The sequence below is a fragment of the Falco rusticolus genome, chromosome 4, assembly GCF_015220075.1.
Source record: "Falco rusticolus isolate bFalRus1 chromosome 4, bFalRus1.pri, whole genome shotgun sequence".
Classification (NCBI taxonomy): domain Eukaryota; kingdom Metazoa; phylum Chordata; class Aves; order Falconiformes; family Falconidae; genus Falco; species Falco rusticolus.
In genome coordinates this window covers 28452521-28679314 of record NC_051190.1, presented here as the reverse complement: position 1 = coordinate 28679314, position 226794 = coordinate 28452521, and the positions used below count along the sequence as shown (strand labels likewise).

Genomic DNA, 226794 nt, shown 5'->3' with positions numbered 1-226794 from the left:
TTACAGCAGTGCACCTGCTACTGAACCGCATCCTATTTTTACCATAGAGATTCCATTTTGAAACCTAGTCCTAGGACTGTGTTATTTCTGCCTTCAAACTTGATCTTCAAATGCAGTAATTGCATTCTTTATTTCATCATGGATGAGTAATGGGCATGGGTAATTCCCTGTACAAGCACTGCTATCAAGTACATTTTTCCTCAACCAGTTTTGCAACTCCCTTAGAGCCATATCATCTAGACTGGTTTCCCAGTTTATTATTAGAATATCCTGCAAGCCAGTGTCAGAAGCTCTACTAAAAATCAAGATATATGACATATACTGCTTCTCCCTTATCTGCAAGCCTTGTATGCTGCCAGAAAAGGAAATTAGATTGGCTCAACTCATTCATGACAAAGCCATACTGGCTAGCATTCACCTTCTTGTTTCCTTTTAGACGCTTATAAATTGTTTATTTTCTCTCAGACTCAAAATTAAATTCACTACTCTATTGCTCTTCAGTATATCTGGGAGCCACTCATCTCTCCCAATTCCCCCAGACTTGCCGCTTTTTTTTTTTTTTGTACTTGTCATACTTGAGCTCATGAAACCTCGCAGGCAATGAAGTTTTACAGGAGCCAAACCATGAGACCTCGAACAGCAGGCAGCTCCCCGCGGGGATTACGAGTAGGCCAAAGTACTGCAAACATACTTCTTTGCATATTCCAGCCAGATAGGAGGGAAGGTCCCACAGCACCTAAATGGGTTAGGATTGTCATCCCCTGCAGTGGGGAACACCTTCCTTCCGTCCTTGAGCCCCCAAAAGGGAGGAAGGTCACAAAGATTGAACACAGTAGCTCTCAACCTCCCTGTAACTCCAGCCTTCCCTGAGCAAGCCCAAGCGACCTCCCCTCAGCTCCCCACAACCTCCCCAGGCCCACCGCTCGGGCCCGCCAACCTCCGCCTCAGGAGGCCTCACACCAGCCAGCCCCTCCAGCTGCGCTGCGGGCCCACAGACACCCTGCTGCCGCCGGCAGAGGCGGCCACGGGCCCCCTCCCCTCCCAAGGCTACCGAACACCAGCGATGGCCACAGCCCCCTTCCCTCCACAGGCTGCTCGCTCGCCCGCCCCGGGCCGCCCCTCAGTGAGGGGGACGAACAGCCTGACGGCGCACGCGCACCCAGCGCCGCGCGCCGCGCACGCTCCCGCCCCGCCGCCTTTGTGTGAGGCGCGGGCACGGCGCGCGGTCCCCGGCGCCCTCCCGCCGCGCAGGCGCAGAGCCGCTCCCCGGCGCGCCCCGGCCTCCCCCGCCCCTCAGCGCGGCGGCGGCGCAGGCGCAGGGCGCGTTTCCTGGCTCCCTTGTCAGTGCCGGGCCCCCCTCGGCCTCCGCTGCCGGCCGCTCCCTCTCCCGCTGCCCGGAGCGGAGTCGCGTTGACTGACCAGAGTCCGCGAGTCCCGCTCCGCTCCCGCCGCCTCAGGTGAGTGCCCGCGCCGGGGGCGGCTGTCCGCCGCGCCGCTGGGCCGGTCTGCCCCCGCCCCGGGAGCGATGGGCGGCGGGGGGGCCTGCAGGCCCGCCGGTGCGGAGGGGATGGTGGGGGGGAGTCAGCCCACTGCGGCCTGCCCGTGCGGGGGGGGGGGGGCGTGCCCTGCCCTGCCGTTGCGCGGGGGAGCGGCGCTGTGGTGGGGGTGAGGCGGTGGGGACCCCCAGCCCCCTCGCCCCCGGGGGCCGGGGCCGCACGGTGGGTGGATGGGACCGGGGAGGGGGCTGCCGGGTGGCCTGGGCCGTGCCCCTGCCCCGCCGCGGCCTCCGCGGCAGCGCCCTGCACCTACGGTACCGATGCGGGGCCGGGCCGCGCCCGCCGGGGGTCCCACCGCGGGCGGCTGTGCCGGGCCGGCGGTGCTCGGGGTCGGCGGTGCCCGCGGAGCCCGGGGCCGGCAGCCTTGCTGTGAGCAGTCAGCCTCCCGGGAAAGCTGTGTGGAGTGACTGGGGAGGGAATGACAGCAGTAGGAGGCAGTCCTTAATTATAGCCACTTCTCTGCCGGTTGTTTGAAAGTGATGTAGGTGCTCTGAAAATAGGCGAGGATTCAAAAGATCCTGTTCTCTCTCTCTCTCTCTCTCTCTCTCTCTCTCTCTCTCTCTCTCACACACACACACATGCTGTCTCCACTTCTGAGCCTCCATCCTTGCTAGCTGCCCGTCCAGGGATGGGCTCACACCACATGTTTCTCACCCCATTGAGAGATGACAGCAGCTGAGTCCTGTACTTCCCAACCGTGATCTTTTCAGTCTACATACTAAAAGAATTCCTGCTGTGCAGGGATGCAAGATTTCTTTATTTTCCTCCTTTTAAAAAAAAAAAATACCAAAACTGAAGGACAGTTTGCATTTGCAAAAAAAATCAGCGATAGCCATGTTAATTACTTGACTTACAGATTTATCATAACAGTGTCTTCCCTGGGTGACATTCTGAGGCTGGCTGACAGCAAGGCCTTGCGGAGTTTACTACATATGAATTATAGCAAGAATCATAGAGCCAGTTGCATTTTCCTTAGTGAAATGGGTGTTTGATTTTGTCTATGTATCAGTAAGGAATAAATATAACTGGAAGACTTCATTGAGATTTATCTTCCCAAAGAAAATAGCACTGCAACTATCAGATGACAGAAACATTGGTGCTTTTTGAGGCTATCATCGCTATTGTTTTTAATGAGTTTGTTACCAAAACGGAAAACAGTCACTTGCGACAAGTTACAGTGCTCGAGAAACTCAGTCAATGGGAAGGAATGGATCATATTGCTTGTCTAGGCTGTCCTTGGGAACAGCATGTAGGTTAGTAAAAATCTCTGAACTAGAAGTTACATATAAAACATTAACTACATGTAAACGATACGTGCCAATCTGTGAAGAAAATACCAGGGTTGTATTAGAAAGTGTTTCAAAATAGCTGCGTTCCTTGGGGAGGGGAGATTGGATATTTTTACATTTTATTTCGGAAAGAGTAGAAAAGAGTGAGCATTCCTTGTTGGTAGAACAGCTCTTCAACTTTTCCTGTATATGGAAATGTACTGCTACTGAATGTTGGCATGTACTATAGCAAGATCGTGGAAAAAGCAATTTGCAGTTGTGTTTTGCTTATATTAACACATGGGATCTCAAATCATGGCTATCAAAGGTAACTCTGATTATGTCAACATTTTCACAGTAATAAAAAATATTTTTCTTAGGACTTACATATAATAACTTCGTTTGATTGGTAGAATATGTTTATTAGAACCATGAAGATCATGCTGGTTAAAATTATGAACAGGACTTAAAGTTAACTCATATAGTTAGAAGTTGTATTTTAAGTATATTTGAAATGTAACCATAAGTTGTATTTCTTTAAAGTAGCAGTGCATTGTTTCTTAGAAAAAAAGAAGAAAAGAAAAAATCTCTCCAATTATTTGCATTGACGAAGTACTGTGTCATCTCTTCTCCAAGATTCAGCACTTTCAGCATATTTGTTAAACTAGTGGTATGGTAGTAATTGCTAAGCTCTGTAAGAATGTGCTCATCTTTCATTCACTCCTGAGTTTCTGTTGGACTGCCATTCATTTCCTGTTTGCTTCCAAGTTCCTACCTTGTCCTGAAGCCTCCACCCTCTGCTAACATGGCCATACTTGGGTATGTTGTAATTTCAGGCCATGATGGGTGTGGATGTCTTGGAATGACATCACAGAGATACTTCTTTTTAGATGTATATGTGGGGGTAAAAAGACTTTGATCCATCAGCCAAGGATAAATTGCTGTGAAAATGAGTGGAATATATGGAAGGAATTGACAAATCCAAGTTATATGTATTGAACTATGCACATTTTAATTATTACAGGTGACCTCGAGTTTTTATGATGTTATCTTCTATCCATTTATGCTGCCCTTGGTTCATACAGGCCACAGAATACATTGTAATGTTTTAAACAACTTCATATTTGTGGGTCGGTACACCTCCAATTGTAGGCGTTCAGCAATGTCTCTTGTAGCAGTTGTAAGCTAAAGCTAGGTATCTAGCTTTTTTAAAAACATTAAAATACATACAAAATAAAATGATTCAGCTTGTTCTTTTAGTGTTTGAATTTCATGGGGGCAAAAGCCTAACTATAAAACAGTTCAGTGCTAGAATTAATTTTAAGAAATTAGTAATGAGTTAATTACTAACCTTTATAATCTTTTTGCTAGGATACATATAAATGACTTTATCAAATAATACATCAGCAGACCGCAGTTACATATCAATGTTCTGGACACACCAATTTAACCTCCTGAAAAAGAAGAAAAAGATTTCATTATAGTGCTGCCTGTGAGCCTTGATACACATCAGGATTTTGAATCAATTCACCGAGCTGTGTCCCTAGAAGTATTCTACTTCCATAGTAAAATTAATAGGTTTGTTAGATTTCCTAAGAATCTGCTGTCTCCTCTGTGAGGATATATCAAGAAGCAAGCGTATACAGCTTTTAGGGCAGCTACAGTTAGCTACAGTAAGCAGGACAGTTCAGATTCATCAGCCTACTGAAGATACCGGGGCACATGGCAAAGGTATCTCTTTAGTGGCCTTAACATATTTACTGGGTAACCTGTGATCTTCTGTAAGTAAGTTGTAACACTGGACTGAAACAATCTAAGTCAATGTTGAAGGCTGATTTTTCTCTTAATAACTATCTAATTTTGAAGTGTTTTGTTGTCCAATTCTACACCTTTCAGCTTTTTCAATTTTTACAACATAGGAATATCTTTAACTCGGAATGTCTCTACATCAGTTTTTACTAGAGCCAATCACCTGCCATGCATGGAACAGAGACCGTACTCGTAAGTAATATGTTAGTTTTAATTTTTAATTTTTTTCAATAGCTATTTCTCTTTGCTGTCAGTTTGTGATCTTGTTATTTTGTGGATGACGTTTAGGGAAGGTATGGTCAAATATGTAGTGCTGCACATTAAATGTTCCACTTATGATTCAAAAAGCACGTCTTCTAAATCTGAATTTTTCTAAACCCATGTCTGGAACTCTGACATATAAGCAAATCTAGTCTTACTAGTGTTCCAGAAAGCTTTGCCTCTTGGTCTGAACTCCTGGGACCTCCTGGGAATAGCTCTTACCCTCTTTGACCCTCTATTTCCATAATTCAAACCAGCCCTTTCTTTTAATAGCCTAGTTTTCTACTATAATGTGGTCTGTTAGGTTCCATGTGCATTGTCTTTCTATGCAATATACTCATGACTAATTATTTGAGAATATCCAGGGATGTTGGCCCTTTGTTTACAAAACCCATGTAATGCTGTGAAATTTGAGAACATAGGGTTTAGATTGGAAAGTCTTTCCAAGTAAAGCATTTGGTATTAAAAAGCCTTCTGTACTATTGGATTGTTTTATTTCCTCTTCAAGAGATTGCCATTAGCCCTAATAATCATGAAGTCCACATCTACAAGAAGAGCGGGAACCAGTGGGTAAAGGCTCATGAGCTAAAGGAACACAATGGACACATTACAGGTAAGAGGAGATTGTGCTGTGCCAGACGTTAAGCTTGCCAGCCCTCTGTTTTCCCCAGTCAGGAATGTGAGCAGGAAATCTGCAAGTGTTGAGTAAGTAGATCTTTTTATAGGTTGGCATTCCCACTTAAGGAGAGCTTTGCAGCGTTTTTCTGGACTGCATGCCATGAATGTTAGGAAGAAAAGTCCTGTTTAATTTCTAGACATTTCAGTAGAGTAACTGAACCTTTCTTTCTTATCTGTTGCTTATTTTTCATCTGTAATGACACGACGAGAATAAATTTTCAGTCTGCTGAGGTCATCTGTTGTGTCACAGACTCTCCTGGTGATACATGCTGCTATCTTTCAAGTGCTAGTATTAAATCCATCAAGTATACAACTGTTGTGTTCGTTTGTGGTTTCCGACAGCATTAAATATCCTTTTTTAGGGACTGTATAAAGACTTGAAGTGGTCAGTCCTGGACTTATGACAGACCATCAGTGAGCACATTTTACTGCAGGCCCAGAGTATCTGTTGATCCACAATGAAAATGTAAGAAGAGCTGCCATGATGAGTCACAAGGTGTTACTTTAAAAACGTGATTGTCCTGTGGTAGTCTTTTATATTACTGAGTTTTTTTCATGGTGATATTTTTATAAGGACTGTATTCTCTGAGGAAATGAAGGTAATTAATACAAGCACTTGCTCAGACCAGCAATATCCTTTATTCTGTTCTCAACTCACTAATGGGCAGAAGTATCTGCCCAACAGTGTTTTGCAGGAACTTTATTCAATTAATCTGATTCTTGCTGTCAGAGAGCACAACTGTACGTGCTTTTTTGTCAAGAGTCACTTGGGCTAAATTTACAAATGACATGCTCTTCCCCAAAGACATTTCTGTGCATTTTACTTATACCTGTTAGTGTTAGAAGCCAAATATTCACGACTTGGGAAAAGAGCTGTCCCTGCTTTCCTTCATGGCATATACCTTTGCAATACTAAATGCTGTGGTTGGGGTAAAGAAGAGACCTAAACTGTGGTTAGACACAGGAGGTAAACTGATCAAACCGCTTGTTGTCTCTGATGAGAGTGATTCAACTGCTGCCACTCTGGCTTCTGATCACAAGGGACAAGATCCCTTGTCTTGCCTTCTGTGTCTTGAATCAGAGGTTTGTGGTGAGCTGCTTTTGTTTACTTACAGGAAGAGCATTATTCGCTCTTATTGCTGGCTTATTTTTCTGCTGAGCTAAAAAGCTGGACTTGCCATGGGTGAGAACACCACCAGTCCTGGTGCAAGGAAGGTGGTGGGCAAGAGAAGTGAAGGGAGGCAAGGTGGTCCCCCTTTCAGAAGCAGTGCTGGATTGACTTATGTAACTATAGTTTCAGATTACCGATCTCTTCAAAATTGAACTTTTTAAGCATAAGTCAGTTTCAAGGTAGACCGTGTATGAATAATATGGTAAAAATAGTACAATTTTTTTCCATATTTTTTATCCTTTTTCAGTTTGTGTGCTTAAGGAATGTTTTTGGTACTGAACGCAGTTATGGAAAACCATTGAAATACAACTTTGTGGCAGGAGAGTTCAGGATTGCACTCTGCCTCTCAAAGAAGGATGTTAAAGAAAAGGTGAAAAATAATGTTGCCGTAAGACTTTCCAGTTGAGAACATCCTTTGTTGCATAGGAGGGGAAAGAAGCAATGGAAGGCTTATCAAAGGCTTCATTTTATTCTTTGTGTTTGTTATTTTTGCTTGGCAAATGTTACTTTCTCATGGCACAGCTTATATAGGCATGGAAAAAAGTGGACTGTTTCAGTACGTAAAGATTGATGACATCTAACCCCAAAAAACCCTGCTATCTAAACATTTAGATAATGACTTCAGTCTGGCAGCAGGTGGACAACTATGTTAGAGGTTTGTGCGTAGTTTCAGAGTTGCTGGGTTTCAGCTGTTGAAATGGGTCTCTTGCAGGAATCGGTGATTTGAAGGGTGCAGGCAGACAGGCCTTAGCCAGTCTGCAGAGCTCCACCTGTGGGCCAGCCATCAGAGCAGGCTTCCTTAGCAGCCAAATTCTGTGTGGAATCTAGAAATTCAGGATCTGCAGTTTTGCTGAAAGCTAGAGGGAGAAACAGATGACCCTAAAAGTTTAAAGTGGTTCCTGGAGAATGAGGGAAGAGGGGGAATACTAACATTGCATTGATAACTGTCTCTCCAGCGGAAGGTTGTGAGATTTCGGCTTACTGTAAAGCAAACAGTATAAAGGGAAAAGTTTATTAATGTGAACTTTTAAATTGCAGGTATTGACTGGGCTCCCAAAAGCGATCGCATTGTAACTTGTGGTGCAGACCGTAATGCCTATGTCTGGAGTCAGAAAGACGGTGTGTGGAAACCAACCCTTGTGATCCTGAGGATTAATCGTGCAGCCACCTTTGTGAAATGGTCTCCCTTGGAGAACAAATTTGCTGTGGGAAGTGGTGCTCGACTTATATCTGTGTGCTACTTTGAATCTGAAAATGACTGGTGAGCTGTTTGAATTTAATTTCCATTTATACCTTTAAGATCTGCACGGGAAAGCTAAAGCCTGGACTTTAATGGTGGTAACTAGGTTACTATTTTACTAATTCTGAAAATCTTCAGGAAACGTAGAAGGATAGGCCTCATCAGTTCTTTTGTGGACTTTTTACATCTTGGGAAGAAGGTTCCCTCTTTTACTTTGGCGTAGCATCTAAAGGCTTTTGACTTAGCATATTTTCATGTTATACGTGTTGGTGTGGATGTGTTCTGGCTGACTGCCAGAAATGTTGCTTTTCTAAAAGTCCCAAGAATTTCTGCAGAGTAAAAATTTCTTTACCACAAGTGTATGGTTGAAAAAAAGAGAAATGTTTCCACCCCCCACCTCCTTCCAGAATGGGTGAAGAAACCTTGCCTTGAGCCTTTCTTCCTTATATATTATCTTGGGCCATTTCTTGTCATTAAAGAATTCATGTCTGTCACTTACCTCCAGGGTGGTCTATTAGATGTTCAAGCTTGTCATCTACTGGTTCTGTATTCTGTCATATATTTTTATTACGGTTTATAGATTTCAGACAGGACTGTCACAAATATTTCCACCATTAAAGTTTTTTCTCTTTGGCATCTAAACTGAATGCTTCTGATCTTTAATGGCTCGACATTTGTAGCTGTACGTGTTGGAGCTCCATTTACTCTATAATCTGTAGGTGCAGTCAGTATGTTGAATATCTATTACTTTGAGTTGCATAAACGTGCATAAAAACACAGGTGTCTGTGCCCACTGTTCCGTGTGCAGTCTTCCACATGGAGATGGTAATTGGTGATAACATCTGCAAAATACATTTTTAAAGATTATTTTGGACTTTTATGCTTTCCAACGTATTCAGTTATTAACATATTCCCTGCTTCACTTGTCTGCAGAATTATCAAAACCTCATATGTTGAAGACCAGTAATTTGATGTGATCCTTAAAACTGTTTGTGCCTCATGGAAGTAAATTCAAAGAAAAAGCACTGATATCCCAAAGGCAATCAAGCGAATAACAGATGTCATTACTGTTTTGTAAATTGTAATGTAAATTGTAAAAAAACCTAAATCTGCAGAGACGTATTTAGGCTAATATTGATGCATTCAACATCAGGACCACTTTTCGCTGTACTTCAAATAACTGATATGTATGCATTGGTCCTATCATTGGAAGTTCACCAATTTACTTGTTGCTTTTTAAGGTTATTGTATTATTAAATAGTAGAAGAGTTGATAGGCAAGAGAGACAACTAAAACTCATGGGAAGGAGCTGGAGAGGGCTTGTATTTGGTGATCTAAGAACACAGTGCTTCTTAGCTCTATTGCTAAGTCACAGGCAAAGCTGAGCTCTTATTCATAGCGTGTAAAGGACCAGGCAATTACTGTGCAAAATTGACATTAAGGAGTTCCATCTGATGCATTATAAAAATTAATTAGAAGGGAATAGGACTCGGGTGAAGAGATGTATATTTAACATGACTTCATTCACAGTATTTAAAATTATAACTAAGATAACCATATGAAGTTCATGGGCTGTACAAGAGAATATGAAAGATTTGACATAATGTGTTTCGCAAAACTGATGCGTTTATCATTGGCAAGGGATGATCTTTTTGTAGAGTGCTTCATGCATTTGTGGGAGTGCAGTAAAGTATTTTCATATAAATTTTATCTCTTTTAATTTAGGTGGGTGAGCAAACACATTAAAAAACCCATTCGTTCCACTGTCCTTAGCCTGGACTGGCACCCAAACAATGTTTTGCTGGCTGCAGGATCCTGTGACTTCAAGTGCAGGTGAGAGAAAATAAAACATCTGTAAATCAGTCTGGATTACTGGTTCAAGTTAATCAGTAGCATGAACATGTTGGTCATGCATTTGTCATTAGAATAGAAGATGGCTCATTGTACACTGTTGTTACAAAAATAAAATACCCTGCCTGAGAAACTTTGGCACTACTGTATGCAGGCTTTGAACTACTAACGTGTCTGTTGAGGGCACACCTGAATTTAGTGAACTGATGGGTTTCTTTACTAGTAGTACACAGAAGCAGTACTAGTATGCATGCACTGAGTGCTGAGATCTAGTTGTTAGGCTGAAATTAGACTAGCGGGTTCTGTCTTGTAGAACAGCAGTGCTGCTGGTTAGAGTTTAAAAAGCAGTATCCTAATGGTGTAGTTTCAAAATGCAGAGTAACTTGGCACTTCCAAAGGTGGTATCTCATCTTTTTCTTCCCCGAGTCACTTGTTCTCTCCCCTTTGCCTGTGCTATCCTTAATGTTCTTGCAGCCCTGTGGTAAGCACTGTCAAGGAACTGATCTACCTGAAACTCAATGCAACAAAACCCATTTTTGAAAAGCATTAAAAAAAAAAGGCTTGTAAAAACAGATTGGCATGTGAGATGGATGGTGTAGTCTTTCAAACTGATTGTGAAATTACACCATGAGAGGAATAGGTCCGGCACATTGCTCTGTGTGGAGTGATTGGGGTCACTGCGATGAAGTCTCCATGGGGAGCTGTCTGCAGAGAGGTTGACTTTAATCCATATTTTACTTAATCACTGGTACCTTAAATAATAATGAAAGCTTCTTTTCTTAAATTCTTTATGTAATAGAGCAATTCTTTAAGTTTCAAAGTGTGTACTAAAAATGACTGAGAAGGTGTGGGAGGGGGGAGGAGGGACTGACTATTACATTTCTTATTTCAGAATGAATCCCATGCATCTAAATTTTACCCTTTGATACCGTTTTTATGTAAGGAGAGATGCTAAATGGAAGCTGGGAAGAGGAGGAAAATTATCTACCTTTAAGGCCTTATCTCCAATTTTAATTAGATAAGCTATACATGTTCACCTCCTTTCACAAAAAATGCAATGTAAAACATACTCATTCATCTTTCAGAAACAGCTGCTTTTCACATGTGAATTTTTTTCATGTGTGTTTATAAAGCATCTCAGGACTCTGACATGAGGTCAGCTGACACATAGATCTAGCTGTCTTGTTACTTTGGACTTGAGCTCTTTTGTCTCCAGCCTCTGTTCAGTGCTTGTTATGTACATTGCATCCCTGATGTACCTCCTCTTTCCTGTTTTGGTTGAGAAGTTATATTTGCATACTTTTCTGTTCAATGTGATTTTTTTTGGTTTTTTGAAAGGAAGTCAAGGTCTGGTTCAGTCAATTTCCTAGCAGCGTTCTCTAGAAGACTTGCTTCATCTTTTGTATCCCATCAGAAAACTCGTTCTGTCCTGCATGCTATTTCTCTGAAAATGGGGTATATTTTGAAAAAAACCTCACCAGATCTTGGTTTGAAATGTTTGGAAAACTTACTACTCTTCCTTAACATTGTTCTTTAGGATGAATAATTTAATAATTTTGCTGCTTTTATCATAGATATCTGTATATATAAACATTAAAGAAAGGAAAAGTAGTGGAGATCGGTACTGGGTTTATGTTTCTGTTTCTTCCCCAAAACCATGAAAGAATATTATTTTTGGTAAACAATGAATACAGATCTCTAGAATTCCAGTTGTAGGGCATGTTCAGTTACATATTAAAGATAATAAAGGTACCTGGGCCTGAAGTATGCATCTGTTCTGATAGGTGGTTCTGAAGAAAATTATGAAATGGATCTGCCAGAGCCACTTCCAACTAATAAGCAGCTAAGTGGGAGACATTTTGGAAAAAGAATGAAGGGCAGAAGAGGCTCCAAGTTGATAGGTATTCAGCAGAGTTTTTTTGGTGGCTGGCCTAGATTAGCTCTCTTACCTTTGTCTTTAGAAATATATATATAGCTAACAGCACCACATAGGTGTGAGTTTTATATTCTTGCTGGAACAATGTTGCCCTGGAAATGAAAGTCATTTCCCAATGTTCTTTGAAGGCTAGGCCCTTCAAGCTGAGATGAGTTTGGTTTTAAAAGAGGGAGACTTTTCAGTAAGGGAAAATACTCTACTCTTTTTTTTTTTTTTTTTTTTTTTTAACTAACAGTTATCTTCAAGGTCTTTCACTACTTGGGAATGATTTTTCTGCCTTGTGTCAAAGGCTGTTGCTTTAAACTTCTTGTCCTATTTCCATACATTAAGAGAACCGTCCTTTTAGATGTCTCTATAAAATTAAGTTTGTTGAAGGATTATCATTAGATTATATTTAAACTGATCAAGCTGAATATAAATTCATACTTAATTCTCTGAAAATCTGTACCTAATATAGCTGCAGTTAAACCCTTCTTGTTCCAAATGATCAGCTTTATTTGAATAAGCTGAATATAGGTACTTTTGAAGTGCATACCCCACACATGTAAAAGATTTAAAAAACAGGGAGGAGGGGAGCAATATTTCCTTAGTCTCACTATAAAATAATTCCTTTTTGTGTTTGACTGCAGCCATGAATATTTGATTATGGTTTTTCGTTTATACTGAAATGTTTCTCTGGTAGTAGTGCGGCACAGCTCACTTGCTCCTCCTGTTCAATGGATCCTAATCTTATGTTTATGACGTCCCAGTAACTTCCATGGTAACAGTCAAGAACACCATATTGTGGCATGTCTGAATCATGCAGAAGGAATTTGATGAAAGGGGGAGGCTTTCTATTTAAACATATCTTGAAAATTGTAGTGCTGGGAAAAAAACTATAAAAACATTGTGGTATTTCAGGTTTTCAAGGCATTCTTTTAGTAACGAGCCAGAATAAGGTAGTTCAGAGCCCCTTTGCTGGCATTTGAACATCAGATTTCTTTCTTTGAAATCCTGCTAAAAAGTGAATGTTCTTAAAAAGTGGGTAATTTTGTAGGTGTTTGTATTAGCTTCTAATTATATACAGTGCAATTTGTGTTTTTTTCTGTAACTGAAGAATTGACTTTCAGTTATTAGCACCACAAAAGGGTGAAAGGGAAATCTTAGCACAGTGGTAAAATGCAACGACAATGTATGTTTTTTGTGCCATCTTCTGGAAAAAAAGGAGAGCGATACAAGAATGGCGTTTGTGAGAAACCTGCATGCATTACACCCTTTATACTATTGCTTTCTCTCTGTACACTGAAGCTTCCCAGCCAGTAGTGGCTTGTTTTTTAGAGATAGCATAGTATTTCATTTCAGTAGAACCAAATGCATGTTTGCTTCCAATGTGAAATATATATGAAGCTCCCAGGAGTTTTTTTCTGTCTTTGTTCATGCTGAAATCTTTTATTTGCAGGGTGTTTTCTGCTTACATTAAGGAAGTGGATGAAAAACCAGCCAGTACACCATGGGGCTCCAAAATGCCTTTTGGGCAGCTGATGTCAGAATTTGGGGGTGCTGGAAGTGGCGGATGGGTGCATAGTGTCAGTTTTTCTGCCAGCGGTAACCGCCTAGCCTGGGTCAGTCATGATAGTACTGTGTCAGTTGCTGATGCCTCGAAAAATATGATGTAAGTATGCTCTTTCTCTTGGTTATTTTTTGTTTGACATAGAAGGAAGCAGCATGTGGAATATTGGGCTTGCCACAGCAAGACTTGAGACTGAAACTTTCCAGTTTTCACAATTATACTGTAGATTCCAGGAGTCTCTTTAAGGCCTATATAAATAAGGTGGATTCTTAGAATTTTAGATTATATAATCTAAATTTGTTAGAAGAATTCTAAGAATTCTTCAGTGAGGGTATAGTGAATCTCCTTTGGGGGGTGCAGGGAGCATTTGGGGAAAAAAAACAACGTTCCACTCTAGTGATTGGGTCCTTGTAGATGGATTCAAGAGAATCCAGAAACATGCTCACTTCATAACTACCCAGATCCTATCCCCAACCAGGATCTGTAATATAAGTTGTTCATTTCATGAAACACTAATTCCAAGCAATAGCCTTAAGACACTACTGCTGCCATTGCAACAAAATATTTTATTAACAATTCCTCCTTGTGCTCCTCATGTTAATCTGCGTAACTTTTCAGTGTCCATGGCTTTCTAACTAAGAAGGAACAAATTCCCCATATATTTTGGTAGCAGATTTCTGGTGGAGCATCCAGGTGTTGCTGTGCTTCAGTTTGAATTATGGTTGTACAAGTACTAGGCTGGGGATATCATTAAGTATAAAGTGTTCTAGAATTCTTTTCTCATTTGTTAAATCACAAAAATTGTTTTAATTTAACATACAGGCTTTTTCCCTCCTGAAAACTTCAAGCATGTTTTATATGCAAATGAAATTAATAGCTTCATCAATTTGAACCTTTTTGGGGAATATTCTTTTAAAATTCTTGCCACTGTTTACATAAAATACTAGATAACTTCAGCCTTTCACCCGGAATACTTCATGTTTGTTATAGATCTTCCAGGACACTTTTATTAGGTTAAAACTTTTTATTATAAGTTACAGCCTTCTGGTGTCACCTCAGGACAACTGACTTACTCTCCAATAATCCTTGTGTGGGAACGGTCTCTATTTTTTGCTGGAGCCAAAGATTAGAGGTTTCAATGAAGTCCTCTGACAAATGTTCTTGTGTTTAGGGTTTCGCAGCTGAAAACAGAGTTCCTCCCACTCCTGAGTGTGTCGTTTGTCTCCGAGAACAGTGTGGTGGCAGCTGTAAGTGTCTATTATTTTCTCCTTGTAGAGTGTTGTAGTGTTCTGGAGAGGCGGAAACACCATACGTTATGAAGTTAGTAATCAAGCTTTTCCATAGTGTCAGTCTTTACCTTTCTGCAGTTAACAGTAGCAGAAAAACTAAATGGTGATTACGGTGGTTGTATTTCCTGACATGCTTTCATGGTGTTTGGTTGCAGGGCCATGACTGCTGCCCAATGCTTTTTAACTGTGATGACCGTGGCTTGCTGACTTTCGTTTCCAAACTAGACATTCCAAAACAGAGCATCCAGCGCAATATTTCTGCTATGGAACGTTTCCGGAATATGGATAAAAGAGCCACTACAGAAGATCGTAACACTACCCTGGAGACACTGCACCAAAACAGTATAACGTGAGTGTCTTGGCTGCCAGTACGAGGGGAAGGAACACTCTCCACATCCCTTTGCTTTCCCAGGATGTACTGCAAACCTGTGAGAGCTCAGATTTGCTCTACCACGTGGGTTTAGCTGGTATCCCATTTTCATTTTAGTCTTTCACTAACAGCTGTCTGTTTCTAGGACTTGGAAGCTGGTAAAGTTAATCACTAATGTAGCATGCATGCTACTGCTGATTGCTCATGTTTAATGTGCTCTGTAAATTCAACAGTTTATCTTATCAAGTATGTAGGTAGTTCAGAGGAAGCTGATAGCACTATGCAAAGTCTAGTCAGCAAAATTCACCTGAAACAGGAATCCACATACCAGCTTCCTATTTCAGATGTTATTTACATGTGTATTTATTCATCAAAAGGATTGATTCAAGTTAGTTGAGTAAAATATCCTTGCATTTTAAAAAGTATGTGAGCCCAGAGGATGCTGACATTCCTGAGGTGATTTGTCTTTGTTCAAGGAAAATGTTTAGGCTGCAGCCACCAAACGATAGAAGAGCTTTCAGCATCCTTTTTCTTTGCTTGTTTTTCTGAAGCATTGTACCAAAAATCTGGCATAAGCTCTGGTATACTTGTGTCTCCCTTTGAGAGAGTAGGAGTTGAATTCAACCCAAATTTGCCAGCTTTTTGGCTCCCTGGGATGGGTGTCTGTGTTACAGCTATCACTCTCTGTTTTCAGCCAAGTGTCTATTTATGAGATAGACAAACGAGATTGTCGTAAATTCTGTACCACCGGCATTGATGGAGCAATGACCATCTGGGATTTCAAGGTACGCTTTTACTCCCATGTTTATGTGAACTAGGTGGATGGTGGGGTTTTTTGATTTCTAGCATCAGCTTCTGTGGCTCAGCCCTAATGCAAGTTTTATTAGCAGTAAGAATCCAGACTGGAATATTCAAGGCCATTAGTGAACTCCATAAGGAAGACGGATCCAGGATGCAGCATAAATGCAGATATACGTTGGTTAGCAGATGGTGCTAATCCAGACTTAATTTTTTAATGGAATTGCTTAATGTCCCTGTAGGAATCCCACTAATTCTTTCCTTCTGCGACCTCTACCTCAGCCACAATGGGGCTGGAACGATCATTGGTATGACAGACCTGCTGCCTCTTCTTGCTTCCATCCCTTTGGATTCTGCTCACTGTCTGTCAGCCCAGCGTGGTCCTGCCCTTTTTAAATTAACTTATCAAATAGTAAGCAGTTACTTCAAACAGTTACAAAATACAGTAAGCACTGTATCGAAAACCCTCAAAGGATTTAATAATGCAAGTGCTTGCTTTGCTGATGGCTGGCTTGCAGAGGTCTCTGCTGCCCCCTCCCACCAGGCTGCAGAGCGCTGCACGCTTCCTTTTAGGAAAAGAACAGTTTCCCTGTACTGTCTAATGCCAGAAAGCTCTGGTGGGAACAGGAGCCAAATAATAAATTGAGGTGACTTATCAACTGCCTCAATGCAGTTTCAGGGTGAGCGGGTGGAATCATTGGTCTGTATACACGTGAGTTTGAAATGAATGACTATAGTGGTCTCTGACTCTTGAATATGATCTCAAGCATTCAGGGTTTTTGCTTGGTTTTCTTAGCATCAGCATTTACACTGAATCATTTAACTCGGGATACTGTAGCAGATGGTGATTAAGATTTTTCTCTCTTTCAAGACCTTAGAGTCCTCTATTCAAGGTCTACGAATCATGTAAAGATGGATTTCCGTGATCTAGCAGGACAAACTGCTTGACAGAATGCAGCTCCCACATCTGCACAAACCCGAAAAGGGAGGAGGAAGGTGGAGTATTTGGAAACACTGAGAAATTACAGCTTGGCAGATTTTCTTTTGAATCTAAATTTGGTGAATTGTGTTGGTTTCAAAATCAGCTGTGATTGTTCCTTTTTTTTATTTTTTTTGGTTGGTTGTTTCATTCCATTCTTTACCAAAGCTGCTCCTTAAGTAGTTTATTGCAGGAAGTTATGAATCACTAACTTAAAAGGGGAATTTTATGTAAATTGTCTGCTAGAAATAATAATAATAAAAAAAAGAAAAACTGATTATTTGTTTTGATGCTCATTAGCAGTTATGAAAAAAGGGATATTAAGGGAATTAACTCAGAGAGAGAGCGGGGAAAACCCTGCACTGATATTTTATGGCCTTAAAACAGGAAAAGTTCATCTTAACTGGAAGTTTCTTAAAGTTGACAGATGAAGACTTGGAGTTCTGATGATCTGGATGTGAAGATGCAGCTGAGTTTCTTTCAGGGGAATTGTTCCCTTGAGGTGATGATTTTGGAGGATGAGTGATTTTGTCCTACTGCTCAATTCTGTCTGCCTAGCATTTAATCCAGTAATAAGAACAAATTAACCTGAATGTCTTTTTTTTTTTTATTGTCCATTTAATGGGTCATGATTTTCTAAAGGCAAATGACCAGAATTATTTGTGGTTAACTTCCAGGGTTTGTACAAAGACTTCTCACAGTGCAGTGCCTAGGATACAGGGTGGAAGGCTGCATGTGGAAAGTGGGGCAAAAATCTGCTGAGCCAGATCTTAGGAGGATGGATAAAAGCAAATCACTTTGTAAGTCCGTGAAGCTACACAGGCCTGCATGTCGTGTTAGAGCCAAGTGCTCAGCTGGTAACGTACTGTATTCATAATGACTGGTGGAGAAGCGAAGCACACATCTCAGAGGTATCGGCATGGTCTGGCTTCTGTGCAGATCCTCTGCCTCCATGTGACTGTACCTTTTGAAGTTCAGTTCTGAGCCTCAGTAGCTCACGGAGGCATTTGCACGTAACTTTATTCACATGGTCTAGTTACTCTTAGCTGTATTGCTACCTTGAGGCTGGAGGCAGGCTGTGCTCTGGAGGGGATTATCTGTTTCACAGCATTGCTTTACAAGGTTTAAGACTTTCTCATTTCTGTTGAAAATGCAGAAGTGTCTTAAAAAAACCCCAGTGACTAAATTTACCACTTCCTCTGGAACCAGAGTTGCTTCATACACCGCTCATTTCTCAGCTCTGAGCGATTGAAAAGGAAGGGTGAAAGATAAGCTCGCAGCAGATGTGTAAATGTGGCACTTAGGGACATGGTTTAGTGGTGGGCCTGGCAGTGCGAGGTTAATGGTTGGAGTTGATTCTGTGATTCTGTAAAGCTGACAACTGCTGTTCGTCTGCGAGTGAACTGTGTCCCTCACAGAGCTGGATCGTTTTCAGGTGCAGTCTTGGTTGCGTGCAAAGAAGTGACTGTTTTTCCAGTTCCTTCAGATTTTCTTGTGTCTCCCATCTTCCTCCCCTGGCAGTCAAGTGTGGCTTTGTAATTTTCTCTCCCTTCTAAACACAAAATAATGACTGTTTAACCTCTACTCACCTTGCAGTCTGGTGACCTGATGTGTGTGATGACTTGTGGTGGGGTTGGGTGTATCGGGTAGGATACAGTGCTAACAGAGTTAAAGGGTCACAGGGATCCAAGGTGACCCTGCCAGCCTTGACAGATGGACAGAGGAGCACGGGTTTGGCTTTGTCCATCTCCCTGTGTACTATTAGTTGCTTATATCTCACAGACAGGAATGATTTTGTTTCTGAAGTCACTTTTTGAAAGTGTGATGGTTTATTTCCAAAAGTGTTTTAAAAAAGAAGATTCTAAAATATATGGTACAAGCAACACAAAAGAATCGAAAAAAACATCTAATGAGAGAGTGGAGAAAATAGATCTCTAAATGTTTATGCCTTGTTTGTTTTTTTTCTGTATGAAAGAGCTGGAGAGGGTAAAATGAGCCTGTTTGCTCCAAAAAGCCAACAAACTGAGGTCTGATGAGACTGCTGTAGGTTACTCTCTGAAAGGGATATGTATGCTGGAAGTCTGAGATAAAAAAATGGATTGGAAATATTTATAATAAATAGAAAAGGACTGAGGAAGGGGTATATCAAACCCATCACTTGGGGCATAATTCAGCTTAAAACTGTCCCACATGCTGGGGCAGGGAGTCGTGCACCAGCTGATGGTGGGGGGTCCAGCTTTCCGGATTTGCAGGCTGTCGCTCCGCTCTGGGAGGGCGTTCTGCTGCCGTCCCACCTCCAGCATCCAAGAGCCGTGGCCGAAGCAGGTGGGCGTTTGGCCTCTACTGTTCCCTTAGTTGCCTCCCCCAGCTCCAGCACTGCCCTTTGTGCCCAGCGTGGGTGAGGATTCACCAGCCTGTTCAGCTAACCGCGGCACCGGGCTGCTTAGCATGTGTTTGTGTGTGCTCGGGTGAGCAGTGCCTCTGGAAGCCATTGTTGCGAGAAGGCTCGTGGTTGCAGTCTGAATTACAGGCTGGCTGTGTGCACCTGACGTGACACACCAGTTAACAGACTGGTGGTGGGGGAAGAAATGGGGCTCTATGCAGGCAGGGGTGTCGGGGACTGTTTGCTGGAGCCTGCCTGAAAAACTCGCCGGCCTGTAAATGAAAAGAAGCTGCAGAATTGCTGCTGCTTTTCATTCCCCTCTGTCCCACCACCGAAGAAAACCCCAGGAAAAAAATGTTCTGGTGCACCCGGCATCTGTGCAGTGGGTAGTTCCTCGGCGGCCTTTCTGCGGAGGACCCGAGTGCTACAAGGCGTGCTGCCGGGGATGCGGGAGGGCTTTCTGCTTAATCAAATGGAGGCAAAAGGAGGCAAAGAATTTAGCCAAACGGTGAGCTGGATTTGGGGAGAGACCCCGCAGGGCTGAGCCTTTGTCCCTGGCCTCCACAGCACTGGCTTATTCCCCTGTGGGCTGTCGAGCCCAGGGGAAACCCAGGCAGCGTTCGGAACCGGTGTGCCCCCGGCAGAGGCAGCTCACTGTACTCGTCAGCACAGGCTCAGAGAGGAGCTGCAGCAGGCGCAGCAGCAAGATCAGAGGCGACGAGGAGATGCGATAGCAGGCAGCGCGGGGGGCGACGCTCCCCTCTGCCTTCTCTTAACGACATACCCTGATTGAGACTGCAGAGGTTAAACTGACCCACCGTTCATCCACATCCCTGCCTGGACGGGATCTGACATGAAGGGATGAGCAGAAGGATGGTCTGTGCTGCGTCCTCACATCCCGCACGGATGAGTGCTGCTGGCCTTGGTGCAGGGCTGGTGCCGGAGGCAACGGTCAGATACCTGGAAAACCTGAACCCTCCCGGTGAAGAGCAGCGGTAGAGCAGTTTGTAGCCAAAGCAGAGGGTGGCTAGCAGGAAAAACTTCAGAAAGCCCTGTCTTCCAGCTGTGTGGGAGCTGGTGTGGGAGCCGAGTCCCTTTTGCTGTCTTTGGGGCAGCAGCAATGGGCAAACTGCTGCTGGGGGATGGGGCATCTCCCTGCTCCTGAGAGCTTCTCCCACCGTGGGGATTCACTCCTGACCAGAGCTCAGGGACCCGCCACGCTCCGGGGACATCAGGGCATCTCCATGTGTGTCTGCTGGGGTCGTGGCAACACGTCTGAAGGGAAGCACGGCTAAAGGACTTGAGGACCTGCTGGCTCAGCGCCACCCTGCAGAGCCTTGATCTGGAGCTGACCCCTCACAGGGGGATTAAATCTGCAGCTCAACAGGTACAAGGTGGTTGTATCCCCATCGTGCAGCTGGGGAGCCTCGCTGGGGCCCTGCCCCCATGTGTAAGGGACCCCAGTGCGCTGCTGTCCCACTCCTGGCTTGCAGCAGGGGAGCGAGACGCTGCAGCCTATCTCTCCTTCCCAGCACTTCCAGCAGGAGCTGAGCTCCTGGAGTTACCTTGCCCAGCTGGGAATGGGATAAAAATTAATGGCTCTGAAGCAGGAGGGGAAAAAAATAGAGGGGTGCACACATGGTGTGTTGGGGTGAGTAGAGCTCCGCTCCCGCTGGGCTCAGTGGGATGCAGGAACCAGCAGCAGCTGCTGCTCGGGCCGGCCAGGTCCAGGCGCTGCGGGGTCCTGCTGAGCTGCGGATCTCCCCGGCTGCAGGGGGTGATGCTGACGCACATCTCACCCTGGGTGGGCTTCGACCACAGCTATAGCCTGCTGCGGGCCAGCACCGGCAGGGCCTCCCCGCACCATCCGTCTCCCCAGAAAGCATCAGGGACAGGGGGAGTGTGGGGTGAGCAAACTTCCCACTGCCAGAGAGAGAGGACGGGGATCCATCCCCTCTGCTCTCCGAGCCGCATCCTTCCCTGGTGCACCCGGCATGAGTTGCCCACATCCCACCGAGCAGCGGGGGCTGCCGGGAGCATCCCGGGCCGGCAGCCCCTCCACGTGCGGCGATGTCGATGGTGGAGAGGCCTGGCTCGCAGGCAGGCAGGGCAGGGCGGCCGCCGAGCTGCTTCGCGCTCCCCCAACGCCCACGTAAGGAAGTGGTTGCATTTCTCGGAGAGGAAAAGGGAAGTCAGGCTGCCTCGGCGGGGCGGCCAGCAGCTCCCACCGCTCGCTCCGGGCTGCGGTTCGTGTCGACTGCCCAGAGTCCATGAACTAGCCCTGCCTGCGCTGCCTGCCCTGCCTGTGCTGCCCAAGGTAAGGAGCTGGGGCTGTCCCGTGGGGGCTGTGGCCATCACCCCTCCTGGTGCTTGCACCCTGCTCAAGGGGCAGTGGGACCCCCGGTCAGAGCTGCTCTGCAGTCCAAGGGGTGCAGGCAGCGCCTCACTGATCATGAGTTTCGCTGTTGCTGTGTTTTGGGCTTTTTTTTTTCTCTCTCCCCCCTCCTCCTTCCCCCGCCCCCCCCCCCCCCCCCCCCCCCCCCCCCGCTTTGGCAGAAAGTTTGAGTTTTATTCTCTTGCCAGAGGCCTGGCAGCTGTGGGGTGTGGGAAAAGGTCCCCTGGCGGGGGTCCTGCAGGGGTAGGTGCCGGCAGAGCCAGAGCTGCCTGCAATCTGTCCCCCGCGGGCAGCTGCCTCCTGCTTTGCCCAGCGTGAGGAAGAGGGTCAGAGCTGCCCTCCATCTGCCCTGGGACAGTGGTGTCCCCCCAGGGCCAGGCTGGCTCCTGGGGCACCCCACACCAACGCTTGGGGCCCGAGGATGGATGTCCTCAACCTTGCTGGCAGGAGTACAAGGGCTTGCTGTGGGGAGCACAGGGGCTCCCCGGGGGTCGGTGGTGCAGGAGGACCAGACCGCCATGGTGGCCGGGGACAACTCTGTGGGGTCCTGTGGTTCCTAGCAGGACCGTCACTGTGACTGTTCGCACGGGTGGGTGCAAACCCACCTCCTGCCAGCCCGGCGGGCTCAGCAAAACCCAAAATACAGCAGCAGCTGCAGCAGCCCTGGTGCCGGTTTCCTCCCCAGGCTGGGAGGAGCCCCCAGCGCTCGGCTCCTGCCAAGGTTTGGTTATCTCCTCTGAGGATGTTTCCGAATGCTCAGGGCTGGCTGGGGAGATAACGGAGCTTCATCAGGTCCCAATCCCGCCCTGTCTGGCCTTCTGAAAATACCAGTGTTCCTCCCTCGAGAGCCTCCATGTTGAGTGGGGGGATAACCACGGCCCCTCCGATGCTCTTCCCTGCTGGGGAAGGGGCTGCCAGGCTCCCTGTGGGTCACCCCATGGCTCCCCCTGCGCAGGACCGGGCTCAGCCCATGGGTCATCAGCAGGGAACTGGCTGGAAACTGGCTGCTGGGGAACCGAAACACAAACCACTGCAGGGAGCGGTGGGGGATCCTGCAGGGATAGGTGGGGGATCAACCGGCTGAACAGCCCTGGCTGCTTACCAGGGGGCTCCGGGGCAAGTGGCTGAGCCCATCCCTCGGGGTGCTGGCATTGCATGGGTGAACAGCAAGACCCCCCCGGGAGGAGGGTCCAAGCCTCTGAGCAACCAAACGAGCCAAGAAAAAAAAAAAAAAAAGCATTGCTTTTTTCCCTAGCCAGCGTTGAAGCGTTGAAGCCGGAAAGCGTGGCGGCACACCCGGCCTCCCATCCCTCCTCCCGGGGCCATTCCAGCCCCGTCCCTGTTTCACACACTTTTCTGCTCCTGATCTTTTGCAACGCCTCCAGCAGCATCCCCGCTTGCCGATGGTTTTATCCGGCACTCGTGGTGCTGCTCCGGCTGCAGGGCTTGGGGCAGAGGCACGTGGCGGTGGTAGCTTTGTCCCCTCCTGCAGGTGACCCCTGGATGCTGTGGGGCAGGTCGGTGGGGCTGGGCTTGGGCAGCCGCGTCCTTGGCCTGTGGGGGTGGGTGCTGCAGGGGGCTCGGCCGTGGGGTGTGGGGCAGCGGGGGTCGAGCTGTGCATCGGTGCTGGGATCTCGCCACATGTAACAGGCAGGTGATGGAGCCGCACAGATTTTCTTTTCACCAGCCCAGGGCAAAGGTTTGCTAGGAGGGACTTTTTTCCGTCCCCTGTACCGTTTCTAGCTGCCAAAGAAAACGGGCAGCATTCAGCGAGTTCCCAAAATAGCTGAGAAGTGAGCTGTGAGTAATCCCCCTCCCTCACGCCCCGGCGAGGTGTTTCCCTGTGCCTGTGCCGTTACCTTGCCTGGGTGGCCGAGGGGCTGCACCGCTGCTCTGAGCCCTTCCCGGTACCCGGAGGGGACCCGTGGAAAGTTGCTCTGTGCCGTGACTCCGGAGCCGTCGGTGGGTGCTGGTGGAGGCGGTGGGAGCTCAGCCAGGGGAAGGGATTAGTCACCAGCTCGTGGGGCTGGGCACACATGGGATGGGACGGGATGGGATGGAGATGCCTCTGCAGGGCTTTGGCTCTTCCTAAGTGAAAGGCAGGGAAGGAGTAAGCAGATCTGGCCCTGTGGGGCTGGTCGGAGGAGGTGGTGGGACCCTCAGGGTGGATGTGGGGCTGGCAGTGCTGGCACCAGGGTCCCCATGCACCTGGCCAGCCCCCTAGGCTCCAGCCAGCCAGGGGTGATGGCATGGTTTGGAAGTCACTGGAAGAAGTCCCTGCTTCCCATCTGGTTACGGGACACCCATGTGGCACCCAGCTATAGGGTGCTTGGCCATGGACACCCAGCTGGCACCCAGCCACAGGCCACTTGGCGTGAGGTCCTGGCCATGGGGCAGCATCGTGGGGAACATCTCTAGCTCCACCCGGACCCTCAGCCCCCCGAGCTTGGGCAGTCTCCTGAGTTTGGAAATCCTGGGGAAGCCCCTTCCCTGGCAGAGCTGGGATGGGGGCTGTAGTGTGGGGCTGATGCTGGTGGGAGGGAATTTTCAGAGGGGCTGTGAGCTGGGGGTCCCGCTGGGGGTTTGTCCCTGTGAGCGGAGCAGCATCTCCTGACGGCTGCGGGGGTCTCGCCCCAGCCCGTGAGCCATGGCCTACCACAGCTTCCTGCTGGAGCCCATCAGCTGCCACGCCTGGAACAAGGACCGGACCCGTAAGTATGGCTGGGGCACCCCATCCCGAACCCTCGGGGGCGGCCTGAAGCACCAGCTCTTGTCCGTGCAATGGGGCAGAGCGGGCTCAGGGCTGAGTTTAGGGAAGCACAGACAGATTTGGGGGCTGGGACAGCACGTGGCCCCCATCCCCCTGGTCCTGCTGGGGCAGAGCTGGCATGGTGGGTGCCAGCACAGCCAGCCCCCGCATTGCAGTGGCCAGAGCCAGCGTGGGGAGGGATGGATGAAGCTGGAGAGCAGAGGAGAGCAGAGGAGAGCAGAGCCGGGTGATTCACAGCCGATGGCATTTCCCGGCCACGGCACAGGGGACGTGGGAGAGAACAAAAAGGGCTTTCTCTCCTGCGGCTGCTGTGCCGGGCAGGCGGGGCAGGATGGGGCTGGATGGGAGCTGAGTGTCCACAGCCATCCCATCCCATCTCATCCCATCCTGTCCTGTCTCATCCCATCCCATCCCACCAGCCCCACGGGACCACTTGCTGGGGAAGGGAGGACGCTGGGCTGTGGGGTCCTGGGGGAGGTTCTCCCCTCCCCATAAGCGCAGTTTGCAGGAGCAGGGGCAGCTTCAGGGCAGCACAGGGCTGGGGTGGGGGGCTTGGTGGGACCGCATCATGCAGATGGGGCTCAGTGGGGTCCCCCCATGCCCCACTGAGCCTGGAGCACAGGAAGGGGCAGGTTGATGCTGGCTGGCCCCGTTCCCCCCCTGGCAGAGCCCATGAGGGAGGGAGGGGGCTTTGCCCCGGCTGCTCTTGCCCCGCAGAGATCGCCCTCTGCCCCAACAACCACGAGGTCCACATCTACTGCAAGCAGGGGGCCAAGTGGAGCAAGGTCCATGAGCTGAAGGAGCACAACGGACAGGTGACAGGTGAGTTCCAGCTGGCAGAGGGGACAGGGACATGGATGGGGGGTGGCCGTGCCGCAGAGCCGGTCTGGCCCCACTTGGTGGCACCAGCAGGTTCTGGATGGTGGTTGTGCAGCAGGTAGAGGAGGGGGAGCAGGTGGTGTCTGTACCTCCTGGCCCTGATAGAGTACATCAGAAGGCACCTTGTGGGTGGGATGGATGAGATGGGGAGGGATGAGGTGGGATGAGATGGATGGGGTGGATGGATAGATGGGAAGGGATATATATGGATAGATGGAGTGAGATGGGTTGGATTGGAATGGGGTCAGAGGGATGGGACGGGAAGGGATGAGGTGGGATGGGGTGGATGGAGGGGAGAGATGGGGTGGGCTGGGTTGTGATGGAATGCTTTGTGGTGGGAGGAATGGCAAGGGATGGGGTGGGATGATTTGGGGTGGATGTGGGAATAAGGCAGAGAGACTCTGGAGCAGAGACCACCCAGAACAGCTCTGCCTTCAGATAGCCTCCAGCCCCAAGTGACCCGTCCCCATCCCCATGGCTCCCTGGGTCCCCCTCAATCCCCCACCCTCCAGGCATTGACTGGGCCCCCGAGAGCAACCGGCTGGTGACGTGTGGGACTGACCGCAATGCCTACGTCTGGACCCTGAAGGGCAATGTCTGGAAACCCACCCTGGTCATCCTGCGGATCAACCGGGCCGCCCGCTGCGTCAAGTGGTCCCCCAAGGAGAATAAGTTTGCTGTGGGCAGCGGCTCCCGGCTCATCTCCATCTGCTACTTTGAGCAGGAAAATGACTGGTAAGGGTCTGCCGTGGCCTCAGGGGCTCTGTTCTGGGAGAGATGGAGGAGGGAGAAATAGAGGGGGCATGGATGGATGGGAAGGATGGATGGATGGAGGTGAGACAGAAGGAGATGGGGGAGGCAAAGGAACTGGAGGAGGACGCAGAGACAGATGAGGAGATGGGGGTACTTCCTGTGCCCAAGCTGTTACTGCAGGGTGGTGGCCCAGGGCAGCTCCTGGGGTGCTTGGGGGCCCTGACCACCCTCAGCCAGCCTCCACGAAAGCCCGGGGGGGGGGTTCTGGGGGTGGTGATGCTCCCCCACTGATGCCAACCACTCTCCATGCAGGTGGGTTTGCAAGCACATCAAGAAGCCCATCCGCTCAACGGTCCTCAGCCTCGACTGGCACCCCAACAACGTCCTCCTGGCTGCCGGCTCCTGCGATTTCAAGTGCCGGTGAGGAGCAAGGAGGGTGGGCAACTGGTGGGGCCTGAGGTGGGGGGACCCCCCAAGGGTGGGTTGGGGTCTCACTCTGGTGCTGCACAGAGGTGTGTGGGGCAGCCCAGTGCCCTGGTCGCCCATGGGGCTTCACCCCTCCAGGTGCTGCTGGGAGCCAGGGTTGGGGCACGGGGGAGATGCAGGGAGGGCTGGGGGGTGTCCTGGGGACCATCCCACTGGGGCACCCCACAGGCTCTGACAGGGAAACTGAGTCATGCAAGGGGGCAGGGATGGAGGCAGCTCCGGTGTCCAGGGACGTGTGGCAAGGCTCTCTTCCTCCCCAGGATCTTCTCAGCCTACATCAAGGAGGTGGAGGAGCGGCCTAGCCCCACGCCGTGGGGCTCCAAGATGCCTTTCGGGGAGCTGATGTTCGAGTCGAGCAGCAGCTGCGGGTGGGTGCACAGCATCTGCTTCTCGGCCAGCGGCACCCGCGTCGCCTGGGTGAGCCACGACAGCACCCTCTGCCTCGCTGATGCCAGCAAGAAGATGGCGTAAGCAGGGCTGGGGCTCGGGGGGGGCTCGGGGCAGCTGTACCGTGGGTGCCGGGCAGGTGGTTGTCCCCAAAACCATCCTGGTGATGGAGACATCTGGGTTGGGTCGGACCAAGCAGATGTGGATGGAGGAGGCAGCGTCTCTCCTTGTAGCCTTGTGGCTTCCACCTGTGTTAGGAGCTGCGCCGGTCTCGGTGCAGAGGCTGAAGCTCAGCTCCCTGCTAACGCCCTGGCCTACCTGCCCTTGTAGCGTCGCCTCCCTGTGCACCGAGACCTTGCCCCTCCTGGCCGTCACCTTCATCACTGAAAACAGCCTGGTGGCTGCGGTGAGTCGGGGCAGGGGGTGCAGGCAGGGTGGGCGCCGTGCTGGGAGTCAGCAGGAGGGTGCTGAGCAGGGCATCACTGGTTCCCCAGGGCCACGACTGCTACCCGATGTTGTTCACCTACGAGGAGAGCCAGGGCACGCTGACCTTCGGGGGGAAGCTGGACGTCCCCAAGCAGAGCTCCCAGCGTGGCCTCACTGCCCGCGAGCGCTTCCAGAACTTGGACAAGAAAGCGAGTTCGGACACTGCCAACGCCATGCTGGACACCCTGCACAAGAACAGCATCAGGTGCCTGCTGGGGGGACGAGTGGGTGCAAGGGCAGGCTTGGCTGGGTCACCTGTGGGGCTGCTTGGGCGTCTTGGTCCCCAAGCATCCTCTGGCTGTGTTGCTGCCCAGCCTGGGAGCTGTGACTGCCCTGGAGCATCCCTGGGTATCCCCAGACCATCCCTGCACCCTGGAGCATCCCAGGGTATCCCCGAGCATCCCTGGGTATCCCCAGGCCATCCCTGCACCCTGGAGCATCCCAGGGTATCCCCGAGCATCCCTGGGTATCCCCAGGCCATCCCTGCATGTAGGTGGGGCAGATAAAGGGGTCCAGCCCTGGGAGCTGGGACAGCCCCAGGGCTTCCCTGGGGAAACCCTACACATGGCGGGGGTGTGTGTGTGTGTGTGTGTGTGTGTGTGTGTGTGTGTGGAGATGAAGGGGTCCAGCCCCACTCCCACCCACTGGCTACCAGCCCCGAGGGCTCGGCAGGGAGCCGGGGCTGACTCCCTGCTGCCTCTTTGTGCCCTGCAGCCAGATCTCCGTGCTGACTGGCGGGAAGGCCAACTGCTCACAGTTCTGCACCACTGGGATGGACGGCGGCATGAGCATCTGGGATGTCAAGGTGAGGCGTCCCGAAAATGTCGTGATCCCCCCAGACTGGGAGCAGCCAGCATCAAACCCTCATTAGCCACAGCTCTAATTGGAACCCCTCATCCTGCTGCTAGGCAGTTCTTTGCTGTGGTGGTCGTGGGTCCCACAGTCCTGGGTGGGATCTCCTTTAGCCCAGGGCTGGGTGGGGGACTGCCCTGGGTGGCGCTTTCACAGCTCAGAGGTGGGGGTTGACACCAGCCTTGGCACAGGGGTCCAGCACCCTCTCCTGGCTTCAGCTTTGCCCACATGGCTTGAAAAATGAGCCAAAACCAGCAGAAGTTGGGATCCCCTCCCCATAGGGATGGGTTGGCACCGCAGGGGACAGCTTTGCCCCCAGCTGTGTCCCCCCTTTCAGCTCCCCAGCCACCTCCGGTCACCTTGGAAAGCAAAAAGCTGATGAACAACCTCCCGTTCCCATTTTAGAGCCTGGAGTCGGCACTGAAGGATCTCAAGATCAAATGAAGGAGCCATCCGGGAAGGGCATCCCGGCTGCCAGCCTGCTCCTGCCGCGCCTGCCTGCTTTGCCCCGCGAGCCCCCGCGCCCCGCGAGCTGGCCACGATGCCACCGGCACCCGTCCCTGGCTGCCAGCCAGCCCCGGCGGCTGCTCTCAGACAAGAGAAAAATGATTTTCTTTTTTACTGTTTTTGTTACCATCCTACCTGATGCTGGTCATACATAGCTTGAAAGAAATAAAAAATAAAGTAAGGAATTTCCTGTATAAATCCAATGATATTTTCTTAAACAAGCTGAATGTGAACATGCGTGTGGCTAGAGCACTTGACAGTTGCTGTGCCGCATTCTCCTTTCTGGCCCCAGCTCTGGAGATGAATCAGGACAACGGGGAAAAGGGGAATGTCGCCTCCCTGTTCCCTGCTTCTGCACAATTTCAAAACATTTGTATTAGAGAGAAGGTAGGGGAGAGGACAGAGGTGGCAAGTGAGTGCGGGCTTCCCCCATTGCTCCCAGCACCTGTCTCCTCCTGGACACCAGTCAAGTGCCACCAGGTGTGGGATTTCACATCCTGGGAGCCAGCTCAGAAACCTTGGGCTGCCAAACCAATCCTGCCCCTTCCCAGCCCATCATCGCGGCCTGCCAGGCAAATTTTATCGGAGCACCCCCAACTTCCCCCTTCCTCATCTCTAGCTCGGGGTGCGCGCAGTCCCACCTCACAGCCAGACTGGAAGGACAAAGCTGCTCCCAGGAGTACCGAGGAGCCTTTGAAGAAGTTGTAAGAAAGTGGATAAACCCTGCTGTTTCAGAGCAGGGTTGAATTGCATGTGGTAAACAGGGGCAGGGTCACACATCTCACAGAGGGTATGAAATTGCGATGAAGTGGTTGCTAAAGGCTTTGGCAAAGGCAGAAGAACCAGCACCTGGTGTGTCAGGGCAAGCGAGACGCCCTGCCGCTCCTTCAGTGCCGCTGTGCCTTAAACGGCGCGTCTCTGCAAGGGGAAATCCTGCATTTATCACCGACGGAGAAGGAACCTGTGCAGCGCAACACGGTTGGTTACTCCTCCTGGGATCGGACTTTGCTGCAACAGCTCGGGCTAAACCCTGTTCCTGGGGCGCCCCTTGACGCAGAGCAGCCCTCACGCTGACCTCGGCCCGGGAGGGGAGGGCTGGCTGGCGGAGAGGGACGGTGACATTTGGGTTCTGGTCCAGCCGTTAGTTAGTGGGAGGTGCGTTCTGCTGGGAAAAAGATTTTTCCACCCATTTCTGTGTGTTCACCCCATGTGAACAAGCCCCATCTCTCCCCCTCACCACCTGTGGCTTCTACCCTGTCCCGTCCCAGGCATCAGCCTGCTGCCTCCCACCACCCTGCTGCCTCCACCTCCTGAACCTGTGCCAGCCCTGCCCCCACCATCAGTTCTTCCCTCTCGCAGCTGACAGCAGGGCACCTCTCCTGGTACCACGCATCTGTCATAGCTCCCTGAAGGTATTTCCTGTCTCAAATCATGCCTCGGGGCACAAAAGTTCCTGCGGGAACAGCTGTAGGGCCTGCACCTGTGCCCCCACGCAGAGACGACCCAGCATTCCCACACCAGGAAAGCAAATTCCCCCCAGTGCGGTCTGAGCAGGCAACTCAACAGTGACATTCCCTGTAGGACATCCCTCTGTCACACCCTCATGCCCAAGTCCCTGCAGCCAGGCATGGACAGGATGACACAGAACAAATCACATTTGTCATCCTGCGTGTCTACAGCTGTCACCTCTGCTGGTGACCGCGAGAGTGCTCTCATCTCAGCGCTGGGGCTGAATCTCCTCCAGCCTTTGGCGAGTGAATCTGGGAAGCGCTGGTGTCGCTGGCACAGGCTGCCTGGACCTCCTGGGGTGCAGCGGGTTAGAGCACCTCCTGCTCCAGCAGCCCTACACCAAGAGACAGGACATCTGACAGGGTGACAGCTTGGGGACTGGCCCCCTGACAAGGACAGACTGCAGCCTGAGGGTAACTCTTCTCCACTGTGGTAACCAGATTGTGCAGGGGGGAGTGGGGGTGGGGGGGGTGGGGGGGTGTAGAGACAGCCGGAAAAGCTTTTTGCCTTCAGGCTGCATCTGCTGATGGCGCTGCTGAACCTCGAGCCACATTCCACACCACAAACAACACAGAAACGGCAAAGCAGCCAATGCAGAAGTCACCACAGCATCAGATCGCTACAGCACCTGGCACCTCAGCAGCAGCCTGTACACTCGTGTTCATTTACACACACACACCAGGCGATGACAGAGCAGATATGATAACTTACATTTTAATCAGCCAAATATACAAGTTCTGTTGTTGTTGTTTTTTAAACTTTATGAAGTTTTTTTATCCATCTGGGTCTGATACAATTAATGTTGTTGTTTGTTTCCTTTAAATAAAGGATGATGTGGTTAAAAACTGGCACTATCCCTAATAAGGAGAAGGAAAAAAAATAAAAATGAAGAGGAGGGAAAAGGGGAGACTGGCTGCAAGAAAGGAGGGATGAAACTGGGAAGGAACGGCACTCCAGATGTCCATGAAGTCAGGCTCCCAGCTTATACTGCAACACCCTGCAGCAAAATTTGATGGGCCATTCGCCCAAAAGGATTCTGCAGATACATTATCTTTTGGGCTTTCACTAGCAAGTCAAAGTTCCCCACCCCATGCCCCACCCCATAATGACCCCACAATCTATTTTCTTGCAATCTAATATTTGAAGCATCTCCCCTCCCGCACAGCTCCCTCCCACCCTGCCCCCTGTCTATGAGTTCTTAACCCTAAAAACAGCAAAAACATTCAGGTTTCCAAACTGTTACAGAGAATTGCTGTTCAGCACAGTTCTGCACCAAAGATAGCAGCTGCCCCTAACCCCAAATGGAAATCTGTGCCAGGATGAGGACAAACATTGTCAGTGTCTCTTGGAGGTGAAAGTGACTTCGATGCCTCAGTACACCCTACGTGGCATCAATGGTATGCAACACGACAGAGTTCCTGGCAGGCACCAGGCACAGTTCCCTGGCGTTTCCTCCTCTTGCATGTCCTGTGCTTACTTGTTAAGGGATAGAGACTGCAGTCTTTTACCTGCCATGGCCGCTTCGTCTTTTGCTGGGGGAGGAAAAACAACAGAGGTTTCACCACTTCACAGCGCACGCCAGGGAGTGGGGGTGGCTTGACAGCCCCCGAGACCAAAACCCCATGAGTCATGTACAGTGAGGCAACGGGAAAATATCCAACCCTCCCCGCTAATCCATGGTAGAAACCCTCCAGAGTCAAGAGAAGCAGCCCCCCTTGCACGTTCCCTCTGTCCTTGGCCTCTCTCTTCAGCCGTCCACACATCACCCTGCTGCTGATGCTCAAATTTCTCTGTGGAAGCTACTGAGAAGCCATGCTCATCAGAATTCCCATTCACACCGATCAGAGCTGAAGAGAAAGTCCAGGCAGGGGAGGAGTGCCGCAGACTCCCTGGGCAGTTTGGATCCCCAGCATGCAAAGCAGAAAAATCACATCCAGCACACGGAACCCACCAAACCCCCAAACTGGAGCAAGCATTGCCTGGGAGGCTGAGGACAATATGGATGTCAAGGGCAACTCCCTTCCCTCTTGCCCTGCTCCCTGTTCAGATGTTCTAGAGCTTTATAAGAAAGAAACAGCCGATTCTGGTTTTGATGAGAGTTGTGAAGACAGCAACACCACACAGTCACAGGAGATGAGGGATTAATATGTATGATATGAGAAATCATGCCTCTTGGCAGTGCAGCCACCACAAAAAGAAGAGGATATGATTAATTACTCTCTAACCTTTTCTTTCTTCTTCTTTCTTTCTGGCAGCTTCTTCCCTTTGCTTCCGAATGATGGCTAGTCGGGCGAGATCTGCCTTCGCTTGTTCTGTTTTACCAGCTAGGTGCATTTTCATGTATCTTTCTTTTGCCTTTTGTTTCTCTATTTCCTCTCTGTTTGAGTGAAACACACCAGTCACCAGAACATCACATAAACACGCAGGGAGAGGCAGTGAGGGAGACTTTCTGACTGGGAAGGGAGTGAGGACAGAGATGGACTGCCCACAGAGACTGGGGGCCCTGTCACCAGTTTTCAAAGCAGTTTTTATCTATTGCAGGGTTTGAACAGGAACGATGACAGAGAGTATTTCTGCTTTCGTACAGCTAAATACAGACACTGACACACAATGAGGTCACATGAATTAGCCCCAGACTGCACAGCACCATTACATGTTTTTCCCAGCCTTACCCTCAAAGGTGTACTTCTGCTGAAGCAATCTATCCCAAATAAGCAAGCTTAAATCTTTCACTCTGAAACTCTCCATTGCTAAATGGAACTAGAAGACTAAACTTTCGTTCTCATCTGATTCAGCTTCTCAGACAACTCACCACGATGCCTGGAATCTGGGAACAGCTACCTGTCACTAGGGCACCTTCTGTAGCAAGATTAAAGCGACCTCTGGTTAATGGATTTCAGTTACGTCTGGGTTTTGGCATAAAACTTCAGGGAAGGAATGGCCTAAATCCGCCTCTCAGCAAACTTCACTCCCTTAAGTGCACCTGGCCAAGCTGCCTGGCTCCAGGATGGCCACAGCTGCTCCCAGAGGGCAGACAGTTTCTGTAGTTTGTAAGGAAAAGACATTTTGAACCATGGTGAGTCCTGCTCGACAGTCTGTTGCTGCTCAGTGTCTGCATTAGACAGCAACACATTTAAAGGGCTTCCCTGAAACACCAACGCATACGCAGCAGGGAAACACCTCCCCGTGTTAAGCTGCTGCCACCAGCAAGGACGCAATTCCAAGAATGCACTAGCTCCTGCCAAGGCAGCAGGAAAGACTCACCGCTCTCGTCGTGAGAGTTCCTTAGGTCCATCCAGGTCCAGCTGAGTTACTTTTTTGGTTGTCTGAATTACACGATTGGGATTCTCTATGTCTATCAACCCTTCCACTCCTTTGCGCTTTTGCTAAGGTTCAAGAACAAGAAGGTTAGGAAGCTTTCTCGTACCCAGCACTCTGTTGCACCAGAGCTCATTAAATACACTGCAACACACCCCAAAAGCAGAATTCAAGATGTTTTTACTACCAGACAGCAAAACCATATATGAACCAAGATTTATACTGCCAGGCATCTTCAGCCTTTTCTGAAATCTTCTTGCCTTTGCGTCTCACTTGTAAAATTACACAAGTTTTCATTCTGAGGACAAAATGCTGTCAAGTAGTTTTTTTGGCTTCTAAAAATAGTTATTCCATAAAAAATTTACTATAGGTAGCTCTCAAAGAGAACTTGGAGTCAAGAGTGTGCATGTCTCTCCTGCCCCAAGAATGTGGGTGGTGCAAATGCATTAAGTGACTTGAGAATGACAGTACCTGATAATCATCATCATCTTCATCACTCTCATCTGAATCTAAAGACTTCTTCTCCTTTTTGGGGTCCCCTGTTGCTCCTTCGCCTCCTTCCTCTTGCTCCTCTTCTTCCTACAAAATCACAGGAAATTAAGAGAAAAATGTATGTCAATAAAAATCCCAAATCCAACAGTGACTCTTAAATGAGATCGTTTTGGAGGGATTAGAGACAGCTCCAAGAGCACTGGTGCTCCTCATGTGGCCCATGTGACACCAAGGGTGCCTGGCTGTTACAAAACAAGAGCTCATTCTCAACATGTCAGTGCACACCACCTGCCCCAGCAGACCACCTTTAAACAACTCTGCTGTTCTCTCTGTGTAACAGACCAGGAAATCAATTGTAAAAGCCAGAACTGGCACTTTACTTTCCCCAAATGAAAGATCTCCAGGAGACAATCTGGCCCAGGTTTCCAGTGCATAATATCTCAGGGACCGGAAACCACACAGATGTAGTGTAGAGCTGGATCCCATCCTAGATCTAGATAAAAAAAAAAAAAATCCTAGAGAAGCTCAAAGTGACAACCATCAACCAGAACATTATTATCCAAGAAAATACAGCCTATTTTTAACACTGCTTTTACTAGTCAGAAACCTAGCAATTAATTTGTAAATCATTAGACGATAAGAACAACCAACATGGGTGTGAATAGCCACGTATCTACCACCGCCAAATATCCCTCATCCTAGCAACTGGCTGCGCTATGGGCAGTAAGAGGGGTAATTTTGTTAATTATTTTTTTTTAAGCTCTCCCTAACAAATCAGTGTTAGATCTAACCATCGCTATGTGGTATGAATCAAGACCAAAACAAAGAATTCCTTCTCAAAGAGCAGTTCTCTGGTTTGTTTTGAAACAAGACATCAAGTGGGGTCCTACTTGTCCTGTGTCCTGTTCCATTTCCAGTTAGCATTTTTATTAACAACTCGGAAGTAGAGAACACTCATAAAGTTTGTGAATGACATCACACTGGCAGGAGTTGGAATCATTCTGGAAAACAGGATCAGACCCATAAGTGGTTTCAGAATTTGGAAAGATGGCATGAAATCAAGAAGGTGGAATCAGAAAACAAAACCAGAGGAGTTATACTTTGGAAGAAGAAATCCAACACAAAGTTGGAATATATGGCGAAGCAGCAAACCACACAATCATCTTGAGTTGCAGCTGGTCAAAACATTAAAAAGGAGTCAACAATATGGCTCATAACTGCTTGAAAGAGTAATCTTCTTCTCGAGGTATTCATCAGTATTTCCTACAAGGGGTATAATTATCCTACTGTAGTCAGTGCTGAGGCTTCAGCTGGAATAGTGTATTTTGGCTTAGGCAGCACTTCCAGAAAGTCACAGAAAAGCAGCAGTGAGAGTGTCATCGTAGCTGTGATGATCTGGAAATACAAGACAGCAAGTACTGCAAAAAGTATCCACGCCTCTCATAACACCAGTCAGGTAGATGCGGAAGTGGGGGCAGCTGTTACAGTCCTATGTTGGGACGTAGAAACACACCCAAAAAAGGAGTCATGCCAGAAAACTGTTCTCTCTCCTACAAGTCAGAGGAAAACAAGAAAATCATGCGTACAGGAAAGAGTCAAAAGAGTTTGGTCTTTTAAATCTAGAAGAGAAAGAAGGCAAATACAATAATTTCAATATGCAATAAGATGTCAAGATGTGAGCCCTTTTTCTCCATAGCCAATCTGCAGAGCACAGACAGAAAAATCAGCTGACACTGGAGACCAGAATGATGACATATGGGGGGAACACATGCCTAGAGCTGCTGTGTGATCATCCTCCCTACCTTTAACCTTCAAATTGTGAACTGGATGGTCTACCTGGCCTCACTTTTGTGAGGCACCAGACTGGATGACACCATGCAGTCTCCCCAGGCAGAGATATTCAGAATTCATACTGTGATCACTGACAGAAAAATCTCCAACACTTGACTAAGCTGCCATTTCTCATGAACTGCAAGATAAGCATGCTGTCCAGGCCAGGACTTCTGACAGTAAGCATGTAACACAGGCAAAACACATACCCTTGCCTTTTGCTTTTCTGCTTGGAGCTGGGCATCAATCTCTTCAGGACTTGTGTACTGTCTTGCTCGGCCTTTGTGGCCTCCTTTTCTACCTGTACAAAAAAAATAAATTAATAAATGCTTTAGGGGTAAGCTTCCAGAAAGGTGTACTCCTCCTGCAGCACTCTCTGGATTTTCAGTGCAGACAGGATAAACCAAAACAGCTTCTCTGACAGAATCTAAACAACAACAACAATGAAAAAGACACCCTGAACCTGCCAGCCTCCATAAAACACTCCAAGATTTTTGGGTAAATTGCACAGAGATTTGGGATTATTGATCTAGAGAAAGATACTCAGAGAATTGGTTCCTTCTTTCCCCTTGGGCTGTGTTTGGAGACACCAGAACTGAATGCAGCCTATCAGCTGTACAGCGTTCTCCTAATCAAGCACAGGCCCGTCTTACAGAGCGAGCCAGAAAAATCCTCCCTGAAGGGGATACCCCTGTCCCTCAACCATCACAGAGCCGCGATGCCAGTTACGTGGCAACAAGCTTCCAAGTGTCCCCACAGCTCTTGGTGACGCCACCCTTCCTTGCCCACTCACGCCTGTGCTTGTGGCCTCTCTGATTCACTTCCCGGACTGGCAAGGGCTGCTCAGCCCCACAGCCACGCTCTGTGCTTCCTGCACGGGAGGAATCACAGTGTGTTCCTGCGGCTGCCACGGTTACAACCAACTCTCTGACAAGCTTGCCTCCTTAACCCCTCCCTTATACTAAGGCTGTGCCAAGAGAAAGTAGGCAGCTAATTGGACAAAAGCTTTGGGAATTATAATGAGAGCTGAAAGACTACGAAAAGGAGCCTCCATGTTCCACTGCTTTATAAGGAAAAATAAAAACAAGCTCTAGGAAGCAGGAAGAGGAGAGAGTCAGCTTAGCTGGCTGGGCTGCCCGGCTAAGATGGGCTCTCAAGTTTAGAATTCTGTTTATTAACGAATTGCTGAACCCATTAATGCTTCCTGCAAGTGACTGCTCTGTTTATGTTCTTACAGCTCCAAGAACTGCTGGGAAGCAAGCTGAACAGAGCTGCCTCCAGCCTTGAGCCAGGGAGCTCAGGGTACAAATGGTCCACGAGATTAGCAAAAAGCAAACAGCTTAGGCAAGGGAGCTCTCTGCTACTGCAGGAGTCTTTGAAGTCCGAGGGAAGGAGCAGGAAATCCTTGCTCGCTCTCACCTTCCCTGCTTCACCTGCCGAGGACAACGGAAACCTTATGGTGGCCGGGAGGGCTGATGGGAATTGTCCTTTCTTCCTCAGGAGAGGAAGGCAGGAGGCACAGGAGGGACCCGCCACTGCTGAACCGATGTGCCACAGCCGTGGCCAGCTGCACTGTCAGACTCAGAAGGACAGGGAGCACCAGCGCAGGCAGCCTCTGTGCACTGCAAGCTTTAGAAATTTAACATTTTCTGACCAGCCCTCTGCTCAGCATAAACAAATTCTCACACGTTTTAGCTCAGTAAAAGCTGAGCTGTGGAATAAATTATCTCAAAAGCCTCACTGCAAAGCCTTACAGAGACTCCTGAGATGTTTTTCCTCGCATGAAATGGGGAAGCGCAGAGCCCAGACTCTTCCCTCTGAACTCAGCTGTGGAACGTTGTGGACACTCAAACCATAAGTGCAACCAAAAGCTTTGCTGCACCCAAAGGCGTGTGTCTCCTGTTCCCAACTATCCCACACGGTAACACTGACACCCTCTGGGAACAAGATCTGCCAAGGGAGCACTCCAGCCCAGGAGACTTTATCCCACTGCCCAGCAAATGACATCACTCTAAATGGAACAACAGCAATATCTTTGACACTACGTAACACCAAGAAAACTGAACTCAACCAAGCTCAGCCCGTGCCAGGCAGTCGTGTCCAGCTAGGCTCAGAATTTCACACTGGGCTCAGAACTCAAGAACACAAAAGCCTTATTACTGCAAATAAAACAACAGTAATAAAGGGAGGGAAACAACTAATGAGAAATTATCTTACATTAAACACCTAAAAAGCAGCAAATAGAAGAGTGAATCAAATCTCATTTGTATTCAAGCCTGCACGGGGAGAAGACCCCTTTGAGTGGGAGCAGCAGTGCCACCACCTCAGCGGCTGGAGAGACTGTGGGGAGCTCAGCAAGGTGCAGGGACAGGGCTCTGCTCTTCGCAGAGACATCAAACCGCACGCTGGACAAGCAAAGTGCTGGTTCTACATCTGCCACTGACCTACCACATCATGCTGCACAACTCAGCTCTGCTCTGTGCCTCAGTTTCCCCATCTGTAAAACAGGGATAATGATTTTTACCCTCCTCTGTGAAGCACTTTAAAAACATAATCACCTACAGATTTCACCTGCAGTAAAGACCACTGGCACCTAAGGCAGGCGCACTCAAATACATTTGTCTTCAGCTTTAAACAGCATAATTAAGGAACTTAAAAGAGAATGGAAGAATATTTAAGGAAATACCTTTTTTACGATCAAAGTATTAAAAAAAAAATGAAGTAATCAGAAATAATTTATTACTGACCGATTAACACCCCCCCCCCCCATTTTATATTAAACAGTGACTACAAAAATTCACTCTTATATTGTAACTCCTACTGACTCGGGGGTGGGGAGGCAAGCGAAGCTCCCTCTTTTCTCAAGAAGCAAAAGGTTTGAAACAAACATTTAAAACTGTATGATGAAATGTAGAGCAGGAAACCCTGAATTATGGGGCATTTAAACATGGTAACCAGGGTTATAACCCACCACAGTTCTTTGCCTTCATAAAAAACAGGCGAAAGCTTCAGCCCTGTCTACTAATATTGTGCAAATGGACACAAAATAAAGCGCTTAAAGAAAATCTAAATAGGGAAGCAGATTTAGTCCTAAACCTTGGGAAATGCTGATGAAATAAATTGGAGCAAACTACAGGGAAGATGAATGATGAGGGCTGGTTTACATTAATGTATATGACTGGGGTTTCACAGAGCCAATTATGCAGATGGTGCATCTGGAGAAGGTTCTGGGTGGATCCAGCTCCGCCGTGACAGCCTGTCAGTCCCTCATTACTTCTCCTTAATCACAGAAGCAAGTCAGTACCCGCTCCGTAATGCCCAGATGCGGAGGTGCTGGAGCCCCATGAAAGCAGCTACGTTTGGAGCCCCTGACCCGAAGACCCCCCCACCCCCACCCCCCCCCGCCCCTCTGGGCCGGACCCTCGCACTCCCCTATGCAGCCCCTCAGGCCTCCACCGCTGACCCACCGGGAGGGGATGGTCGTTAGGCACCACACAGAGCCTGTGTCTCCCGGGGTGCCCCCCGGGACCCCCGTGTAGCTGCAAACTCCCCTCCCCGGGCGTCCGTGTGCCCCCAGTTCTGCCCCGGGGGAACCGGCTGCGGCTCCCAGCCCGGCGGGGAGCACATGGGGCCCAGCCCGCTCCCGGCCCCACGGGGGCGTCCGGCACCGCGCATCCTCTGGGACTCCTGCGATCCCATGGCGCTTGCTGGGGGGCACAGAACTGGACCCCCTGCTCTGTGAGAGACGGGACAAGCTACCATGTTTTCGGGGGGCGGGGAGCGAACCGCCCACCCCCCCTCGAAGCCCTCCAGAAGCGGGCTGGGGGAAGAAACCGAGACCACCCCAGAGGCCATCCACAGCCGTAGGAGGGGTGAGGGGGACTCCCCTCTCCCAAGACCCTCCGCAGCCGGTAAGGGGAAAAGGAGACCTCCCCGCCACCACGCTTCCCCAAGGCGGGGGAGAGAGGGAAAGAGACCTCCCCTCAGACCCGGGGACGGGGAACGAACCCTGTGTCCGTCCGTGTCCCCCCCCCCAGCCCACACCGGGGGGCAGGAGGAACCCTGCCCGCCCTGAGCCTCCACAGCCGGAGCCTCCCCCCACGCCTCTCCCCTCCTCCCTGGGGCTGAGGGGCCTCCCTCGCCTCAGCCGCCGCCCGTCCCCCTCTCCGCTGCCTCTCATAGGGGCGAATCCCCCCGGCCCGGCCCCCACCTCCTTTCGGCATCGCGGCGGCGATGGCGGCTGCGGCAGCTGCAGCGAGGCCCCCCCCGGCCCCGAGTGGCGACCCGGAAGCGGAAACCGCCCCACCCCCGCGCGCGGCGCGCGGCCCTCGGCGCCCGCCCAGTCCCCACGGCCCGCCAGGCCCCCGCCGCGAGGCTGCCCTCGGCACCGCCTGCGCCCCCGGCACGGCCGCCCCTGCCCCGCCGCCCCCCCCCGCCCCGCCGCGGGCAGCGGGACCGCGTCCCCTCCCGGCGGGCCGCGCTCTCCGCCCTGCCCACGGCCCGGGTGGGGCGCGCACGGCGGGGCCGGTGTCCCTCAGGCAGCGCGGCGGGCTCCCCGGCGGGGCGGGGCTGGGGCAGCGGGAGGCCCCGCGGTGACGGCGGCGGGAGCTGCGCCCCTCAGCAGGTAAGCGGGGTAGCGGGGTCCCCTCGCCCGGCCCGGCCGCTCTCCCGCCACGGCCCGGGCCCCGGGGGCCGCGCTGGGGCTGACGGGGCCGCTTCACCGGGGCCGGGCGGGTGCTGCTGGGGGTTGTTGCTTCAGGGCGGCCCGGAGTGGGGGTGGGGCAGCTGGCGGCTCTTGGCTGAGAAGAAAATGTACTGTGGTGAGGCGGATGCGGCGCGCCCCCCCCCGCGGCCGGGCTGGGCGAGATTTTGTCTCTTTTCACGAGCTCCGTAAAGCTCATTTTCATCATCAGACTGGAAAATGGCAATAGGACACAGAAATCTTAGGAACGATATGCCCAACAACTGTTTTCCCTTCGTTTTTTCTAGTGATTTTTAAGGACTTGGAAGCAGCCGCACGTTTGAGTGCGGGCAGGCGTTCCCGAGGTGATGCCCAAAGTGAAGCGGAGCAGGAAGCCTCCCCCGGACGGGTGGGAGCTGATTGAGCCAACACTGGATGAGCTGGATCAGAAGATGAGAGAAGGTAAGCGGCAGAGCGGGCTGTGACCTGGAAACCAGCTAACCCCTAACTACTTCATGAAGCACAGCTTACCCCGCCAGCAGAGGTTGTCCTTTTCTGTGTCCCTGCCTCGTAGTGGTGCTGCAGACAGGCTGGGCCAGTACTGGCTGCTTTTTTTCTGGGTATACGCTGGTTACAGTGCACAGAGGTTTGGCGTACAGTTGTTTCAGGGCATGCCATGGCTGAGCCACAGCTGAAGCTCGCTGGTGTGTGTGGAGGGACTCATAGTTCTTGTCTGTGCCGTTGCTCTGGTCTGACGAGCCAGGGCAGCCATTAAGTCACCAGCCTTCCCAGTGTGGGTCGTGTCGTCCCCACTGCCGTTCTGTTTTTATTTCCTAAAGGAGCTGTTCCAGGTCGGGTCCTTTCTGTTTGAGTCTTCTTCCATTAAGCTCGGCCTTACCTCTGCAATGTATTAGAAGTTATGAATGTTCTTGGAACAGTTTACTGCACAGTGACTAAGGAGATAAGTTGGCTGTCTGAAACGGTCGGCTGAAACCTAGTGTTTGTGTTCCCTCCCAGCGGAGACTGAGCCTCATGAAGGGAAGAGGAAAGTGGAATCCCTTTGGCCAATCTTCAGGATTCATCACCAGAAAACACGTTACATCTTTGATCTCTTCTATAAAAGAAAAGCTATTAGCAGAGGTGAGGAGCACAAATGCCTTACCCTGGGCAGGGGAAAACAGAACAGAGCAAGATGCCTGCCTGTGGATGAGCCTGAACTGGGGTGTTGGTGGGAAGGATCAGGTTTCTGGGGAGGGAAGATAGAAGGAAAGCTGGCAGCTGCCTGGCTTTAACTGCTAGATATTACAGCTACTAATTCCTGATAGTTACCCAAGAGCTACTTGTGATGGTGTCTATTCCTCTACAGAGCTCTACGAATACTGCATCAAGGAAGGATACGCTGACAAAAACCTGATTGCAAAGTGGAAGAAACAGGGTTATGAGAACCTCTGCTGCCTGCGATGTATCCAGACGCGGGACACCAACTTTGGAACCAACTGCATCTGCAGGGTCCCCAAAAGCAAGCTGGAAGTGGTAAGAGTTTTCAACTTGTTCCTCTGCTTGTCTGGACCCTTGCAGTACTCTAACTTCTCCCAGGTCAGGGACGGCAGGGGAGGTAGTGCTGTTCTTCCTGGTCATTTCCTCTAGTTGTAACATTTCTGTCTTTGCTGGTGGAGTTGGTATCCTGTTGGTTCTAAAGGTACTGTCAGCTTTGGCATGCAGTTGTTTAAAAGTTTTTAAAAGTATGGGAAACAACAAAACTAGCCAGTAGAAACCATTCCCACCCAGATCCATTCCCTGCCTGGAGGCGTGGGCCTGCTGGTCTTGTTTGCTCATGTAGCTTGGCTGAAATACCCTCCTGATGTTCTTTCTTCCAGGGGAGAATCATTGAATGCACTCACTGCGGATGCAGAGGCTGTTCTGGGTGAAGCCTTTAGCCATAAGACTACTTTTTGAACTCTGAGGGGTATCATCCTACATAATGGACTATTAGTGCAGTTACAGCCACCTTCTGTGTGATTGGGTATTTCTGTAATGCAATTAAAACAGCAACACGTTTATCTGGATCATACAATGGTGGTTGTTTCTGAGTTGGGTTTGTGTAGTCGTTTATTTTGAAATAAAGCCTGCCTTCCTGAGAGAGTGCTGTGATCTGGCAAAACATTTCTACGCCCTTCTTCTGCTGGACGTGTTCTGGTTTGTTTGTTTGAAGGCTGCTACGTGAGGTGTTCTAAAACTGGGTTGCTTTTTTAAACCACCTCTTAGGCCTCTTTCTCAATTAACTGTATTTAAAAGGCTGTGTGGAAAGGAAATAATACAGTTCTCAAACATCTGCTCTGATTCAAGCTCTCCCCTGATCTTGTGTAGAAGGAAGCTAAATGTCACTGGAGCTCTCTAAGGTTTGTAGCCTGGAATTAGTGCATAGATCTGTACAGACTGCTGGCATTCCTGAAGAGACTTCTAGGTTGCACCTTAAGTGCCCAGATAGCCACAGAACACAGGAAAGAGGCAAAACTAGCACCGAGCTAAACCACCGTTAAATCTGATTTTGCTTCTTCCTTGTTTAGCACAGGTTTTGTTAAACTACAGCCTGTCTAATCCTCTGCAATTTAAGGAAATTCACTGGAAAATGTATTTGCTTCTTAAAATAATGGACAAGTATTTTATTACGTAGTTAGCCCAAGAACTGGGGTTCATGGAAATATGAAGCAGCCTTACTATGAGACAGTTTAAAGGAGTGAGTTCCAAGTTCTTCCAGCACAAGGAAGATGCAGGACTTCAGCATCCTGCTCACCGCTACTTCTGCCCTGACTGCTCCTGCGCAGCCTCTTCCTTATTGTCATCTACCGCATGTTTCACTGTTCTGTATTTTTCCCAGGGGTGGGGGGTCTCCTCTCCTGCCATTACTTTTAACCACCGATAGTAGTAGCCGCGGAAGCCATCAATTTTCTCCAGGTACGGGTTCTTTGACTTATACTGCAAACAGAAACCCAACAAAACAAGTTCCTATTAGAAGAGAGCTCACTTCAGCACCAGCATGCAATAGCTACAAGCTGCTACTAAAGGAACAGTTACTAAGTAACTGTCAGCCAGATCAGACAAACCCAAAGGAAAAAGACTTAGGCAGACATCTAATTTGTGCTGCCTTGTTGGTGTCCTTCGTGCTGCCTTTGCACTTTGACTCGTCATGGCTACTTACCCGATCAAATTTGGGAGGGTACTGTGCTGCGAACTCCAGCTGGCGTATGATAACTTCATTGGGAGGCACCTGGTTATTCCTCATGTCTCGCAGGATCTCAGTGAGGTAACTGTAATCCAGCTGTCTCACAGCAGCAGCAATGAGGGTGCTGTAGATAAACTTGTTGGGAGTTATTCCAGACCTCTGGAAACAACAAACGCTACGGTTAAACTTGTTTATCTGCTGACTAGTGCAGGACTCCTGGAAGGAAAAGGCACACAGGTGCTTCTTACACAAGGAGTACAGCTCTCACTCTGGGACCCATGTAGCAGCTTCTACAATGCCAGCACAGCCCTCCCCACAAGCCCTCTGCTGTCCCAGCACAGGTATAGGACAGACCACCTGAGCTGGCTCTAGCTACTCTGGAGTTGCTTGGTTTTGGAGTGAGAACAAAAGCCGTCGCCACAGACACCTCAGCAGGTCTTTTTAAAAGCATTAACACTTCCCTTCACCTCTTCCTGCAGCTCGAACCCCAAGCAGCAGAGGCTTTTTTGATTACCTTCAAATCTGAGAGTAACTGCAATCCATCCTTCTCTCTGTTACAAGCAATTGCCAAGTTACAAAACGTCTGGAGGTTAGGCGATAGTCCCCTCTTCACTAGAGCTGGCAGCATGCTCTGCAAGATAAAAGTGTTGACATCAGTTTCCAAGAAGTCATGCTGTAGCTTTCCAGACAGAGCTGAACACGCTCGAACAGAATCCAGGAACACTGAGGAAATTAAACCAGCACCGGTTTGTGGAAAACAGTGTGAGACAGAAACAGGTGTCACAGTTAACACAGGAGGATGTGACAGGCTCGTTCTGGGTTTTTTTTCTCACCTTTGCTCCTTCCAGGTCTCCCTGTTTACTTTTCTTCCTTATTAAAGTGTTAAAGAAGGTCACATCTACTTTCACTTTATGTTCATCTAGGAGTGCCAGCAAAGAGGACTCTGAGGGGCTTTGGGGTTCTGCCAGCTCAGCCAGTAATGTAAACGTTTTAATGTTGGGTTCTGCATTGTCCTCTTTCATTTTACTCAAGAAGCCTTCCACGTCCCCCATCAAAGCCAGTCTATCAGACGGTGTGGCCACTGTCCCCAAGGAAACCACGGCTGCATCAGGCATCCTGGAATCCAGCAAGTTGGGCAGGTTGCAGAAATGCAGCTTCTGGCTGAGGTGTTCTTGTTGCTGCTCCACCTTGTTCTGGCCTCTCCTCATCAGCGCTCCACTTGTGCTGTGAGCTATGCTGGGGCTGTTGAGAGCAGCTGGTTCTGTTTCAGCCTGATTTACATCTTTATTTTGGTGCTGGATCAGTTCTTCACGCTGCACCGAACTCTCCTGAAATAACTGCTTTTCCATAGCTTCCACATCCAGCTGGACAGCAGCTGCACTCTCTGATCCCTTCTTCCTCTGACTCTTTACCTTTTCCTTCTGTCTGCCGGGTGCAAGCCTTTGCTGAGAGGAGTTCTCGTTGGTGGGTCTGAGCAGGAGTTCAGAAGCCACGACTGGATCGCCTATTCCACAGTCTCTCGCAGCACGTAGCATCAAATTGTAAGTGTGGCTGTCAGCCTTTATTCCAAGTTTAGTCATTTGTTTCCAGACCTGAAGAGGGGAAGACAAACATCAGATGTACGTGATGCTAAATAAGAGGAGCATTTGATTGTCAGCATATCTGTTAATGTATCTGCTTGCAGAAAAGGAGCAAGTTTATAGCATGATGAGGTGAGTGGCCACTGGACAGTAAACAGCCACCTTGAGCTCATACAGTCCTGCAAGATCACCCAGGGTGGTTTACCAGTGTACAAGACATCCTGATGGAAGTCTAGTTTACAGAACTGGGCCTAGGAGGAGCTGACCTCCTCCTATTTCATCAGCTCTAAGCAACCTGCTGCCTTCTCTACGTTCAAGTGCCAAGTTAAAATACAGAGGCACTTTTTCCTCCCCACTTAGAAGATGAAGACAAACCTGCAGGGCATATCGGAAGCCATTTTCACTGTCCTTTATGCAGCTCATGAGAAGGAAGCTGAAGGTCTCGGCTGTGAGAACATGGCCCTTATGCACAATTTCCTGAAAGAGCAGAGAGCGCATTAAACTCCTCAGTTACCCTAACAGTCTGTGGCAGCTGGCTGTGAAGCTCAAATACCACTGATGTCTTCTAGGGATATAGCAGCAGCAAATCACAGGGTGAACTCCCAGGGCTGTGAGCAGAACGATCGCTCCAGGAGAAAGAGCGTCCTGAAATGCTGACACAGATCCTAGCTACTCCCTGATGGGAGCTACAGGGAATCAGGGGGGCAGGAACAGCAATCCTTTTAGCTATTCCCATACTGGCCCTTCTGAAAAAAGCTGCTGTAAGAGCTCTAAAAGGAGACAGGTATCAATGTACAGATCTTCAAAATAAAGAGCGGAGACAGACACAGTAACTGCAAACTCCACAAAAACTGTTCGTTAAGTCTCTGTCACACCCGACCAGTTTTAAAGCCAACCTCAGCAGCTGCCTCCTTTTATGTACTTCAGCTTAATGTTTGGTACATACCAAGTCAATTTAATTGTATGAGACCAAGGATCAATGAAACATAAACACATGACCTGTAATTACCTCTCCTGAAAATGCAAAAGTTCATGCAATATGGCAGCTTCCAGGAGCTTTCACCAGAGCAGGCTACACAACATGAGAACAGTCATTTATTTACCTTCAGTACATCAAAGCACATCCTGAGATCCGAGCAGAGGGCACAGACCTTCAGCAGCGCATGGTAGGTGATCAGGTTCAGCTCTTCATTTTTGCTCTTTAGCTGCTGCCGTAATTTGAGAGCGCTCTGCAGGCCCGAGTCCTTCCACGGCGACTCAGCACAGGCATTGAACAGGGCTGTATAAGTGGCCTCCGTGGGAGTTAAGCCTCGTTTTTTCATCTAAGGGAAGAGAAGAAGAATTTGAACTGGCTTTTTAGGAAAGGATGTCTAGAATTTCTTCACTTGTTATTAAAAGTTTCAGGCTAAGAAGGTGCAAACACTAACTCAGAGGCATTTTGGAAACAAAGTAACATGAAACAGTTTTAACTTAAAAAAGGTAAAGGTGGTTTGAGAAAGGAGACAAGGTGAACCTACATCATTGTAGAGCCTGAATGCCTTTTTCACGTAGCCAACCCTGCCACAGCCGCCAATTAGAACAGTGTAATTGCTTTCTTCCGGCTGCACACGCTCCTCCTTCAGCATCTGCACCTCAAACAGCTCCAGAGCCTCCGCCAGCTAGAGGGAAGAGGAGAATCCACGATGAGGCAGCAAGAGAATCGGTTACAATGGACATTATTTGCAGCTGTGGGCAGACTGTGGTAGAAGTCCTACAGAGCATGGGATTCCTCATGGATTAATTTTACTACTTTCTATAAAGATACTAAGCAATAGGATAACACAGATGGGATGCAGTTGCACAGTTGCAGCTGTCATCAATGCTATTAAAAACCAAATAAGCGAAGAGCTGGGAACACACCTTGTCATCTCTGATGAGGGCCTTGCATCTCAGGAAGTACCAGTACGGGGTGTTCTTCGGACCGCATCGAGGTTTTCTTCCCGGTTCTTCCTCTCCCTCCTCTTGCAGCTTTAAATTCTGGAAGCGCGATGTGGTTTTGTGATAATATTTTCTAGAAGAAAATTTATTAGACAGCGTCCCGAACTCCACGCCTTCATCATCATCATCATCCTCCTCCTCCTCCTCGCCGCCCGCTCCAGCGCAGCTGCCAGCACCGCTCTCTCCCGGCTCGCTCCCGGGCAGCCTGTAGGACGCCCGTGACGAGCTGAACGGTCTCCAGCCCGGCAGCGGCCCCTGCCTCGGGGGCCGGAGCAGCCGCGGCGCCGGCCCGGACCGCTCGGAGCCGCCCTCGGAGGCTGCCCCCCACCCCCACGGGACAGCGGTGGGGGCCCAGCGCCCCCGCAGGAGGCCGAGGAGCCGCACCGCCCTCATGGCGTGCCCGCGGCCACCGGGAGGGCCTGGGCCTGGGCCCAGCCCCGGGCCCACTCCACTCCCCTCCGCCGCGGCGCCGGCGCGGGCGGAAGGGGCGGGGCCGGCGCGCCCTGATTGGCGGAGGCGCGCGCGCTGCCCGCCGGGCGCTGGGGTCAGGGGTGGCTCCCGGCATTCCGCGGGCGGGCGGCGCGGGGCGGCCAGGAGCGGCCGCCGCCGCCTCCCCTCTCCTCAGGCGCTGCCGGCGCGGAGTGGAGCGGGCCGGGCCGGGCCTGGCCGGGCCCGGCCGCCCGCTGCCTCCACCGCCACCACCATACCTCCCCTCCCTTCCCGCTGCCGCCGCCCCCCAGCCGCCACCATGCAGGAGCTCATCGCCAGCGTGGACCACATCAAGTTCGACCTGGAGGTGGCTGTGGAGCAGCAGCTGGGGGCGCAGCCGCTGCCCTTCCCCGGCATGGACAGTGCGTGCGGGCCGGGCGCTGCGCGGGTCCCTCCTCCCCGGGGGGGTGCGGGGCCGGCCTCTGCTGCGGGGCGGCTGAGACGGCTGCGGGTGATGGGGAGGGTTCCGCGGGTCTGGGCGCCTTGCTCAGGCCTTGGCCTTAGATTCGCGCAGCTGCTGCTTTCCCTGTAGGTTCCTGTCTTAATCCAGGCGTCTTTCTTTTCTGCTTAATGAAAGCAGTAGTTAGTACTTGGGCAGGCTGGGAAATGAAAGCGGAGGTATTATTGTGAATAAGTATCACTTTCCTGCATAGTACCTTTGGTTTTTTTATCATTCCCTTTTCATGGGTGAGGCATTTTGGTGGCAAGGGCACTTTCTCTTTAGGTATGTCCGTGGCCTAGTCTCTAAACTTCTTCCTTCAGTCTAATAGTCTGACACAAGTAGTCTCACAAGATTTTAGTTGCTTTGCTGAAATTTTCTGGCCAGGCTACTAAACTGGTGTTTTAACTCCGTCAGATGTTGTGGTTCCCATTGGTCAGGCTCAGCAAGGGTTAACAAGCTAATGGTTGTTTCAGGCTGTTCTGTTCAAAAAAATATAAGACTGTCATTGCCATCATGTAAATACAGGGTTCATAGACATGATTGACTTTACAGCAGAGGAAAACCTGGTCAGCAAAACCTAAACATGTGAAAAGCAAAACAAGCACTGCCAGATCTCTGCAAGTCCCCCTTGGTGTCCCCCAAGAAGAACAGAGATACCTGTGAGGGCCAGACTTGAGCAGGGAACTTATGTGGGAAAGTAAATTCTCCCAACCAAAATGCTTTTCTTTTGACGTTGAGGAACAGATTGTCTTTCTGGGGAAGGGAATATTTTATAAATTGCCGTGAAACTTCGTTAAAATTAATTATGTTTCTTTGCTCTCCCCACAGAGTCGGGTGCAGCGGTCTGTGAATTTTTTTTAAAAGCGGCCTGTGGAAAAGGCAAGTAATTTTTTAAATACAATTTTACTCGTACTCATAGGGCTGGAGGGAGGAAACTAGATTTTCTAGCACTGTCTACAGTACTCTTCTTTCTTATAAAGATGAGGGGATAACCTAGATAGAGGATAAAAGCGAAGAATGTTGGAATAACTGCAACAATTGTGAAATAGTGGTATTTTTTTAAGAAGCTGGAGGTGAATAAGCAAAGCTGCAGGTAAAGGAAGGCTTGAACTTAGCACACACAGACCTTGCTGTGGATGTGGCTGTATTAGTTGCTGTGGTTCGTGGTTGCTAGGATTAAGAGCTGGAGGCTGTGTTGCTTAGCTTGTTAGAGGGTAACATAAGACTTGTCTTAAACTCCTTGTTTTGCTATTGCCACTAAAGGCTGAATTCACAAGGAGAAAGTGGTGTCTTCTGAAACCTCCCTTGCAAAGGGGAGCAAAGCGTTGCTATTGCCCTGTGCCACCTTGGGCTGCATATTTTAATTGCTCTTTTTCCCTTCTTCTTGCCCCATCCTTCCACAGGAGGCATGTGCCCATTCCGACACATCAGCGGGGAAAAGACAGTTGTTTGCAAACACTGGCTACGAGGACTGTGCAAAAAGGGAGACCAGTGCGAGTTTCTGCACGAGTATGACATGACCAAGATGCCTGAGTGTTACTTCTACTCCAAATTTGGTAAGAGGCATTGTAACTCCTACTTAGTGCTCCTTGCTGGTGTGTGACTGTGGTGAAGAGGATCATGGTACATCCCTCTCATCCGTCTTCAGAGCATTACAGTTTTTCTGTGATGGTGATACTGTTAGATTGTAATTTCTTCAGATGTGCTTAGTTCTTCATCTTATTATCTCCCTAATTTTGTGACTTATTGTAGATGTCCTCTCTCAAGAGCTTGTCCCTTGGGGGAAGAGGGGGGAAGTTCAAGTTTTACTTGGGGTTTTATGCCTTATGTTCTGTTTTTGGTATGAGATGAGTAGGCTGAGCAGTTGGTCGTTGCATGACTTATTTTGGGGAGCTGTTGAGCAGCAGAGGGCATGGGGGTGCAAAACTTTTATGCACTTGCTTTCCAGCTCTGGAGATCTGGACATAATGAGGCAACTTGCTGTCAGAAACTTACAGTCTTGTAGGTTTCCTTGGATTGAGGTTAGTGCGCAATTTGTAGTTTCTCCACGCTTCTGGTGCACTAAATGTTTGGTTTTTGTTATCATGACTGCTCTTTCAGATTTAGTTTTGCATTATTTTTAAAAGCACACATAAGTAATCCAGCCTGGTAGAACTTTACTCAGCAGGAGTGAGTTCTTGGTGTTCTTTATCTAGGTTAAGGCAGGCAGTAAGACTGTTGTGCCTGAACGTATAAATGTTGGGTAACGGCTTTGTGGGAACTACATGATCCAGGTAATGTTTTGAGAGTCATTTGATCTCGAACCTGCACAATTGACTAAGAAGTGTGTTTGCCTTTGGTACAGGGGAATGCAGTAACAAAGAATGTCCGTTCTTGCACATTGACCCGGAGTCTAAGATCAAAGACTGTCCCTGGTATGACAGAGGCTTCTGTAAACATGGTATGTATGTTGCACTGTTGCTGCTTCTGTAGCTATAAATCAAGGGTAGGGTGTTGCTGTTCTTTCTTTGCATGATCTGCCTGTGTACTTGCTATTACTGAGTGCTAGGGTACATATATATAGAATGTGAACTACTGAGCTTTGTGTTGCAGGTCCCCTCTGCAGACATCGGCACACTCGAAGAGTCATTTGTGTGAATTACCTAGTAGGATTCTGTCCAGAGGGGCCTACCTGTAAATTCATGCAGTGAGTATGCTACCAGGCTTGTTCTGTAATCTTGTGTTTGCCTTGTGATCCTGTATATGTCAAAAAAGGGTGCTCCAGTGCTTCCCAATGGCTTTGGAGATTTGGCCAACATTTAGTTGTACCAAATTGAGGATACAGGGCAGGACCTCTTCAGGGAGCTACCACTAAGACTCTGGAGTGGTGATCAGATGCCATCAGTGCAGTGGGATCACGTGGGTTTATATTCCAGGAGACTTCTCAGGTGGAGTGATATACTACATACTGGATTGTCATTTTCATACATGTAATTGCTGAGCATCAAAATGCAAAGAGAAGAAGTGGGGAGGGGGTGGCCTATTTCCTGTAAGCAAAATTTAATTGGCTGATTGTATGTTGTTTGGAGTTACTTGACTGAACTGATGGTAAAATGTTGGCATATGATTTGAGAATCAATTTTCTTGTTTCCATCTAAACCAGCCCTCGATTTGAACTGCCAATGGGAACCACAGAGCAACCACCACTGCCTCAACCGACACAAACACAACAAAAGGTACACAGTTCCCCTGCCTCCCCTACATGCCCACCCTCAGAGCATTTCCCACAGCGCTTTGAAAGAGGGTATCTTGTTTAGCGGTCAAAATTGGACACCTGGGCTCTTGGATCTGGCTTGCTGGAAAGTCTCAGAGAAATACTCATTGAATGAGGGAAAGCCTTACTTATTTTACAACGGGGTGTGATATTCTTTTGTAATTAAGAACTTGGGAGACAAATCCTAATAAAATACAAAGCCCTGTCCCTTCTCTCTCCTGCCAGCCCTCTAATGTTCACCAGCTGATCACAACACACTGCTGCTGCTGTCTTTGTACTGGGACTGTGGTGTCCTGCTTTGTTCTGTTTCTCACCTCGCCTTGGTTAACCTTCTCAGTCATGAGTACTGTCCTCCAGCTCAGAGGCCAGCAGTGCCAGTTCTGTTGTTCGGGGCGCTGCCTGGAGGGGGTGTGTACTATGCAAGAAGTAAGCAGTGAGCAACACTGAGTGCCATTATTGAAAGCCCTACAATTGCTCCACCTTTACATGGAGATCTAGTCACAGAACACTCCCACTTTACAGAGAAGCACATCATACATGGTTGTGCAGCGGTCTGCCAATTTTTTTGATCTGTGTGACATCTCTCAGTGATAGCAATGGTAATTTAGCAGCCTAAACCTACTCTTTAAATCTTCTTTCCAGAGAAAAGCAGGATCGCTGGGCTCTGTAAGCCTCAGTGCTTATCTCTGGTGCTCCAGCTGGTGGAGCACCCACACACAGATTTGGAGGAAAACTGATCATTTGGTATATGGGGTGCTCTTTTCCCTTCCATAACAAATAACAACCATAACGGTCTTTATCCTCGATGCACTTCACGAGTCAGAACTCTTCTAACCAACAGAGGACACCCCAAGTCATTGGAGTCATGCAGTCTCAAAATAACAACACTGGGAACAGAGGACCGCGGCCATTGGAGCAGGTCACCTGCTACAAGGTAATTCAGAGGGAAGGGATGAAGAGGGAAAGCAGAGGGTCCTAGATTTAAGAAACGCAGAGTGCACAGCACCAGAACTACATCATGCTGGTTTGCTGCTGGTTGCTTGTCTTGGGCAAAAGAATGGATTTGTAATGTGGGGTGTTAGTCCTGCAAAAGGTTTTCTCACAGTGTAAACAGGCTTGTGAAATGTGTGTGATTTTGGGGTGTGGGTACAGCTGTGGGAATTAGCGTTGAGTTCTGGGGTCTCTAGGTCACTGGTTTGCTAGTTCGTGGACTTGCTGTGGTGACTGAGGCTGCTGTAGGACAGACTTTGCTCATCTGCTAATGAGCAGGAAACCCTACCGCAGTGAGAGTTGAAGCAGACTGCTGAACTGTACATTTCAAAATCAGAGTTAATATTAGGTTTTGTCTCATGAGTTAATTTGCTTACAGTGGGTGACTGTAGAAAGATTTTCTTCTCCCCTGTTATCCTGGAAGGTCCTTGAAAGTAACAGAAATTGAATATGCAAAGACTGTTCAGTATTTCAGCTGTAGATGCCCCTCACTGCTGTCAAACCAAGGAGGGAGCTATTCACCTTGGATGCTCATTGAGGAGCACGGGTAAAACTTTGACACAATTGAGTTTCCACCTCTGTTTATTTTTCCACAAAAGCCCTAACCCTAGCCACTAGAGAAGGGCAAAGAATCTTCCTGTCCCATCGGCTTTGACGTTTGCATCGTTGTACTTGCCAGCTTCTGTGCCTTAGGTGCTTGCTTGGGTAAAAGTTACTGTGATTAGACAGGGATATTAAATAGCTGAATCCATTTCACTGAAAACCTTTTATTATATTATTGTTGTTATTATTAATAACAATAACAATATTTTAGATGCAAGTAAATTTTATATCTGGAGAGTGCTGTTGTACGAGATACTGGTATTTCTCTCTGGGCTTGAATAGCTTTGAGGCACAGAGTCCTGAATCTCTTGTTCAGATGCACTTTTCCCTGTCTGATTCAGGATAGCTGATCAGGAGGGTCCCCATAGATCTCTGTTGTTGTGTGTATTGGAGTATTCTTGGAAGCCTCAAACACTGAAATTCTCAGTGTGTGTTACGGCTCTTTGCTGTTCGTAGTGGTGTGCTGAGAGCACTGTGTTATAATAACATGGCGTCAGACTGCTCCCAGCACAGAAGCAGCTTTTGCTCCAAGGAGTGGAGTCAGCCCATAAATTATGTCCCTTGTGACACTGTGTTCCCCTTCACCTGCTAAATTTTTGCATCTTCCATATGCAGAAGAGCTTCCAAATCTGAAAAGTTACTGGCAGCTAGAGGAAGACAGCTGTAACTGTGTGATAATTCTTCTCTCTCTTTCTTTTTTAGTGTGGTGAAAAAGGTCATTATGCCAACAGATGCACCAAAGGACATCTGGCCTTTCTCAGTGGACAGTGAAAGAGCAGAACGAAGAGTGCAAGGGAGCTATTAACACTGAGAAAAGGTTTCTGCTTAGCACTATGTCTGAACTATTAATCAGGTTGTTTTTTAATGCCATTATTGAAAGAACTGGTCAGAGGCTGGCTGCTGCTAAGCAACATTTTTGTAATTGTCCACAACTTTTTAAGTTTTAACCTTTTTAAAACAGATTTTGGCCTCTACCTATTTTCATTGAGCCCTGCTGAAAGATCTAAAAGCCAATAGATTTGCAAGCCCCTCACCAGTGCAGCACTCCACATAAATGCATTTTACGCCAGTGTTTCTTTAAAGTGTTTTCCTTTTGCCACTTCTTTTTGGAGAACCTGCAGCGTTTCAGCCCTCCCTGTGGAAGCAGGAAGACTGTCTGGGAAAACTAATACTTGAAATGCCTTCCCTTCAGTGAGGAAGCAGGGATTCTGCTGTCCTGTAGCTCTTAAAAAGCAAAGTTGTGTTCCCAGGTCCAGCCTGTTGTAGTCGATAAGCTTGTCCTGGTAGGTGACTTAATGCATCATGTACATCAGGCTGTGAAACTCCCATCCACTTGCTTTGTTTCTGTGCTCCTTGCTCTACTGAAGGTTAGAAATGAATCTTCTGGGTGAGAAGCAATCAAGGGGAGATTAAATTGGCATCTCTGTTGTTAGCCAAACCATGATTGTAGGAAAGCCATGTCTGTGCTCATTTTCCATTTGCAAAAAGCAAGAAGGGAAATGAACAGAGCTTGAAGAGTAGGAATAGAAGAACCTTGTCTCAGCTCTACCCCCCCCATCATCCAGCTCACACTGGGCAGGTATTTCCATAATCTAGAGAAGACCAAGAAGTGGAGATGTGTATTCTTACGGAACACTGCTTTTAAAAGTGGTAGAGCATTCTTCTGAGAGTAATTTTTGCAAGTCAAAACCCTTTCAGTTTGCAAGACTATTTGAAAAGGGCCAATGATAAAATGTGAATTAAAAAAAAAAATGCATCTCCAGTGTGAGCCTTATTGATTCTAACCCCTCTTATTTGCTGACTGCCTTTATACTTTATTTTTATTGAAATGTACCGATGGAAAAAGTTGGCTGTGAATTATTTTTTTTTTTTTTTGGAACAAGGTAATATGACTAAGATTAAGAGAAGTGACCGGAACCTATCTTGGTTTGAATGACTGCAGTTATTTCACTGTGGAGAGTCTGAGTCAGTCAAAGTAGAACTTCCAAGGCCAAGTGACTGTGGTATGACAGACCCTCACTTTTCCTAACATGTCCTGCCCCCAGAGGCTGAACAGTGGCCAGACTATGAGATGTTACATGTATGTACCTAGGCACCTCAAAAGGGAACAAAACCACTCTGTCTGGCTACCTTCCTCATCTAGCTCAGGAGTCCGTAGTCTTCACTACTTGAATAGATGTTTTCAAAACCACAAAGCCTTCCTGTTACTGCTGAAGCTCTTGAGAGATTCTTAATATCCTGTAATAAGTGGTTTTCACTCTCCCTCCTGTTCAGGAAAGGCTACTGCAGGCTGTACCTACTGTGCCCAGCTGCAGCTGCTGTGACAGTGGGGTGCACCAAGAGAGACATCACCTGGGGCCAAACCCACAGATGCTCCTTTAAGCTGCAGTTATGCACATGGTGTCTCCTGTTAAACTCAACACTGCATTTAAGTCAAGAAGCAAAGTTTTATTTTAGTTTAATTTCACAGGGCTTTGTTATACCAAGAGTCTTTTAAGCTTATACCCATTCAGAATAACCATCCAGCTTCCTTTAGCAATGAAAGTGGGTAAGAGTTTTGATAGAAATTTTGGGTTGTTGGAAGTAAGAAGCATTAGAATCCCAGTGACAGAGTGAGAGTCACAGACCTTCTCAAAGCTAAACCGATCTCATCTCAGACAGTGCTCTGCAACGATGGAAAACTCCCAAATACCTACAGTCAGCAGGTGACAGCCTGAGAGTCAGAAACACATGGCCACACCAACAAGCCACCAAAAGCTCAGGTATTTTTCTTTCAAATCAAAACATACCCTTTCAGCTAGTTGTCCAGCCTGTACACAAAGGCCATTAAGAAGCAATCCAATGCTTTGTACTTTTATTAAAGTTAAATATGAATTAAATTGTAATAGTTTCCCCAGTTCATAATGCAACCCAAGTAGCAGATGCTTTCCCAACCATTTCTGAACTTACCTTGAGGGGTGAAACTCCAAGGCAAACTTACACGCACTGTACAATTAACAAGTCAGCTCAGTGAATGCAAAGCATATGCATTTTATTATTATTATTATAGTACAGATTTTAATATGAATAGTTCTGGTGTCTTCTGCCAGGATAACTGTTCCAGTAGCCAAGTCTGTTTGAGAGCTGCACCTTCACTTTCTGAAATTCACCCTTCAGTGGTACTTCCTGTGGCGGTCATGCTCTGTATCGTTCAAAGTAAAGCAAGTTAATTTCACTGAAATCACAAAAAAACCCAAGCCACTCCTGAAATTAAGAGGACAGAAAGAACTCTAAAAAATACTCCAAGCATGTATTTTTTATGTACTGCCAGACCAGAGAGGCAACAAGACCTAAGCTTTCTTTGTCACTAAGAAAATACTGACACCTTCCGAAGTAAGCATTTAAGTTTTCTTGGCTAAAATAAGTTTGCTTGCCCACAGTCTCAGATTCAAGCAGCAATCGTTAGCACAGTCTTTCATTTTATTTCTAAAAGCAGCAGCAGAGTGTTTTTATCGCCCTAAGCAATCTTCCAGGCTGCACTATAGGCACTCAGTATTGCTTTTACTTACTCAGGTGACTGTAGCTCCAGATGTAGCTGACAACAACATAACCAGCAAGCACCATGGAGATACCACCGAGGCCCCCCTTCTTCACATTGATGTATTTATTGTAGTATCTCTCATAACCTGTGTAGAAGAACAGTTTTCACAGCAGCCAGATGAGTGGCATAATTTTCTGTGTTGGAAAGAAGCTGCTTGGTGTCACACAACTTCAGGAAATTGTTTCTAATGAGACACCTGAGGGCCTCAGAAGCAAGCCTGAGAGAAGGCAGCCTGTGTGTTAAGCAAGGTGAACTCCAGTTAATAGCGCTAAGCCTTAAAAAAAAAAAAAAAAGCAAACCATTTATAATTTTCCCCTAAACATTACTGTGACTTTAATGAGCTCAAGCTAGTTTGGAATTACTGAGTTCTTTAATACCAGTGTATATGTTGTAGACACTTGTGTTTGACATTTTGTGTTTAAATCTACCTGAACGTCATATTTGTACCTATAGCAAAGGGCATTGGTCTAAACTTTTGCCAAGTGATCGATAAAAGCCCTGTGTCCTTTTTCACCATATTTAGAGATCACTTGTTTGATTTTTTTTAACTTTATTTACTTGTGATGTTGGGGAAACCTCAAGATTTTCAGCAAATGGTTTCAGGGGTCAGGAGTAAGGCCACTGTATTTCCTCTTTATAGAAGAAGGACTGCGGAAAGCAAACCTTTGGCGGATAAAAACAAATTTACAGACGGGAGAACAAGATGCTAGAGGACGTGCTGTTCTGGGAAAGCAGAAATGGCCACGAAGCAGCCCCTGTTCTGCTGGAACCCTTGCCACGGCCACCGGCCAGAGGTGCCTGCGCCCTGCCCTGCCCAGCTCCCTCAGGAGAAGGGGTGCATCCTCCCCGGCCGGGGGCTGCTCCCCAGGGCAGGCGGTCCCCGCAGCCCCCCGCAGCCCCCTCACCTCTTCGCAGGGCCCCCGCGATGCCGCCGGGGGTGAAGTCCCTCATGGCCAGCCAGGTGGGCAGCTGGCCCAGCTTCACGTCGAGCAGCTTCATGTCCTTGAGGAGAACTGCGGCACAGAGAGACACACGGCCCGGTCAGAGAGGAAAGAAGGGAGGGAGGGAGCCACGGTCACCTTGGCGGGCTGCTGCACTCACCCGGCGGCTGCGCCATCTTGCCGCTCTGCTCTGCGCCGCCGCGGGGGCCGCCGGGAAGGGGCCGCTGAGGCTCACGGGAGGCAGGTCAGGCGGCAACCGGCAGCTGCGCGGGGGCAGCCGCCATCTTGGGCGGGTAGCGCGGCGCCTGAGGCGGTGATGGCCCCGGTGTTGCCTTGTCCCCGTCCCATCTCCTCACCGGAGGGGTCGGTTCCCCAGTGGCGGTCGCACACGCTGCCTCAGTTGCCGAAGGCCCCGCGTTGCGGTCTGTGGGGGTGGGGCCCTGGCAGCACGGCGGCCTGTGGTGGGCCCGGGGCAGCGCTCCCGCAGTCTCCTTAGCGGCCGCGCCCCTTCTCCAGCGCGTTACCTTGAATTAACTCCCGAAACACACAAAGTACGTTTAGAGAGGAGGCGTTGTTTTATTCTGCGCAGGATGCGAGGTGGAAGATTTCCACAAGTCGAGCACACCTCCTAGGATTCTTTACCAGATATTTATACACAAAAGGTACAACTCTCCACCTCTCTAATACAATTATTCCGCCTATCTAATACATATTCATCGTGCTGAGCTCCCCAAGCCCGCGGCGCCTGCGTGGGAATTGTGCTGAGCAAGCAAGGTCTGCTGCGCCTGCGCGGGGGTCTTGGGGGGCCTTTGGTGGTCCTTTGGGGGCGAATAGCCCAGCTCGTTTGTCCTTTCGTGGTTGCGTGTCGTCTGAGGGCACCAGAGCTCTTGCTTACCGTGCCGACTTGTTGCTGAGAAGGTGGATGTCCTTGGCCGAGCCAGTCTGTAACCCTGAGAGGTTCCTCACCTGTAACACCGGCAGCTTTTCGCTCACTGCCCAGACTTCTGATATCTTAGGTATGCTTTACATATAACCTGAACGGTCCTTGGATACCACGTGTGCCACATTTCTGCAGAGATCTGTCCCTAAGTTCTCTTGAGCTGTTAGTTTGTTTTACCTAAATATTTAAAATATAACCAAATGTATGTCTATGAGGTAGGTTTCCCCCTTTGGAAGTTTCAAATACTGCATTCTCCCTTCCATTCAGAACACCAAGAAGTTGAATTAATATATTTCCATTTACCTTCCACAGAGTTTTTCCAACTTGTTTTTGTACTTGGCTGGGGGCATTCAACCTTTTTTGTCTCAGTTGTCATCACTGTCCCATATGTCTCTGTCTCTCCATCACAGGCCACAAGAGTCTTCATAATACCTGATACATTTCTGTCTCGTAAGTGTAACACATTTCCCCAGTTTTATTAGTCTGATCTGGTACATAAGTTCTATTTTGTGTCAAATAGCAAGTGCTATCTTCAGCTAGGGCCTTACTGAGAGCGACTATTAGAGTGTCCCTTAATGGGAAAATTCCCCATTCTAGAGGATTTTTACTAGATTTTGGCAATGGAAGGCATGTGGTTATACTCGTCACACTCTGTAATCATCTGAATCCTTGCTATAGGTTGGTGGTCCTTTCAAATCTATTCTTTTCAGGCCACATTCCCAAGATGTGTTCTTCTACCGCCCTTATTGCTGCCAGATTTGCCCATCGATTCCCAATTGCTTCAGGAGCATGCCCAAATTGATGGGCTTTACAGTGCATTATTGCCACTTGTTTAGGCAAACTTATGACCTGTAATAATTTTCTTATTAGTTCTCCATATTTAACTGGTGTTCCTTCTGACAAAAGGAGACCCCTTTCCTTCCAAATTGCTCCATGTGCATGGACTACTCTGAAAGCGTTTAGAATCTGTCCATATATTCACAGTCTTCCCTTCTGCTACTTGCAAGGCTCTTATTAGCACAATCAACTCCACCTTTTGAGCAGAAGTGTTAGCAGGAGGGGCTTTTGCTTCCAACTCATCTTCTCCAGAAATAACTGCGTTTTCTGCCCTTCAAATTCCATCAGTCACGTGGCTGCTCCTGTCTGTAAACAAATTCAAGTCAGCCGAATCCATAGGTATATTTTTCAGATCAATCCTACTTGAATATAGCTGTTCAATTGTTCTCTAACAATCATATTCCGATTTACTTTCCCCAGACAACAGTAGTAGAGTGGCTGGATTCAAAGTGAGTGTCATTCTCAGTTTCCACATCATGGAATGATGTGAACAACCAATGTTGTCCCCCTTTTTGTTTCAAAACTGTTGTCACCACATGATACCTGCACTGTTATTTTCTGTCCCAAAGTAAATTTTCTAGCTTCCTGTATGAATAGCATGGTCACAGCAACGGCACTTAAACAGGCAGGCCATCCTTTACTTGATCTAATTATTTGGAAAAATATTTTCCAAGAAAATCTTGGATCTTTTTCCAAGATCCAGTCCTTTGAACTAAAACTCCAAGTGCAATGTGCTGTCTTTCATTCACAAAAATCTCAAAAGGTTTTTCCAAATTAGGAAATCCTAATGCTGATGCTGACATCAGGGCTTGTTTTAACTGATGGAAAGCTGTCTGGCACTCTTTGAGTCCATTCAAGAAATTCTCCCGCACTTTTCATTGCCTCATAAAGGGGTTTTGCAATCAGTCCAAAGTTGACAATCCAAAGGCGACATCATCCGGCCGTTCCTAGAAATGCTCTCCATTCTCGTTTAGATAACATCTGGCAAATTGCCTCCTTTCTTTAGGGACCAAGGCTCCGTTGGCCTTGGGTAATGGTGAACCCCAAATAAATCACGGCCTTTTGTGCAATTTGTGCCTTTGAAACTCGTTATCCTGTGCTCCTAGAAAATTCAAAAGGTCAATAGCATATCCTATAGAATCCTCTAGTGTTTGTGTTCCCAGAAGGAGATCATCCACATACTGCAATAAAGTTATTTCTGTATCCTCCTTTTTCCACCCTTCTAATTCTCTGGCGAGTCCATTTCCAGAGATTGTTGGGCTATTCTTAAATCCCTGTGGAAGAATGGTCCAGCATAGCTGGGTCTTTCAACCAGTTTTTGGATTCTCTCACTCAAAGGCAAGTATCTTTTTACTTCCCAGCTCCACAGGGATGCAAAAGAAGGCACCTTTTTAAATCTAATACAGTAAACCATCCATCAATCTCTTTAATTGTTGTCAGTAAAGTATATGGGGTTTGCCACAACTGGGTGGACATCTGGCACAATTTGATTTACTGCCTTCAAGTCTTGGACCAATCTATATTCATTCAAATCAGGTTTCTTTACCAGCAAAATTGGGGTGTTATACTCTGATTGGCATTCTCATGGTAGTCCACGAGTCATGAAATTTTCTCTTAAAGGCTCTAAACCCCTTCTTACTTCTAGCTTAATAGAATATTGCTTTTGTTTTACCAGTTGTGCTCCAGGTTTTAATGGGATGATTACCAGTTCAGCTATGTCAGAGTGTCCTGGGATCCTGGAGGACCATACCAGAGGGTTTACTGCATTCAGTAGCTCTTCCAGGATCATTTCAGGTTCTGGAGTTTCTTGTTTCCTGTAACATAAACACTTGTGCTTCCAGGCCTTTCTCTTCTGGTGTTTGAACCTGTATATTCCTTTTTCAAAAACAGTTCATGCACTTAGTTTACTGAGTAAATCTCTTTCCAACAAAGGCATCAGGCAGTCAGGAATGTATAGAAATTTATGAGTAAAGACTTTGCTTCCAATTCTACACTTATTTGGTTGGAAGAATGGCCTCACCTCCTTTTTCCTCTATGGCTTAAATAATACATAGATTTTGTCTGCTCAATTTACCTTTACAGGTTGTTAATACTGAACAAGCTGCCCCTGTATCTATTAAAAAATCTATTTTCTCCTCCCCCAACTTTAAGGTAACCAGGGGTTCTGTTGGGGAAACTTTTGATTCATCCCCCAGTCCTGTCAATCTGAATCTTGATCCAGGGTAAGCAATTCTGCCACCTCAGGATTCTCCTGTGTCCTTACAAAATTTATTGGAAATTGATTTTGAGGGCATTCCCCCTTCCAATGCCCTTTTTGTTTACAAAAAGCATGCTGGTCTCTATCCAAAGGTAGGCTAACCCCAGCTCTGAAGGGGGTCCCGTTATTTTTTCCCATAGGAGGGTGACTTGGCCTGCCTCCTTCATTTTGTCTTCTCCTATTTTGATTGCCTTCTGCTATTGCTGCAGCCAATACTTGAGATTTTCTGTTTTCCTTCTTAACCTGATCTTTCTCCTGTCATTTCTTCTCTTCCTCTCTACTGTTGTACACTTTCCATGTTACCTCTAATAACTTATTGACAGATCCTGCATCTGCTCCCTCTGTCTTTTGCCATTTCCTCCTAATGTCAGGATTCAACTGTCCCACAAACAGAGTCACAAATGTCAGTGCATCAGTTTCCCTCTCTGGATCCAAATCTGTCCATTTCCTAGCCACTTTGCATAATCACTCAAGGAAAGCTGATGCAGTTTCATCTTGTACCACCTGATATAATTCTGAAAAAAAAAAAATCATTTTCAGTATCACATTCTTTACACCGAATAATATCAGTCTCTGATATTCACTCAGCAATAATCTTTGTGCCTGATTGTTAGGGTCCCAGTTGGGGTTGGTGGTGGGAAAATCATCCTCAAGTCTTCCTGCCTATGCATCCTGAGCATGAACCCTTTCTGCTTCTTCCCCTTGATCACTACCTCCCTGAATGTTTTCCTGTCTTGGAGACACTAACAGTTCTACATCATCTTCCTTCTCTACCAGTTCCTTATACTTTTCGTATCTTTTACCAATATATTACATGCAGAACAACAACATCTAAGCGGTTTGTCTTGAACTTGTTCTAAAGCCAAAACATTTTAATCTTTTGTTATCAATCCACAGTCCATTCTGCTCTTATAATTCGTTTACAATGTAAGAAAGAAATCCACGTGCTTCATCTCATTTTCCTTCCCTTCTACAAAACAACATCAATTTGTTATAGTATTATAATTCAAATTTCCATTCGTTGACCACTTCTCTTGGTCTTCCAATATGTATACCGGCCACCATTTGTTACAATATTCTGTGAACTTTTTATGTGTTAACAGATCACCTCCAAACATATTCCAGTGTTCCAAAATACAACCCAGTGGGGAAACCTTCAGTATTCCCCCTCGCTCAGAAGAAGTCAAGTTTTCCATTTGTAAATATTTTCCAATATGTCACAACAGTCCTTTAAAATTGCCAATAATGGAACAAATACAAGTACACCAAGCCAAAACCTAATTCTGCCTGCTCCAGTATCACCATACTAACACAGGAGAATACTATCAAGTAGCAGCTGCAATGACTACCAATTTGTACCTTCAATGGGTACGCCTTACTTGGGGAATATCAGAATAACAATGTCTCTATCCCAGTTTCAATCGCTCACTTATCACCACCAGGGAATTGCAAGGGGAGTTCCCAGAAAAATCCTCTGCTGTGCCCTGGAGTCCAGCTCGTGATACCTGCAGCAGTAGCAAGTGTCGATCAAAGTCCGGTCTCAAAAGCAGAGTCCCATCTGGGGTGCCAAAATTGTTACCTTGAATCCAGAATGACTCCCGAAACACACAAAGTATGTTTAGAGAGGAGGCGTTGTTTTATTCTGCGCAGGATGCGAGGTGGAAGATTTCCACAAGTCGAGCACACCTCCTAGGATTCTTTACCAGATATTTATACACAAAAGGTACAACTCTCCACCTCTCTAATACAATTATTCCGCCTATCTAATACATATTCATCGTGCTGAGCTCCCCAAGCCCGCGGCGCCTGCGTGGGAATTGTGCTGAGCAAGCAAGGTCTGCTGCGCCTGCGCGGGGGTCTTGGGGGGCCTTTGGTGGTCCTTTGGGGGCGAATAGCCCAGCTCGTTTGTCCTTTCGTGGTTGCGTGTCGTCTGAGGGCACCAGAGCTCTTGCTTACCGTGCCGACTTGTTGCTGAGAAGGTGGATGTCCTTGGCCGAGCCAGTCTGTAACCCTGAGAGGTTCCTCACCTGTAACACCGGCAGCTTTTCGCTCACTGCCCAGACTTCTGATATCTTAGGTATGCTTTACATATAACCTGAACGGTCCTTGGATACCACGTGTGCCACATTTCTGCAGAGATCTGTCCCTAAGTTCTCTTGAGCTGTTAGTTTGTTTTACCTAAATATTTAAAATATAACTAAACATATGTCTATGAGGTAACAAGTGGACGCCAGCCCAGCAACGTGAAGGACTCGTGCATGGTGTCTTTCCATGCCCCAGGGCAGGCCAATGCCTTGAACCATCCCTGCTGTATGTTGTGGGGTGCTGGGTGCCGGGTGCTGGTGCTTCCCAGTGCTGCAGCTTGTGAGAAAAATTCACAAGCCTTCATCAGCATCATCACAAGGCTTCATTAGTAGTCTTTTTGGGGCTGCTGATGTCTCACAAATGAACCTTTCCCAGTATGCTCTGAAGAAGTTGCAACTCTTCACACCGTGAATGTGCGTTCACAGATAGTATATACTGCAGCATACATTTAAATTTGTTACCGTATCTTGTAAGAAGTGAGGGCTTCTCAGACCTCTTCCAGGGGTCATCTGCCCTCTCCTGCAGTCTTCTTAGGTGGCTTCAAGATGAGAGGAGGAATGTTAGACTGTATTTTTCACAGGGCTTAGGTGACAGATGAATAATGTATTGTGTGGTCCCATTTCAGTGCCCACTCAGGACTTTCCACTGTGGGAATAGGCTGCGTTTTACTACAGCTCCACTGGAAGGCTGGTAAAGGCAAAAGGAGAAGCCGGGTGTACGGTGGAAGTACACCTGCATAACCAGAGCGGTGGAAGAGGTAAGATACAGATAAAGACACTTTTTGCCTTCGTGCAATAGAAAAGAGCCACCCAGTTTTATTTCATGTTCCCAAGTGTCTTTCTGGGGGATTTAGTGCACACAGGCACCTAGAAGGTGCACCCTGGGCAGATAACCCCCCTGCAGAGCTGGCGGCGGTGGACTGAGGGGGGGTTACAGGGGAGAGGACTCCAGCAGGTGTCACCCGCACTTAGCAAAAAGCAGCTGCTGGGAAGATGTTCTCCATTCGCCTGACCTCTAGAGGTTTTAAATCATATCATTCAGATTCATAAAATAGTGTCAGGTTTTGTTGTTGTTTATTGTGCTGAGTCTGAAAAGCAAAGTGATACAGCAGTAAAGGGAGCAGCCATCCACCGCTGTTCATGACAGGTCAGCCAGAACCCTACGTTTCCTAGATATTAAATCTCCATCCCACAGAGGACAGTTAGAACAGATCAGAGATGATGAAGACTAAATTAAGGATGCTGAAGGGGGCCCACAGGGCTCCTACATAAACACTAATCTCTGCAGCTTTTCCTTCTCTTAGGTTGCTGCCTTCCTGCCACTGCAGGATTCTTGCGTTATAATCTGTGGGGTTTGTGTTTCCTGGTATTAAATGAGTTAAGGCGTGGGACCTATGGGACCTCTCATGTCTCAAGAGACACAGTACTCTAACGCATCTTACTCAGAGGCTGGTCTACATGTCTAGCTTCACCTGCTATTTTACTGAAATTAATTTACTTACATTGAATAGTGCTTTCCCATAACATAAAAATAAAAGCAGAAGGAATAGATTACTGCCTGTTTTTTTTCTTTTAGTTATTAACAGAAAGTAGGATTAGGAAAATATAGTGTGCCTCATTAGTTGAAGGAAGGGCTCCAAATTTAGTCCCCGTTAAATGCGTTAAAAATCCCTGTATTACATTATCCTTTATTTCATTATTGGGCTTTCCCGGTAAATGTCATTTTATTGCTGAAGTGTCCCCTGATGAACTACTATGTGGCCTTTTTACAGTACTTGCATAAAAGCATGCCTCAAACTTGCTTCCCTCATTCTTGCAAGGCAGCCTATTGTTTTAGATAGGATTATTCATGCAAGGCAGATTAATTCACCTACAGGAAAAAACCCCATGGTGGGTGCCTCATCTAAAGGAGTTCCCTGTGGAGCAGAAGAGCAGTTAGAGTTACTCAAACTGCTTATAGCGGAATCTGGGAAAATCTGGTTTGTTATGATAGGAATGGAAATCCACAACAAGGACACAACTCCAATGCAATCAGAGACAGCAGTAACCCAAACCTTGGCCTGAACTGCCTGCTCTGGTAGGGTAAGAGAGGAATGATGCTGTTGTCTTTGTGCCATAATAATCCCGAACCAAGCAGGAAATGTTAAATAGTACAGATGTGCGGGAGGTTTTGCAGCGCAGCACACATTTCCTCCCTTTGACCTGTGCTGCTGGCCAAAATTCAGGGTCTTGCTGGTTGATCAGATGGGAGGAGGAGTGAAGAGGGGTATTTCTGATGTATTTCTGTTTGCTTGCAAAATGCTCCCAGCCCTTTTTTCCTGAACACAGAAGAAATCACGCAGTTGAGAGCCAGTTTCCTTCCTTATAGCTCCAGACCTGCTCCAGGCAGCAGCGTGACCCCAAATCCCTCTGTTTCTTGTATTCAGTCCAGGTTTTATATCAATGATTGTTCAGGCTCTTTGAAGTTTCCGTTCCCTGCCTGTTTCAATATGCTGTCTTTCTGTCTCCTCTTCCACCTGAACTGTATTGTCCATCCACACATAACCTTCTTTCCTTTTAATATCCTACCCAAAACTGTCCTCCCAGAGCCTTCAGGTACTTCAGCATTCTTGCATCATGGGTGGAAATAGACTTAATGTCTCCTTCAGCTACCCTAAATAAAGGAATGCAGTTAAACCTACCAATTTCAAGAATGTTTAACCCAACCTATAAAAATAAAAGCCTAATGCAGTGTTGCCCTGAGGTTTTCATCTTACTGAAGACTCCTCTAGAAAATGCTGTGAAGTTTATAAGTAATGGCATAGAAATAATAGGGAGTACATCATTCAAAAAAACCAGAGTATTTTGCAAAAGACGTCAATAGATACGAAATAGATTTCCTTTTTCCGGTAGCAACCATAACACATAATACTGCAGCTTTCAGTCCAAAGATTCAGTTGTGGCATGAAAAGTTAAGTAAGAGTCTTTACTAAAGTTGCTGAAAAGGAGAAGTAAAAAGCATAACATGACCTCCGTCAGCGTGTAACATCTTAGAGGCTGGGATCATTTTTTCTGTTCTGTGTGCCACCCTTTAAAAACTCAGGGCCTCGCCTGGGCCTGGTGGTCAGTGATATTACAGTAATACGCAGGCACAGTGTCCATAGGTGTGTAAAGTAGCACAGAGTGGCCTTCAAGAAGGTCAAGAGACGAGGATTTACCTAACTGATCCTGCGCCACTGGAACTGATGACAAAGCACCTAGCGCTTTTAATAAAGGATCAAACCTACACAAGTGGACAGATACAGTTCTGAAACATGTGGTTTGGCACAGGACACTTCTTGGCTCCTAAACACTTATTTCAATCTGATGTCTTCCCACCAGCACAGGTTAAGCAGCTGCAGCCATCAAGGAGAAAGAGAAATCATGGGCTACCAGCACTTCCGGAATCTCAATGGAGATGCATGTTTTATCAACCAGTAATTTGGAGAAAAGTTATGTTCCCAGGTAGCTTGATCCAATCTGTTATTTTTTAATTATATGAACAGTTTGGTGTGGTGAGAGCAGGGCAGCTGCTCAGTGTAGGTCTCAGCCTCATTAATCTAAAATTGTGCTTGCAGTGGAAGCCAAACTCCTGAGTTGAATAGGATGAGAAGTGGTTGTGGAGTTTGGAATCTCTTCCATGGCCAGACTTCCTCAGGAAAATGGTGAGTTGCCTTGCATACATACTAATACCTAGGGCTTGACCCAGCAAAAGCAGTTGAGAGAATTAACCTATGATTGTAAGCGGATTGCTTGCTCTGTGTTATTACAGAGCCATTTTCCTTAGTCAACCTCAAAACACTTTACAAAGGAGATTGCTTACCAATGATGAATAGTTTAACGTGTACAGTTCTTTTCTCCTTCACAGCACTTGAGTATCAATGCATCTTCTTGTTCCTCTGATAAAATGTGTAAGTTAATGTTATGATTATCTTTTTGAGTGGAAAAAATTGAGCCCTGTGTGTAGGACTGGGGAGGGGGAATTCCTCCCTCCTTTGGTCCTATCTTGATGGCCTTTGCTTGTACCTAGTGTCAGTTGCAAAAAGTACCTTATTTTGTAGGTCTTTGATCAGCCTGCTGGTTAGCTAAATATATACCTGTGGGGAGATAATTACATGCTATCAATAGTAAAGTGTAGTAAAATAATTTACGTTAATTAAAACACTTGCAAAACCAAAGCAAGAATTTTCGCTAAGATAAATCTGCTGCAGTGACACCTGTATCTGAGACTGCCTGCTTCCTGTAGACAAACATGAAAATAAAACCAGGCACCAGGAAAAAACAGTTTCTTCGTGCTAAAAAGAGGAAAGACATGTACCCACTGGGAAATCTATGGTGGTACCAATCCAGAAGGGCAGGGGTGAACACGTCTTCCATCTGTGCAAGCAGATCTGACTTCATGAGTGTAGAGAAGATTGGTGTGATGAGTCCCACCTTATCAGTGTGTCTATTTGGCTAAGTGTGAGTGGCCCAGCAGGAGGGTTGTACAAATAGGCCCCATATTATTGGGGGAGGATTTGAAGACTAATTAAATAGTGTGAGAGAGGCTTAAAAAATCACCTTGTTACCATTTTTCAATCCACTGTCAGTTGCTCCAGCACAATCCTTGTACTTTTCCTCTCTTCCCACTCTTAATGTCTGATGAAAATACTCAGCACTTTCATAGCCTTGTGTGGAAATTGTCTATCTGACCTTCCCAGCTGAAGCAGTCAATGGCTATTCTCCCTCTGCTACCTTGTATCTTGGAAGAAGCTCAGTTGCTGACCCAAAGGCACTGGTGGGTCTGGGACATTATTGTTTCCACAGCCCTGTGGCACCGCTTGATGTTGCTTCCTGCAGATCTCAGGCTGCAGCCAGTCTCCAGTTCAACCCAGTGCATCTCTCCATTGAGCACTTCTGGAAGGGCTTGTATCCCAGGGTTTTTCTTTCTTCCTGATGGCTGCAGTCACTTAACCTGTGATATCAAGAAGACATCAGATTGAATTAAGTGCTTAGGAGCCAAGAACCACGACTGTTTTATTTAGACCTCATTTTTTACCAGTGGGTAAGCTAAGCATCTTCTTAGAAGACACAAAGGAATCAGGAGGTTTGTAGGGCTGCAATGGGAGAGCCACAGCTCAGCCCCCACCATCCAGTTGTCTCTCAATACATATGTAGTCCAGGACTTCCAGTTGGTACTTGCACATCCAGAGAGTTAGGCCCTGCCTCTTTCTCCAATCAACAGGTGCAGTCACCATTGCTGGATTCATGGCTGTGTTTGATTAGTTGGTGAGTGAGTTGGTAAGATACCTGCTGCTCCATCTGTTCTCCCTTTTCTCAGCGCTTGTCTGTGGTGCAGCAATGGATGCATGCATGTTTGTTTGCATCATTCTCTCCTCACACCTCTCCTCGCACGTATCTCTGTGATTTTGTTGTCATACTTCACTCACAAATATCAATGCTTTTGCACTCCCTCTCCATCTTGCACCAGATAGAATTCTAGCTTTTTGCAAGGTAGTGGAAGTGGCAAAACAGATCTGTCTAATCAGGCTCACTCAGTGGCCATGTTATCCTATACAGTCGGCAAGAAAGGAGCTTAAAGCCAGGGTGAGAAAGAGATTCCTCTCTAAAGATCAGCTAAGACTGGGGTGGGATTTCAGCCATGCGACTCTGACATTCAAGCAGGGCACGTGGGCACCCCCCTTCCCTCTCCTGCTCTGCAGTGTGAATGGGGAGGGACCACAGCAGGCTGGGACAGGGGAGCCAAGCTGCAGCAGGAAGTATTCAGATGTATTTAATTTCTTTCAGGGTGACCTTTAACAGGTGTGGATTTACTGGTAGGGAGAGGAGAGGGAAGTAAGCAAGGGATTAAGGGGACTTTACCCTCCCTCCACTTTAAGCACCAGCTTGCACAGCATTCCAGTACTGTGAGATGCAGTTTGTGGCTGTATGGCTTTATATCTTCTGCCTCCCTCGGTTTTGGTCAGGGTTGCTGGCTGCCCCTGCTCTGTAGCACTACTGGGGATTCAACACATGGCATGCCGTACTGCCAGGTATCTCAGATACAAATCTGGGGTGCCGGGTAGAGGAGAAAAATCACCCTGTTACCTGCAGGAATTGGGATTTAACCTATAGTGGAAGTGCACAGTTCAGGCAGACAGAAGGGAGGGGTGTGTGGTACGTTCCCTGGGTGACATTGCCCGGAGATCTTTTCTTGTTCTAGTGCTGCTGCATGCTGTTGAACAGCTGCTTTCCTCTAACCCAGTGTCTGCTGCAGTTCGGTGATGGATTAAGGCAACTCTCCATTTTCCTTATCCCTCTCCAAGGGGAGTTGTAAAGTTTAATTAATTACATTTTGTAAAACATGATGAGATTCTTGGATGATAAATGCTATACAAATGTAGAGGTTTTTTAATGAGCACTGTATGACGGCTGCAACAAAATGCTTGTTTATTCAAACTGATCTAAGCTGCAAAAAATCCTCGCCCCGCTGCTACCAGACATGTTGCCAAGCACTCTGTCTTTCATGGGCTATTTGATTTGAGGGTCCCAAGGTGCTTTTTGAAACTTCAGCAAAATAAAAAGGCAAGGAGTATATGTATATATCTGTATTTTACAGATCTTTTCCTTTATATGTGCAGTTTAGATTATACAACAATATCACTTAGCAATAGGGAAGGGAAAGATCAGTTAACAGTGTGGCTAGATGCTGTGGCTGTGTGGCAGGGGTATGTATACCTGTTGTAGTTTTGCCTGGCCTTGTCAGGCACCAGAGTTCTGGCACCATGTATTTTGTGTTTTGCAGGTTCCCCATGGCTGTGGGTAGGTGAAATCAAGCCTGGCTGCAGCTTCTCTGGTCCTCCCTCCCAAGCAAACAAGGTTAAAATGAAGTCTGGGAATGTCTGTCTTTGTTGCAGAGCACATTGTAAGCCTGCTCACAGGACTAAAGGTAGTTTCCATAATTAAAAATGCAGCCTGCTGTAAGTGCAAGCAGGGTGCCATTTCTTTTGCTGGAATTCAGTCAGGAATAAAGTAATTTCTTGAGCTTACAGATCTGCCTTGGGCTACTTGGTGGCTAGAACTTCAGGCTTACACCTCCAGAAAGCTGTTTCTGCTGTTATCACAATGCTGAAGCATCAGATCACCAGTGAATGGAGGAGAGATAAGACTTGAAGCAGTGTTTAAAGCAGAGCCTGAAAGAAGCAGTCTGTAGATTCCACCCAGTGATGGCACAGCCCAGTCCTACCCAGCTTCTGGGATCCAAGGATGCTCTCAGCAGAGGCTGCTATGGTTTCTGGCATGGGTGTTATGGGGCTGAAATGGTGGCAGCAATCCATCAGAGCCCCCTGTACTTCATCTGCACTACCGTTTCCTTAAAGCTGCTGCTTTGCAAAATTTACCTCTTCTGGACCTTTTATAATCTCTGTTTCTTTTGGCCAGCTGGAGTTTCCCTTAAGGGGAGAAGAAGAGGTGGAGAATGGCCTCTGTGTAGATATTGGCTGGCTGTGCCGGGAAGGAAAAAGAACACACAAGAAATGAGCTGTTGAACCCATGGTGATATGAGAGGGATAAGTGAGACATTTGAGGGAATAACCAACCAATCAACCAATCTCTCAAGCAATTTGTCTTTCCTCATTATAAAGCAACACCATAGTGGGAGAGATGTAGGGCCATTCTTCAGAAGATTTATTGCCCTGTAGCATCTGCATGAGAAAACTCTAAGTGCTGAGTAGAGCAGGAAATTGGAAGTAGATTGCACAACCTGCAATTCAACAAAGTTCTCGGATCTTCTGTGGAAAGAGAATGCTGGAGTTTCAGAGCTGGCTCTAGCTTGTAAGGCTTTCTCAGTCCTGGGAGAAGAACCAGTGTAGGTTTGGTTAGAGCTGATGGAGGCTTTGTCATTTACGGGTCTAGTAAGAGCATCCCAGAGTGCTGCTTTAACCAGCACAAAGGAAAATACCTCCCAGTGCTGTGACAGATCTAACTGTGCCTAAGATTAGTGAAGCAAATGCACTTACACAAACTATTGGAGTTTACAGGACCTCTGACAAGAGAGGGGTGCCTCTGTTTCCTGCCTGTGAACATATCTCTTTACAGCCCTCTGTATGTACAGCATTTTCTCAGAAACCAGCCTCAGGGACAATTATGCATTAATAGCTACTTCTTTCAGAAGCAGCCAGCCCTGCTCCTGAGAAACAGCTATTTTCAGGCAGTCTTGTTCCTGAGGAACTGCTATTTTTAGTGAGTTCTATTTCTGAGGCAAAAAAAGAGAAGAAGCCGTTTCTGTATCCCTCCACCATGGTCCAGACCCACTGGCTGTGGTTGACTTGCATTTTGCAGGAAACATTTCCTCTTTACATCTCAGTAGCCTGAGGAAAGTGGTTCTCCAGCCATTACAGAAAGTGGCAATCCGAGCTGGGGCTAATTATGCAGGGAGGACTTGTGGGAGGCAAAACTGTGCTCACATACTATAGATTCCATTAGAACGAGTAGGGAGATGTAATGGAGCTCTCCTGGGAGATGCAGGACTTTTAGATACCTAATTTGGAAGTCCGTTCTGGTATCCTTTTTCAACATCCCAAGAGTAATGATTAATCCTGTACTCCAGGTTTCTCTGAATCAGTTTGTAGCTGTAGTAAATATGGGCTGAACATGGTAACGTCATTGATGCTATGGGTAGATTACTTGAGGCAAGAGAAACTCAGGTTTTGTGGTCATTAACTCACGATGCACAATCATCTGGCAGCGATTTCAACTCAGGAATCTGCAGATGAGATAAAAGAGGCTCCATCAGAGCTGAGGAATGTGGTGTTTTGCAATATAAATGTCTAATATGCTCAAGGCCCCATAAATGCACCCCAGCAATGCTGTGCATTCCTGCAGCATCCCAACAGCATGGACCTGGACATCTTCCGTATGTTCTTGCGGCCATGGCCTTTCAAGGGGCATTCTGTAGATGCAACCATACAAAAATTCCAGTAATATCTTTTTGTTATTCATAGATTTAATGCTAATATTGGTGTCCTGACACAAGGGTGAAGGGATTCTCGCCATGCTGAAGCTGTCCTCAATTTCAGCAGAGCCTGTGCAAAGTTCGTCTCGGGTATGTTACGATCTCTTCCCTGCAGCTACTTCTGCCTCTGATAGGTGCGTGACTGAAGGTAACAGGTTTGGATAACAGTGGTATCAGCAAAGAACATACATTGGAACTGTGTCTTGGCAGGTTTGTATATACTAGCAGGTCTTTCCTTGGCAGGGCGTTGCTATCTGGATTCAACAAAATCAGCAGCTTTAGTCTCTGAACAGGGTCACAACAGTATTGAAAAAAAGCTGCCCGTCCTTGCTCCGGCACCATTTGCTCAGGGGCGGCTTTCTAAAGACTCTGGTGTGTGTGTGGTCTGAAGGTCATTCTTTCTCGGAGAGAGGCTCTTCTTTCCTGTCTGAGTGAAAAGGGGAGGCTGTTAGCAGTTCAGCGCTGTAAGCAGTTTCCCTTTGCTCTTGTGCAGGCAATACTGATGAACTTGGTCTCTAAGTGAAGATTATTTATCTTGTTTTTAACCCTCTGCAGGAGAGAAACCTGGTTGTGTTGGTCCTGCAAAATCAGACACTGCCCCCACCCCTCTTTTTTTTAAATATTCCTCCTATTCTCTCATCTCCAGGAAAAGTCATTATCTCTGGACCGTTTCTTGAAACCCAATTGCCTTTGTATTCTGGTCATAAGCAGAGCATTGTTCAAAGTGCGAGCGAGTTGTGGCTGCTTTTATCACAACGAGAGCCCATTATTGGCACTTTTCCCTTTTTACTGCTTCACTAGAGAAAGGCAGGCGAAAAATGGGACAGAAATCTAGGAAATGAAGGGTAATTTACAGTTCACAAAGGAGCAGTAAAAATTAATTAGCTGTCTGAGGATCCATTCCGACCTGGGCCGTGGAGTTTGTGCCAGCTCTTTGCATTGCATAAACTGTGCTGTGCTAGGCTGCTGAGATCAGGCTTGTGCTGTGAAATTAAGGCTCTTTGCTGAGGTAGAAGTCCTTTGGGGCATGCAAAATGTGTATGCACACCTAATTTGGTGTGCCAAAGAGACATGATGGTGCATATAACTCAGGTCATTACATGCTCAACTGGCTACTTATGACGTTCACTATTAGTTGTCACAGTAACTGCTCATGTAAATTACGGATGCAGTTATCCACATAATTTAACACCGAGCTCCTTTGAAAATCCAGGCCTAATTTCTCCTCCTTTTCTGTGTTGGTGTCTGCATGAATGCAACATGCTTATACACCATATCTGCCAATTCCAAAGGGGCTCAGAGCCGCAGAGGGACTGGAGAGGTGACAAGACACTGGCCCAGCTGGGCTATGGGCCAGTTTGGTTCTGCTGTGGGATGCGGGAACTGAGCAACTCCAGCATCTTGCCAATCATGTTGCCAGCCCTTCAGTCAAGCCTGAGATCCCCACCTGGAGAAAGAACTTCACAAATCAGAAATGTCCTAAATTGGATCCTTTTTTGGTGCATAATTTTCAAAACTGTAATTTCCATTTGAGAACTATTTGTCCTGATCCTGAGCGTCAGCTGAACTCATTTTTTCCCCTGTAGTTTAATTTAGGCAGCAGATGCCATCAGAATGTTAATGCCTTCTTAATTCTCACCTACATGCTTTTATTCTTATTAATTTGTTATCTGGGGCTTTAATATTCTATTTTTTTCCTGCTTTGATCAGTTGAAATAATTTGATGGCAGCATTTCAACAGGGCTTGCAATGGGAAAGTGTGTAATGGTGCATCACCAATGTATGTTGCTGTGTATCCTGCAGCGTGCTCAGCTGTTGTACTGTGAGAGCATGAATCATGTGATGTTTTTAGGTGATTATAGATGAGGCCTTACTTATCCCTGCTGTGAATAACTAGAGAGAGAACAAGCTTTAAGGACTGTTTCCCTGGTTCAGGATTTTGCCCAGTGCAATCTAAGGGCTGGTGATCCAGGAGTGTGATCCCAGCCTGTGGAAGTGCAACTGAGCTTGCATCCAACGTGCTTGGACAGCTGCCCAGCCACAGCGGATGCTTTCAGTCAGCACCCTTAAACCAGTGGTATGGGGCAGTGATGGAGGTGTACCCACAGGATTCTCTGTTCTCAGCTCAGGGGTTTAGGGATGGTGCTTCCTAAATAAGAGCCGCAGGGAGTGGGGCAGGGACCTTTCCCAGCTGGGATGCAGTGCTGGAGGACGTCACCTTCCAGGACTGGAGGTCAGCAGGAGCTCTTTGCAGAGAAATGGGGATGGATGGGTTCATTGCTGCTCCCCAGCCGATACCAGATCCAACTGCACGGGAGTGTCTCTGTTGCTTGGGTGCAGGGAAGCAGCAGGTTCGGCTTCTGAGACAGGTGTAGCGAATGTTACCTAGGAAAGGATGTTTCAAGCTGTGCAGAAGTAACAACAATAAAGTTAAGGAGTGTCAGAGAAAATGAACGGTTTTACTAACTTAATCGTAACAGTTCTGCTTAAAGAAAGAGGAAGAAAATTGCCCAAGTCCCAGACAGTTTCTCAGTCAGTGTGGTTTACTCCCTCCTGGCAGCAGAGAGACGGGACATCTTGCCAGACTTTACTGGCTACTGTGGTACAACTTCAACAAGCAAAGAAGCCATTTTTCCCACTAGAGAATGTGAATGATCCGAATCCACCTACCAGGCGGTAAATAACTAGAGGGAGAGTGGAACTATTTGTCCTTTTACGTTATGACAAAACTCCACTCTTGATGCACTCACACATAGGTTTGGGGTAGGCAACTGAAAGGTTATTTTATCACAACTGAAAGATAAAATATGAGATTTTCTAGACACTGTCCCTGTTGTGAGAGAAAAGACAAGAGAAGGAAAGGGATGAGGATGAATCAGCATTTTACTATGTTGCTTCTCAAGCCCAGTGTCTACCATGTTGTCCAAAATGTGCATACTTGGTGCTCTAAATTGGGTTTACCTACCTTTACACTATTAAGTTTGTCCTAGCAAATCTAAGTCTGTGGGCTTGCAAAAACATCTTTTCCTAATGCCACTGGCTCAATTTTGGGAGAGGCTAGTTCAGGAATAAGGGTGTGACTTTCTGTGTGCTTGTTATTGCTTGTTATTTAGGGGATGGAATATGTCTTGGGTTGTCCCCCAGTCTTTCTGGGAAAAGCATGGGTCCAGGTTCTGTTTTATCCCTCCAGTACTATTTGCAGATACCAGAGGGTCAGAGCAAACATCTCTTTTCATTGGATACTACCTACAGGATGAGGGGTGCTGAAAGTTGCAAAGTCACATGTTTGGCTTTTAATAGCATCGCAAAGAAGTTTTTGAAGGTGAGGTTCATGTTCAAGTGAGCAATGGCCTGCAATTGCACTCCCAAACACATCTGAGTAAAGTCCCAGTCCAGATGTGCCCTTTATAGACTGTTAGGAATAACTGGCTAGTCTGGTTTTTGCACAGGCTCTGTGCTCCCAGCCAGGCAAACACTAGCTAGTACTATGTACTTGGAAGTTCTGATTGTGTTTATTGGAGTGGAGTGACTCCAGATCAGAGCTTGCTCATGTCCAGGCAGCCTGAAGGGTGACTGATGAGCTTGTGAAAGAAAATCTCCACATTCAGACCAAAGACTGCACAGGGCAGGCGCCTGAGTAACAGCTGCATCCAGCACTTTGGTGGGAAAAATCTGAGTAGGGTGAAACTGTGGCTTTCATTTGGGCAGATGTAGTCCATCTGCTGATGGGATCAGCAATGGGACAGTATCCTCTGGAAAACTGGGATTAAGATACACAAGCGGTGCATGCAAATTAGGCATCAGATTATGCACATGAGAAGCACGATGGTCTTCTGGTATTTTGATTGGCTTCCAGGTTTGGATTTGGAGTCCTTTATTTCTGGTGCATGAAGGCAGCAGCTGATGTTCTGTGCCTCAGAAGGTGGTTCTGCCTGTGACTTCCAGATTCCAGCATGACCTAGTGCAATGGCAGTCACACACTCAGCACAAGCTGTCCCCCCTCCCTCTGTAGTTCCCTCCACAGGAAAGTGAATCCTTCTGCAAACCAGTCCCAACTTGGACAGAGATGCCAGAGGAAAAAGTTTCAGAGGCCAGGTCCTTCCGCAGGCTTTGCCCTGTCCGTCACCCTTGAAACTTGGTCCCATTAAGAGACGATAGCTTTCTGGCTGATGCAAACTGCTGCATGACACATCGGATATTGTGTATAGCACTTGAAGAGGTTGATGAGAGCTATCTGAATCATTCATTACCCGGTGAAGTAGGTGAGTGACTGCTATTGTCCTTATCCTTTTAGAGAAGAATGCTCAAGCACAAAAAGGTTGAGCGATTTAGTGCAGGTCCCTAAAGGAAGAAGCATCAGAGCTCAGAAATAGTGCTTGGTCCCATGCTCAGATAATTATTCTTCACTTGTTTCTCTCTGAAAATTATTCACTAAGGGTTAGTGTTGTTATGGGTGGTCAGCTTATGCTGTAGAAACATCATAATGTGAATTTAGTATTTTCCGCTATTTTTTTGGTAGTCCATGAATCAGTCCCAGTTCGCCAAACAGTTCCTGCTGTGTCTCCATGATAAGCTTTCTCTTGGTAGGTGTTCTGTGTGCTTGGCTGGTCATTCGGTTCACATGGGGGCTTTCCTGACTCTTGTTCTGAGGAATGAGGCTTTTTTTAAAAGCAAAGAAATCCTAAATGTTAGATTGCTGCTACCATTCCCTGGGACTGCGTGGAAGGATTCATTCTTTAGGCTTCCTGAATGGTTTCTTTGGTTCTCAGCAGCTCTCGCACTGTTCATGAACAATGCTGTTACTTGTGTTGTTATTGCAACCAGACGTTGACTCGGGCACCAGTGGTGCTAGGTGCTGTACAAACACAGAGCATCTGGGTGGTCCTTGTCCTAAGGAACTGATGAAACCAAGGTTTGCAGTGTGCTGCAGGTCAAGTCTGTCTTAATCCTTCCAGCTCTAGTGCAATTGTGAGAGCTAAATAATAAAAAGAACAGAGTGGGAAGGAGGTCTTCTGCCTGAGCTAATTCCGGGATGGTGGGGAGCAGAGAAATCCATTTATACACTAGTAAATATGTATAAATGAGGGACTTGAAGAGACCTTCTGTCTATTTGGGAACAACTAGAATTCCTGCTAAATAAGACTCAGCAATTCATGTGGCAACTAGGGTGGTCTTGATTTTTAACCAATAAAAGAACCAGCCTCTTGATCCCTGGCTTTCTTGCAGTATCTGTTTCTTTCTCTCTTGCTCTTTTCTCTTTCCCCAGCCAAATGCTCAAACATACCCAGAAAAGCCTGTTCTTTTCCCAGCTGGCTGCATCTCTGTGGAGAGTCTGTGGCCCTCTCCCATTTCAGGCCTGTTTGACCTTGCCTTGTAACCAGATGTTTCACTGGAGAACGTACACTGGGGAGAGCCTGGGTTGCATTCAGCTGCTGGTGAACTTTCTGCCTCGGTCAAGCAGCTGTAAACAAAACCAGCCCAAGAAAAACAAAACCTTTTCTAAACTGAGTTGGCCAAGGACAGAAATGAATCCAGAGATGCAGATGGCTGTTAGCATGTTGATGAAGCTGCAGAGAGAAGGTCATCTGCCATCCCTGATCTTCAAAGATGGGTTTCACTTAGCTGAGGGATCGTTATTTTGGGATAACAACTATCGTTCCTCTGGTTCTGGAAATATGTGACACAGAGACCTCTTCCAATGCTGCCCACGGTGCATCATACTGTTTGCAGCTGTCCATGCATTTGAGTGAGTTTCTGGCCAAGAGTATTTAGAAAGTGGTGGCTTGCTGGCCTGAAAGTCTCAGAAGAAGGAATCACAAGAACGCCGTAGCAAAATGATTAGCCAGGGACATCCCTTCTTTTGAGAGCTGTGCCACATGTCTGTTGAGATTATTCAGCTGGTGCTTGTAGATGGGCTTTCTGCAGAAACAGTCCTGACATGATCAGGAGAAGATGTGAGCAATGTCTTCTGGGGTTAAAACTACAGTGGGGTTGTAAGAACATTGTTCTTTGGTTTGGGAAGTGACCAACTATAGGAGTTCCTGTTTCGCACAAGATACAGCGGGGCTGGTCATTAGCTTAGACACAGTGAGAGCCTCACATGCAAGATGACATCTAAAACAGTATGGGGTCCCCTCATCCTTTCGTGACAAGTTACAGGAATTGAGGGATGCTAACTCAGGCTCTTCCAGCTTGGTATGGACCTGGAGTTCAGACCTGAGAAGGCTTTTTCCATTTGAGTTGTGCTTGGCCAGATTAGAGGGCAGAAGGGCTGTGCAAACAGCGAGATATGCTCCATCATCTCTGAACAGAATCAGTTCTTGAGCCACAGCCATTCTCTGTTGAAAGGGTCTGTTAGGCTGAGCTGAGACTGCTGGGAGAGGGATTCTTGGCCCACTGATCACTGCTGTACCAGGAAGGATGGAGGCCTGTGACTGAGCACCGTATGTTCAGAATTGCGTTGATACCCACCTCAGTGATTTCTCCTCTGCAAGGGTTAGGCTTGCTTGTCCCTGAACATCTGCTACCACTCAGCAGACATCCACCACTGTGTTGAGATATTTATCCAATGTTCAGTATTCCCTCAGAGGGAAATGTGCCATCTCCTGCTCCTACATGTATACTAGCTCCACTTTCTACAGCCAAGTACCAGCTTGCCATAGGAAATGTCGAGGTGACCTGGCTACAGCCCATGGCCAGTTTCTCCTCTGATCCATCTCTGGCCCCATAAATCATTTTTAATAACCAGAGTGCTCTTAATGCAGCAATTCTAATGTGGGCTAGATCTGTTTAACCTAATCTGAGTATTAAAGCTGGTCACAGTGATATCTGAGCACCTGTGACTTCCTCAGACCAGCTAGAATTCAGGACCGTGAAGCCAATGGCTTTTCCTGTTCATGCTGTAGTGACACATCCCTCTTGGGGTGATTAATACCCTCCAGAGATGGCATTAGGTCAGTTACGCCAAGATAAGGAAGAGAGAATGGGGCCGTAGGGCAGATATTCCTTTCAGATTCCCAAATGAAAAAGTTTTCAGACTTTCCAGACCTTGGCTTCAGCATCTTAGGGAGACATTCTTTTGGAAGAAGCTCTGGGGGTGGCATTGCTTGGCCAACTGGGCATGAGGAGAGAGCTGGACAGAGGAAGGAATCTGATAACACTGTTTTGCCCTCTGCGCTTAGATCAACACTTCACTCTCTTTTAAACATCCGCTTCATCATTCCTGCTGCCCAATATCCCACTATGGCCCCAGCAAGAGCTATTTTAATCCCTCATCATTCATCAGGAGGCCCCTTCCTGTTCCCTTTCTATCTGCTCCTGCATGCATGTATGTGCATCTCTCCACTGAGAAATCCCCTATGCTAGCTGTTGTCAGAAAGGTCACCCAGGGATATTCACAAACAGCAGGTGTAAAATTAACAACTGGTGCAATTCCAATCATCTGGCAGGAAGGAAAACATTGGACAATAGGTAGAGCCAGGGTAAAGTTTCCAGCTGAAGGCTTATTGCCTGATATAGGACAACAGATCGGTGGGCTGGGAACTCTCCTAGGAATGTGAAACCGATAGGGTATTAGCAGGCCCTCTCTGCCCCTCCAACACAATTGTTTTCAGCTTGCTCAAAAATATTTGGAAATGTTACCGAGCAGGACGTGTGGGTGAGAAGGCATCTTCCAGCCAATCAGCCAAGTAGATTTCAGCCCTCCCCTTGAATTTCAGGCTTTTGTTTTCCCTGATGGAAGGGAAGGTGAATCCTCCATGATTAATTTAGGGATCTTAAAGCATTTTGGATGAGTTCCTGCAGCACCACTAACAAGTGATGCTCTCAAGGATTACGGAAATTGTGGAGAGATGGCAAGATGGATGGGTGGATATGTGTTCAATACAGATTCTGGCCTCTTACTGTTTTTGTGGGTGGAACTGATTTTAGCTGCGTGAAATGATGTATCACTCAATAATGATGGTGTAAGTCTGTTGGAGGCATGAATGGTAGATCCTGTTAGACCTTGACTAGTGTCAGCAGCCAGAATGGTGGACTGAGTCTATGAGCACAGGAGTAAGATTTACTGTAAAATGCAGTCTGTGGAGGTATCCAAGGAAAGTTGGCAGCACTGGACACAGTGAAGACAGTGGAGAATGGCAGAGGCTGTTGAGAGGTTTGGTTTAAACTGTGGCAAGCAGAGTTGCTCTGCAAGTATTAGAGAGAGTCTAGTAGCTGTTCCCAGCATGGAGAAAGAGCTTGGCCAGAGGTTTTAACTAACACACAGCCTTTTCTCTGCTGGAGTTCAAACACAGAAGTCTTGCCTCTATGAAGTAGAAGTAAATGTATGGGAACCGCTGCAACTTAAGAGCAATACCTCAGTGCCCACAGCTATCTGGCTTTAGTCTCCCCTGTCCTTCTCATTCCCCACCCTCAGAGCTGTCTGTTCATGTGATGTGACAGCAGGTGTCTTTCAGCAAAATGCTGCCACACCACAACTTGTAGGCTCGTGTCTGGCTTACACAGTGCTCATCCTCTGTTTAAACAGGTTTGGTACAAGCTGCATCTACCACAATACAATTAGTGCTGAAAATGTGCTCTTGTGGGTCTCTGAGCCTAGGTAGGGATCCCATTGCTCTCACTTAGCAGGGATCTCACATGGACTGTGCTGACAAAAGATGCCTGGGCTGAGAGGAGGTCTGATAAGGCAGTGTAACCCTGACATACGTTGTCAGCAGCGCTGCCATCGCCAGCGAGAGCAAGGGGGAGGACTGAAATTCTCCTGTTCAATTGGGCGAATTTGACACCTTCTCGTTCTTGTGTCCTCGTGGCTCGGCCACTTGACATTTCTAAACATTCTCAAGCAAGTTCACTGGAAAACTATCCCATGTCAGGAGCTGGTGATGTCAAGGCTAATAACAGTCGTGGGGTCAAATCCTTCTGATCCTTCAGGCAAGGACCTCAAGATTTGGCTCCAAGTCAATAACAAGGTCTGTCACGTCAACGATGGCTTATTATGAATCGCAGCGCAAGCCTTTCCCAAACAAAGTGCATTTGTTTGGTCTTCCATGCAGGAAAAGGTTAACAGTTTCCAAAGGCGGGTTCTCTGTTCCTTGCATGGAGCAGCAAGCAAAACCAGTGAGCTTAGAACAGGCAACAGCACTTCACCTTAGAGCAGGAGATGGGGATGGTGATAAATCTTTATCTGGGAAATTCTTCTCTTCCTCTCTGGAATGGTGCAAGCTGGTTGTTTTCATCTCTAGAGATGCTAGGGGTTTTTTTCTGTGTCCCCTTCCATCATTTGAATGTCAACAATACCACTTGGCTGCCTTTGTTAATGTTACAATGGACCTCAGAAAGAGGGAGCTAGCCATATTGGGCGATGCAGGGCTGAATGTCAGGGAAGGAGATAGCAGGGATCATACTGGCTCACACGTGCTGCAGTGAAAAAAGGAATTGTAGGATGACATTCACTTTGCTATTACATTGTAATCCTGGCAGTGTGTTGAGAATGATGCCACTGGAATGGTGTCCAAAATGCTAGTTATAACCACTTCCTATTTTTAATTTCCTCTTAATAAGGGAAACGGTGGTTGTCATCCTAACAATAATGATGCTGCTCTGCCCTTCCAGATGTCAGAACATGGGTTAACAAACGCTGATGTCTCTCTACAGGCCTTTCTTCTGAACTGAAAACCTCTGTGCAACGCAGCCCACCCAGACACACATCAGCAGGTACAAACCAGGGTGCTACAGAAAATGCTGTACCTGCATTTCTGGTGGCCTCATTTTACAAGGGAGTATTTGAATCATGGAGAAATAAGGTGACTCGCTCCGTGCCCCTTGGTGAGTCAGTGGCAGAGAACAGATTCAACTGTTCACATCTCCCATTTTTCTCTGTCAAATGGCCTTTCTGCTGTTTTTTAGAAGGCATTTGGCATAAGGTTCCTAAATAAGTAAGCTGATGTTCAGAATTGCTGAGTCCTCACTAGTTCCCCTCCAGGCAGTACCTAAACAAGATATCCGTGGGGAAAGCTGTCATGTCTTGAATATCAGCAACTGCTAATGGTTATTCCTTTTTATTCACTCATATATGTTTTTGCAGGTGGATGCCAGCTCTGCACACCCATCCAATCCGACGCATGCAGAACCAGCACAGGACATGGAGGACCACAGCAGGTAGCCCCAGTTTCCTGAACTGCTATTAACAACATGATTGTTTCACACATCCCTCTTAAAGACCTGCCTGATTATAGGATTTGAACTGTGGTTGTCAGAAGTCTTAGCTAAGGGAAGGTTGGTCCACGTGGCTTGGCTGAGTGACGCTTTGCTTTTGAACAGCTCCTGACTCCAGAGAGAGTGCGTTTCTCATTTTGCAAAGCACTTATCTCCTGCTGGCTCATAGGAAGTTTCTGTAGACTCTCTCTCCACTGAAGGTCAGATTTCATGTATCTTCTGAGATCCTAGAACCAGGGTTCTGCAGTGCTAGAAAAGCAGAAAGGAGAAGACTATATGAGGTTATCAACATTGAGCAAAACAGCGTTTATGGCTCAGACGGCAATTCCAATTATCCAGCACTTAGGCATCAAGAAGATTCAGATAAGAGGTCTCAGATTTAGCTCCTCTCCTCTCTGCAAGTTAATGTGCCACTTTTCCTTTTTTTTTTTTTTTTTTTTTTAAGCAGACGATCAAATCTGTAATAGCAAATTGCAAGTTAAAAGGCAAAGATTGTCTCTGGAGAGAATGGAAAGAACCATTTTGGCTCTAGGGTGAGTTTTGTGATCCACCTGAAGCATGGGTAGCTGTCATTATACACACATTAAACAGAAGCTTAGTGAGCTTGTTGTAAGACTAGTTGGATATAATCCTGTGGCATTTTTATAAAAACATTTGAGTCCATGGATGCATCATTTGCTATACTGGGTAAAACCTAACTAAGCTCCCGTTATGCTTCTATCAGGGCTATTTATACATTGTGAGAATGCAGGAACCTAGTTTCTGACTTCTGCCTTAAATCTGAGAAGAGTCAATTGAAAATTATATCGTTTGTGCAGTATTAGATTATAGGAAAACCTTAGAAAAAGCTCTGCCTTGTAGCCCCATCCATTTATTTTCCATTGCAAAGGGTCAAATTGCCAAAAGAAGAGGTGTCACCACCAAGCTGAAAGGAGCTGTCTCCCTTCCTTCCCTGGAGTTTTTATACAGGTCAGTCCCTCTAATATGTAAGCTCTTTTCTCCTAGCAGTTTCCTCATAGGAGAGCTTCCTAATTTTCCTTCTCTCCTCACTTCATAGCCACCCACAAACAGCTTTTCACTCATCTGAATGCTTGTAGATCACCAGCATATAGCAAAGCTTTAAGGAGCATGTGCCAACAACCTATATACTAGTCCAACAGCACTGTGTTGAGGGTTATCTTTATTTTCTGGAATAGATAATGATCGTCTTTAGAAGAGCTTCTTCCTTAACAACTAGCTTCTAAAAGGCTGTCACTCCAGCCCGACCCTGTTTTCTACCAAGAGCTATGGCTCTGAACCCTGTTACACTTCTGAATGATACCTGTGGCACACACCCATTCTAGCTACTTCTAATTCCCTGGGTATGTCAGCAAAAACTTCTGCAGGGTCCTGACACCTGCTGTGAGGGTTAGGCAGCAGAAAAGCTGTACTGCTCTCAGCCTTTTCTAGCTACCACAGAGCTGATGGAATCCCTCCCCCTGCTTGCCCTTTGCATTACTCTATGGGGTGGAGAGGAAGCAATCCTCTGAATCTAAAACTCTCCTACCCTTCTTTTCCCACACAAGTTAATTCCCAGCCCTTGCTTGCTTCTGCTCCAGCCCCCTTCTGAGCGTGCTCTCATTAAGACCCCAGAGGGAGGAGGTGATGCTCTGAAATTGTCTTAATTGCTCTTGTTTATGCTGGTTACGATGGCAATAGGTTGCCATGCAGAGGAGGCTTTCTTCAGATGTGCAGGTTCTCCATTGTTCCGTATTCTGAAGGATTGTCTGTAGGCAGCTCCAAGTCATTTACAACAATAGATTAATATGAAGATCAGTAATACTGGGTGACTCACAGTCACACATATGCAAGACCCGCCAATCGCTGTGACCTGCCACCGGATTTGAGGGGAGGCTAAACGTTCCTGGTATGCTCTTGCAGGATGCTGAAGAGATGCTTTGCACTTGCACAGTTTCTGCTATCCAGGAGCTCCCTGAACATGAATGGAGAATGCTATTTTGATCGGGCAGATGATGACTGTTAGACTCTCTGGAAGGCAGGGAACTGGAACAGAGTATGTCTTTGGTCCAATGTAAATTTGCATGTGCCAAAGTTCAGACAGCGGTCAGGAATCCTGACTTTTAGTCCCTGATCTATCTGCCAGGCACTGTTAACATCCAGACCCTAAAGAGGATCTTCTAAGAGTGTTGTGCACCACTTGTACTGTATCCCATTTATCACCCTTGACAAATGACAGAGAAAAGCTCCATCTCACAGGGTCTTCTCTAGACCTTTGCAGTACAGTGCCTGGGTCTTCATTTGGCAGAGACCCATTGGAGGTGATGTCAAGATACCTTGGCTGTGAGTTTGGCCCTTCTGTCCCACTGTTCAGGCTTAGGTCTTCATGCTGCCACTGACTGCCTTGGACTAGGGATATTTTGCTTTCTATTCTTACTCTTCTGGATAGGCCCAGGCTGTCAGGTCAGTATCAGAGACACTCTACATCCCTCTGATCCATTTCTTGAATCAAGAGGTCTGTGTGCCATTCTTTCCCCTATATCCTTGGCTCAGGGATATATGTGCCCTCCTACTATGTCCCCACTAGTCCTCATTCACCCAGGATCCACCATTCTCCTTCCATGTGCCAGGCACCCCATGTACCCCCTGCCTCTCTCACCCATCATTCTCCCTACCTCTCTCCTGCTGTCAGGGGCTCATCATTCCCTCCTGTCTTTCCTTTCCTCCATGCTGGGTGAAAGGGGAGATGCCCACTTCTATTTTTTCCCTGTCTGGGGGATACATTATTTTTTCTCTGTATCTGGGAGATACAGGCAGGGATGAGAGGAAGGCTGTGTTGTGCTAGAAGGGATTAATAGCTGTCACCAACCTACTCTTGACTCTAAAGTCCATTATGGAGCTGGGTCAAGCTACTGAAACTCCCCACCCGTTTTCTATTTGCTGCTTGTTTTCAGTCCTTGGATGCTGACAACAGCCCGATAATTTCCAGTGTCAGATTTGGTGCTCCGTGGTACCATATTGCATGTACTCCAGCAGACAGACAAGTGGAGAAATACTTTCCAGCTGAGTGTGAAAAATTGCCGTGCTCAGTCCATAAGTAATGTGCTTCGTTGAGTCTAGCTAATTTTCTTCCCCATATAAAACAGTGCGGTTTCTGCATAATTTTTGCATTACAAAACCACCAGATCTCAAGAGCTTGATGGTGGGCCAGGCCCCAAGTGTGTCACTAAGTAATTACTGAGTCCCCGCCTGCCTCAAGCTGAATCAAACCTTGAGGCAGAAGCTGAGGACCTGACCCCTGATTAGGTCTGTGTGCTCTTCCATATTCATAACAACAGAAGTGTGCTTACACTGGGTCATCAAAAGGGTGAATCAGTACCCTGTCCTATATATATAACCCCAAAGAGGGCACCTAGGCAGGACTAGGAAGACTTTTCTTCCATAAATATGTATTTCATTTGGAAATACAACTTATATAAATGGTTAGGAGTTCTATGTAATTAGCAACCCTCAGTGGATTTCTCTTCCACAAACTTTTCCAGATCCCTGTTAAGTTCCTATAAATTTTTAGCCCCTTCAGCATCCTCTGGCAAGGAGTTCCTCAGCTTAACCACACACCTCCTTTCATTTGAACCTGAAATCCCCCTGTTCTCAGGCGGTTTTGAACCACCAACCTTTTAGCTAGCAGTGGCACACATTTACAAAGATCTTGAATTAGCCATGTATTTAGCCATAATTAGCTTTTCTGCTTTCTCCATGCGTTTGATTCTGCTCTCTGCTGGAAATCTGCACTGCAGTATAGTCACATGCTGGAAGGAGAAATGCAGAAGAACCTGAAGCTCTTTGAGTGAAATAGCGCAAAGCACCTACGCAAGGTACCAGTGGTCACCTATGGAACATCCCCTTGGAGCCACCACATGTTGCCATCACTAGACGGTGACATCTCCCAAGCTTTGGAGCAGACTTGGTTGCTGATCCAGAAGAGGGCAATGGTGACACATCCCCACTGATGCTCTGAGCACCAAATCAGCTGAGGACAGCCACTGTAGGAATGTAGCCAAATAGCCAAACCACCTTGGCTAGCAGATCTGTATGTTCCTGGCTGTTTTGTGGCAAGCAGATTGAAGTGGGAGGCAACTTTCAGCTACTGTCTCAGGTCAGATGGGACTGTCAGTCAATTGTTAATTATGACTCTTCTTCTTACTAATTTCTGTAACTTCTATCACCATGGCAGCTAACTGCCGTGGAAAGATTCAGCCAGAAAAAGGAGAAGACAACCAAACTTTTCATAGCAAGGGAACAGGAACAAGCTACAGAGGAGGGAGGCGTGGAGGAAGAGAACTGTAAATTGTTTTCTAGGAGAGTCTAACGCCATGCTCTGAAAGCTGGTCAGGTTTGGCTTTGCACGGTCCTATCAAAGGGAGCCAGACCCATATTCTGACTGTCCCATGCTGAAAGCTCACGTTCAGCTAGTCTGGTCCCAGCACAGCACGTGATGAATGCATGGTACGTGTTTGTTGCGCAGGATGCTGGGCAATATGATTTGTCTTACTCTGTGCCCATTACTGGGAAACTGCGTTATTATCATATCTTCTCTGCCCTGCCCTGGTCAGTTGATCAGTTTTAATCTCTGGTGATGGCTGTGTGTCCGCATGAGGAGGGAGAAGGAGAAACTTGACAGCACTTTGAGCTCTGATTAATTTTTAAACTTCCTCCCTTTCTGCTTATTTTGTAGCTTTTGTCCTGATGCTGAATGTGTTCTTTCCCCCGTGTGTCACTCCCAGAGGAATAGTGTGGAGATGAAATGCCACTCAGCCATCACAGGGCATTTTACCTGTGAGGGCCTGGAACTGAACAGGGCTCTAGGACAACTGGCAACTTCTGTTGCTGCAACAGCTCACAGGCACATGGTGACACAGTGCCTGAGTATGTCTGTACTATGGGCAGAGCAGGTTGCATGGTATCATTAAAACAACAGCCATTTTGTTGCTGTTTTGCAGCAACACCACGCGATTCTTGCTAAAATGACAGTCTAGCCCATTCAGCAACTTTCATTTCTGATTAAGCTTTCCAGCCTGTAGGTATCTTCTCTCACACCTGTCTTACCATTTCCATTTAGAAGGGTTTAATTTAGAAACCCATTATACCTAGCCCTGCACAGACCAAGCCAATTTATTTACATAATTCCTCAGCACTTTAGGGAAACAGACTTGTTCTGAGTCCTTTCTGGTGGGAAGGATGGACTCATGCTTCAGGTATTGGTTTGAGATTCAGGAAAAACAGACACTGTTCTAATAGCGCTCACAGATTTCCTGAGACCTTTATCAAGTCACTTACCCTGCCTTGCACCTAACTTTTGTATCTGGAAAACAGTCAACATAACAGCACTTTCCCTGCCTCTGGTTTTAGGAGAAAAACATAGTATCTAGATGGCATCAAAGTCCTTCTGTTTTGTGCTTTACAAATAAAGTATAAAAAGCTGATTTCTGTGCTGGAGGGACATCAGTGCATAAGAGCAAGATGGGGACAACAGGCAGGTGCAGGTCTGCTGAGGAGCGCTGAAACAAGGCAGAGCTGAGGGGCAAATAGACCCCAGGCGTTGCCCACCAGCTGCCTAGCTGCTGTCAGCTTTTCCATCGGCATCTCGTCAGGGATGTGCAGGGAGAGAACAAATCACTCCGTGGGCGTTCACAGGAAGCTACCCCCGAGTGCGAGGGAGAGGCACGGGACAACGCACACGAGGGGGGGTTTGAGAATCCATGTGGGTGATCTTCCCAGCAAGCCTGAGGGAGGGGAGACTCCGTGATAGGCCTGAAGGAGGCACAAACATCCCCCTCCTTGGCAGAGAACTCCACTGGCAAGATTTGATCTTTTTGTTCACTTGAGGTTTTCTCTTTGTTCACTAAATGCCCCTGGACCTTGCTTTTCAAGGCTCTTTTCCTTCTCTTTTGTTGTCACTGCCACAGCAACACGTGAGTTTGAGAAGTTACGTGCAGGGGAAGATGAATTTTCACTGAGGGAGTGACTTGGATCCTTTGCAGACCCCATTGAAGCCAGTAGATCTGAAGACAGGTGCTCTCCATCCATGAGGCCATGAGCATGGGTGAGCCTTCCAGTGGCTACATACCCTCCAGAGTTCTCATCACCATCAGTCAAGCTCTTCCCCACAAAACAGTAGCTGCAGAAACTCAAGAAATACTGCTAAGCCTACTGCTTTTTAATTTCAGCGCTGCCACAGTCACTGATGTCCTCACTAATCCTCTTGCAGCAGCAGGCTGCTAATCAGAAACTCTTTGCTCGCCACTTTGGCATCATTCTGGGAAGCCAATGGAGCGCAGAGATGCTCAATTCCTCCCCCTCCACACACCTTCCATTGTCTTCAGGACTGACAGCTCTGATGTGGAGCAGTGATAAAAGCCAGCTGATGCTGTCAAGGCCTGGTACAATTGCACCGCAGGGAAAAAGGCGACTGGCTCTGACTCATCCTAGCCGCCTGGAGCTCAAGATACCTTGCACACGTGCTGTCTCCTGGCACTAGCAAGGCTCATCACAGAGCAATGCACCTTCGGTGAGTTCTGGATACTGTCCTGGGAGGCAGGAGTTGACCATAGACCTTTGAAAGGGCTAGCACTGGTGGCCAGCTGGGTGGCCAGCCATCCTTCAAGATGCTAGAAAAATCCACAGGAAAAACAAGCAAAAAAAAAGACTCGTTTGCAGATCTCTGCTGAAGTGTTTGGTGTGTATGGAGGAATAAAGGTAGTTGGTTGGATACTCCTCTGTTTGACCTGTGTTCAAAGGTGTTTAGCGAAGCATCTGTGCAACTCCTGAGTGGTAATCGATGACAGTAGCACCTCTCCTTCAGCTCCTCACATGCCCATCCTTATGCAATGAGCTGAGACGGGGTTGAATTTCTGGGAGGCTACATAATGCAAGGAGTCCAGACTTGGAATGGATCAGGAGTGCCAAACCAAGGTGGGAAGGACATTCAAAGAGGGGAAGTTGGACTGTGACATGAACTTCTGGGTGACCTTGAGGAAACTGGCTCAATGCTGCCCATCCTGGCCAGGTCAGCAGCTGAAATTTCCATTACTGATGGTAGAAACTCAGGGGTCATTTCTTTTCCCAAACATGACATTGAATGAGAGGCATTAGGAGTTCCTCCTATAAATAGGATCACCCCTGTCAAAGCTGGTTAAGTCATACCCAGTGTCAAGCGTGTAAACAAGGTGCCTCTCCGATGCACTGTCTGGAGGGTGCAGAGGGGTGTGAGGGAATTTTGACAGCTCCCCATTTGACTAGTTCGCATTGGGACACCAGCTATTTTCAAGGCAACAAACACAGTCATCCCCAGCTCCCGTCTGGAGGATTTGGAGAACAGTGCAGGACAGAGGCAATGTAGTCAAGGACCACTGCTGTGTGTTGTGGCAGAAGTGAAGCCTCCCAGCTCTACTGTGAGAGGAGGCAGCTAAGGTATAAAGTATGCAGGTGCTGGGACCTCCATGGCTGCAGTCACAGCGGGAGTTAAATGCTCTGATTGCAGCTGTTCCTTCAAGGTCTTTCCCCAGTTCTGCCCTAGAGGTCTGGGATGACCTGAAACCCTGCACCATCGGTTGACTCAGTTTCCCCTGGAGGGAGCTGCAGTTTCCTTTAAAGCTGCCCAGTTCTTGTTTAGCTGCATGAGAAGCAGCAGTTGCAGTGGCATCCATTACAAAGAGGCTTTGCTGCCCTGGAAGTCGGCTGGGGCATGGCAGTGAAGCCAGAGACACAAAGCAAAGTATCTTTGGAACAAGAGAGTGTAAGTGTCCCTCTGTGCAGCTGCAGGGACATCTGGATGGAGCTGGCTTGGCAGAGCTGCAGGGGCCACCGGGGTAACGCATCACGGTGGCTCCGTAGCAGAGCACCTCGGGGTAGCGGGAGCTGGTGGTGGGACCCTGAGGACCCTTTGCTTTTCTTCTCATCCCTGGGAGCTTCTTCCCACCTTTCCACCAAACTTTGAGCTGCTCTGAGACTGGAGCTGCAAGGAACCTGTTCTGCCGAAGTGATGCAACTGAATGTGCCTTAAAAAAACAAAGAAGGATTTAAAAAAAAAAAAAAAAAAGATCATTTCTGTGGTCTGATTTCCCCACAGATCCACAAGCAGTTGCATCAGTACAGCTGAGGGGGTGGAAAACTGAAGTGGGGGCAGAAGGGAACAAAAACTTTCTAAGCTTTACCACTGAAAATTTTCTGTAGCTATATGGAGACCTACAGCCGCTCGTCCCTTCCAGACTTTAAGAGCTGTCTGGCTCTTGTGTGCAGAGACACAGGCAGCAGAGCAGAGAGGAGAGATGATTTGTTTGAAGCTGAACTGAGAGAAGCTTAGCAGGGGAGGAATTGCTACTTGTTCCGAGGTAGGCTAATTATATTCTGTGTCCTTGGAAGCCAACTCTTTTCTACTCTGCTTGCATAATAGAGATCCTATAGCTTTTTACAGAAGTACAGGGGTTCCCTTCCCATCACCACTGCACACAGCAGCCTGTCCCACTGCCAGCCTCTACTCCAGAAGCATCTGGACATCAGTCCTGCATTCCCCAGGGGGCTGCTGAAGCACTTTGGACTCCTTGGAAATGGAAACCTTTCTAGAAATGCAGGGTAGAGTTACTCTAATTCCTTGCTGTTTGGGATCAAACTGAAGCCTGCTGCTTAATGGGGGATAAGTGGATGTAATGCAGTCAGTCAATAACTTCGCGCACACATGCAGAGCCCTTTGGATTACTGATTTCCAGAAGACAGAGTCTCCCTCACGAACCCTGCAACACACTGACTCAGCCCTGAGCCTTTTGACTTTGTTTTTCCTTCTTTACAAAGTAACTTGCACTTTTATTCTTCCCCCCCGCCCCTTATTAATTTTTTTCCCCACTTACTCATTTTTTTTTCCCCATAAAAGTTTTCAGCTTGTCAAACAGCTCTCCCTTTCCCTGTCTCTTTTCTCTTTGCCTTTTGCAGTGGGAGGAAAGATAATAATAAAAGGAACAGTTTTCAAATAAAAAGCCCCACGTGTTACCTGGGAACTGTCTCTCAGCATCCAAATACCCGCTGGGGCAGAGGTTGCTGAGTCCCTGCTGTTGTTTTGTACCTGCCAGACACTGTTTGTATTTTGTCACTAAATGCTGCTGTCAGGTCTGTCATTTGGTACAAGCAGGACTGACTGGGCCCTTGTAAAGTAGGATTTCCCTTTACACTCCCTGCTAAGCGCTCCTCACTCTTCCCTTCCTCCTGACAGGGGAAACAGCTGCTTCAGCTGCTGCCATGGCAGTTTCCAGGCTGGAGGAATGGGTTTGGGAGTGTTGGTGCTTTCTGCCTCGTCACTCCGAAATGTTCCTCGTCTTGGGCAGCCCTTTGGTCCTGTGGGGAGGGAAGGGTGAGATGAAGGCGTCAGTGAGCCTTCCTCTCTCTGTTGGTCCTTAGACACTGCTCAGCTTCAAACTGAGCCCTTCAGAGGTTCAGTACTCTCCACAGCCCCTTAGGACATCTAGGTTTTGACCACCTTTTTTATGGCCTTACTGAGTTGCTCCTAGAAGATGAAACTTGCAGAAGAAGGAGCTCCAGACCAAGATATTTCTGTAAGACTAAAGGACTTGAAACGGCTCCCTTGGGCCCCCCAGATAGGGAGATGCAGGAGGTGATGGATGGCCCATGCTGCTCCACTTGTCCCAGCCCTCCCCATTCCCCCACAGACTCTCAGCTAAGAAGCTCATTTGACTTTTATGAGTGCTGGAGAGACCAAGCAAACAAAGCCTCAGGGTTTAGTCAGTTCTGGCGGGTACAGCACGTGCCTGTTCCTTCTCTCCCCTCCTTTCATTCCTGCTGACAGCTCTCCTGGACACATGATGTCTGCCTGGCTCGGGAGCTGCTTCTCAGGAATGAGCCTGTTGACTGGGGCAGGAGAGCATTTCTTACCATCTCAAGTGGGGGCTGCCTTCTCTTTCACCTCCAGGACACCTTGATACCCTCTGAGTCTCAGAGAAGCTGAGAAAGGCAGGGAAATAAGGGGAGAGATGCTGGAAGTGTCCTGAAGCATGGAGATGCTCTATTAGATGGAAAAGCAATTCAGACATGAGCCCACTAAGCTTCCAGGTAGAAGGAGCGTGGCATTTTCCTTCCCTGCTCTTTCCCAGAGCTCTGACTTACAACCACAGCCTGTCCTTTCCACTTCACCAGTGGTGGGGGCTGGAGGAATTCACAGACCTTGAGTTATGGTCCCTGCACCAACAGCCTCCCCCAAGCTGAGAGTCTGGCTTGAGTCACTGCAAAAGTAGAGCTGGAGGCAATGTTTGGAGCTGCAGCAGAAAAGCTCCTTTTCCTACACACTGCTGGGTTTTGTTGACAGTAACAAACCTCTCCCTTGGCTGGTGGGACTGTGCTCTGGGGCCGGGAATGAAGCATTGCTCATCCTGCTCATCCGCTCATTACAGGAGTTTTGGGAATCTTTGTAAATAAGCCAAGAACATGAGAAATAGAAATTCCTCCCGTTCCAGGCCCTGCCTGACACTGCACAGATCCTTTGTTCTTGGCTTCTTTCTCCCTCCTAAGGCCCCAGAGTTCTTCCAACAACACACCACTCTGCTCAGCCTCTTCCATTAATTAGCAGTTATCCATTAACTGGCCATGAATAATCCATCAATTAGCCCATCTCTTGAGGATCTTCTTCCCCAGGTGCTAGCAATGCCACTTTAACACCAACAAGAAAGGAGCACTCAGGAGCGATATATATATATAGATATATATAGATATATATATATATAAAAAAATAAGTGCTTGCATTAGACCTCTCTGTCCTTGCTAACTATGATGCTCCTGGTTCCAACTCGTCCACAGAGAGCTTGGAGTCAGCTCATATCCTTCTCATTGCTGGGAGTCCTGCATTCTGGGCTTTCCTGGCAGAGGGGAATCAGACCTTTCTGGCATGAATTTTCTTGCTTTTTGTTGGAGGGAGCATGTGAGGATGCCCAGAAGGCTTTGAAACAACCCGTGGTATCCTGTGAACCTGGTCAGGTGCAGTGGATCCAGGATGGCAAAAAATAAGGTGTATGTGTTGTAATAGAGACTGTTCAATAGAATAAATGTTTTCAAAGGAGAAGGAAAGTAGCAGGAACTAGTAGAAGAACGGGTGTTTTCAGCCCTTGAAGGGAAATCTGGAGAAAGAGAGATCCTTTTTAAAGTGTAAAATGGTGTCTGTTGGGACCTAACATTGTTATTCCTTTGATGAGAGCAGCTAGCTGAAAATGGGAGGACTTGCAGGTTATCCCAGGCAGGGGAGAAAGTGGCGATGGAATGGAGGTTCCTTTGAAGTGCTCTGGTCCTACAAAGAAAGGGGACACTCCTGTTCACCTGAACCCAGCAGGAATCAGGAGCAGGGGACACAGCCATGCTCACAGCTCTGCCCTGCTTTGCCAGTGCTCAGCACAGATGTCTCTGGCCCCATCTCTTCTCTGGGCTGTGCCCTCAGAGCCCTGCCTGGCTGAGCCTGGGATTTCCTTGCTGCCTTTTTTCCCTTTTCCATGGTTTCTTCTGTTTATTTCCCCTATCCACTGCTTTGCATTTAAGACATCAACTAGCAAATTCTCTCAGCCCGTTTCTGGGTGCATCTGTCTGCTTTGGTTTTGCCTTGTTTGAGGTGCAGATTGCTGCTGCTTTGTTATCTTGTATCAATGCCTGTTCTAATGCTAAAGGTGATCCATAGGGAGAAGATCGAAGCACAGGAGAAAAAGAGAAGGTAAGTGGATTAGCCAGGACAGCTCTCCGTGTCTAGGAGCTCTTGAGCTGTATGACAGTCTTGCAAGGGAAATGATGGAATACTGAAAACTGGGGATACCCAAACCTAGCCTAAGGTGGAGGGCAGTAAAGGGGGGAAGGATGTGGTATTTCCTGGCATCTGCTTTTTGCTCTTGCACCCTTCCCTTTTCAGTTCCTGAAACAAGCAGTTTAGCACCCTGAGTGAAGCTGTACCTGCTTCCATCAGCCAGGAAGGGGGGTGTGTGTGTGTGTGATGTGATGCTACACTTTTGAAAGGTACCTTTTGAAAGCTTCTCCACCTTGTCTCTTTTCACAGGGCCATAGGGGAGTGTGGCCCAGCTATCCCCTAGCTCCCTAAGGGAAATGCTCAACAGGGACGTGAGAAACTATGTACCCAGATTCCGTGAGGAAGCTGCGGATGTTCGGCTGCACTAAGCTCGGTAATGCAGCTAGGCGGTGCAATCGGTTCTGCTCAGGTAACACAAAGGAAGAGGACAGTGGCTGCAAATTAATTACTGTTAATGATGCCACCTTCCTGCAGAGAACAGTAATTTCTGCAGAGGACACAAGGCTTGGTTTTGTTGAGTGCCCAGCCTGCAAAGATGCCTTCTGGCATCCCTGCACTGTCCATGAGCCCATATGTTCCCAGTGGGAGCCACAGAGCCATCAGGCAGTGCCGGATGGAAGCATGTTTTGACTCATGGGTCAGAGGCTGTGCAGAGAAGTCTATCGTTCCCAGTCACCTCTTTAATTGACACAGTGAAAGAAGCCACATCTTCCTGCCTGATTCTGACCGGGTCTGTAATTGAATTCAGCTCAACATCTCCGCTTCAGCCTCCCAGGGGCCCGTCAATAAATGATGGAATCTTTTTCTCGCCTTGGGAATTTCTCCTTACTCCCATCTTTTTATTTAATAGGATCTAGTGAGAAAACCGGTAGTAGTAATCTCTCATCCCCCATTTCCTACCTTTCCCAAAGGTACCTCATGAAGAAAAGTGCTTGGGCATTAAAAGAGAGACAAGTGAACTTCAGGGACTGAAAATGTGTGCAGCTTTCCTGTCTTTTGTTCATTCATCCTTTCTCTCACTTCTCTCAAGTCTTTTGTTTCTCCTTGCCAAAACTGCTTGTGCACACTTCACTCAGGATCTAATGAGGCTGTTTTAGAAACTGCAAAGCTGAATTGGATCCTTCGTTTCTCCCCCTCAGAGTGCAATGTCTGTTTAACCTTTCTCCCTTGGCATCTCTCTCTCCCAGCAACCTATTTGCAATTCCTATGGTTACAAAGAAATCCCAGTGCTGTCTGGGTTTTAAAATGGGGGTTGCTGGGGACGTAGGCAGGAGTATGTGATACGTTGTAGGGTACAATTTCAGCCTGGCTGCAGGGGGCAGTTACTCCATGGATCTGATTTAGCCTAGTCTCTCCAAGCCCTGCCAAGAGGTTTTTCATTGCTCCTTGAAAGGGAAATGTGATTTGCATGTCAAAGAGTGAGAAAGGACAGGGGTCAGCAGTTTTCCAATCTCTTTATCCTCTTCCAGTCTCTCTACCCCTCCCCACATCACCCCAGCTTTCCTTTTGGCATTCCTATGCTGCTAACGAGTGGTTGCTGCATTAAAGCATCCAGTCATCATGGGAGAGATCTCGAGGTTTCTTAAACTGTTGGATCCTGTTGAACATCCTTGTTAAACTTCGCCCTTACTGCTGCGTGCGGGGAGCTTCCCACGCAGACCAAAGTTCGGTCCCCAGCCCACCGGTTCTCCTCCACAGGCAGTGACGTACGAGTCTCTGCACGCAGGAGGCGGTGAGGGGAGGGTGTTTGGGAGAACGTGCCTCTGAAGCAGTGACTGTGCAGTGAATGTGCAGAGACAAGGGGATTTGGTTTGGTGGTTAACCAGGTGAGAGCACGGTGTCTCTCAGTCCATGCTTTAGAGAAAGCCCGCTGACCCCGCTCCTTGTCCTTGCCGGCCACAGCTGGTGATGGGTGGGAGGAGAGAGCGGAGGGGGAAGTCTCTCCCTGGCCTCTCCTTGGTGGTCCACTTTTCCAGCATGCACATGTGAGAAGGGATGAAGTTGCCCAGGTTTTGTAGGATATCTAGGTCCATTATACGTGATGCCTGTCTGAAGGACTAAAAGGCGGAGAGGTTTTTTCCTCCTTCCCTTCACTCTCTGATCCTTTCCCCATTTCCAGGAGTTTTTCTGATGTGGTATTGAGTTTTTTGTTTTGTTTTTGGATGGGATATTTTGCCTCACACCTGGCTGCCAGCTGTATGCCTCACTTCTCTATGGGGATCCATATTCACTGCCCAGATCTCCTGGAGCAGGAGAGCCAGGAAGATGCTCTCTCACAGCTGGGAAAAGTGTATGAACCTCAGGATGTTGTTTCCAGCCACCTGCTCCTAAGACCATTAAGACAGTACCTTCACATGGTGCTGAGGTTGGTTACAGCAAGAACTCATAGGACAATATAGCTCTGCAATGCTCTAGAGATACCAGCACCTGCCATGACCGGTGGGTGCAATAGCCTGGTCTCCATGTGCCGAGACCCTCTTCTAGCTGGCAGCAACGGTGCTGGAGGCAGGGACAGTCATACCAACGTGTGCTTGTGTCCTGCCTCCACCAGCTGCAAGGAGGAGGAGATCCTTGTTGTTAGGTTGTGCTGAGACATCGATGGGATCGTTGGCTTAGGGAGATTGAAACGTTTGTTTTCTATCCACAGCCTTACTTTCCCAGGCCTGGCAGAGAGCAGGGGAGAATCATCTGCAAGTCTGAGTTCAGTGGGAGCAGGGCTGTTGCCCTGTGTGTGTACAGGATGGTTCTCACGCCCTGTTTCCTTTGTGGACAGAAAGAAGAGTTATCAGGAGCCTGCACCTGCTTCCAGCTGAGGAGAGGAAATGCTTCTGGAGGGAGCAGAGGATGGTGGTGGTGTCTCAGGAGTCCAGGAAAGATCAGGGCTCTGTTGGGCTCAGAGTGGTAGAAACTGATATTGCAAGCTTGTGGTCAGGGTGGTTGGAAAAATCACTGCTGTCAGCAAGGAGAGGAGTCAGAAATAAAGCCATCACCCTGATGATTTGTAGAACCGAGCTGCTGGTGTGAGTGTGAGCTGTCCCAGGCCACAGAGAATGTGTTCCCCAGCCCGTGGGTCAGTAAAAGCTGGAGCTTCCCTCGTTGTACTCTCTGCTGCCTGGCTGCTCACAAGTGAGGAGCATCTCAGCTGGTGCTCAGCTGCCCCATTGCCCTCCTGGCTGCTTTTGGGCACAGCTGGGGCTCTTGGCTCCATCCCACAGCAGGGCTTTAGTTCTGGGGAGGGCCGGTTCTGTCCTGGCCGTGTTCCAAATTCTCTGGAGACCTGAAGGAGGTGTCCAAGCAGCTAGGCTGTATGGCCTGAAGGAAGAGAGGGCAAATAAACATCTGAGTTAAGGGATGATCTTGTTAGTGTGATACATTAACAGGGAAATCGAGTTAAAGGACTTCATCAGGGATGTAAAGTGAGTTGGTGGCGGGCTGGAAGTCTCCTTATGGGTGCTCTCTGCTGGGTTTTCTACCTTTTTGTGAAGCCAGGACGTGCTGTTTTGTAACAGTACATTAACTGGATGCTACGAGGCTTCCTAGAGGTGTGTGGAGGGGAAGAAGCCAGGAGATGGAGGGAAGCACTAGAGAGAGCAATGCTGGGAGATGCAGCGCAGAGGGTCATGCTGTATCAGAAGTCCCCTGTGACTTTGAGCACAATCAAAAGCCTGGGCCCTCCAGCACAACGAGGTGCTGACTCAGCTCTGGACACAACCACCCCAGCCCTTCCCTAACTCTGTCTCCTTGGAAGCACCTTCCCACATGAGGAGCTGGACAACAGGGCACCCAACAGCTCTACTTACCTTTGTGTAATAAGGTTAAATCACTGCCTCGTTAGAGCCCTCAAATTAAGTCACCACCTTGCTGGATCAATAGTATTTTCCATGATGCACTTGTGACATTAAGTCTGGGAGATAAATTGATGGTGGGAGGCTGGAGTGCTGCAGGGGAACTCCAGTTCCAGCACTGGGCAGGATCTGTTATCAGGGGAAAACCAGCAAATTTCCATGGAAAGCAGCAGCTGATGGCAGAGGCAGGAGGTGTGGTAGAGTGGGGACATGAGGACAGTGCCCATGTCTCCTGGCACCACTTGGTGCTGGACCCCATTTTAGACTTGCAGGGCTATTATAGGGAGAAGATCCTGGCCTGTGAGAAGCCTGTGGCAGCTATGTTCTCTTCCAGGTGTGTCTGCACTGGGAGCTTGGGCTAAAATGGGCTTTTCTGTCCTCCCCTTCCCTCTGAGCCAGGTCTGGGAGAGGAAAGGCCAAGGGAGCAGCTCCCATGGGGGATCACAGCTGTGTGTGGGTGCCTGGGGCTGCCTGATGCCATACTGACCCCGCTGCACAGGAGATGCAGCCTTCCCACCCCAGCATCCACCATCGCAGAGGCTCCCTGTCCCCACTGTCCGTGGGAACTGCCACCGTGCCCTGGATGGGGTATGACCAAAGGGGTCCTCCAGCTGCCTTGAGCCCTCTGGAAAGGTGTTAACTGGTGTCTACCAGGTTGCTGTGGTTCAGCTGGGGACTAGATCCAAGCGAGGCGTCCCTGTGGCTGAATTTGCGGTGAGCTGTGGGGTAGTTTGGGATCTGGGGTGCCAGATCACTGTGCTCTGAGCTGCAGCCAGGCCAGGAAAAGTTTGTGGCCAGAGGGAATCCTGGCAGTCCCAAATCCCAGCCCTGGGATGCTTGTGTTTCTGCCAGCTCCCCACGCAGGGAGGCTCAGAGTGGACATCTCTGCCCTTTCCAGTGGTGTGATGTGGACTAGAGACCACCCACCTTGTCTCCAGCCACCCACCCTGCTCCAGATGCCAGGGCTAAGGTCACTACTGCATCTCTCGCCCCCGCCTCCCTCACCCAGTGCCTTTCCCACCACCACTCTGCCCCCAGGACCACGAAGCACACGATCCCCTGCGCTGGGTGCTTGTTCAGCTGGCCAGGAGGAGCAGGCAGGGCAGCTGGGGGGGTGGTGGAGAGCAGGGGCTACAACCCCCTTCCTGCTGCTGCAGCTGAGCACCACACCGCTGGGCGCTGGGGAGGGAATGGGACCAGTCTGCTGGGTGGATTGGGTGGGTTTAACCCTTCCAGGCCAAGCCTGGCTCTGTTGGACATCTCTGTGCAAAATCAGAGCCTTCTGCAGAGGCAGCACTTCCCAGCCCCCTCGCTGGGAGCAGGGGGGGCATTCAGAGGAGCAATCGTAGCCCTAAACCCGTTCCTCAGCCCCACACCCTAACACCTCCTGCCACCAGGGTGCCCACATCGCAGCCAAACCAGAACTCCTGGGTGCTGGCTGTATTCCTCTTTCTAAACCTGTAGCAGCACAATTTATTCAAGACACAATTTATTCAAGATATTTGGCATGAAAAATAGGATTGTTCCTCCTAATCCCTCTCCAGGCATGCCCAGAGGTGACCTGCGGCTGTCACAGCCTCGTCGTTGGGCAGAGGTGGAGGACTGGGTATGGAGGCAGCAGGTTGCTGCCCACCCCAAGGCGTGAAGGGGATGAGTGGGTGCATCTGAATAAAATACAAAGGCAACAGGAGGAGGGCAAAGCTGATAAAAATGCCCAGAGCAGCTGTGGCAATGTGGGCAAGGAGGTGAGACTGCAATTGGCTGTCACTTATTTTGAGGCTTATCTTTGGCTTAAGAAACCTTGTTCTTTCTATCCCAAGAGCCCTCCTAGGAGCTGAAGCATTCCTGCAACCCAGCGTCTCTGATCTGCCTCCCACAGCGATGCAGGAGAAAGACCAGGGAGTGGGACAGGACCTGTTGCGAGGACCTTGAGCTGAAAAGGTCTGATTTACAGGTGAGAGGAAGGAAGACAATTTCATGTGTTTGTGGCTCATGCGGGGAGCAGTTCGTGAGCTCTGGGGAGCTCCTCTCTGGCCTGGAGAGCAGGGAGCGAGCGCACAGCTCATGTCGGTGCTGCCAGGGCAGCGGGACTGTCCCCGCCAAAGAGGCAGAGAGCTGAGCTCTTTGTTCATCCCTGCCCTGCTACGAAGCAAGAGAAAAATACTCCTGCTGAGCACAGCCAGAAATAACCCAGGCCGCCAGCAGCCAAAAAGCTTCCAAGGGGGAATATTAAAGTGCTGGGAATTCGGCCTCTCAGCCTGTGCTTTGGGCTCCTCTGCTGTTGTAATGTCCCAGGCAGGAGAAGGCAGACCCTGAACGCAGTCCTGCTCCTGATGGCCAGGAACCAGCACCTCAACAGGGAACAGTTCACTCCCGGGTCACCCCAAGACCCACCCAGTTCCTGTTTTCATCCCAGTCTTCTCCAGCACCATCATCGTCACAGCTCCTTCACCAGACACTGGTGATGGACAGCACTTCCCCTGTGAGGTGTGCTTCAGGGGTTGTGATGCCCCAGCACCCCTCAGGATCCTCCGCTTTGCTGCATCGCTGGCTTGGATGCCCCTGAGATGAGGCCACCTTGCAGGGCCAGAGCTTGGGTGTCTGTAAGGGGAACTTAATGAGGATGAATGAGCTTGAGTGGTCCCATTGCCCATGGGAGGGAGGATTTGGGGGCAGTTGAAAACAGGCCTTCTCTGTCTCTGGAAAGGATGGCAGATTCCTGCACTATCCAGATGGGATTTGAGTTGCACCGTGAAGAAAATGATCTCCCTGTGGCACATGTCAGAGGCTGCAGGGAAGATAAATGTTGCTTCGTTTCTCTGGTGCTGCTGTGTGTTCACCCACAGGGATCTCCTGGCCAGCTTCTCTGTATGTCAGCATCTTATCACCACCCCAGAGCAAGGGCATTGCGTAGCAGATGCTCCATGGAGGAGGAGACACCTTGTCATGCAGCAACAGCTCTGCTGCAGCTCCTGGGGTGGCTCAAGGCTGCTCCATCCCTTTGCTCACGGATGTAGCCCAGCACACTGCTCGGCGTCCAGCAACCACGGGCAGGCTGCAGCCTTTGGAAACTTCCCGTGCCCCTGCACATCCCAAATGGCCCCTCTGGTGCAGGACACCAAGATGGAATGAACCGAGTGGTCTGGGCACATGCAGGAGGTCACTGAAGACACACTGGCTTTGCAAAACAGATCCCGTGTTGGATACAGGATCATCTATTTATTTTAAGTTTTATATGGGGCATTTTCCCTTGCCAGGAGCTGGAGAATAGAGGACCCGGGTACCATCTGCCCAGGGGACTGGTGAATCATCCTATTTTCCAGTTAACAGCACTTGTTTGCTTTGGGAGATCTCCAAGTTAAGGGGGAAGAAAAAGAAAACCCAACCCATGGATCTTTTCCCACACAATAAGAAAAATGCTTTTTCTTTTCTTTTTTTTTTTTCTTTTTTTTTTTTTTTTACAAAAGCCAGTGTCAACTCTGCTTTTACTTAGCAGTGGGCTGGATAAAAATAGACAGTGAAGTCATGACGCCTTCAGAAGAAGAACCAGGTATGGCCTGGGGAGAGGGGGTGAGTGAAGTCAGGCTTGGAGGAGAGGGACAACATGCCAGCACGATGGAGGCAGGCAGAGTTTTTGTCCCAGGACTGTGCTGGGACAAGGAGAGCTGCTTACCCTGGTGCCTTGTGATTTCCCTGGCACGCTGCTGGGAGGCAGGAGGCTTTTTGGTGGATGCACCAGAGTTTGGGCTGTTGCTCATGTGATGCAGATGGGGCTGTGGCCCAGCAAACACCAGGAGCTCTTTGCAAAGCCGAGAGCTTGGGGCAGGCTGGAAAGCAATGGCAGCAGCAGGGAAGGGAAGCCAAGGGGTTGTGCTCTTGCTTTCTCCAGGACCATATTGCTGCAGCCTTCTCTCTTAGGTTCCTGCTCAGATCTGGCTTTTTTTCCTGTTTTATCCCCGTGCCAGGCTGTGAGCACGCTGGGCTGTTTGGATGGACTGTGCATGTGAGGGACTGATGTCTCCTGCTCAGAGCAGGGGCCCTGGAAGCCACTTGGCAACCTGGAGCATGAGGAGGTGCGGCTGATGCCCACATCTCCATTCTGCTGGTAGGAGGCTCCTGCAGCAAAGCCTTCATGGGGCTTTTTGTGTAGGGTTGGGGCATGTCCTGCGTTCAGCCAGGCTGCTGGTGAAGATCCTCTGGAGCAGAGTCTTTGCAGTATTTCTGCATCACAGGAGAAATCAAGGATCTGAGGGCAACTTTACAGCCCCTCAAGGCAATGTGAAAGCCGAGCAGGTACTGGTGTATCCCCCCCTGCAGGGCTGGCTTGTGTCAGATGTGTCATGGGTGAGATGACCCTAAATTGCTGGTCCTCCCCCAGCCCTCATTGCAATGGGACTCTGTGGTGTCCCCTCGGTCACCACACAGCTCTGGCTCTGTCCTGCCAAAGCCACAGCTACTGCGACTTCGTACCCTTGTGACCAAACACCGACTTAGGTCACAACTGAAATGAGTTTGGAGGGCCTCAGCATGCTTTTCCATGGGTATTTCTTTACATGGTTGGAAACACCTTGGTAACTGCAAGGAGGTGCCAATTTTGTGTAGTAAAAGGATGCTGCACAGCAGGGGTGATGTGCCCTGCCAGAACCGGGGGGGACGGGACAGAGCTTCAGACTTTCAGCATATGAGGTGAGAGATTTTTTGCCCTTCCACTTAAGCAAATAAAAACTTCCAAGGAAAAAATATTGCCTGTGGAAACTTTAGCCTCGCCCACAAGGAAGGAACCTTTTATCAACAAGAAGATTCACATGGTGGGGAAAAACCATGTCCTTTTCTGCTCAGCACCAAATGCTTCTACCCGCTCCCGGACGCTGAGCCACAGTTTCTCTGCAGCAGGAGACTGGAGAGGTTCGAGGGGAATATCTGCATTTCTCCCCGATCAGTCACTGGAACAAGCATTATCACTGGAACAACGGGCTCAGCCTGGCCCGCCTTGCCAGAGCGGCTCCGCTGCAGCACTCCCGGATTTATTTTTGTCCGGGCTTGGAGCGGGTTGCGGAGATCAGGTGATGGTGCCCGAGGAGCACTTGGCATGGCCTGTCCTGCCGCTGTGTGTGCACGTCTGTGGGAGTAACGAGCAGACAGGGATGATGGAGCGGGGCTCGGCAGGCGGAGTGGCTGCGTTTGTGTTGCTGGATCCTCTGCTCTTGGCTCAGCCCACGCTGGTGACCAGCTCCCGGGAGAAGGGATGCTCTCTCACAGTGCGGGGACCACTGGTGCTCCCATTTGACCTGGCTTATAGCTTTGCAGTGCAGTCTGGGGAATCAAAACCAGCGACTGTGCTTTGGCACTGGTATTAGGACCTGGAAATTAGTTTCTGATGGAATCGAGCCATGCGCTTTAAGGGAGGTGACCAAGGAAACACACAAAAGACTGTGGCAGAGTCCTTTCCCAAGGACCAGTGCTATGTCTCCAGCTCTGAGCTTGCCTCCTTTCTATATGGTTTCCATACTGCTTGAACAGTGGCCGAGAACCCAGTTCATTCCCAGTGCCCCCATGGTGTCCCAGAAGAGCAGTCAGCCTGGCTGATATGGCTGAGGTAACCTTTGAGATGGCTAGTTTGGCAAGGTAGCCAAATCTCAGCAGTCTTGGCCACAACAATAAGTCCTGGGGGTCCCTGGGACACATCAAATCTGAGCTTCTCAGTGGCTCCAGAATGTACCACGATGCAGGGGCCTGGAGCACAAGCTGGGTTTATGGTCCTGCTTAGGCTGGGGGATGCTGGGCTTGGGTATTTCCCCTTTGCTCTCTCTCGGTGCCATGGGCATACGGTACATTCCCAGTGTGCGGTGGTCAGCTGTGCTGTGCAGACCGGGCTAGCATCCAAGCCATGCAGAGCTGAACCTCCCAACCTTTGCTATACATCATCCCATAATCCAGGTCACACCAGTGCTGGATTGCGATGTGTTCAAAGCCTGGATCAGAGCCGTCTGTAGGGTGAACCAGTCCCAGCCTGGTCATGGTCCTGACCAGGGAGTTTTGGAGCCTACTTCCCCCTGACCCCCAAATATCTTCTTCCAAAAGGACTCAGTGAAGCAGCTCCAGCAAGGAGCCAACCTCAGGCTGCGGCATCTGCAATGCTCTAAGTCAAAACATGCCCCAGCAGTACAGCTTGGGCTTAGGTCTCCAGAAGCGATGTGAAGATACCTGCAGGGGTTCAGGGACACATGCCAGCATCTATGGACACAGGGACACCTTGCGCAGAGGAAACCATCCTGGCTCCATCCCCAGCCCCTTCTCAGAGGCAACTGTGGCCACTGCTGGCAGGTTCACCCCCTGCTTTCTCCATCAGCTGGAAACAATCTGCATCACTGGAGGCTTTTATTTCCCAGGGGGCTGTGAAGAGAGAGCAGCCTGGAGTTAATCAAAGATTGGAGTGTGCACAGGAGCAGCCATGGCTGGAGAAAGCTCACAGGCTTCTGCACTGGAGTGGGGTCAGAGCTGCACCGGGGTCTGGGAAGACGGGGTATGAGGAGGGCCGGGGGTTTGTTCAGCGAGTGGCACCATGGGGACATGAGGAACGAGACCTTAATTTTTCAGTTGTGGGCAGAGGAGAGGGACCAGGGTGCTGTGCCCACAGTTGGGGGTCCAGGCAGTGCTAAAGGCATGTGTAGCATCACTTGATGTGCATGAGTGGCCCAGAGCCCTGTCCTGTGACTCGATGCACGGGTGCAGGCTGACCTCAAAGGGAGCCCAGTGCTTTGTGGCAGAGGCTGGGGCTCACCCTGAGCCCACGACTATTCAAGCTGAGGTCTGTGAGCAGCACACTGTGAACGTCACCCTCTGTGGGTCAGGCCATCCTGCAAAGAATCCCCTTTTATATAAATCCCAGCACATGATGTGAGAGTGGAAGGAGCCTACCCTGCCCCAGCAGGTCATTTCAGGCTTGGCTGAGCTTCTTTCCTCTTGAGGGGATGCTTGCCAGCATCTCGGAAATGGCACCGGTGGGATGTGCAGCCCAGGCACAGCACTGTCGGTCAAGGACCTGCTCTATGCTGCTCAGAGCAGTAAATCCCTCTTGCAGCAGGAGGATGAGGATGGACAGTGTGGGAGCAGCTCCCTCTGCCAGCCCAGCACTGTCCTCACTGAGCAGGAGGCAGCGGTACCCGCTCCCACGTCAGGAACTCATGACTGAGTTCTCATGTGCAGCAGGGACACGGTGACAATCCCGGCCTCGCCTGCTGCTCCCTGTGGTTTCTGTGGCTTGTTGTCATGTGTACAACAGATGATTTATGTTGATGCTGGGTCTCCAGGGTACGCTTTATGGCTTGTGGCATATGGAAATCTATGGACCCCTCTGGCAACAGTTGCGTTGAGTCTAACACAGCTCCAAGGCACTGACCCTGCTGGTGCCTCCCAGCTGCGATTCCCTGGATCACGGTGTTTGGATATCTCTGATGTTGAGATCCAAGAGCTTGTGTTCATCCACAGGACTGGAAGCACCCAGTGGAAGGGGTGCAGGCACAAAGTACCATCCTTTTCTGCACACTCGGCGTAACCCTTACATCGCTGTGTGGAGGAGGGACACAAACACGCACACAGACGCAAAATTGTGGATATCAGCCCATCAGTCTTCCTGCAGGGAAGATTACCAGGCTGCTCTGCTGGGTGAAATTCTGTGGACATTTAGCCCACAGGAGCTGGCTGAGTTGCATGTGAGGTGCATCCAGGTAGGAATTGTACCAGGGGTCCGACACACACCCCAGTTGCTAGACGGTCATGGTCGAGGCAGCGCATCTTTCTGGGCTAATTAGGGAAAGCATCAGAGACCTTGTAGCCTAACAGTGTGAAGCAGCCAAGGCTGACAGGCCAGGGCTTCTCCTCTCACTCTGCTCATGTTCCACTAATTGCAGCTCTCCCTAATTAAAAGTCCATGATGTGGCTTTGATGGCTGCAAGCCAGGTCCCCCAGGTGAGCCCTGGGGCAGATACTTCACAGCAGGGAGGGATAGGATCATCCCTAGAGCCAGTACTGAGCCACGGTCAGGTGCTGCAGAGGAGCCGAGCAGCCAGGAACATCCTCAAGAGGAGGAACAAAATCAGAGGCAGCCTTGCCAGGGACACGGGGCAGCCAGGGGATACCATGGTCCCTGCGTTGTTCTGCTGAGCTGGAGTGAAATGGTCTGTGCCAGCTGCCAAGCCGCTTTCCAGGTGGCAGTGGTGCCTCTGCAAACCACAGGGCTCTGGGAGCTGGGGCTCTGCGGTGGAGGGACCAAACCCCACGCCGGACTCCGCCACTCCCAGGGGAAAAGCAGGGCCAACTCGCTGCCAGGCACTTGAAATAAGACAAAGTAAAAGCTGGGTGATCTTTAAAAGCACGGTTTCCTGTTATCTTGCTGGTTGCTGATCTAACAGCTCTTTCTCCTTCTTTATTTCCATACGAGGACAACTCAGTTTTGGTTCAGGTGTGTCTTCCCATTGGATAATAATCTCTCCAAGCAAACTCATCCTGAGCAAAGCCAGGAGGAGCACCCAGATGCCAGCACGAATGTCTTATGTAAGTGACTCCGGGACAATTTCATTAACAAGTGCTTGTGCTCGTACCGCATTGATACAAATTCACAGGCAAGAGTGAATTTTCACCCCAGACACATCTCCAACCCGAGCACGTGTCCTGCTTTCTCAGGCTCGGGCAAATAACATGTCTTAGCCTTTGTCATACCCTTACCTGTCCTGCTTTGAAATCCGTGGGCCAAGGGGATATTTATATGTCAGGAAAGATCAGTCAGGGGCATGACGGGTGATGCTTTTGTCACCTGGAGAAGCCAGAGATGGGAATAGAGACATCAGCTTCTATCACATTGGAAGCTGCTAGAGTGAGGTCCTGGGAGTGGGATGGTGGTTTGGGAGAGGGTGAACTGCATGGCAGCTGCTTCAGGGAGACGGTACAGGGAGGGTCTAGAAGAGGCAGGACAGGCTGGTCTCTCTGCTGGACACCAACATCTTCCAGGTATCGGTGAGCAGAGAGTGGCTCGAAGCCTTCAGCGTGGTGCGTGTCCATGGGGAAATGGGGAGTATCATGCACAGCTCCTCTCCCTGGCCCACAGCCGGGGAGGGCTTGCAGATGGAAAGCTCGTGGCTCAGGCTGGCTGCTAATAATACCTCTGGGAGAAGGTCAGGTGGGCAGCAGCAAGGGCAGCTCCTGTTACAGACTGTCACACATCACCCGTGGCTGCCAGAGCCTCCAGAAAAGTTTTGGGATGTCTTGGAGGAGGTCTGGTACTGCAGCCCCTTCTCCATCAGCAGGTTTCCCAGGGGAGGCAATGGCAGGTGGCCACGAGCGGTTATCCCCGCTGTAGCATGCAGCAATGCAATAAACCCAGCACCAGTCCCTGCACCGCACCCTCCGTGTTACTGCATCGTGCCCTGCTTCCCGGTGCCAGCAGAGCCTGGCTGCTGCCGGGCAGGCCACCGTGCCGTCCCACCACAGCCGATGTCCCAGCAGAGAGGCTTTTTCTTGCCGAAAAGCTGCTTAGCAGCTTATGGAAACAATAAAAGTAGTATTATCTTCAATGGCGAGGCAGATGGTTTGGATGATTGGTTTGACTTTTAAGCTGGATTTCAGCTACGGATATTCTGATTTTTAACAATTTTTGGCTGGTCAGACTCTGGCAGCGTAATCCCCAGATTCACGCTCCCCATAAATCCCAGTCCTCTCTGTGCCAAGGGATGTGGGATGGAGACCTGAGGCGGGGGGGGGGGGGGGCACTTGCAGAGACCTGTATGGGAGGGGGCACCCAGACACCCACCGCTGGGCTGGCAACCACCCGACACTGCTGCCACCACCATGGCCACTGTTAGCCCTCCTTGTGCTGACTGTCACCGCTGCCACCGCCGCCTCGCCACCCCGACCTTGCAGGGACGATACCCCTCTCTGCTCCCAGCCAGCGTGGGCGGCAGCACTCTGCAAATCCATCGCTGGCAGGAGCCCAGGCCCGAGCTTCTTCCCCCCACCTCCCCGCCCCCAACATTGTCTTTTTCAAAGGGATTTATTTAGTCTTTCTCCTAATTATCAGGAGCTGCGGACTTCCCCCTACCATCTGAGTGCTGTTAGCAGCCCGCAGCGCTCCTCCTGCCGGCACCGACTGCCTGTTCTTGCCATCGCCCCCACAGCCAGCATCACTACGGCGATGCCGTATGGAGAGCTCGGCGGAGAAGGTCTTGCTGGCCGGGCCATGGCCGGTGACCTTCTCCATCCCTCCTGCAGCAGGGTTCCTCTGCCATCCAGGAACCTTCAGGGGCGCAGGGACCTGCCTTGCTCCAGGGCTTGCCAGCAGCCTCCGAGGCTCCTTGGGGTTGCCCCCGTACCCGCGTGCTTGGCCTGATGCAAGGCACAGAAGGGGCTTGGGGATGAAATCCAGGTTCAGCCCCCTTGGGTTGGGGCAGGCTCCTCGGGAGGGCAGCTCCAGCCAAATAAAAGCCATCCTGGGGGTTCATGGATAACTGTGGTGCTGAGGGACGTGCAGCACCCACCCAGGCATGGAGCAGGGTCTCAAGTTATTAATTACCTGGCCCAACCCCCCCAGTTGCCCCACCTGAGAAAAGCCATCACACCCAGCACATCCTTCATATTAGAATCAGTTTTATTTAGCAAATCTCCAGAGCATTAAAATAAAACTCCCATAAAACAAGGGTCATCTTTGTGTTTACATTGAATTCATAAACTGAGCAAAAGAGGAAGACTTCTACAGAGGTCAAAGGTCAACCAAAACATCCCTTTAAGAGAAATAACATCGGTTTTCTGTTCCAATTGCCACACTGGTTGGCAGTCACCAGCAAAGCAGAGGGTGCGGGAGGGAGGGAGCGATGGGGGTGAAGGATGTGGGGAGGCTCTGTGCTGCCCGGTTCAGTCCTGCAGCCAGGCAAACTCGCTTTCCGGCTGCACCCAGGTCATGAAACACGGGGGGGGCTGGCGGGGGCGAAGTGTTTTAGGGAGCTGGGGTGGTTTGGGGGCTATCTGTGAGAGGCAGCGCAGAGGCTGCAGGAAGGTGAACCTGGAAAGGGCGAGCTGTGGCTGAGTGCCGGTGGTACCCGATGGGTACTGGTGGGAGGATGCAGCTGCCAGCAGCGGGACGCGAAGCTGTTTCTCTGTGGCCACACACCACGGCAAGCCCTGCGGCTGCGGTGGCTGCGAGCTGGGTGCCCGATCCCTGGCAGCCTTTCCCCTGCCAGCTCCTGCGGGGCCTGGCAAAGCACTGTCAGAGCTGCCAGGCTTATCTTTAGCTCTGTTCCCTCCCTCGCCCCCGCGCCCACCTCCTCGCCGCGCACCGCGTCCCCGGCCCCCACCAAAACATGCTGTTATATAAGCACTTGCAGCAGCCATCTGGGGCTGAGTCAGCCACGAACCCAAACGGACAGCAAGCCCACTAGGCGGGGATGCCAGCCCCCACATAACAGGCTTTTGGGGTTACCCCCTGCCAATGCCATTCCTGGGTGCCCGGCACACCTGCCCACACCCTGCGTGGGTGCTGCAGCCGGTCAGCCCGGAGCCTGGAAGGGGACAGCGAGAAACACCCCAGCCTGGGGGACAGGCAAGATGCTTGGGGTCATCAGGTGGTGCTGGCAAAGAGTGGAAGGCTTAATTACACACTAATGAGGTATTGCCAGAATAAATGTGCCAGCTGCAGGGGAAGAGGTGGCAAAGCATCCACTGGCTGGGGAAGGGGTGTTGGTCTGCCAGTTCAGACATGTCTCCTCTTCCCTCTCCATCCTGATATCCCACTGGAAACCCTTCTGTGCCTCTTCCCTTAAAGCAGCGCCACCAGTTTGACTCTAAATTTGTTCACCTGAGGTTTTTCCCCAAAGCCCAGGGTCAGGATGGGGGTTTCCTTCGCCTCCTTTAAATCACTGGTTTTCTCCAGGAGCAGCATCGTGGCGAGCATTTGCGACCTGAACTTTGCAGTGTTGTGCTGATTCATGACGGCTTGTCACCAAAACTGCCTAAAACTGACAGAAAAAGGGACGCTGACTCATGTGTTTGCCTTCCCCGAGCTGGGAGAAATGTGAAAGGTGAACAAAGTACTTAACGGGTGATAATTACATTCAGCGCTGAAAAATTCAATCCATATTAATAAGCCAGCATGTTAGTACTAATAGAGGCATCTTACAATTAAAAAAAAAAAAAGTATTTAAGGTTTTTAACCTTAACAGTGACCTTTTAACAACAAGTGTAAGGAAACCCCTAATTTTGTCCCACTCACACTTACAAATCTGTGTTAAGGAGAAACTCTAGCTGCTGCCTTCCCAGTCTCCTGCAGGGTGCTGGGGGCTGGTTCCCTGGCAGTATCCCGTTATACAGCGGCATGAAACTGGGCGTGGGATGGGCTGGGATGTGGCACGAGGAGCCAGAGAGCTGGCACCTCAGTGGGAGAGCTTTTCACGTTGCCACTCAGGGCAGGTGGGGGGGAGAAAGGAATCAGAGAGGGTCCACCTTAATGCAGGATGAAAAAGCAAATTGCCAGCAGGAGAGTAGAGATGCTGCTTCGTTACTATGGTTACCCCCGGAGACAATTGAGCATCCCTGGGTATCACCCTGCGGTGCCTGAGCTGCTCCCGGCCACCCGGAATGGCACTGGGGCAATTCAGGTGGCCAAGGGGACAAATTCAGAGGGGTTTGTAGGGTCTGAGCTTCTCGAAGCAGCCAGGAGAGAGGATGCATCCAGGCTGGATGGAGGAGCAGCATCTGCAGTGGGGCTGGAGCAGAGTTCCTGCCTCCACCCCTCTGAGATGTGGTGCCTCGCCTTAGCACAGCTGGGGAGGATTCATTAGGAAACGTCGGGGATTTGGTTTGGATGTTTTCTGCCTGGCACCGACCCGCACCCGTTCAGGAGTCAGACCAACGCAGTGCCCTACCGGCCTGGCACCACGTTTGGCCAGTGAGGCACTGCAAGCCCTGCCCCGGGGCACACAGCCGGGACGGGCAGCACAGCATGCGTGCCCACGCCGGCTTTGTCCTGGTGGGAATCCAGAGCTTACAGCCCCTCTGCCTGCTCTTTGCCTGCTCCAGAGGGAATGGTCCACCCAAATTTCGGTGGTGGTGGTGTGTTTGAGCCAAACCCATCTGAGCTGATGAAAAGACACCCTGCTTTTGGGGTGGGGATAACCCTCTGCAAGGGCACAGAGGGACACGCTGGTCTCCTGAAGCCAAAGGGAAGCAGGCAGGAGGGCAGCCAGTGATGGCCGGTGTGATGCTGAGTTCAGAGAGGGTTTTAGCATTTAAAGACATCTTGAGGATTAGCAGTGGAGGTTGCCAGCTCAGAATCAGCCCCAACCTCAGCCATGGCCTAGCATCCCTGCTGAAAGCACCCCGGTCACGCCTGCACGCGGTAAGCAAGGTCCTTCCCCCGCAGAGGCAGCCTCTGCCTTCCCATCCCCACCGCCCCCGGCCACCACCGCAGCCATTAGTTTAGCTCTGACCCCCGAAGATGAGGATGGTCGGAGTGGAACTAAAGCAAGGACTGAACCTCCTGGCAGCACATTTCCCTGGGTGCCAGCGTCAGCTCAGCTCCCCGGGGATTTCTGCTGCAAAGCAGCCACTGAAGGAGGAATTCTGGAGGCCGTGGAAACCGTCCCCAGGGAGCTGCCGGCTCCTGAATCATTAAATGCTTCCACAAATGAAGCAACGGGCTTTGTAGTGCAAACTGCTGCCTGAGAAGTCACTGCCGCATGGCAAAGCAAACCCTGAGAGCAGAGGCACAAGCACTTTGGGAAGCTGCTGCACAGGCCGGTGCTTGTCCCCAGGAGAAATGCTGGCAGGGCCCTGCAAGAGCATCCCCCACGCCCTCCCTGGAATTTTCCTTTCTGACATCCAGCCCATGTTTTGGAGGAGAGCAGGGAGGTTTTTCCCATCTCACCTCCTACCTGCCTGTAACAGGCCATTACCTTCCCCAATAAACTCCTGCTCTTCTCTCGTCAGCAAGAGAAAAGCTTCCAGAAAAGCATCTGGTCCAGATATAAAGGCATCACGAAGCACAGGCTGGTTCTAATAGCTAATCATCATTAAAAGATCGCTCCCGATTTCCAAGACTCATTTGTCTAGCTTCAGCTTCCAGGAAGAGGTAGTTATTATGCCTTTCACTGGTAGATTAAGTTACCTCTTCATACCAGTGCCTTCTCCCCGTGACAAATGCTGTAATCAAGTCACCTCTCAGTCTCCCCCTTTGATAAATTAAACAGGCTGCGCTCTTAAATCGTGCTTAGCCCCGCTCCTATCTTGGGTGACTGGAGTGAGCAGCGGGCAGTGATTTTTTTTTTTTTTAAATGAGTGAAAAACTCCCTTATGGGGGAAGGAATGGAGCCGATGGGACCCAACTGACCATCACTGGTGGATGGAAACTATCGGTCACCGGTTGCCCTGTGACCAGCCTGAGAAACGATGATGAATAATTTCTCCAGGTCATCTCAGCACACAAGCCTCTGCGGCAGCCAGGTGCAAAAGCCAAGAGGAAAATCCAGGGGCTCTGTGTCCACTGGGCCATTACCCTCTCCTTAAATAGCATCCCACACCCTCGCTCTGCTTTCCTTCGGCCATGACGTACCGTTAAAGACAGTTAAACTGTCGCTTGGCCGTGGTGCGATGTCCCCTGAGGTCCCCGGAGGAGGCATGCCTGTAGGAAATAGATCCTTGTGGAGGCCAAGGGCGACCAAGGTCTCTCTGGGAAGATTTGTTGGGTCAGTCTTGGATGACTGGGCTCTTTCTGCCTGGGCTCCAGGCACAGTTTCCCATCTCCGGGCTCCCCGCGTGGCTGGGCTGCTGTGGACTGGTCCCCCGGCGAAAGGCCACCAGGGCAGCGCAGCAGAGCGAGCGGTACCCAGGCAGGGGGCTGTGTGGGGAGGGGGTTACCCTGCAGAGCCACGCATCCCACCGAGCATCCCTGCAGCCCCTGACCTGTCAGAGAGGAAAAATTATCCTCTTCTGCAGGATAACAAGGAAAAATCAGATGTGGGGTTTCTGCTCCTACCTAGAGGCAGCAGGATGGATGTTTGCTAAAAGGCTCCTAAAAAAATCTGTGGTTGTCCCGCTGGCCCCCAGCCGCGCTCAGTTTGCTGCACATACTTATTATATGTGTGACAACTGACAGACTTGAAACCATGTTTGAAGTTTGCTACAGGCAGACATTTCCTTATGATCTTTAAAATATACAGCATGAGGCGAGATATTTTAAATAGATCAAAATACATTTATTACATATTTATATTATTTTCTCTAGTCTATTTATATCTTTTGGAGACTTATATATAATATATATAATATATTTAAAATAACATAAAATTGGCCAGTTTTGTCATCTGAAATACATTTTACAAATATATATATACATTGTCACATATATCTCAAATATATGTGCAATGAGACAGAGAAACACCAGAGGTGGAAAAGGTACAGATAATTTCATTGCATCCATCAACTTCTCTTATCGCTGCACGTCACCATTGCTCCAGCGAACAGACTCGGCATTTTACCCCTGGGAAACCAGTGCTCCCAGTTGCCAACCTGCCCGTATGGACTGGTGCCAGGTCTTGGTCCCCAAACCATGTGGGGCCAAGCCTGGGGGAACACCAGGGTGTGTTGGGGGGCAGGGGGATGGAGGAAGGATAGCGCCCCCCAAAAGTGGGCAGCGGGACAGATATGCACAGCTGGCGGGTGCCGGGGCTCAGCAAGGTGACGGGTGGCATTGGGTCGGGCACCGTCTCATGTCCCCTCCCTGCCCATGACACGGCCAGATCCTGCCCTGCACCAGCCCCCCCGGCAGCATTCCTGAATTGGGGGGTGGGAGAGCAGGATGCGGCCGGAGTACTGGACTGGGCTGCCACACACTCGTTTTGGCGTGCAAGAAATGGGACACGCACACACACACACACACACACAGGGGACTCTTTTGGTTGTCAGCACAAGAGGAAAGAGCAGGAGGGTTTAAAAATAAACGTATTTGTTCTGCCTTATTAAAGATAGAAAAGGTGGCTCTGAATTCATCTCCTACAAAAGGTTTGAAGGTCAAGCAGGCACCGAATCGCGAAAGGTTAAGCGCTAAGTGATTGTCCCAGCCCTAAAAGACTAAGTGCACTAATTTTGGTTATGAGAAGCTAAGGCTCATCCCGACGGCTCCCGGCCCCGGGGACCCACTGCCCGGCTGAGGGGACACACCGTGCATCTGTCGGGGGCAGAGGATGCTACTCCCAGCTGGTGGTTTTGGGGCACAGGGATGCGGCTCCTTTCTGCCAGTACATCTTTTTGGGGTGAAGCCAAGCGGGAGCAGCCGTGGGTCTGGTCCCCTGTCCCCAGCCAGGGTGGCGGGTGCTGCCAGAGGCTGCACTGAGCCTGGCCGGGGGCAATCCCTACAGGATGCTGGCCAAGAGGATTAGTGTCTCTTTCCTTTCCCAGACTCCTGCCATCCTCCAAGGATCAAGCATAACACCAGAGTTACTCCATGGATGGAGTGTCCTCAGCTCAGAGGAAATGGCCAGCAGTTAATCGCTGGAGGGGACGTGTCCCCTTGCTCAGCTCCGAGACCCTTCCCACTGGGATCCTGCTCCATCCCTGCTGTGACCGACACCAAAACCTGCACCCCGAGAGCAGCCCTGCACCTTTTCAGCCCCTCCGGGGAACCCGAGTGATGAACAAACACTATTTTTTGGCTTTTTTCACCTTTTCTTCTTCCCTCCCCCCCCCCCCCCCGGCCTTTCTTTGACAATCCATGTGGTTAAACCCACCACGGGGCAGCTTCACAATGCTCCCTGTCGATAGAAAAAAAGACCAGTAGCTCAGAGCAGTCACAGGTAGGCAAAAATAATATTTATACACTATGTACCGGCATGGTCCATGGCCAGGACGAGGACTATACAGTATATATACGACAACTCGCCAGAGCTAGATCCTCACTAGCGGGGTTCAGGGAAGGGGGTGGGTGAACGGGGGCTGGGAAGGGTTCGACCCCTCCCCCCACCTGCGGATGCTCCCCAGCCCGGTTCACATCTGCCTATGCAGCAGTTTAAAAATACATCTGTATATATTATTCTATTGTCCCAGGTAACACTGTACAATCATAGAAGTTTCTTTAAAAGCAATAATTTACTTAAAGACATCTCTATTTCTCTTTCATTTTTATACAAATATTTACTGTGATATATATATATATTTATAAAGAAATTAACCCTCTGAGAACCCTACAGCAGCAAGATGTGCACCTTTTTTGTAATAATTATTATTTATTCAAAAGAACCTAAAACCACTTAAAAGCATTTTTTAAAAAAAAATAAATAAGTAGTGCGCACGCAAAATCTCTCCTCCCGCCCCACCCCCATCCTTCCCACCCCCCCAGATGCTATGGGTCAAAAAGTGGGTGGCAAAAACCATCGCCCCCTGGGAGCAAAGGGACCAGCGATGGGATAGCATCCACCTTCACTGTCTTAGAAACACGAATGTCGCGGCCGGAGCTCAATGACATGTCCCTACATGTCCCTGCTGTTGGGGACACCTGTCTGGGGCACTTGGTGCCAAAACCTGCTCCGTCCCGGTGCTGCCCCGGGGGGTGTTTTCTCCCAGTGGCTGGTTTTTAGGGGAAGCCAAAAATCGAGCAGCCCCTTGGTAGGCAGCATGGGTTGGTGGTGGTAGACTCTGGTGGGAACAGAGTGGGAAGAAATCCTGTGGGGATGACGTCCCGGTCCCCGTCCCATGGCCAGCCAGCGAGACACGACGCTCAGGGGCACAGGGCTGGGGTGGGGGCACCGGGACAGCTGCTCCTCAGAGCCCTTTGCAAGAAAGATGGGGATACAGGACCAATCCTGCCTCTGCCACCGATGTCTGGACATGCCACAGCAAGTTGTAACCGTGGGATATGGCTTCCCCGATGTGGGCTTGGAAGGAGAAAAGCACCGGGAGCCCCTCACAGCAAAAACGCTGCTGGGGACCCTGCTCTCAACCCCTTCTCCCCAAGGCCAGGTGCTGCCAGGGCTCCGTGCCCAGTGCCAGGGGCGGGATGCCGATAGGTACCGAAGCCTTTCCCACAGCCACGGGGAGCAGGGAGCCAGATTTTGGCTCCCAGAGCACCAATGAGCAGCACAGCTGGGACGAAGGGACCCACAACCTGCTCCTTCCTGACTCCTTCCCCCTGCGCGAAGGCAGGGAGCAGGGCAGAAGCAAAGGCTTCCCATGCATGGGGCGGTTTGCCTCGTGCCGTAGCAGAAGCCAAAGCAGCGTGACACCAAGGCCAGCCAACAACAGAGCGGATGGTGGGATGTGGGTGCTGCCATGGGGGCAGAGAGAAGGGGACAGTGCCCCGGAGGGGGGATGCAAGCGGGGTGCTGTGGGGGAGGGCTGGGGCGCGGGATGAGTTTGCATCTCTAAGGCACAATCCACCTCAAGGCTGGGATACGGGGATGGGCTGAAGCACAGACGGGGTGGTTTTCTTGACTGGCATCTGTTGTTTTCAGAAAAGCATCTGCCTCTGAAACAGGGCTCTCCGGTGAACGGGCAATTCATAAATCCCAGCCTGGCAAGGAGATGGCTGCTGTGCTAGAGGAAGCACAACCCAACAAGGTGATGTTCACATGGATTTCCACGTTTGAAATGATTTTCAAGGGAGAAAATACCAAATTGGTTGGAAAATTTGGAAAACAGCCAAATTCGAGACTTTCCACTCTCCTTTTTGTGCTTTTTGCTATCTTGTACTAGGTACGGTGTGGTGAAAGTTATGAATTCCCCATTGGAGATGTTGGGGAGACCCAGCACTTCAGCAGCTGATACCCCAGACCCCATTTCCACCCTGAAGTTCAATATTTCCATACATCAGTTAATTGCTGTGTTTGCAATGCTTCTTTCCATCACAGTCCGGCTTTTCCTTATTAGCTCCTTTGCCAGTAATTACACTACTTGCTTTCACCGCCACGGACCTCCAGCCACTTACGTCTCTTTTCTGCCTACGAAGACATGCCAGTGGCAAAAAAGTCACCCCAAAATCAGATGCAGTCTTGACTTCTAGCTCTTCCATCTGCCCAGCAAGTCACCCCTTCAAATGACCCTGGTGGCTTATTCATTCCCTTGTTCATTTTTAAAAAATACTGAATGAGTTCTTTCAGATTTAATATTATTATTATTATTATTATTATTGTTATTATTATTTTGGTAAACAGTCTTCCAAATGGTACAGTGAAAAAATTAAAAACCCTCTCACCTCCCTCCCCGCCTTTTTCCCAAATTAAAAAGAAGTACGTTAATGTTGCATGTTATTTCAAGTGTTGTTCTTGTGCAACTGAACCAGACTGCCTACTGGAAGGAGCAATTTTTTTGTTATTGTTGCTGCTCAGTTAAAAAATAAAAGGGAAAAAAAAACAACCAGAGAGAGAAAGATTTGTTTCCTGATATTTCCTCTTTTTGGATCTCGCAGTGCTCAGCTCTAAGAAAACGCTGGCATTTTCCCCACAGGGAGAGCAAAGCCCCACGGGGCTGCACAGGGCGAGCGCCTGCCTGTGCCCCACGGACCCTCCTCCATCCATCCATCCATCCATCCATCCATCCATCCATCCATCCATCCATCCATCCATCCACCCGTCCGTCCATCCATCCATCCGTCCATCCGTCCGTCCGCCCCCCCTGAGCTGCTGGCCTCGCCGCAGGCGCCGGGCATGAGTGGCGCGCTGTGACCTGCCACCGTCCCCTCCTGCAGACCGCTCAGTGGTTATTGCGATGAAACTGAAAACTATGAAGGATACTAATTTCTCAAGCATTCCTATGGCACTTGCATTGTTCTGCATAATTTGAGCGGGTTGTAGGGGAAGAGATTAGAGGAGGAAAAAAAAATACCCTCGGAAAAGTCAACAGAAGGACCAAGAGTCATATTTCCGACTCCCTCCTGTACGACCGCTGATCCAACGCTATCGTGGCTTGAAGCCTATCAAACTCGTGCCTGTTGTCCGGGCTTAGGTCCTCCAAACCCCGGCTGTCGTCGTCTTCCTCTTCCTCATCACGGCTCATGAAGGCCAGCTCGTTCTCGTAGCAGAAGGAGTTGGTGCTGGGCAGCAGGAATTTGTTCTCCACCAAGTCCTTGGCGCTGCAGCGGGGTGTGGACGGGACCTCATAGGTTTTGTGGAAGTGGGAATAGTCTACTTTGTACTGGTTTTTCTCCTCGAACAAGACGGGCTCGAAGCGGTGGCCCCAGAGGATCTCACTGGCCAGGTAGGAGCTCCGAGCTTGCGTCGTCATAGCGGTGGCTTCTACCATGCCCTCCAGGATGACCACAATCTCAAAGTCATCTGTCTCCAAGTCCTGGCGGCTGATCCCAAACAAGGGGCTGTCTTCATTGATCTCGTGGAGAATGGTGATGGGAGACACCAAGAAGATACGGTCCAAGCCTTTATCAAACCCCACGTCAATGTCTATTTGGTCGAGCGGTATGTACTCCCCTTCTTCTGTGATCCTGGGCTTAATTAGCTGAGCTCGTACGTGGGCTTCTACTATGTGGCTTTTCCGGAGGTTCCCAACTCTCCACATCAGGCAGAGTTTTCCATCTCTCATTGCCACTACCGCATTATGGCTGAAAAGTAATGTCTGGGCCCGTTTTTTGGGCCTGGCCATCTTTGCCATTATTGCACCAATCATGAAAGAGTCAATTATACACCCCACGATGGACTGAACCACCACCATGAAGACCGCGAGCGGGCACTCCTCCGTCACGCAGCGGAAGCCATAACCAATAGTCGTTTGGGTCTCGATGGAGAACAGAAAAGCAGCCACAAAGCCATTGACCTGCAGAACACAAGGCTTGAAGGTATCGTCTCCACCCGGGTTTTCTAGGTCTCCGTGAATGAGTGCAATTAGCCAGAAAATCAGCCCAAACAATAACCAGGACACCAGAAATGCCAGGGAAAAGAGCAAAAGCATATACCTCCAGCGGATGTCAACACACGTGGTGAACATGTCCGCAATGTACCTCTGCGGCTTGTCATCCATGTTGGTGAACTCCACGTTGCATTGACCGTTCTTCTTTACAAACCTGTTCCTGCATTTCCTCCTGGTGTGGATTTTCCCATTGCCAAAGCCGTTGATACCTGGCATGGTGGTCAACCTCAGCCCGTCTTCCTCAGAGGACACGATGCTGTAAGGGTTGACTCTGCCTGCAGTCATACCTGAGCCAAGCCCACAGTGAAGGTGAAGGGTCTTGCAACTCCCAGTGTCCCCCTGACCCACCCCTGCCCACCCCCCCAGATTCTGTTGCAGTGGAAGAGAAGTCCCAAGCTTCCACGTCTTGGCTGCCGCGTCACCACACAGATCCCGCGAGAGGCTCTGCAATGAGAAAACAAAGACACGGCCGTTACCTCTCACAGCAGAGGGACCTGAGGGAGTGTTTGGCCAGGGGTCTGATGGGCTGGGTGGCCACATGTTGAGTGGGGACCCCCCCCACTGCCCTAACTCGTCCTGTGGCTGAGCTGGTCCCCAAAACTTGCGCGGGAGGAAGGAAGAAGGTCTTAGAGTTTGTTCTTCCGTGCTACAAAGAGAGCAAGCAAACCTTGTTGGGGGGATGCAGCATCTGCAGGATGCTCAACGACACCAGCAGATGAAAAACCTTGGGTAGCACTGGAGCCTCTGCCCTTTGCTTTTCTCATGAGCTTTGCTGTCAGAGCAGGGTCAGGCTGCTGGAGAGGAAAGTGGAGAGGCCAAGCTGTTCTCCTTAGCTCAGAGACAGCAGTAAAGGTACATCTGAAAGCGGCTCCGTCAGTTCACATTGCCCGTGCCAGATGGACTGCTGCCCAGCACGTGGCAGCAGTGGCCACCCGACCTCCCGAGCGCCAGCTCTCCTGGGGTCAAGGGAAAGCGTGGGGAATTGTGGATTTAACCTCCATCTCCCAGCCTGGGGATGGGAGAGGACAAGTCCAACATACAGCCGGTTGGAGAAGGCCCCGGGAAGGCACTCGCTCAGGGCAGATGGCCTCAGGAACAGCTTTCCCAACCCATCCGTTGGGACATGGAGCCATCTACGGTCACAGATGGCTTTTGCTGGCCAAGACTTATGAAGGGACAACTGCCACTGGGGAATGGGGAGCTGTTTTGGTCCCTTCTGCAGGACTCAGCTGCAGGGTCAGGGACCTACACACAGCTTTGCCTGGGAGAGAGGTGGCATGGACATGGGAAAGGTGGCCCAAGCCGGTCAGGCTCCCTGGTGCAGGTGAGCCCATGGTGGGGGCACCCCGTGGCACCCTGCCAGGCTGCTGCCCCCCCCCAGCCCCTCGTGGTGCTGCACCAGGCAGTGGACAGGATTGTGGAGAAGCCACATGGCATGTCCCAAGCGCTCCAAAGAGCTGGCACTGCAGGAATGCCCCCCAAACCACCCCCTGCTGCAGCTCGTCCTGTTATTTAGCTATATGGGATGTGACACTGGGGATGAAACCGGCTTGCTGGCACGAGACCTGCCTGAGGCAGCATCATGGTGGGGCAGCGGGTGCAGAGCCCCCCGCGACACCCTGTCCCCACAGCGCAGAGGTGCCCAGCTCGTGCCTAGAGGCACAGGCGAACCCGCCGGGCTGTACGTGCTGTGTCGGATCCGCTGGCCTGGTCGATGCAGTCGATTCCTGCAATCAGCTCGACTGCCCGGGGCCACGCTGGGACAAGCACACCCTTTCCATTACACAGCGGCCAGGGCCAGCCCAGCGCCAGGGAGCATCGCCACGCAGCCTGCCTGCAGCTGCCCCAGCCCAGCCAGCAGCAATGCCCTGGGTTGCCTTTTACTGACATTGTCCCCAAATCCAGCCTGGGACTCGGGAATCCCTGCAGAGGCCCAGCACCACAAGCAGAAGCACTAACAACCCACCCAAGCCTCCCAGGTGCTGGACACAGACCCACGTGTGCCACCATCTCACACGTCAAACAACCCACTTCCAGCCGCTGCAGTTGGGGCACAATCGTTTTTTTATCCCCAAAGCTGGTTTTTCAAGCACCGCCGTTATCTGCTCATGTCATCAGAACAAGCGATGGCTCCAGCCGGCTGGGGCAGTGGGCACAAGATGCTCCCCTCCTCGCAGCTGCGGGGAAGAGTAAAACCGGCACCAATGCTTAATATGAACGGTGAATATTTACAGCCCCATAGCCACTGGAAGTCAAATGGGACTGAACTGGACGTTTCAGGCTGGCTGCAGGCTCACACTGCCGAACTGGGGGTCACACAGCCACCCCCCAGTCTTCCTCCTGACCACACCAGCTACATTCATTAATCTCTCTCCTGCTTTTTTAATGAGAGCTGAGCATTTGGGGCCAGAAAAGGCTGCTTTGCCATCACCCCTCTGGCTCAGCCCAGGGGAAAACCCTGAACACTTTTGCCACAGCATGAATATACTGTCGGTTTTTTTTAATTAATTCTAGATGCATTTGAGAAGTGAACAAAATGCAATGAGCTCCCAGTGACCTGCGAGAGGATTAGCTGGGGTCTGGATTAACTGTGCTGGAAGGGGAGACATGCCCGGGTGCCTGCAGAGGCAGCAGCACAGCCCTCACCGGGGGGTGACACTCCCAGGGACCCTCGGGCTCCCCACTCCCCACCACCACTCCCCTCCCCCCTCCCCCCTTTTCCCCGTCCCTTCTTCCTTCCCTCCTTTCTTGCTTTCTCAGTTTCTCCCTTTCTCTATCTCCTTCCTGCTTTTCATCTTTTTTCTTTCCTTTTCTTTTTTCTTTTCTTTTCTTTTCTTTTCTTTTCTTTTCTTTTCTTTTCTTTTCTTTTCTTTTCTTTTCTTTTCTTTTCTTTTCTTTTCTTTTATTTTATTTTATTTTATTTTATTTTATTTTATTTTATTTTATTTCTTTTCTTTTCTTTTCTTTTCTTTTTTATTTTCTTTTATTTTTCTTTTCTCTTTTTTCTTTTTCTTTTTTTTCTTTTTCTTTTTCTTTATCTTTTTCTTCTTCTTTTCTTTTTTCTTTTTCTTTTTCTTTTTTTCTTTTCCCTTTGCTTTCCTTTCCTTTCCTTTCCTTTCCTTTCCTTTCCTTTCCTTTCCTTTCCTTTCCTTTCCTTTCCTTTCCTTTCCTTTCCTTTCCTTTCCTTTCCTTTCCTTTTTTTCTTTCTCTCTTTTAATTTCTTCTTCTCTTCCTTTCTTATTCCTTTCTTTTTCATTCTTTCATTCTCTCAGTTTCTTTTTTTCATTCTTTCTCTCTTGCTTTCTTCCTTTTTTCTTTTTCTTTTTCTTTTTCTTTTTCTTTTTCTTTTTCTTTTTCTTTTTTTCCCTTTCTTTCTATCTTTCCCTGTTCCTCTCTTTCTTCTGCTCTTCCTCTCTTCCTCTCATTCTCTCTCCCTTACTTTTCTTCCTCACTACCTTCCCTCCTTCCTTCTTTCCCTCCTTCCCTCCTGCCTGCCCACCTCCCTCCCTCCCTTCCCCCCACCTCCCCCCATGCCGCAGGGTCTCACCTGCCCAGGCACCCTGGCCATGGGCACACTGTGCTGCGGGGGTCAGGACCGGCCTGAGGGGCTGATGCTGCCCCAGGGATGGGGTCTCACACAGCACCAAAGATTCTGGGGGGACACCCCCCTCCCGGCCCTGGGCCAGCCGTGGCAGCATGGGGAGACAGCAGCTAAATAAAGGCGAGCAAAGTGGATCTGTTGGAGCAGGCGGCCGCCTGCGGCTCGTGCTTTATTTAGCACAGTTTTGTTTGGAAATATGCTTTCTCGAGTTTGCTGAAAGCTGAATTTTTGGTTTGGTTTTAATTTGAAGGCTGGAGCCTCCCGCTGCTGCGGCGGGAGGTTCGGGCTGGGAGAGGGCTCGTGCGAGTGCGTGGAAACCCGTGGCTGGAGGGGCTCTGCCCTGGCCACCAGCGGGGACCACGGGCTGTGGTCACCCTGCGCTTCCCTGGGTCACTAGTGCCATCCTCCAGCATCACCCGGGCATCTCCCCACAGCCAGAGCTGCCCCGGAGTGCGGGCGAGGTGTTACAGGACATCACATCCCCCTCCCTGCCTCCTTTCCCAGGCGTTTTGCACCCCTGACCATCCCAATTTTACTCTCTGGGAACAAAATCCAAACTTCCCCGAATAGCCGTTGCCCCTTAATCCCCCAGCCAGCCCCAGCTCTGGTGCAGACAAAGCCGTGCTGGGCGTCAGGCAGCAGCGGGACCATCCCCTGCCCCTCACGCCACATGTCCTGTGCAGTGCTAATAGCGTTAACACACGGAAAACCAATCAGACCCGTAATATTAATAGCGGGAAGGACGGGCCCACAGCTCCCCGCGGCTCCGAGCGCAGGGTGCCATGGGCTCCCCCAGCTAATGAGGTGACCTTAGAGGCAACAACTCCTGCCACTAAACTGCAGCAACCCAGCTCCCACTGCGGAGCAGTGTCCCACAGAGAATCAAGTGTCTCAGCAGTCCGCCAACTAGCACGGCTAATTTTATTTAATTTTTTAAAAGGGAGTTAAATGTTACAACAATAGTCTGAACCACCAGCGTGCCGGGAAAATGTGTTGAGCGCTGGGGGGGGTCATGAGTTAGAGCCGGCTGGATCTGTGGATGCGGTTTATCGTCACACCTTTCCCTGTGCCTCTGGAGGGGACGCGCTTCGGGGCCACCAGGGCTGCCATCACCCCCCTGCATCCTCCCAGCATGGATTTTCTCCCGGTTTGCGGAGGCATGTGGGGAACCAGGCCGTGTTTGTGTGGAATTAACCCGAGTGGGGACTTAGAGGAACCGAGCTGGAGGACACAGGTCCCGTGGCACGTGGGCAGGAGAGGTGACTGTCCAGGAGGGGACAGCGCGAGGAAGTCATGCTCAGGGCTGCTGCCTGCCCTGCACCAGCAGATAAGGCTGCTATCTCCTGCAGCGATGCCCTTCATGCCCCAGCAGCGGGACAACAATGTCAGCAGCAAGGAGGGAGCTCTGCTCCTGGCGTGGGGCTGTGGCCATGCCAGCACAGCCGCAGGTGACCAAACTGCTCCTGCTCCCCCCATCCTGATGAAGAGACCTGGCACTGAGCACTCGCAAAATGGGAGGGGGGTGCAGCACATCTGGAGGCACCCCCAGCTGCAGACAGCCCCCAGCCAAGCACATCCCCCCCATGCCGGGGCAGCGCTGCTGCCTGAATAATTCCCTCCTCCAATGTCCCGTCTTTGGGTACTTCCAGTAAATGAGGGGTTGATATGGGACGAATCCAGAGGATAAATGACCCCCTGCTTCCCCTCCATTGCCGGGCAGGACAGGCGAGAGGATCCCACCACAGTGCATTCCTAATGAGAAAAAACCACTCCATTTTGGCAGGCACACGGGAGAGAACAGCCGCGGGCATGCACCCCTTCCCTGGACCCCCACGCACCCCCACAGTGCCAGTGAGCAGCCAAGGAATGGCTGTCTGCAAGCCTTGATGACGCATACAGGAGGGAAACTGAGGCAGGGAGGACAAGGAAGGCCCTTGGTGGGGAGACTGGAGGTGACAGGGTGCCTGGAGAGATCCTGGCTCATCCCCATCCCCCTGAGCCACGTGTGGATGCCACAGTGGGCATGGGAGGAGAACAGGGTCCACGTGCAGTGCCCAGCACCACTGGGGCCAGGTGGCCTCTGCAGGGTGATAGACTTGTGCTAAAATACCTGCAAAATGTGCCCCGGATCAGGGGAGATCCTGGGAAAGATCCTTCAGAGGCTGCATTGAGCACACTGGTGGTCCCCAACTCTATGGCATGGCGGGGGGCACTGAGCATCCCAGTCTGGCTACCTCTGCGCCGGTTCCAGCCGCGGCACCCAGCCCTGCTCCGGCGCCCACACACCGCGGTGTCAGCACCCCAGGTCTGTACACCCACCTGCTGCCCTGCTGCCGCGCCTGGGTGATGCCCCCCCTGCCCAGCTGCAGCACAGCGGCAGAGGGGGCAGGGAACACCGGTCACCCCCAGTCCTCACAACCTGCAGCCAGCCCCACCGCCTTGCCAGGTCCTGAAATCCCATCTTGCTTCTTTGGGAAACACCAAAGTGGTGTTTGTCTGTCCACTCACATCCATATGGCTGGACAGCAGGACATGGCTGGGGGTGAGGATGAGGGCAAGGGGGGCTGAAGGCCTTGGCAGGGTCAGTCTGCATGGGGGCTGCCAAAAGGTGTCCTAAAACCCCAGGGGATGCAGCCAGACCGCTCTCTCCCTGTGACACCCTTACCCAAACCTCTGGGGTACCCACAGCCCCTTCCCTGCAGCCCCCCGCAGCCCCCCCGCCGCCCCCCCCCTGCTGCCCTGGCTCAGGGGACGGGTCTTAATACCCCAGCAAATCGCCCTGGGAAGGGGCAGAGCCCCAGCCACCCCCAGGGGGGCTCCGGCTGGACCCTGGGAGGAGGGGGTCAGCCCTTACCTGGCGTGCGCCCGGGGGGGTCTCCCCAGCACTCCCCGGCCATGGCTGCGGGGCGCAGGGTGCCCCGTGGCCCTGCTGCAGCCCGGGCGAGAGACAGAGAGTTTTAATTGAATTTCTAGATTATCCTGGGGGAGAAATTGTAATCTCCTTAAATCCAACCTCTGGTCGAGTCCCGTAACCTACTGTCCTGCGCTGGGGAAGGGATTTAGTGAGGGGGAGGGGAGGTTTCGCAGCTTGCTGATGCCCTGGACCCTGCACCCCTCAGGATTTGTCCCGCAGGATGTCAGAGATCTGCTCCCAGCAGCCCCACGGCCCTGGGAATTAAGGCTCTGTGGCAGTGATGCCATGTCCCCTCTCCCCATGTCCTGCCACAGTGACTGGGGGTGTCCCAACAGCCCCCCGGAGCTGGTGTGGCTGGGGCACTGGAGGTGGAGACGTCTGGTGCTGGGCTGAGGAAGGGGCTGGCTATGTGGTCAGTGCGGTGTTTGGAGGTTGAAAATGAGCCCCGCTGGGGGGGCTTGGGGCTGGGAGGTGCCTGGGGCATTCAACTGAAGTATCACCCAGTCTGCTGTGCCCGGGGTGCTGGTGGGCTGAGCAGGACCCCAAGAAAGTCCCCTTCCCCGCCTGGGCTGCAATGGGTGCCTCCTTCCCAAAAAGCCCCATCCCTGGACCGCATGGGGCAGAGGGTGTTTTTGGATGGGTGACCTTGGGGTGTCTGTTCTCCCACCTCGTGCACTCTCCTCCATCACATGGCCCTGGTCCCTCCAGCATGCTCCCAAATCTGGGCACACGTTGGGCTCCACCCCCAGCCCCAAACCCTCTCAAGGACACATGCCAGCGATGGGGCTGGATGCAGATGATGGCAGAGCTGCCGTCAGCCAGCCACGCTCCTGCCTGCCCCGGCTGTACCATCGCCGGAGCCTCTGCAGGGACACAGGTTTCCACTGGGAACGGTGGGTTCCCATCCAGCACATGCCAAGAGGCCCCGGGGGGAAGGTGACAACCCTGCCCCAGCCCTGGCCCGGACCAAGGAGGGATCACCCAGCTGCTGCAAAACACCGTGGGAAGAAAGGGAAAAGCAAGACAGAAAAGGCAAACGCCTTCATGAGGATATTATTCCCAACCAGATGGAGATGAGCCGAGGGCTGCAGCACCGAGGGGCAACCATGCTGCACTAGGTAGCACTAGGGCAGTGCTCGGCAGCATCCCTGGGGCATCACAAGCATGAGTTATTTTATGAGCCCTCTCACGGAGCAATTGCTGCCTACACCTTAGGGTTAGAGGCAGAAGAAGATGGATATGGACCCCATTCAGCCCCAGCTTGCCCACAGCAGGACTAATCCTGCACCTCCCACTTGCCCAGCTCCTGTCAAGGTCTCTTTCCCAAATCCTGTGACTCCCAAGGTGTGTTTTCCCGTGCTCCTCGGAGATCTGCTCTCACCCAGCACAACCCCACCACCACCACTCCAGGAGCTGTGTCTCCTGCTTGAGGGAAATCGCTTGTGTGGGTAGAGCCCGCGCCCGGGAAATGTTTATCCTGAAGGCGCGACGTGCGGCAGGTTGGGAGCGATGGGGCTGCCAGCCGGAGCCGATGGAGCCGTGAGCCGCGGGAAGACTGATGACAAGGCTCTCGGCATCGCTCTCCCCATGATGGCATGGGAGCCAGCTCAGGATGCACAGGTCCCTTCCAGCAAGGGGAGATGGGATGGAAGCAAGGCTAAGCCATCAATCGCTCATCAGCATCCTCCACTCTGTTTTGGGCTTTAAACCCACAGTTATTCCTGCTCCATCCAAGCATTAGCAACTGCTCAACTCTCAGTGAGAAATACAACCTATGTCCTGCTATCACCGGCCTCTTTCCTGGTTCCGTGGCCACCCAGGGAGAAAGTTGCCATTTCCACCCCAGAAGCAGCTGTGCTTCCAGCACCCTTCGGCATTGCTGTGGACGGAGGCACCAGCAGAGCCCTAAGATTGACTTTTAACCCCAGAAGGAGCAGTTGGGGAGTAAGGACATGCCATGCTCGGGCAGAGCCTCCCTCCTGGCCCTACTTACCCTGCGATTGCAGCGAGAGCCGCAGATGCTGACCCCGATGCTGATGCCGGCAGCCGAGCGAGCAAGCGGGCGGCAGGGACTTTGCCAGGCAGCACTCCGCTGTCCTGGCTAATTGCTCCCGAGCTCAGATTACAACCTCTCCTCTTCCCTACATGTACAGGAGCTGGCACCTCGTCGGAGCCACTGCCAGCGAGGGGGACATCCACCTTTGGTGGTATTTCTAAGGGGCAGGGAACAGAACGGCGGTCGTGGCAAGTGAGAGTGGTGGGAAGCCCAAGATGATACGTGGTCTCAGGGGACTGGAAAGAAACAGCTCGAATGGGGATTTCAGAGCATTTTGGGATGCAAAGAACCACCCAGAAGGATGCAACACATTCAAGCCCAGGGGACTGGACACCGGGGCCAGGCAGTCAGCGGTCCAAGGCAAGCCCTTGGTTCTTTGATATTGCCATTTAATGATGGCCATGACTCAAACCTCATCTTCAAGCATTTCCCAGGGGAGGAAGAGAAATCCCCCTCCTTTTCTGCTGGGGGTGTCAAACCCCCCTGGTACACACGTGATGCTGCCCAGCATCAAGATAAAAGAGGCCTTTGCACTGGTTTGATGCTACTAGTTTCCCTCCAGCTCATGGCTCTGCCCACACCAGTTTAGGAGTTTCAGAATCTTTTAAATCCTGCAAGGGGTCCCTTTAATGCTCTCATTCCCTGAGCTGAGCCCAGATGGAGAAGATCTCTTTCCTGGGGGATACCAGGTTTCTGGCCCCAGGTTTGTGCCCTCTCCTCCCTGCCCTGATGTCCTCAGGGAGCTGGACCCCTGCAGACTGCGGACATGACCCCAAACCCAAGTAGCTGCAAGGGCAGCAAAGGCAGAACAGGGTATTTTGGGGACCGTCTTTATCTGCTGCAGTGAAGATTTAGCACAGGCGTTGCATAACGCCGGGGGGGCTTGCTGCTCCCCATCCCCTCTCGCCATCAGGGATCAGCGACTCAATTAATCCTCCCTCATTCCCTGCCCACGGTACCAGCCCTGGGTGCCATCTCAGCCCAGCCCCGGCGGCAAGAAGTCAAATCTCTTCCCAATGTCAGCATCCACTGGGGCTGGTACCCCACCAGCTGGGGGATGGCAACCTGGGGGCCACCCCACCACCACCACCCAGGGCACCCACCTCATTTGGGAAGCCCTGCTGAAATGGAGGTAGCCACCAAAGTACCCACCAGGCAGATGTGGAAATCCTCATTTCTGTGCCCCAGCCTCGGGTGCTGCCGTGCATCACCTGGGTATTTTAAAGGTTGTTTTGAACCCAGTGAGGTTCTGTGTGCACCCAGTTGTGTTCCCCTCTCTGCTCCTTTGCACAGCCCAGGTCACTGATGGGTGGCTTGCTCAGGCACACACTGCAGGAGCAGAAAAGCAATGAAGGAGAAGCCAAGAATCCCTTTTGGGTGTTGGTGTTGGGTTTTTTTCTGTCAGCCCTAAAAAAAAAACAACCCCCGTGTGTGTTCCTGGGCAGCCTTACAACAAACAAGGCAAGTGCAAAGCCCGGCGCTAGCAAGCCCAGGCACTGCTGTGCGTGCACATATGGGTTGACAAGGAACAAGGCAGCACTTCTCCAGCAAATAAAACCAAAATGCTGTCAAGGGAAGATTTCAGGGGGGCAAAGGCAGTGGCATGCTGCTGCCAGCCACAACAGCCTACTGAACCCCCGGGTCCTGGTCCTGCCCACCAGCATCCCTTGGGGGTGTAAAGCCAGACATCACCCAGCATCCCAGCACGGCTGCATCTGTGGTGGCAATGGGCAGGCATGGAGCAAATGTGCCCTGCGACTGGGGCAGCAGCCAGGTCTGGTGGCACCCCGGTGAGGAGCCACACAGAGAGTTACACAACGCTGCCCTGGCTGCCCTTGGCTGCGTGCGCCGTGCACACTCCTATCGACATGGCCCCGGCCGCCCTCCAACATCCCTGCGGGGAGATAAGTTTGCAAGTGCCATAAATGCAAGAGCACATGAAGGGGGGGGGGGGGGGGAGGGGGCTGCTCTAGCCCCCTCCCCAGCCCCAGACTCCTGCAGCTGTTGCCAGAGGTGCTCAGGACTCTCCAGCATCCCACTGTCCCCTGGCTCCTCTGTGCGATGGCGAGGGGGTGGGGAGGGCTGTGAGGGTGCTGTGCGGAGTAGGGGCAAGAGGGTGAGCAGCCAGCACCCTGCTGAGAAAACTGAGCACGGCTCCAGCCCAGGAATTTTTAGGACATGAAGGACCAGCCAGAAAGATGCAACGAATTCAAACCTGGGCGATGTGACTCCAGATTAGGGCACAGCAGAAAGTGCCTGCAGGCAGGACCTTGGTTTTTTGAACTTGCCATTTAATGATGGCCATGACCCACAAAGCACCTTCGAGTCTTTTCCAGGGGAAGAAGAAAAATCACCTCCTCTTCTGTGGGAGGTGAAAAACACTGGCTGGTCCCACTGATGCTCACACCGGCAGCAAGGAGCCCTCCGTTAACACTGCAGCAGGATGCAGCAGGGATGCTTTTGTCCATAGAGAGGGGGAAACTGAGGCAGCGCAGCTGGATGAGTCTGAGGGTGGGGACAGGCTGCAGCCCATGTCATCCTTTCCCCCCAGCCTGGCCTGGCCTGAGTTCGAGGTATTTATAAAGCCGATAAGGGAGCAGAAAGAATTTTCCAAATGCTGAAGTTACGTAACCTCTCCTGGCCCTCTGCGACATCATCTGTAATTATAGGCTTGGGGCAGCGGGGGGGGGAGCCCTCGGTGGCAGGGCTGGCGGGGGGCATCACTGCTGGTGTCACCCCAAAGGTCTTCACCCTCCTCTCCCTCACTGCGGCGGGTCCCCAGAGCCAGGCACCAGCCTGTGCCACCGCGTGGCCTGTGGGACCCCATCCCTAAGGGACCCTGGTGGCTTCGCGGCCAGCCCCCCCGCCCGATGTAGGGGAGCCCAAGTTTTTGGATGGGCTTGGGGTGGCTGGTTCCCCTAGAGTGCGCATCCCCCCCCCCCAGCCCATCCTGGCACGCGCTGGATGTCAAAGCAGCTGACAGCCCGAGCGCCGCTGACATTGCCATGGTGACTATCAACCGCTGCTGCCGGGAGGACGCGTGCGGAGATGCTGCACCAGCACCTGCCCCCACAAAGAGCTGACACCCCCCCCAACCACTCTGAGTACCCCCTGCCCCCCACCAGCCCCATTTCCATTGCCTTTTGCCCCATTAGATCCACAGGCAGCTTCCAAAACCTTCTCCATCACATTGCAGCTGCCTCCAACTCCACCGGCCGTGCCTCAGTTTCCCCAGTCCTGCACTTGCTGCCCTGGGTGGGCTGGTGTCCCCTCCCCAGGATATTTTTCTCTCACCCAACTTCGGCCAAGGTGCTGGAGTTAGAGGGATGCTGAGCGAAGGCTCTGTCGCTGTGGCAACCCACCACGGCCGTCTCCAGGCGACCGCCCAGGGATGCTGCAGAGCCACTCTGGAGGCAGAGTGAGAGCGACCAGGGCCGGGGAGGGGGGAGGAGGTATCCGTAGGGATGCCACCCCCCCACACGCTCCCCTATCCAGACCACAGCCTGGATCATTGTAACAGGTTGTAAAAACACCCTGAAAATGGCCACTGATTTGACTCAGGCAGCCGACTGAGCACCCACAATCTCGTGACACCCCAGGCTGGCTGGTTGGCGATGCCAGTGGGATGCTCCCAGGTGGGCGTGAGGCCCCACCATTTTCAGGGACACCTGCACAGGGCTGTGGAAATAATTGCTGGTAATAAGCCCGTTAGCCTCTTAACCCTCATTAAGCAGCTTAGGGGGGACACGCACCATTATACGCAAACCCGGAGGTGGAGAAGGCCCTTGTCAGGGCAAAGGGGTGTTACTGCTGTGAACGGGATTTCAGCGGGTGCTGTGGGGGGTGTCACGGGGGGTACGGCTCCATCTCCCCCCCAGCAAGCCCCCCTCCTGCATCCAGCCCCCCTCTGTTGCTCTTTGCCAGCCAGGACCGTCGGCAGCTCCTGGCAGCATTGAGCAGCGGGCAGGGATGGTGATGACGGGTGTCACACCCATGTGACGAGTGTGGGAGGTCTCAGCCGCAGTCACGCCAGTGGGGTGGGGGCAGAGGGGTGGCTGGCAGCGTGGGGCTACGGCCCAGCCAGCACCCGGCACCGCACCTGGGGAATGGAGCGGGACATTTCTAATCGCTCCACTTGGAAAAGGTCCCATTTTTACATTTGCTAAATTAAAGGATGTCAGCTTCTGATGCCAAGCCCAGGATCCCACGGAATTTTAAACTAATGACAGTGAAGAAAATGAGCTGAAACCAGAGCACAAGCGCTTCCATGTTACCCAGCTGCACCGGCCGTGACCGTGGCAGGGTTTAGATGGCAGTTTGCAAAGCACCATCATCACAAAGATCTCAATGTTTTGCCCCAAAATACAACCTTGCCCACTCTGCTTGGTCAGAAAGTGCATTGCTGGCACCCAGGCAAGCCAGGCTGCCATGCTGGGGTCCCCAGCGAGACCCCCACCTTCCTCCAGCCGCTCAAAGGGCAAACAGCTCCCTCTGACAGACACGGCTGCTCCGGGCAGAGGGGTCCGAGCCACCCGGTGGAAGCATGGCGAGCAGCGTGGCGAGTGCCATCTCCAGATTCCTCCAGCTCAGAGGGTTCCTACAGCCGGCCCTGTCCTGCAGCGGGGTCCCGGCGGAGCATGGCCCCTTGGCTGCCCCTCTTCCCCATGGAAATACCTGGGATCAGGCGAGGGCTTTGGTCCCTGGCGCTCTCCGGGCTCTGCTGGGGTGTTTTTGTGCTGCAGCTGAGCAAAACCACAGGGTGGTGGTTTTGTGTTTTTTGTTTTTTTTTCTTTTTATAATTTTCTCTTTGAGATAAAATTAAACAAACAAGCCCTTCTGGGAGCAGCGCGAGGAAGGGAGCCTGCTTTCCTACAGATGTGCATATCCTCAGCAATTACAACCACCCAATTAGGCTTTCCCTGTGGCTGGGACACTTGCACCATCCCCCTCCTTCACCTCCTGCAGTTTTGCTGGTAAGAGACGGGCTTGCTTTGCAGCCTCCCTCCCAGTGAGGTCGTGACCCAAACACCTATTTTTCACAAAGGCATCAAGAACGGGTTTTTTTTCCTGACCTCACCACCTCACCATCAAATTAAAGTGGTCTTGAGTGAGAGACTGGGAGCACTTGGCAAAGTAGCACAGGCCGGCAGAGAATAGAATAGGATGGGATGGATAGGATAGGATAGCATAGCATAGCATAGCATACGATAGCGTAAGAATAGCATAGCATAGCATAGCATAGCATAGCATAGCATAGCATAGCATAGCATAGCATAGCATAGCATAGAATAGAATAGAATAGAATAGAATAGAATAGAATAGAATAGAATAGAATAGAATAGAATAGAATAGAATAGAATAGAATAGAATAGAATAGAATAGAATAGAATAGAATGCAGCCAGGCATATCCCAGGGGATGGGGCTGCAGAGGCAGGGGAATGCTGTGGGTGAGGAGCAGAGACAGGGCTCCCTCCCAGCTGCCCTCCAAGCCCTGGCTGTAGCCCCAAACCAAGGAGGAATGACCATGGCATAAGATTTAGAAACACACCTAAACTTTCCAGCTTTGGTTTGGGAGCCAGTACAGAAGCCATTGCCATAGCTCGGCAGACCATCGGTGGGGTTTGTAGTGCAATCTGGACCATGGATCTATGCAAATCCCCAAGGCAGAAGTCTTTATGGAGGCATATGACAACCGAAAAAGAATAGCGCTCAGTGCTCTACTCCCACACGCCACCCCCCGACTTCACCATCATTTAAATCAGTCTTAAGTTGGAAGAATTCAAATCGACACTGTCGTCACAGAGCCAGGCAGAGAGGTGACACAACTGGGATGCTGCCAGGGAAGTTGCCCCCCTGAGACTCCAAACCCATCAGCCCATCACTTTTTGAAGCCACATCGAGGAAAACAAATGAACTGCCAACCTGCTGCCCCCAGCCCTCCATCCCCTCTGGCCAGGGCTGCCGGAGAGATTTCCAAGCAGCCTTCCCCCTGGGATCCACGGGAGGGGGACCATGGGGAGAAAAAAATATCCAGGACATGCTGCTGAGGCTGGAGAGCCACAGCTGGAAAAGAAATCAAAGCTTCGAAAGAGAGATGCCAAGGAGATATGTTGTTCCCAAGAGAAAACAGACATTCCTCTCTGAGGAGAAGGAAGGCAGGAGGAAGGCTCAAACCACCTCTTTCAGCTGCCCAGCACAGGTGCTCCGGGGGTTCTGTGCATGGCAGCCTGCTCGGGTGGCTTGTCCCCACTGTGCCACGCTGTAGGCACAGATGGCATTGCAACTCCTGACTTTCTTGGTTGTGGGGTTTTTATTAATTATTTTTTTTTTACCCTAAAAGCACATTCACAAGTTGGGGGAAAGGTTGCTGGGTCCTGCCAGCAGCCAGGCAGAGGCAGAGCCACTCTCCAGGCTCCCAGAGACCTCCTTGCCTTCCTGCACTACGTACCCAGACCCTCCACTGTCTCGGGGGACATGGCTTGGCATCAGCAAACTCCTTGGGCCTCTTAAGGGAGTCACATAGGGAAGAAGCTGGGGGAAAAAAATGATACTTTGCTATTGCCAGAAATGCCAAAATCAGGTCCCAGTGCAGTCCAGAGGGTGAAGGATCAGCCGTTTAGATTTCCCTTGCAAAATATTTTTGGGTTGCACAGGCAATGGTATCGAGCTGGAAGCAAGCGGGGAGATGGTCTCAGCGCGTTCCTGGTCACTCCCCTGAAGCTGCCCCGTTTGGCTGTTTCAGCATCATTTCTGCAGAAAATTGTTCCTGCAGGAAGTTTTATACCTGCACCCTTGGGCAAAGCCCTGGCAGTATCCTTCACTGGGAACAAGCTACCTGCCCCCTCAGGGCACCACTTGGGGAGGTAGGAGGGAGAGGAGGATGGGGAGCAGAGCTGGCCCAGCTATAAATAACCCCCTGGAAAGGAAACAGGAGAAAAAGCAGCAAACAGAAACCAACAAATCCAGGGAGATGGGTTTGGCTATGGCCACTCGGTGCAAACAGCTCTCCATGCTCCGTGTGACCCTGTAGAACCAGGCACAAGAGAATCCACCGCAGCTCAGCGAGCAGAGTCCAGCCCAGTCACCACCTTCCTATGAGCAGCGCATTGAGCCAGCCCCGAGCCCTGGGCAGGCTGTGCCGTATGCAACACATAGTTTGCAGCAAGACCCCATCCACTCTGCCTCGTTAAGGAAGATAAAGATGAAAGTTAAATTAAGGCGAGTTAAATGAAGGCGCCTGTTGGACCATGCTGGGATAGCACTGGCCTGGCTCCTGGTGTCACTGAACACCCAGCCATCCCAGCGCCAAAAGCAGCAGCAAGCTGTGAAATAGCCTGTGTTTAAGGCAATAGTTATCCGCAATCTGCGATCCTGGAGAAAAAGGCAGAAAAAGCAACTTCTCATTTTTCCCAATAGAGGGGAATTGCAGGCGCTCAGCAAGCACAGTGGCCGGTGGGTCACAACCCGCAGTGCTAGAGTGATTCATCCTAAATAAGCTCAATTTAGTCAAACTAGCCTAGGATAAGGCAGGGAACACAGCTCGGAGTTTGCCCTGCTGGTGCCCACTGGGTATTAGCCCATGGAAGTGATGGGACCGGCAGAGAGGAGACAGAGCAGGATCATCCCTGCCACTGCTTTCCCCTCCACCTCCAGGAAAATAAATGAAAAGCTTCATTCCCAGCTCCTGCATCTGGATACTGCACTGAAATGTGTTAAAGCAGGTTTATTATTTCCCTCTTTGCTCAGCCCATCTTCCTGGAGCACACCGGTTCCCATCCCCAAAGGCTTCTGGAGGAGCCGGGGACTGGGCACCACATCCACTGCACTAGTTTTCCTCAGAAAAATCATCTGAGCTGCTTCAGTTTTGCTTGTGTGTAACTTATTCTTAAAGCTGAACAAATAATTCAGAGCAAAAGCTCCAGGAACAACGTTTTGCCTTTTCATTTTCCGCTCCCAAGCTGTCTGCAATTTTCCCAGTGCTCGGGGATGATTTAAAGACCTGTCTCCGGACGGGAGCGCCTTGCTGCGACGGCGGCGGCGAGTGTTTGATGACCCAAATTTCACGTGCACTGATGAGCACACACCGGACACATGAGGATAGATGAGTCTTTCCTGGTACCCTAATTGGACGAACAGCATTTGCCAGCGGGTTTGGGGTTTTTTTTCTGTGTTTGAGACCTGCAAACACTTCATGCAGAGTTAACGACTGCCTGTTCGTTAGGCAAGGCGGCTCGACGAGCACATTGCTTTATGGTTCATCATTTTTCCAGCTGATGGTACCAGCCTGGACACAAGATTTCCAGGGAGCACCTCATTCCCAGCCCTTCTTTGCACCCCAGAACATCACTAAGGACACAGGGAAGGCATGAGGAGGATGGGACCGTGGGGCCGTCAGGCTGGCTCTGACCTTCCAGCACTGCAGCCATCCCAGGCATTTGCTTCATTAGCGGAAAGGTTAGGGAGAACGGATCGGCTCTGTGCAAACTCCCCGTGGCGCTCGCATGACGCAGGTTGGCAAAGGCAGCTTGCCCCGCTGCTCGGGCAAGCGCCAGCCAAAGGAAAAAAGCAGGGAGGGGAGAGCCACACTGCCGGCTTGCGGGGCAGGGGTGCCCAAGTCAGAGGCCCCCGGACCTGGAGGAAAAGCCTGTCCGTCCCCTCCCCCTCCCCCTCTCAGTGGGAACCCCACACTGGGGTAAAGCAGAGCCTGTCCTCAAGACCGTGCCTGCTCTAAAAAATACCCTCGACACTTTCCCCCAGGGCAAGGCTGGTGCCACGCACTGCTGTGAGCCCAGCCGCTCGTGGGGGATGCTGCAGGGGCTGAGAAAGGGACACCCCCCCGAGCTGGAGCGGGAGAGCTGGCATCGAGAGCATCCACATCTCGTTCGGAGACCCAGAGCTGGAGAAAGGAACCGCTCATGGGCTTGGGCAGAGTAGCTGCCACCCGCTGTGCTTGCTTTCGGGACGGAGATGACCTATGACATGAACCTCCCACTGTAAAGACCCCCCTAGAGCTGCTCATGCACAGGACAGAAGGAGACACTTAATGCCCCCCAGTACCCAAAAGGTGCCGGGGCTGTTCTCGGAACCATCCCAGGTGACCGAGCCTGGGTCTCCATTAGTCCCTGCTGGAAACCCCTCTCCAGCCGAACAGTTTTCTCCTCCCATTGCATAATTGCACTTTGTCGAGCAAATCCAGCCACTGGCGATACATTTTCTCCAGCCTTGTTGCTCTCCTGCAACATTTTCCTTATCCCTTTCACTCTCTCTGGACAGTCACTGAAGCACCCAGAGAGAGAAAGAAGAGAAAAACCCAATGCTCGTCCCACCCGTAGAGCAAAACCCAGGATGAAAAAAGGGGCAAAAAAAGCAGAGTGGTGTCAGGTGCCTCTCCCCAGTCCAATCCCTCCCGGTTTGCCTGTGGGGGGTTGACAAAAGTGCTTTTCGGCTGACAAAATGATTACAGGGTGCCGAGACAGTAAGTTGCACATGGATTTCTTTCCTGCATTTCAAGCAGGGTGAGGACACGGCTGCAAAAGCAGCTGCACTTCTGGAGGGGTTGCAGTGACGGGGGAGAGGGGAGGTGGCAGGAGCAGGGCTTTGGGGAGAGGAGGAAGGAGGGATATTTTCTGCTCAGAAAAAAAGGCAAAGAGAGAGCAAGTGGGAGTGTGCACGATTGTGTGAAGCCAAAGGCAGGTGATGCTGCTGGTCCGTGATGGAGTGGGGATGGATTTGGGAGGATGCTGGTGCCAGTGTATGGACCAGCCTGAAGTGGGATGGGGGGATGCTGGAGCCACTGCCCCCCTGAGCAGGGTCAGCTCCTGTGGCCTTGCTACGAGGGGGGGTCTGGGCAGCATCTGTGCTGGGAGAGCATGTGCAGGGTGTGTGCATCTCCCCGGTGGGACCACAGACAGACCGGGGCAGAGTCGAGTGCCCTGGGCAGGCTTGGGCTCCCTGTGTCTGCAGGCAGTGGGTGCTGGGCGGGGGGGAGGAGGAGAGGAGGATTTCAGCTCCAAACTCAATCTGTTGGAGAACTTGGCCTGCTCCCTGTCAAGCTGAAAATAGCACATATGTAAGGACGTGCACGCAGTGCTGGCTGTGTCCTCGCCGAGTGCTTCCTTCCTGCTGTGCTCCACGCAGCGCCCCGGCCCTCTGCCTGCCGCCTCCGGCCCCCTGCAGCCCCCACAGCCCCACACAGGGCACAGCTCTTGGGCGAGAGAGATATTTTTTTTTGGCTCCTTAGAGCATCCTTATTTCAGCAAAGTGGGGCCAGTGCACAAATGCAGAGCTGGAGCCCGGTCCTTTCACCTTCAGCCACTTTTCACGTTTACCACGAGGTCTGTCCAGTGGTGACATCCCTGCCGTTATCATCTGGAGCGGGCAAGGATGAGCACGGCTCACGGCAGGAGCTGAGCTTTATTAGAAACAGGCATCTGGCTCCAGCCCTCCCTGCAGCCACCAGCCAGGACTTGGGCTCAGGATGGGGCGGCAAGTGAGTGCGAGTGCCCAGGCAGCTGTGGCAGCAGGCAAGGAACCTCTGCGAGTCCCCAAAATTTCTCCAGATTTTATCTCCAAATCTGTTATTGGGAAAATAAAGTTATCAGCCTCCTCTGCAGAAGCACATGCTGCCCAGCCAGGGTTGAGCCCCAGGCCTCAGAGGGATGGTGAACTAGCAGAGCGTGCAGCAAGCTGGAGGATGGAGATAACCCTGGCAGCAACCAGAGATGATTCCTGCAGTGGAGAAGGAAGAAAAAAGGCTGAGCTCCCCACGGACATTGGGCATGGGAATAATGGGAGAGCTTTGCCGGGACATCAGCGGCAGCTCTGAGCACAGCTTGTGCAGATCTCGGCTCCTCTCCCATCCCTGCTTTGGATGCCTCCTAAAGAAACGTTCCCCCAAAGGGCAAGTACTCCTGGGTGGAGAAAATACAGGGTTTCTCTGAACAAGGCTTATGGTACCTGGAGGATCTACTATGTGCAAAAAAGCAAATAACTGGGGGCTGGGGAGCTTGCATGGAGCTTGGTGTCGGGCAGAGGAGGATTGCTATAAGCGTGAAGGTTGCCTTGTGCTCAGTGATGCAGGGTGCACTATATAGCCACTGTGGGATGATTTCCCGATCAGAGGGAACACGCAGCACTCCAGCCAGGCTGTCCGGCACCCCTGGACACGGCCCCGCAGCAGCGCCCAGCAGGAGAGGCATCACTTTGTGAAAACACATTTCTCACCCCAAATCTCTGTCGGGATGCTGCTTTATGATAACACCTGCCTCATCCTGCAGAGCTCGGCTGGGGGCAGTGGCTGGAGGCTGGGGAACATCACCGGCTGGGCAGGAACCAAGCACAGCTCTAACGCACAGGCATGTCCACAGCGCGCTGAAAATGCACCCGAGCATCGCCAAAACCCCACTGCTTCCCAAAGGCCTCTGAGGAATGGCATTAGCGAGCGTGTGGTATCAGCTCTCCTGAAACAAAGCCATTGTGGTCGGGGCAGGATCCTTATTAATTCTTTCCTCTCTTTAATTTCCATTCTTGCTTGGTTCCCTTTCCAGGGAGGGGTTGGGTAGGGGCCTTGTGGCCACCAGCCTGTGTCCCTGCAGCACAGTGCCACTGGCGTTGTCACCTTGTGACACGGGGATGGGATGGGTGGCTGCATTTGGGGTCAATGGTGAGCTCGGAGGCACATGAGGGGAAGGGAGGACAGGGCACGGAGCCCTGGGTGGAGGGGAAAGGGGGGGTGGGGAGCACCAAAATAACACCGTGGGGCCATCGGCGGCCAGGCAGCGGGGCAGGGGGAATGCACAGCCGGGTCCTGGTCCCAGCCACCCTCCAGCTGAGAGAACGGAGACACAAAACTGCCACTTACTGAAACAGCATCGTTCAGTGAAACATCCCAGCTTCTCCCCAGACACCGCCTTTGGGGATAGACCACCAGGAAGGGGGTGGGACAGGACCCCCTCAGCACACAGAAAACCCACCCAGCAATCACCTTTCCCACCTCCACCAGCAGCATCCACCTCAGCCACCCGTAACCCTCCACCCTTGGGTCCCCCAGTACCCTCATCCCTCCGAACCTTAAAAAGCACTGTTTTCCCCACTATGTCCCGCATCCTTCACCCCTGCAGTCCCCTCTGGGCCTGGCCATGCAGCGCCCATCACCATTGATGCCATCGATGTGTCCCAAGGGATCTGACGCACAGCAGCCCCTACGCAGGGGACAGCGTGTGGACACTATGTGGCCCCAGGGACCCCTGCAATGCCCACTTGCCCGCCGTTACATAAACTGCCTGGAGCTGGGACTGTTTTCATCTGTGTTGCCTACAGCACTGTGCTCTTCAACTTTATTTGCATAACAAATAATTAATAATAATTAATGACTGGGAGAACGGTGCAGATTGCCAGATTTTGCTAATTAGTGAACTAGCGCCATTGCAAAAGTGAAGGCTGGCGTCATACGGCCCCATCTTCCCGCCAAGGGCGGGCTGTGGCTGGGGACACGATGGGGACAGTGGTCCCACAGGACTCAGCCCTTTGGGGGAGGAGGAGGCGGCAGCGTGGTGGGTGGTGGTGGGACGGGTCAGTGGTGCTCGCAGGGTCTCAGCTGGTGCCCACATGCGGGTGCCTCGATGCAGCCCCGCTCCGTGCCCGCACACGTGCCATCACACGGCACCCCACACCCCGCTTTCTCCGCACCCTTATTAGGGCCTGAGACAACACTACTTAATTGTCTGATGATGGCACCGCTCTGTATAATTAACAGGAAAACTGGCACCAGCTCATTAGAGAAAAGCCTCTGCTCCGACAGCCCCACAGCTGAATTGTGCTGGGGACAGTCTTCCCCCGAGGCCCCTTGCAGGTGGTACCCCACACCGGGGTGGGGGGCTGAAAGGACCAGGGAGACCCCCCTGCGTCACCGACACCAGAAACTGGAGAAGCAAGGATGTGAGGAGCAGTTCCCCTGTTTGGTGACACCTGGGGCACAGCCACTGCCTGGACCTCATCCACCTGCAGCCCTCTGGGGACCTGGGAACACTGTCCCTGAGAGGGAGGGGAAAGGGGAAAAGGGAAAAGGGAAAAAGGGGAAAAGAGAAGGGGAAAGAGAAGGAAGGAAAGGAAAGCAGATGAAAGAAGAAAGAAGAAAGAAAGAAGAAAGAAGAAAGAAGAAAGAAGAAAGAAGAAAGAAGAAAGAAGAAAGAAGAAAGAAGAAAGACAAAGAGAAAAAGTAAAAGAAAGGAAAAAAAAGAAAAAAGAGAGAAAAGAAAAAAGAATAGGAAAAAATAAAAACAAAAGGCAAGAAAAAGCAAAAGAGAAAAACGAAAAAGAAAAGAAGGAAAAGGGAAAAAATTATGAAGATGAAAGGAGAAGGGGTAAAAGGAAAAGAAAGAGGAAAGGAAAGAAGGAAAGGGAAGGGGAAAGAAGGAAAGGGAAGGGGGAAGGGGAAGGGGAAGGGGAAGGGGAAAGGAAAGGAAAGGAAAGGAAAGGAAAGGAAAGGAAAGGAAAGGAAAGGAAAGGAAAGGAAAGGAAAGGAAAGGAAAGGAAAGGAAAGGAAAGGAAAGGAAAGGAAAGGAAAGGAAAGGAAAGGAAAGGAAAGGAAAGGAAAGGAAAGGAAAGGAAAGGAAAGGAAAGGAAAGGAAAGGAAAGGAAAGGAAAGGAAAGGAAAGGAAAGGAAAGGAAAGGAGAGGGAAAGGGATCAGATTCTCTTATCTTCGAGCTGCTAAGGCACTGACTGCTGTGTCACTTGCGAGGGTACGGGTGTGCGCTGATAGCAGCTGGGTGCTGGGGTGAGCGACGGACAAAGCCCCCAGGCCCAGCTGGCTGGAGCTGGATCGCGGGGAACAGGCTGCTTTCCTCCCCCAGAGATGAAGCAGAGCAAAGCCCTCTCCCTCCAAGAAACCTCTCAGGTCCCACTCACTTTCCTTAACCCCTGCAGCATCCCGGAGCAGCCCCCTGGGCACCGCTCCCACCGCAGCTCCACACCAGCCCCTCGCTTTACACCACCGTGAGAGCAGAGCTCTGTGTAATTACACTTGCTGGCTCTCCTCTGTAACTGTAATTCCTTTGCTTCGCTGAATTGCTTCCCCTTCAGCACCACACATAATCCATTGCACTGTAATTATACAGGAATTTTAATATCTGATGTATTTATAAGATGCACTTAATTCATCAGCCCCTTTAAGTACATTGTCATTACAGCCTTCAGCGCGGTAGGAAGGATGACTCGCTGTCAGATGGAGATTAGCTGGCCCCCCTGTGTAACGAGTTGGAGGGCGTTCTCAGCCCAGCCGAGAACCACACTGCCAGATCCGGCTCTGGGGTAGCCAAGGCTGGGGAGTGGGATCCCACTGTGCCATTTGTCCCGGCTCCTCAGTGGGATTGGCAGTGCCAGGGCTCCCCTGGGCTGCTGCAGAGATGAAGGACAGCACGATCCAGAGTAACGCTCGACCCCCCTTTTCCCAAACATCTGAATCACACAGCAGAGCAGGATTTGGCATTTTGGAAAAGAAGAGCTTGATCCGGCGCTGGCTGCTCAGCCCTGGGGAGGTTTATCCCTGCAGCCCGATCTCTGGGGGTTCCCCAAAGGGCTCCCCAGGGTGGGGGATCCACATCAGGATCCCTCCAAACCCACGAAGAAAGTAGCCGCTACTGAAGGCTTATTTTTCCTGGCATTTGTTTCAGTGGCTCCTTTCCAGCCGTGTCCTAAAAGGGAACCAAAGGCCTTTGAGCCTCTCGCAGCGAGCACAATGCAATGATTTTCCCAGCCCGGGCAGGAGGGATGAGCTCACTGGCGTCCTTGGTTCCCCCCGGCTTCAGGGTGCAGGGTCCCTGTGCTGAGCACCGTGGGCGCTGGGGCTGGCCGGGGTGCCGGGAGGGCAGCGGGCTCAGCGGCGTGTCCAGGCATGGCTGGGCTCTGTCCCACCGAGTCCCAGGAGAAATGCCAGCTGGGCCTGGGAACAAGGGGCAAAGGCGGAGACGGAGGGTGGGGGTCTCAGGGACTCAGTCCCTGGGGGGAGTCCTGGCTTTCACTGGTGGGTGATGTGACATTTTTGCACCAGGATCTTACTGGGTTTTCCCACAGTGCTGCAGTGATGCCTGCATCGTCCCTGCAGGTGGGTGGTACCCATGGGTGGTGGCATCTGCCCCCACTGAGGTCACCTCAGCACCGGCCATGAGGTGCTCAGCACCTCAACCCAGTGCTGGTGGCACCAGGTGACCCTGCACCCTCGGGGTGGGACAGAGACCCACCAGGTCCCCACAGCGTTGGGTGACCATTGGGACAGAGCCCTCTGCAAGCCATGCCGGAGGGGAGCTGTGCTGGAGCGGAGCTGTAATGACATTTTGGTTGGAGAGGGACCCTCCGTAAGAACCACTCCAAGCCTCAGTGCTGCTACCAGCACCCTGAACCCCCCCCTAGCCCTTGCGCTGCCGGTGGCTGCTGGCACTGGGGGAGCTCCCAGGTGCACCCCAGCATTTGGCAGCCGTCAGGCACGGTGATGCGCTGGCCCCCCGCCAGACCACGTCCTTGGCGCGATCTGGCCGTCTCTTGCCCAGGGTCCCTGCTCCAGCACACTGCACCTCCCTGGGAACTCGAGCTGGGGGCAGGAAGGGTGCTATGGCTGGCCTGCTGTCCCCCCGCCCCGTGTCACCGGGTCATGGTACGTGCAGAGCTGCACCTCCTTGCAAAGATGCTGCACTGGGTGCCAGCGGGCCCCTGCGCCCCAAGCAGGGACACCGGCTCAAGGGGCCAGAGCTTGGGCTGGACCAGGGCATCTCCAGCCCAGGCGTATGTGAGGGACTGGAATTGTCCCATCTCCTTCTCCCTGTCCAGAGGGACACTGGTACCTGCTCCCCACAGGAGGTCACCACCTCCTGCCTCAGTTTCCCCATCTGCACAGTGGGGCTATGCTCTCCGAGGAGGGTAGAGGTGGGAGCATGGTTGGAAGAAGATGCCAGCAGGGTCTCTAACCTGAGCCTTTGCTTAGGGCCAGGACAGGGCTCCCTCTGCTCTCCCCCTCCCCAGCCCCTCCTTCCACAGGGTGCTGCCACCCAGGGGGGATTTCAGCTCCCAAGGTCACTAGACAGACAGGGCTGGGGACAGGCACCCCAACCCTTGTGCCGTGCCAACCATCCCCTTCAGGTCCTGGCTACCCCCTGGGGCTCCCTGCACCCCAAGTGTCCCCCTCCCTCCCCCCTCTCCCAAAAAGCAAATATCCAGGGAGATGGGCTCCGCGCTGCAGCTCTGCCGGTGGCACTGGCAGCTGAGCAGAGCAGACTGCAGCACGGCCGTTACGTAAGCCCGAGCTGGGCTCCAGGGATGTAGGACACCAGGGTTATCCCCCAGCCCCCCCGGGGGCTGCCACCCCAACCCCACCTCAGCCCTGGGGCTCACGGAGCAGGCGGGGGACCCCCACCAACTCAGCCCACACTGCAAAGGGTGCAAGGGGGCTTGGGGTGGCCCTGGGGGTTGCTGTGGCCCTACCATGGGGCACATGGTGGTGGCAGGGGGGCAGCAGGGGGGGACATACGTGTGTAGGAGGGTTGTGTTGCTGTGGGGCAGGGAGTGGGGCGGGTGATGGGGTGGGACAGGGCTGGGAGGCAGTGGGTGCTGCACATCCCACTGAGTCCTTCTGGAGCTCCCAGCCACAACTTTACCAGGGCTCACCCATGCAGGTGAGAGCTCAGAAACGAAGCAGGGTGGTCAGGTTGTGACTCCTGGGTTGTGCCTCCTGTGGGGTGACTCTCAGAGCAGGATGAATGCAGCCGGGACAAAGGATCCTGGACTCTCTCCCAGCCTGCTATGTCTAGATCCCCATCCCCGCATCTCTAGAGGGTCAGCATGCCTGGGGACAGCCTTCCTGGGGTCAGCATGTCCTGGAGACAGCCTTCCTGGGTCAGCATCCTTGGTATTAGCATCCCTGGGGACAGCATCCTTGGTATTAGCATCCCTGGGGACAGCTTTCTTGGGGTCAGCATCCCTGGGAACTGCATCCTTGGCTTTAGCATCCCTGGTGCCTCCAGCACAGGCTGGGGAGCCAGGATCAGGACTTCCCAGAGCTAAAGGGGAGATCCTTCTCCAGAGGGACAGCCCCAGCATTGCCAGCCCCGCAGCCCTGCGGGGAAGGGGAGATGAGAGATGGTGCAGCCGGCATCACCCATCCGCGAGGGACCTGTGCCCTGTGCTGGCAGCAGGAGCAGGCAGGCAGAGCTGGCAGCACCGCGGCTTCCCCAGGACCAAGCCCTACCCTGGCTGAGGGACTGGCAGGGGCCTGGCAGCATCCCCTGCCACGGTGCGGGATGGGGACAGGGATGGGGAGCCCATGGTCCCCCAACCACGTGGCTTCTCTCTGGCTTTCTGCCAGGCATAGTCCGGATCTGGCTATTTCTCTTTGGGGGTGGGGTGGGGAAAAAAAGCCCAGGCTAAGGCTCCTGGCAATAGGAGACAACAGAACAGGGAATTAATGTTAATTAATTCATAATGACGCTGAGATAGTGATACCAGATGCTTCGAAAGTCCAACGGGGGAATCTGAAAGAGCTTTGAAAAAAACCATCGCCCACCGGCAGTCCTGCCTCACTGCAAGCTGGGAACCAGGGAGTGATCTGGGAACCGGGATCAAACAATCGAGGTGGGACTGAAAGACTGAGCTAGAACAAGGGAACAAGCCAGGAACAAGGCAGGAACAAGCCAGGAACAGTGAAAGAGGGGCATGTCCCAGTAAGGTGACAGGCCTGCAGTCACCCAGAGCTGTGGGGACCAGCACCAAGACCCCCCCCCCCCCCCCGCGACTTGCCACCCCAGTCCTCCCTTTCTCCGCCCCACTCCAACTCAGAAGCTGGAGTGGGGCCGGGGGCAGCAAGGCACCTGCCGTGCTCCAGTCCTGGGGGCACAGGGGCTCTCTGAGCCCCTTAATGCTCCATTTTCCTCTCCTTCCCTCCATTTCGGGAATACTGGGAGCAGAGCAGCTGGACAGCTGGGCACCGGGACCCATGGGGGTCTGCAGCTGGGATGAAGGGACAGGCTCACGATCTGGGACAGGGACACAGGTCCTTTGCCAGCCAGTGTGCCCATGCTCGGAGGACAATTCCCAGTTCCAGCAGCGAGCCAGCAGCACAAGGAACGGGTGCAAGCTGGGCTGGTTTCTCCCTTCTGATCCCTTGCCCTGTGCTGTCAAACCCAAGCCAGGCTGGACCTTAGCCAAGGGGCACAGAAGAGCCTAGAAAGGGACTTGAGCACAGGTGCCACCTCCCCAGGGCTGGGGACCCCGGAGCCAGTGCTGGGTAAGGTACAACCATGAACTCTGCAGAAACCACGGACGAAGCCCTGGGCTCAGAGCCGTTCCCCACCCCGGCCTTCCCGGCCAGCACAGGGGATTGCACTCCCCGCTGCGGTGACACGGCAGCACCCGCACCCACAGGGGACCCTGAAAACAGGGGCTAAGGGAGGTGGCTGAGGCCACACAGGGCCTGGCAGTGGCGGAGCAGGATGGCACGGCACAGCGGGGCACGGTGCTGCCATTGCTGCTTACATAAGGTGCCCGCTCCGTGCCACGCACCCGAGCGGCAACTGGGGAGAGGGATGGATCTGTCCCTCCAGCATCCCCTCCAGTGACGGCACTCCCTCTCTTTCTAGTGACAGCATCCTCAGAGCTGCCAGCCATCCTCTTTCCTACCTGCACTGTGGCTGGGTGAGGCTCCCGTGCCCCTCAAGCACATTTACACCCTAAAACCTGGCACCGACGGGGGAGAAAATGCCGGGCCGGCACTGGCCGTGCAGCTCCCCTGGCAGCTCCTCCAAAGTTCGCCCGCAGCGGGGAGAGGTTCGCCCTGTGCTGCCACCCCTGCAGCCCTGGCTGGCAGGTGGGGAGAGGGGGAGAACCCCCCGGCAGGCTGCGGCCATGGCTGGAGCATCGGCATCGCGCAGCACCACGGCACCGTGCCGTGCCACCAGGGAACACCGCTGGCTGCTCCCAGGGCACTCACCATGACCCCTGGGCCGTTTCAGGGCTCAGAAAAAATCCACCTGGACTTCCCAGGTGAAGGAGCTCTTTCGGGTAAAGAGCAGCAGAGGCAATACAGGATTTTGAAGCGTGTCATAGATCAGAGGCGAGAAATGAAGTGGCCCTTAAGGTGCCTTCCCCAGCAAAGCTGACGCTTTATTAAGCCTATCCGGCACGGATGGGAACGCTTGCTGTTATTCCAGGCCTGAAAGGAGCAGGCAAGGAATTTATTTTTTATTTCTTTTTTTAGTCTTGTTTTCATTATTTTCTGGTGGTTCGTTGCTTTGTGTTCATACAAAGGGAATTTCACCTGCTGTTCAGAACAAAAGGCCCCGGAAAGTTTTTGCGGAGAAGGGGACAAGGGGAAGGAGCTTTACAGAAGCAAAATGAGTTGTCGCAGGGTTTGGGGTTTTTTTGCAGCAAGCTGTGAAACATCCCCAGCTCTTTGGTGCCTGCAGGAGACCCAGCACCGGCACACGAGTCCCCTGTCCCCGGTGGTGTCACCCCCGGGCTGGGGGCAGGGAGGTCTCCCAGCCTTTATGAGACTGGGGTCCATTTGGGGTGCAGAGAGGGCCATGGGAAGGCAGCGGGACTGCTTCCCACCCTTTTCGCACGCAAGGGAAGTCATCACCACGCTTTCTAAGAACAGGAAAGAAAAAACCCAGCCCTCATTTACCGACACCACTGCAAAACAGGTGGTTCAAAATCACAAGTGCAGGGGGCAGAAAACCCCCTTGTTCGGCGATTTTGTGCTCATGGTCCCTGCAAAACTGTCCAGGAACGAATGCTGCTAAATACACACCATTTTCCCTCTAACACTCTTTGCTCTATAATTAAAGAGAGACTTCTAAAAATACAAATAGCCTTGAGCACCCAGAGAAGGCGTGCAGGTGCTGCTAACTGGAGGCACTTTAGTACAGCTCATTTTCTGGACAATTTTACTAGCCTGGCTCGTGCTCAGTGCTGATACTATTACAGTGATGCAATTATGCTGCTGCTGCTGCTGTCGTTGTCGGCTTGCTTTGCTTTTTTCCCTGCGCTTTGCAGTTTGCCTTCGAAGCACCCCCCACACACACACAGAGCTTTGGGGCTCACCCCCGGCGTGCCCCTGGCACAGGCAGGCAGGGCCAGGCAGGCGGCAATAAGAGGGTCACACGAGTGTGCATCGCACACACGCGTGCATCCGCATGTGTGCACATGCACGGGGGCATAACCCCGCACGGGCATTTCCAAAACCAGCCGGTGTGCAAAAGTTTTGGTTGAGAAAGCGAGCTGGCCGGGGGAAGCGAGCAGAGGGGAGGGGGAGCCCAGCGAAGCACCAGTGCTCCCCAAAAGGCAGCAGCAAGCCCTTGCCGCTGGTGGGGGAGGGAGGGGGCCCATGGCATGGGGATGGCGGCCAGCTTTGCAAAACCCCCCCCCCCAACCTGGCATTTCAGGGGGGCGAGGGGGGGGAACTTCACCTGCGAGGCTGCTGCTGCTGCAAAACTTCATCTTATTTCTCCATTAGGACTGCAATAGGTGGAAGTGATTGACTCACTATGAGACTGCTGTTTTCGCCTCTGACTTGGGATTAAGACAGAGCTGGAGGAGCGGAGGAGCCGTCGCCCCGGCTCTCTGGCAGGCAGGCGCCCGAGCCGTCACTTACCTCTCACTGCATCCAGCCCCCCCCCGGCCGTGGGGCTGCGGGTCCTGGAGAGTTAGCTGGTGGGGGACCCCACATCCACTTGGGTTTCTCCCAGGACCGACGTTTGGCTGCTGCTTCTTAGGCACAGACCCAATCCCTCCATTCCAACCACAGGAAAAAAAATATCTTCTTCCAAAAGAAAAAAAAAAAAATTTAAAAAAAAAGAAAAAGAGGGAGATTAAAAATAAAAAACACCACGTTTTTTTCTTGGTTTGGTTTCCCCCTGACACCCCCTGGAGAAAGAAAAAAAAAAGATAAATCCCAGCGACCAAGAGATCCAGACTCAGGTGAATTTAGCTTCAAACTCCCTCTGCGCTTTCAGAGCCTTCACCCTCAAATGGGCTCTGGAAGATGCTGGGGGACCCATCGTCGCCAAAGTGTCATCAAATATCCTTCGGGCTCAACTCCGCTCCTGCCCAGGGAGGGTGGACTTCTTCCCTGCTCGCTGTGTGCTGTGGAGTTGGCAGGGACCTGCCTGGTTCAGCCTCAGCGTGGAGGGTGGGTGGGTTGGTTGGTTGATGTGGGTTGGTTTTCTTTTTTTTTTTTTCCTCTCTTTTTTTTTTTTTTTTCTCTCCGCTATTGGTTTCCTTGCTATCTGATCCTGAGCGAGCGCTGCAGCTCGCCGCTTCCCTGCTTTTTTCCCCCAGCTTCCAGCCTTTTGACAGGGAATGAAACACAGACACCCAGTGAGACAGGCTCCAGCTTCTACAAAGCTCCACTCCCTCCTACCGCCTTTGTCCGCGAACAGCAACTACTCCAACTCTGCCCGTAGACACAAGTGAACCTCTGCATCAGCACTTTCCTAATGGCTGCTTCGCCCGAGTCCTTCGGCCCTTCTTCTTCCTCTCCTCTACCTTGATGGCTTCCGCTTGCTTTTTCTAGCCCGGCCCTGGCTCCAACAGCCCCAGCCGCGATGAAGCAACAACCCTTTCCCGACGGATCCATCTCAGCTCCCCCACGCCGGCTGCTGCGGCCGGGGGGTTGCAGCCCCGCAGACCATCGCTGGCCTTTCTGGGCGCCTTCCATGAAAAATCGATGGCGGGTACCGTGTCCCCGGAGGCTTCGCTCCTCTTTCGGCTGGGTTAAGGGGCAGGGGGCTGCGTGTGTCGAGAGGAGCCGGGGGCAGAGGGAGGGCTAAGGAACTGAAGCCACTTCTTTTTATTGCAGGCGGGGATTTTTTAATTTTTTTTTTTAGCAAGATTGACTGGAGTCCAAGTTTATTTCTTGGTGCTGAGCATTATTTTAAGCCGTTTGGGAGTCTTTGGGTGTCTCCAGGTCACTCTGTCCTTATAACAGCCAGGCCTTTTTGGAGAGGGTCAAAGCGAAACCCTGCTCAGGCAGCCTTTCCCCCCTGCGAAGGGGAATGGGTGGCAGGGGGATGCTGCAGTGGGCTCACAACCCCAGCTGGCTGCCAGCCAGAGGGAGATGCAAACCAGCCACCATCTGTAATTTTTGCTAGACTTCCTCCACACTCGGTTGCCTGCGAGATCCCAGGGCTGCTGCCTGCTCCTTTTTTGGAGATTCGCGGGCTTTGTTCAAAAAAAGAAATACAGCCGGGAGACCTCCAGCCTCAACAGCCGCACTCGACACTGCTCAGCTTGGCTGTCACACGGCTGGCAGGTCACGTAAAAACCATAAAACCCCCCAGCACACCAAGAGGCTGTCTTCCCACCTGCCTCATCTCCCTTTTGCATTGCCTCCCGCTCCTTCCCAGCCTTCTCTTTGCTCCTTGTCTCTGGGTTCGGGACCAGCAAACCCTCCTTCTCCTCTTCCCTTCAGCAGCATCCCAGAGCAGTGACTCTTCTTGTCCCCAGCTCCCATCCTCCCCCCGGCACAGTGATGGAGCACTGTGCTTGCCCTCGCTGCACCCAAACACTCCTGAACTCCATCGTCCCATCTCAGGGCGATGCTGGCAGCGCTACCTCCTCTCCCCTCTCCACGACAGCTTGCCCCATCTCACCCCACTGCACCAGCTCCACAAATACTGAATTTTAACCAACACTCTGAAATCCCCAGATGAGAAGCACTGCAGGGCCTCGTTCTGGCCATGGTATATCTAAACCCCAATGGATGCTCAGCTAACAGCGGGGATTTGGGTTTTGCGGATTGGAGGGGACACCAGCTTGCATGCTGGGCGCGGTGATGACAAGCACAACCACCCAGGGGACTGACGGGTGACCATCAGCGTCCTGACCCCAAAACACTGCTCCTTTCTGCTTGTCAGGCAGCCCCTCACACCCTGGCTTGCTCCTCTCCTGCCACCCCACCACATCCATCGCTTGTGGAAAGCTTGCCTAATCCCCCCTGCCCCGGTGTCCAGCCAGCGGTGCCAGCCCTCCACTCCCTCAAGTAATAAATATAATTAACGTGCTGGGCAGCCTGGAAATTGGCTGCAGGGCTGGGGCGAGCAGCTGGCTGTGGGCCAGGGCTGGGCAGGGAGGCACCGCCTGGGATGCAGGGAGCAACTGTGGGGTCCCCAGCCCTCGTCCCCATTCGCCCGCTGCTCCCTGGCGTGGTGCTCTGCCAGGGCTGCCAGCAGCAGTTTCAAGCTGCTGGAGCAGGGTGTTGCTCCAGCAAAGCAGCAAGTGGGAGATGGCTGGGGCTTGTATGCAGGGAAAGATGTGGGCACCCTGGGGGGCTGCAGCTGGGAGGGCAGTCTGGGAGGGCAGGATGGAGCTGGGCAGCCAGAACTGGTGAGACTGGTACTCCCTGCCATGCTGGTGGCTTACCCCTCGCACCCTGGTTTGCTGCGGGAAATGCAAAGAAATAGCCTGGCATTTCCATCCCAGCAAGCCCCAGGGTCCCCCCTGCAGAGGGGTCCCCCCATTTTCGCTGCCAGCTCCGGGCACCACTGCCCTGGATGGGGGGAGCTGTGGGGAAGGGCATCACCCGCAGCACGCCCACCCCTGGGTGCAGCCCTGGGGCCCTGGCAGGGTCACGGCTGGAGATGGCTTGGATCAGGATCCAGCCTCATCCTGCAGCCAGGCTGGCATCGGCTGCCTCCTTGGGATCCCTCGAAGCGAGGGAAGGAGGGCGAGAGGGTGAAGCGAGGGGTGCACCCAGTGGGGTCTCTGGCAGGTCCCTTCCCAATGCCTGCAGTGCGGCTGCGCAGGGCAGCGAGCAAGTCAGCACAGAGCCATTAGGGCTAATTTAATCAAGACGGATGGCCCAACTGGAGGGCTGCCGCCCATAAATCCCACGCTCACGCTGCATTAGTGTCAGGGCTCCTGGAGGAAGAGGCTGAGGAGGAGGCACAGGGGGAGCGGGGCTGGGGAAACATGCTAAGTCACCCCTCCTCCTGATGGCACCGGGATGCTTGGACCCAGTGCCACTACCCAAGTGTGCTCCCCATCCCACGGTGAGCAGCCTGGCCCCGGGGACATGGACAGCCCCTCCAAAAGCCCAACAGCAGGAGACAATGGGGTTTATAGCAACCTGGGTTTGCTCAGCACCAAAAATTGCAGGGTTGTTCACAAATCCCCCATGGCAAGGCTGAGGTTTGCTCCCGTGGAAATCTGCCCTGCTTGCTCCAAGGGGATTTGTTTAGGGAAACAGGGTACTGTGGGAGAAAGGCTTGAAGCCCCACATAGATCACAGTAGAACTGGGACTCCAAAGTACAAGCCAAGAAAGACCCAAAGCCAATGGATGCAGCAGCCATCCCAGAGCCCAGGCAAGACACCCCAAACTCAAGCCATGCCAGCCCACCACGGGGCTGCGGGACATCCCCATGGGGTACACTCCCGGCACCCCGTTCCTTTCCCACCTCTGCTCCTAGGAAGGCCATCATCAGGCTCAGGGTTGCCATCTGATGACCCAAAACAGCCACATCCCCCCATCCCCTGGGCATGGGCAGCAGGAGAAACACATGCCGCTCCACCACACGAGCCGAGTCAGGAAATAAGCTCTCATCTATCCAAGTTAAAAATAGCCGTTATCTTTGCCATTAACGCGCCTCGCCCCTGACTCTCTGGCCGAGCTGGCTTCTGTCTCGCCGCCTGCCCACCCAACAAGGCCACCATACTCCCGGCTGAAAAAACCGGCCATGGGGAAGGGACCGGACGGTTGCCACCATCTGCTCCGGGCGCTGGCATCGCCGTCAGCATGGGATGCCGGCTCTGCCAGGCCATGCTGTTGGCCGGCGCAGTGGTGCAGAGGGCCAAGTCCTGGTGGGTTTTGGGAAGACAATGGGCCAGGGGATGCGGAGGACGGATGGGAGGACGGCATGGGTTTGTGGGCACTGCTCTCATCCCTGGAGCGCTCAGAGAGGCTACGTGGTCACCCAGCAAGGGAGAAAATAGGGGTGCTGGCCCAATGCAGAAGAACAAATACTTGTGCAATAGGGTTGTGGGGTTACTGGGGTGGTCTCAGCCTGAGAGAGCAGCTGAGAACATCAAGGAGCAGTTGGATGATGGAAAAATGGATGCTCAGACCTGATCTCCATGTCCAGAGCATCCCGAAGCCTACGGCAGCAGCCACTTAGCAGGGAACACGACCAAAATAGCTCAGGGAAGCTGAACTCGGGGCACGAGGAGCGATGAACTGTGGCACTGCCATAGATAGATCTGGAAAAAGGAGAGCACCCATCCCTGTGTACCTCTGGTTTCTGGCGGTGCTTCAGTGTGGTCAGGAGGGAGGGAGGGCAGGGAAGGAGACGGATTGCCTGCAGGAGGAGCACGGCGGCCAAGGTGAGCATTTGTGGTGCTTTTATGAGACCACACACAAGGTCCTGGGGCCCAGAAAGTGCTGATGGGGGCAAGAATCGGTCACCGCCATGCAGGGGTGCAGGGCAGCTCTCTGCAGACTGAATGCAAGTGGCACCATGCCCAGCAGGTCCCGCTCCCCAGGCTCAGAGCCTTTGCATCTGCTCACCCAGGAGAAAAAAGCAAAGGCAGGATTGGGCCTGAGGAACCATCAGTGAGGAGCAACAGTCTGTTCCATGAAAAGCCACAGAGCCCGCAAGCCACTTCTCCCCCAAAATGGCTAGCGTGCGGGGGGGGGGGGGGGGGGGGGGGGGGGCGGGATATTTGTATTTCTGCCAGCTGACAAAATGAGATGCCACTTGTAGCCAGTGAAACACCGCAGATTTTGCTAATAAAGGATTGCTCCATCCAGCTTCCAGCTGGATTCCAGCCTCAGCCACACCACGAACACTGGCAGCATCAGCCGTCACATCCTAGCACTGGCATCCTCAAGCCGACCCTGTGCCACGCCACGGGTTCAGGCTCGCTGCAAACTCAAGCACTGCCCCATGGCCGGGACACAGCTCCCACGCTGAGGTTTGCTCCCACCCTTTGCATCCCTGTGTTTGCCGCAGGGACCATGCTGCTGGGAGTGTGCTGTGTCCCTTGGGAGGCTCTAACACATCTCAGGAAATTTTCCTTTTCTATTCAGCTTAATTTCACCCATTAAGGCTTGTTTCAGTAGGGTCCCGAGGGGATATCGCTCCCCAGCATCCTCCTCCGACTCTTCCTCCACTGCTCTCCTCCTCCATGCACACACTGCTCGCCTGGGGGAGGCTGATCCTTGCTTCATCATGAGCAATGCTAGTACAAGCAATCATATCTTCCATAAAACATGACCCTCCACCACCCCAGCTGACAGCATGTACATTTTCCACGCCGTCACGATACCTTTTTTAGGATTTCAAAGGCACTGCCCCTGCCTCACCGCATGCAGAGGCGCCCAGGCCGCGTCTGTTGGACAAGTGCTTGAGACCTCAGCCAGGGCATTGCCCCCTGGCCAGAGGTGGGAGCCTTGCTCCTCATCCGTGGCTGAAAGCAGAAAAAGAGCCAGTTTGGGAAAACCACGTGCCCTCAGTGTGCCACCACCCCAAAATCAGGCCAGAGACTATGTCACACTGGGATCCTGCCCAGAAAATATAGGACAAAGCAGGAGGCAAGAAGCTTATCTGTTGCTGTCATGACCTGCAGTGTCTGGGGGGAGGATCTAGGGCAGCAGATGGATTTCCTAGGCCTCGTGCGTAAGTCCAGTGCTAGCTCCATGTTCTGGGCCAGCTGGGATGAGCATGGCTTTGGCTTTTTACCATGGGATGCTCCAAAAGAAACATTGAAGGGCAGCTCCCCTGGGCTGCCCATGGTGCTCGTTGCACTTGGGAGAAACCATTGATCCCCTTTCTGCTCTCCTCACTCCACCACCCGTGCTCAGCTCCCCTTTCCCCCACCCACAGGGTGGACTATTTTAGGACAGGGTGGAGGAAAGCGTGGCAGCAACCAGCTGACCGATAGCTGCTGGTAGTAGAGCCCAGGCAGGCTGGACACCCCAGGGGTCAGACAGGCACCTCCTTAAGGCAGAGGCTTTCCCAAAGGGCTCGCCGCAGACCAAGAGTCCAACTGGCTTCTTACGTAAACAACCTCAGGGCAGCGCCTCCGAGACCACCAGACCAGGCAGCAGATGCTCAGAGACAAAATCCACCCCATCCTGAGCAGATGTCACCTAATCAGCATGTTGGCTTTTTCCCAAGGCGGTCTTGGGGCACACAGTAAATATCTTATATAAGTACCTCTGGCCTGGGGTCAGATACGGTTCAGCCTTGTTGTACAGTGATGTCCTCCTGGGTAGAGGCACAAGAGGTGGCCCAAGGGCCAGAAGGGGCTTTCCCCAGTGTGGACCTGTTACATGGTTGTAGAACCCTTGGTGACCCACCTCCACAGCTTTGCCAGAGGAGGCTCCAGGAGAAACCCTGGTATACGAAGGGCTGCCCATCCCTAATGGCAAAAAAAAAAAAAAAAAAAAAAAAAGGACAGAAGAAGGGGTCAAAATGGCAAGTCGCTTCTGCCCCCAAACTATCTGTGCTCCAGGACTTGGTAGCTGGGTACACAGCTGGAGAGAGCATGGAGAGCCCAGCATCCCTCCACTGCAAGGCCAGTCCTTCCAGCGCAGCCACAGCCAGCTGGCTGGACCATAAGTACCTTCCGTGATGGAGACATCACACCAAGCCAGGAGACCTCTGCCAGCACTCAGCTCTCACCACTTGGGCAATTTCAGATGCCAGTCCCCTCTGTTGCAGGTTAGCCCCCAAACTTCTCAGCACGGCCAGAGGCACATGAGGTCCTTCTTTGTCCCAAGCAACCTCCTGGAGCCCGCTGGAGTTGGGAGGCTGGAGAGGGCCCATGGACAGACACAGCCAGGGGTAAAAGCAGCTGGGCTGCAGTGTCAGCAGGCTGCAGAGGACAACCTGTGAGCATCTACAGCACTTAAAATGTCAGGGCTGGCTTTCCCTCCAGGCTGCTCATTGAGGTGAAAACTGAAACAGGGGCTGCGCTGGCTAATTCCTCCCTCAGTGTCCTCCCTCTGGACTCACATCTCCAGGAGATTTACCGACATGGCTGCACAGGGGGTTTGATCCAAAAAAAAAAAAAAAAAAAAAACCAACCCCAAAACCACCAAACCCCTACCAAATAAATGGGCTCAAGCCTCACTGCTGCCTTCCCGTGCTAGCACCAGCCTTGGGGGACTTGCCCATCCACGGGACATAACCTTTCTGCCAAAGCAGATCACACAGGAGCACGGCGGGTTCAGACATCAGTAGAAGGATGCTCAGTGGTGTGGGAACAAGGGGCTGAGGGAGCAGGCAGGACACAACCTGTCCCTCTGCCTGCCCCAGGCTCCCTGCTCCTCTTTGACAGGTCACTTAAAGGCTGTAACCACCAACAACCCATAGCTGTCTTACGCAAGGGGCATTTCACACCAGCCCTCGCTGCAAAATAAAGCAGCCCAAGAGTTACTTGTAGTACCCAGGCTCCCTGGGGCAGATCTGGACAAGGAGCAAGGTCAAACTCATCCCTGCAGAAACAGCACCAGCAGCTTCTCCATCAGCGCTGCTGCCCAGGCTGGGCTGGCCGTGCCACCACCATCCCCGGGCTGAGCAGAGAACAGAGTCAGACAGAGAATTCGGGTCTCTGTGGCTGCAGCTAGTGGAGAAGAACGCATCAGCAAATATTTCTGGTCTCCTGTTATTGGCAAGGCCTCTTTGTCCCGTTGCTGCCCGCTCACAGGCAGCTCTCCGGGTTTGGGGAAGGGCACATGGGTCCGTTTGGCAGCCACAGCCCTGGCATCCAGGGTCCGGCAACAAACACAAAACCCTGACAAGTTGCTCAAGTCCTGTCCCCAAGCACGCGGCATCAAGTGACACTGGGCAGCTGCAGGCGCCAGGGGCAAGTGTTCAAACTTTGCAAACAGAGGGGAAGAAACAGTCAAAATGAGCACAAAAATTCCAGTTTCCATCCTCCGCTCCATGCCCCGGGCAAGAGCCACACCAGAGACCTGGGCTGTGTTAGGGAAGCCAGGACAGCAAGAAATAGAGCACTAGATTTTAGAAAGATAACAGGGATGGAAGATAACAGGGATGGGCTGGATCAGCTGCCTGTGACAGGTATTCAGAGGGTGGGAGCTTGGAAAACAGGAGTTCAGTGGTGCCCAGAGCCAGGCAGATGAAGGGCTGAGCTATTCTTTGGCTTGCTGAGCAAAAGAAAACCATACATTCAGATGGAAACAAATTATTTTTAAGTGAAAGACAAAATTATAAATGATTTTCCCATGAGGCTCAAAACAGTTTTCTCAATCCAAAATGAACCAGCTTCTCACCAGGCTATTGCACCCACTTGTAAAATCACAGTTCTCCTCTAGATTAGTTAAAAGACATTTTCCAAAGCAGAAAAGGCAAAGCCCCACTTAAAAAAAAAAAGTTAATGTCCAAACAGAGTATTCTGACTCTTGTTGAAACAAAAACTTCACATTTCCAAAAGCCGAGGTGAAGCACCGTGATCTCCTCAGATGCTTCCCTCCCCCATTTTGTGCAATCACACATATTTTCCAAACGCCTCGTGAGTTTGGGATCGGTGCCAGCCTCTGCAGCGCCGGTGCTGAGCACACACAGCTGCTGGCACGCACCGGATCAAAGCCGCAGCTTGGCCATAGGGACAGAGCACCCGGCAAAGCTGAGGGCAGGGAGCTCGTAAAGGGCTGGGGAAAGGCTCCTGCCCCTGGCCTGGGGTATTCATCCCTCCGGGGTGGCTCAGGGAATCCCACCTGGGACGTGGGTTTTGCACGACAGATCATGGGGGGCGATACCTGCTGCTCTGATGCGGTAACTTGCAAGGACCAGGGAGGGGCAATTCCCACAGGGAACCATTGCAGCACTTCCTCCAGCCTTCCTTTCCCGAGGGGACCTCATCCTCCTGCCACACACAGGTGACACACGCATTCCTTGTGTGGGGATGGCAAACGTGCGAAGCAAGGAGCATCGCATGGTGCAGCACCCAGGGAAGGCGTCATCCAGCTCCCTGGGGGAAGAGGAAAGCCCACCCTCTGCTACAGCAGCCTGGCCCTCAAAGCCAGCCCCGCTGGGCTGCTGGTTTGGCCATCCCTGGGTATACGTGCACATGCAAGAGCGGAGAATTATAGATGTTCTTCCCCAAGGACTGCAGGCAGCATGCTGGGGCTGCCCCCCGCACCAGGCACTCTGCGCTTCTCAAAGATGCTTCTTTAGAATTTCTTGACTTTCCACACCCCGCCCCCTTCCCCACCATTCTGGATGCTGGATAATAAAAGACAAAGCAGCAAAGGGCTTCACAGAGCCCAGCCCCAAGGGACCAGGACCCCCAAGACCCCTCATCTCCCATCATGTAAGGGAGCTTCCCAGCGTAAATTTTGGGGTTGGTTTATCAAGGATCAAACTGTGCCTTTTCTCAAGGGATCTTCCACCTCTGCTCCATTAAAGAAAAAAGAAGAAAAATTTTAAAGCCCCAATGTTTAACAAGACAGCTGCAGGGAGGCTACTTGACTGATTGAGTTTTTACCTGGCCCTTACAGGCAAGCTAAAGTACTTAACATAGAAATGAGGTTTAGTCACAGCAAGGCATTTGGGATTAGAGTTGGCTGGAGAAACTCTGATGGAACCACGTTCCTCCAGAATATGCACTCCTGTCAAAACTGAAATGCTTTGTGAGATTGAATAGGTTTAGCCAGAAGTTCATTTTCTAAAGAAAATCAGGGAGCGGGTGCAGGAAAATATGTTGAATGAAAAAAAGAAGTGCTTTTTCTGTTGAGCCATGCCAGCGTATATATTGTTGGGGAGAGGTTTTTTTGTTTTGTGGTTGGTTGTGTTTTTTAAGTTGTGCATTACTCAGGGAGGAACCTGAAGAACCGTTTTCTCTCTAATGACAAATTTACCCAAAGTCAGCAATTCCCCATTCCCTGCTGGCTCACAAGCTGGTAGCAAGGCCAGCACGACTCAATAAAAACAAGCTATCAAAACCCACCTGGAGTGAGCCTGGGGAGGCAGGGAAAGCCCAGCAGGACCTGAGCAGGCAGCGTAATTGCTAACAGAGCAGTGACAACCTTCACTAAGGTGAAAGCAGAGCAGCAACTGGGAATTTCTCACCCCAACCCCCCACCTTTTGGGGAGCATCATCCCACTGGAAAGCAGCAGAAGGGATGGGGGAGTGCCTTGACTTCCATCCAGGATGACAGAGCCTGGGGGTTTCCATTTCCAAACAGTGCCTCTGCCAAAACTCAACACCGTTCCTGTTGGGTAAACCTGTTCCTGGAGTCTCTTGGCAAATGCTCAAGCTCCTGGGTCAGACAGGTAAAACATCAGGGTCAGGTTTTGATCAGGAGGGGAGGGTGTCCATCCCGGCCAGGCTCCCACTGGGTTCTTGGACTCCAGTCTGAGCACCAGTGAGGAGAGATGATGGCCTGGGCTTCTCCTCTTCCTCCAAGACAGACTCTTGAGCACCAGCCTACTTCCCAGGGAGGGGAAGGAGCACTGGGATTTTGGGGTGTTAGAGCCAGCAGCAACCCCCAGACCAGCCACGTGGACCTTGCGCAGCCCTTCCCCAGGAACAGCCCATGAAGGGCTGCAGCCATTTCCATGCCTCATTAGCAGATGCCAGCAGCCTCCCCTGCTCAGCTCCAGGAGACAGGGGCTCCAGCCCCCCTGAGATCATGCCTCCCATGGGGCGGCTGCTGCTCAGTGTCCCAGCAGCCCTGCCTGGAGCTCAGGAGACACTCGCCCAACAGCAGGAGCCACAGGCAGAGCTGCTGGACCCAGCCACAACAAGGGATCCCAGCTACAGTACAAACTATGGCTCCTATCACACAAAAGCCCCTTCTCCAGGCTGCTGGGGGGCTACCAGCTATACGAACAGGTTCTGGGGAAACAACCAACAGCCCATGGTCCAAGGCAGCAAATTCAGAATCATCCTCCAGCCCTGTTAGCCACTTGCTGCCACTCAAAACCAAGGAGGGCTTGTGCCACATCTCAGGCTGGGGGTATCTGTGACCCCCCTGACTACCAGCTCTGTAACCCCAGCTGCATGCCCAACCCTCCAAGCCAAGCAGCGTTGCAGGGGTTGGTTTTGTTCCTCCCTCCCCTTGCTCTGGGGTGAGAGGACCTTTATAAATGATTTCCGCTTACTCTCATCGCCAGGCGGACATCGCTGGCTGCTGCCGTCACATCATGCTCTGAAGACAGATAGAGTTTTCTGCCCAGGCTTAAAAAGAACATTGTTTGCAGAACAAAGTGAACAACATGTGAAAAGGAGAAGGGAAAAAAAAATTTTAAAAAATCTGTGATGTTTGCTGGAAGAAAAACCCGCTCGTTTGTTTGGACGAGGATTCTCAGCACGTACAATCTCAGGAACAAAAGGAGATGCTTGTTCTCCGCGGTGTTTATAGGAAGAGTCCTGTAAACATCCAGGGGCACTGGTGCTGTAGAGAAGATCACCTACCAGCCTCCCGAAACCACTCCTGGCACCCCCAAAGTCACTGCTGAGGGGTTCAGCCCTCGCATAGCCCCACAGGTCTGCACCCCAAGCCCTTCCCTTTATACCCAGTAGAAAACAAACAGCCTGTTCAAATATAAGTAGCTGCAATAACGAAATTCCTTTGGGCAAAAGTTTTGGGAAGAAACACAGCTCCATCTGACCTTCCTGGTACTCAACAAGATGTAGGTCAAATATTTTAATTGCCGAGTCACTAATCCCCCACGCACAGCGTTTCAATATTTGTATTGCTGCGGAATGACTGCCTCCTGAAGCCACGGGGGGGGGGAAGAAATAGCTGCCTGGATTGATGGGCTAGTAATTTCTGCAAAAATACAGCACTGGATACAACTGCTGAGGATGAATGGCTGCAGGGAGAAGTGAGTGGAGCAGGAGGGAGTTGCTGCTCCACCAGCTGTGTTTCTGGTTGGATTCAAAGCCTTTGCCACCTTCCCAAAAATAACAGCTGCATCCTTCAGCATCCAAGCACAACCATCCCGACCTGCACAGGCAGTACCTCCAGCTCAAACAGATCTGTCACACCTCCCCTCTCCCATCACCATCCCGTAACTCAGAGCAAAACTATAGTTTTATTTTGATAAGCAACCAGACGGCAAAGCAGCCCCACTGGCGAGCTCCTGCAAGCATCTCACGGGCTCAGGCTGGGGCTCATGCCTGCAATGCAGCCACCTCTGGGCTGCAGCAACCCCAGGCTCCTTCGGCAGGGAGAGGACTAGCAAACTGCATCGGTGCTTCTTGAGGAATTCGAAGAGTGTAATTACCCATTATGGGATTTGGCTCACACAAAAAAACCCAAAAAAACACTACAGCAGGAGTCACTGCTCCTGGATTGCACAGTGACAGGCAGGAACAGGACCCTGAATCATCAGCTCCAGACCCTGCCATCACCAGCAACCACATTGCATAATCCAATTCAGAATCGTATCATGGAAATCTTAAAATTAGCTCAATTTTCTACCCCAGCCACTGCTGGCATCCTGCTCTGCAGCCGCCTCCTTCCAACGGTACTGCGGATGCTCTGCCTCAGGTGCACCCACCTCAGGGTGGGCTTCCCCACACAGAGATCCCACACAGCACACATCACCTTGGGGTGGCTGTCCCAACCATTAGCTCAGTGACAGCATCTCTAAAAAGGGAAGAAAATGGGGAAGAAGGAAAAAAAAAAAGCCCATGGTGTAGAAAGAATCACATTTTCAGGCCAGAATTAAAAGGTCAATTACTTTATAATCTCTCACGTACAGGAATGGTCATGCTTATTCAAACAGTTTAACAAGACAAGGTCCTGGCCCAGAAGAGAAGACATTGCTGCAGACCTGAAGGCAAATAATAAATTCTGATGAAGACAGAGGTTGCGTCATTAAAATGGAGCGGGCTGGATTCTGCCCTTATATCTACCCCTGTAAATCCCAGACAAAGGATTTTCTAGATTACGTATGCACATTCCTTTCCCTGCTGCTTCATTAAATAATACACAGTGCCTGTTTCCCAGTGTGCGCCGGAGCACTTGCTCCAGGCATGCAACAAGCAGGCAGCCCCCCGTGCAGCTGGGGCTTCGGACCTGGGGGCTATCCAGGGAAGAAAATACCCTGGGGAAGAGAAAAGAGTGTGTGTTGGGGGGGGGGTGGTGTCTCCCCCCTTTCCCAATTGTCAGGGAGGATGTACCTACCGTTGCTTTTGTGTGGCGGATGGCAAGCTCAGGTTGTGACACAGGCAGCCCCAAGGCTGGATGCATGCAAGAGGAACCAGGCAACTCACCTTGGCTGCACCAGAGTCCTGGGACACGATGCTGTCTGCTGGGCGTCATGTGGAGATGGCTTCATTTTCAGTCTTGCTTTTGCAAATAAAAAAAACTGATTTTTTTAATTTTTTTTTTAATGTGGGGTGTTTTGTTTGTTTTCTTCTTAGTCTCTTTCACGTGAATTTGTTCTCTGGGCACCTGGTAGCAAGGGATGCCCCTGCTGTGGGATGCAGGAGGATGGGGAGAGGCTGTGCCTGCTGCAGTTACAAGGCTGGTACCTTCCTTTGCTTCATTGCCCCCACATCTGGCTGCTGTGCAGGGAGCAGTTTGTTTAACCTGCCCAAAGCCCAGCCCAGAGCACAGGACACCTTACAGCAGAGGATGCCAGCCTCTGGACCGGGATGCTCCTTTGGCACACAAAATCTCACCAGTGTCCCACAGGGACAATTATCAAATGGGAGAGTTAGTCATCCCAACCCAAAGCCATTAGTTACAAAGCGAAGAGGGCTTAAAGCTCTTATGCTTGAACATGTTAGCTCAGTCCTTTAGGGAACTCCTGATGTGCCAGAGCATCTAATCTCTGCAAATCACTTTTATTCTGCCTTGCTCTGGGTTTTCCTTTTTAATCAACTTAATCTTTATTCATGAGGTGTGTTGCTGCTGCATTACAGAAACACCCAGATCCCGAGCATCAGGCTCGGGGAACAGAAATTGGGGAAACTTGGTGTTTGTTCCAGCCAAGGCTTAAGGTCTGGAGCAATTTATCTGGACTCGTGGCAGGCCCTAGCACTCCTCCATGTCCCAGCAGGGAGAAGGAGGAGGAGGAGATGGGAAATGGCCCAAGCACACAGAGGACAAGCGCTACACCCTGAGGCTGGCACGCTTTGATCGGCACGTCTCACTGCTATATTTAATCAGCAAGGTCCACGCTCACCTAACCTTGCCGATGGAGCCTTTTTTTTAAAAAAAATTATCTTTGAAATAAAAATAATAAATTAAAGGGATCAAAGAAAAGAGCGACTAGTGAGTGACAGCAACATGAAGTGCAGAATAAATGAAGCGACAATGGGATTTTGACGGGAGAAGTGGGGCAGGAAGGGGGCTTCACTCCCATGGGGAGCGGGGAGCTCAGACACCAGGACCCCACAGGCTGTCCTACGTGGGCTCAGCCCACTACCCTGATCCGTCCCCATCCAAGGAAAGTTTCAGGAGCTGTCTCCAAGAAGGGAGATGGCCAGAGCACAGCAGGACAGGGCATGGTTTGACACCCAGCACGAGCTCCCAGGAGCAGACCGGGAAACATCAGCACTGGCACTTCTGTTTTGGGAAGACAGAAGAAATTTCCATGTACACTTCCCTGGAAGCAAAGGGACACGATTTGGGAGTTCTCAAGAGAGGCTGGATGAGCTTGACCCCCATCCCCACAAATCAGCCCCAACCCCCCCCCCCCCAGTTCCCCAACTGCAAACAGTGGCGCTGAGCAGCCTGCAGTGCCCTGGCTCGCATCCTCCAAGGATCAGCTTCCCCCCAACCATGATCCAAAGGTACTAATGGGATTGTAATTCCTCTAATGAGCTGTAATTAATTAATTACCCTGTTAGCACAAGAGTTTTACATTTTTTGGCAAACACAGTGCCGTTTCGTAGCTAGAGGGAGGCTCTTCCTCAGCAGCTGCACACTCGCTTTTTGCCCAGGGGGCTTCTGCCCCTCGGCCTAGCGGTGTTTGTACCCTGGAAACAACCACACAGCTCCCAGGTCTCCCCCACATTACAGACAACCAAGCCACAGGCATTAATTCAGAGGGTTCACAGACATCTCCTCCATCAGCCCCTTGATAACATCAATTCCCTCCGACAAACATAACAAGAAAAACACACCACAGACAGAGAGCAAGCGATACCCGGACCCTCCATGGTCCCTGTGGAGCAGCAACATGCCAAGGGAAACTTCCAAAAGCACTGAGGATGGAGCCAAAGCAGGCTGGGGCCAAAACAATATTTGAGCTGTGTTAAGCAGCACAGCAGCCCCAGGATGCTCAGAGCCACACTGCATCCCCCCGCATGCTAGGATGCAGGATTGCACCCGTGCATGGCAGCCACACACAGTGGTTGAGCCCAGCCACCTCTCCCAGCTCAGCTTCTCCATTACCTCCACGTTTAATAATTAAAGCATCAGTGTAAAGGCATTAAAGTTTCAGGGACTGGCACGTTCAGAGCAAGAAGGCAGGACTTGGAGCAGTCAGGCTGCTGCTAATTAACCCTGCACAGTGCAGGCAGCGAGGATCAGGTCCCTGCCCATCCACCCCTATGGGCAAACACTTTCCTCCCCACAAACCCTGTCTTCCCAGGTCTGCTTTCCAAGAGCACCCACCCCAGCCTACAGGGGAGGTTTGTTCAACATCAGGCATCCCTAAAATAACTTAATAGAGGGGGGCTTCTTCCCAGGGAGCATGGCATTTTATAGAGCACATGGCTTTCCATGGAGCCAGCTCTGAGCAAGGGTTACAAGTTACCTTTGGCTGGCTGCTGAGGCTGAACAGGAAGGCTCTTCTGCAGGAGCAGATGGAGTCAACATGCCTGGGAGCCAGCCCAGCCCTGCTGCGGTGACAGACTGTCCCACGTCACCTCCCCTGGCAATGCTGCACTTGAGATCCCCATGCAAGAGTTGGGGGAAGGCACCCAAGGAGCTGAGCACTGGCACAACTCATCCCACCGCCAAACTCCACGCGTGGCATCCAGCTCACCCCACTTGTTTCCTCCCAGCAAGCTGGGGAGGAGAATGCCTCTCCTTCCATTAAGCTCAGCTGGGCAGTGCACACCACCTTCCCTCAAATACTTACAGCAATTAAGCTAATTGCATCCCCCTGGGTAGCTGGTGCTGGTTCCCTGATCATGCAGTCCCAGCTGTCCCAGGGCAGAGGTTCTGGATCCCTCTGTGCTTTGGGGGATGTGAGCCCCTTGCATGTAGCTTGGGATCCCCAGATCAAACCCTTTAGACACGTTATTTGTTCTTAGAGCTTTGCTGAACGTGCCCGCAGCAGCCGGGGTGGGTGCAGGAGCAGAGCCCACCCCTCCGTGGAGCAGCAGAGATCTGGGTTCAGTGGAGCCCTGCCCATGGGAGTAGCAGGGCCAGGAGTGGTTTTGGGCTGAGGATGGGGGCCAGGAGTGCCCAGACACCCCCTTTGACTTTCCTTTGCTTGCTGCATCTCCTCCAAAAATGAAGTGCTGTTTACATCAGGAGAGGCAGATGAGTGGGGCCACATGAGCCGAGGCTGTTGCCGGAGTCGGGTCTTGCTGTGCCAGGACCATGGCTCGGTGATTAATCCTCCCCCGTGACACCGCTTGGGCCCGGGTGCAAGTGCATTACCTTAATTAAGAGATGGGTTAATGCAGCGCTTGGTCCCAGCAGCCTCCCAGGAGAGCAAGGCAGGACTGTCCCCCGTTATTGAATCCAGCTCCCCAAATCACAGTGACAGCGGGGAGCCTGGTGGGTCCCTAGGACATTGCTCAGCACCCGCCTGCTGCGTGATGCTCCCAGGGACCATCCCTCCTTGCCAGGCAGCCAGAGGTTGTTTCCCTCATTAATCCAGCATTTGCTCCTCGGATGATGCTCCTGCCCTTTCAAAGTGTCTCCTGCTTTGTCACCTGCCTTTTCAGGGGCTGCAGACACAAAAGACCCAGTTCTCCATGTCATGCCACCAGCTGGGTGCCCTGCCTGGGTGTGCACCAGCACCCCTGGGTGCAACCCTGGAGCCAAGCTAACGATGCCGCCTCTCACCTTCTACCCCCAGGTTGTTGTCCCACTTTCCAGCCTTGTTTCACATCTTTCAAAGGGATTTTTTGAGACGTTTCTTTCATAGCAATATTACAAATGTGATGCCTTGTGTTTTGAAGACCACTTTCTCAGAGCTGCCCGGGCACAGGACTGTCCTGCTGCAGGCTCAGCCCTGCCTTCCAGGCTGGCCCCATTTGGGCTGGTCCCTCTCCTTCCCATCTCTGGAAGCTGCGGCCACCTCCCACGGGGACCCATCCCAGATCCCTTTTCCCCCTCATGTTGTTCTTGCACCTGCTTTAATTTGCTTAACACTAAATATTTTATTACCTCTCTGGAAAGTTATGGGGGAGATTTCCTAGAATAGGAAATATTCAGAGCTGTGAGCTGCTCCTGGGGGTGCACCAAGCCCAGGGATGGCTGCAACCACCCTCACCCCACACGGAGGAGCTGGGCAGAGGCCAGCCCCAGCCTTGTTGGCTTGCCCTGGCACCACTGAGTGCACTAGATGTGCCTTGAATATGCTTTTTTATATCATCATCCCTTTTTATTTGGGCCTCTGACCAAGCCATGAACTGGCACTGCTTTGCCAGCGGCTGCCGAGATCTCTTTGCACTCACCCTCGGTGCTGCCTCCAGATTTTTGGCATGGTGATGCTCATCCCCCGAGCGTGGCACGGGGCAGCAGGACCCACAGGATGGCCGAGGACATCCAGTGTCAGAGATGGTTGCAGGGTGGAGAAGAGGGGCTCACGCCAGCAGGGGAGCCCAAGCTGGCACCCTGGCCCCACTGACACCCCCCCCAGTGCCCCAGTTCCTCGCGCTGGGTGTCAGGATGATAAAGCCGAGCCAGGCTCGCCGGAGCAGGCACAGCACCCAGCAGCTCCCATAATTAATAGCACCACCAGCACTTCCCTGCCAGGCCATGAATAAAACATCCTTTCTGAGGACCCAAACTCTGAAAAATCTCTTTTTTTCTGTTAATTATATTTGGTGAGACACTGTGCTTTTATTATTTTCTCCTCCTGCTTAATTGGGGGGGTGAAAGCTGGCTGGGGGTCCCTTCCTTCAGCCTGGCACCCCATTTCTTGGAGGGGTAGTGTAACTGCCAGAGAGATTCCCCCCGAAAATCCCCTTCCCACCCCTTTGGGAAAGCATCCACCGCTGCAGCTTCGAACCTGCTGGATCTCTAGATTTGCTACAGCCATGGGAATTTGTGGCATTTCTGGGCTCTTCAGCATCCAAGAGCCTCTCCTGGAAACCAGCCTCCCCAGACCCTTTCCATCTTGCAAATGTTTTTGCCACATACCCAAGTTACGAAGACAAAGCTATCAGTTTTCTTTGTGAAGACAGGGCTGCATCTTGTCCCTGAGCCCCTTGGTCCAGAGGAGGAAAGAGAAGAATGCAAGTAACAAACCAAGGGATGCCAAACACTTCAGATTATCTCCTGGCACGAGTTTCAGCACATCTCCATGCCTCAGTTTCCCCATTTCTCTCTAAAATCCACAAACGCAGTGGAGGTTTGTCCCTACCTGCCTGGTTGTGACCCTTGGCTGAAGCAGCAGATGCTCACAGGGGGCTGGGAACAGCGCGGGGGAGGGTGGATGGATGCAGGCTGCTCACAGCTTCAGGTCTCAGATGAGATCCTGCACAATTTCCTCTGCCTATCCGCCCTGCCATGGCTTATATATGTATTTCCTCAATATGTATTTCCTTAATATTCCCTTAATACGTATTTTCCTCAATCCCAACCAACAAGCCACCACATTCGTCCATGTCAAGCCTGCGGCACGCGGGGCTTTGCATTCCCGAGTGCTTTTTGGGAGGCTGAGCGCTGTGTTTGTGCCACAAGCTGGTCCCACCCAGCAGCTCCTGCCAGGCAAGCAGCTCCCGTTGCCGCTTGGCTTGGGGGACGAGAGCAATGTTGGAGCAGAAGAGAGCTGTTGCTTGCGCACATCCAAGTCTCTGAGCATCTCCCTCTGTGGAGAAAGGTGAAATTCCACCCTCAGCTTCGCTGGCTCTGATCCAGGAGCTGCATTAGCAGAGCTTCGCCAGGTCAGGATCAGACCCAAAGAAAGGCCATTGCAGAAGCATCTCAGCCACCCAACGCGCTGCTGCCTGGCTGTGCCAGCTGCCAGCCAGCAAAAGAGGATGCTGCCCTGCGCCGAGGGCCCACGCGTGCCAGGGCAGAGGTGCCAGGAGCTGAGCTAGGGGCTGTGCCATGCTAGGACATTGCAGCACACTCCCCTTGCAGGTGGCAACAGCCAGGACTTGCATTTCCCCAGGGTTTTTTGAGCTGTGGGGCTGTGGGTCGCATGGGGCAGTGCTCGGGCCAGGTAATGCAGTGCTGCCCATGCCATCCCTGGCCAAAGAGGACCTTTCGCAGAGATACAAGCTCTGGGAGACAGGGCAATTTCCTGCCGGAGCAACAAGCGCTTTACTCCTCGCTGGATCCTCTGCCAGCCAATTTTCTCTCTCTGGGCTCCTTCCAGCTTGGCGCTCCATCCCCCAGCGCAGCGCAGGGCTGCAGCCAGCAATCAACAGATCCAGCTTGTTTAGGATGGTCACTAGTGCCGGCTCAGCCCAGCTCCCCCATCCTGCAAGGTGCCTTCTCCCTTCTTTACGTGTCCCTTGGGGGGGTGATGGCATCTTCTGCATGTCCTGCCTTGCTTCTGTCTTTCTGAAGGTCCTGGAAATGTTCAGCTCTCAGTGAGAACTGTGCCGTAACTCTCAAAAGCTGGAGTGTAAGCGCTTGAAGTGCTCTCAAAGGGAAGAACTGGCACCTTTAGCACCAGGAAATACAGTTGCATCCACTCGCACAAGCTAAGGATGCTTCAGTCGTTTTTCAAGAGGGGGGCCTGCAGAGGGAAGGGATCTTCTATTAGCTTTGTGACCGCAGTGAAAGTCTAGAGCTAATAAAGGAAATCAACTCTGCCAAGGTGGAGAGGAGCTAAGGAGAGGAAAATGAATGAGTAATCTAAACAGGACCATGAAAAATCCCCTGCTGCTCTTCAATAAAGCAGAGATTAGCAGGAGGATTTGCAGCCGTGCTGCAGGCTGGAACTCAGATCTGCCGCTGGTTTTCCACAGGCTTGGGTGAACTGCTTCATCTCATCCCATCCTCCTGTTTCCCCGTCTGGGAAATGGAAACAGTCATGATTCCCCAGTAAAAGCTTAATTTAGTGGTGGCTATGAAGTGCTCTGAGATCTCCCAGAGCAGGGAGAAGCCATAGGGAGACAGGGTGCAGCACGCCGGGGCGGTGGGGAGCAGCAGGTACGATCTGTGCTCCTTTCTGCAAGTGAACTCTTCCCTCAGATGCTTCCATCAGCCTCAGCTAATTGCTCATTTGATGTCACCAGGATCCTGGCACGGCAGCTCAGCCCCAGCTCCGTACCGTACCACGCAGGGAGGCGGTGGGGGCTGCGGCAGCTCCTGGCTCCCCCAGCCCTGCGCCCACCGCAGCGGGTGCACGAGGCTCCCAGCCCACCATGGCGGCAGTCCCTGCCCAAAACAGCTTCATGCCACGTGCTGAAGCTGACAGACTCCCTGTGAAGCAGGGGATCTTTATAAAGATGGTGAGATCAAGACCTCAAAGTAAAGGCGAAACGCATACAGGGCATATGAGAGATGCCAGGGCATATGTGTGATGGCCAGGGTCTCACCCCCAGCGGTGCTGGGGTGAACCCCCTCCTGCCTGCATGTCCCAGGGCACCTCCCTTCATCTCCCCAGGGATGGAAATCCGTCGGCCCCATCCTGGAGCCATGGCAGGGACTGGCTTTTGCTGGGCACGGGTACCACGAGGCAGCAAGCTTTCCCAAGCCCTCCTTAATAGAAATAATAAAGAGGGATTTGAACTGGCCAACAGACATGGAACCAAAGCAATCCCAGTGGGAGCATATTTTTATAAGCCGGGGCTATAAGAGAAGGGGCAGGAAACCTGACACATCACAAATCACTCTCCTGTCACTTGCTGTAATCTAGAAATGCTCTATTAAAAATAAGAGCAGCCCCTGCTGCCGGCAGTGAGGCGGAATTGAGGCCACGCAGAAGGGCAGCTTGGGTTCAGGTCTGGCTGCCAGGTAGATGGAAGTTTCTAAGGCTGCTACGTCTTGCACTGCTCTGCTATGATTTATAAATATATAGAGTCACCCAGCTCAGCGACACTCATCACCCACAGTCAGCAGATGAACCTGGGGGGAGACGTCTCCCTCCTTCATGGCTGGCCAGGCTCAGCTCCGTTCCTCGGGCAGGAAAGGGCTCAGGACAGACCCCCGCATTTCCAGTTTGTCCCCAAAAATGCACTCCCCGGGTGAGGAGGTGACAGGCAACGTGCAGGGCTCCTGGGTCCCGCCTGCCTGTGGAGATCAAAGGACTCCTGTCCCTGGGCAGCAGGAGGGGGGTGAGGGGACCCCCCTAGTCCCTGGACCAGCCACGCAGGGCTCAGCACTGCCGGATAGCCCAGCTCGCTGCTCTGGCTGATGGCAGAGCATTGGGCATGCAAGGATAGCACATCTCCTCCTCCTCCTCCGGGTGTTTGCTCTTAATAAACCAGACCCGGTGCTAATGAGGTCGGGAAGTCACCTCCTCCCCCCTCAGCCACGGCTGTTATGAGCCCCCGTGGCACACTGCTGAAGTCAGAGCAGCAGAAAACATCAGCTAATGGTGATTTGCCTGAAAAATAAGTTTCTGGGGAAATGAGAACTCTTTTCCAATTCAGGACAAAGTGAGGCAATAATTATGAGGGGGAGCAAAAAAAATTCAAGGGTGTCGAAGCACTTCAGGGCTTCCAAAAGGAACATTTTTTCTTGGGAAATGCAGATGCCCGTTTGCTTTGAGGTTTTCCAGGTGAGCCCTTCAGCATCGTTTTAACATTTTCCATTTTCAAACCCAGCTGCTCTAATCACAGAGGACAGAGTGGCTCAAGAGAAGGCAAAAAGCTCCCCAGAGAGGAGCAGGAGCCTCCTCCCTCCCCCCCTGGCTCCATCAGGGTTTCCACCACCATGAGACCTATTTTCTCACCTCTCTCCCATGGCAGAACAAAACTCCCTGGACCTCTCCAGCTTGAAGCACTGGTCAAGAGATCTGGGGATCCCAGGCATCTCCTGGCCACGGAACAAGCCCAGGGCAGGGCTGGGAGAGGTGCTCCCACCCCAGCACCCTGCTGCACCATCCTCTGCAGCCAGTGCACACCAGCTTGCTCAAATAAAGCCCCATCTGTGCAGGTTATTTACAGGAGGATGTTTGCTCTGTTGCAGAAGCTGATTTGGTGATGAAAGCTTAAACAGGATGGAGAAGGGAGAACCGAGCAGGGTGTCCTAGAGATGGGACATGGCCCTGTGGGTCCTTCCTGGAGTCAGATCCCCACAGCAGCACCCCTCAGCCCCCAACTCCTTCAGCACCTCATCAGGCATGGCCACAGAGGTTGGGATCCACAAAGAGCCACCAGTGCCGGGACAACCTGCCCTGCAGGTTATAGAAGACGCAAAATGACTTGTGCATACACAGAGTAAAAAAACCTTGGTGACCAAAAGTCCAGGGAGTCCCATCAGAAAGAGCCCTGCGTGCTGTGAACAGCCTCCAGGTGAGCACAGCAACGCTGCTGGTGAGCTGGGGAAGAGCAGAGCAAGCAAAACCCTTTGCAGAAACAGTTCCCCCAAAAACAAGCACCTGCTCTCACCTTGTTGCCCAGCTGGGAAAGAAAAGCCCTGCTCAGGGGCTGGAGCATGCTACTGCACCCCAGGGTAGACCAGGAAACCACCCCGAGTCCCTTCAAGCACTGAGATAATCCCCAGGCCACCACATTCATTCTTCCCTTCACCGTTGGGGACAGATGAGGAGCCCAACCCTGGAGAAAAACGCCCAGATTTCCTTCCAGCCCTCCCAGGTCCCACGGGAGATGGCTGGGTTTTCCCCCGAGCCTCTAGGACATGCCCAGCAGGCATGGACTGCTGGACATCACCCCTTTGAACCTCCAAATGCCCCTTCCTGGCAATCAAGGAGCCTCCTGGACCGTGGTGGGAGGCGAAGCATGGCTGGAGCAGACACACGCACTAGCTCATCCTGTCCCGACTCACCCCCATGGACTCACGCTCGCTCAGCTCCTTCTTCCTCAGCACCCTGAAGGTGGCTCCTGGAGCTCTCCTCTTGCCCCTGCCTCCAAAACATCAGTGGAGAAAGATCTCACCTTTTCAGAGCCAGCCCTCACCACCCTCTTCTGCCACAGGAGCCCAGAGCCGACCACCACGTGTCCGCTCCTCCCGTGGGTGAGGCTGAGGAGCCTGGGAGCATCAGCAGCTCAGAGAAGATGTTTTCCCTGCAGACGGATCAAGAGTAGGGAAAGGGCTGGGGAAGCAGGAAAACCTGCATCCCAGGCAGCAACGCTTGCCCAGTCACTGGTTAGTGGCTCCGCAGGAAACACCTTCCCATGCTCACCTGGAAAGGCATGTTCCTAGCAGAAGGTACACCCCTTGGTAGGTGCAACCTCCTCTTCACCACAGCTGGCGGAGGAGAAGAGGCTGCCAGCGAGTCCTTCGGCTCTCAAGATGCTTTTGCTCTCTGCTTTGCAGCACTGGGGTCTGTTACAGCCGTCTCTAGAGGTGAAAGGCCATTCTCACCCAGCACCAACCCAGCCTGGGCTTGCTCCTGGGCAGCTCAGGTATCTGATTTTGAGTCTGCCTTCATGCTCCACAGTTTTATTTTAGACTGAAGATGTGAAGTCGCTTGTGAGGCTTTTGGATAAATGCTGCTCTCTGCCCCTTCCTGAGCTGCCCCAGGGCCAAGCAGTGTGTAACCAGAGGTCTGCAGGGACGCAGCATGCTCCAAGTCCAAGCTACGGCTGGGTAAAACCAGCAATATGGGTGGAAAACTGGTGGACCATGAAGCTGTTGGCTCTCAGTTGCTTTAAAGCTTGTTTGACACTTACGGCATGAATATAATCCTGGGGGTAAGTATCAGGGGGCTGAAGGAACTGGTGGGAAGCACCCCAGGATTTACTGTTAGGTGACGTGGACATCTCAGCCCTAGTGAACCTCCCAACAGGGCTGGCTGGAAGCACCCCAAGGGGCTGGGGACAGGAGAAAACTGGAGCAGGAGCTTGGGACAACATCGTACTCAAACAAGTCTTGTGTACTTTGTGGAGAACAACCCAAAGCTGCCTGTTGCAGTCGTGGCATATCTGCTGGGTGACAAGGAGTAGCCACCCAGGTCTGTCCCACCACGGAGCTCCTCTGTGGCCACCCTCCCAGTGCCAGCTCTCAGGGACAGGTCGTGGACGTGGCTGTTGTGCTTTGGGATGTGACACCCACGGCCCCACAGCTCTCCCCCTGACTCCCCAGGAGAGCAGGGTGCAGCAGAAGGCTCCCTTCTCTGGCAGGAGAAGGTTACTCACATTAAAAGCATGTGCCCATGTGTCATAAACCCAGACGCTGCTTCCTCCTCCCACCACCCTCACCACAGAGCTGGGCGGCTTCTCCAGTGCTCACCACAGTGCTCCAGCCACGCTGACAGTGGCACCTTCCCCGTCACACCCCTCCGAGGTGGTGGCTCCACCACATCCCCTCAGAGCACGGGCATGGGCTGGAGGAGACCTGCACAGACACGACAGGAGCAATCACATCCCCCAGGGGTCCAGCATGGCTCTCAGCTGGCCCCCAGCCTTACCCTTGTGACATGGCACATGTCACCCTCCCCCCTCCTGTGCCACCATGGTGCCAGACGCTCAGAGCACAGCAGCACAGCCCCACTGTCACAGCCACCGACTCCTAACCATCTTCCAAAGGCTGGTCTCGCTCCTCCCAGGTGTCGGGTACTTTCCATGTTCAGACTCTTCTTCAGATGCGGCTTCAAACAGCTTCTGGATGGCTGAATAAGGCCCGTACTGGCTGCCTTCCCACAGCCCGTGTCCTGGTGCAGAGCCGTTGCTGCTCCAGGCTCAGGGAGGATAGAATATGAAGCAGAAAAATGCTGATCTTGCAAGGGCTCCACCAGCCCAGGAGCAGCAAAGCCCTGCCTGGGAGGGCTGCAGAGCAAACCAAGCCTTGCAGCATTTCTTGCCAGCCACAAGCAAAGGAAGGAGAGGAGGAGAACCAGGTGAAGCTAGGGACGAAGCACCATCTGCCGTGTGTCTTTGCAGGGATGCTAGCCAATTTTCCCAGCCCTGAAATGAAGATCTCTCGTTTGCAAATAGGCGATGGTGCCTGGTGGAACCAAAGAGCTGTAGGGTCAGGAGAAGACACTCCTCCATAGCTGTGAGTCAGCCTGTAGCACTGCTGCGGACACCAAGCCCGTGAATCATGGGCTGCAGCTGGGTTGGAGATGACCACTAGGAACATCACTGTTATTTATAGCCAAGACACTGATATGGCCAGAAAGACCCCTGGGGCAGGGGCCACATGGTGCATTGCTGGCACATCGCATGCTGGGCACCTGCTGCTTTCGTGTTCTGGGTCCCCATCCTGGATGGCCAACCTGGAGCTGGGTTCCTGGTGTGCTGCATGTGTCCCCTTCATCCCAGTGACACTCTCCACCCAACAACCAGTCTCTGTGCTAAAGCCAACATCACCGGTTGCCTAAATACAGCATTTCCCAAGGCTCTCCCCCATGGGTACCACCGCTGAAAAGCACTGTGTGAAAGAACCAACGCAGATTTTGCAGAGGCATTTCTTACGGAATTTATCTGTAATTCAAAAGGCACCAAGGAGACACAGGAACCCTTGCATGAAGCCTTTCCTCTGCCTGGAAGGTTTGGCTTCTCCGGCTTTGTCAGCCGCACCTCACCTCGGTGGTTCAGGACTTTCCTCCCAACTCCACAGCCCTCAGGCTCATCCCCCAGCCCCCCTGCACCCTTACTCTGAGGCATTTGGGCTGTTCCTCACCGATGGTGGAGGAGCAGCTGTGAGCACAGCATGCAGAACCTCGAGGCCAGGAGCAAAGCTTGCCAAGAGATTTGAAGAAGGGCTGGTTATGAGTACCTGCCCTTTGCTAGCTCGTTTGCCTCATGCCTCCCTTCCAACTGTGTGGTGCGCTCAGCCAAATACCATCAAAGGGTTATCCACATGCTGATCACCTTATTTGCCTTCAAAGCCAGAGTGAGATGTCTCTCCCCCGGGTGAGGTGGCGGCTGTTGTACCACCTTCAAAGCCAACAGAGGCTGCGTAAACTTGCTCCGAGCTCGCCTGGCTGCGGGAATTGGTCAGGACCCTTCAGAGAGAAGCGGCTGCTGCCTTCAAAGTGGAGTATGGGTTGATAAGTGGGGAGTGGAGAGAGACATTTTAGCTCCTACTGGGTAATTATCACCTACGGAAAGCTGAGGAGTTAGCTGGTGGGAGAGAAATTATAACCTAGCATAAACCCGATCTCTTTCCCAAATCCAGTCTGTTTAGTGCTCAGGAGTGTCTGGTCTGGTTCCAAGGCTCAGCTTCTGGAGGAGTTTGGAGAGGCCCCTGGAGAGACCTCCAACAGGGCTGCAAAGCAGAGACCGCATCCCTCTTGCGCAGGGGCGTCCAAAAACGGGTGACGCTTTGGGGCGAGAGGCTGAAGGGAAAGAAACGGCTTCGTTTAGGAGAACCAGTTGTGGTGAGATGAGAAGTGACTTAATTACAGTAAGTCCCTTTGCAGCAAAACTGCCAGGTGCTAAAAGACTTTTTAATTTAGCAGAGAGAGGCAGATCAATGCCAAGCATCTGGAAGCTGAACCCAGTGAAAATCCAATTAAAAATCAGGCAATGCTACGAGTAGAGCAAGGTATGAAGTGATGGATTATTCATCCCAGGATGTCTTGAATTCAGAAGAGGGGGAATCTAATGGATCCTTCTAGTGCTGTATCTGTTGATGATGAACACTCCTACCCACCTTCTGGGAGCATGCTCACTCCGCAGCAAAAGCGAGGCCAGGAGTTTGGCTCAATGCAAAGTTCCCGTGCCTGTGGTGGAGGACGACCCACAAGTCCTACTAGGTAAGTTGCACTGTTCTATGCTTGGAGGCATTAATAACCCAGAACTAGCAGCCAACTCCATGGAAACCAACTGGTAGTCAGTGACAAGTTCTCCTGTTGCTATAGGAACAGGGCCCAAACAAATAAAAATTACCTATAATTTTTCCTCCCCAAAGTTCTCCCACATTACATTTCCATAGCAACTAATTAGCTCATTAGCGATCTGAACCAAGCCAGTGGACCGGTGCAAGTGCCCAGCTGCCATGGCTGGCTCTGTCCTCTCTGGCCGTTAGCTGAGGAGAGCCCTTGAGATAGTTGGTGCCATGTTTAAGGGGAAAGGCTTGAGCAGGAGGAGCTGGGTATCTCAGGGTTGGATTTCCTCATGCCTTCCCCATGATACCTCTGATACAAATATCACTTGGTCCTTTCTATTTCTAGCTGTCACCTTACACTTGGATTTCTTGACCTCATTGTTCCCTTTCCAGACTCCCCGTGTCTCCTCCAGACGGAGCACCGGTCTGGTTGACAGCTGCACGGCTTTGCAATGTTCTCTCATCCTTCCAGTCACGATGTTCCGGTCTCTTGGCTTGTTGCTGTCTTCTGCACCAAGCTAACACACTTCACCTGCAGCATCCTTGCAGGATGTCGCTGTTGAGACAGTCACGACACACAAAGGAATGTGCACAAAACCAAAAGGCCAAAAAGGCCGTTTATTGTTCTAACAAGCCTTTTTATATATTTCTTAAGAATAGGTGTCTACACACGATGGGTTCACTCACAGACCATCGGTTCATGATTAGACGGCCTTTTCTCTGCTAAGTCTTTGATACACTACTTCTACTTGCGCACTGGCAGTTCCTTATCTTGTTGGCTCAGCTCTTCTCAGGACTCTCCCAGGCTCTTTAAGGACACACCAGTATCTGTTCAAGGCTGATGTTAAGCTCGCATTCCGATCCCTCGGACCAGCCAAGGTTTCCCACAGCAGCAGTCCCTCTTTTCTCATTCACACTCCACACGTACATCCCTCCATCCTCCTCTGGCAGTATACTGTCATGGGTTTTGTCCATCTCCAAGCAATGTTGGAGTATTTTCCAGCCATTTCCACCTAAGTCCCACCAGTCTGAGCCCTGGGGAAGCCATTGCTCAGCTCCACTTGGCCAAACCAGTGCCAGTCACACCGGTCTGAAGAGACCCACCTTGTCTAAAGTAGCAATGGATGCCGGTGTCACCTTCATGACCAAGGAAAGACTGTAGTTTCGCAGATGTAGGGCTAGAAGGATGCGTTGGATCACCCTCCTTTGATGCCAAGACATCCTGGCTAGAGCATGGCCATTCCCTGAGGCTGGTGGACACAATTGCACCCCGTGTACCACCCGTCTGGCAGAGTTCAGGCTGAGCAGCCGGAGCCAGGATGGCACCAGCACATGGGTGCTGGACGTCCTGACTGAGCTCAGCAGCCACAGGAGATGACTGATGACAGAGAAATCAGGTGTAAAAACTCCATTGGGGAAATCAAAGGGTGTTAAAAAAATCCAACCCAGAAAGTGCCAGAATTGCTGTTGACAAGTGTTGGTGTAATTAACACAAACAAGTGCATCCAAGGAGATTAGATGCATTAAACCACAGTTGCATGCCCACAGAGAGGAGGTGCTGCCTTCAATTAGTGCCAGAAACTCTGGAAAACAGAGATCAAGTCTGACTTCCTTCACTGTAGTAGAAATCCGCTGAAATTCCCCAGAAATCCACTGACTTGCAGGAAAGTCACAGAGAAACAGAGCCCAGGTCTTCTTGGGCTTCTTTCCTATTATTTTAATATTTTGGCACTTCTCAAGGGGTAAGTTATAAAATAAGGTAAAAAGGAGGGAAAAACAATCAGCAATGAAAGGAAAGCAACTGAGAGTCTTTGAAACTAGCAGTCTTGAGTCTTTTAGCCCAGAGCCTTAAATACAATGCGAGAACAAAACCAAAAAAACCCCAAAGAAGTCAGCTGAACTGAAGGAAGAACAGCTTTTCTCCCCTGAATTTGCCCAGCCTCCCTTTTTTCCCAGCCTTTCGGAAGGACAGACCTTCTCCTGGACAACCCAGGTCTGTGCTGAGCTATGGGAGGGGAGCCAGTGCCTCAGGGACTCGAAGCCCTGCAGAAATGCCAAGTTCCTTTCTCCCATTTCCTTTGGTTTTGCCGTTCCAGCATTTCTGGGAGTCTGGATTATTCACAGAGAGAACAGAATATTCCTCGCTCCAGAAAGCCGTGTCTCCAGCCCTCCTTGGGAATCATGCAAAGCCACCATGCCTTCGCCTTTCCCTCCAGGATGATGATTCCTTCCCAAGAATAATGTAAGTTGGTGTCCTTTGGGACAACCTGAATGCTCAGGACCTGGAGGCTTCAGTTAAAATCTTTTCTTGGGACTTCTGGGAGAGTTTGCTGGACTGAACGTTTCTCCTGAGCCCCTCATATAAATTGTTGATACGGATGAGTCAGCGGAAACAAGATCTGAGTGCTGGTTTTATCAAAGGGAAGAAAAATTACCTTAATTGTTGTGGATTGGCTCTCACCAGATGGGAGGGAATCTGTTGCCTGTTGCGGAGACCACTGATACCATCTGGAAGCCTGCCCACCCTTTGCATCCTCAGCTCGCAACACCTCCTGCTTCCACCCCTGCTCCACAGGATCCCCTGGTCCAGCCCGCCCTCCGCACCAGGCTGCAGGGGTGCACCCCCACCCCGGCAGAGCTGGCAGGAACGGCCCTTCCCTCCCACCCCCACAGCTGCCCACCCCCCAGGGCAGAGGTGGGAGTGGGAGCCAGGAGGGGACACGTCCCTGTCCCCCAGCACTCATGTCCTCTGTTACATGAGCAGTCAGTGGCTGGAGCCCTCAATGGGAGGAATATGATGCTCATGTTGATGGTTTCTTCTTCCTCACTTCAGGGCCCACTGGGGGTCATTTTCAGATTTCACTAACATTTTTACACCTTGCATTCTCTCCACCCATCTGCAGCTCCACGTTAAATCTGAATTTGCTCTATGCCATGACATTTATGTACATTAGGTGCTATTTCTTTGTTCTCCTTGTCACCCCTAAAACCAGTTCTGCATCTCTTTCGCTGGCCACTGATGAGTTGTTTATAGCCATGGGGTCTCCACCGCTAATCCTGGGGTCTCAGGTCTCACCATCCCATGTCTGCGCTCCTCTACGCCACATCCCACATCTCCACTTCCCACATCTCTGCTTTCATACCAGGCCTATATTTGTCTATCCCACATCATTATGTTGAAGTAAAAAATATCTCATTCTACAAAGAACAACTGCTCGTTGCTGTTCTCTGTACAAAACTAGGGCTGTACCGTCCAAACAGAAGTAAAATAAATGAGCCATAGCTACCTGCTCAATTAGAAAACCTGCTGCTACATCGAAACCAAGTAAAACAAAGCTGTGGAAGGTCAAGAGAAGTTCAGACAAAGCAAGCCCCCCCACGCCTCAGCCCCGAGGTCTTGCAAACTTGGTGCATGCAATGGCAACGCCATATCACAGGGCTACAGGTATCGGGGGTCGCATGGCGGAGCCCCGTCTTCTCACTCCATGTCCCCTGGGGCCAGCGGCACCGGCACCCTGTGGTGGGGGACGGATGTGTCTCCCCAATGGCTCATTGACAACATTGATCTCAGGGTGGAGGATTATTGTTTTCACCCCAACCTGGGAGAAGAAGGGACCACAGCTCCGCTCAGGATCTCCGATGCCTTCACCGCGGTGTCCGAGCCGCCGCCACTGCCCGGGATGGAGGACAGGCTGCTGGCTTGGTCTTCCCCGCCTGCTTCATTACCTCCAAAATTACACATATAATGAACGCCCAATTAAACGCTGCTGACAGAATGGCATCTGGAGCAGGGGGCAGCACGGCTCCGTGAGGAACATTCCCCCACCCCAGGGGCCACACTTCCAGTCCAATTCATGTAAATCACAGATGAATTCCCACAATTAATCGCTACCGTCCCCAGCTGCACACATGCTGGTGCAAGTGATAGCAGACAGGGAGAGCACACAGGGGAGGTGGAGAGCTGAACCACATCCATGCACAGGCACCAGCCAGATCAGGATGAGGCCAAGCTGGGTACCACACCTGCTGGAGCAGCAGCAGCGGGGGATGCTGGAGCTGCTCCCCAACAGCCCCCAGCTGCAGCAAGATGGAGCCACCTCAGGGCTTTGCCAAGGAAATTGGCTTTTTTTTAACCAGAAACACCACAACCTGCCTGGTGAAGTCCCTACTGAGTCATGCAGAACATTCACCCAGCCCCAGAACGCAATCAGACCTCAGGGGGCACGGAGCCTGGCTGCCGTGTAGCTTCTCCGGTGTCTCATAAGGACCAAACAGCATCAGCACGGGCACACCAGCCCCCATCCTGCCTCCCTCCTCCACCAGCCCCATCTCCGTGTCACCCCTGGGAATCTGATTATCAGCAAGATCTGCCGCTGTCAGATGTGATCAAAACCGCAGTTCAATTAAATTGGATTGGATTGAAAGCTGAGAGTTTTGAGGAGACAGGCACATACACCCAGAGCAGTGTGCTGCTTCCCGGGGAGGCGGGCTGGGATCTGCAGGACGGTCACCCCTAGGGGAAGGAAAAGCCGGGATGTGGCTCCGGCCCCGGGATGAACTCCATCCCCTGGGGCCATGGGCCCTCACCAGTTCACACATCTGCCATCTGGAAGATCCCCGATAGAGTAAGGTGAGCTCAGCCTCCCAGAGATGCTTTTAATTCTTTCTCATCTTTTGAAATCAAATAAAATTCTGAAGGAGAAACTTTGTCATCTGAGCAATGGAAGGGGAAAAAAAAACCCCAAACACGCCTGGAGATGAAAGGGAATTCTAGATAGGTATTTCATCTCTTGCTCTTGTAACGAACGTGAAAACAAAATAAGAAGGAAACAAACAAAAAAAACCCCAGACACGGTTAATGAGCTTTGCATTTAAATGTAGCACCAATGTCACCACGCAGACTGTTCCTTCAAGGTCCCACGTCCCTGCTCACGCCAGGCGATGGGTGCGGGACAGCCCGTCGGAGCAAATATTGGATGAGATTAAATTTCACTAGTGTTTACTAAATAAAACATGCGTTTCGAGAAATCAAGAAAAAGTTTGTTAAATATTTTAGTACATCTGGTCTCCTCTTCCCTACCCATATACGGACTTACAAAATGCTTTGCATATTTATTTTAGCATGCACTAGATTTATTTAAAAATAGCATCACTAGCACTGGAAACAGCCCACTTGCTTTTCATCTAGATCTTTGCATTGAATCAATGAATCCAAAATTAAACAAGGTTGGGTGAACTAAATCTATACAAGGACCTATTTGCTGATCGATACAGAAATGGATGCCTGGGATCTCTTTACTGTGTGAAATATGAGGACTTGAGAAGAAATGCTTTTGTTATTATATTAAAAAAAAAATCAGATTTAATCTCTCCCCATAAAAAAGTTATTTATTGGAGAGATGCTTTGTCCTAAATAATTCATGCTGGTTGTATAGTACCCAGAAGAGAGAAGACTCCTGTCTTCCATTCCTAATGAGAGGGAAAAATACCTCAAATATTTTTCTTGGGTTCAGCTTCATCAGCGCAAGGAGGTGAAACTCTACTTTGCTTCTGGGTGTTCTCCTCCACCACTGCAGGGGAGCCGACTCCCCCAAAACATGAACAGAAGCCACAATGCTCTGCATACGGAGGGAGAAGAGCTTCAGACACGTCTGGAGGGCAAACTCATACCACCAGTGAGAGGCACGTGGCTTTGGCAGTGAGGTTCAAGGGATGATGATGATGACCGAGTGGCTAGAACCCATCAGACCATGGGAAGAAGGCTCTCCTGAAGAAGCCACCTCAATATGGCTGTAACACAAATTCAGCCTCCACAATCTGCAGCTGGATGTGTTCCTCCAAAATGGGGTGAAGGTGAAGCCGTCCTGGGCTGCACCGAGCGCTGGTCCCCCAAGGAAAGCAGAACTGGAAGAAGACCAAGAGAAAACCCAGGCCACCCCACATGGAGACATGGGCCACAAAGGTCCATGGAAATCTCTCTTGTCCCAAAAGAGGAACAGAGCTGGCGCTGAACACCATGGAATGGGGCGGGTGGGAGATGATGGGTCTTTTAGCTCGGTTTTGGCACAAAATTTGGGGCTGGCTTTGGGAACTGCCCTGCTCATGGGCTCAGCCAGGTCCCTTTCTCCTAAGCCTGCTGCAGAATTGATCCATCAAGGGCTGTACCTGCTCCACTTGGAATAAATCTGCATCTCATCCGCTTCCATGAATGAAAAATGCATGCACCGGTAAATTGGAGGTGAAATAGTACATCTGTTGTCAGATATATTTTTTTCCCTTCTTCCATGAGTTTCATTAAAGAGAGGCATATCATCTCTGATAAAGTTAACACCACCCGTTCACTAATTGTTCCTGACACTTCCCTGTTGCTTTGATGATGGATTGCTGCAGAAACACCAGCCCCAGGCAGGCAGGGAGGCATAAAGTCACCTCTTCGGGCTATTTCTGGAAGAAAACAATGAAGCTGCAGAGCCAGTGCCAGGGAATGGCCCCAAGTTGCTGCAAGGCTGGGGACATGGGGGTGGCAGGGGTGACCTGTGAGGTGCCAATGCTGGATTCGTATCCTGCAGTGCTGGAACCAGCTCCCGACGTGCTTCCTCTGAATGAGCAAGTGCATGAATGAAAGGCAGAGTGAGAAATAGCTGATGCTGGCTGGCCACATCACGGGTCCCAGGGGCAAACTGAGCTCAGGGGACACCCCCCGCCCCAGCTTCCCTGATCACCTTCATCCCCCTGCACCTTTCAGCCCTTCTCCAGACCAGGAGTTGGGCAAACCCAGAATGACCGGTTTGGGGTATGGTGTGCTCTCCCTGGGGTGCTGGCACTCCGGCTGTTTGCATCCCTGCAGGAGGGGGCTTCATGGTGCGAGGGATGCGGAGGGACCCGGTCCTCAGCTCCCACTGACACCTCAGATGATTTCAGCCCTCCCACAGGCAAGGCAAGGGTGGCTGTAGCAGCCAGCTCCCCTCAGCATCACCTCCAGATGCCTGGAGAAGCCAGGTGGGACAGTGACAATGCCAGCGCCCCCCACCTCTGTGAGCCCCGTTCCAGTCCCCACGCTGTCCTCTGTCCTGTCCCTGCATGGCCAGCAATCAGGTTAGAGCTTGCAACACACCCAAGCATGCAGCAAAGAGGCAACAGCTGCTTCCCGCTGGCCCAGATCAAGGATTTTAATTAAGGAGAAGATTTTCGGGAATAAAGGGGAAGATCACTCCCAGAGCTGTAATTAAAGAAAGGCAGGGTAAGGCGGGACGACAAGAAAGGACGCATCCTGCTGCTGATGGGACTCAGCTCCAAAGGGCAGTACAAGGGGAGCAGAGACTGCCACCACAGCCCTGGCTCAGCCCCCTCCCCAAGGAGAGGTATCTGCACCCACCTTTCAGTCCTCGCCAAGGTCCCCCAGACCTCCAGCAGGACCCACCCAACGCATAGCCAGCAGGCGCCGCAGCCCACACCAAACCCAAACCCAGCATCCAGATCCGAGTCACAGCAAAGGTTTGCCGGGCAGACGAGGCAAGAGGGACCGCACGGCACGCAATGCTGGCCCTGGTTCACCCACTCTGAGAGGCAAGGGGCCAAGCCAGAGCCAGGAGGCCACCGTGGCCTTTGGGAGGTGGGTGCCACCGCTGCCGTCAGGACCCGCAGAGCACTTCTGGGCTTTTTGAAAGGTTCCTGAAAAGCAGCGCAGTGGGTGCTCCAGGAGAAACACCATTTCAGGGTGGTGCTGCTGAGAGCAGTATCACCAGCCAGAACGGGTGGCCAAGGGCACCGGACCTCCTGCCCCACCTCCAGTGGGATAGGGTTGCCTGGCTGGGAAGACTCCAAGAGCCGGTTCCCGGTGCCTCTCCACCAGCTGCCGAGCCAGCACAGCCATGCCCCCCACCTGCTCTGCACTGGTGCTGCAAACAGCCCATTTTCCCAAACACAAGGGGAGCACTTTATTTAGGTCTTGGTGCATCTCATCCACTCTGGAGGAGGAGCTCAACCCCGTGGGCAACATCTGCTCCCCAAACCCCCCTTATCCTGGAAGAAGAGGGTGGGTGGCCCCCTCCAACACTCAAAAACCCTCCAGACTTCAGCAAGGCGGCATAAAGCAGCCCCAAGCAGGGCAGCAGCATCCGTCCTGGCCCCATCCGTTCCTTGGAGCAGTCTTGAGCCCCAGAGCTGCACATGGGACAGACTTTGGAGGTCGCTCTCACAACTCAGGCAGCCCCAAGCCTGCTCTGGGCTCTTCCTGCTCCCATCACTACACGGGACTGCAGGGACAGTCCCTCCTGGCCACCTGAGAGGGGAAAAATACCACAGGGCTTCATGAGTCTTGATGCTGCACATCCCTGCATGGCTCTTTTGTCCAAACCAGCCCCTTTTCCAACCCCATGCCTGCTCCTTTGTGGTATCCTTAAAACCCCTTTTGCTCTAGTCCCTTTTAACCAGAGCTTCTGCTTTGCTTCTTCAATAGATGGGAATGGGAAGAAGAATGCAGCCAACCTGCCTGGCCAGCCAGCAGCAGGCAGGTACTTGCCACAAAACATCTTTCTCCAGCACCAGATGCTGATTGTCCACAGAGGTGGGGGCTCAGCACAAGGCAGCGGGCAGGGAGAGGAGCCAGGGTGAGACTCTGACAGTGGGAAGGCCCCTAAAACGTGTTTCCAGATGACCACAGCCAACCCTTTGTTAGTGGTGATGGCCACAGAAGCCAGGTGGGACTCCAGCCCCAGGACCCAGAATGCATCCTCAGATGCATGAGTGGATGTGGCTGTACCCCGGACTGGGGGTCCCCCAGTACATTAGGGGCCAGGAAAGGAGGTTGTGAGGAGAAGGACACAGCAGCGGTCCCCTGTAAGGGGGGAGAGCCCCCAGGTGAGGCACGAGGCAAAGCAACAGACCCTGGCATGTGATAGCCACAGCATAAGCCTCCAAAAAATAAAATGCAACAGCCCTAAAAACCCCCAATGGGTGGGAAGACCAGCTGGAGGCACCGCTCCCCAAGAAGCTCAGCTGCCACCCCTACATCTTGCACTGGCAGAGCCCTGGGAGCCACCAGCACGTCTGCGTCCTCCTGGCTTACCCCAGGCTCCCCAAACTGCCCCCAGCAACCTTGCCCCCGCACCAGCCCAGCCTTGCCAGGTCACCCCCTGTCCCCAGAGCTGTGCAGCGCCAGCCGTATGGATGCGGGTGAGGCAGCGCTGGATTCACACGGCAGCTGCTGTGTATTTACACAGCAATTCTGAGCCCTGCAAAGGGAGGAGGCAAAGACCATCCCTGGGGCTCCTCTTCCCGGGGGGGGGGGGGGGGGGGGGGGGGGCGGGCAGCCGCACACAAGCTAAATGCCTCCTGCCACCAGCAAGGGCCCGCAGGCACGGCTTCCATCGCCCTGCAGGACCCTCCAGCTCATTCAACAGCTTCTCATTGCCGGCACCGAACAGGACCTGTTGCAGGCGGTGATATACCGCAGGGCCTTTGCAGAGGGTCGAGACGACCTAGGAAATAATTAATTGCCTCACTGTGCTGGAGTGGTGATGCTCAGAGGAGCCACGCACGCAATACGTGCTTCATGGCATTTGGGGCAGCTTTATACCCAAGCTGGAGCTTTTGTCTAAAACCTTGAAAATTTTTTTTACGAAATCTCAGCTTCCATAAGAAGAATCAAGAGCGTGTCACTCTAGAAGAGATACAAGTGGCCCTGAGTGGGGAATGACACCGAGGAAAACACAGCTGGTATCAAGGTAACTGCTCTGGTTCATCAAGGTTCCCATCTCCTCCATGAAGTAAATCGGGTGCCGAAGTCACCATTGCTCGCCAGGCTTCTCTGCAGCCCTCTGCCCACGTGCCTGCAGCGCCCGCTGCTCTCGGCGTCTGGGAATAAACAGCCTGTTCCAGCATCGCTTGGTATTTCAGGAAAGGTTAACGCAGCATGTGAGGGGCCAGAGCCACCCCTCAGGGGGCTGGAGAGGCTCCAGGCAAACCTGCCAGAGGCCCGGGGCTCCCCGCAGGGCAGGCGACCTCCTCGGCCCCCCGAAGCTTTTGCTTCGAGCTTCGGTATTTTCAGGCTTTGTGCTACTCAGGCTTCCTTCTCCCACCCCCACGTTTCCCCACCAGCGTTCCCACCTCTGAAAGATCCACAGGAATGTCAAGCTGAGAGGGAAGCCACGAGGTCCACGTTGGCTGAGCAAGCCGGGGGTTTTCCCCCGGCTTTGGGGCTCCTGCTGAAGGCAGCAGAAATCACCCCAGTTTGCCAGCACCCCCCCAAAGGGGACCTGCTGCTGGCTGGGTGTGGGTCCTGGGGGGTGTGTGACGATGCTGGTCCCAGGCGGGGTGACGTGGGTCCCAGGGAGGGATGCAACAGCAAAGCAGCTCCACATGGACTGGTCCCATGGCTCGCTCCAGAAACAGGCGCATCGGGGCTGGAGTTGCAAACCGGGCTGCTGGGACAGCCAGGAAAGGCTTGGAGATGCTTTATCCAAGCTGGTGGGGAAAGCAGAGTGGAGCTTAGAAACTCATATCCAGGGTGACCAGCTATCAGGGGAGAAAGGGAGGGCACCGGAGCACCCACGTACCCATGGTTCAACCAGAGCCTGAGCTCTCCTCGCCCCCAAAAAGCCGCCTACCCTTCTGCGTGGGGAGGAGAGCTGGGAGGCAGCTGCAGCAGCTCGCCATGGGCAGCAAAGACCCTTCAGAGCCACCCCCCCAGCTTTAAGTCCTCCCCTCCCTGGTGGGCTGCGCTAGCCCCTCCAGGTGCCAGCTGAAACCATTTTAAAGCCTCTGCCTGGGCCTGGGGAGGCTGATCCCTGTGACAGAGGTCTCATCGGTACCGGAGGTCTCATCGGAACCGGAGATCTCATCAGTACCAGAGGTCTCATCAGTACTGGAGGTCTCATCGGTATTCTGCAGCTTCAGCTCGTTAGCACTGAGGTGCTACAAGAGTGGGAGTGTTGGAAGTTTCTGGGCGAGACAGCTATTAGGGGAGGATTGAACACATCTCTTCCAAACCAATGGCCTGTGTGAACTCTAATTTATGCTATCGATCTAGAAGGTGCCCACAGGCTACCTGAACCAAAAAAAAGCCCCAAACTAACTTGCCCTAGATACAGCCTCAGCTGCCTTCAGAAAAAGAAGAAAAATTAAGCAAAATAAATAACCCGCAGCCCCAGAAAACTGGCTGCATCACACACACACACACCCCCGCTAACGCCATAAGCCAGCCCTCCCCCGCAAATGGCTCTTCGGGAACAGCGTGAGCTCCAGCTCCACAGCTCCCGGGGAGACCCACCAACCCAGTATGACCAGTACAAACACCCACGCTGTACTGGTGTGTGTGTGTGTGTGCATTTGGGGCTCTGCCCTCTTGGCGAGGCCGCTCAGCACAGGACAGGGGAGCTGTTGGCCCTGGGGAGGGCGGGGCGGGGTGGCCCGGGGGTCCCAGGTCCTCGCCCTGTCGGATGCGCTGAGTGTTCCCTCCTCTGCAGGCAGCGCTGTCGTCCCCCCCCCGGCCGGGCACTGCCTGCTGGCACCTGGTGACAGAGCCAGGGAAGCCACCGGGCGTGATAACCTCTTTTTGCCTGAATATGTGACAAATGGCGTGTGTGTGTGTGTGTGTGTGTCTGTGTAACCCACGGTTTGTCCTAGGAAAGGAGCTGGAAGTGATGGATTTTCCACTTCTCCCAAGTTCTTCCCTCGGAGGCACGGACGCCTTGTTAATGGGTCTCGGTGCAGCTATTAAGCCGCTAATTGAAACGGAGCGCGCTGCAGCCGGGCTCGGGGGGGCGGGGGGCCCTGCCCGCCCACCCACCCCCAGGCTTGGCATCGCCACCCAGTGCCCGGCCCCTGCGGGGCCCGGTGTCCCCCGGCCCTGCCGGGCGGGTGGACGAGGGAAATACCTGGGGAGGGAGCCGTGACCCCCCTCCCCGCCCCACTGCGGGGGAGACAGCCGTGTCGTCCCCCCCCCCAAACCACCACCACCCGCTAAACCTGCGGCTCTGCCGCCCGTGGACACGATGCCCCGGCGGTGGCGCCCCTCCCCCCCCCCCCGACTGTAATCCGGGACACGCAGCCCCCAGGGGCGGCTGGAGGGAGCTGGGGGGGCACAGGGGGTTGGGGGGCGCGGGGAGGGGCCGAACCCCGCCGGGACCCGCCGCTGGCGGAGGCGCCTCCCCCGGGGCCGGCACCGGGCGCTGCCTCCCCCTCGCGGCCGCGGGAGCCCCTGACGGCCCCGGGACCCCCCATACCGCCCCCGCCCCTCCCCCCCCGGCATCCCCCGCGACGCCCCTGTCCCCGGGATCCCCCCGCCCCCTGGGCCCAGTGAGCACCCCACTGCCCACCCCCGCCGCCCCCGGGGGGTACCCCTGACCCCTGCCCCCGCCCGCTGCCCCCCTGCCGTCCGACACCAAGCAGCCAACCCCCAGCCGGGGGAACGCAGGGCCTGGTTACCCACCCCCACCCCCCAGCACCCCGGGGGTCCGGCTCGGGACCAGCATTGCCCCGCGGTGCGGCAGGACCCCCCAGGGCTGCCAGCCCTCACCCCGGCACACTCGGGGGCCTGAACACAGAGACGAGAGGGGTGACAAGAAGCGGGTTTGAAGGTGAATTTTATTGGGAACGCCGGGGTTTCACGGGCGCAGACCCCTCGCACAAGCACAAGGCGAGGGGGGCTTCGGAGGTGAGTCAGAATCCACGTCCGCCTTAAAGCCAAGCTGCCCCCCACCCCCCCCCCGGGCTGCTGGACCCCCACCAGTGCAGAGGGACACAGCGGGACAAGCGTGGGATGCAGACAGGGACAGGTAAGACACGCATGGCACAAAGCGGAGCAGATGGCACGCGGAGGTGGCGCGTTGGCCTCGTCAGCAAAGCCTTGCTTCATCCACGGGCGCCCAGGCCCACCCCAGTGGCATCTCCCCAGCGTCTGAAAGGGCAGATGCTCCCTTTCCCCACAATTCAGGAATTGGGACTTTCTCCAGGAGGAAAAATGCAGGGAGAGGGGAAAAAAATAAAATAAAAAAAATCACCATTCCCCAAAGCACCAAAAAAAAAAAAAGGGTGAGATAAAGGGGAAAGCGGTCAAAACAAGGACAGAAGGGAAAAAACCCAAAAGCTCAACGTCAAAACAAAAAACAAGCCAAAGTAACCATAAAGAAAAAAATATAGAAATACAATTGTACATCTTGGCGGCAAAGCTGTCAAACCAAGCGGGGAGGGGCACGGGTGCTGCCAGAGAGGGTCGGGTGGTTTGCAGGGTGGGAATGAGGGGGACGTGGAGAACATCAATCGCTTTTTTTTCCATAAAGAGGTGGGTGCGGAGTTGAAGCAAAGCTGAAGAGGGATTGTCCTGCTCCGCCTGGCCGGTTCTCTCGGCATTTTGTTGACTCGGGGAAGGGGATCAGAGCAGTGAGGAGGGAAAGGTCCTGCTGCGTGGCGCCCCAGCACGGGGGGCATCAAGGGCTGAAAATCATTTACCCTGAAGCAGCTCGCAGGAACAGAATCACAGAACATCTCAAGTTGGAAGGGCCCTGGGGAGGCTCCTCGGTGTCCCCCCCGCCGCTCCCCGCTGGGGTGGTGGTGCCAAGCAGCCCCGCTCCCAGGCAGAGGGTCCCCAGCACCGCTCCAAACCGCGGGCTGCAAAAGCAGGGGGTAATGAATTTCAGGGACATCATCCTTCCTTGGGTGCGGGACCCTGAACGCTGGAAACGCACCCTGAAACCCAGACCTCCAGGGCATGAGTTTCAGGAAAGACATTTTTATAAGATTCAATTTAAAAAATAGATGCTTTTTTTTTTTTTTGTAAAAAAGGTCATAGGCCAGGGTGTCTTCTAGTGACCCCTTCCCCACCACCCTAAATTTAGCCAGAAAAAAGCTAGCCCTTTTGCCAAATCTGCTGGCCACATAGACATTCACACATTCATTGATTTAAAAATATATAATATATATGTATTGCGCACACACATACACACACAAATATATATTAGAAAAGGAAAAAAAAAAATCCCTCTGAAAACTCAGTTGATTAAAAAAATCCCAACAAAATCCACAGCGGTGCGTTTATCCCGTGATCATGTACAGTAGAAGACAGAAATCCCTTTTGCTCCCGTAGCTCCTGGCACAAGTGCTCAGGCTGGGAGCGTGAGGAAACACATCAGGTTTTCACAGTGGATTTGTTAGCGGAGAAGGAACTGCTCCTCCCTCCTCCCACACAGAAGGGCTTTAATTTATAGCAAGTTAGATTAAAACTAGGAAACATGTTACAAAGTCCATTATATATAGACATAAAATGTACAACTGTCAGCAGCCCCCGTGCGAGTCGCTGGGGTTTCGATCTCGGCTGACACCTCGGCGGGCAGATGGAGGGTTGGAAGGCGGTTTGGGACACGAGGGTGCAAGCACGGCCTCCGAAACGAACGGGTGTCACAGTGCGAGGTCTTACACGAGCTCCAGGTTGGAAGGAAGATGGAGCAACGTCTTCTCCCGGAGCCAGGGAAGGCGGAGGGCAGGGGCTGCGAGAGGCATTAGATGCCAGGAGAGAGGACGCGACCTCCCAGCCCAGGGCTGGAGGGGAGAGGGGCAGCGCCGGGGACCTGCTTGTCTCTCAGCCACCTTGCACCCGCGTGGGGAAGGAAGCGCTACGTGCCGGATGAAATCCCATGGGGAAAGCGTCAAGGTGGGCTCACTGAAAAAAATGCCTTTTTTCCCCCCCTTTTCAAGGGAGCGGTGCATTGATTGAGGGAAGGGGACACCCAGTCTAGTGCTGCCTCAGAAATCATTAAGATGACGAGCCAGGCATTAGAGCAGCCTCTGGTGTGAAGAGCAGCACGCCCAGGGAGCCCCACAGCCCCCTGAAAAGCTGCACAGGCTCCTGGGGGCAGAGAGCCAGGCACAAAGGGAAGGTGAGTGAGACCAGAGCCTGGGAAAGGGGCTTGGGGCAGGCAGGGAAGGAGAGTGGGGCAAGTGCAGCAGCATTTTTTCTCTCTGCCTACGCCAGGCAGCGAAGAAACACAAACCCCCTTGTGCCATGCACCAGGCTGCTGGGGAGGGGAGATGCCCTCTGGCACCCTCTGCCCTGGCCCAGCTCAGTGCCTGGGCACGGTCCCCTCCCCGGGAGGGATACGCTGGCGTGAGCAGGGAACTCCTGAGCCTTCAGTCTCCGTGGCTTAGTTGGAAAGGTGTTGGCTTCAAAAGGCTCATCGTGGGGGATTTCACTTACAGGGCAAAGAGAAAAGAGGTTGTGAGGCTGGAGGTGCCCACAGGTTGGGGAAGTGCGATTTGTGCAAACCACCATTAACTGGAGTCCTCATTCACTCTTCTGCGGGGAAGCCATGATGGAGGGGACTGCGTGAAGCCGTGAGGTTTGAGTTAGGAGTCTTCCCCGAGGATCTCTGTCACAAAGGAGGCCATGTCAGTCTCTTTGGTGTCGTGCAAGGTAAAGAAAGGGTGTTCCTGCCAACAAGACCAAAGACAACATTAGCTGACACACAAGGACAGATAAGCCCAAGAGCAGCCCCTGGGGGATGTCACACAGCTGGTGAGGTGGCCACCAACCTCCTCCCCAGGCTCCCACAGAGACCATCCTTCAGCTTAACTAACATTTTCAGGTTTGCTGTTTCCAGGTTTAACCCAGCGGGACAGCCCCCCTTGGCAGCTGTACCCCCTCATCTGAGCTCTGAACACACCACCAGCAGGCAGGACAAAGGGAGGAAACACCCTGACCTTAACACCCATGAAATCAACACACGCCTCCACCTTAGAGACACTACACCCATCCCGCTCCGTGCCTGAAAAATCACCCACATGCCCTGTTGTCCCATTTCCCAAAGACCTGCTGGACCACTCATTTGGCTTTCAAAATGTGGCAGGATAAACCCCAGTAGAAATGGCTCCACACTTACCATAAGTTCTAAATAGTTCATTCGTTCAGCAGGGTTCTTCCTTAAGCTGCAAGAAAAAAAAAACAGGGAGAGAAAGGCTGTAGGTTCCTTTTCTTTTGCTGTATGTGGTCTGTCACAGAGGATAGCCCCTGCCCAACCAACAGGACATCCCTCTCGTGGCAGCACCCATCCTTGGCCAAGCAGGTTTGAACCACCAGCAAAGTGCCAAGGCAGGTAACTGGGAAAGGACAACTCAGTGTTTTGCCACAAAAAGCAAAAGCCAAGCAGCTCATTGCAGCCCATCCTGCGCCGACCAGAACACATGGGGAGGAGAGGAGATGGTTTCCCACCACCTGGAGCAGGAGCCTTGCCTCGGTGGGCTCACCTCTGCCCAGCAGCTCCAAGCAGCACACAGAGGGCAGAGGAACCCTCCGAGGCGAGCAGCTACCCACAAAACCACAAATCAGCTTTCACCCAGAGGCACCCAGATGCTGCCAGGGGTTTGTTCTCGTTTCATCGCTGCTTTGCCAGAAACCACCGAAATTTCAGCAGCGGCAACAGCAAAAGGGGAAGAGAAACCTCTGCGCCTTCCAGCCAGCCCGGGTGAGTCAGGCCAAGAGCAAAACCAGTTTGGGCAGCGCTTCCTGCCATGGCCAAGCACTAGCCTCAGTACGGAGAGGTGGGGAGAAACAGGCTCCCGAAGGATGACAAATGCAGCCCCAGGCTTTGCCCCGACCCCCATGGATCAGGGCTGCCCTTTAGTCAGGCTGGGAGAAGCCACCAGTCCTTGCTGGAGACTCACCACTGTGCTGTGAAGTCCACAAACTCCTTGGAGAAGCGATCGGCAGGCAGCTGGGGTGAGGGCTCCTCCACCACTTGCTTGAGCTGTTGGAAGGGGGTCCCCCAGGACTCGTACGGGAAGCGAAGAATGGCCAGTTCGATCTGAGGATGGAGACGCGCTGACGTGAGACACTGGGACGAGAACGACCCTACACAGCCTGCTACCTCAGCCAGCTCAGATTCAAAATGAAAAACCTCTTTTCTTACAAACCATTTTCAATTTGGGTCATACCGCTTTTTTTTCTTTCCCTTTTTTTTTTTTTTTTTTTTTTTAAATATAAAGACCCATAGGCCAAAAATACTTCCTTTTGAGGCTGGCTCAGCATATTAATGCATTTACAGGAAGCCACCAAAGATATGTAAAATGGGATTATTTTAAAAGATAATAACAGCACACCGTTTCTGCACTGGCTTCCAAAGTGCTTTGCTCACCATAAGGAAGAATCTGGGCCTCAGGCTAGTACTGTGTGAGCTAGTCACACAAAAAAAATCCACAAACCCAAGAAAAACCAAGTGCTAGAACATCACTTATGAAGATCTTTGCTAAAACCACCTCAGTTACTGGGTCCTTCCCACAAGTCACCTCTGCTCCATCACCCATTCCAACAGGAAAAAGCCTGTCACAGCTCTCGGGCAGCCCCCTCATGCCAAGGGTCAGCTCCCACCTCGAAATGGGCAACAGAACCTCCGGACCTGCCTGGTGGGATGGGACAGGATGGGATGGGAGGAATAAAAAAACTGGAAGGACAGAGCCAGATGCCCCTGCCTGCCTGTGGCTCAGGTCTGGGATGCTCAGCTCCTGCTGCCAGGAAACTGAATGAAGCCACCAGCCCAGAAAGGCCAGATCAGCCCTGCAGCTCCATGGCCCTAAAACTGGCTGGTCCAAAATCAATCAAAACAACACTACGACACAGGAAGCCAGCCCAGGAGAAAGACATTAGAGGGAATCAGGTCGGGGCTCTGTTCAGCTGCAGGCTGGCAGGCTTTCAGCAAGGTCCCCTCTCCCATCCAGCTTTGGAAAGGTTCAGACATTTCACCATTCACGCCGTCTCCCATCCCACAGCTTCCTGCACCTCGGGAGGAAAGCCGGAGCTGATTACATTTCCAGCCAGCCCGCCCAGCACTGGGACACGAAGGAGAGGGGCTCGGGTTTGGCACTGCGGACAAAACCAGCTGGGGAAGAAGGAATATTTGCCAAGAGATCTGCGTGGTGCGCACAAACGCAGGGATGCGGCGCCCAAAACAAAGGCCGCGTCTAACAGGGCGCAAGAAGAATTCCTGAAAATAATCTACCCAGAGAGAGACAGTCTCCTGGAAAGCGAGAGACATGTTCCCAGGCGGCACCCCCTTCGAGCCAACAGCTGGGATTTCCTTTGTCCTCTGGCGCCAGAAGATTGCAGCTGCTTTCTGCAAGATCCATTTCTTGCAGGAGGTAGATAAACCATCCTGAGCAGCTGTGATTTTGGAACTGAAAGTATTTCCCCTTCCTGTTGGCTGCTCTGAGCTACTCTGCAGGCAGGACTTGCTGCAAACCGTGCACAGCACCCCTCGCTGCAGCAGGGCAGGTTAACTCACCCCAATACTCCTGCACGGTTTTGCTAATGGGGAGGGGGGGGTGCATGCAGGAAGGCTGTGACCCAGCTGCAGCAAACCCTGCTCCACTGACTGCCTCTCCAGCCAGTTCATGGGGAACTGGAGAGCAATTAAAAGCCAGACTCTAGGATGCCCTGCTAAGGCCACTATCATCCAGATATCGGTGACTGGAGCTATTTGGAGCTGGCATCGTACACAAGTAGCTCTGTGAAACCAAGCAGAGGGGTACAAAGGAACCACGTGGGAATAACAGGCCTTTATGTATCCCCCCAGGATCCATCAGGAACACACAAGAAGGTAAAGAAGGGGAAGAAGATGGATTATCCCCTGGCAAGGTCGCCAGCCAACTTGGCAAGAGCCACAGCAGCTGCGGCAACGCTGGCTGCACACCCTGGCTCACAGCTACCTGCCCTAGGGCGAGGACCCCTGTGTGCACAGGGCAGTGCCTCCACCCCACGCCCTGGGTAATTCATCTCGTGGCCTGAGCTATCACACTCAGAATTCAGCCCCATTTGGTGAGCATCCACCCAGGGATGAAGCCACCAGCTGCCACGGCTCACTGCCAGCACAGACCCCATCCCAACCCCAGGGCTGCAGGGTGCCAGTCACAGCCCTTGGTGTTACCATTGTGATCCCCAGGCTCCAGACATCCGACTTCACATTGTAGCCTTTCTGGTTCAGCTCAGGGTTTATTCTTTCCGGCTGTAAAAGCAAAATGGAAGATATTACAACGCTAGTTCGTTTTCCCAGTGCAAACCCCACAGAGCAAATCTCAGGCTCCTAACCCCAGGTTGGGCGTATTCCTCATGCTCATGTCCCCACAGAGGCAAGGTCTGAGGTTAAATCTAGCACAGGTGAAAGCCATGTCTTGCTCCACACAACTCACACAAACTCTCCCCTCCAGCTCCTGAGTGAAACTTGTACTATGCCTGCAGCACAATCCCTGCCCTGGGAGCACAAGCTACCCACACAGATGCCACAGATGGCAAGGGGAAATTCATACTGACTTGAGGATGAATTGAAATGATCCTGCCAAGCAAAGCCTCAGCGTTTTCGAGCCAGCAAGGAGCAGCCCTTCCAACCACCGCAACCAGCACCAGCCAGTCTTTTACCCCTCCACAAATGGAAAGTGGCGGAGGAAGAATCTGCTGCAGGATTAACACACACAGCAGGGCTTACAGGGAGCCTAATCCCATCCTTGGAGGACTCTGTTGAGTCAGAAAGTCCAGAGCACTCTGAAGTGGTCTCTATCTCAGGGAAGACGTGAACCAAGACCAATTTCTAAGCAGCAGCTTCTTCGAGTCAAGGCTGAAGGCTGCCAGCTCCAGTCCCACACAAGCACTTACAGCCATGTACGGTTTGCAGCCAGCATCCATGGTCTTCGCAACAGAGTCCACCAAGTAGCCGCTGATCCCAAAGTCACACATTTTTACATGTCCCTCCTTGTTGATCAGCACATTGGAAGGTTTCACGTCTAAGAGAGAGAACAGGAGAGGGCAGACCAAGCCTTTGCAGAGGTATCACAGAGCCGGAGACAAGAGGGACAACTCCCTGCCGACCTGGGAGGGGACCAGGCAGGCCCTAACACAGGGGTAGGGAGACAAAGCCCCCACCACTCTTATTTCAATAGAAGTTGTTCACAGATAAAACTATAACCATGCCCTCTGGGCAGAACAGGCTTCCTCTCTAACAAAGCAAGTTGAAAGGTTAAAATAAAACATTGAGGAGTTAACACCCAGCTCCTTAGGAGAGATTTATGCGCCCAATACAGCCTTAAAAGCCCTCCTCTACCCAGTTCTCCGAACAGCTTGTCTCATGTCCATCATGATCTGTCCACAGCTACACAAGCAACTATACCAGAATGAAGAGCAAGACCTGGGTGTTAAAATTCCCATCTGTGACTTGATAAGATCTCCTTCAGCCCTCATCTTGGCAGAACTACCCAGCCAGGAAGGCTTGGGGATTTTGTCCCCAAGAGCTGCCTTCGAGGCACCTCTGCACTCAGAGACAGAGATGCCCATAAAAATACGGGTAGTGAGGAATCCAGTTATTATAGCCAACCCTTCATCTGGAAAGGAGGAAGAGACCAACGTCATGCCAGCAGACGCATTAGGGATACATCTCAGGAACAGGCCTTGGGCATCTACATCTGTCCACCATGGTCCCAAGTACCATTAGACCCACTGTAGGCATCCCAGAGGGATACACCTCCTGGAAAGGAGTTCTCCCATAATTTATGTCAAGGCTAGATCTCCAGCAACATCATGCTAACCCCATCCAGCACCTACCTCTATGGATTACGGAAAGTTTACTGTGCAGATGCTCCAGAGCTCGTACAATCTGGGGACAGAGCAAAAGAGTACCCGTCAGCCACACACAGCACCAGCCTTCCACTGCAAACACACCGCACGTTTCCACACGCTGCAGGCCTCAACAGAGACCTCCAACAGGCTATGAGGATGCACAAAACCACATAAGAACCCAAGAGGCACTCACAGACACTGCCATTTTCCCCAAAATGTCTTCAGGGATGGTTTTCTTCTTCTCCAGTACTTTCTTGTAGAATTTATCTAGGGAGGTGTCCATCAGCTCCATGCAGATCCACACATCGCCCTGCAGATGGAGAGAAAGCAGTTGAGAGGAAATTCCCTGGAAATCCCCAGGAGCTGCAGGAAGCGGTGGGGATGGATGGACAAATGGACACTGCCCCTTCCACACAGGGCAAGCCAAAGTCCTTGCCACACAGCCACTGTTGGCCACACCGCCAGCACACAGGCTCTGCACTAGGTAGCGATGCACACAGATCTCCAGGTACCACCAGAACTACCTGTGATGGCCTCCCTTCGAGGGTCTACCCCGAAGTCAGTCCAGGCCACGGGCAATGTGCTTGGGCATCTGCCACAGAAGTGCGGAACAGGACCTGGCCAACACTGCCTGACAGAGGCAAGCCTTTGACTTAAGTCACGGCAGCACCTCAAACTGCCCAGCTGAGCTGAAGGCAGCAGAGGTGGTTTGGGACAGTTTAGTGCCTCCAGTGCAATCGCACAGGCCCTGGGTGCTGTGCAGCCCACCAGCCTTCCACTGGCTCAGTACCTCACGGAAGAGGGCTCCGTAGAAGGTGACTGTGTAGAAGCAGTCAACTGTCCTCATGGAGATGTCCAAGTCCATCAGTAGCCTCTTCTGCTCCTGAGTGTTCACAGTTGCTCGAATCCTCTGAGGCAAACAGGAAAGAAGAGGGGTTTGATGTAGGTGGAATAACACCATTATCCCTCAGCCTGACCCAGACCTGTGGTTCTGAGGCCACGGCAAGCACTTCATGCTTATTTTTCAGCCAGTAGCACCAGGAGATGCCCAGATGCCCTCTTCCAGGCAGCACCTGAATGAAGGACAAACACTTGGCAAGCCCTGCAGCGGAAGCAGGATCAGACCAGCAGCCGGGACAGGCACTCTGACATCCAAACCTTGCACTATCTAACTGCAGGCACCAAGCCTGGATTTCAAAGCCTGCTGATTAACCCCACAGTGCCCAGCCACCATCAGCACAAACCCTTCAACAGCCAAACCACAGCAGGAATACCGGAGGCTGCCGAACGGAGACAAGACTGTCCCCATTTTGCTGCAACCAGTGGAGCTCAGCAGAATTTCTCCACCCCCCTGGAACTGCACATCCTGATCTCCATCCCCTTCAGCCAGCAGCTGTCCTCACCTTCACGGCCATGATGGTGCCACTCTGCGCGTGCCGGACTTTCTCCACCACGCCGTAGGCCCCACGGCCCAGCTCTGAAATTGCCACCAGGTCATCAGCTTCCACCTCAAAGTTCTTTAGGGAGAGAGATAAAAAAAAAAAAAAAAAAAAAGATACAAGCACGCTTAACAAGGACATCAGCAGAGGTCCAACGCTTGCAGCTCGCTCATGCAGAGCATTTCCAAACAATGGTACCTACAGGATTCCACCAGCTCCTGTATGTACCAGAGGCACCACGCTTGGAGGAGATGGGTATAGTCTTGCTCTGTTGAACCAAAGCCCAAACCCTCTCATCCCTACTCGCCGGGGCTCATTTAGTTCCCCCTGTAGAGCTAGAGATCAGGACTTTCATCCTTTAAGCCAGGGCACACTGCCACTGGAAAGGGTACCAAAGGTTGATGCCTCTGCCGGCCCGGGATGACCCACACCAGGGTATTTCTGCTGTTGCTGAGCTACTTGCAGGATTTTAACAGCTCCCGTGCCAATACGGGGAGCCTCTGCCACAGCTCCAAATCCCCATGCACAGCCAGGGATCCCCCACCTCACCCTGCACCCAGGAAATCATCAGTCACAAACACACCTACGTGTCTAATAACACCTCTGCCTGTGCAAAGCCTCCCAGGTGAACCCAGCAACTCAATTCCCTATTATTAGGGAGTTCAAACGGATTTTGCCTACTTTTGATACTTTCTCCCACCATCAGAAAGCAGCCAGCAAGGTAAAATGTGAGTTAGCACCAATGAAAGAGCTCAGGTGAGTGCAACTATGCAAGTCTCACTTCAAACTGGAAAAAACCCATGGCCAGTGCTCAGACAAGTGAGTGCCCCATGCAGCAGGGAGCACAACCCACACACAAGTTTCCCTAAAGACGCGTTACCCTGTCATTGCCTGCTCTGCTGGGCCGGGCACAAACTGAGTGAGTGAGACACGGGCTATTTTTGGATGCTGTGTTCATCGCTCCTAATAAGTCACAGGCCTTCTTTTAGCCAGGCTTTATCCAACCTCCAGTTTTCCTCCGGTCTCAGGGAACTAAAATAATACCAGGATGCCAAATTACCCCAGTAGCCACAAAGGCAGTGAGGGTGGGAAACGCGCAAGGCGCAGTGCCGGATACCGTGCCTGCGAGCGACGCCCAGAGCAGAGAGGAAACAGCCTCTGGCATTACGGAGCCAAGCTAGGCGATGTGGCTGCTGGGCTCCTGGCCAGCAAGCTCCCCTCGGCGCTGGCCACAGCATGGCGAGCAGCGACCAGCTCCGCCGGACCTTGCCGCCAGCCCCGGCTCCGTTTATTCAAGCCAGATGTGCCTGGCAGGCGGCCGAGGCGGGGAGCAAGGGAGGTCTGCGCTTGAGCTCAGCGCTGAGCTATGTGCTGCCCAGCACAGGAAGGTGCCGGCCCTTTCCTGGGCAGGACACTGGATCCAGAAATGAGGACAGCAGGGCTAAGGGGGACATGTCTGACCCCCCACCCTGCCGCCCCGGGCAGCTGGCAGAGGAGCAGTGCAGGCTCACAGCTCCTGCGGGGGCCTCCAGGAAGGATCTGGTGGTGCTTTTCAGGACACGTGTTCTGCACTCGTTCCAGGTTATTGTTGGGTGGGTTTTTTTTTTCCTGGCATTTACCCTAAGGCTTCCCCAGAAGCTGGCAGTTCCCAGCACACGCCAGGAACCAGCAGTGCCCTGCCCAGCAACAAGAGGCGATGCACCGACAAAGCCAGCGCTCCCCTCCCCTGGCGATGGGATGCACGGCATCGCCTGCATGGATCCGATGGACATGAGGTCATCGTCCACCCCCGTGGCTTAAAGCTGGCCTCATGCCCAAGCCCTCTTCCTCCATGATGCCACTCCAAAACACCTGGACCAGACCCCTCCTGCAAACACCGGAGCAGGCAAGGAAGCGAGTCTACAGAGCTTTTCCCAAGCACTACCCTTGCACACACCGTGCCCAGGCTGTTACAGAGAGCATCTCTCCCCAGGCTATTAATAACACACAACACGATGGCCAGAAAATGGCACAGGCAGCAGGATTATTCCCTGGACCCAGCCAAAGCTTCCCCTCCTCTCCCCTAACTCTAAAACCTTGCACCAAGGGGCCCAGATCCCACCAGCCAAGCCACCTCCCAGCCTGGAAGGTAAGCAGCTAGATATAGGGCTGATCCAACACATGGTATTTTTAGCTCGCTTGCAAACAGCCTTCTGCAGCCCCAGGAGAGCCCGTAACAAGAGAATGAAATAAAAGAGACACAGTGGCTATTTCTAGCAGTGTTTTTCATCAGGTCACTAGGAAAGGCTTTGGAGAGCTGGAGAGAAGCTTTGTGCCCAGCTTCTCCTGGGCCATGGGCAGCAACAGAGCCCTGCAGAGTCAGGACAAAGGGGACTTTGGGGCAGCCAGAGAGTGTGGTGAGGCCACACTGATTTAGGGCAGATGGGCTGGGTCCATCCCTTCAGACTGAGGTGGCTGGTGGGGCTGTCAAGGGACCACTGTGACCTCCCACTATGGACAAAACCAAACACCTAGCCTTTGATGCCACCCACCTGCCTTGCAAGTGCACGGGCTCAGAGACACCTTGCAGGCAGGGTGACATGTTCAGCTCCCCAGCAGTCACTGCTCTAAATACACACAGATGCTCCATTGCTTCACAGGGAAAACATCCTGCTGTGGGATGTTTCATCCCTGCAAAGATGCATCCCATGAGGCGGCACAGGAGGACACTGTCCTTCTCACAGGGTGCTACGAGATCCCAAGATCTGACCTAACAGGTTGTCAGGCATGATCCATAAAGCTCTCCATGCATGGAGCAAACCAAATTGGAAGCAAGCAAAAAAGAAAACACATTGACACGTACTTTATCTCCAATGGTAATGAACGCTCTGGAGTCCAAGTTCCTCGGGGGCCTGCAAGAAAAGAGAAGAGTCAGGAGAAAGCCCAGCTCCATTAACCCCCTTGGCCAGAGCCAGGTTTCATGTTCCTTCAAGCACTTTCAGCCGCTGCTTTCCACCATGCCTTGTTGTCGTGGGTTCAAACCAGCCCCCTCCAAACACCCACAAATGCTTTCATCGTGCCAGTGACACCTCAACCCCACACCCACCAGGCAGTCGCTGCAGGCAGGCAGCAAGAATCCCAAACAGCCAGATAGGTGAGACATGCATCAATCCAACAGGCTACGAAACCATCCCTGCTCAGGAGATGAGCCCAGGGAACCGAGACCGACAGGATGACATGTTTCTGTGGCAGAGCAGCTCAGCTGTCATGTTTTGACAGGCAGGTGTTGTAACAGGACAGCCACGTAGCCCGAAACACACACACCGAGGGAACTACAGGTAATTCCTCCCCCGTGAGTCATTTGTGTACACTCGCAGGCCTGTTTCAGGCAGCGTGGCAGGCAGAGCAGGCAGCACTTCAGTGTCACGCTTTGCACAACACTGTGCAGGCTCAAGTCTTCCTTTATGGCTTTTTTTCTTCCTCGCTGCCCATTTCCCATTACAGGCAGCACGGTACTTTTAGAACCGGCATGAGCGTTTTGTCCCTCATGCCTCACTTCTCTGTTCTCCCCATCCCCTAGGACCATCTAAGAGCGGAGACTGCCCAACTGGTTTAACCTCTCAATTCCCATCAGAGCCACACAGCAACCTCCAGCTTCAAGGAAGTACTTCAGGCTCACAGAAAAGTATTTGCACTGCACAAATATTTGCACTGGAGCCTGAAAAGCACAGAGAAAAAGAGTTGTGGACTCTGGGCATGCAAACACCCCACAAACTCTGGCGTGATGCCTTCTCTAGGGGAAATTCAAACACCGATAGGGGAGACACAGATGCAGCTGTGGGAGGAGGAGACGGCTGTTGCATGCAGGGCTCTGCATGTGCGTGCTGGCTGCACAGCATTAACGGGGGAGTTCCCCCAGCTCCTCCTCTGGCAGATCTGCCCTCTCTACCTGGGAGTTTTGGTAGTGGTACTTCCCCTTCAGAGATTTCACTGCTCTCTGGAACAGGTTTCTGGAGCAAGCAAGGCTCAGCAGTGGAGATGCAGCCCAAAGTGTTTTGGAGAAGCACCACGGAAGAGGAATTTTAGCCGTCTGCTCTTTGTCAAACTAAGCGCCGCTACCCTGGGCTCTGCCCTGCAGCAGCCACATGAAGCAAACAGGGCAGAGAGAAATTCCAATGCCCTGAGATCCTGCTGGGTGCAGGCCCTCAGCACCAAGCAACACAACCTAAGATGCCTGCATCCTCCTCGCACCAAGGTCAGGAGCTGCAAACAACTCAAACTGGCCCTGACACACAGGTCAGGGGGAGGATGCCCAGTCACGCAAAGCATCCCCCAACCCTCGCTCCCCTGCTCCCACCATGGTCCAGCTGCCACCACCCCTTCTCTTCCCTCGCACGAAAAAAAACCAACCTTCCACTCCTCTTCCCTTGGGCAGATTTGCTCTCTCCACCATGTCTTTGCCCTTTGGCATCAGCACAGCCATGGCAGAAAGACCAAAGTCTCCCACCAGTCTCTAAGCCTTTGCCTTTCAGCCAAAAATCAAACAAATAAAAAAAGGTATCTCCCAGAAAGCCACGCACTGTGCATGGAATTGCACACACGTGCGTGCAGACACTTCTCATCACCGACAAGCCAGAGCTTAAGAAAAAAATTAACTATGCTGATTCTGTGAAGTCTCCCCTCGAGACAGCGCTGAATCCAGCTCCGGAGAAGTACCGGTTGGCTTTAAGCAGCAAAGATGCTTACGTTGTGTTGGCAACGGGCTGTTTGATGGGGACACATGTTATCCTCAGGTCCCGTTTCTTCTTGCTTTTCACTGGAAGAGAAGATGCACATGTTAGGGTTAGGGTTACAACTGGCATTTTTACTTTTCTTCCTTCAAGCATCCTCTTGCCTGCAGTCGTCACATAAGGGAGGCAGGGCCTGGATCCCCTACACTATGCAGCTATGGCAAGATGCCAAGAAGGTTACAGTGCTCACGACCATTTGCCCAAAATTTCAGGCAAGAGCCAGAAGCACAAGTTGGCCTCAATGCCTGTCAAGCACTTGCAGGGGTGCTCCAGCAGAGACCATTTCCCAAGTCTCACAGCCAAGCACTGCCCTGCAGTGCTCCTCAGACACCCCAAAAGTGCTCTTCACCCTTCACGGCCATTAACAGTCCCCTCTCTTTGGGGATTTTCATTACTGACATTCAGGAGATGGGTTAAAGCTGCGAATTCCGCTGGGCACTTACCCGGTTTGTGCGGCTCCAAGGATCCTTTGGAATCTGAAAGAGAGACAGGAGACCCCAGGTCAGCCTTCAGGCTCCAGAGGAACTGGGTACAGCCCGGTACCCCTCACGGTCCCACGCAAGGGCTGCCAGAGCTCAGCCCAGCAAAGCCTGGCCTAGTCCCCGTTTCTCCAGCCACAAGAGGTCCCCACGCCATTAGTGATGCACAGGGCTCCCAGCCTGGCTGCTCCTTGCCCCCCAGCCCCCACCCCCCAGCCAGGACCTCTCGGGAAGAGCCAGACTCAGGTGGGATCTGGCATGGAGGACGACGGCCATCAGACCTCAAGCAAAACCAGGGAGTTCGTCCCAGCAGGAGAGGACACCCCGCAGGCGGTGAAGGGAAAGCAGGGCAACCCCAGCCAAGAGCTGGCTACCAGAGCCAGCGGTGAGCTGGCCAGAGCCCGACTTGTGGCCACTGAGACCCCACCGGCACGGCGCAATCCCATCAGGAGCGCCTGGCAAGGTGATGCTCTCTTCCCACTCCTCTCCGACTCCAAGAAGCACTGAGATAACACAACGCGCTGCTGCAGAGGGAAACCAGGCAGGTCAAACGCGGGGGATAACCAGCACGGGGGCGGGGGGCAGCAATGGGCAGAGGACACCTGCGCAGGGCTGAGGGTCAGCAATCTGCAGTGCCGTGGACCCCAGGCTGCTCACCTGGGAAGGTAAAGAGACCACAAGGGTCTGGGGTGGGGGCTGAAGCGACCCAGCTGAGAGCATCAGAGCCCTGATCTCTCCCAGGGGGGACAAGGGGGCAGCTGCACTTTGCAGCCAAAGGCGCTTCTGGCCGCACAGACCAGGGAGATGCATCGGAAAGCACAAAGAGCAAGGTGTGCTGCAGGCACCGGGCTGGAAGCGGATGGCTCGGCATGGCCTTGGACAGCCCTTCAAAACAGCTCCTACCTGGAGGAACAGGCGTGCAGACAAAGTCCAGCATTCCAAAGGCTGCCGGGGAAGGGAGGGGAGAGGCGAAGGAGCTGGGATTTTGCAGCAAGAGACGCAGCACCATGCGAGACCTCCCACAGCAGCAGCGAGACAAAAGGATGATACAACTCCAGCATGTTCCCAGAACAGACAGCCCCTGTCCCCATCCCTGTCCCCTACCAGCCCCAGACGCCTCAGCTAAGACGTGTGCCTGAATCCCACTTTTCCACTCCTGTCCTTCCCCCAGTGCAAACCTCACTGAGGCTGCAGGTAAAAGCTGGTCTGCAAAATACTGCAAACGTCCTAACTGCGGGACCAGCAGCATCCCTCCAGGGTGAGGGAATCAGCGCCGATCAGTCCATACCCCCATCTTATCTGCCACCTTTCCTGCACCAAAGCCAGCCCAAAAGGTCTGAGACCAGCGCAGTTCCCATGAGCTACAGCAGGAATGTGAAATTCCAGCTCAATGAAACCAGCCAGCGAGCAATACCACCCCAAACCCATCCCACTTGGCTGGAAACCACCGCTGGAGACCTGACCATGTCACGGCAATCCTGCCTTTAATTCATGAGACTGCAAAGTTTCCCCTCCCCATCACCCACCCAGCAGAGCTGCAAAGGGGACTATCGATAGCCCAGCATGCCCACTGATGGCACTGCAAAACACCTGGTTAGGCAACAACGAGAGCAAATGCCAAATGGAGCCAAAGAAAAGATGCCATCCATGGGTTCAGAACTGCCTCCCCTCCCCTCACACAGCGTCTCGCTGCTCAGTGTGGGAGGCTGACCACAAAGCCTAAAAACCGGGGTCCCCAGAGTCCTTCTGCATCCAGGCAGGTTGGGGAGCTCACTGTGAGCACACATTCCATTCCATCCCATCCCAGGGGATGGATGTAGCTCGCTGCTGACCAGGAGCCTCGCACCGAGCATTTTTCCCCCATGACCTGCTCTGAAACACAGTGGTTTGCACGCAGCCCCCACAGGCAGCTATCAGCCAGACCTCTACACCAAGCCCTGAAATGCCCCCCATCCCATTCCAGCTGGTATTTTGCTTCATCTGTTTGCTCTCCCTCTCCCCAATTGCCATAGTAACTCCGCACAGCCGACACAAAGCGCCTTCTGTGCCGGGGTGACTCACGCAGCAGGAGCGGGGTCCGCAGGCTGCTGGAGCCAGGCGTCCCGCAGGCTGGCGGCTGCCCTTCCTCAGCCCTGGCTGCAAGAGCGAGGCCACAGGGAGCCGGCAGCACCCAGCCTGGGGTCAGGAATCAATGGGGCACCTTGTTCAGTGGAGCCCAAGGAGCAGGCGAGGGGGCTGGCAAGCTTGGGTTAGCGGGGCAGCATCGGGGAGGGTCCCAGTGAAAGCCCCCTGCACCGTACAGGAGTCATTTAACACCTCTATGCATTGGCCATCCCCCACCAACGCTGCTACAGCAGGGGTCCTACACGCCAGCCCACCTCCCTGTACCCCCAAAACTGCTGCCTTTGAACTTCCCAACATTGTACCACCAGGGTCAGCGACCAGCCCCTTCCCACCCCGTCTTGCCGAGCCCCAAAAAGCATTTCCCACCTCCAACATGAAAAAGCACTGATTAAACCGGCAGTATTCTGCCACCACTCCCAGGCTCCGGGTGGGCCACCTACATCAGTGGAAAACTCAGCTCAGCCCATGCCTGCAGGAATAAAATCACCCACGACGCTGCCCTGCAGCCGGGGGAGCTGAGGCAGAGATCAGATTCGCTGTTCCAGCTCTCCCCAAATTTGCCACGAGCTTTCCAGCAGCCCACAGGCTGGCCCCAGCTCCTGCTGCTTGCTGCGGGGAGGAGCGGGTGGGCACCCCAGCCTCCTGAGCACAGCCGGGGGGGGAAGAAAAAAATTTTTACAAAGGAAAATAAAGAAAAAACATAAAGGAAAAAGAAATAAAGAAAAATGAAAAAAGAAAAGATGATGAGCAGCCCTGCCCTGAAGCTCTGCACAGCCTGCTCACGGCAGGCAGAGCCCCGATGCAGGAGCTGGGGGCCCAGCAGAGCCCCCCGTTATTGCACAGCCCAGCAATCGCCCCCCAAGCACCCCCGGGCTGCGGGGCTGCCTGCTGCAAGCCCCAGAGCCAGATGCATCACCCCCCGGGGGGGTGACCTTGTTGCCAAGCCTCTACAGCCCCCCCAGGAAAGCCCAGGCAGTTTCAGGGTGAATGAGGCTGGAGGAAGGACTGGGGGCAGGGGAGGAAAAAAAAAAAAAAAAAAAGGGGGGTAGAGAGGCAGTGGGATGGGCATGACAAGACCTTGCAATTTAAGCCCGGGGGCACTCTGGGGGGGCAGCGCTCGCCTATAGCCCCCGCAGGCAGCTGCTCTCAGCTCCTTCCCAGCGCAGGCCTGGGCACTGTCCCTGCTCCACGCCTGGGACTCAGCACCATCTCTCCCACATTTGGGATCCCAGTAGGGCCAGTGCAGGAGGAACTGCTGGAACACGAAGCATAGTTTATGTCACCTGGAAATGCTCCAGCGTCCCAGGGCACTGGGCTCTTGCGGGAGGTGTGCCTGCAAGCACAGAGCAACACAGCTGCCCTCGGGAGATCCCTCCGTGGGGGGCAAAAAGGCAGCAGCGGGACAAGGCAATGTGGGGACACATCCCGGTTACCCCTGCCAGCCCCGAGCGGGCAGGATGGCTGGGCACTGCCACTGTGGCACCCTGGGCAGCAGAAGGGGCTGCCAGCTGCGGGGACACATGGCACAGCGCCTTGCACCCGGGCAGGGGAAAATTAGCTGACAGAAGTTCCTGGTGAGGACAAGATTGTAACCCACGTGACGCCACAGGCACGTAACTGCATCCTTCATGCTAAGAAAGGAACCATTTCCTCCTAAAGAAAAAAAAAAAAGCTAGATTTTTTTTTCTCATGCTATAACCTCCACCAGCTAAGAACTGCCACAGACATTTCCTGGAACTGCTTCATTCAACACCGAAGCCCTGTCCTGCCGCCACCAACTTCAGTCCTATAGAGCTGCACCTCTCCCCGGGAGGTGTATCCTTCCCACTCTGCTGGTGTGGGTGGAGAGAAACGAACAGGACAATCTAAAGAACTGTAAATAAAACTATTTGCCTGAGCCGACCTTTGAAATTAAACCTCTCCGCTGCCTCCTCAGGGCTCTGGTTCCAGCCCCAGGTGAAGTCCCGGGGGCAGCTGCGGCACAGGAGGCTGCTCTGAGAGCCGCACCGCTTCGTTAGGGCTGGGGAAAATGTTTCGGATGCATCCCACTTCTCCTCGATGTGAGGAGAGTCTAATGCCATGGATGGGGCAGAAGGCTGGAGGGTGGATCCCAGCCCTGCTGCAACAGCGCTGGAACAAAAAAGCATCAAGGGGGGGGTGGGAAATAAATTAGAGGCAGGGTGCAAAGCAGAGAGGGGAATTTGGTTGCTTTGGTCATGAGAGCCAGCTCCTCACAGGCACACTTTGTGCTATTTTCCACTGCTGAGAGTGGAAAAAGCTATCTGTGGAAGTGGAAAAAGGGCTCTCAACCTGCCGAAAGCCATCACTCATCAGCCCGCTGAGGTCCCGCTGCAGAGAGGGGCTCCTGCGGGTCACTGCCGCCCCGTGCTCGTCACTTCTGCAAAAAAAAAAGCGAGCGAGAAGGAGGAAAAAACCACGCTTCAGAAAAAGCCCCTTGCAGCCCCAAACCAACCTGTCTGGACTGAATCAGAGCTCCTGCCTGCCGTGGGCACCCGCCTTCCTAATGCAACAGGCTTTTTAGCAGGGGACGACCATGCAAGAGCTGCTGGAAAACCCTGCATCCCAGGAATGCAACCAAAACCAGAGCCAGGAGCTAGCTTTACCAAATATTTTCCTTTAGCCACGCTAGGTTTTGGGTTTTTTTGTTACAATTAAGATGCCAGTATCTCAACCCCACATAAAACATGCCAGTTTCCAGGTTTAAAAATAGATCCCCAGCTGCAAATATGACCCCCAGCACAAGCAAGAAGAAGTAAAACCGCATGGATTGACCCAAAAAAGTTACACAGCCCCTTTTAGCACCAAAACCAGCCCTTAGCTCTCCCCCACCCCACCACGTGTTTTGGAAATTGCAACATCTACCTTGCTTCTTGTCCATGGTTTCCCAGAAATGAAGAACAGCGCCGGCACGCCTGGCAGAAGAGAGGGATGGGGGCGGACTGGAAGAGGGAGGGGAAAAAAAAAAATCCTGCAGGATCCAGCACACAGCTCTTCTTGCAAACCCCAGTGATTATTTTCAGTGGGAATGCATGGCCCAAAGCGCTCGCCAGCTTCACGCAGCTCTGCTCGCCCAGGGGCCCCAGCTCCCGGGGGTCCGTGAGACTGGGAGCAGCGACGAAGGCGAGCGGGGGGAGAGAGGGAAGGTAGTGCCGTGTTCCCTCATCGGCAGCTGCCGAGGTTGGCCGGTCTCAGCTCTGATTACCCTTGAAAGCTCAACAGTTGTAAAAACTGCAGCAGCGAAATAGCAGGTGACGTCAACAGGAAACTGGGGGGGAGCCAGCTCCAGCGCCGGGAGCCATTGAGGCACTGGGCTGCTACAGTGCATCCCGGTGGGACGCGTTTTCTTCCGACAAATTAAACCATCCAAAGCCAGCCTGCAGGCAGAGAGGCTGAGCCCACTCCTGCCTCCTCCACCCCCCTTCCCCAGGCACCCCACCGGAGCGAGCCTGGCGCGGGGTCCTGCCAGCACCCAGCATCAGCTGGCCAGTGCAGAGACAAGCCCACGCTCACTGGCTCGGGCACAGAGGGGGTGCCAGGATAGAAAGAGGTCACACGCTTCTTGGTGCTGCAGGTGACACGCTAATTGCTTTGCCACTAACAACTATTACCACAACAAATAGTAGAAATATTGTTCCATGACAATACTGGCACGGAGCTTAGCAGCTATTCCAGGGTGACAACCGAGACGGCATCTCTGGTGGCAAAATATAAATCGCTGCATGGATGTGGCTGGTAAATAGCAAGGGAGAGAGGTGAAGGCGTGGAAAAAACCCTATCATTAATTTCTCTGCAAACACATGCAAGAAAAGCTACGGCAAAGTGTTGCTGCTCTTCCCCTGTCCCTCCAAACCGGCCCGGCAGAAGCCAGCATGACATTCCGGATCAAAGCCAGCCTCAGCTTTGACAGGCTGCAGCTTTGTTTTTGATTTCCCTGTCAGCCTAGAGGGGAGATACCGTGCCAGCTTCTTTACCTTAAACTAATTATAGAAAATATGCCTCCAGTTTGCTCCTGAGCTATTCCCCAAGTTGAAGGCTGTGCTGCGCCATACACATTTGCAGGCAGAAAAGTCAGAGGTCAAGGTAAATGCACATACCAACATAATGAGTGACTAATTTTAAATAGTGTTTATATAAGCCCCAGAAGGACTGCGGAAGATATTTTCTCAGGCACATTTCCATTCCCAGGGTATAGTTTCAGGCACAGATCATCAGCACATAAAGGATGCTGACGCAGGAGCTGCTATCACGGATGGCACCAAGAGCGACCAGCACGTGTCCCCGGCACTCCTGGAGAGAACGATGCTGCATTGTCCTCCTGTCATTAACTCTCTGGCTTGATGGCTAATTCCCTGACCCAGACATATGATGCTCCAAGGATCTTTACAGACAGCCAGAAAGTCAGCGCTGCTTTGGAGCAGAAAGTCCTGCACCCAGCAGGTGGGATGGGAAACACGATTTCCTTTGAATCAGTCCTGTTGGGTTTCAGTGCCTGGGGACCAAGGGCGGTATAAAGCAGAGCTTCCCAACATCTCAAAAAGCATCTTAAAAAATAAAACAAACAAACAAACAAAAAAAGAAAAAACCAAACCAACCCAAGCATCCTTTCAAGTCTCACTGTTGGCAGCTCTTTCTAAAGTTTGCTGATGCAGTAGAAATTGTCTGGCCTTGAAAGACGCGCACCGTTTGCCACTAATCATCAGGCTTTTACACGCTACAGGTAATCCCGAAGGAACAAAAGGCATCGGGTGTTGCACCGGAGTTAAGAAAACCTCCCCACGCCTCAGTGCCGGAACGTCACCCTGCGACAGGGGAGGGAAACAGGGGCAAAGCCAAGGCACTTGCTGCAGGTGCAGGTACACCGGGGGCCAGGGACAAGGATGGCTCTCACCTCTCCCCACAGCCTCCTGCCGGTGGGGTGGGCTGGCTTGAATACGTGGAAGAGCACAGCAGTGAGCTCAAGCGGTGCCCTACCGATGCGGGGGTCCCACTCCCCACCCTTCCCCTGCCAACAGCCAGCATCTCCCGAGGCCGCTTTGGTTAAGGCTGGGTCCCCAGCGCAGCCGGGGGGACTGGGGAAGAGCCGCTTTGCCCTGAGTGGAAAAAGGGGAACGTCCCATTTAGGGTTGGCCAGGAGTTATTTTATAGGCGTGTGTTGGAGAGTTAGAAAAAAATTAATGGCTTCACTTGCCCCAAAAGAAGAGCTGCTGCCTAACCAAGGGGAGGGGGTGACTTTCACGGGATACCCCTTCCCCTCTGAGCAGAGAAAAGCCCGTGCCCCAGCTGGCCATGCTGTCCCAGCACCACGCTGCCTGATGCCCACTGCACCTCAGCACCTGGCCGGGAATTGCAGCAGCTTCCCTGGTCAAGGCTGCCCCAAGCCCGGGATGCACTTGCCTTTCCACGAGGTGCACATCCCACGGGAGAGCCCCACGTGCCTGAGGACATGCAGCCTGGAAACTCTGCTGCAGCTCTGTTTTTTAAACAAAGCCTTTGAACAAATCCAATCGGAAAGGGAACAGGGTCATCCTTCTCATCCCCTCGGATGGCGCTTGGGGACGATCAACCACCAATACTGCGCAGGGCTCATCTCCAGCGGTGCAGGATGTCACCCCAACGGTGCCACCAGCGCTGGGCGGGAGGGAGACTGATGCAAGAGAGAAGGGTGCAACCTCCTGGTACCCAGCAAGGGATCTGGGAGGCCGATGTCCCCGCTGCCACCTCCGGGGCTCCCACCCACACCCGGCCTCTGTGCACCAGCCAGATAACACCGCACGGCCGGCTCTGCCAGCAGCTCCAGGAGGATGTCACCGCCCAGTTACATTCCAGTTTTATTTTTAGGTTACCTGCATAACCCTGAGGGCTGGAAAAAACGTTTGATTTTGTGTTTTGTTCCCAGGTGGCAGCTTGCTATCCAGCCCTGCGACGATGGAGCACACAGGCTCCCCTCCGAGCAACCACATGTAAGCAGAGACCAGGCTTGCTTTACGAAGCTGAAAAGCACCAGCTAGCTGGTATTTGCACTATGCCGTTATAGGACAAGCTACATACATGCCAAGAGTTGTGCTGCTTTGCACCACAACTTGTGCAAAACCCTGGTGCAAAGGTGGTTATGGACAGAGAGGCACCTCTTCGGAGCAGGCGCCGCGGGGCGGGCAGAGCGCTCGCTAGGAGCGGTGCCACAGGGCTGCACGCTCCTCCTTTGCATCCATTGCTCCAACTGGATTTTCTCCCCCAAAAAGCAGCAGCGAGAGGCTGTACCTCCTCAAAGCTCATCTGCGCAATGCCAACGTGGACCCACCAAGGGTAGGCTGGGGTGAGGGGGTGGGATAATGCTTGGGATGGGCAATTAACACAACCCACAGCTCATCAGGAACCACGAAGCTGGGCAGCACACGAGCCTGGCCAGCCTGCAGGGTGCACGGCCAGTGTGAAACCTTTGGCCACCAGCCATCTCGTGGGACTAGCACGGGCTGGAGACACTGGCGTGCAGCCATGAGACAAAGATCTGGAAGCAATCCCAGCCCCAACACCTTACTTGTCAGCAGAAGGCAAAGGAGACAGTGCTTAGAGAAAAGCAGAGAGCATGCTAACATAAAAAAACCAAACTCGGAGAAAAAGGAAGAGGCAGAGGCACTGTCACTTGTACCTATCTCCCTGGCAGGGGTACCCAGCCCTCCCCACAGCGATGCTCCTCCCTTTGATTTCTCATCCCATAGGTGAAGCCATGAAAAAACATCTGTTTGGAATTGATGTGACCGGCTGTTGACAGTTTCCTGATGGGAGAGAAAACTCAAACTCTTTTTGGAATAGATCAGCTTGACAGGAGGCACGAGGTCAGGTAGTGGGATAGGAAAAGAGTCATTTGACTTTTTGTCAGCTGTAACTCAACTCCAGAGTCAACACACTTTTTCTATCCAAATTGGCACAATTCAAGTACTTCCAGGTGCCCCCAAAACTCTGTAAACTCAGCAAGAGAGCAAAGTATTCCCCCTCTGCTTCTAATGCAATGCCTTAAATAAAAAAATATTAGCTTTCTACCACCCTCCCTCCAATTTATTTTGGGCAGGGATAGAATGATTTCATCTCTGCAAATGATGTAAGACCACAGGCACCTGCTCTGAAAATGAAATTTATGGAGCAGGGTAGGGGGGAAATCCAAGGAAGGCCTCAAAGTCCACAGCCACCTGCTCTGGGAGAGGCGCAGAAACAAGAGACCAACCCAGGTGCTTCCCTGGCCCAGAGGCTTCAGGCAGGACTTTTCTGAAACCAGCATCTGCGCTGGGGAACAGGGCAGGCAGCTGGCTCAGATGGCTCGCAGTGACGTTACCCTCCAGGACCTGGAGTGCTTTCCCTCTCCTGGGATGTCCCAGCGATGCCATCACAGCTCGGGCAGCCAAAGCCTGTGCACCTTCAGAGGAAAACCTCTGATCTCCGGCAGTGACCTGGCATTGCATCTCCAGGGTGGAGGAGCGGGGTAAGCCTTCAATCATTTCTTCCAAAGCTCAGTGCCCCTCCAGCAGCTCAAAGAAAGAAGCAGGCAAGCACTGTGGTACACCGTCCTACGGCTCCTGCTGTCCCACACCAATTCTTTGCTCTTTTTGGTGTATCTTCAGTGCCACCCCTCTTCCCTGCCTCTCACCCTCTCCCCTCCCCACTCCAGGGAACCAACAAAAGACACAAATGCGAAGGGCTTATCATGCCAGAGAGCTGGCGCAAAGCAGACACAGCCAGTTCAAGTCCACGGTTTGTCCACTGAGGTTTTCCAAGAGAGAAATCCACCCCCATCACAAGGTGAAGGGGGAACCAGGATGTTTCCCAAAGCTTGGATGAGGCAAAGAAAAACCACAGGCTGAGAGCAGCCAGGGTATACAGAGACTGTCCAATTCCCCTCAGGCCAGCACTCAGCCCTGTCTCCACAAAAAGCCTGTTACCACACTCAAACCTCAGCACCCAGCTGAAAAGCATCAGTCTTAACCACTAATGATGCTCCCAAGTCAAGAGAGGTGGCAGGTGACCCGTTTGGTCCCCATAACCTGCTTGCAACAGGGCTGGGAGTAAGGGCTGATGTAGCCAGGGGAGAGCTGGCTCCTGAGAGCCCCAGGAGGGCTCAGGGCAGCAAGCCGGACCCGCAGTCCCCTTTCCTGGCATTAGCCACGCCACCCCTCTGAGCAACGCTGCACCCCTCCTGCCCTCCCACCGCTGCTCCTCTGCCCCAGAGGACAGGCTACATCCACATTCCCAGAACGAGTCCCACATCCAGCTGGTCCATGAGATCAGCTCCTGCTGCTCACTGGTTTAGGAAGTTAAAGATACATAGATATACATATACACACCTTATAAAGACAGATAAGTAAAAGAGCACAACGTACTTGCTAAGCTCCACGTTTTGCAGAAATCACCTGCAAACATTTCTCCTTTGTTCCTCCAAACTCCCTGCTGCAAAGCTCAGAAATCTGCACCTCCCATTATAGGCTGGACCACCAGCACGCTGAAAGCCCCGCTGCCCAGTACCACCCTGCACCGCCCCCTCCTCCCTGTGGGCTCTTATCTGAGGCTGCACCAGCTCTGCATGGGGAAAACACCTATTTTGTGGCAGATTTATCCAGTACCCACAGGACAGCTTTGATTCATGGCTGCAAAAGGCAGAGGCTCCACAGGCAACGTGCCCGCAGCTCACCACCGTGGTCCCACACAGCCACCAGTAAGAAAGGCACAGCCTCACTCCACTGGTCCCTTTGGGTGGGCTTTTTCCCCACCCCCTTTCTTCACTCCTCACCTACCTCTCTCAAGTCCACCTATTGCACTGCAATTTTGCAATGTTCAGGGGAAGTGAGCACTGCAGGCTTTTCCTGGTAAAGCCGGATTAAAGAGCTGTCACTCCATCCCAGGAAGCCAGAGGTGTCTGCAGACGGGCCAGTCCCAATGCATCTGGCTCACGTCCCAGTTCAAGAGCTTGCAGGCTGTGACTCAGTGCAGTTCAGCCTGCAGCTTCTCGTAGGGCACGCTCAGGGCTTCTAAGAACCGTTTCCATTTAAATAAGAAGTAATGCATTTTTTACAACCCCCTCTACCCCTGAAGAGTGAGCCTCACATCAGCATTTTGGGGAAAGGAGCAGTGCTCTGCAGGGCAGCACATGAAACGACAAGGAGAGGAGCCGGAAAGAGACATGTGAAACGTCAAACCTGTTTGAGATAAAGGGAAACACACGCTGGCTCCCTTCCCCGAGATGGTTACAAGCAGTTTCCCTCGCTGAGCTGCAACTGTAAAACCCCATGGGGAAATCTGCAATTACCGAACGTGAAATTCTTTGTGGGTCCAAAATTAAGGGTAAACTCCTGCAGCAACCTGGAATGTACACAAAGAAATCACACGAACGGGAGAGATGCTGGAGGAAAAGCCAAGTTGTTTTCTAGCACCTGAGCAAAGCACACACAGAGCTGATAAGAGTTTCAATTAAAATTCACTCACAATTTCTGCCTGGTAGTTTCTAGAGGCACCTCCTCCAGCCTCCACTTCACTCTCACCACCCAGGCATCCTTCAAGAAACCAGGCAGGGGCAGGTGTAATTAATACCTGCAAAAAGCTTCTTTTGGGCAAGCGAGCAGCACCTGCAGAGCACAAGAGGCAGCACAGCCACAGCACAGCCCTGCAGGGACCCTGCGCTCAGAGGACAACCCCAGCCCCGGCCGGTGCCAGCCATCCTCCAGCACCTGGTCCTCACCGCTGATGGAGGCATCGATGCTCAGAGCCAAGCAATCGCAGGGATCAACTAAAAACCTGGGGGAAGCAGGCTGCAGATCCTAACGAAGAGTGAACACAGGGGGTTGTACAAGCAGCAGATCTAAAACACCCACCGCATCCTCCTTTTTTTGGCAACAGGCAGGTGCTTCCAGCCTTAAGGAAAATGGGTGCTGCCAAGAGAGACAGACGGAGCACAGCACGGAGGCTGGTACAGGTCCATGCTGGTCCCCCAGCAGCATCATCGCCCGCCTCCCACCCCCCCGGCACTCACATCCTCCTTTCTGCACAGTTGCATCCTTTTTTTTCTGACCACTGAGCTCTTGCCCAAGGGGATGGCAGCTGACAAGGAGCATCGTGGGTGAGCCGGGTTCAGATTCGGCACAGGGTGGATGATTCTAGCTGTGGGGAGACCAGGGAAACCTCGAAAGCCAGCTGAGCACACGTGCACGCACACCAAGATGTCTTGCACTGCCCTGCCCTGTGCTGGCAGGGGTTTTCTGGGTACAGACGCGGGGGTTTACAACAGGCACATGGGGCTGGGCCCGTCACCTACCCCCAAGCACCTTTTAAAAGAAGTGCTTGGAAGATGACAAAGAGCAGCCGAAGCAACATATTAGCACGAGATCATTTCATCCTTGGCTGAGGTGCAACTTGGCAGCGTGTCAGCAGAGAAACCAAGCGGTCGGCAGTGGCAGGGGATTTTTAACTATGCAGAGCAGCTTTCTTAAAAAGCCATGATGCTGAGCACATCTGGCTTTCAGAAAAAGAGCCACGTCATTTTTAGTGATGAGTTGCGAAGGCATCCTCACGTCTTCAGGACAACACACCCCCTTCAGCCGTGCCCAGCCGCAGGGCGCACGTTCCGGACTGATTCAGAGGGACTGTCCTCGGAGCTGCACGCTCTGCTGCTCCATCGCCTCCCTCGCAAGCCTCAACTTTCCACTCTGCCACCAAGTAAACCAAGATCTCCATCCTACAGCAAAAAACACCTCCACCATGCAGCATATTGGCCCTTTGCTACCTTTAATAGGAAACAGTCTCCTGCAGGGAGAGATGCACGAAGCAGGAGAGGACCTCTGCTCCAGCTATGGCAAATGCCCTCCAGCAAGCTGCAGCAGGATGCTGCCAGCTCCAAGGGCTGCTGTTAAATTGCACCAGTAAAGACAGCCAGGGCCATGGCACCTGACCCACCGCAGCCAGCTCCTGCAGCACACACAAGCTGCTTCACCAGCCGACCCTGCCAGATTCAGACTAGGAGGGAATTTACACGCACGCACCACAACGCAGTATCTCGCTGGCCTGCAAGCCCAGACAAGCTGACACTCCCTAGATAACCTCGTCATCCTCCCCTAAACCACCCCCAGCCTGTCCACGTAACCAGCCCTGTGTGTTTATGATCTGTCAGACACATGACTGTCACCTGCCAAGCCCTGCAGACGAGCTTCCTCCCCTCCTGTCCCTCTGCCCTGCACCGCAGTCCCACCAGCACACGGTAAGGAAGGACGTGGCTCTTGGCACTGCCAAAGAGATGCCGGCAGGACCCCATCCCTGCTGCGGGGTTTTATACATTCCTCGTTAGAAATCTCCGAGACCTTTATGGGATCAAAATCCAATCGTTAAAAGCTGCTTTTAATTTTCCTAAAAGATAAGACAGGTGCTATCCAGGCAGCAGAGCACAAACACTCTGTGCCAAGCGGCACTCGGTGCCCAAAGGGCAGCTCCCAGGGAGGAGAGGGTCCAAGCACCACTGTCATCATCAGAGAGGTTCATCCGATACAAGCCCTTTGGCCGATGCCAGTGCCAAACCACAGCTAAGGTTAGCAGCCTCTGATGGGAAATTACTTGTATTGAGCACTCTAGAGGTTTCTTCCTTTCCAAAACTAGATTTTTCTTTGGTGGTGGTGTGGGGTGAGGAAGGGTGGATGCTCTACAAACAACTTCTGGTAAGTTTTGTCTCCTCCTCATCCTGCCTCCTCTTCCACTCAAGTTATGTTTTTAACGGAATTTTTTTTATAAAAAAAAGGAAAAAAACAGGCATCTCACTTGAAATAATGAAATTAAGGCTTAGAGCATGGGACAGACCTAGCTCAGCAGCGATGCTCCCAGAGCACGGCGCAGGCAGGAGGATGGAGGCTGTGGCAGCCTGGTGGGCGTCGGACCCTCCCCAGCCCTTCCTGCACCCTGCCAGCACCCAGAGAAAGAGGCAACAGGCAGGCCATCACCCTCACGCTGCTCCTTCCCTCCCCACGTTGCTTCCAGGGCCAGGGCAGACATCCCACAGCACCACACAGCTCCCCGAGGTCACAACACTCACATTTCAAAGAAACCAAACTCCAGCACTGGATGTTTAAAAGCAAGATCGGGTGTCTTTTTACACAATCTGGCTTAATTTGCCCAAAAGCCTTTGGACTGGCTGTAGTAATTCCTGGAAGCAACCTCCTGACCCCCAGCTGAGCAGGATGCTCACAGCTGTCCCTTCTAACCTTAAAGCCCCAGGCTCAAGCCATTCCTCCTTTCCCCCTGCGTTAGATCTAGCAGCACAAAAGGGCAACCATGCCACACAGAAGAGCCCACCAGCCTCCAGGGCTCAAAAGGGATGTGCTCTTCCAAAGTGCTATCCAACCTCTCTTCCAGCAGGCCAACAGAGCAGACAGTGTGCAAAGAAGCCCCGTGATATTATGCCTGTGGATTAATTAAGTCACATGGACAACGCAGCACAGGATTAGTGAGGGGAAGGATGCTGGAGAGTGTCCACCTCCCCACTGCCTTCATCCCAGTGCAGGTCCAGAACCTCCCCCAGCATTAGGCAGCGATTCCCTCCTTTCCCTACCCCCTGGGACCACGAGACCCCCAAATCCTTCCCTTCAGCCACACCATAACCCCCTGCATCCCGCACAGGCAGCAGCTCTGCTCCAGCCTTTCACTGGTCAGAGAAGTGGCTGCAAGAGAAAGGTCCAGGCAGGGAGCCCTGTCCCAGCTCCAGAACAGGGAGCACCGACCTGGACCCACCACAAACTGAGGCCAGTTGGGGCCACAAGACACTACACTGTGGTATCTGAGACAGCTGCAGTCCTGCACGGTAATTACAGTATTCCTTGGGGCAATGAACTTTTAAACTCACAACGCTGCCACAAAATCAGTGCAGCATCATCGCCACACAGATAAGGGGCTGTGGGGAGATGGGGTATCTCCCAGGTTAAAAGAAAGAACTGGAAACTTCATTTCCACCATAAAAAATCCTCTCTGCCCTCTCCCTGACTTAAAATCCCTAGCTAACACTTGACCTGTGCTACAGAGTTCTGTCAGCAAAAGAGGCGGTGGGTAGATCTAGCTCCATACATACCCACAAGCAGTCCTGAGTCATGCCAGTGAAACCCCAAACTTTTTTTTGGTAAAATCACCTCCCCAGCCAACGCAAGTTCCTCTCCCAGCTCCATCCGCAGCGCACAGCCTGCCCAGGCAGTGCCTTATTCACACCAGTGAAAACCATCTTCCACCCAAAAACCCACAGAGCCCCACATCCGCGGCAGCAGCTTCTTGGGTCACAAAATCACCAGGACCAGAAACCCGCACCCATTCCCAGGCCCCCAAAGGGAAGCTCTACAAAGCCCATAGGAGTTTCCCCCAGCATCGACCACCTTTGCAAACAACGGGGGCAAAGCAAACTCCAGCTCAACCCTGGACTGCAGCCTGGAGCTGGAAAATAAAAGCAGCCGCCTTCAGGGAGAAGCATTATCCACTGAAACAAAGCAGGGGAGCATCCTTCCACAGAGAGAAACGGATTGCTGAAGCACGGCTAAATATTATTATGTCCAACATGGTATTTTCCAGGCGCCCACTGTTATGCTAGCAGATAGCAGCACAGGGAGGAGGGCAAAGCGCTGTGCTCTCTCTGACTGTTATAATTAATTGGATGCAAGCTCTGTGATGCTTCAACTTAAAATAAAAACCTGGCTCTGGGGGATCAGAGCTCCTACCCCTGCCAGCCCCCCGCTCACGCACACCCAGGGGACACCAGGCTGGTGGCTGCTCTGCCCGGATGAGACAGCAGCCCGAAGCCAAAGCCCTGCTTCTGCAGGTCACAGCCCCAGTGTATTTTCAGCAGAACTGCCTTTTTTTTAGGGGGGTGGCGGCAGGAGATGTGCGAATGGCACCCGAGACAGTACAGGATTCACAGACGACTGAATTGCATAACGGTGGAGAGCTCCAGCGGAGGGCACAGCCAGGGCACAGGAGGGACGCGTCCCCACCGCTTATTTACCTACCCAGAATAGACACACCACCAGAACAAGTACCAGTTCATCCCCAGGTTCTGGCATGTCTCACCACTGATTTTTCTGAGCCTCCCCAGAAACACAGCCTGGCTCTCCCAACAGCACCCATCTTCCTGGAGGAAGATCTCTTCCCTGAAGACAAGAATTTGCTTTTGAATCACTTGGGCATCAGCGCTGGGTGAGCCCAGGGGAGGCCAAGGAGGTCTGCTGCCTCCAGACCCCGTCTGTGCCCCTTCCCTCCCTGCAGCTGCACAGCTGCTTTCTCCAGCAAACTCCCCCATTTTGGGAGACACGTGCCTCCTGCCTGTCCCTCCACGAGGGGCTTCCCCAGTTGCAGCCAACAGCCACAGCTCTTCACACGGGCTGCACACGCAGGCAGAAAATCTGCCTCCAGCTGCAGGAGAAAGGCAGCAGCCTGGATTTGTGGGCACAGTCTAACGCAGACCTGGCACCTTCCACCATGTTTCTGCATGCACCCAAAGGCTGCAAACTCCCCGGGACATCATCCTCTCCTGCTTCAACCTCTCAGACACAAGACCCCTCCCTTCACAGCATCCACAGCCAAAAAAGCTGCAGACTTCACTGCAAAATCATGCCCTGTGTTGCAATCTGCAGCGAGAGGCTGTGTCCCTTGGAAAGCTCTGCAAGGAGGACACAGGAGCAACTCAGGAGCATGCAACTCCTTCCCTCAGTGCCACCAGTTCAATGGCAAGTTCAAGGGAGCTTTGGCGATCTGAGACAACAGGGAGTTTCTGCACATTTTGGTAAACATCAGACTTGACAGCACTAGATAACACTGAAACCAAGCAAGTTTTCCCCACACACCTGATCCTGCCAGATAATTTGGATCAAGCAGATACAGGCAATGGGAAGAGGAAGAAAGCCAAAATCCCTCCTAAGCTTCACGTAATCCCCCGAAGGTGTTTATCTCACAAGCTATGTTTAGCACAGAGCAGGCAAAGCTCTCACCCAGCACCATTCCTATCGCGAGTGTCACGGCCGGCCACGCGCATCCCCAAAAACTCCCGAGGCAGGAGACAACCCCGTGACTAAGCCAAAATGACAGCAGGTGAGTTTTGGTACGCATCTATCATGGAAAACGCCAACCCGAGAGCTTCAGCGCAGCGGCCTCCATTTACAACTCTGATCAACTCACGCCCAAGAACAGAACGCAACCAGCAAAAGGAAACCCGCAACGCTTACTGAATTTCCCTAAAGAAAATCAGGGAAATTTAGCTTAAATTCTGTCCACCTGAAACGTGAGGCAGAAGGAGCTGTTTTGAGTGCTGCCAGCAGCACCTGCAGTCCCAGCAGCGGGAGCACACACTTGGACCTGCAAGCATCCCTATGCAGCACGAGGCAGCCAGCAAACCTGCTTGGAGGGCTGGCACTGCTGAGGCAGCTGCAAAACAGAGCAGAAGCACGGTGGACAGCTAGCAGGAGGAGAGAGGAGGGTTTTGAAGATGCAGATCCATTACACATGCTCAGGATCGATCCCTGTGCTGAATGCTGCCCTGACAAAAGCAAAAGAGCTCAGGTCAGGTGGGGACCCAGAGCTGCTGGGACCAGCAGAGACCAGGCGCACTCGGCACACGTGCAACACCTCCAGCAAAGGATATCAGCAGTGATGTATGAATGAACCGGTCTGCCACAACCAACAGCCCCGTGCAACCAGAAACCTGCAGCCACAGAAGGGTTCCCAACTTCCTCCGAGGAAATCACCGTGCTCCCGGGTGCTCCCGCAGGCATCGCCTTTAGCTGTCAGGCAGACCGCTTCCCCCAAAATCCTGCTGGGCCCAGCTCGGGCCCCTGTCTCCCGCGGGGCATCAGTGGTCCCTCGGCCAAGCTCACCTCTTCCCTCCATGCACACATCCAGCGGTGAGGCGCAGGCAGCCCCCTGCGAACCGAGCGCGTGCTCTGGGCTCAGGTGCCCCGGTGGGAGCCTTTTTAAGAAGCCGGGTTGATCCCTTCCAACGCGGGACGGCGGCGGGAGGCATGTGCTCCTACCTGTGAGTCAGCAGCTCCGCTCAGCACCACCGTACATCGCTGCTGATTCACCCCCTGCTTACACAGCAAACAGGAAACTCAGGTCCACATTCCCTCCGGTTAAGACAGGGATCATTTCAAAAAGGGGGGGAAAATAAATGTCACGCCGAGGTGCGTTCATCTGCTCACATGGTTCCTGACTTCAAGTTTCCAGCGCATCACTCCCGAACAAGGAAAACCCCGAAAATTTTATTCCGGTGATAAGAGATGCAGCAACCGTACTCCCTGTGCTCACGGCACTGATGCAACCGGTTCCCTGGAGCACCGAGCCACCAGCGAAGCTATTTCCCCATCTCCCCGCATCCCGGCACGGCGGCGGTGCCACCCCGGGCCAATGGCGGTCACCTGGGGATGGCCACCAAGTCACCCCAGTCACGGCCACGTCTACCCACAACACCGGCGATACATGGGAACCTCCGCCAGCCACCGGCGGTGGGAAGCGCCACAGGCCGGCACCGGGGCACTGAGATCACTGCCAGGCCGCGGGCCCCGGGCTCCGCAGGGACAAGGAGGCCGGCCCCGGCCTGCCCCCCGCAGCGGGCCGGGATGAAGGCCACGCTCACCCTCGGCCGGCCACGGCGCCCACGGTGCTGCCACGGGCGTGGGCCTGGCGGGGCAGGGTCCGGCAGCCGCGGGTGAAACCTGCCCGGCTTTATCGCTCCCCAGGCCGGCAGCTTCGCCCCCCCCCCCGGCCCCCCCGGGCCAGCACCCGCCCCGGGCCCGGCAGCGCGGCCCGCAGGCCCGGCGCAGAGGAAGCCCCAGCCAGCAGCCCACGCCCGGCCGGTTGGGCAACAACAGTCCCGCCACCGCCGGTAACGCCAGACGCCGGCCGGCCGCAGCCCCCCGTCCTCCTCCCCCGGCCCCGACGCAGGGAGCCCCCGGCCCGCGGCCCTACCTCTGGGCAGGGACATGGCAGCGGCCCCTCGGCGCCCGGGCAGAGCGCGGCCCCGGCGGAGTGCGGCCCGGTGCGGCGGCCGCCGGGGAACAGCGGCGGGGCGGGGCTGTGACTGATAGGCTCCGCCCTCCGAGCGGCGGGATTGGTCAGAGGCGGGGAGGAGGCGTGGTCAGCTGCCGCAGCCGGGAAAAGCTTCGCGGTTCTCGGGGGCGGTTGTTGGAGGTGAAGTGACGCGGGCGGGCGGGCGGGCGAGCAGCCGAGGTGTCCCCGCCACGGCATCCGCAGGGCGGAGGTGGCGTTTGGGGCGCAGGGGTCCCCATCCTGCCCCACACCTTGCCCTACGCACTGGCACGGGGGCACGGGACTGGAAGGTTGGTTGCTGTGCAGCTGAGACCGGCCAAGCTCATCACATGTTCTGCGGGGGGCCCTGCTCCCGCACACCCCGGGTCCCACTGGTGGCCCTGGCTGAAGAGCTGGTGGGGATTTATCCCTCTCCGTGTCACCGGGGAATCATTCCCTCCTGGCCCAGCGATGTGCTGGGGCATGTGCCATGGCAAAGATGCTCCCCCAGACACTGAGCGGGGCTGCAGCTCCACAGGACACAAGTGATACAGTTGGACAAGCAAAAAGGTGGCTGCAAGTGCCATTTTCCAGCCAAAATGCTTAGTGTCATCCATACTGATACAACGGAGAGGTCGCGGGGGCAGCTGCAGGCAGCCTTGGCTGGTCCATCCCAGCCCATTCTCAGCTTTGCATTTATGGAACATTTCGGATCAGTTCAAAGGCTGGAAAAACAGCTGCAAAACCCGGGAGTCACTGCAGGAGGGAAGGAGCTGGGTGGACCAGGGGCTGCCTCTGCACCAGGACACGAATGGTCCTTTAATCCAGCAACGATGGTGTAAGGTCTGGCAGCCACAAATTGAAGCTAGAAAAGTTCAAATGGGAAATAAATGACAGGTTTTCAATAGGGAGAACAATTACCTTCACCACCTTTCAAGTCTTTCAACACAGGCGAGGAGTCTTTCTAAAAAACCTGCACCCCAACGCAACCGCAGGGTTGTGAGCTCTGATGCAAGAGCTGCAGATGTCACTGCCCGAGCTGGGCGAGCCGGAGGTGGGAGCAGAGTGGCCCTTTCTGGCATTTCAATCTACAAATCCCTGAATCAGCCACGGGGTTTGAACTCCAACCCGGCTAGCTGAAGGGTTTTGGGCTGGGGCAGCAGTTGGGTGCACGATTCTCAGAGTGCCGTTGCAGGGCAGAGCATCGTTAGCACCTTTGGGAACGTGCAGCCGGACAGGGACCTACGAGGACCGGTGGGACCGGCTTTGACACCTGGCCTGGATGCTGGCAGCACCGAGGGTGTCATTACAAGTGCAGGGCACGACCCTGCTGTCCCCAAGTGCATTGCGTGCTGCACCACTCCTCCACCTGCATCCTCAGGCATGGCTGGAGATCGCTGCTGGCCCCGGCTGCAATTACAGGGGTGGATGAAACAGCTGCCCAGCTTTTATTCACCCATCCTGAATTGCCAGGCACTTCACAAGTGGGGGTTTGTCCCCTGCTCCAAGGTCTTCCAGTGCAGGAGTGCTGCCAAAGCACGAATGGAAACTGGGGTACACTTGGCAGCAAAATCCAACAGGGTGGGAAGGCGTGGGGCTGGGGAGGGAGCCTGTGGACCCCCGTGGGTTGCAAGGGACCAGAAGCTGCATCTGGTCACCTCCTCATCAGTGGAAGAGCATGAGGACCTCTTGGGAGCACCTCTCCTGCAACCTCACAGTGTCTGCCAGCATGGCTCCTTCTGCCAGCTCCGAGGACAGCGGCTCAGGCAGATGGAGGAGGACTCTGCTGAAGAAGTGTATCTGAAACATCAGAGGTGGCTGTAACTCTGGCTCGAGGCAGAGAGAATCCTCACAAGCAAGGGCAGAGCAAAGCATCCCGGTGGATCCAAAGCGCTTCCCAAAAATTTGCCGAGGGGGCTGGATTTTTGGCACCACTGGAAGGCTCTCTGCATTGCTGAGGTGCTGCTGTGGTGGGTTTGCAGGTTCTGGAAGGAAAGCCTGGCAGAGGGAGGGAGCATGGGTGCATCCCAGGGCCAGACCTCACTGGCCACCACTGGCCTGGCCTGGGAATGCCCCTGCAGCAGGACCAGGTGTCCCCTGCACAGCGAGCCGGGGAGGTGGCCCAGAAAGCCAGCAAGGAGCCCCTCACCTTTGTGCAAAACCTGCTTCTCCTTTCCCCTCTCCTGAGGCTTCCCAGCGAAGCCACTGGCTTACTCCTGAGCACCCCGCACGCCAGAGGCCACCAGAGCTCCCTCGCAGCTCCCAGCACGGTGCAGGATTTGGGCCCTGCCCCAGGCTCCCCCCTGCCCTCATCTTCCTCCCTGCAAAACCACTACTGTACCTGGCCCGGCTGTTTGCAGCGCGTTTGCCTCCCCCCTGCTCCCTGTGCCGGCTGTTTTGCCATTTTTATCCCCCTGCACCACTATACGGCGGAGCAACAGCTGCCTGGGAGGGGATGAGGAGAGGGAGAACCTCTCACCACCGACATTTTTTAGCCTTTCAATGAGGAGGGGGGTAAGGAAGCCCTCTCCCCTAGCAGGCACCCCTTCCCACGGGCACCCATTCCTGACGGGAGCGGGAGAGCGGGAGCCCGACGGGCACAACGCCAGCACTCGGCACCAGCCGATGGAACGGCACAGACCCAGCAGAGCGAGTGCCCCCATGGCTCAGCTGATGGGCTCTTAACTCAGGGAGCAGGAGCCAAAGGGATGAGTAACCAAGGGCCAAGCTACACGAGGTGGTATTTAGGTGCAGAGCAGCTGCGGGTGAGCCGTTAACTAGTTCCAGATTAATTCTGGGTGTTGCTGTTTGCCTGGCGCAGAGGCAGCCGCCGGCGTGCAGACAGCTTGCACGGGCTCAGCTCCTGCCCCCGAGAGCTTTGGGGTCAAACACACCGCAGTGTCACGGCTACAGCACGATGAGCACAGACACAAGCACCCCCGTTTTCTCCCCCAGCTTTGCACCTGCTGGGCGTGCTGGGGTGATTGAGCAGACCCTGATGGACGCGGTGTGGTGGGTGGAAGCTCAAGTGCTTCTGGTTTTGAGGGTGCTTAGTGCAACCGTCCCCCAACCAGCACTTACGGCATCTGTGTGTGTGTCCCCCCCCCGGTGTCCACCGTGTCCTGTGACAGCTGATGCAGGAGGTTTCCCTCGCTTTTGGGACCGCTGGGATGAGCATCCTGAAGCCGGCTGTCTGCGGCCACCCTGACCAGCCTCCTGCTGCTTTCAGGGGGTTGCAGTGCTGCCGGGTGACGGGACGTGGCATCGCCCCACAGCGGGGCACTGCCGGGCCCCCCTCCCTGGGGAAGGGCCTGCTCCTGGGGGGACAGAGCATCGCGCGGGGGCCGTGACCTGGGGCTTCCAGTGCCAGCGCAGGGCACCAGCACAGCACCAGTGCAGCAGCGCAGAGAACCCAGTAGCCGGGCAGTGGACCCAGTACAGTAACTACTGTACAGCAGATGGCACAGCAGGGCAGCACCAGTGCCCCAGTGCAGAACTGGTAAGCCAGTACAGAACCAGTAAGCCAGTACAGAATACCCAGTGCAGGACCAATGTGGGACCAGTAAGTCAGTACACGGTACCCAGTGTGCGACCAGTACAGAGTACCCAGTGTGGGACCAGTACAGGACCAGTAACCTGGTACGCAGTACCCAGTGCAGGACCAGTGTGAGACCAGTAAGTCAGTACAGAGTGCCCAGTGTGGGACCAGTACAGAGTACCCAGTGTGGGACCAGCACAGGGCCAGTAAACTGGTACACAATATCCAGCGTGGGACCAGTGCAGGACCAATAAGCCAGTAGACAATACCCAGTGCAGGACCAGTGTGGGACCAGTAAGCCAGTATAGAGTACCCAGTGTGGGATGAGTAAACCAGTACACAATATCCAGTGTGGGACCAGTGCAGGACCAGTAAGCCAGTAGACAATACCCAGTGCAGGACCAGTGTGGGACCAGTAAGCCAGTGCAGGACCAATGTGGGACCAGTAAGTCAGTATAGAGTACCCAGTGTGGGATGAGTAAACCAGTACACAATATCCAGTGTGGGACCAGTGCAGGACCAGTAAGCCAGTAGACAATACCCAGTGCAGGACCAGTGTGGGACCAGTAAGTCAGTACAGAGTAGCCAGTGTGGGACCAATACAGGACCAGTAAACTGGTACACAACACCCAGTGTGGGACCAGTGGAGGACCAGTAAGCCGGTACACAATACCCAGTGCAAGACCAGTGTGGGACCAGTAAACCAGTACAGAGCACCCAGTGCGGGATCAGTGCCAGTAAGCCGGTACAGAATACCCAGTGC

The 226794-nt window shown here is 52.1% G+C and overlaps 9 protein-coding genes and 1 long non-coding RNA gene across 21 annotated transcripts; 5 read left to right on the top strand and 5 right to left on the bottom strand.

The window, feature by feature from the left end:
- Positions 1-1305: 1305 nt before the first annotated feature.
- On the top strand, positions 1306-17032 carry ARPC1A (actin related protein 2/3 complex subunit 1A). Of its 2 annotated transcripts, none has more exons than XM_037385260.1 (10): positions 1306-1457; positions 4744-4825; positions 5403-5507; positions 7782-8004; positions 9709-9816; positions 13209-13421; positions 14491-14566; positions 14764-14957; positions 15673-15763; positions 16648-17032. In XM_037385260.1, the coding sequence occupies exons 2-10, from the start codon at positions 4762-4764 to the stop codon at positions 16684-16686; spliced, it is 1113 nt and encodes a 370-aa protein (XP_037241157.1). In that variant the 5' UTR covers positions 1306-1457; positions 4744-4761; the 3' UTR covers positions 16687-17032. The 2 variants fall into 2 exon arrangements, with proteins under 2 accessions (XP_037241157.1, XP_037241158.1); XM_037385261.1 differs by having other exon boundaries at positions 4721-4825.
- Positions 17033-21299: 4267 nt separating this feature from the next.
- Positions 21300-28851, top strand: ARPC1B (actin related protein 2/3 complex subunit 1B). Of its 3 annotated transcripts, XM_037385387.1 has the most exons (11): positions 21300-21455; positions 23367-23495; positions 24171-24244; positions 25021-25125; positions 25695-25917; positions 26248-26355; positions 26682-26888; positions 27139-27214; positions 27303-27499; positions 28009-28099; positions 28552-28851. In XM_037385387.1, exons 3-11 carry the CDS (start codon positions 24181-24183, stop codon positions 28588-28590), a joined length of 1110 nt encoding a protein of 369 aa, XP_037241284.1. In that variant the 5' UTR covers positions 21300-21455; positions 23367-23495; positions 24171-24180; the 3' UTR covers positions 28591-28851. The 3 variants fall into 3 exon arrangements, with proteins under 3 accessions (XP_037241284.1, XP_037241282.1, XP_037241283.1); XM_037385385.1 differs by lacking the exon at positions 23367-23495 and having other exon boundaries at positions 21300-21454; positions 24164-24244; XM_037385386.1 differs by lacking the exon at positions 23367-23495.
- Positions 28852-30860: 2009 nt separating this feature from the next.
- PDAP1 (PDGFA associated protein 1) lies at positions 30861-40103 on the bottom strand. The gene is made up of 6 exons (XM_037385388.1): positions 40013-40103; positions 36012-36103; positions 33952-34059; positions 33427-33548; positions 32388-32539; positions 30861-31694 (listed from the first exon to the last, which is right to left on the bottom strand). Exons 1-6 carry the CDS (start codon positions 40023-40025, stop codon positions 31636-31638), a joined length of 546 nt encoding a protein of 181 aa, XP_037241285.1. The 5' UTR covers positions 40026-40103; the 3' UTR covers positions 30861-31635.
- A 189-nt stretch (positions 40104-40292) lies between these two features.
- BUD31 (BUD31 homolog) lies at positions 40293-42623 on the top strand. Of its 2 annotated transcripts, none has more exons than XM_037385382.1 (5): positions 40293-40426; positions 40792-40945; positions 41501-41623; positions 41850-42016; positions 42361-42623. In XM_037385382.1, the coding sequence occupies exons 2-5, from the start codon at positions 40852-40854 to the stop codon at positions 42409-42411; spliced, it is 435 nt and encodes a 144-aa protein (XP_037241279.1). In that variant the 5' UTR covers positions 40293-40426; positions 40792-40851; the 3' UTR covers positions 42412-42623. The 2 variants fall into 2 exon arrangements, with proteins under 2 accessions (XP_037241279.1, XP_037241280.1); XM_037385383.1 differs by having other exon boundaries at positions 40358-40426; positions 40803-40945.
- A 494-nt stretch (positions 42624-43117) lies between these two features.
- On the bottom strand, positions 43118-47738 carry PTCD1 (pentatricopeptide repeat domain 1). 3 transcript variants are annotated; one of them, XM_037385375.1, is made up of 8 exons: positions 47186-47737; positions 46804-46944; positions 46390-46608; positions 45662-45763; positions 44540-45298; positions 44221-44337; positions 43683-43922; positions 43118-43459 (listed from the first exon to the last, which is right to left on the bottom strand). In XM_037385375.1, the coding sequence occupies exons 1-8, from the start codon at positions 47654-47656 to the stop codon at positions 43280-43282; spliced, it is 2229 nt and encodes a 742-aa protein (XP_037241272.1). In that variant the 5' UTR covers positions 47657-47737; the 3' UTR covers positions 43118-43279. The 3 variants fall into 3 exon arrangements, 2 of the variants coding, with proteins under 2 accessions (XP_037241272.1, XP_037241273.1); XM_037385376.1 differs by having other exon boundaries at positions 43683-43841; XR_005103904.1 differs by having other exon boundaries at positions 43350-43459; positions 43683-43830; positions 47186-47738.
- A 100-nt stretch (positions 47739-47838) lies between these two features.
- On the top strand, positions 47839-54802 carry CPSF4 (cleavage and polyadenylation specific factor 4). Of its 3 annotated transcripts, none has more exons than XM_037385380.1 (8): positions 47839-48114; positions 49023-49073; positions 49598-49750; positions 50539-50634; positions 50787-50880; positions 51337-51409; positions 52289-52381; positions 53743-54802. In XM_037385380.1, the coding sequence occupies exons 1-8, from the start codon at positions 48012-48014 to the stop codon at positions 53809-53811; spliced, it is 732 nt and encodes a 243-aa protein (XP_037241277.1). In that variant the 5' UTR covers positions 47839-48011; the 3' UTR covers positions 53812-54802. The 3 variants fall into 3 exon arrangements, with proteins under 3 accessions (XP_037241277.1, XP_037241276.1, XP_037241278.1); XM_037385379.1 differs by having other exon boundaries at positions 52271-52381; XM_037385381.1 differs by lacking the exon at positions 51337-51409.
- Positions 54803-56057: 1255 nt separating this feature from the next.
- ATP5MF (ATP synthase membrane subunit f) lies at positions 56058-57854 on the bottom strand. Its single transcript, XM_037385384.1, has 4 exons — positions 57722-57854; positions 57526-57633; positions 56589-56705; positions 56058-56221 (listed from the first exon to the last, which is right to left on the bottom strand). The coding sequence occupies exons 1-4, from the start codon at positions 57735-57737 to the stop codon at positions 56193-56195; spliced, it is 270 nt and encodes an 89-aa protein (XP_037241281.1). The 5' UTR covers positions 57738-57854; the 3' UTR covers positions 56058-56192.
- A 5364-nt stretch (positions 57855-63218) lies between these two features.
- LOC119146971 lies at positions 63219-112903 on the top strand. The gene is made up of 11 exons (XR_005103906.1): positions 63219-63672; positions 64306-64437; positions 67040-67162; positions 67276-67362; positions 82344-82403; positions 82774-82847; positions 83353-87057; positions 88868-89469; positions 100409-100542; positions 107029-107141; positions 108661-112903. It is a non-coding gene; the product is annotated as an uncharacterized LOC119146971 (long non-coding RNA).
- A 1320-nt stretch (positions 112904-114223) lies between these two features.
- LOC119146966 (ATP-sensitive inward rectifier potassium channel 12) lies at positions 114224-149551 on the bottom strand. 2 transcript variants are annotated; one of them, XM_037385378.1, is made up of 2 exons: positions 148683-149551; positions 114224-119921 (listed from the first exon to the last, which is right to left on the bottom strand). In XM_037385378.1, the coding sequence occupies exon 2, from the start codon at positions 119760-119762 to the stop codon at positions 118473-118475; it is 1290 nt and encodes a 429-aa protein (XP_037241275.1). In that variant the 5' UTR covers positions 119763-119921; positions 148683-149551; the 3' UTR covers positions 114224-118472. The 2 variants fall into 2 exon arrangements, with proteins under 2 accessions (XP_037241275.1, XP_037241274.1); XM_037385377.1 differs by lacking the exon at positions 148683-149551 and adding an exon at positions 125933-126916.
- A 39074-nt stretch (positions 149552-188625) lies between these two features.
- On the bottom strand, positions 188626-222534 carry MAP2K3 (mitogen-activated protein kinase kinase 3). Of its 3 annotated transcripts, none has more exons than XM_037385757.1 (13): positions 222434-222534; positions 203297-203329; positions 202810-202879; positions 200927-200975; positions 198049-198162; positions 197436-197555; positions 196839-196955; positions 196631-196682; positions 195689-195816; positions 194967-195044; positions 192712-192851; positions 191931-191976; positions 188626-191481 (listed from the first exon to the last, which is right to left on the bottom strand). In XM_037385757.1, exons 1-13 carry the CDS (start codon positions 222447-222449, stop codon positions 191398-191400), a joined length of 1047 nt encoding a protein of 348 aa, XP_037241654.1. In that variant the 5' UTR covers positions 222450-222534; the 3' UTR covers positions 188626-191397. The 3 variants fall into 3 exon arrangements, with proteins under 3 accessions (XP_037241654.1, XP_037241656.1, XP_037241655.1); XM_037385759.1 differs by lacking the exon at positions 222434-222534 and adding an exon at positions 221344-221371; XM_037385758.1 differs by lacking the exon at positions 222434-222534 and adding an exon at positions 208340-208692.
- Between the last annotated feature and the right edge of the window lie 4260 nt (positions 222535-226794).

Bases quoted from the DNA above. Each gene is read 5' to 3' on its own strand.
- PTCD1 (XM_037385375.1), bottom strand. From the start codon at position 47,656: ATGAGGGCGGTGCGGCTCCTCGGCCTCCTGCGGGGGCGCTGGGCCCCC. The intron at 46,945-47,185 runs GTGTGTTCCCAG...TCTTCCCTCTAG, and splicing joins CCCTCATCAGAGATGACAAG to CTGGCGGAGGCTCTGGAGCT. The intron at 45,299-45,661 runs GTTTGTCTTCAT...TCCCCTCTTCAG, and splicing joins GCTTCCGATATGCCCTGCAG to GTCTGGAAACAAATGACTAA.
- ATP5MF (XM_037385384.1), bottom strand. The intron at 56,706-57,525 runs GTGAGGGGGCTG...TCTTCTACACAG, and splicing joins CGCGGGGGCCCTGCGAAGAG to GTTATGAGAGATACTACAAT. The intron at 56,222-56,588 runs GTAAGTAAAAGC...TGAACGATACAG, and splicing joins CTGGAGCTACAGTCACCTGA to AGCATGACCGCCACAGGAAG.
- CPSF4 (XM_037385379.1), top strand. From the start codon at position 48,012: ATGCAGGAGCTCATCGCCAGCGTGGACCACATCAAGTTCGACCTGGAG. The intron at 48,115-49,022 runs GTGCGTGCGGGC...CTCTCCCCACAG, and splicing joins GCCCTTCCCCGGCATGGACA to AGTCGGGTGCAGCGGTCTGT. The intron at 50,881-51,336 runs GTGAGTATGCTA...CATCTAAACCAG, and splicing joins CCTACCTGTAAATTCATGCA to CCCTCGATTTGAACTGCCAA.
- PDAP1 (XM_037385388.1), bottom strand. The intron at 34,060-36,011 runs GTATGTGTTTTG...GTGATTTTGTAG, and splicing joins CAGAAAAGCAAAAGGCAAGG to GAAGAAGAGGAGCAAGAGGA. The intron at 32,540-33,426 runs GTGAGTCTTTCC...TCACTCAAACAG, and splicing joins GAACTCTCACGACGAGAGCG to AGAGGAAATAGAGAAACAAA.
- BUD31 (XM_037385382.1), top strand. From the start codon at position 40,852: ATGCCCAAAGTGAAGCGGAGCAGGAAGCCTCCCCCGGACGGGTGGGAG. The intron at 40,946-41,500 runs GTAAGCGGCAGA...GTTCCCTCCCAG, and splicing joins GGATCAGAAGATGAGAGAAG to CGGAGACTGAGCCTCATGAA. The intron at 42,017-42,360 runs GTAAGAGTTTTC...TCTTTCTTCCAG, and splicing joins CCAAAAGCAAGCTGGAAGTG to GGGAGAATCATTGAATGCAC.
- ARPC1B (XM_037385385.1), top strand. From the start codon at position 24,181: ATGGCCTACCACAGCTTCCTGCTGGAGCCCATCAGCTGCCACGCCTGG. The intron at 26,356-26,681 runs GTGAGGAGCAAG...CTTCCTCCCCAG, and splicing joins TCCTGCGATTTCAAGTGCCG to GATCTTCTCAGCCTACATCA. The intron at 26,889-27,138 runs GTAAGCAGGGCT...CTGCCCTTGTAG, and splicing joins GATGCCAGCAAGAAGATGGC to CGTCGCCTCCCTGTGCACCG.
- MAP2K3 (XM_037385757.1), bottom strand. The intron at 196,683-196,838 runs GTGAGTGCCTCT...CTCTGTCCCCAG, and splicing joins TGGGGAAAATGGCAGTGTCT to ATTGTACGAGCTCTGGAGCA. The intron at 192,852-194,966 runs GTAACACCAAGG...CTCCATCCTCAG, and splicing joins GGAGCCTGGGGATCACAATG to ATCGAACTGGCCATTCTTCG.
- LOC119146966 (XM_037385378.1), bottom strand. From the start codon at position 119,762: ATGACTGCAGGCAGAGTCAACCCTTACAGCATCGTGTCCTCTGAGGAA.
- ARPC1A (XM_037385260.1), top strand. From the start codon at position 4,762: ATGTCTCTACATCAGTTTTTACTAGAGCCAATCACCTGCCATGCATGG. The intron at 5,508-7,781 runs GTAAGAGGAGAT...TTTAAATTGCAG, and splicing joins ACACAATGGACACATTACAG to GTATTGACTGGGCTCCCAAA. The intron at 14,958-15,672 runs GTGAGTGTCTTG...CTCTGTTTTCAG, and splicing joins CTGCACCAAAACAGTATAAC to CCAAGTGTCTATTTATGAGA.